General features: G+C 44.4%; 1 protein-coding gene across 3 annotated transcripts; it reads right to left on the minus strand.

Moving 5' to 3' along the window:
* Nucleotides 1-82,096: 82,096 nt before the first annotated feature.
* Nucleotides 82,097-213,127, minus strand: ETS1 (ETS proto-oncogene 1, transcription factor). 3 transcript variants are annotated; one of them, XM_055306516.1, is made up of 11 exons: nucleotides 213,073-213,127; nucleotides 198,972-199,055; nucleotides 182,576-182,720; nucleotides 123,274-123,375; nucleotides 115,314-115,433; nucleotides 113,558-113,758; nucleotides 110,717-110,794; nucleotides 109,485-109,733; nucleotides 104,871-105,131; nucleotides 86,912-87,030; nucleotides 82,097-85,958 (listed from the first exon to the last, which is right to left on the minus strand). In XM_055306516.1, the coding sequence occupies exons 2-11, from the start codon at nucleotides 199,038-199,040 to the stop codon at nucleotides 85,743-85,745; spliced, it is 1,560 nt and encodes a 519-aa protein (XP_055162491.1). In that variant the 5' UTR covers nucleotides 199,041-199,055; nucleotides 213,073-213,127; the 3' UTR covers nucleotides 82,097-85,742. The 3 variants fall into 3 exon arrangements, with proteins under 3 accessions (XP_055162491.1, XP_055162492.1, XP_055162494.1); XM_055306517.1 differs by lacking the exon at nucleotides 123,274-123,375 and having other exon boundaries at nucleotides 82,098-85,958; nucleotides 213,062-213,106; XM_055306519.1 differs by lacking the exons at nucleotides 123,274-123,375; nucleotides 182,576-182,720; nucleotides 198,972-199,055; nucleotides 213,073-213,127 and adding an exon at nucleotides 148,004-148,438 and having other exon boundaries at nucleotides 82,100-85,958.
* Nucleotides 213,128-213,447: the final 320 nt, after the last annotated feature.

Below are 213,447 nucleotides of genomic sequence, written 5' to 3' on the forward strand. Positions count from 1 at the left end.
AACAAAATCTTGTTTCTATTCCAGTATCCCATGTAATAAGCCTGTACATTGCTGAGCCAATCACATTAACACTTCTCATCATGCTAATGATTAGTTAAGAATATTAAAAAAAAAGAATATTTACACATTCCATTCTAAATAATGAAATACGAGGAGAAGCTAGCTTACTAAGGAATCTCCAGTGAAATCTTCAATTAAAACAAAAGACCCACAAGAATAGAATATCCTTCCTTCTTCTGTCCATTATCATACCTGCACATGATATCTAGTTGTAGAAATAATCTTGCAACAAGATTATTTCTTCTTGTAACAAGAAGAGTGCCATCTAAGGACTATGCATCTCACCAAGATTGACAGTAAAGAAAAATGGGAAGAACTTAGAACTTTGGTGATATGGTTGAGTCAACCACCCACTTCTAGATATTTCTTGTTATTTCAGATAATAATTATATTTTTTGTATAAGCCAGTTAAGTTGGGGTTTTCTGTTCTTGTACTAAAAGCCTTCCTAGTCAACAAAGTCATTTCTTTAAGAAGTTTCCTAAAATTAGTGAGTGAAGTAAATTTTCTGAGTCTTTAAAAGTGAAAAATGGTTTTTATTTTACCAGAAAAATTTAGTGATAGTTTGGTTGGGTATAGAATCCTAGGTTAAAGACTCATTTCCCCTATGCTGGTAATATTATTTCTCCAACTTCCTCTATCTTGTTTCTTTGTGGGGTAGTCTATTCATTCCTTCTTGCTCATTCTTTCGGTGGGTTTTTAGGATCTCTTCTTCCTTAGTATTCTGTGATTTCACAATAATATGCTTAAGTATGAGCTTAGCACAAAGCATTTTCATTCTTTGTGCTAGACAATTGTATGTATCCTTTAGATAGATCTAGATAGGTAAATTAAAGCTTAATTTGTCCCCATATTTATGCATTTCTCTTTTTGGAAAACTGTTTATCAGATATTTGGCTTCCTGGAGTCATGAGCCATGTTTATGACTTTTTGTTCTATTTTCTATATCTTTTCATTTTATTACTCACTTTTGGATACTTCTTAGATTCTACTTTCCAATCCTCTTAAAATTTATTATGTAAAATGGTATTTTTAAATAATGAGAGTTCCATAGTCTTCATTTTCCTTTATCATAGCACCTGTTCTTGTATTATACTATATTTTTTCAAATGTTTGTTTGTTTATATCTAAGGAAAAGGTGACAAAAAGACAATTGCATGTTCTGGATACAGTTGTCTCTGTTGTTAGGTAAAGTGTCATAGTTACCCCCTGACACATGCTTTCCATCTTCTAGAAATTTGTCAAAGTCTCTGATAACCCCATTCCCATTTTCTATCTTTCAAAAACTATTTTATCATATGTTTAGAATATTCTAATGAAATAAAAATCTATGTAAGTAGGCCTCCATATTTGAACAGAAATCTTTTTGTACTTAATTCATTTATTCTTTTAATATTTATTTACATTGACAATGTACTAGGTTTCTGGCAGCATGCTAGGCACTGGACATAGGACAATATATGAATCATAGGGTCTGCTATAATGTTAAATATCTCTGTCTGATGGAGAATTAAAAGTCATAACAGTATAGTGTAAAGAAATAATAATGGTATAGTGTAATATAAAGAGCATGAAGTCTCAAACCAAAGCATTCGGGTTTTAATCCCATCCCTACTTATTGGGGAGATCCCTCATCATCTTTGGCAATGCATTTCAAACTATATGTGCTTCCATTTTATCAAAAATTAAATGATGAAAATAATAGTATTCCTTAAAGAATCAATATGAAGATTCATTGAAAGAAGTCACTCAAACACACTTTATAAAAATTTAGTGGGACATGATTTTACCAATTCATTTTGTGCTCTCCATTTCACTTACCCCAGCTAATAAATGATCCTAACTGTAACCAATGTTGGGTATTATTTGTTTAGGTTTTTATCTTTATCATATAAAGCTTCCTTTAATTTAAAACTTCATGTAATAGCTCAGTCTATACCTTTTTTGGGGGCCTCATCCCATATTCGTCACAGACAACCTTCAGTATTCTACTCAGATCTCCATTCACACTGAGCTTGGGGATGTGATCATCATTCTGTATTAGGGCTTTTACTAATTTCCTACAAATGTATTGGTCATATCTCTCAATCTCCTGCACACACCTCCACATTCAGTACAGGCTAAAGTATTGTTATTTAATCATATATCCTATCTACACCCTAGAGAGACAAATACACTGAAATGAACACATACACACACATTTGCTTTAAGTTCTCTTCTAGTTCTACCTGACCTGAACAAAGCCACCTAGACTTTCTGTGTCTCAGTTGCCTAATCCCCACATACATTATAAGAACTTGTTGGGAGTAGGAGTGCATGGGTGGCTCAGTGGGTTAGCACCTGCCTTTGGCCCAGGGCATGATCCTGGAGTCCTGGGATCAAGTCCTGAGTCAGGCTCCCCATAGGGAGCCTGCTTCTCCTTCTGCCTACGTCTCTGCCTCTCTGTGTGTCTCTCATGAATAAATAAAATAAAATCTTAAAAAAAAAAAAGAACTTGTTGGGACTAAATGAAAAAAAAAACTATAAATGTGCTTTGTGAACTGTATAGGTGCTAAAAATACATAAAAGTTTAGGCTCTCACTTTTCTGTGCCATTTGCATGTGAATACACATTACTATGGGATGAACTATGTCACTCAAAATTCATATACTGAAGTCCTAATCCCTAGTACCTTGAAATGTAACCATATTTGGAGATAAAGTCTTTGATTAACTTAAAATGAAGTCATCATGATGGTCATTTAATCTGACTGATGTCCTTATAAGAAGAGGAAGTTTGAACACACAGAGAGACACCTGGGGCCATCATGTCAGAACACAGAGAGAAGGCAGCCATGTATAGAACAAGGAGAAGAGCTTGGAACAGATGCTTCCACTGAGAATCGCAGAGAAAGTCACTCCTAATGGCACCTTGATTTTGGATTTTCATCCTCCAGAACTGCAAGAAAATAAATGCTGTTATTTAAGCCCTTCAGTCTGTATATTTTGTTAAAGCAGCCCTAGAAGACTAATAATCATATAAATTTTATATATAATATATACCACTGGCTCCTCCCTTTCCTCTACATTTTTCTTTCCTGTAGTAGAGTTTAGAGTTTTCATAGCAGAGATACAAATAAAAAGAAAGAACAAATATTGTTTTTGAAATCTTAAATGGAATTTTTGAATCTTCCCTAAAATAATAGTCTAGGATGCCAAGCATATCATGAGAGGAAAGGTCTTTTTTTTCCTAAAAATCTTTAAGCTCCTATTGATCCATCAGTGCCTAAGCAGCTTAAATATTCAGCTACCAAAGGCAAAGGTGAAAAGAACTCAAGAAGTATGATGTAAAGGGAGTTAGGGAAAGAAAGGGAAGCAAAGTAGAAGTCCCTTCCTTCCTAATTTTAGGAGAAGAAAAAAGTAGAAGTGAAATAGAGAAGTCACTGTCTGCGTCCTCATTTCCACTCCCATCGTGGGTGAGGAGCCTTGGGCAGTGGATTGAGCATGATGGATGGGCAAGATGGACTCCCAAAACACAAAGGCTAGTGGCCTGCTTCCTAATCTGGAGGCTGCAAGTCTCTGGGCCGGCGTTCTCAAATGTGGCTGCACATCAGAGTCACTTCTACACACTCAGAGCACTTAGAGCATGACATCTGGACATAGGATTCAGGCATCAGTAGTTGATAAAAACTTTCCAGCTGATTCCAATATATAGGCAAGGTCAAGACTATTGCTCTTTGGGAAGACGGGCAATCAGCTCAATGTCACTTCCACACTGGCTTGGGGGAAAGAGAAAACACACAGCATTGAGGAGGCAGGTGGATGAAAAGATGGCTTTTGAGACCTGCCAGGCTACTGGCTCTCCTCAGTCTGTGTGTGTGGAATACCAGAAGTCTCAAAGTCTTGCAGGTCCCAGGAGCGGAGGAGGAAGAAAATAGGAGAACATAGTCTCTGTCCCCTCAGTAGTGAAAACTACAACCAGACCAGATGGCTGGGTCTAGGGGCTTTAGCAATGGAAGCCAGAATATAGACCCAAGAGCCAGAAAGGAACCGGTCTCATCTCAACTTAATGACCAACAAGACCTGTTCAAACCAGCTCTTCACAAAACAGAACAGCAAGAGCTGAAGTCAGCAGGTAGGTTGATACTCTCTTTCCCCACCCCAAGAGATCACATAAGCTTTCCCATATACTACTTGGGAAAGAAGCAGAGAAAGGGAAAGGAAATCTGAAAGACTAGTCATCCACTTGAAAGCTTATATAACCCCCCAAAAAACACTTTAAACCAGAATTTTGATACATTATTTTCTGGTAAGTGTAATACACACACACACACACACACACACACACACACACACACGGTGACCCTTACTAAATGGACAGTGATTCATGCAGAATAATAAACTAGAAGCAATATTTTTCCTGTGTTTCAGAACACACTGCATAAATGAGATATGCAGCTCCACATGCGTGCTGGCATGCACACCTACAATCATATATATTTAGTAACAGAACCTTCAGCCATGCTAACAAGCATTCAGGGTTGAATTCTTTTAGAGATCCTAAGAAACCCATCCGCTTCACTCGCAGGTAAGAGCTTCCACTCTGCTCCAAAACAGCAGCACTTAGATCCTTAGAGAAGGATCCAGACAGTTGGAAAATCCCAACTTCTCAGCCAGCAGACATCCTGGTATCTTTTGTTCACTCTCAAATCTCATTTTTTTAAAAAGATTTTGTGGGGATCCCTGGGTGGCGCAGTGGTTTGGCGCCTGCCTTTGGCCCAGGGCGCGATCCTGGAGACCCGGGATCGAATCCCACGTCGGGCTCCCGGTGTATGGAGCCTGCTTCTCCCTCTGCCTGTGTCTCTGCCTCTCTCTCTCTCACTGTGTGCCTATCATAAATAAATAAATAAAAATTAAAAAAAAAGATTTTGTGTATTTATTCATGAGAGACACAGAGAGAGAGGCAGAGACACAGAGGGAGAAGAGGGCTCCATGTGGGGAGCCCGACGTGGGACTCAATCCTGGGTCTCCAGGATCACGCCCTGGGCCAAAGGCAGGCACTCAACCTCTGAGCCACACAGGTGTCCCTGAAATCTCATTTTTAAGATGTTGCTCTCTATCCTGCTTCCTGTTCCCCACTCCTTCGCTGTCCTTTCCATCTCCAGCTGCTACCCACCCAGTGTATCTCCTGGAATATAGGCTGACACAGTTCCAACCTACTGGGCACATCATACTCCAGGCTCTGTGCTATGTAGATTAAATAACGATCTGATTTAACCACCTAGTAAATAGAAGTATCTTTATTTTACAGAGGCTTCACAAGGTTAAACTATCAAAGTTCATGCAGGTAGAAAGAAGGACCTGGATTGAAATCCAGATATTTCTGACTCTGAAGCCTTCACTTCTCAGCACTGCTTCCCTGCAACCCTCACTCGTGCATTCATGTATGCCCATCAGCTCAACAAATGCATGTTTTCTAAAGTGTATCTACTCTCAGATATCCTGTATGCTTCTTTCCGTAAGCACATGTCTGCTGGCCCATGTGTCCTTATAGTTAGTATGAAAAAACAGTCGGCTTGAAAGCAGTCCCAGATCATTGTACTCCGGTATTCTTTTGTTTTGTTTTGTTTATTTTTTCAGGTTGTGCTTCTTTTTATTTATTAATTTTATGTTTTGTGTTTTTTAATTTTTTCTTTCAAGTTTTTATTTAAATTCCAGTTGGTTAACATGCAGTGTAATATTAGTTTCAAGAAAAGAATTCAGTGATTCATCACTTACATAATACCCAGTGCTCATCACAGCAAGTACCCTCCTTAATGCTCATCATCAACTTGGCCCATCCCCTGCCCACCTTCCCTCCAGCAATCCTCGTTTGTTCTCAATAATTAAGAGTCTGTTTTATGGTTTGCCTCTCTGTTTTTTCCCCACTATGTTCATCTGTCTTGTTTCCTAAATTCCATATATGAGTAAAATCAAATGGTATTTATCTTTCTCTGACAGACTTATTTTGCCTACCATTGTACACTCTAGCTCCATCCACATCGTTGCTAATGGTAAGACTTCATTCTTTTTGATAGCTGAGTAATGTTCCATAGTATATTTATGTCCCACATCATCTTTAACCCTTCATCAGTTGATGGAGATTTAGGTTCTTTCCATAATTTGGCTATTGTTGATAATGCTGCTATAGACTGTTTTTGTTTTTATCTGAACCTTCCTTCTAGTACAAGAAAAGGTCCATTTCTTTTTTTTAAGATCTTATTTATTTATTCATAAGAGACACACAGAGAGAGAGGCAGAGACACAGGGAGAGGGAGAAGCAGGCTCCCTGTGGGAGCCTGGTGCGGGACTCGATCCCAGCACCCCAGGATCACGACCTGAACCAAAGGCAGACAGTCAACCACTGAGCCAATCTGTGCCCCAGAAAAGGCCCATTTCTAAAGCAAGAATCAGTTATGCTATATTTTGGAACTCTTAAATTCTTTATCCTTCATTTATCTGAATATTCTTGGTAGAAGAAATAGATTTTTTTCATCTTCTGACTTATTCATTTACCTCTTTATTATCTTTCCCCCCACTAAACTATAAGCTTCACAAGGACAGAGTCTGTGGCTCAAAAACAATCAGCAGCATATATATACACAGGCCTAACACACAAGAAACAATAAATGTTTATGATACAAACAAATACACATATAGTCTCAAAGGGCAACAGATATATTCTGGCGTTTATATTCTAAACCTCCCACCTAGGGCAGAATTTCCCACAGATTTCCATCAGAGGAGCACTAGTACTAAAGCACAGTTGTCCTGCCCAGCCATTCCAGCTGCATTTCTGCACATCAGGCACATAATTCCCTCCCTACTGCCCCTCCTTCCCATTTAATAGTTGTGTTTGGGTTTGAGTTTGTGGGTGTGAAGGTCTGAATTGTTTGGCTTTGCTATGGAATAGAGACCTATCTCAGTGACCCTTACCTGCAGTCACCCGACTCTCCTTATCTGCAGCCCCATGTTTTTGATCTCTATGATACCAGCATTTTCCCAAAACCCCTGGAATGAGAAACTGGCTCAGAAAGTGAAAAGTGATATGAGCTTAGCACATTCTGCCCTGATGAACACGGCCAATGACATCAAACAGCATGGACTTGCACTGAACAGAAACTTGGGCCACAAGCAAGCGTTTACTGTTTTCTCCCCTTTCCCTACCTGAGTTACAGTCTGATGTACACTCGCCTGGCACCTAGTCTGTGGGCTACAAACACCATATTCAGTTCCATGTTCACATTCCCCCTTTATTTTCTCTTTCCCATACATTAATGTATGCAAAGTATCTATTGATCACCTGTGAGTTTCCAGTTATTGTGTTGGATGCTGGGACTGTAATAAACACACACACACACACACACACACACACACACATACACATACACACACCCTCATCCTTAGAGATCTCCCCTCAGCTCCATGTCTTCCAGGCAGTCTTCTCAAATCTTCACAGCCTCCACGATTGCTTATTACTAAGTGCCAATTAGGTACTTAATAATAATCTCTTTCACATGGTTTGTCATGGTTTCATGTGGGTTAGTTCTATCTACACAACTAGATTATAAATTCCTTGAGATCACAGGCCACATCCTTCATTCCTGCTGCATTTCCTTAGTGACCACTAATGTAGCTGTGATGGACTCCTCTATCCCTCCAATGAATTGGTTGTTGCAGTGAGCATGTTTTGATTTTGTTTGTTTGTTTGCATGTTTGTTTTTTATGCAAGCCTTTGAGATGAAGTGTGCACTATAAAGAAGGAAGACCCAGTATTTCTCCTTATTACAAACAATCAGCCTTACATCTAGGCATTACTGTCCACTATGACCCAAATGATTAAGTGGGAGGCTGGGGGGGAGGGGGCGGTGTATGTGTGACAAGTCCAGAAAACATGCAGCCGATACAATGCTAATGTCAAGAAGCCTCCCTGAGTTCTATTTGAAGACCTAATGCTTCTAACAGATTGGATTCTTCTGCTACGTGTGCATGCTGACATTCCAAGGCCCAAAGGTCAGGACAAGCACATGTGAGTAGCAAACAGGCATTCATTGAGCAACAAGAGCAGGGCCAGGCTGGTGAAAGCTGAGTGCCCTGGTGCAGAGAGGCAGTCTCAGACTCTGCAGCCCCAGGAGGACTGACAGGACCCAGAGTCCAGTCAGGGAGCAGAGAGAGGCCCTGGGGATGAGAAGAGAAGAGGAGGCCTCCCTGTCCTGACCTGGAGTGGGAACCAAGGTGAAAGGGGAAATCACTGGGCCAAGGCAGTGACCCAGAAGGCCCAGCCAGAAGTAAAAACAGATGTGAAACAGAAGCTACCAATGTCCTGTGGGCCATGGGGGGTTTGCCCTGCAGGGGATGACCAAAAAAGACGCACTGTCACTGATGTGTCTTCACTGGGCCAGCGTTTGGCAATTAGGGCTAGAGAGCCACAAGTTCTAATCACTGATCAGAGCACACAAGACACTTTGTCTTTCTGAATCAGCAGGGAAGGGAACAGACCCCATTATGTGTGCTGTGCTCATTGTTGGTTCAGGATCCCAGGGCTTCTGAGTTCTATAAGATACAGCCTTTGTCCTCAGGTCATGTATTAATCAGCCACACCAGTGCTAACAGATGAATTCAAAATTGCTGACTCTTGCCTAAGAAGGATAAAGAAGAAGTTGGACCTGGGGAGTGAGTGCTCTGCGAGAGAGAAATGGAGAGGACTGCCCACAAATCTAGGAGATCAAACACTCAGTCTCACTTCGGGGCTGTAGTAAAGGCATTGGCTTGTCTAAAAAAAGACCAGCCCGCCCTGTATCCAATGTCCCTTCTGTAAGAACGGCCAGATATTACTATGATTATTCTCAGGACTCGTGCCAGCAGAACCCCCAGGAGACATTCCAACTTTCATGTCAAAATCCACGGAGTATTCCCCAGCTGGGATTTAGAGCCCCCCGTTTAGCAATCATTAAGATTTGGTTGGGGCTTTATTTAGAACTGAAAATCTGTGTTTCAAATTCGCTATTTCATTTAACTGTCATAATATCTTATGATTATCCTCATTAACCCAAAGAGGAAACTAGGTTAAGAAACATTATTTACCCAAAGACATTCAACAAGTAAGATGACAAAGTTAATTCTGAAATCTAGATTAAAACTCCTCTGTGTTTCTCTTCTGTACAGCTCATCCCCTCCAGCCATGCTTCCCTCCTTCCTGCTGGCAAACATCTCCTAATCCTAGGTTAAATACCCAGGCTAAGTATCACTTCCGTGAAGTGTTCAACTTCTCTTACAGAGACCTGTTCCTTCCTTTAGATGTTCATGCTTATTTATTTAAATTATACTGGTTAACAGTGACTTTTAACATGTTTTCTTATCACTATTTTTTCACAACCACCCCTAAGCTATCAGTTTTTGGAGAATTTTGGCTGTGTTTTATCTCCCCTAGTGTTCTCTTTGGAGTTGTTGACACACAATAGGGGACTAATAAATGTTTATTGAGTCCAGGTCTTCCGGGCTTCAAATCTCTGATTCTTTCCACAATAGAACATTTCCTCCCTACTCCCAAAAAAGAAGACATAGATGGGTCCATCCAGCAAATATACTCAACTCATTCCTCCTGACTTACTTCATCAGATCAAGGAACCTGAGTAACACTACCACACCTTTCTCCAGACTTTCCTCTAACGTATGGAGGCCTTGGGCAATAATGTAATCGAAGAGCAACATGCCATGGGTCTAAATATTCAAACACAAGGTATCTGGCTACCTGAGTACCCTATCCTTCTTTCCTGTTCTATTTATTTTCCTAATAACCTGCAGGACCTGGATCAAATTTAGTATTCTCAGTATCCGCTGACTTCTACACCAAAACATGGAAGCATGAAAAATCGAACCTTGGCCCATTCCCTATATCTTCCCACCTCTGTCTCTGGCCTCCAGCATGGAAGCTCAATCTATCTGCACCCCCATAAAGAGCCACTTCGTGGCCACCATTTAGGCTTAAGATGTACATACCATCTACCCTCCACAGAACACTCCCGAGGAAAAGGCCCAGGAAAACTCTGAAGCAGGTTGAAGGCCAATTGAACAAGGAATTCCAGGGCCACAAGTACCCTAAGTGTGACCTATAAGGGGTGGTATGAGTTCCAGGTATGGGGCCAGAACTGGCCCTTAAAGCGGGTCCTTCTGTCCACACTGGGGTGGTTCTGACTCTCTTCTTTTGAATTCGTTTCTCAAAAAAAAGTCCATTTCACTTGGAAACGAATGAATGAGTGTAGCTCAAATTCTTCCTCCATTTCTGAAGGAGGATTCCTGCAAAAGCTTAATTTTTGTCCCCAAAGAGGAGGGAGAGCCCAGCCCACTCATCCCAGGGGCAAATTAAAGTGAACAGTACTTAGATTTATGTTATCTGAACTGTTCTCTTACTGAGATAATAGGTCTGAAGAGGGAAGGCATTTCAAAAGCCAATAGCCTGGGCACGCAATCTGTTTTTCCAATGTTTTTCCCCTGATAAAAAAGAGGTGGAAAAAACTTAACTGCTTCATATCATTACCAATTAGTTTCCATTTGATTGGGGAGGGGAGGCAAAAAAAAAATGCTATGAACTCAGCAAAGTGGTAAAAATCAGCTGTCTGATGCCCTAAAAGCACTTTAGAGCTGCCTCCAAATGAAAGAAAAAGAAAGAAGAAGGGAAGAAAGAAAGGAAAGAAGAAGAAGGAAGGAAGGAAGGAAGGAAGGAAGGAAGGAAGGAAGGAAGGAAGGAAAAGAGAGAAAGAGAAAAGCAAAGCAAAACAAAGAAACCCCCTTCCTAACAAATTGCTTGAAGACCAGTTGCTGAAAACAAATCTTAATAGGAACTGGAATTCCAGAGAAAGCAATTCAAGCATGGGAATGTGGGGCAGAGGACTACCTACCACATCTCTCTTCTGCCACAAGCCCAAACTGTACAGTTGCCCACCCACAGTGTACAGGGGCAAACAGGGAAGCCAGGGGTAGGTGGGGGGTGTGAGCGTGGCACGAAGAGAAGTCATTTTTATCAGTAACTAAGCAAGAATTTGAACCATAATCTGTGGGTTCCCCTAGAAAGTTTGTTTCCCAAGCATTTTTATTTTTTACCTCCCAAACATTCTTTACAATTACCAGAAGACTCAGTGATCTCCTACTGAATTTCATTTGTCCTGTTGAACTCATTCATTTTGGGGGGATATTTTACAAGACTCATCTGCCAAGGTCTTTGGGTCTTGCCAGGCCATAAGTTATTTTTGTTTAGATAATCATTATTCATGATTTAGAGGCATTCTCATTATAGGAAGGAGTAAACCAAGATAATATAGAGTTTTTACCTCATGGTATGATCATTTCATAGTATTTACAGATTTACAAAACCCTTTAAATCAATTTATACAACTTTAAAGAGAAATTTGGTAAAATTAATTATTTTGCGGAATGGTTGCATTGTTTCTTTTCTGGTTTCAGTCTTTGGGTTTGCTGTCCTGTTGGTACAAACTGGGTGAGTTCTCACTTGTCACATCTCCTTAAAACAGACAAGTGGTGGGACAGCTGGGTGGCTCAGCAGTTGTGCATCTGCCTTCGACTCAGGGCGTGATCCCAGAGTCCCGGGATCAAGTCCCACATTGGGCTCCCTGTGAGGGACCTGCTTCTCCCTCTGCCTGTGTCTCTGCCTTCTCTTTGTGTCTCTTTTTTAAATAAATTAAAAAATCTTAAAAAAAAAAGAAAGAAACAGACAAGTGGTACAATTCCCAGTATGTTAACACTTTATGCTCCTCATGCCCTTCTTGATTTCTGTCTGTCTCACATCTGTGCTACTGCTCTATTTGGTATCAATGAGTTTGTTGAGAGGGGTTGGTGTTGCAAAACACGTAGTGTTCTGCTTTTTCTTCTGACTGTTGGGTTGCCAGTAGGAGGAAGCTAATGGCGGATGGGACTTTATGCTTCTGTTGAAGCTTTTGCTCTCTGACCTTGCTAAGAAGGAACGTGGGAGGAGATGAGGGTAGGAAGAACTGAGAGACGGGTGTTGGCAAGTTATTAAAGGTCCCAGGACAGTTTGAGGGCCAGTGAAATATTTTTGGCAGAAATCAACTTTCAAAACCATTTATAAGACTGACTTCATTCACTCCTAAAATATGTATCATGTCTACATTAAGTAATAGATATACAAAAGGAGAGAAGGCTCAATTGAGAAGCTTTGAGCTGGGACTGAGAGAATGAGTCAGATTTCTATAGTTGGAGAAACAAATTACAGCCAGAAGAAAGAGCTGGCCTGGAGGCACAGAGCCCCAACATTCTTGGTATTTAAAGAAATATTGAGCAGTACTAAGAGGGAAATTGCCTGGGTATTTGTGAAATCCAAAGGCTTCTGTCTTTGGCCAAACCAAGGCCCATAAGGAAGAACAGTTATATGGATGATAGTTTTGATCCTTGTTCAGCCCCACCCATCCCAGCCAAAACAATGAACAAGTTGCTTTTATTCCTCTAGTCCTTGCTGGCCTCTCACCTCCTAAAACTATTTCTGCACATGATGAAACACACCATACACAGGCATGTGTGCGTGCATGCTCGCACGCACATACTCCCTTGTGCTATTAACCTGCCCGACATATAAAGTTTTGTCACTGCAGTAAGAGACAAGCTTCTTGAAGACAAACGTCAGTAACCATCTGTCATCCAACTGTAAACTCCACAGTCTCAAGCAGCTTTAAGCAAGCATACACTTAATAAATATTTGGTGAGTTGAAGTGAATGAGATCAGCTGGCAGGATAAGACATTGTGTATGTAAAGCTTTCCCTTGGGCTTCTTAGGTTTGTATTCATGACTTTGTTCCCAAATATACAGAAGACTGGTGGGAAGCGGGTGTAATTCTTTGTCTTCCTTCAAAAGCAAAAGAAGAAAACTAACAAATACTGAGTGCCCTCTAAACATTTTGCTTGCACTCATTTCATTTTATTTAGCTAAAATTTCTCCCATGTTAAAGACAAGAAAACTGAGGCTCACATGGGGAAAGCAATTTGAAAGGCCGCACAGCTGGTCTGCAATCGAAACCGGCTTTACACCCACATCTGTACAATCCCAAGGACCCTTGTTTCCTTAGGCTTCCTCCAATTCTTCCTGGGAATCTGAGTAGTCTTTCATTTTGCTAAAATGAAATTCCTAAAATTCCCCCTTTAAAATGAAAGGTTTTGTCTCCATTCACAAAAAGAAAGAAAGAGAGAGAGAAAAAAAAGAGAGAAAGAAAGAGAGAAAGAGGAAAAAAAGAAAACTTCCTCTGACCAATGGAAAAAATAATCCACTGCTTTGCTTACTGGCAAAAGGCCCAATCTGTGGGCCAGGCTGTGAAAGAGAAGGAGAGAGATTCTCATGGAAAGCGGCCCCTCCACCCACTCATATTTGTGTTTCTCTGAGGTTAACCCAGGGCCCCCACCACCGCCCAGCACATCACTCTGGTGACTGTTCCCACCATCAGCATCCAGATAGTATAGAGGGCTGAAGCATTAGAATCTTATCACCCCTATTAAAAGATAAAGCCTAAAATTCAACCCTTATCAATATAAGCTCTATGCGCTCCATTCAGCGCTTTCAAGAAAAGCAGACTAAATGTTTCTGTTTGCTGCTCAAGTTAGGCCAGGCAGCATTTGCCTTGGTAGTGCAGCCTTGAAAAGGGTAATTAAAAACACAGTGGTATGCTTTGTTTTGATACTGGCCAGACCTTCTCTTTAGGAAATATATGGTAATAAAATTGGATGAGATGGGAGTAAAAAAAAAAAAAAAAAAAACACTCTACATCTTTTCTCAAAGTCAACCACATGCTTTGTGAAAATCCCTATTTCTTCCACATTGACGGTTCATGGCTGAGTTGTGATCTTAGCCCCATATAGCTCATCCTCCTGTGCGCACATTCATTCATTCATTCATTCAATAAATGTTTTTTCCATAAATCTGTATTGCACCAGTCACTGAAATATAAATCTGAGTAAAACAAGACCCTTCTTTTAGGAGAGAAGATAAGGGACACAAACGAAGAATTATTTTAGAATGGATCTTAGTCTATGTCTGTGGCTTTTACTTGCCCCACAAGTACCCTGAGCTCCCCTGCCCCTGCCACCGAAATGCTTTCATACTCCATTCGTTCTCCAACCATCCAGATGACTTGCAGCCTCACAAGTGTACCATCCCTTCTCTGCCCATCAAGATGTGTCCACTGTTTCTCCTTTGTCTAGTAGCCTGCTACCCTACCCTCTGTTTCCAGTTCATTTTTACTCATACTTCATGGCACAAGTCAGCAATTTACTCAAAAGCTATCAGTGGCATCTTCTCCCCTTTAGGTGTCCCTCCCATCTCCTTTTAGAAAGTCCTTAAATTTCCCTAACAAAGCCTTTGCATACTTCACATTGTGATTATCTGTATATTTTCCTTTCTCCTCTACTATATCAAGAGCACCAGGAGGGAAGTGGGCATGTTACAATTGTTCTGGAGCAAAATGTCCAAAACACAGTAAGTGCTCAGCAAATGTGGAAAAAATAAATTGTTTTTGTATTTGGTCAGTTCTAGGTTAAGGGAGCAGATGGGATCCGAAAAGGCTTCACAAAAAGGACTACTGAAATAAATATTGAAGAATTAACATGAGTTCCTCAGGTGGACTAATCGGTGGAAGCATTTTCCAAGGGAAACAGCACATGCAAAGAAATAAAGAAAGAAAAAGTAAATTTAATAATTGTAAGTATCCCAATGTGGTTAGGGTGTAGATTATCAAGTGACAAAATAGCAAGAGAGGAGGTTGAAGGCTTTGACTATAGCAAGTTTGCATTGTTTCCTGTAGACATGCAATAGAGAGTGTGTTCCTGCTGTTTCTCCCTCCAGCACGTCCACATAATATCATTCTCATAGGGAAGCCTGGGTGGCTCAGTGGTTGAGCGTCCGCCTTTGGCTCAGGGCATGATCCCAGGGTCCTGGGATCGAGTCTCATATCAGGCTCCCCACAGGGAGCCTCCTTCTTCCTCTGCCTCTGTCTCTGCCTCTCTGTGTGTCTCTCATGAATAAATAAATATAATCTTTAAAAAAAAAGATCATTCTCATAGTGTCCTAACACCCATAACACAGCATGAAAAGCAAACCTAGCATAGGAGAAATTATCTCTATTTTAATCTGAAACCAAAGATACAACTTTAGGTTATTCGCTGTTTGATTATCCATATTCCTACTCAATTCCAGCCACACAGGGAAGGATGGAATTTATTACACAAGCAAACAAACAATAATCGTTGCTTAGGCTCTGCCCTGAATCAGAACAACAGACACCAGGGCAGCAGGGGCATGCACCGTTCAAGAATAATTTTCATAGGTAATTTCAACATGCACAGAACTTGAAGACTATCTTAGAAACTGGGGCCATGGGGACACAGGCTCTCTAACCATCGTCCCATCATTTGTCTTCACTGATGTGTTAGTTACTTTAAAATAACGGGTTTCGAGGCTTACAGAGTGACACATTTTGCCCTTGCTTACTTTTTCTTCTCAAACTAGGTTTTAACACAACCCATTTGATATATTAAAAGGCTGAGTGAGACAGACTGCCAAGGTCAGAGCAAGCAAATGTCATCTGAGGAACTGAAAGATGGATGCGCATTCAAGGGAGATGCGATTCTCTTTCTCATGTTGGTGAAGAGCCGTTAGACAAACAAACCATTGGAGCAAGTGCAGAGGTGTTGGACTGGGCACAATGTGCTAATGTGCTGATCACTGATGGACATCAGGCAGCTGGCAGGCAAAGGCTCCAACCCAAGGGGAATACCTTACACTCAATTGTTCCTCAACAGAAACTGCTAGGCCTCTTGTATAGTCAAGGACTTGGCTAACCAAATTTTCCTCCTTAAGTTAAAGCCCAATATAAATATATCTCTTATTGCCACTTGTTCACCCAATCTCACATTTAGGAATGTTTGATATGTTTGCAATATTCCATAATTCTTAACTCCAATCAGGACAAATGACTGCCTGGGTGCTGCTGAGATAATCACATAAGGAAGCCACTAGCCTTGGTGGCTTAGTGACTGGCTCATCTAGGTAAGCAAACCAAAACCCAAAGCAGAGTCAATTCCCATAAAGGCACATATATTAGAAGAAAAAGAAAGAAAAAGAAAGAAAGAAAAAGAAAGAAAGAAAGAAAGAAAGAAAGAAAGAAAGAAAGAAAGAAAGAGAGAGAGACATTTAACAACAACCAGCCAATGAGGCTTTCCCAAATAAGGCAACCACTTAAGTTATAGCCAATCAAGTTATTTCCTTGGTTTGCTTCCACATCTTCTCTAAGAAGCCCTTCTCCTAGCTTTGGTTGCCATAGTGCTCCTAAGCACTTCCAGTTTGCCACCGCCCGATTCAAACTGATATTTGTTCAAATAACTCTTGAGAATCTCAGTGTACCTCAGTTTATCTTTTAATAGTGTGACATTTGTTAGAGGAGCCGATCACAACCACAATGAGATACCACTCCAAACCCACTAAGATGGCTAGAGTAAAAAATACAAACAGTAACAAGTGTTGGTGAGAATGGAGATAAGTTGGAATTCCTTACACATGGCTAGTGAGAGTATAAAATCGTACAGCTATGTTGGAAAACTGACAATTTCCTACACTTTAAACATAGTTACCAAGTGATCCAGAAATTCTATTCCTATAGATCTATAACTAAAGAAATGAAAATATGTGTCAGTGCAAAAACTTGTACAAGAGTATTCACAGAAGTAATATTCATAATAACCAAAAAGTAGAAACAAACTTTCCTCGATATCTTAAAAGCCATCTACGAAAAGCCCACAGCAAATATCATTCTCAATGGGGAAGCACTGGGAGCCTTTCCCCTAAGATCAGGAACCAGACAGGGATGTCCACTCTCACCACTGCTATTCAACATAGTATTGGAAGTCCTAGCCTCAGCAATCAGACAACAAAAAGACATTAAAGGCATTCAAATTGGCAAAGAAGAAGTCAAACTCTCCCTCTTCGCCGATGACATGATACTCTACATAGAAAACCCAAAAGCCTCCACCCCAAGATTGCTAGAACTCATACAGCAATTTGGTAGCGTGGCAGGATACAAAATCAATGCCCAGAAATCAATGGCATTCCTATACACTAACAATGAGACTGAAGAAAGAGAAATTAAGGAGTCAATCCCATTTACAATTGCACCCAAAAGCATAAGATACCTAGGAATAAACCTAACCAAAGAGGTAAAGGATCTATACCCTAAAAACTATAGAACACTTCTGAAAGAAATTGAGGAAGACACAAAGAGATGGAAAAATATTCCATGCTCATGGATTGGCAGAATTAATATTGTGAAAATGTCAATGCTACCCAGGGCAATTTACACGTTCAATGCAATCCCTATCAAAATACCATGGACTTTTTTCAGAGACTTAGAACAAATTATTTTAAGATTTGTGTGGAATCAGAAAAGACCCCGAATAGCCAGGGGAATTTTAAAAAAGAAAACCATAGCTGGGGGCATCACAATGCCAGATTTCAGGTTGTACTACAAAGCTGTGGTCATCAAGACAGTGTGGTACTGGCACAAAAACAGACACATAGACCAATGGAACAGAATAGAGAATCCAGAAATGGACCCTGAACTTTATGGTCAACTAATATTCGACAAAGGAGGAAAGACGATCCACTGGAAGAAAGACAGTCTCTTCAATAAATGGTGCTGGGAAAATTGGTCATCCACATGCAGAAGAATGAAACTAGACCACTCTCTTGCACCATACACAAAGATAAACTCAAAATGGATGAAAGATTTAAATGTGAGACAAGACTCCATCAAAATCCTAGAGGAGAACACAGGCAACACCCTTTTTGAACTTGGCCACAGTAACTTCTTGCAAGATACATCCACGAAAACAAAAGAAACAAAAGCAAAAATGAACTATTGGGACTTCATCAAGATAAGAAGCTTTTGCACAGCAAAGGATACAGTCCACAAAACTCAAAGATAACCTACAGAATGGGAGAAGATATTTGCAAATAACATATCAGATAAAGGGCTAGTTTCCAAAATCTATAAAGAACTTATTAAACTCAGCACCAAAGAAACAAACAATCCAATCATGAAATGGGCAAAAGACATGAAGAGAAATCTCACAGAGGAAGACATAGACATGGCCAACATGCACATGAGAAAATGCTCTGCATCACTTGCCATCAGGGAAATACAAATCAAAACCACAATGAGATACCACCTCACACCAGTGAGAATGGGGAAAATTAATAAGGCAGGAAACAACAAATGTTGGAGAGGATGCGGAGAAAAGGGAACCCTCTTACACTGTTGGTGGGAATGTGAACTGGTGCAGCCACTCTGGAAAACTGTGTGGAGGTTCCTCAAAGAATTAAAAATAGACCTGCCCTACGACCCAGCAATTGCACTGTTAGGGATTTACCCCGAAGATTCAGATGCAATGAAACGCCGGGGCACCTGCACCCCGATGTTTCTAGCAGCCATGTCCACAATAGCCAAACTGTGGAAGGAGCCTCGGTGCCCATCGAAAGATGAATGGATAAAGAAGATGTGGTTTATGTATACAATGGAATATTACTCAGCCATTAGAAACAACAAATACCCACCATTTGCTTCAACGTGGATGGAACTGGAGGGTATTATGCTGAGTGAAGTAAGTCAATCGGAGAAGGACAAACAGTGTATGTTCTCACTCATTTGGGGAATATGAATAATAGTGAAGGGGAATATAAGGGAAGGGAGAAGAAATGTGAGGGAGATATCAGAAAGGGACACAGAACATAAAGACTTCTAACTCTGGGAAATGAACTAGGGGTGGTGGAAGGGGAGGAGGGCGGGGGGTGGGGGTGAATGGGTGACGGGCACGGAGGGGGACACTTGACGGGATGAGCACTGGGTGTTATTCTGTATGTTGGTAAATTGAACACCAATAAAAATTAATTTATAAAAAAAAAAAAAAAGTAGAAACAAACCTAAATGCCCCATCAACTGAAGAATGGACACACGGAATGTGAGATAGTCACAGAAAAGAATATGCATGAAGCCACAGCAAGGATGGACCTTGGAAGCATTATATTAAGTAAAAGAAACCAGTCAGAAAAGGCCAGATATGATTCCATATATGTGAAAGGTCCATGAAAAGCAAATTTGCAGAGACAGAAAGTAAACTAGTGGCTGTCTAGCCTGAGGGGAGAGGGATGTCGGGGGAATCTAGGAAGTGACTACTAATGGGCACAGAGTTTCTTTTGGGGGTAAAAATGCTTTAAAATTGATTGAGGTCATTATTGGCCATCTCTGTGAATATACTACAAAACATTGAATTGTAGACTTTAAAAAATCAACTAAAAACATAGCATAACATGTAGAGTTGTCAGGTCACTGTGTTGTACACATGAAACTAGTATAACATTGTGTGTCAACTATGTCAATTAAAAATTATATTAAAAAAATAAAGTTATGAATTAAAAAATACTTATACGAGTAGCTACATGGAAATGTAACAGAATATTTAAGTTCAGCTCAGCTAATAAAGCAAGCATCATGGAGTCATCATAGATAAACATGATATTGACCCCCTCCGCTGCCCTCCAAGGGAGACAAAGGAATCCTGCTCTTTCTCACCTGGCTTCCCATTTTGGCCAGCCTTGAACATGCAACACCAGGTCTCAACAACCCTTTCATTCAAGTTGTTCCTTCAACAAGATACAAGTAGTGAAACAACTTCCTCACTTTGTAAAAAGCAGGGATAATATTTAAACAATCACCAACAAACCAGCACAGATTCCAAGCAATCAGAACTGGAAGCCAAGAAATCAAAATGTCCACGTCATTAGTTTGCACCCACTGACTATCCATCAGCCATCACACCAGCCTAATAATTAGGTAATTGGAAATTATTTCCTTAAAAGGGTCCCTCTGAAAATTCTTGTACTAAAATGACACTTTGCCATTTCATCAAATTAAAATTTTTGAGAAAAATATAAAAACACACATTTTCAACCTAAAATGTCTTCAATAAGCTGTGTTTTTTTAGTATTTATTTTCTAACTTGCCAAATTTGGATGTGGCAAATTTTAAGACACCTCAACAGAATTCTATTCCACTACAGAATATAAATTTATCCAATAAAAAATAAAACTATATTAAAAATATTTTTCTCAAAATGAACAATTACATAATTTCTGACTTAAACATTGCATCTTATTTAAACTCTCATCAGTCAATAAATTTGTTTCCTCTTTTGCTTCCATAGTAATGCATTTCAATGTATTTCTGCAATATGGTCTTGTTTACAAGCTTTAGTTTCAGCAATTGAGATTCTCTAAAAGTTCCAAAGATGGCTTCTTTTGACTTCTCAAACATTAGATTTTTTGACTGAAGATTTCCAACTGATTTTGAAACACATGTGATCAAATGTAGAAGATCCATTTGTAAAAAGTTCAGTAGAATCATAGCCTACTGAGGTTGATTTATAAAATTCTTTTTTTGCCATTTCAAATCTTTCTAAACTTTAATTGATGTCAGGCAGCAAAAGTAAAGGTTCTTACTGTCATGTTAAGGAAATGAGGAGGAAGAAGGAGAGGAAAAGTAAACACCAGACTCATCACATTAAAAAAGAATATTTAAAATAAAGATTTTTTTTGCTATTTTGTACTGTTTATCACCTGTAGTTCTAATCATCTGAAAACATTCATTAATACTTTATTGTATTTCCTTCCTGTCCTTTCTGATTACATAATTTCTTTTTAACAAAATTACCATTTGATATATATTTCCCACCTATGCTTTTTTCTTATTGCATCAAAAATATTTTTCATGTAAGTACGTAATTTTCAAAAACATAATTTTATGGCTAGGAAAAAAACACCATTTAAATGTTCATAAATTACTGAATCCCCAACCTAGCTGATTATTTTAGGTAAGTAATAGTTTTCACAATCTTTATAATACTGCGGTAGACATCATTGGGCAAAACGCTGTTGTTTTCTTTTCAAATTTAGGATTATTTCATTAAGGAAGGATTCTAGAGGTGGAATTGCAGTTATTAAGAGTGAATTTGGGCACATCATTGTAAATAGAAAGCTACCACATTAATTAAATATATCCTGAGACTCTATCACCTACTTCAGGATCCTCAGAGAACCAGTATAAAATCCAGCATTAACCTTAGACACTTGGAATTGGAAGGGGTATTCAAGATCATCAGTTGGGTTGTTATATGGGTGTGTGTGCATGTGTGTGGTTTGTTTTTATACATAAATATAGGTAGATAGATGCATATATACATAGAGAGGGGAAGAGGGAGAGAGAAAGAGAGAGACACAGAGAGAGACCTAGAAAGCTTGAGTGACTCATTCGAAGTCAAGAGCAACTTAATGGCAGACTTGGATTAAAGCAAGGTACTGTTTTTTCTATTCCTGTGTTGTTTCCACTATATTTACAAGACCACAATACACAGTTCGTTTCAAATCATGTATAAGGACCTATATTTACTGAAATATTATAAGAACACCAAATGAACTTTCACAAAAGACCTCAAAAAGGAAATTAAAGATTCAAATCATTTAAGAAAACGTGTATTTGATTCAGAAACTTGAAGCCAGTTTCTTCAAAAACTTGGTGAAATGTAAAAGAAAAATGAAATGTATGCTTTGCTCCAATGTATTAGCTTCATTATCGTAAAAGCCGTGACAAGTTAGATCATCAGATCCAAATACTTCAGCTGAGTTTCAGATTTGACATTTAAGATAACTGACATATAACTTCCACTCAAAGAAAGAAATGCCATGGTCTGGGCATTTACTAAATATTTTACAGTATTCCTTATGTTACCTTCAAGAATCTTTGACTCCAGTTCCGTAGACCAAGTTAACAAGAACCATTTAGGTAATCAACTGCAATCGCACAAAAAAACTCTCATTAGCACATGGTACCTGCTATATGCAACACAAAGCAGGATGTGATCACCTGACCTAGTGTTATGTGATTTCCATGATTCTAAACCAAAAACCTCCAAGAGAGCTTGGGCTGCAAGTTCCAGGGTCAAGTCAAATGCCACTTGTTACAGAGAGTTGGCTCCCTGGTATACCAAGAACCTCAGACAGCTCTCCTGGGGAGCCTGCTTTAGACAGAGTGATCGTGTGTTTTGGATTTTCCATGACAGTCTTATTTATACATATTGCCCCAGCATATTTAGTAGAGTTCCTCCTTTCATGCACAGGAGTGTTCTACTTGGAATGGTTAATTATAAAATAGTTAACCTACCCATATGGAGTATGTTTACTCATTTAATATTCAACATTTAGTGAGCCGCCCTCACACATGATCCTGTGCTTAGGGCTTAGCAGAGGTTATTAGGCAGACCTAGTTTCATTTTTACCCAAGTCCTTCTATTTTAAAATAACTCAAAACCTGTCTGAACCCTCAGACTAACTCCTTAGCAGACATGATTAGGTGGCTTCTGGAAATTACTTATCCTCTATTCTTTATCTACATAACTGTGGAAAGGGGAAAATGACATCAATCCTGCCAGAGCAGGTAATAAATAATGATCTAGGAAATAATGAGGTTTAGGAATTGGACAGAAACTGAGCAAAATGCTTAAGTACTAATTAGCAACATAGCTTAGCAGATTGTGGCTGATGGATGTCTAAATGAATACAAAGTAAGTCACCGCTAATTGCTCATCTTGTTTTAATAGTATGCATCTTTTAAGTGTCTAATCTAGAATCAGAGTCAGTTGGGCTAGATGCTGTATTTTCTGCTCCGCTTGGGCATCTGCTACCCCTGAGACTAAGGAGTGTGAACATGACCAATAAAGTGATTCTCTATCGCTGCAAATATTATTCTGTTAGTGTGAAATAACAATAAAACTCTATATTTTATATATGTCTTATATCAGTAATAATAATATAAACAAATATACAAAAGTATATTCATTTATATATAAGTATATAAATAACATAATATATAAATAACATGTAATACATAATGCATAATATATTAAATAAATAATATATAATATATAAATTTATATAAATAAATATATGAATAAATTTATATGAATAAATAAATATATAAATAAATTTATATATATATAAATAAATTTATATATATATATAAAGTGGTTCAGGTGAAGAGTGACTAGTGTGCTCTTGAGCCAGGCTTCATGCTTCTGAGATGTTCCCCAACTAAGATCAGATGTAGAATCAATGAACCCAGTGCTCATCCCATCAAGTGTCCCCCTCAGTGCCTGTCACCCATTCACCCCCATTCTGTATGTTGGCAAATTGAACAGCAATAAAAAATAAATTTATTATTTAAAAAAAAGAATCAATGAACCCTTTTCAAGTGCCTTCCGTATTTTAGGTTTTGGACTGGACAGATGATTACGTCATTAAATCTTCTTTAAAATCCTGTGTAGTGGATATTCTGATACTCATTTTGCAAGCGATTTAATTAAAGCTTAGAAAGGCAGTAAATAATTTACCCAAAGTTACAGAGATAACAAAGAAAATAAGTAAAATTTAAGTGCCGATCATTCAACTTCAAGGCTGACAACATATGCCTAACAACATGGTTGCTCTGAGCAGCAACTGAAGTGAGGAGGTAGCCACCAGATGGACAATGGAGATTTTCAATGTTGAAATAGTTACATCTCTTGCTACACAATGCCATATAAATAATAAAAAGCTTCTTCTCCACCCACTACTCTATTGCAGATCCTCAGAAGTCCTGATTCTATTTTTAGTTCTTTATGTTTTTCTGGTTACTGAATTCCTGTGCAATTAAGAAGAGAAAAGGGGGCGGGGGTGAAGGAAAATATTCTTTGGAATTTCTTTCATGATCTGTTCCCAGCCTGCGTGTGTATTTCTTGGTGTGTTTTTAAAAGGTTGCATTGACTCAGCAACAGGATAGCCAGTTAGGTGACAGTTCATCTCTGGTTTCTATTACCCATGATTAATGCCAGGGATTGTGTTTATACTTGGAGTCTACACACCAGTTAGGGGCTCAGGGAATTTGGTTCCGGCTCTGGAAAGAAAAGACAGACAGAGAGAGAGAGATGCGGGGGTGGGATGTGTACACAGGATGGGGCCAAGCAGGTAAGCAGGGGGCTGCGGGCATATCCCTGGTGGTAGGGGTAAGAGGTAATGGTCAGAGGAAGGAAGGACTCACCAATCTTGAATTCTGAGTGAATAGCATCTCCTTCCCTGTTTCTGATGACTACCAGATTTCACTCAGAGACACTCTCAGGACAAGATGATGGAAGTCAGAGCTGAGAGCTGTGTCCTTGTCAGATTAGAGAGGCCATAACAATCCAGCTAATGAATGAACCCCTCTGCCAGCTGTGAGTTCATAATCACCAAAACTCAGACTGGGGGTTGGGGTGTTGGGGATAAATGAATAGTCAAGAAATCCCTTTGGAAGGGCACCAAACTTTGTGTTTATTTGCTGGTTACTGGTCCTTCCCATGGTTTACACAATAATTCTATCTCAAGGTTGGTATAGACACTGAAGGTCACCTAGCCCAGCCTGCCTTCATGTTGGAATGTCCTCCATCACATCTCACCAAAGATCACATCTGGGAAATTCCAGGAGTGAAGAAGCCCACTCCATTTGGAAGCAGCTCTTACTGTTTGAAAACCATTATTCATTCATTCAACAAATATTTATTCAGGAACAACTAAGTGCCCAAGCCCTATTTTAGACCCTAGAGAAAAGCAGTAAACAAACCAAAAAAAAGTCCCTACGCTGATGGACTTTCCTTTCCTTACATTAAGCCAAAAGTTGGTTAAACATCTTCTCACTGGACTATGTATAACCCTCTGGGTCTTCTTTTACTGGGGACAATGTGATTCATTATTCTCCCTTGTAAATACTTGAAGACAAGGGTAGTGTCCCAGTTTGGTTGTGTTTGTCCATTCGCTTCAACTGTTGCTAGTCACATGATTCCAAGACTCTTTGCTACACTGGTTGCAAATTTCTGAACTTGTTCTGGTTTGTCCATGTCCCTTTTAAAGTGCAACGCTCAGAAATAATTACAATATTCTGGAGAATTTCTAACCAGCGTGGAACACAGAGCGGGCATCATTCCCTCGTTCTGGTTCTCATATGTCCATTTTTATGATCTGAGTTTACTTTGCCAGTTTTGATATCACATCTCTCTGCTGACTCCTATGAAACTCTCAGCTCAGTTTTTAAACCCTGTTATTATGCGAAGGTATTTATCTGAATTGGAAATAGGTCCTATTTTCGTTGCTAACCAGTGGCAACCAAACCACACAATGAGATGTGCCTGAAAAACAAGTTTAGGGCCCCTCAAAGAGGTCGAAACTACATTTTTAGCCAGCCTGAGGACCACAAGTGTAGCCTGGTGCAGAACTCTCCTCCACTGAGGGAGCAGATACCAACCTTAGTTATGAATGTCAAATCTCAACCTCAACTAAAATATTTGCAAACCATGAGGTAAGAGCAGCTCTAACTTGGCATCCCGTTTGTGATCATGAAAGCTAACGTTTCAAGCACTACATATATTATTTCATTTGATCTTCAAAACAATCCTGTGTGTGGGTTTCTGATTTTACCCATATTTTGATTAATGGATGAGAAAAACATGATGCTGAAATTAATAATTTGCCCAATGTCATTTAGATTTTAAGGATGAGATAGGACTTAAACCCAGATTGGTGGACTCCAAAAGTCCATCCACCTGACCACTGCAATCACCTGCCTTCTTGCTTGCTTTGCTAGCTCCTCAGGAATGTTTCTTGAGAAGGAAAGAGGCACAGCTGCCCTAACATATTCTTCTTCTTCTTCAATTCTCTTGGAAAAGTTAATCATCAAGAAAACAAAACAAAAAAGCACCACAGATCAATTAGTTTGAGAAGGACTAGGTTAGGCCAATTTCTCCTACTAGCTCTGATGAGCAAGAACAGTAAGATTCTTTAATGAAAAAGCCTTCTGATTCCAACCTAGTGAATTTCAGAAGTCAAATAGGGGGACAGAGCTTGACAATAAATAGCACTTTCCTTACTTCTACATATTTTCCCATGGTTTGCATCAGGAGCACACTGCATGTTCTCCATTGGTCGGACCCTGTGGAGTGGTCTCTAAGTCAGGCTGCACACACCTAGGCAATAGCAAGGCTCTAACTCTCTTATCAACTTTAAGCAACCAAGCAGCAGGGAGAGACCTGTCACAGATGGGAAAAGAGATTCCTTTAATCAGTGATGAAGAAGATGAGAATTTCAGATTCCAGCACAGTGAGTGCACAACTAAGTCATGTACACATTCCCATCACTTTCATGCTCTCCTTTCTGGTTTTATGGTTGATTTTCTTTTATTTCTCCACCTATATGTGGGAACTTATTTTTATTTATTAATTTTATTTTTTTCTTCTTGTTTTTTCTGTGTTGCGTCTTTCCCTGCTCCACCTCCAGTGGAGACAACCAGACCATGTAACAATAAAATTGGAATTATTAGTTAGAATTCTTTATTTGTCTTACTATGATGCCTGATGGAAGATAATTGGGTAACAACATACATTATAGGAAAAGTAGATAAACAACAGTGTATTTCTTTTTTTTAATTTTTTTTAATTTTTATTTATTTATGATAGTCACAGAGAGAGAGAGGGAGAGAGGCAGAGACATAGGCAGAGGGAGAAACTGGCTCCATGCACCAGGAGCCCGACGTGGGATTCGATCCTGGGTCTCCAGGATCACGCCCTGGGCCAAAGGCAGGCGCTAAACCGCTGCGCCACCGAGGATCCCACAACAGTGTATTTCTTAAACATTTGCCGAAAGAGCGTTTAGATGAAAAATTTTTACCTCCTTTTCATCTAATTTAAATAGGAATTCAAGGACTTCTCTCACAAAAAGAGCCTCAGTTTGCCTGCTAAAGTCACAGAACCAACTTACCAAAAAGCACAGGGCTTCAAATTCAATCGAGACCCAAAAAGGTTGATACCATATATACTAGCTTATTCTTTGAGCTATTTTTCTTTTGTTTCTACATGGAAGTCATTAGATAAAGTGCCCTAATCTTATAGACTCAATGTGGCAGAAAGTCAGGGGGAAAAAAAAGACAGGTTAAATAGATAGCTTACAGGGATCTATAATCACTGACCCAAAAATTCACTCAGAGAAAACCAACATATCTTTCCATTTGAAAATTCTTCCAATTTATGTGGTAAAAATTCTGTGGGTATCTAGAATGACAAAGCATTAAGTCATCTTTTCAAGTACTAATCCCAGAGTAGTATTTCCCTGGGAGGGAAAGGTCCTCACAAGGGTGAGAAGGCCACAAGGGATTCACTGTAGACTCCAAAATATGCTGGTTTTCAGAAAGATGGATTCATCTCAGGGGACTGCTGCGGATGATCTAGGAGTGTTCTCAGTTTAGGGGAGCCAAGTGGTGGTTTTAACAGCTCCAGCAGAGTACAAGGGGTCCCATGGAGGTACGATCAATGGTGGCAGGAGTAAGGAGTAGAAATGCAAGTGACTTCCATGAGCTCTTCGGTCTAAACCTGTATGGCATTTGACCCTTGATCTGTGGGGCTCCGATTCACAATGGGATGAGGATAAAAAGAATCTGGGGTCTGTGCCATTTGCTCCATTAGACAAGTTTGCTCAATAGTCCCTAATATGTGCACTATTAGTCTCTGAACTTTGTTAGCCTTAGAAAAACTGTTGACTGTCAACCTTTCATATTCTTTGGTCCATGCTAAAGGTGGACTTATGGTCTCTGAGCTTTGACTGACCCCATTCATGGAACGTGCTCACGATCACAAATAATGATGATGATGAAAATTAAAGAACCTGAGTGTGGCCTCTACACAGACTCCATCTCCCCAGGCCAGCAAAGAGCTCTCCCTGACCTCAGGCTTGGCCTCATCAGTCATCCCCGTAGGAGTCTTCCTTAGGAAGTTGTCTCCTAATCCCAGGAGTTCCTTGGGCTTCATTCTTCCTACGCCTCAGTGTTTTTGAAAAAACCTTTGGTAAATTTAATCTTTTTAGGAAGCTAGACATATTGGGGCTGGACCAGAAGACCCAGAGAACCAAACTTCCCAGGCAATTTTGCCCAGAATTCTGTTGCCTCCTGGGAGTATGATATGTACTTTTGAAAGCCAAAAGCATTTAGGAGCCCAAAGAGCATTAGACTGACAAAGATTTCCTAACCTCAAAATTGACATATTCCAGTATAGCTGCCAGGAGTAAGTGGCTGGTATAGTATTATTTCTTAGAATATAATTCTACCATATGCATTAAACCTTTTCCACAAATTAACTCACTTCATCCTCCCAATAATCATATTACATTGGCTCCCCTTTACCAATGAGGAAATACTTAGGAAAAGTAACGCACTAAGGTCATAAAACAAATGGCAGACACTGGACAAACTCAGGCCTGTAACCATTATGCCAGTGCTGCCTTCAAGACGACCGAGGATTCCTAGGGCACTCCATCCAAAATCGTCTCAGTTGGGGATGGTCAGTGACATGCTGAAGGAGAGGGTGTTAGATGTCTACACTGTGAGGAGGACTATCATGTCACATATATGGTTTAGAATTGCCTGTTCATGGTGATAATAAAAAAGCAGATTGACTTATAGTAAGCTTCATTATTGTTTTTAATGCTTTATAGAAAATACATCTTCTATTGCTTGCACCCAGAGTGGATATTCTTATTCTCCCCCAACCTCCACCCTGGAGTGACTCTCAGGATGGTGAGAGGGTTTGTGTTTTTGTTTTGTTTTGTTTTTAAGAAAATTAAGTGTGGATTATATCTGGGCTATATCATAGTGGAACTCCTAGCTTGGACCTGTCCATATGTCCCAAACCAGACCCATGTTTAGCCTTTTCCTCCTAGACCTTTGATGGAACCATCTTTTCGGGGATAAGTTATACTTCAGAAGCCACAGGTTATAACTGCCACAGAAGGAGTTTGGGCTCTATAGGAATAGTTAGCCTTGGTCTCCCCTCTGGGGCTATAGAACTGACATTTTGCCAATTAAAGAAAGTCTGAGAAACATCAAGCAATCAATTTTCTCTCACTGAGTGTAAATTCCATTTTAAAAAGTGATAATAAATAAATAAATAAATAAATAATAAATAAAGTGGTACAGTGGAATAACCTGGCAAACACTGCCTTAACTGGTTGATCAAGGTTAACCTTACCAGTGATATGACATAACGATATCACGTGCCTCCTAACATGTGATGAGAAGAGGACCTCACCTTTATGACATTCCTTCCCCAAATCCATGCCCCAGTCTAATCATGAGAAAAACAGCAGACAAACCCAAATTACCTGGAACTAGCATGATCATAAAGAACAAGGGGGAAAAACCCATCACAAAGCATAGAGGATTAAGGTGACACGATGACCAAGTGCAATGTGGTGTCTTGGGTCAGATTTGGGATGAGAGAAAAGCCACTATTATTTTAAAAAAGAAACTGGAAAAGTCTGATCACCATTTAATATCAATTAATCATAGCACACCAATATTGGTTTCTTAGTTTTGACAAATGTACCATGATAGTAATAGTTGGTTAGCATTAGGGGAACGAGATGAGGGATATATGGGAATTCTCTGTCTGATCTTTGCAACTTCTCTGTGAATCTAATGGCATTATAACTTATTTTTTTAAGTGAACTTTTGAGAAGAATAAGTAATACAGAAAAAGAAAGCGGGAAGTCTTAGTGCTTAAGGGTCGCCCGTGTCCCTCATATCGGCCTGGCAATCAGAGGTTATTGCTGGTTTTCCTGTAATATTATTAATAGCACCAGCTTTTACCCTCAAAATTGTCTTTATTGGGCGATGAGATTTATACTTCCTTCCTTGTCTTTGGAGGTATTTGCACCCTAAAAACAACAAGTATACATATACACAAACACATGGAGTCAATAAAGAGAAAGATGCTCAGCAATTCTCTCAAAATTAAACAAATACAAACAGGTATCATTTTGTTTACTTCCCAGGTTGACCGACATTTGTGTTGAATGATGTTTTATGATATGGGTGTTTTTATATTTTATTTAGTCCTCTATAGCTAGATGTGCAGATTACATCTGGTGTCCAGCTCTGATAAATAGTGTTGTCAAGAACAATTTTATAGCTAAAGCCATGATTATTTACTTAAGAATTTCAGGAAGGAACACCAACAGTTAGCCCAGTGATCTGCAGATAGTCCTTTCACTAGTAAATAAAATTCCTGTGTCCAGAGAGCAGAGACAAACAAGAAAAATACAGTTGATGGAGGAGAAGCTACAGAAGAGAAATGCCAGAAGCTGCTTCAAATGTCAAAAGAGTAACAGCTCAAATTTAAGTCTGTATATTCTTTCATTTGATCTACCCAGGAGGCTCCTATAGATGAGAATATGGAGGTTCAAAGCAAATAAACAACTTGCCAAAGGTCTTCTGATGCACAAAACCAGTATCTTTCCACTTATTTTCCTACCTTCTGAAGAGGGGACATGTCAGCCATGCACATGACATTGATCTGTCAGGGCCCTTGGTTTAGAATATAAAGGCCTGGTTTCTCCTTATTGGTGATTTTCTGATTCTCTCCATCCTTGCACTGTCCTCCCATTTACCCACCCCAACCCATATTCTGGCTCAGAAACCCCCTTCTCAAGGGAACACAGGGCTTCTACTGCTTAACTCCACTTCGTAGGCTAGCACCTTTAAAACACATGCTATACTTCTGCACTTTGGCATGCTACCCTGTAATCACTAGGCATGCTTTCAATCAACAAACATGAATTCAGCCCATACTACTAGAAGCAAGACTTGTGCTAGATGTGGTGGGGATGTAAAGGCAAGATAAAATCCCCATCCTACAGGAACTCCAGTCTACTGAGGTAGATTGGTCTATACCCCCCCCCCCCCGTGTGAAGTGACTCTGTTATTTGCCCTCCTGTTTGCTGGGCACTGGCAGTTACTGAATTATAAATTAGTTAGATATGAGGAATAAAAAGGCTAGGGAAGGAACCAGACAGATCATTCACGTTACACTATGAAGTGTCATGAGAAAGGGACAGATCACATGCTGAAGCGGGTCCTGGAGGCAAGTGACCAGGAAGAAGTCAAATTTGAAATGGATCTTGAAGAAGGTGGATTTCAATGCAGGGTGTGGGGAGGAGGCCGCTCCAGATGGGAAGTGAGTAAGTCCAGGGAAGGATGAGACTTCACAGGGCACCTGAAACTGTCTTTATAGTTGAAATGCATGTAGGAGAATGAACAGGGGCAATAAATAGATGGCAAACCCAAGCAAAAGATCACTTTGGGGGCACCTGGGTGGTTCAGTCAGTTAAGCATCTGCCTTCAGCTCAGGTCTTGATCTCACGGTCCTGGGGTGGATCCCTCTGTTGGGCTTCCTGCTCATCATGGAGCCTGATTCTCTCTGTGTCATTGCTTGTGCTTTCTCCCTCTTTCATAAAGAAATACGATTTTTAAAAAGACACGATGGCAGCATTTTTGAATTTTATTTAAAGGTATTATTTTTGAAGATGCTGCTGTGTAGAAAGATAAATGGATCACACATGTACTCCTTATACCTCCCATTAGGCCATAAGCTGCTGGAGTAAAGGGCGATATACTTTGATGTCTTCTTAGGTGCTTAGAACAGAGTTTGGTCTGAAAAACATCAGTACAATCCTGCAGACATAGGTACCAGCAATGTGAAGGCTGAGCATACCATGGTTTCAATCTTCACAACTAGTAGAAGGCCCAGTTAGAAACAGATGAGTTCAGTGTCATTGGGAGAATGATAGAGTTATTCACAGGACACTTGGAAGCACGGAGAGGCATTAAATATTTATACTCGATGAATAGCTGCGGCCTAACTGTGTGGGAGTGTTTGGAGATCTGAAGTTGGCATGAGATGTACAAGCACAGAGTGTGATTTTGAAGAGACCACCTAGAATCTGTTCATTTATGAGCCGTGCTAGCTCTGCCACTGGCTATGGATGCGAACTTGAGCATGTAAAGCTCAGAGTCTGTTTCTTTTGTTTACAGAATTAGGAGTTGAGGGACAATAATGTTTAAGTTGAAATTTTGATAGTCTCTCATTTTAAGCTGGATGATTTTGTGATTTCTTTGCTTCCAGACTCCTTCCCTCACTGTCTTCTCTACCCGGGACCCCTAGAAACATATGGAGTGGGCCCCTATGATCCCTGCAGCCTGCAGGGCTGGGTGTGAAAATCTCAAGCCCCTCTTTCAGGGGACAGAGGGTAGGACCTTGGTAAGCTCTATGCACGCTGTCAGCTTGCTGTTGAATGGCCCCCCGCCCCTTCTGTGCACAGAGGCCCGTCCTCTCTGGAGCCCTCCCTTTGAGCCCCCTCAGGCAGCTGACTCACCCCCTTCTACTTCCACTGATTTCTAAGAGAAAGAGACTTCTGTACTATGTCTAATGTTATCTGGTCCCCTTTAAAAAAAAATGAGACTGGAATAGCCACAACTCCTCTCTCCAAGGGAAGCCCTCATGGCACTATTTTAATTGCGTGATGAATTAAGCCCTGCTGAACTGCTTTCATAAATCAACCGGATAATGCCTGGAACTTTAGGAGGGAAGACAGAATCAGATGGGGGCTCTAAAAGTCAACTTAAAAGACAGAAGGGGAAACAGAGAAGGACCAGCATCAAGCCTCAGAAAAGAATCAGATTTGAGTTAATGAGAAAAAGTGAAGAAACAGGGAAATTTCTCCTCCTCAGAGCCTGGTTATTGTTGGCAAGCACCGGAGGTTCTGCTGGAGAGACCTCCCATGATGCCCAACAGAAAAAATAAAAAGATGGGACTATGCGGGTGTTTTCGTTTTAATTAGGGTTATTTATAGAGCAGAGAATGCTGTGTTTACGCGTTGTGCATTTTCTTTCTCAATGGTCATCGTCAGCTTTTTTGGTGTTCTCATCACAGAAGCAGAGAGGCAACCTACTCCTTCTGGTTAGGGCCAATCTGAGTGTTGGTCTGCACGCAGAGGGGAGATTTCCAGAAACCCCTGCTGAGTCAGGTAGAGATTGAGCTGAGTCTTAAGAAGCAAGAGTTCTGAGGTCCTGCCATGTCTGTCCCAGGGAAGATAAAAACTGCTGACATGCCCCGGCTGCCCCTGGGAAGGAATTCTCTGGTAGCCTGGACTGTGAACCAGGAAACTCAGAAAACAAGTAGAAGAGATTGCAAAAGCCTCTCGTGTAGAAGCTGATGAGCCTGAGAAGTGGAGGTGAAGCCACCAGATCTGTCCATTCGTGGCTCCAGGGTTTGGAGAGAGGGAGCAAGGACCCTTGAGTGCCTTGTTGTTGACTTACAAGAACACTAGACAGGGGGTCTGGGATCCAAGTGCTGGTCTCGTTTCTGCCATAGATAGGCGTCCTACGCAAGTCACTTCCCTTCTCTGATCCTCAGATCTGTAAAATGAGGCCGCTTTCTGTAAAATGAGGACTCTTGGATTCAATCATCCCTCAGAGGCTTCACTATTCTTTCACAAACCAGAGAGTTCTGGGAGAAGATGAAGGAGCTGCCTCACTCAATACTTCGTCCAGCCATCCTTGGCCAGGGCATTGAATTTCTCAGCATGTCTTTGCTCAGAAGCCAATGAACTGGTGTCTGCTTCTGAGGAAAGTGGTAGGGGGAAAACAAGCTGGTCGCATCCGTCCAACTCCACGTGACACCAGATATACGCAGATACATTAGCAGCAACATTAGCTATATTAACGAACATGTGAAACACACACCTAGGAACACCTTGGCCTGTTGTTTTATGTGAATAATTCTTTATTCCTCTGCAGAGAGAAGTGCATGTCCCTCTGAGGGTAAGAAAAGAAAAACATTTATCCACTCAACGATCACCCACATTTCAGAGCATGATGGCATGGTCATGGGTGGAAGGGCAAAAAGACGAAAAGAAAGGAATGGCAAGTTGGTGCTGTCCACCACTCACAAAGCCACCAGTGGTTCCCATTTCGTGTCCAGGTTCCCCAACTTCCCCACGCCCAGCTTCTGACTGCCAGTCAAGGTTACCTCTTCTGTCCTGTTCACATCAGCAAATTTTTCCTGTGGCCTCTCTCTCTCTCTCCTTCACTGTCCTTTCTTCTTTCTTTTGCTCTTGTTTAGCTAATCATAAATTTCTCTGGAACTTTCCTCTCTGATCTTTTACCTTTCCTCTTTCTCTTCCCACTATTGCCCCAGCAAAGACAAGGTGTGTTTAGAGGTAACCTTGAGTCGTATAGGCAACCTCAAGGCAGGCAGTGTTCCCATCCTGGACCATGGCCAAAGGACCACAGCCCTGCCACCCTTCCTTCCCCAACACTGGCTTTCCCATCACCTCTCCCCCACGTCTCCCTACTGTGTTTCTGAGCAATCATTCTAGTAAGTGATCAGAACCCTTCCCATCCACTTACACAGAGGTACACAGTCCTCCCTGCCTTGCTGACTGCAGGCAGGTCTCATTCGGTCTGCCTCCTCCAATGTCTTCTGAAGAGAAAGACGCAAAGAATGGTAGGAAACTAGGTTTCTGGGACCCAGCAACCAGAGACCAAATCTGCTTCACAGCAAGGCCGAGAAGATGTAGAGGAATGATTAGCGACACTGTAAATTAGCTTCCACGAGCTGTGGTACACACCCTTACTCACAGTAAGGAGAACCCCCAGCAATTCACTGTATTGTTCCTAGGAATTTGGCTCATGCCTGCCAATTTGCTTCAAGATCTTCCTAACTTTTTTGTGGTTCCCGTATGCTGAGAAAGCCATTCTTTAAAAGGGAACCATTATCCATTCCTCAAGTTGTGCAATCATCAATTTGCAAAACCAAAGTTTATTACGGCTCTGCCAGATTTCATCTGACCCCAAATAACTAAGGGACCAGTGCTGATCATTTGCACAGCATTTCAGATCCAAAAAAGAAGTACTGAAAAGAAGTACTTATCCTTAAAAGATTGGCTGAAAGAAACAATCCTGTAGCAGTTTTTCAACGGTTAGCCCCCAGAAAGCTTACAAATCTCTTCAGACACGAGAGACAGGCCAGTAATGATATATCAGATAGAAATTATCCAAAGTTCAGTATTCAAGTTCCAAAATTTGACCCCAATTCAAAAATCACAGCCTGATTTCCTTTCAGCCAGCCTAGCTTTTCTACTTCTTCTTCTCCTGGCCAATTTTGAAACAACTGCCTCCAGACTAGAATAATTCCTTTATTTCGTTTACAAGTCAGAAGAGAAGTGGCCTTACCACAAGAAGCAAAGAGACGCACTGTATCCATTCAGATGTGCCTGTCCCCCAACCCAAGGCACATTTGTACACAACCCCACACACTTAAAACATCCGTAGCTTCCTCGCTAGAAACAATTCTGACAAACTCAAGGAGCAAGGTTATCTCTACCTTTTTCTCGGGGTGGGTCAGTACTAGGAGAGCTCTCGGATGTGTCCTGTTATATCCACTAAGATCTCCACTTATCTTTTCTATACTTCTGCATCCAGGAAGCTGATCTATTCAACATCTTCTTACCCCCTAAGAGAGGCTTCTATCCATTAATACCCATTCTTCCTTTTTTTTTTCATAGTCCAACATTTCCTATATTTAAGACTCAGCAGCTGTACACATATGGCATAAACAAGCTTTTTTTTTTCATTTGTCACATTCTAGTTTTCTGTTTCCCCAGTTTTACTGAGATGTAATTGACATACAGCATTGTATTAAAGTGTAAACCATAATGACTCTTTAGGTAAATCTTTTGCAAAATGATTGCCACAGTAAGTTTAGTTAACATCCATCACTTCACATAGTTACAACTTTTTTTTTCCCCTAAGAGACACCAGATTCTACCAATTTCAGCCTCCACCCCTAATTTTGTCTACTATTGTTCCAGGACAGAAAGATTAGGAAAATATTGCCAAGTCACTGTACTAATCCTACCTCAGGGCCCTACAGAGGATCCACTCCATGATTTAACCTCCTTCTAGACTCTCTCTACCACCCTTCTTTCTGATTCTTCCATTTCCCTCGGAAGGGAGGCTCTTGTCCTATCTCAGTCTGGCTGGGCTACAGATAGATAGTTTTAAGTCACTCGTTTTCTCACTACAGGGCTGGCAGCAAAGGTTCTCGATGTGTTTCCTTATCTCCTTAGTAGCCTTTGATCTTTTAATAATCTGGAGAGTGCTAAGGTGAAAGAATTGACAGCCATCTGAAGAGAATTATCTGGCTAATATTTCTATGGTCTGTTTCCTAAGATTTTTCCATTTTCTGAGGTGCCTAGCTCTCCAAGGGGAATGGAGCTGAACACTCATCCTATGACTCAGCCCCCACCCCTCATGTTGGGTGAAATTATGTCTATGTTGAGATATAGTACACTCATTCTTCTTTTATTAATATCATACTTAACTGTTGCTAAGAATTGGCCCAGTCCCAACCATTGAAAGACCAAAAATGTAACTTGAAGGATATGAAAGTCTAAATCATAAGAGGATGGTGGTAATATTTTTCCTTATGATGTCAGGTCATATTCTATTCCCACTAACTTCCATTACATCAAGCATCTCTAGCACGCACAATAATTTCTAATGCCCAGCTAAGGGACCACTTATTTCAAGAAATATTAGATACATCTACCTACATTTAAGCACATTTTAAAAATTGGGCAGATCCAACAGACACATGAAAAAATGTTCAGTATCACTCAGGGAAATACAAATCAGGGAAAAACAAATCAAAATCAAAATGATATACTGCCTCACATCAGTCAGAATGACTAAAATTAACAAGTCAGGAAACAACAGTTGTTGGAGAGGATGAGGAGAAAGCATTACACTGCTGATGGGAATGCAAGCTGGTGCAGCCACTCTGGAAAACAGTACAGAGGCTCATCAAAAAGTTAAAAATAGAGCTACTCTAAGACTCAGAAATTGCACTACTAGGCATTTATCCAAAGGATACAAATAGTAATTCAAAGGGCATATGCACCCCAATGTTCAAGGCAGCAATGCCCACAATACCCAATTTATGGAAAGGACCTGGATGTCCATTGACAGATGAATGGATAAAGATGTGGTCTATACATACAATGGAATACTATTCAGCCATCAAAAGAACAAAATTTTGCCAATTGCAACAACATGGATGGAGCTAGAGTATATCATGCCGATGAAATAAGTCAGTCAGAGAAAGACGAATATCAAATGATTTCACTCGTATGTGGAATTTAAGAAACGAAACAGAGGAAGGGAAGGATAAATAAAATAAGGTGGAAACAGAGATGGAGGCAAACCATAAGAGATTCTTAACTATAGGGAATAAACAGGGTTGCTGGAGGGGAGTTGAGTGGGGAGAATGGGGTAACTGCATGACAGGCATTAAGGAGGGCACATGATGGAATGAACGCTGGGAGTTATATGCAATTCTAAAGTCTACCTCTGAAACTAATAACACACTCTATGTTAAATTGGATTTAAATAAAATTCTTAAAAAAATAAAATCTTTAACAAAATTTTTAAAAACTAAAATAAAAATCAGGCAGATCCTTGAGATTGTAATGAAATGTTGCCTGTGGAATACTATAGTCACCCTGGCAAATTTCCCTAATCTGCATTCTCCTTTAGTCCTCTGTCCACCATTTCTTGACCCATACACCTACATTAAAACCAAAAGGATAAAGGCTTTACTGTGCTCTACAATGCCTCATATAATCTGATGCCCGTTGCATTTCCAACCTACTCACCTTTCCCTACCCATCTTTACTTATTTATTTATTTTTTTAAATCATACCAACCTGAGATACACCATGTTCTTCCCCACCACACTCCCTGGCAATCTTTCACAAGCTCTTCCCTCAATCTGAAATGCTTTTCGCCTTCTCCAAAACATAACTTCTACACATCCTTCAGATCACAAACACTGTGTCTTCCAAAAAGAAGCCCTGTCTCTGTCCCCAGACTAATTCACTCAGGGTGAACATCTGTGGGTTTTGTTCCCATGTATCCATTCAACTTTGTAATAATAAGCCTATTCCATCATTTCTGGGGAACCATGCCCCATCCCCTCACTCATAGACCATAGTCTCCTTCTGGTGGGGATCCATGGAGTCTAGATCTAAGCCCAAATGATTGGTATAGAGATGGGTTTATTACCTAATTAGACTTTCCTAAAAAGATTTGTTTATTTTGGAGAGAGAGAGAGAAAGAGTGTGTGTGTGTGTGTGTGTGTGTGTGTGTGTGTGTGTGCAAGGGCACATACCTGTGCACACATGAGGAAGGGAAACACAGAGGGAGAGGAGAGAGAGATTCTCAGGCAGATGTCCCCTGAGTATAGAGCCCAAGGTGGGACTCAATCCCATGACCCTGAGATCAGAACTGAACTGAAATCAAAATTCAGATGTTTAACCCACTGAGCCACCCAGATACCCCTACCCAATCAGACTTTTATATGGGAATTCTGGAATAAAGATTCTTGCTCTTTTCCACTAGGCTTAAAGTTGAGATTGAAGATCTAAAGCTACTGCATCGGGATCCCTGGGTGGCGCAGCGGTTTGGTGCCTGCCTTTGGCCCAGGGCGCGATCCTGGAGACCCGGGATCGAATCCCACGTCGGTCTCCCGGTGCATGGAGCCTGCTTCTCCCTCTGCCTGTGTCTCTGCCTCTCTCTCTCTCTCTCTCTGTGTGTGTGACTATCATAAATAAATAAAAATTTAAAAAAAATAAAGCTACTGCATCTACAAGCCTTGTGAAAAGGGCATTCACACAGTAGGAGCAGAGTTGTGAAATGGAGAAAACTAAACCAGACTCAGATGGCTTTGGAACCCCTATTACCAGATATGCCTACAGATTTCAACTTTTTTTTTTTAAATTTATGATAGGCACACAGTGAGAGAGAGAGAGAGAGAGGCAGAGACACAGGCAGAGGGAGAAGCAGGCTCCATGCACCGGGACCCCGACGTGGGACTCGATCCCGGGTCTCCAGGATCGCGCCCTGGGCCAAAGGCAGGCGCCAAACCGCTGCGCCACCCAGGGATCCCAGATTTCAACTTTTTAATTTCAACTTTTTAATTATGTGAGCAAATGGCAGCCCTCTCTGCGCCACGCCTTTTTTTCTTTTTGCCCCGCCTTTTTTTCTTTTTACTTAAGCTATTTTGATTTGGATTCTCTGTCATTTTCAAGAGGAAAGTCCCTGAGAACCCTGTGTGTTCTTAAATTCTGGCAGTCCCAATGCGACTAAGCCTTTGTCTGATTTCTGGTTTTCACATTAGATTGGAAATTTTATGAGAGTCGAAACCATGTGAGTCTTATTTATTGTTGATTTCCAGTTGCTAGTACAATGTGGAGTACGTAGTAAAATATCAATATTTTTTGAATGAATAAAGGAATGAATAATGCATGAAAGGGAAATTCAAGGATCCTGAGGCCTGTCCGGCTCTGTGTTCCAAGGTCCCGACCTCAGAAACGGAGTCTAGTTCCCTGTACCTAATGGTGGACTGCATGGGCTGTCAGAGGGCATTCTCGCCTTCCTTTTATTCCTTTAGTCCCCAGAAGAGTAACTTACCCGTGTACATTAGCTATGTAGTGTGGCAGGCTCTACACGTGCTCCCTCTCCCCCTGCACAACTGCGATGAACTCTGCCTTTGGTTTGAGGGCAGCGGAAGGAGGAAGTGTTCATGCAATGCACAGACTCTCTAGCAAGACCACATGCCCTTCCCACCTAAGCCATATTCTCCAACTACTTCCTCACTATAAAGACAATATGTTGATCTTCAGCCCATTGACTCCATGGGCTGCCTCTCAGTGTCTAAACTGGGACAAGAAACAAATGAGAAGCTATTCACTTTCCCTGTGAGCCCCAACATCCTGTTTTTTGGGTTGGAAATCTTCAGAAATACGCAAGGATTGCAACTTGGAGAACTCAGTAGTACCTGCAGAGTAAGGCTCCACTGGGTCTTGGATTGAAGGCTTGAGATAGTAAATTTCAGCAACCGTGGGTATTGTGAGGTTTTGACCTTATGCCATGGGACTGGCTTTTATAGTTGTGTGGTTGGCTCTTAACTAGAGTGACTTGTGAAGGCAGGTTTCAGCCCTAGGCTTTAGAAGTAAACCATATGGGATTTTGACCTTTGTAAGTCACTGTACTTTATGGCAGTTCTGTGCACAGGTGAGTAGTTTTTCTTAACAACCACAGAGCTTAGTAAAGTGACAAGCAAATTGGGGTGGGGGGAGCTTGGTAAACATGTGCAAACTGTGCCAGTTGTGGCAAGGATTTGATCAAAGGAAAGAGTCGTGCTTATCCATCCCTTTGGGCATTGTGGTAGACCAGCGAGTTGCTGGGACTGTATCGGGGAAGAGATGCTGCAGAGGAATGGCGGCTGCTCAGCTGTGTTTCTCGGTCCAGAAAGTAGGTCTAGATTCAAACTTCAAAGGTAGCTACTTTCCTTTTGTGCAACAGAACATTATTATGTGAGATGCTAGCTTTAAATTTTTAAACTAGTGGAAGTTTGTCCTAGATCACCTACCCATAGTTTTATCTCATGTTATGCTGAAGAGGGAAATGTAGAAGGAACAACTTTGCCTTCATGTAGCTGATTGATTCCCAGGTTCAAAGTCACCCTAAAGTAAATTGAATAACTGATCACATAAGTTTATTTTTTTTTATTTTTTTTTTATTTATTTACGATAGTCATACAGAGAGAGAGAGAGAGGCAGAGACACAGGCAGAGGGAGAAGCAGGCTCCATGCACCAGGAGCCCGACGTGGGATTCGATCCCGGGTCTCCAGGATCGCGCCCCGGGCCAAAGGCAGGCGCCAAACCGCTGCGCCACCCAGGGATCCCTGATCACATAAGTTTAGAAGGAGGTTTTAGACTTCAGAGTCCCACGGTACAGCTTCTCCCAGAGAAGAATAGGTTGTTTACATAAACAAATGAAAAGGAAGGAGAATCTTTATTAGTAAAAGAATATGCCATCATCCTGGGATGATGGAGGAAAAAATGGGATTATTATTGGAATTGTTACAGTCATTATTAATGGAATTTTTAAAAACTCAAAGGCTAGAAGAGAAATTTAAATACCTGTGTCTATAATGCTTGATCTCTGGGAATCAAGCCAGCTCGGGAAATTCAAGAGGAACTGCAATAGTTTGCAAAATCAAAACATTTGAGTCATACAAACAGAACAGGGGCAATAAAATAGTAGGAAAAATTGTCCAAAACCTGGAAAAAATCAAAGGGGGAGAATGGTATTTTCTTTCAATACCGTACAGAAGCATTGTTTAATAGGCCAGCCCAAGGATGATTTAATTTTCTTGGGGAATTTGTTTATGTTTGGCTTTCCTATTACAATTTGATTAGAGCCCAGACATTGTAAAGTTTGGGTTAACGAGAATATTTGTCTGGTAGAGAAGATAATCCCAAAGGTTAAGTTTTATTGCCCTGTACGACATTAATGGACTTGGTATCTATTCTAGCAATCTTAATTCTAACGTTCCTTTTTTTTAATGCTTAGAAAAACCTAGTTCTTCAAATCTATCCTCTTTGAACCAGGTTTGCATTCTCCTAAATTCCCTCAATAATGGACAATGATTAATAATGTTGGAGAAACAGTCCTTCTGCATTTGAATGAGAGTCATGTTTTTAACTTTTTGAAAATCGCTCTTTAACAGCCTGGGAGGTCCCACAAAGATGCCCACAGAGCCATTTAAACTGTAATTGTCCATTTCATGGATTAAGTCCAAGAACATCGTTTCTTGGTCCTTGGAGGAAGTCTCAAGTGGCACTACAACTTAACCTACCCTGACTCTTTTTCTGGTCTTTTAAAAATCTAATTCTGTTTTTTGTTTTTCGTTTTTTTTTTTCTGCTTCTATACTTAACCGAGCTTGGTGCTGGGTCTGACCTGTGCATGGCTGAGGAGTTCTTCCTCATAAATGAGCAGCACTGCTTGGCAACCTAGTCCTATCATCAGACCCTTTGGTGATCTCTCTTGGATGATGGGGATCTTGGGTGATGGAGATACAGCAGAGATTCTGGTTTCACATTTGTCTTACTATCTACTTATGAGCTCAAATGAATACTATATGCCCTCTGAGAAGGAGGAGAAATCTTTGAGATCTAGTCTGGTGATTTTCTGTGTGTACTTTGACCCATGGCTGAAACTGTCAAACTGTATCTGTAAGTGTGGAAAATCTTTATCTCTTGTGAATGAATGTGAAATATTTTTCTACCTATGGAGTATATTAAGAAATTAGGTCAAAAGTACTTTAAATTGGGACGCCTGGGTGGCTCAGTGGTTGAGAATCTGCCTTTGGCTCAGGTCATGATCCTGGGGTCCTGGGGTTGAGTCCCACATCAGGCTCCCTGCGAGGCACCTGCTTCTCTCTTTGCCTATATCTCTGCCTCAGTCTGTGCCTCTCATGAATAAATAAATTAAATCTTTTTAAAAAGTACTTTAAATTAAAGGAGCTATATTTTAATTAGTATAGAGAGAATAAGTGCTTACATAAATTTTTTTCCAGAATTCAGAATATTTTCCTAGAAAATTTGGAAACTAAACACCTCATACTCTGTATTTTTGTAGGAATAAAAATTCTTTCTTTTAAGGTTACCTGGGTGGCTCAGTCGATTAAGTGTCTGCCTTCGGCTCAGGCCATGATCTCAGGGTCCTGGGATTGAGTCCAACATCTGGCTCCCTGCTCAGTGGGGAGTCTGCTTCTTTCTCTCCCTCTGCCTCTCCCCCTAACTTGTGCTCTCTCTCGTTCTGCTCTGTCTCAAATAAATACATAATCTTTTTTTAAAATTCTGTCTTTTAGAAATTCCTAGCTCAAAAATATTTTTATGTAAAAATCCAAATTTATGTAACTAAGGGTATCCATACTGGTTTGGTCATTTCATTTGAAAACATCCATTTTTAAAAAAATATTTCACTTATTTATTCATGAGAGACACAGAGAGAGAGAGACAGAGACACAGGCAGAGGGAGAAGCAGACTCCCTGCAGGGAGCCTGATGCAGGACTCGATCTCAGGACCCCAGGATCATTCCCTGAGGCAAAGGCAGATGCTCAAATGCTAAGCTACCTAGGCATTCCCATCCATATTTTTAAATATCTATGTATTTTAAATATGTATAATACAAGCATATGTCCTATTTTTTGCAAAATCTGAATTATTATCTCACAAAAGAATTATTCTGGACTGCTTAAATTTCTTATATTGGCTTACTGATCAAATTAGCCAATGTTACTCCTGCATAATCACTATGAGTGTGAAAATTGTAACACTATGTGTTCAACTAAATTAAAATCTAATTTTAACTAAGTTTTAACATGTTATATAATGTTTCAGCTTAAAAACAACTCCCAAGAGTCTCTGTTAACTTTAACTAGGATTGATACTAAATTTGGCTAATCTTTGCACACCTAGATAGTCTTTAAGAAAGATAGAATACTAAAACATTGATCATAATACATACATATCATGCTTTATATACTTTTGCTTCTTACTTTTATATGTTATGGAGTGAATATACCTCTGAGTTACATTATTGATGATATGTTCATTTTTGCCCTTTTAGAAAAGGCAAAAGTGGCTACAGCCAGTTGTACCATATCATACTCTTGGGAGTCTGCTAAAATGCTTATAAATGGACAGATAGTTATCAATCATCCATCTCCCTGTTTTTCCTATAAAAGTGGAAGTGATTTAGTTATAAGTTATAGTTAATATGGGTAATTAAAACTATCTTAGCAGAGATAGTGTTTGCATAATGATGTGTGTCCTTGTTTGTCAAGAAAAACGTGAGTGTGGGGCAGCAGACTGGAGACCCAGGGAAGAACTGATGCTGCAGTTTAAATCCCACGGCTATCTGCTGTCAGAACTCCCTTTTGCACCAGAGAGGTCAGCCTTTTATTCTAGTCAAGCCTTCCACTGATTAGATGAGGCCCACCTGCGTTCTGGAGAGAGACCTGCTTTACTCAAGATCCACCAATTTAAATGTTAATCTCAGCCAAAAACAACCCCACAGACACATCTGGAATAATGTTTGAGCAATTATTTGAACACCTTGGCTTAACCAAGGTGACACATTAAATTATCACACTATTGTTTGTCAGGTGCCCATAATACCATCTTCATCTACTTAAGAACTCTTGAATTTATTTTCCTGAGATCATATTCTAAATTGGGGGAAGAAAAACACTGAACCACTACATTGTACACCTGCAACCAACATAACACCGTATGTTAACTATAGTGGAATTAAAATGTAAAAACTTAATAATAAATAAATAAATAGATAAATAAATAAATAAATAAGTCGGTCCCCTGCACCAAAAGCCATTTTTTTGTTGTTGTTGTTGTTGGTTTTTTTTTTTTTAATCTAAGACTATTTTGGGGATTTCCCAGAAAGTTCTGGATGAAGATTTATCCTTTTGTGTAATATAAAGACTAATACTAGATGTGATTAGGTATACTTGGTATGGTCTCATACTTTTTAATTAGCTCAGTGATATTTCCAGAGCTTCATGGGGAGAGTTGTTAAATCAAAGGATAATTTTATGTAGGTAAAAATGTCATTAATATAAATGTTTCAGAGATTGTACACTTTATGAATTAAAAGTACTTGGAGAATTTATTAATGTCTTCACTCTCTATAATATGTTCTTATCCTCCAGAGAAATATTTGTCAAACCCTTAGGAAACTGTTATGTATTGTCCTCTAATGGAGAAGTTTGCTCCGTTTGGATGTTATTGATGACTATAATAAATTAAGGACACAAGCTATGATTAATTTAATTTCATCCGCAAGTATTTTCTGCTTTCTTCTGATGCTTACCTGAAGGCGTGTAGCGTTTGGTGTGTGTGTGTTCAACAAAGGACAATCTCAGAGCCTCATGCAAAGGGCTCCATTTTTTACTGAAATTTCAGAGTATAAATTCCCAAGTATTGGGCTTCAGAGCTTAAAGCTTAAAACCTTTTTTAGTTTAAAAGCAGATAAACTCTGGGCAGGGGGATGGGGTAACTGGGTGACAGGCGATGAGGAGGACATTTGATGGGATGAGCACTGGGTTTTATACTATATATGTTGGCAAATCGAACTTCAATAAAAAAAAAGAGCAGATGAACTCAAGAACACAGACTGCATCCAACATCTAGTTGCACAAGAATTAATTACAGGGAAAGAATGAATTGATAAGGGATAGTTTGTTATGGTTATTTATTTGGCAGATTCTCTCTTCATTCTTCTCTTTATTATTCTGATGGAATAATAGAGAAGACCTTTCCTTTCCCTTCAGAACCACCTCAAACTTTCAATGTGGTCAACTATGCTTTTGCAGACTGAAACTTGTGTGAATGGTACCTGATTCTCAATGACCACTCAGAAGTCGGAAGCAAGGGGATCCCTGGGTGGCGCAGTGGTTTGGCGCCTGCCTTTGGCCCGGGGCGAGATCCTGGAGACCCGGGATCGGGTCCCACATCGGGCTCCCGGTGCATGGAGCCTGCTTCTCCCTCTGCCTGTGTCTCTGCCTCTCTCTTTCTCTGTGACTATGAGAAGAAGAAGAAGAAGAAGAAGAAGAAGAAGAAGAAGAAGAAGAAGAAGAAGAAGAAGTCGGAAGCAATTTGAGAGTTTTCAGGCCATATGTTCTCTGTTGCCACTATTCAATTCTGATAAATAGATCTAAATAAACATAGTAGTGAGTATATCTAAGTTCTAAGACAGCCGTGAATTACATGCAAATGAATAACTATAGTTGTGTTCCGGTAAAACTTTATTAAGAAAAAGTGGTGCTTAGGCCTGATTTGACCAGGTGAGTCATAGTTCATCATCACCTGATCTCAAGCATCCAGAAATTTCTCATCTGCTGCCATAGGACCTTGACTATTCCCATACCAACTTAATTGCTAAGTCTAAAGTTTATCCGACACAAGCTTCTGCTGATGAATCTTTTTTAGGGTCTTTGGATTGGTGAGGCTTTTCTTCTACCTCTGTCTAGTTGGATGTTTTATCTCCAATGTGGTGGAGGCTAATAGGCACCAGCCATCTTCCACCCAAGTGGGAATTAATTAAGTAACACAGGAGTTAGACAAGTGGGAATCAAAATGGCACTTGCACTACAGATAAAATCTATTTGGAAGAATGCAACTGAGGTTTGAAGCCAAGTGAGAATGCTAGGACTTGATTCTGAATTGGGCAGGCTTGCCTACCCAGTAACAAGCACATTTGGACACAGGCTTCTCCATGTGGACCTATACCTATAAAAATCAGAGTGCAAGTAACAAGAATAAATACACTGTGCAGGAATATCTCCACAGAGGAGTAAGGAGCCTGATGGATAATTCATGCCCAGGTTTATCCCAAACTCTCAATCAGAAAAATAATTCCTCCTTCCCTGAGGGGAATTGAATTAGGAGATTCTGAGGCCAGGAGTATCTCTGTTTAAACATTTATACACAATGAAATATGAACCACAGGGAATAAAGAAAGGGTTTCTCCCAATACCTAAATAACCTCTGATCTTAAACTCTCCTGATCAAAATGTTCAATAACCCCTCTTTCCTTAGAGCACCAAGTCTGATATCTTAGTCTGGTATTAAGATGCTTAGATATCTGGCTCTAATTTACCAATGTAAACTTTTATTATTATTATTCATGAGAGACACAGAGAGAAAGGCAGAGACAGGCAGAGGGTGAAGCAGGCATCCTGCAGGGACCCCGGTGTAGGACTCGATCCCAGGACCCCGGGATCACTCCCTGAGCCAAAGGCAGATGCTCAACCACTGAGCAACCCAGGTGCTCTTATTAACTACAACAGAGTGTGACTCTCGCCAGATAAGTGTACTCATAATTTCTAGCATACAATACTCATATTCCTGCCTCCTTTCTTTTCCCATGCCATCTCTTCCCACCCAAAATGCCCTCCCTAATTTTCTTTTTTGATTCATATCTATCCTTTAGGGCCTGCTCCAGCTTCTGGGGAAACTTCCTTGGTCCTTCTCCTCACCCTTGAACTTCTAAAGCCTTTCATGTCTATACCACTCATTAGGTATTTGCAGTTTGGGTTGTCAGTAAATTTTGCATGATTATATTCTACTGACAAATTTAGATTTTTCAGTTAAAGATCAGAGACATGTAGTAGGATTCTTTGGATTCTCAAAGCAGCTAGCACAGTGATTTCACATGAGGTAGGTACTCGAATGGATGCTCACTGATGTACATACCTTTCAGAATGATTTGTTAAATGCTTGCAAATTTATAAGGCTAGGATTCTTCATTAATCCAAACTACCCCGATCAGTAAAAACTAATGAGGAATTGTTCTATTCAGAGTAGGTCTCAAGGCAACTGAATATGTTTTTTGTTGTTATTGACTCAGAAATGAGGTTTTAGCCAGGTTGTTCTCTGCACTGTGGAAATGCAGGCAAGCTGGACTTTCTGTCCACATCCTTCTGTGAACAGCGCAGATACTAAGGTTATTTGCTTCCAGAGGTAGAAATGAAGCATTTAGGTTCTTTCTTTGTCCTTCAAGAAAGTGTTGAATCATCTTTTGCAACAATACTGAAGTAATTTGGAAGTGGGAAAACACTTGTATGGATCACAAATGTTCTTTTAAACAACACTGTTCCATAAAATATTAACATTAATTTGTCAAAGCAAATTTTTTTTACGTCAATAGTTCAATGCAGATGTAGCTCCATGCTGGTAAAATAGCTTTAGAAATTTGAAGTGAATTTTAGGTTGTCACAACATCGAGAGCGGATGCTACTGCTGTTTAGCGGGCAATGGGCAGGGATGCTGCTCATGGAATGTACAGGACCTTGCCCCACACTCCATATAGTCTTGAAATGTCCCTCTAGACATTCATGTGAATGAAAACCTATTTATAATCCTCTGAGCCTAATACTTAATTGCATTTACATATAAAAACCTAGGACCTTATTTTTGTACAGTTTTAGACATGGTTTTATGTGGTTTGAATTTTCCAAAATTTTTTCCAAATTTTTAAATGCAACTGCCATGTAAATCGAGGGAAGATTGTGTTTTGGCTTGTATGGAAATTTAACAAGTTTCATTAATCATTCTGAAAAACCATATTTCCAGTGGCAGTACCACTTATGGCATTGGAATCCCCATTGCAACACACTCCTCAGATGTAGAATCATCATTTCAGACTATTTCCTCTGTAAAGCACTTTCCAGAAACTTCTTTTCTCCAGCTGTATTCAACCCACTAATCTACCCTGCCCTTATCAACACTAAAAATATCCTCAATTACACTTATTGATGTGGCTACAGGCTTTATCTACAAGTTTATGTCCCAGCTTTTAAACTGTGAACTACTTTAAGAGCAAAGACTATGCCTTATTCATTCTTACATCTTTAATATATTGCATAGTGGGCAGCCGGTTAAGCATCTGCCTTTGGCCCAGGTCATGATCCTGGGGTCCTGGGATGGAGCCCGGCATCAGGCTCCCTTTTCGGTGGGGGGGGTCTGCTTCTCCCTCTCCCTCTGCCCTTGCTTGCTCTCACTCTTGCTTTCTCTCACGTGCACTCTCTCTAATAAATAATTTTTTAAAATCTTGCATGGTACCAATATATAGAAGGCACTTTACAAATGTTTAGTCAGTATATTAATTCACTCTTACATTTGTTTTATAACAAGTATTTATCTAGCATTTACCATGTATAAAATAATGCTAGATGATAGAAATATTTCAGGGAGCAAATCAAATATGATCTCTGATCTCGTGGAGCTTAACCTCAAATCAGAGAGAAGAAAAAAACTATCATTTACACAATATTTAGCTTTGATAGAATTGTCATACCTACTACAGTTGATGAATATATGGTGCTATGAAAGTGGATAAGTGGGAGAACCAGATCTAGGCTAGAAGAGAAATAGGAAGCACTATTGAAGTGTATCAGCTACCTACTGCTGCATAACAAATCATATGGTAAACTTACTGTTGCTCACAAATCTGCAGATCAGTTGAAAGATTCTGTTGACCTGGCCCAGGCTCTCATCTCAGATAGGCTTCCTCCTAAGTTTGTGAGGTGGAGTTAGTTGCTCTGGGATGGTCTGGCTAGGAACAACCCCACCCCTACCCCAGGGAAGCCAGACCAGAGTCATTCACATGTTGATGATGAGGTTCCAGAGCGAGCAGAAGCCTGCAAGCCCTGCGGAGGCTCAGGCTCAGCACTGGGAACACATCTCTTCTGCAACATTCTAGTGACCAAGGCAGATCCATGGCCAGCTCAGATTCAAAGGGTGAGAAAAGAGACCTCCCACCTCTCAGTGGAAAGAGCTGCAAAGTCACTGGCCAAAAAGCGCAGATGGGGGAGGGGTGGAGAATTATAGCCATGTTTGCAATCAGCTGTACCAGGTTAAGGGGTTAAGGCCAAAAGACAAAGTAGGAGTCAACCAGACAAAGAGAGAAGAGAATCTCGTTCAGTGTGTAAAGACCCTAAGGCAGAAAGAAGCTTGAATCCTTCCAGGAAGTCAAGAAAGCCAGAGAGGCCGCGTGCTGAGTGAGAACACGAGCTGTATCAGTGGAGGCTGGTGAGGAGGGACGGGCCACAGGCTGCAGAGCCACATTAGGAATCTGGGCCTTTGTCTAGGAGAATGGCTTAAGTGCAAGAGGGATGTGATCTGACTTTATACACATAAATATCTGTATCCCTTCTCTTCTGCGTGAACCACATCTCAGACAAGTTACATTAGTATTTCTGGGACTGGGTACCTGTAGTAGTAAAATCTTCCCAGGTCATACCAATGTGCAGCCAAGCTGGAAACTCTCTGTATTAAAGAGAGCAAGACGCCGGAATTTATTACCACCTGTTGTCCAGGTGAAAGGTGGCAGCAGCTTGAATCAGTATATTTACTGAGCAAATGGATGAATGAGTAAGTGAGTGAATGGATAAAATCCAACCTAAGTGAGAGGTTTCGGATCTTCTGTAAAATGGCCTTGTTTCAAACCCCAGCTCCATCACCTACTAGCTGGGTGACCTTGGGTGCCCTACTTATTCCTTTGGGCTTCCACATCCTCATTTCCAAAATGAGGATAGCAATAATACCCACCTGTGCAATGGGTTATGCAAACCAACAAGGTAATCCCCCCAGGGCACTGAACGCTGTGCCAGCTGCCAACGTTATTTCCAAACGGCGGTAGATGTATGGCACCTACAGCAGTCCATTGCCACACGCATTGAACAATTCCATCCCCGTTGGTCTCCCCGAGGACACGATTCTAATTGCAATGACACTATGCAGCCTTGAGTTGGCTCCTGTGGCTGCGATTAAGCCAAGGCCTGAGCTGGGATGAGATGCTGTCCATTTCTGCTTGGCCAGGCGTCACCCCCCGGGCTGCTCCTGCTGGGCTCTAATGCTCTGTCTTCTTCTGGCTTCAGCCCATCTGGGGGAGGACAAGGGGAAGCCAGACAGCCGTGAATCTTGCTGTCTGCTCGCAGTGCCTGCCGTCCCGGGAGGACGGAGGGGAGCTCCTGTCAGGGGAAATGTATAGCTCAGTAGCAGAGGCGGATGCCCTTTGGCTGTGCCAGAGCCCGGGGTCAGCTGAAATCCTTCCAGAGACAGCAGGGCTCAGTTGGGGCCCGGGTTTACCACAAACTCCTGTGCAACTCCAAGTGATAAGCAGAGGGGAAAAGGAGGGCACTGCAGCTTGAACCAGAGCTGTGTCTGCGTGCGTGTGAAGCTCGGGTCTGCAGCGCGGCTCGAACCCCAAGAAAGAGGTGATCCTGCACCATTATATGTAAAGAACTGTTGGGACTCTATTACGTGTTTTAAGGAAGGCCGAACAGAAGATAGAACACGAAGATGTCAGAGTGGTAGTGGTGTTTGCCTCTGAGTAGTCAGATTAGGGGTGTTTCCATTTTCTTCACCTCCTTATCAATGTTCTCATGTTTTGCCACTCAGCCTATATTTTAATACTCAACAAAGGTGGAAATTAAAGAAATCAAACGTGAAGTATGTCAGGAGATTCCCCTGCACTCTTCCTGCATTAATGAACTGCTCTTTATAATTCTATAGTGTGGTTCTAGAAAAAAAAAAAAAGGTTTCGCTTACGAGCAATCCCAAAGTACTCCACTTGGGTATCTCGGGTAAGTAGGGGACCCCAACAAAGCAGACCCCCAGTCTCCCCTGCTTTTCTCCTTGTATGCCTCCTCTCCATCAGCTCTTGCCACTGAAGATGTCCTGTACCCATTCCTTAGGGCTCAAGAGCTCAGTTTATGGCATGAGGAGTGAACTGAATGTAAATCAGACACTTCTCAATGATAAAAGCCCAACTGGACCCTGGACTCCAGCTCATCTTCTGCATAATGAAGATAAAAGTAGTGCCTGTATCACAGGATGTTTGTGAAAATTAAGTGAGATACTAGATAGACCAATAGGTCTTAATGGTGGTGCTGGCATATAGTGACATTTAAAGAAGTATGACCTTGGTCATACTTGGTCCAGCCTCTCTAGCTATCACGCACTTGATATGGACTGTCATCTGTGGGCTCTGGTCCACTATTTGCCTGATAGGAAATACAAAAACAGGAAATAAAAATTTAGTCAAATAATAAAACAGGCCAGTTTTTCTTAAGCCAGTATGTGCCCTGTTTAAATCACCTAGGTGGTGCTGGCAAACACCAAGTGTTTTCTGAGGAATCTGAGTGGAGAGGACCCTGCCCTAAATATCACCCCACCTGGTGAGATGCCTCTGCCTGAAACTGATGGTGGTTAGGAGCAGAGCTTTGAAGACAGCCCTTGGTCCACACCCTCTTTCCCCTCCTGACAGCTGTGAGACTCGAGCAAGCTGCTCTGAGGGTTTTTATCTCTCCCTGGGGTGATGACACTTCCCCTGGAAAGCTGGGGTGCATGTACGAGTCCATGATGCCTTCCAGCATGCGCCCAAGAAGCACCCCGAGGGCTCCCTTGCTCTTCTCGGGCTCCGATCAAGAGGCAACTTCTTGGAAGGCTTTCTCTGATCACCCTGCCTGGGACAGAGGCCCTCCTCCATCCCCCACACGCCCATACTGGCTCTCCCTCACCCCCAAGATGAACACCCCAGCTTGGTGTGGGAGGAAGTCCTGATTGGCCTCAGCCAATTAATTACTCACTGAGACAACACGGGGCTCGTACCTCGCTCTCTGAGCTCAGTTTCTCCATCCTAAAATAAAGACAGCACCCTACTTGCCTCCAACAGCGAGGTGGAGGGTAAATGTCAATCGTGGAAACTTGAACACTGTAAATCATCATATAAAAAGATGTTAACATCATTTTTTTTTAAGGAACACATCAGTTTATTTCCTTGGTGACACCCTAAAGAGAGGAAAAAATGTTCCAGCCAGAAGGGACAGAGAAGAATGCTTCCTTTGGGAGCGACCTTGCTGCCTCTACCTGACTCAGCCCACGTCCCCTCACTCCCTGGGACCAGCCTCCCCGCGAGGGCACAGGCGCTGCTCCTGCTCCGAGCTGGTCCCTGGAACCCGCCACCTACCCTCGCCCTCACCAGCAACAGGCCTTTGGCACATCCCGCCCTGGAGCCAGCCCAGTCTTGGTAATGGGATACAGAGCTGCTCCCTGGGCCAAGTAGAGTCTGCGTCAGGAGAGTTGTCGCTTTCGGGTGGTTGCCTGGTGACCCTAATGGAAAATGAGCTGTGGCAGACAATACCACAGAAACCACTCCCTCAGCTGGCGGGCTCGTTGGAAAGCCCAAGTGCCATGGGAGGGGGAGGGGAGGGGAGGGGGGGCTGTCTCCAGAAGGCTTGTCACCCAGCGGGAGCCTGTGTAGGTGCTGGTAGGGGTGGGCACATGGTGCAAGGCCCAGGGACGCTTGGGCCCCAGCAGGGCTCTGCTTTCTGCCTGACTCGTTGCTCATGAAGGGCCGGTAGGCCCCGGCACACTCATGAATGTTGGTCCCAGGCCCAGTTTTAGAGAAAAGCCCTCACACACATACACACACACACACACACACACACACACACACACGCGCGCGCACGCGCGCGCGAAGTTTCCCCCGTGTTGACACTCTGTAGCTCCAACAGCACGTGAGGATGCATCCAGAAACTTCTATGAGGCCCTCTCTCAGACTCCTTGCATTGATGATGATGGGTCACCAGAGAGGGAAGGCGGGGTATGCTAGATGGCATGACCCAGCCAGGAGAAGCAGCTCACCCAGGGCAGGAGGAGGCTTTCTGGTTGGGGGTGACCTATAGGAAATCACACCAAGAGGACATTGGGTGGTTGTGAAAATATGTGCTGGGTGCCATTAGCGGCAAAATAAATTACAGAGCACATCTAAACGGGCTTGAGCCTGAGCCAGGCCCACTGAAAATGCCAACTCATCAAAAGTGTGCTGAGGCCCTACTGTGTGCTAGACACACTCTTCCATTCTTTTTTTTAGTATAGATTTTTTTAAATTTTTATTTATTTATGATAGTCACACAGAGAAAGAGAGAGAGGCAGAGACACAGGCAGAGAGAGAAGCAGGCTCCATGCACCAGGAGCCCGACGTGGGATTCGATTCTGGGTCTCCAGGATCGTGCCCTGGGCCAAAGGCAGGTGCCAAACTGCTGCACCACCCAGGGATCCCCAACACACTCTTCCATTCTTGTCCCATTTAAGCACCAGGTGATTGTGATAATATTTATAGCTATCAAGTCTTTTTTTTTTTTTTTTAGGTATCTAGTCTTGATGGAGAGATGAAATCAAGGCTCAGAGAGATAGAACAATTTGAGGGCCCCACAACTACTCAGAGAGTCAGGATTTGGCACTTGCTTTTCTGATTTGAGGTCTAGCCTTAGAGCAGGCAGGTGGCTCAGTTGGTTAAGCATCTGCCTTGGGCTCAGGTCATGATCCTGGAGTCCTGGGATCGAGCTCCCGCATTGGGGGGCTGCTTTTCCCTCTCCCTCTGCCTGAGCCTCGGCCTGCTTGTGCTGTCGCTCTCTCTCAAATAAATAAATAAATAAAATCATTAAAAAAAAGGTCTAGTGTTCCTTCCCTAACATCGCACCACCACCCCCAAATGAAAATGCCTTTCCACCACACCAGCCCTCTTGCCCTCCTCCGTTCCCCTTTGCCCAGCCCCTGACAGGCAGATGCCCCACTCCAGTGGTGCCTCAGTTTGACCTGGAGGAAGCAAGAAGAAATATTCTTGATTAGTCAGTCACTTGGCCATTGCACAACTATTCTGTAAGGCAAATTTCAGGCATCAAGCGAGGAGGTGCTGGGCTGCCACAGTAAGCTTAGAGACGTGCGTGCTCCTGATCCTCAAGGAACATGTATTTATCCCTTGACAAGATAGCTTCCAGGCTGGTGAAGCAGCTTCACAAACCCGCGACGGCAAACACCCATCTCCACATGGCGCTCCCCATTACTACTCCTGCTATATTTAGAAAGAAACATAATCTGTATTTTTCCCCATCCTCCTCTATTCAAACAACTGCCTGAGCAGCACGTCCCTAATCTTCCCCAGTCATGCTAGTGATTAGTGTCTGTCCAATGAAAAGGTTATGAAAAATAACAAGTAATATTGTCTTGATTCATATTTTTGTTTTAGGATTGAAAAGGATTTTGCTGAAAGTATTTCAATGAATTTGTTACCAGCACTTACATAATGGTCTGAGAGCAGTGGGGACTGGCTGAGCGCAGCTGAGATCAATCCCATTCATGAGCAAATGAGTCAGGGAGACCCTGCCAGGAGTTCAACCCTCCCCGTCTGCCTCCAGGCCTCCGAGTTTGGAGCGATCCTCAGGTTTCTGGGTGCTTCAGTTCATTTGTACTTGGCTGAAGACAGTTTCCTGTTTCTAAGAAAAGACTGCTCGGATGTCTTATGAGGTCCTTTGGACAGCAAGTCCTGCTGGCCTAGGCCGGAGCGGGGGAGGGAGGCTGCGCGCAGGCCCCGTTGGGTCCCCTTAACCCCCTGCAGCCCAAAGGCGCCCTGGGCTTCGCAGACCAAGTCCTTAGGACACGTTTGTGGGCCTGGCTGAGGGCTGAAGACCAGAGTAGGGCTGGGCCAACCGCGCACAAGCTCCTCGAAGAACATCTGGATGTGCTGAGCCTGAACCCAAAGACACGACCTGCCGACCTGCCGAGGCCAGAAAGGGACAGGTGTCGCACCTTCCAGCTGGCCTAGGTGCCACCTGCTCCGACTCTCTCCTGGCCGCTCCCCTGCTCCCCCTCCCCCCCTCCTCCTGCTCCCCCCTCCCCTGCTTCCCTGTTCCCCCGCCCCCCTCCCTGCTCCCCCCTCTCCTGCTCCACTGCTCCTCTACTCCCCCCTCCCCTGCTCCACCCTCCCCTGCTCCACCCTCCCCTGCTCCCCCCTCCCCCTCTCCTCCCTCTCTCCCTCTCCCCCTCTCCCCCTCCCCCATCCCCCTCTCCCCTGCTCGCAGCTCTGGAGTCTCACAGATCACTCTTGCAGCCACACCGCAGGCTGTTACCATGGAGGCAGCTGTTAGGGCAAAACAGAGCTGTGGGGCTGGGCCCTGCCCCTGGCAGCCCAGCCCCACGTGGAGGGAGCCATCCCAGGCCCAGGCCTCGGTGGCGCCCGGGGGACCCTGGCGGGAATGTGACCCCGGGTCGCAGGCGGGAAAGCCCATGGGAGAGGGGGCCAACAACGGGCCACCAACCCCAACGCCGCCCAGCCGCACCCCAATCCGGTCCCAGCCCTGGGCCAGCCACAGGGGACAGCGTTCTGCTGACACACGCTTGGGTAGGAGAAACCATCCTACTGAATGGGAACCGCCTCTGCTGCTCACTAGGGGTCTGGCCTCCGCAGGCCACTGGCTGCCCTGCAGCCTCAGTTTGTCAACTAAGCAAACAGCTCGTGGCCCCTTGGCAGGAGGTGATGAGATGATGTAGGCAGGTTCCTCCTGGAGGATCTCCCGAGCCTCACTCTTGCTTCATTCTAATTCTTAGCGACCAGAGCCAGAGAGCTCTTCTAAAAAGGTGACTTAGATGGTGTCGCTTCCCTTCGGAACCGTTCCAGTGGCTGCCACCAGAAACAAGAGTCTCACCATGTCCCACAGGCCACACCCTCCAGCAGCCACATGACGCTGGGCTCCTGCCCCAGCCCCACCCACCCAGAACCCAGTTCCCCTCTTCACACGTGCTCCTGCCTCAGGACCTTTACACCTGCTCTTCTCTCCTCCCAGGAACACCCCCCCTCCGGCTTCTCGTGGGTGGCTTCTCGGTCTGTCTCTTCTATCTCAGCACAGAAGTCAACATCTCAGAAGGCAACCATCTGCATGAACCTGCTACGCTCCCACCCCCAGAGACTCTGTATCCCATTTTGTGTATCACTTACTTCTTGGGAGTCATTAATGCCTGAAATCGTCTTCATTACTTGTGCATAATTGTTTTACTGTCTCTCTCTCCCCTAGGATAAAGTAAGCCCCAGGAGAGCAAGGATTTTGTTTTCAACCTTATCGCCAGTTCCTGCCACACTGCCTGACACGTAACGGGCACTTAAATAAATGTTAAATTATTATATATATTTATATGTCTTATTAAATTAAAGTATTAAATGCAATGTCAAGTAAATATTAGCTGCTCATATTAACTGATTGCATAATAAATATATATCACTAATAACATACTACCTTGTTTGAGTGGGAATGATAGTCACCTCAGAGGGACCCAGAACAGTCCATTATAGATTTATGGGAGGTTTTCACATCCGTGCCTCACCTGAGCCTTACAGCTAGCCTAGAAAATGGCCAGCATTACTCTCATTCCTGGAAGGGGCTGGAGGAGACGCAGTGACGTGCTGGACTTGGAACCTGACCTCCAAACTCCAAGACAGAGTTTTGACCACCCATAGGACCTGCCTTCAGATACTATCGCATCTCAGGCTAGGAGAAAATCATGCCTATCCCCTTCAGGAGGCCTCACTCCTGAAGCGGGGAAATGGGAGGATTTTAGGCCCTGCCAGCAGTGGAAGGCCCTCTGGTCCCCTCCAAATCTCAGTTCCCTCCTCTGCTGAGAAGGCTGTTTCTGACTGGTGTTGTCTCTGTTGGCACGTCTTCCAGCACTGATCGTCTGAGGCACAGATTCCCTCCTCAAGAGCTTCCTCCCAGCCCTCCTGCCCCTAGCCCCTGTCTGTTGAAGGCAGTTAGAAGGTATGCAAATCAAGGCCTGAGAAAGCCTACTGTGGGCTCAGGGGCCCCCCCCAAGAATGCAGAGCTTGCTTAAAGGTCACAGCTGAGGGAAGAGGGTTTGGAACCCACTCACCCACTTTCTTCTCTCCAAAAGGTCAACAGGGAGTTCCCCCATCCAAATGTGGAGTCAAAGGGATAGGAGGCTCTGGGGCTAGAGCCTTTATGCAGACTGAGGCAAGGGGCATTCCCTTCTTCACAGTGTGAGGTGCAGTCATCAAAATAGTTAAAATAGTAATAACACGGGTCCCTTTACAGGGGTCACCACCCCTGAGGTACCCCCACTGGGCTCTAGGATGTTTTGGAAGGACCAGTTCCCTCTGGCCGAGCTGGTTGATCCTAGGACATTCTCCTTGGTTCGCTCAGCCCTGAGAACATTAATCACTGTTTGCTGTCATGCTCACCCCTCTCGTTCTTTCCATCACATAAATGGGAGGGGAAGGTTGGAGGGAAAGAATCACCTGTCTCTCCTCACTTTTCCTTTGGATTTGCCCAAGGAAAGTTGGGTCGTTGTGTCCTCGCATTTCCAGGAATAGTAATACTCCTTTACACATTTGCAAGTAGGTAACAACAGCTAAGTCTTCCACTCCCACCCACATCCAGCCACTGCCACGGAAATAACACAAGCACAGAGATCTAGAGATTTGACCGGGAATTATTCCTGGGAAGATAGGAAAGGCCGATACTGAGCATCCAACTCCTGGACACCTGTCGTCTTAGTACCCCGAATATCAGCTGTGGGACCAGTTAAGGTGGCCAGGCTATGTCATGTTGCAGGACGGTCGGGGCTAAGTGCTGACTTATGATTCAGAGCTCTCAGTTTCTAGAGAAGGAGCAAACACAGCTGGCGTGAGTAGTATACCCCTTGGAGTCGATCAGCCAGGCTCCAAATAATCACTTATTAGTTGCATAAGTTTAGGCGGGCTGTGTATCCTCTCCCTGCTGGCCTCAGTGTTCCCGTATGCAAAATAGGGGTAATAAGAGTACTTTCCTTTCAGCGTCCTTGTGACAATTAAATGCCATAACTTATGCCACGTGATTGGCACGATGCCTGGCACATACTCAACAAATGTTAGATGTCGTCACTGCCATTACTATTACTGTTCGGCCCAGGCTGTGTACGCTGCTGGGTTCAAACATGCTTGTGCATTTCTCTTCAGCTACGAAGCTGAGACCACCCCCCAATTCTTACTTTTATATTAGCTGTGTGGGGTCTCTAGGAGAGGACAAAAAGAGAAGTTGGAGCTAGGTACAGCTACAGTGAATTGTCTCAGTAGCAAAGTTTAAGCCAAAGGAGGCCCTGGGGAGGTTCTCAGAGGCTCCCGTGAAGGAACCAAGGCCCTTCCAATAGGACCTTGCATCTTTGTCAATAGTAGGGATGGTGGCAGGTCATCTCTTCATTTCAGTTTAGACACTCAAACTCTCTGCCCATTGCCCTTGGGCTCCACTATTAGTCATTTACCTGTTAGTGTGAATTCTAGCAGGCTCTTAGCTCTCTCTCACAGTAGGAGCATTGAAAACTCATTCTCTGAGCCAAATGGAAGTTTGTAGCAAGTGTAGAAGGCGGGAGGCTCTTCCTTGAGACCCTATTGGACACATGGGAAAGCCACTTGTACAATAGGAACTCTGAGTCCTAGGTTGTCAGGAATGGTCTCAATTTCAAACAATCTCATCTGTTATTCTCATGACCCGTCAACTTTTTCTGGAAACTACATTTCCCAGGCTTTTTCTCACACTTGGATGTGGTACAGAAATCCTTTTTTATACCACGAGAGTCTCACATTTAGTCTGTTAGAGGGGGCTAGTTCATGAATGGAAAGAACTCTAGATGACAATCAGTTCTGCTCTCAGCCAAGGACTTTGATGGGCTCAGAAGCAGAATTCACGGAACATAACTCAAACCAAGCACTATACCACAAAGGCCCATTCTAGATCCTTTCAAGGCCTTAAGAAGAACCACATTGGTTCAGTAAAAACCTCCCGGAAAGAGTGATGGAGTTCGTAAAAGAGAAATATATTAACACCATCCCTTGGGAATCTTAAAACACAAATCTACTTAGTTCTAATATAGCATCACGTGAATTTTCAAGGCTGATGTAACAAAGATCTGGGGCCCGAACAGTCTATGGCACGTTTCAGTGTCTATCAGAGGGATTGGACTGGAGGTTGAGCTCCTCACAGGCTCATCTGTGACTGTCTTAGGCCGTGGAACCCAGGGCCCTAACCTGGTTCTCACCAAATGGCAACATAAAATAGCTTCATAAGTAGAAAGCAGCTGAAGTTTAAAAGGTGGCGCTGTTATAGGGAAACTCTGGTTTTACCACCAGCCCTACGGAGATTCCATAAATGGCATTTCCTATTACTTAATTTTTCTGCTTGCAGTCTCTGCCTAGCTCTGCTCTAATTTGGCCACTATTCCAAGTCATCTGGGTGTGCTCTCCCTGTCCCTGTTTATTTTCCTGTGAAGTCTGTGGGCGGCAAGCAGGGAGCAGGAGCCCTGGCGCAGACCTGGCCTCTGCAGAGAAACTTTTTCAGGGAGCAACACCCTTGTGTTTAGCAGGATGGGGCTGGCGAGTGCGGGCAGGGCTGTCAAGGCTCAGCCCCCTGGAGACTTTGACTTTCTGATTCTTACCAGAGCTCTAAGGAAGGGTCTGAGCCATAATCTGGATGGACACACACACACACACACACACACACACACACAAATATACACTGCCCCCATCCTCTCACTCCCCACTTATTGTACGGAGGAGGAGAAACAGGGCAGAGATGTCCCACGCCTGGCTTTCTTTACCAGCCCTCACCAGCCTCCACTAGATTTGGCTCTTTCCAGTGAAAAATGAGCCCTAAAGCCCTGGAGCCTCCTTGGTGATTTACCGAGAACTTTACTTCCACATGGGCTTTCTGGCTGCAACAAACCCCAAAGAGTCAGAGAGAGGAAGAGGGGGGGAAATCATAAATGGATAGTAAGATGAGAAACAGATGTCTGGAGCCTTCACTGGCAGGGAATTCTCCACCTTGACCTCCTCTCTTCATGAGATTAGAAGGGCTTAGTCCCTGAGAGCAGTCTTTTGCTCTATCTACGTTTCTCCTTCGTCCCAACCACGCACCCCAACCCCCACCAAACTGCTGCTCCATCTTGCAAAGGTGGAGCACCTTGCCGTGTGGGTATCTACCCTGTTAGGTTATTTCTTTCTGATAACCTAGCACTCTGGAATGAGTGCTAGGTGCTCTGACTATAGACATGTATTGGACACAATCCTTTGCCATCAAGGAGCTCACAGCTAGCAAAGGAAACAGAGAAATAAATAGGCAATTCCTAGAGGGTAGGGTCTATCCTAGGACAGGGGTCACCACTGGACACAGTGGAAGCACACGGGAGGGACTCTGAACCCAGTCTTGGGGCTCAGGTGAGTGCTGGAATGTCAGAGGACATGTGATCTGAGCTTTGAAGATGTTATTCAATTGAAGGCAGATAGAAGTCACTTTGGATGTATTAACTTAGCAGCCTTCAAGAGCTTCATGTATTTGTTTAGTATAACACAATGCTTAAAGGGAGACATCTCCAAAGCCAGGCTGCCTAAGCTTGAAACCCAGATCAGCAACTTATTATCCCATTAAGCAAGTTGATGAATCTCTGTACCTCACTTCCCTAATTTGTAATGTGAAGACAATTATACGTATCCCATGGGGCTGCTACAAGAAGTATGTGAAATATATTTGTAAAGCATTTCGACTAGTACTTGGCACATAGTAAGTATTATCTGTGTTTTCCAAAGAAAAAACATGGAAAGTTCAAGAAGTATTTTGAGCCTGCTATATATCAGGCAATGAGCAAGGCCCTCCAGACACTTAAAAGTCATACCTGTCTTTTTAAGGAAGTCCTCAATGAGTGCAGTTGAATTATCAATGAATTATGACGCAGTATTTTAGGTGGGAAGATAGAGTCATCATAGGCATCTCATCTTCTCCATCCTTCCAGATGCTCAAACCTGATCTAGGAACTAGCATGGACCCTTTAACAGCCCACCTCCAACCTCTCACATTCCATCACCATATCCTACAGAGGCTACTTCTTGGTGATCTATTGAAGCCCATCCCTTTGGTCCTTTCCCGGTGTTGATGCTTACTCTGGTTCCTTGTCACCTCTCAAGGGGACTAGTGAGTGCATAACCAGTCTCCCTGCCTCACCTCCACCAAGTCAGTTCCTTTCCTTCTTTCTTCCCTTCTTCTTTGGAGAACTGTTTATTCAAGTTTGTTTGTTTTAATTGGTGTTATTTGGGTCTTTTGCTGCTGAGTTGTAGGAGTTCCTCAGATGTTTTGGAAATTAACTCCTTACCATATACATGCTTTGCAATATTTTCTCCAATTACGTGGGTTGCCTTTTCACTCTGCTGATTCTTTCCTTTGCGGGGTGGAAGCTTTTTAGTTTGAAGTAGTCCCACTTGTCTATTTTTGCCTGTGCCTTTGGTGTCATAGCCATGAAATCATTAGACCAATGTCATGGCACTTTTCTCCTATGTTTTCTTCCACGGGTTTCATAGTTTAAGCCTTAGTTTAAATCTTTAACCTATTTGGAGTTTACTTTCGTGTATGATGTGGTAGGGGCCCATTTTTATCCTTTTGTGTGTGGATATCTCATTTTCCCAGCACCATTTTGTTGAAAAGACTGTCTTCTTACTATTGTATGTTCTTGGCACCCTAGTCAAAGATCAGTTGACCATTTATGCCTGGATTTATTTCTGGGCTCTCTCTTATGCTCCATTGGTTTATAATGTCTTTTTTAAGGCCAATACCATACGGTTTTAATTATCAAATCTGTTTCTTACTGAGCTGGAGCCATGTTTTTTTGCACTCAAATTTCCTCATAGCATTCCTCAATTCAGAACCTCTACATCAATCCCCCATTGGCTATTAGACAAATAACTAAATTCCTTATCATGGAAGAGCCCTTTGGGATCTTATTCTTATTTTTTTTCCACTTATATCTCTGGACACCCTCAGCCCCTCAACCAAGGTGATGCACATCTTTCTGTGAAATCACTATTATTTCTATGAGCTTTGCTCTCTATGTTAGGATTGCATGTTCTACCTCTTTAGAAAAGAATGCATGCATCTTCTGTAACAAATTCTCTGATTCCTCCAGCTCTGCCTTCATCAAAGATCCTTGCAGCCTGCACCTAACTACACAATGATGGGGAGAGATTGACGGGTCAGCACATAGCACCCATTTGTCCTACATGAGCTCTGAAATAATTTTTTTAAAAAGACCAAAAAAAATAGATGCAACAAGATCCCCAGATATTACCTTTATTGTGATAAAGCCGACATAATAGTATGAAGTTAACAGCAATGGACAATTGGACAATGGAGCTAATAGTTGACCACAGAATTTGGCTGACTTAACTAACCTTCGAGGCACAGGCTCAGATGAACTGGGTCAGTCTTCCTCACTGCAGGGCCTACCCCTGTAAGATTTATAGCATGGACTAACACAAGAGAATATGAATCCCTGATGAGCAGGACTAATTTCTTCTTTCAAAACTCAGCAATCGACTATATTCGTCCTTGGAGTGGAGCAATTGAGTAAAGGGCAGAGAATGGCTAGGAGTGTTAACTAATGGAGCTCCATCCACATTAAAGGAAACACCAAGAGGAGAGAAGAAAATGACCCATCCCTTCCATTACACACACATACACATTAGAACTCTTAATCATGTTACGTGGTATTTTCTCTTTTTTATCTTTCCATGAGACTAAAAGGCACGTAGACAAGAAACTTGCCTTTCATCCTGTGCGAGTACAAGTCAAATGCTTATTATACTTGACACAAAGTAGGTGCTCAATCTAGTTGTTAAACGTTGTCGAAGAGTGAAGAGCCAAAGTGTGGTGCATTCACTTGAGAAGGAACAGCTCTGTCAGAAGAAGTTGGAGAAGAAGGAAAAATTAAGAGGAAGATTTAATGAAAAAAGAGATATCTGAGCTGGACTTTGGCAAATATGTAGACTCTTACTACACAGAAAAGCCAAAGGCAACAACAGTTGCATAAACCCAGAGGCATGAGATTGTATAGCAAGTCCCCTGCTTTAAAAAAATCCTGTATGAATGTGGTACATAGAATGTGGGAGATGAGGCAGAAAGGACTTGTTGTGTTTCTCTACCCTGGAATACTTAATAGAAATATTTTAAAAATTAGCAGCCAAAAAGAGTGATTCTCTCCTTGAGTTTAATTTTTTTCTTTTAGTTTAATTTTAATCATTAGTACAATAGGGACAGTATTTTAAGCTATAGGGAAGTCTCCTCTAGACCTGTCTGCTTACTCTTCCTAATCCAAAAACAACTCATACTAAGAGTACTAAGAGCTCTGGGCTCACATCTGGGAAAACCCAGAATGCTGATGTCACTCCAGCAGTATGAAGCAACAGGGAGTTGGAGGCCACAAACTTTGGCATCAGGGGAATCACATACTGCTTGTCTAGATGATGAAAAATGAGAGTCTGAAAAGGCTGCTGGTTGCAGATGGTGTGATTTTTCTATTTAAATAAAAACCAGGAAGATAAGATGATGTTTCCTTTATTTGCATTTTCAGGATTTTTTACATGAAATAATTACATAAAAATTTCCAGCACAAAATTAAGCTTTATTTACTCAGGAAGTCTATATTTGAATCTAAAGTTCATCAACAATGCGTGGAATATATCCCAAATTTTGATTTTGGTTAATACTTGAAACTCTATGATGTTTCAGTGACTCATGTAATGACCACCTACAGAGTTTTCCTCTTGGACCCTCTTTTCTGGGAACATCGTGATCCACCCATAGGGGCTGGTAACCAATCATATTTCTGCTGTGTGACCCTGAACCCTGGCTATACCTAACTAGTTCAGAAATAGGACCTTTACTCATGCAGAGAATTTGGAATTGGGGATGAGTTCATTTGTCCTTTATGTGACTCAAATTATAAAATCTAAACTTGGGAGCTGAAGAGCTACCATTTATTGCCTTTGTGTGGACTGAATAACAGAGATGGATGGTGAGCAGATAGAAAGAAAGATCCTACATGGATGGCCAAAAAAACGTGGCAAGAGATTGGACACAGTAAACGAGGGAAAAGGAGTGGCCCAGGTTGATGTCTCAGTTTTTGGCCATGAGTATTATAAGAAATTATAGTAACAATAACAGAATAGAAGAGCAGTTAAGAGGATATGGATATTGAAGATCAATATTACAAAAACACTAAGTGAAATTATGATAGGGTGTACTCCCTGAATGCCAAGCCTGGGTCTTTGAGGCCACCCAAAATTAGGGGCAGAAGAAAAGGAGACTCTAGGAAAGGAGTATAGGAATGAGTTAAAGACACGGGAAAGATGTTCCACTTTAGGAAAAAGATAAAGCATTAGATTCTCCCATCTCTAATATTTTAATTATCTAAATTGAATATTATAATGATCAAAATTGAATATTACATGACTACTTGGATATAGTGGGATAGATTAGAGAGTTGCTGTTTTGATTTAGAAATAGCTGCTCACATACACTATTGATGGGAATGTAGACCATTTTGGAGGATAACAGGGTAATATATGTTAAAATTGTTACAGGCATAGACTTTGACCCAGTAGGGGGCCTAACAGATGATCCTCTCTAGATACCACCTGCCCTATCTACAAGAGAAGCTCCTGGAAAGAGGGTACATTTCCCATTGCTACATGGCCAGAGGTGAGCATTTGACCCATGCTGAACTAATCAGAGCCCTTTCCTTGGGATTTTAAAAATTATGACAGAGAAAGGAGATTTGATTTCTTGTTATATGGTTGGACCCATGCCACCTTAACTCTGGAACTTTGGCAAGGCCATGTTTCCTATCACATGGAACAAGAAAAGCAGTGGAAACTTGCGGACAGAGAGAAGAAATTAAGCCTCAGACGTACAGAAAGGAGAAATAGGAGATGGGCAGGAAGTCCTGATGATCTTTCAGTCCCTGGTTCTGGAACCTTCACAGTTCCAGCTGCCTTCCTGACAGCTGCAGAGGCCCATCACTCACCCCTGAATCCATAAAATGCATATTTCCCTAGGAGACCTCAAGATGTCTTCTATTACTTGTAACTAAACAAGTCTCAGTAGTAATCCCATTGGATGATGATGGATGTTAACTAGACCTATTGTGGTGATCATTTTGCATTATATACAGATATCAAATTATTATGTTGTACACCTGAAACTAATATAATGTTGTATGTCAATTATGCCTGAACAAAAAAAAATTAATAAAAGTCACTAGAGTTTGGCCTTCGGAAATAGTTGCAGATGTGTGAAGTTATATGTATGTAAGCATTAAGTATGACTCTTCCCATACAATCCAGAAATCACACTCCTTAATGTTTGCCCAAAAGAGTGGATAACTTAGTACACACAAAAATCTCAATAAAGTTTCTTTATAATGTTATCAGTAGTGGGTTAGCTCACTTGGTTGATGTCCAGAGTCAGCGAAGCCAAGACCATAAGCTTGAGTCATCCATAGGCCAGTTAGTTTCTCCATTTCCAGTGGCAACAAAATGCATCTGTATTTTTCATCAATTTTGGGTTGTTGAATTACTATGTGAATGGCTTAGGGAAACGCATAACCACTATAAGAAAGACATAATTTCTCCAAGTAAATTTCTTATAGGCAATGGATCTTAGCAGACCCTTGGCCATAATTGTATTTTCTAAAAATGTAAAAGTACACTAAAGTGCACCCATATAAAGCATATAATTTGAACTGCTTTGAAATATTATAGTCTCATAAGTTCCCATCACAGTCAAAATAATAAATACTTAACTCCAAAATTTCCTTCATGCCCAATTGTAATCCATTCGTCCCTCTCCCTCACCTCCAACGACAGAACTACTTTCCTCAATGTTGAATAATTTGCTTTTTTTCTATGATTTTATATAAAAGGAATGCTACAGTAGGTACTATTGTATCTCTTATTATATTTTAGTATTTTTAGAAACTAGTTGTGCCACCTTTATCTTATTACTGACATTAGTAATTTGGGTCTTCTCTTTCTCTCTCTTCTTCCTTTTCCTGATCAGGCTAGCTAGAAGTTAATTGATTTTAATGAGCTCCTCGAAGAACCATCTCTTGACTTCGTTGATTTTGTCAATTGCTTTACTATTTTCTAGTTCATTGATTTGGGCTCTGATAATCTGTGTCTTAAAAGTTTCATTTACTTTTCTTTCTCTAGTTTCTTTTTGTTTATTAAGTTCTTTATTTTAATTCTGGTATAGTTAGCATACAGTGTTATATTATTTTCAGGTGTACAATATAGCGATTCAGCACCTCCGTACATTACTCAGTCCTCATCATGATAAATGTACTCTTAATCCCAACAGCCCTTTCACCCACTCTGCTACCCACCTCCCCTTTGGTAACCATGAGTTTGATCTCTATAGTTCAGAGTCTATGTGTTTCTCAGTTTGTTTTCTGTTTTTTTTTTTCCCTTTGTCTGTTTTGTTTCTTAAATTCCACACATGAGTGAAATCGTATAGTATTTGTCTTTCTCTGACTGACTTGTTTCGCTTAGCATAATACCCTCTAGTTCCATCCATGTTGTTGCAAATGCCAAGACTTTATTCTTTTTTAAGGCTCAGTAATTTTCCATCATATATATCTACCACATTTTTACCCATTCATCTGTTTGTTAATGGACACTTGGGCTGCTTCCAAAATGTGGCCATTGTAGATAATGCTGCAATAAACATAACAGGGTGCATATATCTTTTTAAATTAATGTTTTCATATTTTTGATGTAAATATCCAGTAGTGTGAGTACTGGATCATAGGATAGTTCTATTTTTAACTTTTTGAGGAAACTCCCTACTGTTCTCCAGAGTGGCTGCACCAGTTTACATTCCCACCAGCAGTGCCCAAGTGTTCCTTTTCCAAGTGTTCCTTTTCCTTCACATCCTCGCCAGCACTTTTTATTTCTTGTGTTTTGATTTTAGCCATTCTGACAGGTATGAGGTGATATCTCATTGTAGATTTGATTTGCATTTCCCTAATGATGAGTGGTGTTGAGAGTCTTTTCATGTGTCTATTGACCAGCTGTATGTGTTCTTAAGGTGGAAGCTGAGTTCATTGATTTGAGGCCTTTTTTTTTCTTTTCTAATATTAGAACATATATGCTATAAATATTCCTTTAAGAACTACTTGAATCCACATTTTTTTGTTAGGTTATGTGTGTGTTAGGATTTTATTTTTGTTCTGTTCAAAATACTTGGCAGCTTCTCTTTTGATTGATTCTAAAACCCATGAGTTATTTATGAATGTTAGCTTAGGACTACTTGGGGGTTTACCAGCTATCTTTCTGATACTAATTAGTAATTTAATTCCTTGTGGTTATGGAACAGATTTTCTATGATTTGACTCCTTTTACATTAATTAGATTTGTGTTATAATACAGCATATGGTCTGTCTTGGTAAATGTTTCATTGACACTTAAAAAGAAAGTATATTCTACCCTTGTTAGATACAGTGTTCTATAATTGTCAGTTGAGTCAATTTGATTAATAGTGTTGCTCCAATCTTCTAGATCCTTACTGACTTTCCGTTTATAACTTCTATCAAGTATTGAAATCTTTGACTATAACTGGATCTGTTTGTTTCTCCCATCGGTTCATCCTTTTTTGTCTCATATTTAGTGAAGCTCAGGGCATAAATATTTAGGATTGCTGTATCATCTTGGTGAATTGATCAGTTTATCATTATTAAATGACCCTCTTTATCCCTGTTTAAATTCTTTGTTCTAAACTCTTCTTTCCCCGATATTAATATAGCCACTCAAGCTTTATTTTGACTAGTATCAACATTGTATATCATTTTTTTCTTTTAATTTTAACCCAGTTGTACCTTTATTTTTGAAGTACATTCTCCTAGCTAGCATATATATAGCTGGATCTTTCTTTTTATCACTGTGACATTTCTGACTTTCAATTTGCGATGTTTAAACTTTTTCTATTTAATAGGATTATGTATGTTATTGGTTTTAAATTTACCAGCTGGCTAATTTTTTCTATTTGTCCCATGTGTTTTTTGTGCCTTTTCCCCTTTCTTTATTCTCTCTTTTGGACCAACAGCATATTTTTATTATTCTGTTTTATCTCTTTTGTTCTGTTATTTTAATGGTTGATTTAGAGTTCACAGAATATGTCTTTAACATCACAGTCAGCCCTCAAGTAATACCATACCCCATTACATGCATTAAAAGAAACTTACAACAATACACCTCCATTCCCTGCCTCATGAACGTTGGACGTCCATTGCCAGACATTTTATTTCTTCATACTTAATAAGCCCCACATACTGTGCTCTTGTGTTTGCCTTAAACAGTGTTTGTTTTGTTTTGTTTTGTTTTGTTTTTTTCTTTTTCAGAAAGATTTAAATAATAAGAAAAGAGATGCCTGGCTGGCTCAGTGGTTGAGCTTCTGCTTTCGGCTCAGCGCGTGATCCTGGGGTCCCAAAATTGAGTCCAGCATTGGGCTCCCTGCAGGGAGTCTGCTTATCTGTCTGCCTATGTCTCTGCCTCTCTGTCTGTGTCTCTCATGAATAAATAAATAAAATCTTTTTTAAATAAATAAAGAAAGAAAGAAGAAGAAAAAGCGTATTTTATATTTCTCCATATTATTACCAACCCCAAGGCTTTTAATTCTATTGCACATATTTCCATCTGATATTATTCCATATTCCATCTGCACATATTCCATCTGCTTGAAGAATATCCTTTATGATATCTTCTTTTCATTGCTTATTTTCTTTTATACTTTTTAAAAAACATTTTTAATTTTATTTTAAGTCCAGGGTTGTTAACATGCAGTGTCACATTAGTTTCAGGTGTACAGTATAGAGATTCAACAATTCTATACATTACTCAGTGCTCATCAATATGTGTACTCTTAATCTCCTTCACTCATTTCACACGCCCACCCCCACCTCCACTCTGGTAACCATAAGTTTGCTTTCTTTAGTTAAGAGTATGTTTTTCAGTCTGTCTCTCTTTTTTCCCCCATAGTTTATTTGCTTTGTATCTTCAAATCTATATATAAATGAAATCATACAATATTTGTCTTGCTCTGACTGACTTATTTTGCAGAATTAGAATCTCTAGATCCACCTATGTGTTGCAAATGGCAAGATTTCATTCTTTTTTGGTTGAATAATATTGTTATATATATAATATGCACACACACACACACACAGACACACACACACCACATCTTCTTTATCCAATTCATCTATCAAAGGACACTTGGGCTGTTTCCATAATCTGGCTATTGTAAATAATGCTGCAATAAACATAGGGTTGCATATGCCCTTTCAGATTCATGTTTTCATATTCTTTAGGTAAATCCCAGCAGCATGATTAGTAAATCATAGGATAGTCTTATTTTTAATTTTTTGAGGGACCTTCATACTTTTTTCCAGAATGGACTCACCCATTTGCATTCCCACCGACAATACAGGAGGTTCCTTTTTTTTCCACATCCTCACCAACACTTGTTGTTTCTTGTGTTTTGGACTTTAGCCATTCTGACAGGTGTGAGGTTATTTTATTTTGTTCTTTTTAAAAAATATATATTATTTATTTATTTATTCATGAGACACACAGAGAGAAGCAGAGACACAGGCAGAGGAAGAAGCAGGCTCCCCACAGGGAGCCAGATGTGGGACTCAATCCCAAGACTCTGGGATCACACCCTGAGCCTATGGCACATGCTGAACTGCTGAGCCACCCAAGCATCCCTATTTTATTTTATTCTTATTCAATATTTCTGTGTGTAGTGAAATGATCACAGTAAGTCTAGTTAAAATCTATCACCACATATAATTACAAATTGTTTTCTTACACTGACAACTTTTAGGACTTTATGATTTCTCATAGTGCAGTTCTGCTGGTGATAAAATATTTCAATATTTTATATCTGAAAAAGTCTTTGTTTTGCTATTGTTTTTGATATTTTCACTAGGTATAAATCCTAGGTTGACTTATATTTTTCTTTCAGTTCTTTAAAGATGCGCACTGTCTTCTTGCTTGAATTGCTTCTGATGAGAAATCTGCTATTTTTCTTACTTCTTGTTCTCTGTCTATATCTTTTTTCTTTAATTACCATTAAAGTTTCCTTTTTTATCACTGATTTTCAGCAACTTAACTACACATGCTTTTCTATAATTGCTTTCAAATTTCTTGTGCTTGGGGTTTGTTGGACTTCTACATATCGGATCTTTGAATCTATAATTTTAATTTTAATCAAATCTGGGACAGTTTTAGGCATTAATAATTCTTTAAATATTGTTTTCTATCACACTTTCTGCCCCTTCAGGGCTCCAGTTATATGTTTATTCAGACACTTAAAATTTTCCCACAGCTCACTGGCGTTCTACTTATTTTTCTTTCAGTCTTTCTTTTCTGTATGATTAATTTTGACTAGTTGCTATTGCTATGACTTCAGGTTCACTAATCTTTTTCTTCTGCTGTGTTAAATCTGCCATCAATACCATCCATTACCATTTCACCTCTTACCTTATAGTATTCATCTTAGAAGTTTGAATTGGGTCCTTTTTTTTTTTTATGTTCCACATCTCTAATTAACATGTTCAATCTTTCCAATAGCTGTTTGAACATGTGAAGTTGTTACTCTCCTGTAATATTCTGTGCACTAATTCTATTATCTGTGTCATTTCTGGGAAATTTCCTAACCAATTTTTTTTTTTACTCTTTATGGGTCATATTTTTCTTCTTCTTTGTATGCCCGGTAATTTTTTATTGGATGCTAGACACTGTGGATTTTGTTGGCTATTTTTGTATACCTAAAAATATTCTTGAGCTAAGTTACTTGGAAATAGTTTGACCCTTTGAGTCTTGCTTTTAAGTTTTATTAGGCAGGAGTACACAGCAGTTAGTCTAGGGCTAATTTTGTTCCATGACTGATGCAAAACCTTTCTCAGTACTCTACCCAATGCCTTATGAATTATGAAGTTCACGAACTGGCAAACTAATCTATGGTAATAGGAATCAGAATAGGAATCAGATTGACTGCAGGTGGATTTGGGAATTTTCTGGAGTGTTGTGTATGTTAATACATCAAATTGAACAATTAGGGTTTGTGAATGTCATTGTACCTAAATTCTACTTCCATAAAAAAGCACATTTAGTATTAAGTATACACGTATTCAATAGTGAAGAACATAAGGGGATTGGTAAAATTATCTTCTGAATATTTTTCAGTGTTACTTAAATTTTCAATAAATGTATGATCTTTTCAAAATATAGATAAACCTAAAGACTGAAAGTATTTTGGGGAGACTGCCTTGTAGAATGGATGAAGGAGAGGAAACAAATATGCACTGGGCATCTGCTCTATATTAGCCCTTCAAAAGTCACTTTGTTACATTGTTCCATTTAAGAAACATGACAATTCTATGAAGTAGATATTATCCCATTTGAAAAATAAGAAATGGTGGTTCAGGCAGATAGTTTAGTTCAAGGTGCTTCTACTTGATCTTAGGTCTGTCTGCTTCTGGAGTCCACATTTTGATTCTAAAAAGATGCTTAAGTTCCTGGTATGGTCTTTTGAAATCCAGAGACTAAAGAATGCTTGGCAGGATAGGAAAGTCCCAGGAATATATCACTGTCTGCAGGCCTAGGAATTGGCACTTACTCAGGGAGTTCACTCTCCTGGCAAAGTGAATTTTTCATGAAGGCAGTCATGAATCAAGTATAGTTAATTTAAAACTCAAGGAAGACTGATGTGAGACAAGAAGAGAAGTGGGTGGTTCCGAGAAAATCCAACCAACCTAGGACCATGCATGGTTAATGGTGGGAGCCAGAGGAATGTGTTTCTTCCTAACAATTTGTCAACAGCTTATAGGACAAAGGCTGCTTTGTCCCCAGATGGGGTAGCCCCTCCAAGGTCAAGGGTCACGGTTGTCAGGTTACAGGAATGGGTGCATTCCCTGTACTGGCTGCCTCCTGTCCAGGCAAGCCTGACTCACAGGTTGGTCACCTGTCTGGAATGGACTGTGGGAGAGCACACCAGTGAGGTCACCCAGAGACCAGTGGGCCTGAGCAATTGTTTCCTTGTCAACTTACTCGGGTCACACCCGCTCACTCCACTTTTTGTTGCATGCTGCTTCTTTGTCTAGTGAATCTGTTTCAATATCTAAAACATGCCAACGTGGACTGCGGGGCTAAAAAAAAAAAACTCATTTGCTTTCTGTTTATTGATCATTTTCTTAAAGCTTGGGATATGGAAATTATGATTCCCAAAAAGCTCTCCCAGGACCAGTTGCCAGGGGTGTGGGGAGATCTGGGATTGACTTGAACCTAAAGCTCTATTTAGAATGGGGTGGAGGTGGGCTCTGACAGTGATGAGCAAGCTGGTTGGGGTTCTCTCAAGGCTAGCATATGACAGGAGATCAGCGAAATCCTAGTTTGATACAGTTATAGATGGCAGTTGGCAGAGAGGAAGCGTATGGCTCTCACGCTCTGATGGCTCTAGCATCCTTCATCTTATATCCTTGTGTGCAAAATGGGAGCTGGGAAGAGGAACCAGAAGAACTGAGCCTCATTCCCCACACCACCCCCTCACACTGCCTCTTTTATAACAGGGCTGGGCTGTGCCAAATCCTCTGCCAAAGGCCAGGCCCCAGGCTCAGTGGGGCTTCCTAGTTTCCATGGCTCATTCACTTCTGAGACCTCTGGCTGAGTTGCATCATGGGAGGCTAATTACTGCCAATTGTGGCACTGTTGTGTTCTACCTTCTGACGTAAAAATGGTCTGCTGGGAACTGGGCTAAAACCAACATACAACCATTTATTGCACACTTGTTAGGAAGCCACTGGGAAGGCCTACCCGAGTGGTTTTTAAACATACACATTCACACCTTCTTTTCTCTTAGAGCCAAGGACAGCCAATCAGTGATTGTTTTGAAAAACGTGGGCTTACCTTCTCAACCACAAGAGAATTCTTTCTGAGGGTCAATAGTAGGATTTCATAGAGAATGAGCTTCACCTTAAACCCTTGGATCTTTCCTAGTTTCCCAGCAGAAGCAAGATGCGAATGGGAAAGTAAAACACTTCTTGAGTGCTTACTACACCGTAAGTACTCTTCTATGCACTTAATATGAATCGATCTTTAAAACTGACCTGTGAGAAAACTGATGTGGAAATTGTCATTGTCATTTTGTAGAAACTGAGGCTCAGAGAAATTGTACGTATTCCCAAAGTCACAAATCTTATTAACTGGTAGAGTCAGAATTTAAACTCAGATTTTTTTTTAATTTATTTATTTATGATGGTCACAGAGAGAGAGAGAGAGGCAGAGACACAGGCAGAGGGAGAAGCAGGCTCCATGCACTGGGAGCCCGATGTGGGATTCGATCCCGGGTCTCCAGGATCGCGCCCTGGGCCAAAGGCAGGCGCCAAACCGCTGCGCCACCCAGGGATCCCCTAAACTCAGATTTTGAACTGATTGCAAATGCTGAGCTTTCTTCATCATAAACAGAAATCTTGCTGGCTGACTCAAATATTCCTTTAGAATAGTCATCTCCAAACTTTTCTGACCCTGTATTCCCATCAGTAAATGTCTTTAAGCACCACCAATTTAAGTACCTCCAATTATACATATTTATTTATAAATTAGATGCACTAGTTAATATCTATTTTCATTAATTGATAATACAGTACCCCAGGGCATTTATTCTCATCATTGACAAGAGTTGTAAATCTACGTTTAATATAATGTTGATAATTTGGGCATTTTTTTGACCAAATCTAATTAAATTATTTTATCCTCAATATGTGACTGACAAATTATTTGTTTCAGGAGTAGAAGTAATCTGGCCTTTTTTTTTTTTTTTTCTTGTCTTTGTGAGCCTGAACCATTCCTATGTCTACAACACAGGAAACACTGTAAGGCACTTGTCCTTTCTGTGAAGGTTATTTGGTTAAAAAGAGACATTCCAGTTTATAAATCCACCCATTGTGTATATGTAAACCACAGAACACCATAAGATGCTAAAAATGAAGAAAGAAATCAGAGCACCAGTGTACACACCCCTTCCACATTGAGTAATTCCCACTTTCCCCAATGGTGCTTGGAATACATGCAAATGGACCCAAAGAAGCCTGACTGGGCATTAGGGCCAACAGATCTATTGAATATTAGTAAATAAAAATCCACTTCCTAGTTTTAAACTAAAAATAAATATGATTAGCAATTCGAAATGGTTTCTTCCACACCCCATGTCTTCCTCTGTGCAATTCCTGGAGCATGCACAACCTCCCTGGGAGACCCCTGCCCTGGGAGGAGGCTGACACAATAATCCTGAGATACACGATACACAGATACAGAAGGCTGAGGGTTCAGAGGAGAAAAACAGCCAGTTGGGAACTGCCGAGCCTAGAAGATGCTCAGGCTGGACCAGCTCTACAGTAAGTGCTCTGAGCACAGGCCAGAGAAGGGCGCCGCGGCCATCCAGCAGACCCGCATCTGAGGAGGGTCCGTCAGTCCAACAGCCTGGGTTTCTAAGATTCCAGCCTCTGCGAATCCAGGTCTTTGAGGGGCCTCCCTCCACCCCAATGCATGAATACCAGAGTAAATGAAAACACTCTGCCACACAATGACCCCTGAAAGTTTGTTTTCCAAGATGGAAAATAAAGGCATTTCAGCCCTTCCATGGATAAAAATAACTCGCCGTTGATTTTGAAATCCCTTTCATTTGTCTCCCACAGACCAGCCCCATACAATGGCACTTTGTGTGAGAACTTTCGGCCTGGGCCAGCCAGGCCCTGCTGCCTCCCGCCTGCCAACGGGAGGAGACGAGAGGCGGGCTGGGAGCCCGGCGGTGGGAGAGGACTCTGGGCAGGCCCAACGTTGCTGTTGGACGTCATTCAGAAGTCCCCACGCCGTGGGGGGAGTCCAAAGAGGAAAGCAAACAGAGCAAGGAGTAGTGGAAAATGCTGAGTCCTGGAGCTGGCCGGAACAGCATTTGCCTTTCCATGCTCGGAGCCAGGCGCTCTGCCCACCTGCAGCTGTCATAGCAAGCAGCGGCCCACAGCCAGCGCCCTGGCCAGGGCCTGGGAGGGCAGGAAACACACTCCCGTCTCTTCACACAGGCCCTCCAGAGCCGTGCCCTGAATGCTCAAGTCTTCTCCTTGTCCAGGGAACCGGGGGGTGGGGGCAGGTTTGCAAAGAAGGGGGAAAAAAAAGTCTTTCTGGAGTTGTAGTTTCAGATTTATTAATAGCTCCCACCTACAGGACACTGTGTGTCAAACCCCAACATATATTAATCGGCAATCACCGTATCAGTGGGGTCGGTACTATTGTTCCTATTTTATGGATAAAGAAATTGAGGCACAGAGAGGTTGAGTAACTTGCCCAAGCCACACAGCTAAGTAGCGGTGGGGCGAGGACTTATAACTGTGCAGTTTTGCACCAGAAACTGCATTTTTAAATGTCACATGCATCTCCTCTCTAGGAATAGACCATATGAAGGACAGAGGGAGGCAACCCAGATGAGGAATAAAAGGAATAGATGAGGAAAGAGAGAGGAGCAATCACCGAGGACTGGAATCATAGACTTAAAAAAAGAGAGAAAAGAAAAAAAAAAAGGCAGGAGATTGTCCACGAGAAGGCGTGTGAGACCAAGGTAGAGGGATGGCAGGAAATGCTGAGTTGGGAATGGAAGCCATGACAGCGCTGGCCAAACAGACACCTGTTCTTTTGTATGCCCCAAATAGGACTCTGGAAATAATACTCCGAGATCACTCAGCAAATGGGGCTCAGGCAGCTCTCGGGAGGCTGGAGAGCAGGCAGCTGGGCCAGAGAAATGAGCACCTTCTCTCTCTTCCAATTACAGCGCAGGGTGGAGGCAGGTGTCCAGGGCTCCGGGGAGAGATTAGCACTCTGATGAGAAGAGACAGCCTGTGTCAGTCACCCAGGGAGGCTTGTCACATCCATTTGGAGGCTGAATAGTTCTTGTCCCCAGAGGAAAGGAAGGATAGGAAGAAAAGAAGGGATGCAGGGAGAGAGGAAAGAAGAAGGGAGGAGGGAAGGAAGAGATAGATTATTTCTGGCCTGTGTTTGGGGGGACAAGCCCTTGACCCTCACCAGATACATAGGGTGGACCCTGGATTCAGAAGTCCTATGACCTAATTTTGCCTCTGTCACCAGTTAGCAAGGTGATCTCAGGTAAATCCCCTAAACCCTCCCACCTCAAACCCTTTAGCCCCACAATGAGGGGATTGAGCTTTATCTCTAAGGTTCTTTCCAGAGCTGAAATCCACAGCATGATGATATTGTGGCCACAGACAAGTCATCGTTGCATACCTGCCAAGTCCCGGTCCTGGCACAGCGGCCCACCGCCCACCCACACTGACCAGTCCCCTGGTCCTAGAGATTATATTTCCTGAGGACCTTTCTGATCTGCTTACTGCTCATCCCCTTGCAGTCTTCTCTTCTGGACACTTGGAACCATTTTCTTTTTTTTTTAATAAATTAATTTTTATTGGTGTTCAATTTACCAACATACAGAATAACACCCAGTGCTCATCCCGTCAAGTTGGAACCATTTTCTAACCGGTCCCCCTGCCTCTATCCTTGGGCCCTCTGATGGGTTCTCCGCTTTGCAGACAGAACAATGTTTCTGGGATCCCTGGGTGGCGCAGTGGTTTGGTGCCTGCCTTTGGATCAGGGCGCGATCCTGCAGACCCAGGATCGAATCCCACGTCGGGCTCCCGGTGCATGGAGCCTGCTTCTCCCTCTGCCTGTGTCTCTGCCTCTCTCTCTCTCTGTGTGACTATCATAAATAAAATTAAAAAAAAAAAGAACAATGTTTCTAACGATCGGATCATGTGAGTTGGCCTGCAGGAAGGTCCTCAGGCCTCCAGAGCATGAGGCTCAGAATCATCCCTCCATCTCCCCCTCCTCACCACTCACCACTACTCCATTTCACCCTGTGCTCTGGTTCTGCAAAGGGACTTCCAGTTTCTCTCTCAGTCCATGAACTTTCTCACCTCTAGAACCTCAACCTGAACCTCCTTCCATTTCCGCTTGGCTGACTGCTGCTCACCTTTAGGGCATAAATTCTTCCAGGACGGGTGCTCCTCCTAGATGTCAAATCGTACTATTATTGCACTGGATAGTCATTCTCCCTTGACTTGCCTACAGTCTTAATTTACTAAAAGCAGAGGAAAGGGAAAAGTTGGGTCTGTCTTTTCCTTATGGTTTCCCTAACCCTGAGTCCAGTGCCAACCACAGAGCAGGTGTTCCATGAATGTTGCAACCTGAATAAATTTGTTCAGTAGTATCATCGCCTAGGGTACCTTCCAGCCATGACATCCTGTAGTCTCATAAATTGCAATTTCATGCCTCCTGCACTTTCAGCTTCTGAAAGCCAGATGTTAAGACCTATTGTCATTTTAGGACCTCCCCGTTCACAACCTGAACATGAGCACTTAGCAGACTGCTGGAATCTACCAGAACTAATAGAATTGTCATGATCAATTCTAAATCAGCGAGGGTCAACTTTAGACTGCGATGTGTTGCCTGGAAGTTGGATGAGGTCCAATATGGTAAAGGAAGAAGGATAGGACTGAGAGGACACGGGGGCAATCAGATGTGCTTTCTGGTTGCCAGTTCTGTCAATAATCGGGGGACTATGCGCAAGTCTTTTGGCCTCTCTTGACTTTGAGTTCATGCATGCCTCATTGAAGAGGTTGGCCTAGATCATCTTCAAGGTCCCTATTAGCTGGAAAATGTAGGATTTTGCAATCTGGTGTTTGCTCTTCCATTCATCAGCTTCTAGGCCATTAACGGGTTTTATAAGGAAACCGCATAAAGTGTAATGGAAGTGGGAGGAACTGCTATGAATGATTATTCCCAGACAATGGGTAGACCTTGGGAATGTCCCAGGTATACCAGGCTTTGTGGTCACTCTTGTTTTAATTCAGTCTTTGCTGGCTGCATTTCCAGTTTGCGGTTGTTACTTGTGGTGGCCGAGAAGGCAATCTGGAATTTGTGGGATTTCTATTCTAGGATTTCAAGCAGGCTGCACACATGGGTGCCCAGAACAGCGAACATGCCCCATCATCATGCAGGTGCCCATCTGGTTCCCCTACCTGCTCCTGAGCAAGAAGTCTGAGCCCGGATAAGTCCATTCGCTACCCCAGTGGTCTGAAGTCGGTCAATAAAGACAACACTTTAAATCCCCTTGGGTTCAAGTACACAGGTCTGTGCTGTCATCATGAAAACTTGACCAAGAGAAAACAGATACCTGAAGGAAATGTCTATTTACCCTTCAAACACTGGTCATTGTCTTTACCATCATTCTTATCTTTCCCCTAATATGTAAACATCTCAGATAAAAAGTGTCTTGGCTCTGTAATTGTAAACCTTCTTATTTTCATGGAAATCAGAACCAATGGGACAAAACTGGTCTACCCAAGAAGTAGATTAGCAGAGAAGATTCCCCAATTCAATTACTTTGGGGGTTCTGAACTTGTGCTCCCCCGTGAGCTGTATGAGCAAGGACTACTTCATATGAACACACTACACCATTCCCCAAGCCCTTTCAAAGTGCCCAATCCCATCTCTCCTCCTAACATTTGGGATATCCTTGCCTCAACAAGGGAGTCCCAGATCAAAGCCAATAGGCATCATCAACTTTCCAGCCTTGTGAAGACTGTTGCCATCTCTTTGAGTCACTTACTATTTCCAGGCACATCTGGGGGACAGCCCCTGAAAGGAGAGAAGCAGTGTCACAGCTGAAATTTCAAGATTTGCCTGTAAAAAAATTAAAAATAGCTTGCTACTTCCCAGGGTCAGTGGCAGTCCGACAATGTGGATTGGGCAGGGAGAAGAAGGCAGTGACTATCTCTTGACGCCCTGTAATTCCCACAAGTGGCTGCTGAAAACTTCCTCGCTCCTACACGTGGTACCACATGTAGCGACCAGAGCTGACCTGACATCAAAGCTCTGTAAAAATGCTGTGGTCGAGAGAACACTAGAGTCTGAGTGGCAGGGATGAGAGATTAGGGACAGGACTGTGAACTCACAAGGGCTCTGGGGATTGCACCATGCGTCATGAGACCTGGTGGTCATTGTTGATTCTCTTGGGTTGCCATGGGCAGACGGTCGTCACTATCATTACTTTGGACGTCAGCACATTGAGATAGACCAGGCAATTGAATGAACCCGGCTTTCTCAGGATAGAAATATTTTTCCAGGAAAATGGAAAAGGGAAAAGGGATTGGAACACTAAGTAAAACAGGAAATGGCTCTGGCCAAGGGGTAGAGGCAAAGCCGAGCCATCTTACTTCCTACTGTGCTGTTTTAAATTCTCAATGAGTGTTTTTTATCTCAACTTCAATTTTCACCAATTGATCAACACCTGCTTTAATCAGAAACCTTAAGTCTCTGCCTCATTGCCAGAAGTGCCAGGAAAGTGCTTTTCTCCTTTGTTATTTGTTGTTCTTAGGGGAGGATTCTCAGAGCATGGAGGGATCTCAAAGAGCAGTGAACACTCAGCAGCCTGCTGGGTCTGTTCGCCCATAAAATGGCAAGGGCAGAATACCCAGGTCAAGCATCTCTGTATCTGAGCCAGAAGAAGGCCTCTGTACAACGGAAACTGCATCATCAACCACCTTCCCGGAGCCACCACTGGGGAAAAGCAGAGGCAGAGTTGTGGAAGTGGAAAGGTGTCCTTATAGAAAGAAGACTGTCGTCCTGTGTTTGATGTTGGGAAGTGTACCTCCTAGTAACTGGGGCTGTGGTTCCCACGGACAGGGGGCCATTAGCCAACATCATCAAAGGAGACCTTTTGGAGCTGTTGGTGGCAGCCTGGCATAATGGAAAGAACAAGGGCTCAGGAGTCAGATGGTGCCGGTGAACACGATGACCTCTTGTACTCCCTTCCACTGTAGGTTCTAGAATAAAATGAGCTTCATGCCAAGTCAACACGGGATGTGAATAGATGGCTATCCCCATAAGGGTCACAAAGTCAAATTCTACAAGGACCAGGCAGGAGTGTCAATGTGTGGGGCTGACTTCCTCCTAGAATCAGGAGATTCGTGTTCAATTTGAGGGGCATCTTACACTCAGTGTTGACCATGGGCCATTGCTACAGAGGAACACCAGTATTCAAAGACCACCCATGACCCTACCGTAGTACACTGTTCCTTGAGCTGCAGAGGTGAGTCCCACGACTGTGGAGGCCAAAGTGAACATCTGCGTGGTGCACAATCAGCCCACAGTCTGCCCACATGTAACTTCTCATGTCCATTGCCTGCCTCATTTTACCCAAAGCACAAATCACAAGCCTCTTCCTTTTTAGGTTAAAATAGTTACACCTCATTTTACAGGAAACTTCTGCTGTTCCTGTTTTCGTTTCTGTTGTTGTTTGTTTGTGTGGCATGAGTATTATAGTTTGCTCCAAAGCCATGGCAGTGGTGAGCCAGATTAGCCTTGGGCAATTACCTAACCCCATAACCCCCTGAAAGCCTGTCAAATCTACGGGTTTTTGATGACCTGCCTCTTCTGAATGATTTCCCCCTTTTCCCTGCATCTCTTTTTATCTTCACCTTACCCTAGTCCCCCAAATCCTCCAGTCGTTCGAGAAGACACTGCCTCTGGCCCAGCTGCCACCACCACAGCTTCAATATGGCGGTCTCGGCAGTATCATTAAGGGAAATCAGCAAACTGAGATGTCCCCTCTCAAGTCTAGCTCCTAGTTGGAGAAACAGAGGTAGAGGCTTATTTTTTTCATTCAAGCATATCTTGCTTGTATCTTTTAACCTGTTCAGCATTAAATCAGATCCTTTGGGGGAGAATAGCAGCTTGGCTTACAGAAGGTAAGCTCTCTGACCAAATTCTTGACTAAGGCAGAAACCTATTCTCTGTGCACTGTTTATTCAAGGGGAGATGGCTCAGATGTGGCCTCAGGTTGGCTCAGGAGTTGCGTCTTTGCTTGGGTTTGCAGCAGAAGACTAAAAAATATAAGGACCTCAAGCCATCTTCCCAAGTCTCCCCGTGAGTGGTGGTAGCTTGGCTGAGATGGAAGATCCAGAGCCACCCACCTCCCCGTCAGCGCCGTCCCGCCGTGGCCAGTCCAGCTCTGTAACCACTAGACCACACAGTCAATGTTCAACGTGCAGTCAGCAAACCTCAAGCTCCAGGCTGGGAGAAACAGATTTTCCAAAAACAGAGCTCTCTTTGTGAACAATTCAGCAAAAATTCCCTTTCCAGCTGTGAGTCGGGATTCATGTTGCAAATGCTGGTGTTAATTAAAAACATCCACCTTCTACAGTTTCAACAACAAGAGAAAAGTACCACGCAGGATGTGTTCCTAAGCGCTCCTCCCCAAAACGCTTATAAATATGATTTTATTTATGACGGGGGCTGCTGGGGGTTCTGACAGATATGAGCATTCCCCATTTTCGGCCTCAATGAAAGAGTCAGGGCCAAGGAGATGAATGTGATCGGGCCAAGTTTTCACAGAGCAAAATTCGTATCGAAAGAAGAAACCAGAATCCTGTTCACGTCCAAAGCATCAACTAAAATGTTCGACTTTCTGTGTTAATATCAGGAACTTTACTCAGTTGAAATCAAATGTTTATCTGCTGAGTCATTAAAAATTTGCTTCACGTGGCTCTTAGTTCATTCAGACATGAACAAGATGCGGTGTGACGAGGCCAGGAACATTCCACAAAGGATGACACCGCATAGCCAATAATCGGGGCATTGCATTATACTTCCCTGTATTCTCATTATAAGTTTATTGGGAAATCTTTATCTGAACTGGTCTTGACACAGTGAGATCAGCAAGACTGAACTGCATTTCCTCCTGTGCTCGTCTCTGGTTGGTGGGTCTGTCCTGCTTTTTCACACATGCACCAGACAGGAAAGAATCGAGCCAAACCCACATTGTTATGAATGAATTTCTTTGTCTTTAATCTCACACAGTTTAAAATACAATATGAAATCAGGCTACAGTATATAAAAAACTCTCCAGCAAAATGATGTGCCAGCATCAGCTACTAAAATAAACAAACAAAAAACTCCCCCATAAGAAATTTTTTTTGCATTTAAAAAAAAAAACACATAGACACTTACATCGCTACATCTCTAAGCTACCTCAGTTCTGATTTTTAAAAAGCACCTGCTTTTCCTTTTTTTTTCATCTTGCTTTTAAATGTTCAGCTTTTAAAAAATATAAATTATATGAAAATACAAGTTGGAAAATAGTCAAACACAATATAACATCTTTTTCACCCCTATACTTCTCAGCTTAAAAAAAAAGTATTCTTAAAAAAAGTTCAGTAACTGAGGCAGTATTCCTGATAGAGATAATTTCATTTTAATATATATACTTTATATATGTATATGTATACATATATTTATGGTTCCTTGAAACTTCTTTGGAATGTAGATATGAGTTCAACACATTTATATAGACCCCAACAGAAAGCAGCATGCACAGCATGACTAGAACAGAGAAGGTGTGATTTTCACCATGAAGATTAGGCAGGTTAATGCTCTAAAACCCAGAGTGTTTGTCTCCAAAGTGAGGAAAAGCACATCTGATCTTCGAATGCCACCTCCAATCCCCAAAGCCACAAAACCGGGGCTCTGTGTAGGGAAGTCCCTCCCCTGCATGGAGAGGGAAACAAAAGTGACCCTGAACCCGACCACCAAAACCAACATGGGTTAAGGCTTCTCCAGGAAAACAAGGGTTTCATCACTAAACCAGATTCGCCCATCCTTCCTCTGAAGTTAACATGTGTTTTTAAAAAGCATAAATGCAACAATTCTGCTACATTTCCAGTGTATAAACCACCCACCACTCTTCCTGGGATGGTCTCTGGCCTCTGGACAGAAGGAGAAAAAAAGCATCTGGCCAGATGGACAAAGCTGTCTTCACTAGCGCACTAGCTACAAATACTGAAAATGGCGGACCTAGAGGAGAGAGGCCTCTTAGCAAACAAGTGGGATGAGGAGCATGAGGAGGCACTTCCTTATCTCTTATCTGCTACGGAGCTACTGCAGGACTTCGACACACTCACACAAGGGGAGTTCTCAGCATAAATTCCAAAGGAAAGGCTGGTGCACTGAGAAAAAGTCATGTTATGCCAGGTTGCGGACAGCTAGCAAGGCCCGATGCCCTGCCTTGGTTCTACTCTTGCCCCCTACTGAAACGTGGAAAGACTTAACCGAAAAACCCAGGTTATTATTTTAGCGGCAGTTCTGCACATCTGCAAGCACACGCGCACGCACACGCACACGCACACGCACACACGCACGCCTTGGCCAGTGCCCAACAAAGATCACATAGTCTAAGAGGAAACAATGTAGCCCGACGGTTCCACCTAACACTCCCTGAGCAGCTCCTAAAATATTTCGAGAGCTTCATTAAGGCATCTGCATCTGGAAGCCAAGTCTGCCTTTGCTTCCCAAGTGGACGCTCTGATACATCGGTATCAGAGTGAGCAGACTCATGAACCCCAGAGCTAAGTTCCTGATAAGTCAGGGTCTGCAAGAGGACCCGGGAGTCAACGATCCACTTTCTCAAAGATTCGCTAGCAGGTAGGTAGTACTTGCAGTCTCTCAGCCGGAGCCCACCTTCAATGTCTCTTCCCCTCTCCCACTGAAGTCCGCGAGAGCTGTCCCTCTGTCAGCATCCTTTTTAATCAGGCATCTATTTGGGGCAGGGGGGCTTGAGTGTAGTAGGCACTTTTTCCCACTGGTCACACGCTGGTTCCCCCCTCCCCGCCCGGGGAATAAATCCAAACATTTGCAGACCACCCTTCAACACTGCCCCGGTCCTTTCAGCTTGTCGTTGAACTTCGGGAGGAACTAGAAATCTATTCGGATCTCATGGACCACCTCATTTTCTTCACTCAAGCTCCTTTTCTTATGTTTCCTTTGTCCTCATGTCGTTCACCTCTTCTGCAATCATTCACCCTCACTTACCCTGTGCCAGGAAAACAGATCCAAGCACAGGCCCTCACGGTGTCTGCATACACAGCCTCACCTGACACCTGACTCTGCTAGCTTCAACTCTTCAAAGGAAAGCCGTGCACTTCTCTTCCCAAAGACAGCCAAGCCACATTTTACTTCTATGCAACCTTAATTTCGACTGTCCCTAAAACCCAGGATGTCTGAATGGCTTTGTCAGACACCCGTCAACTCATGCCATAACCGCATTGCTCTTTCACTCACAGGTCGGAAAGCTGTACATTTCTCTCTACTGGGTAACAGGGTAGTGGGGGTAAGGGGGGAAGTAATAAACGTGGGATGCTGGGAAAAGGAGAAAGTATAGAGTGTTGGTCTGGGATGACATGCATTCAGGACTTACTTCCTAAGACCTGAGGGGTAATGCCCATGCACACAGCGTTTATTCCAAGTCATAAATGTTGCAGGTATAGAACCAACAAAGAAACAAGTCATTCTTCCTCTTTCAATCTCCTTTCTATGACTTCAACAGTGCTCCTACAGTGACTGTGATCCAAAACCAGGGCTGCAAAATACATTCAGTTCAAAGACTTAATGCTTCTTAGTTCAATGTTAAGTCCAAACCCGGAGAATCCGCTAATGACAGGTAAGTAGAGGGGTGTGATCCTTTTTTAAAACCCAGATGAAATTCACATGCACAGGTCCCTTGTGCCCAAGTCAGCATGATATATTTTTTTTCCTTCATATAGAAGTCACATGAATTTGGGATCCCCGATCTCAGTGACAGCACTTTGCATTTCCAGTGGGGTCTATATAAACAGTTTCCTTGCACTTTGACAGAATTCTCAGCCGGCAAATAAAAACAAACTTGCATGATACCACGATACTGAGACCACCTTAGAGCTTAAGACGATTTTTAAGAAAAAAAAATACTGGCACAAAATTTAATAAAATAGATTTTAACACAAAAACAGTTTGGGCCCCTCTCCATTGAAGTCCATCTTTGTTTCGAAAGTCGAGTCAAAAGTAAATAGTCCTTGTTTTTTAGTGCATCCCCCACACAAATGTTTTATCCCACCTCCCTCTTTTTTTTTTTTTTTGCCCTCCCAGACCTTAAAACAAAAGCAAGGTAATTGCCTTTCATGGGTCTCATGACTCCTGATGTCTCAATTTCTTTTGCTAATAGATCCATAACTCATAACTCAAGACACATTTTTTTTCATGGATGATTTTTAGAAATAATGGTACACGTTCATCTCCTCCTCCCTTAAGCCAGATCTTTCAAGCTTCTAAAAAGACCCTTCTCTCTCTCTCTCCTGAAAATTTGCTCAAGAATTTCTTGTCCCACCCACCCCACAAGTCCTGGCTCTCTTTTTTTCCAACTGCGCACAATTGATTATAGCTGCAGCTCATTTAGCTCCCACCCCTGAATGTAAAAAAATGAGTTCTGGAAAATTAAAAATAGAATAACAATTAAAAATTAAGAGTCCGACCGACATGGTTGTTCTTCGAAATGTCTCAGCAGAGTTTCCCCGAGCCCTGTGGTGTCCATCACTCGTCGGCATCAGGCTTGACGTCCAGCATGGCGTGGAGTTCCTCGGGCGTGTAGCCCAGGAGGCTCTGCAGGTCACACACAAAGCGGTACACATAGCGTTTACCCGCTGTCTTGTGGATGATGTTTTTATCATAATAGTAGCGTAGGCCACGGCTCAGTTTCTCATAATTCATCTTAGGTTTGTTTTTCCTTTTTCCCCATCTCCTGGCCACCTGAAATTTAAAAATAAAAAATGAAAAAGAGACAGGGTAAATACCTATGGGATAATCCAAGTACATATGTTTATTTGCCCCCATATCCCGTCATCATGACCCATGATGTTGTTCAGGTAAGATGGCTTGAGATTCAAGTGGATGGAAGATCTTTTTCTCACCCACTTATTCTGAATTCCAGTTTTCAAAAGAGCTGGGCAAGATTGCTCAAAGTAATGAAAATATATTGACCCTGTGTTTCTATATAATAGAGTTAAGGTGCCTGATAATGGGGGGAAAAAAGATAAGCAACACTATAGACTCTCCTCTTTCCTCATGTTGTTGGTAGGATACCTTCGCTCTGCAAGCGTGAAATTTAACGTGAGGCAGTGGGGCAAGGCTAAGCTGCAGTCATGCCTGTGTTTCATCAAAGGGAAGAATTTTTTCTACACCAGAGGACCCTATCTTCTAGTCAGCCAGACCCGAGATGTTGTCTCTCTTGGTCGGTGTTTTCAAATCTGTCGTGCTCAGAATGGGGCAGGGCACAGAGCAACCGCTCCACATGCATTTGTTGAATAAAATCATGAATTAATGAACAGATTGTCCTGGTCTTCCAAGACCTCTTGAATTGTCCAACCCCCTTCTAGATTCACAGGGCCACGAGACCAGGACAAGTGCCAAGTCAGAAAAGGCAACCCGTATTTATGAAGGCTTGCCATGTGCCAGGCATTTCTTATGTATCGTTTCCACGAATCCTGGGAAACAAATGGGCAGTGTAGATATTTTCTCTGTTGTCCAAAGGATGCAACTCAAGTCTCAGGCAGGCTTTGTCACTGGCTCAAGGTCATACAAGGACCAAGGGGCAGAGGTGGGGCTGGAATCCCAGAAAATGTCATCCAGGCCCACATCACCACTTTCCAGAGTTCACTCTCATCCTCCTCCAACACAGGGCTCTCAAGCCACTCCCCTCTTACCTCATCTGGGTCAGAAAGCTTGAACTCCCAGCCATCTCCTGTCCAGCTGATAAAAGACTGACAGGATTTATCAGTGAGTAATTCCAGAAGAAACTGCCACAGCTGGATTGGTCCACTGCCTGGAAACACAAGCCATTGTGAATCATTACACCAGATGCTCAGCACTGCCAGCAATTAATCCCATTATATAGCACTCCTCCTGCCTCCCCTCCAGTCCATCCAGCCCCGAGAGAATGAAGGCAGCACATAGCACAAATGTTGGAGGAGGTGCTATGAGTTCGAAAGGACTGCAAGGTGGAAAACTTCCTACTGGGGAAAAAAAAAAAACCTTACAATATACCCTTGTCTTATCAATATTATTTTGACTGACTCCAAGGTCAGTCCATGTCTGCTGCTATGTAAAACCTTAGAAAGAAAATTATTACTAGATCAATCCTCTGGGACATCCTAAGGCAGCACAATCTTTTGTGCCTTCAAGCACTGACTCATTATTTTTGCCTTAACTAGGAATAAAGATAGTAACTAAGGAAGATCTTTGCCAGTTCCAATCTGAAGTCCAACCCCAGAAGTGCTTTTCTGTCTTAGAGAGCCTCTGGCCCCTGCTTCGTCAGTGACAAGGATCCCTACGCTGGGGTCATTGAACAAGGACACAGAAATTAGATATTCTTTCGGTCATAAGGTCATAATACTCTCCACCACCATCCCGTTCCCCACCAGGCCACTCACAGGCAGCCACCCAAACTAAGAAAGGAGGACGCCATCACTCTGTATGGGATTCACCTGCTCCTCCACGAAATCCTCAAAGGTCAGGTGAGGACCGTCTCAGACATCATTTATGGGGTCAGTATATTCTAACTTATGTGCACACACACACAATTCTCTTGTCTTAGACATCAACACTGCCAAGATCTTAGTTCTGGAAAGCCAGACATACTCTGATCGTCAATTTATCTTATGCTAAAGGATTTATGCTAACAAATTTCCTTTTAAGATAACTTCCTGTTCAGATATGACAATGCTGCCAGTGATTCCTATCTAGTTTATGGGTATAGCCAGAGAAACAAAGATGGGTTCAACAGTCCGCGGTGCTTGTGAGATGTCTACACCATCTTGGAAGCCATCTGGACAGAGCAGGGTTGGGAAAGAGCCAGTCCATGCAGACGTAGGAAGCCAGGCACACTCTAACTCGTACAGGAAAACTTGACTTTCTAAAGCTCTAAGCTTTAACCTGAGCTTCAGATTTGTCCCATCCAGAGTAAAGTGTGATTCAATGGGAGACCAGCTTTTTAAAATCTAAACACACACACACACAAAAAAAAAAATTAAATAAATAAATAAATAAATCTAAAAACAGAAATGTTCTTTACAATCTAGAGGGGTGATCTCTTGTTAGAGCTAAATACTTCTACAAGGTACATTCACATGCATCATTTTGCTGATTCCTAAAATCCACACCCTGGACCTCTCTATAGGCAAAGCACAACTGGTCTTACTCTTTCCATTCTATTAAAGCAGGAAAAGAAAAAAGCGATGTGATTTTGCACCAGGGCACAGTGAGAAAGTGGTGGTGCTGGGTCTAGTGCCCAGGCCTTCAGGATCCAAGCACCCGGGCTATAGGCACCGACATGGATATGCGACTGTCTGCTGGAGGAGATTCTCCGTATCCTCCTCCCCACAGTCCAAGCTAAATATGGAAGATGAAATAGCTCTACCTTATTTGCTAGGAATGCACCTTGAGCACCTTAAAACCATCCTGTAAGAAATACCTTATGCATACTCTAGAATAAAATGATTCAGTGGTGAGGTGGGCACTTGACGGGATGAGCACTGGGTATTATTCTATATGTTGACAAATCGAACACCAATAAAAAATAAATTTATAAATAAATCTTTAAAAAAAATGATTCAGTGGATCCTACAAAATAACATTCAAAGAAACAGCCCAGACCGTTCACTGGGAAAACCCTACCCTCTTCCATTTCACCCCTGATTAAAACACCATTTCGCATACAACTCAGGCACATTTGCAGATTTGTTGGGAGTTGAGTTAACGTTGCCAGCCACTACTGCCCGGCTCGGCTCACTGGATGAAACGTGACCCTACATGAGGAATCCGTTGAGAAGCCGTCCTGGATGGGCAGGCTAAGTACACGTCTCTACTAAGAAATGCTATGGAATTTCGGGTAGCAAAGAAACTCAGAAAAAAGCAGTTGTAACAACCCTTGCCAAAGACCCGATTTCCTGAGGTGGCGCAAAATGACTCTACCCCAGAGGACATCGCTGTCTTAATATTATTCTCAAGAGAGATATGACAAAGAAAACTCAACTACTCTGAAACTATGGGAATGGGCCCTGGAGTCTACAGTCCTCTCCTGGGCCAAGGCCACAGAGTGGAGACCTAAGACAGAGAGGGCAGTTGCTTTAAGACCCCGGACAGGGACACCTGGTGGCTCAGTGGTTGAGCATCTACCTTTGGCTCAGGGTATGATCCCAGGGTCCTGGGATTGAATCCCGCATCTGGCTCCCTGCACAGAATCTGCTTCTCTCTCTCTCTCTCTCTCTCTCTCTCTCTCTCTCTCTCTCAATCTGTGTCTCTCATGAATAAATACATAAAATCTTAAAAAAAAAAGGCCCTAGACAAAGAAAAAAGCAAACAAGAGTTGGGAGTTGTGTACTTACTATGTACCAGACACTGCGTGTGATGCTTTATATTCATCCCATTTATTGCTAAAGATAACTCCAGGGAGTAGATACTGGGATTATCAAATTTGCTTTTACGATTTTTTTATTAAAATATTTTATTTATTCATAGAGACACACACAGAGAGAGAGAGAGAGAGAGAGAGAGAGAGAGAGAGAGGCAGAGACAGAACCAGGCTCCATGCAGGGAGCCCGATGTGGGACTCGAACCCGGGCCTCTAGGATCACACCCCGGGCTGCAGGCGGCACTAAACCACTGCGCCACTGCGGCTGCCCTGCTTTCACCATTTTTACAACAGATAAAACTGAGGTACTGTGTCCCTTGTGTCCACTGGCCTCGTCCAAGGCCACTAAGGAGTAAAATGGCCATTGAGTGGAGCCCAGGCAGTCTGACCCCCAAGCCCTTCATCTTCACGCTGCTTTGTCCTGGAAGCTAGCCTCCCAACAGCCTGGCTGGCTGAGGGGAGCCAATGGGTAAAAGGACCAAGTTGGTTTTTTGTTGTTGTTTGTTTGTTTGTTGTTTGTTTGTTTGTTTAAAAAAAAGCATCTCTTTTTCACTTGTCACAGCAGACTCAGGACACTGCATGGCCAACGGTTCTCCTGACCATCCGACCACTGGTGACCTTGTGGTTCATCTCCACAGGTGACCTTTCCAGCCCAACAGGTCAGTCCCCTCCTCGTGGCTGTTAGGCTGTAACTTCACTCTTCTCCCTCCCACTATCTACCTTCAAACCTCTTTCCCACTATTCATCTTCACATCCCTTTGGAGAGCGGAGGGCTAGTCACACCAAGCTGCGGGAGAGGAAAGAAGGACAGATCGGGATCCTTCCGCCCGGGCACATCCTGGTCATTGGCGGGGAGCAGCAGCCACATTCCAGGCCCCCAAGAGAAAGGCCCAAGAACGCCTCCCAGTCCCTGGCCCTTGAGACGGGGCAGCCAAAAAGTGCAAAGCGGGGAGTTTAAGTCCCGTCGCTGGCAGCAGCTCCCAGAGGCAGGGACGTGGGACAGGACTACCCTTGCTGTTTCTCCTGCCCGGTGCCACGGCCCAAATGGACACATTGCAGGCCTGTGTGTGACCCGTGTCTGCCTGTGGGGCCGGGTGGTGGGGCGGCGGCAGCAGGGTGAATTCTTGTCGTCTGTGGGTTTGTGTGTTTTCCCCGTGGTGAATCTTCCTCTGTTCATAAGGAACATAAAACTGTAAAACTTGGGAACTAGGAGCCCAGATCATGGGTGAGGTGCTCTCAAACTTCTTTTTTTCCTATTCACACCACAGGCAAGAGGGAGCCTAAACAGGAAAACCAGATGCCTAACAAAAGCATACAGACTTTAATGGGGAGAAATGTCTCTGGTCAGCTTCACAACAAGCAAAGGCAAAACACGGTGATGTCAGCTCAAGTCTCCTTCCCCCAACTCTGGAAGACAGATCCTGTGAACCCACCCCTGCTGACAGGCACACGCAGGGCTCCTGCCATGGGTCTCCTAACGTGGCTGTTCAGCCTTCAGAAGGCTTACGTGTGGCACCAAATGAAAGGAGCCCTTGAGATCCACCCCCAAAGATTCCTCTTTCTTGAGGACTCTTTTTTTTTTAAGATTTTATTTATTTATCCATGAGAGATACAGAGAGAGGCAGAGACACAGGCAGAAGGAGAAGCAGGCTCCCTGCAAGGAGCCCGATGCAGGACTCGATCCCGGGACCATGAGGTCACGCCCTGAGCAAAAGGCAGATGCTCCACCACTGAGCCACCCAGGGGTCCCCCCTTTTGCAGACTGCCCTTTGGGTTATGGGGAGCCATATATAGGAAGGACGCAAATTATTGTCGCGGTTGCAAATGCGTGCCGGGTCAGGGCACGCATTCTGGGTCCAGGGTAGGTCCATCCCCTGGACGGACTCGTGGACAGTCAGTCTTACACTTGCTTCCACAACCAGGTGTCACGTTCACTTCAGGTCTGGGCAGGCATACGAGGGCCACCTGATGGAAGCACACAGCTGGGAGGCAGCTCCAGGACTGAAGCACACTGGCGACCCGTATCTGGGCCATGGGCACTTCTTAAGGACCAGACTTGCTGAACCAAGGGAATGAGGCTGATGCTCCCAGTCACAGACTCTCCCAGAGGACGTTTCTGGATTGCCTTGGGTAGCTCTGCCCAAATCCCCGGGGCTGCATCTCTTGCCCTTGCTTCACCATATCCTAAAACCCTAAAGCCTCTTCCTCCTTCTCCCTGTACCCAGCCCCACCCACCCACCCAACTGGACGGTGCTCCCAGTGACCTCTGTCCCAGGGAGCAGAGAATGGTACTAAGAATAGTGCCAGTCATGGGAAGGGGGAGTTCGCATACTCAGTGTGACTCACAATGGTGTGCCTGTCTGGGGGCCCCAAGGCAGTCAACGGCGTCCTTCACCATGCTGCCCCGGGGTGTCACACATCAGGAATCCGGTGGCATCACTGGGAAACTATGCTTCTCAAGTAGAAACTCTCAGCCACAACAACAGAGGGGTCCCTGTTAGAAGGGAGTCTCTCTCCCCAGAAGTGCAGGAGGGAGGGCACCACACACACACACACACTCTGGCTGGGCCTCAGCTCCTCGATGGCTACAGCAGGGGGATTTCCTCTGACTGCTTTGTTCTCCTCAGCTTCTGGGAAAGAGGAAAGTTCTTAGTACAACACTGGCAGTTCTGATTTGAAGAACGTGATGAAACCTTAGAAGCAGGAGTATCAGGTGGGGACCCTCAAGGCACTTCAAATCCAAGGTGTCAGTCTCATTTATTTTTAAAGATTTTATTTATTTATTCATGAGAGACACAGAGAGAGAGGCAGAGACACAGGCAGAGGGAGAAGCAGGCTCCACGCGGGAAGCCCAAGGTGGGACTCGATCCCGGGTCTCCAGGATCACACCCTGGGCTGAAGGCAGATGCTCAACCACTGAGCCACCCAGGTGCCCTAGTCTCATTTTTTTTTTTTTAAGGCAAAGCTTCAAGTAAATTCCTACTCATCTGGGTGATGCTTTAGGTCCCCTCTCCTCATCCAGGAACTAGAAGGCCCGCCATCTATCCTGATGAGGGTCGGTTATTTAAAATCCCCTGCTGCCCTGCTGTTGCGGTTATTGTTTCCTTACTCTGAGTCTAAGAAGTGAACAAGTTCAATACATGGAAAGAGGCTCGGACAAAAATCCTAGTAAGAGCCTCCTGGCAATCATACTTTCCGTTGGACAGCCTGTCGGGTATCTTCTCATTTTCTAGGCCATGGCCATGGACTCACTGCTGGTGAACAGGGTGCAGGATTGCACTTCAGCTTTTCCTTTTCATTTCAACAGCAAGATCTCACCCAGTCATCGGTGCCCCAGCATGAGGCTACCATGTGAGAGCTGAATTCCATGCAGACGGAGGTCAGCACGGGCCAGTCGCGCTCCCCGGGAGCCTTCTCTTGGGGTCTGCCTACCGAGACCAGCCTGAGGGTGTGTCTGCCCTGTGCCCATCTCTCTCATCACTAGAATATATGCTCTCCAGGGCAGAGGGGGTGTTTTTGCCGGGGTGCAATCTAAAGCCTAGGTGGGGATCTCCCCAACAGATACCAACAACCTAAAGGCGACTTGCTGTCGAATGACGCCAGTTGTTAGCTCCTTGCGCGCACGGGCTGCATCTTTCTGACACCTCTTTTCTTGGCGGCAGGTATGGTGTTTGGGACAAGTGCTCAGTAAACATTTTCAGGCTCGTACAGCTGAAGCACTCGTCCTCTGCAGGAAGGTGTAAGGATCTGAAAGGCTACCCCAGCTGCTTCTCTCTATTAAACCCTATCTGGGACTAATCAACATGAGTGACTCCCAGGCTGTTGGATCAACACGTTCCCCAAAATAAAAACGCCCACACCACCTGTCCTTTGGGGATTCATTTGCTACTTTGAGAAGTTAATCTCTTCAGCTTGACTCTAAAAGTCAAATCAAATATCTCAGTGTGGGCAGGACACCACATTTATTTTAACCTATGAAACTCTCATGGTTGGTCACCCTTGCAACAGGGTAGACTCTGCTCTAAGAGCACACATCTGGCAGGTGGTCCTAAACCAGAGGAACGGGGCCTTGACTGGCCCCTCCCTTCCACCCAGGTGTCTCTACCCACAGCCAAACGATGATGGCAAAAACAGAACACCCAAATCCAGAAATGACCCATCTGTTCACAAATCTATCTTCCCCTCCTGCCACTGCAAAGGTGCCCACCGCTGGTGGTACAGGGGGTGACCCCAGAGTCTAGGAAGCATCACGCCCTTCCTGTCAACCCCCTTCTAAACGATCATTCACAAAAGATCTATTTCCACTAAGTCCTTATGAAACAAAGTTGGGTGACGACCAGGAAACATCCTGATGAGTTCTTGCCCTCCTTCTCCTGACAGGTGCTTGCCCTCTGAACCAAACTCCACCCGAAGTTGCAAAGCTCTTTTGCCTGAGGATGAATAACTAACTGCTGGATGGTTTGGCCACCAAAGCACTAGTGGTCTTTTCAAAGACTTTTAAAAGAAAAGGAGGGGCAGAGATTGCTTGATATTTTGGCTTGGGTTTACCTCTGCAGGTACCTTTTCCCCATTTCTTCTGAGTTTATGCCCTTCCTTTGACTCAACCCCAACCCGATGTCCTCTCATCTCCAACATGATCTAAATATGGTACGTTCCATAACTAGCCAACAATGCCTCGGCTCAATGAATCACATGGTCCATCAGTAAGTTCCTGTATCAATGGCTAATAACTCAAGGACCAGCAGTTGGGGATACAGGTTCTAAAAATTCAACACACGGCCACAAAGAATACTATCTGACGGGTCCCTGGAGAACACCCTCCATGAACATAATGGACAATGACTTCATGAACTTGCATTTATTTATTGCTCAAAAGAGCCAGTAGCTCACAATGGAAGCAAGACAGAAAACAGCTCTCGAATCAATTAAAACCAGCCTTTGATGTCAAGTCCATGTCTCTGGCACGTTAGAGCAAAAGAAAGGAGAAAGAAATTAAAAAAAAAAAACTGAAAACAAACCAACATGTCAAGTGGTGGAAAACTGAGAGATGAGAGCAGACGGTACCCTAAGAAATCAAAAAATATATACGCCCAAGGAGTGCCCCAGGTGGGGAGGTCAAGCATCTAGCACTTTGATCCCATTTCCTCCCTGATTCGCTGCACGATCTTGCACAACTAATTTAACCTCTCTGGGCTTTAGTGTTCCTGTCCCTAAAACGGAAATAGTTATCCTTGCTCCTCCCTACTTGATAGAAATGTAAACTGAGTCCCTGTTATCAAAAAAATACATAAATATAAATGTATACGCACATACACGTATATAGAGAGGCAACCACAGTGCCCAATATCTGGGGAACAATATCAAATACAACAATGGGATTGAACAGAAAAACGAAACAACAGAAAATGTATTTTCAAAAGCAGACTTTTCAAAGAAAAACAGATTGAAAGGATGACATTTTTAAAAAATTAAACATAGCGAAAGCACTAGATAAAATTCAATTATTCTTCCAAGAATTAAATTGGCCTTTTAACGTGGCAACTTCGGAAAGGGATAAAGTTGCAGGTTAAAAGAAAGGTTAAAGTCTATAACTGCAACATTTAAAAAAAAAATACTGTACATGAGAAGGACCAGTGCAGATTTGTGATAGTCAGGGATAACTCTGTGAAGTTCTTGCTCTGATTCAAAGTAGGTATGCACAAAAAAGAACAGATGCAAACTGCTTTGCAAGTGAAAGTATCACAGACATTTACGGTTTGGGGAAATCTTGGCCACAGACAGACTTAGATCCTCTTTCCCCCAATGTGCTTTTTCTCCCTAATCATTTATGCTCCTCACAAAGCCTCCTCCACTAATTATTATGTAGGGCTGACCCAGCAGGGATTCAGCAGCAGTGCTCACAAAGGTCAGGCCTGGAGTCTGGGCCTAGGGACACATCCCACAGCACGACCCAGAGGGAAAGCAGAAAGTCCCATCCAGCTAATCGATGTCCAGGACAGGCCGGGCCACGAGACCAGGCTGCCCCACCTGGACCAGGCGTACGCGAGCCCCCACCCCACCCCTGTCCCAGCCAGCCTGTGCTGGTCCTGAGAACAAGAGGGTTACACTCGTTTAGTGAGCCTATGGAGGAAAGACCCTTGTTTTCACTTGGGCTCCCGCACCTGCAGGTGCTTAAGTACACCTGTGTGGGGGTGGAGGGAGAAAGGAGACTGGTCGTCTCTTAAAGGGGCAGCCTGAATTCAAATGCAGCCACCTCTTGCCTCCCAACCCAAGGGCTCTGGGGAACTGAACCATACTCAAGCTACCACTCAGCCTTGGACAGAGAGCTGGGGAAGCTCGCGTCAGGAAGTGGGTTCTTTAGAGCTTTTCCTTCTGATGTCTTCTAGGTAACTGACTGTTTTAAGAAGTCACCAGAAATGGGTTAGGTTTGGATTTGAGGGTACAGGGTGAAATTTTGTTAGAAACCAAAGAAATGCGTTTTCAAGCCAATGCAGAGGTCTATAGAAACTGCCTCCTGATGATGATGTATCTAGGTAACAGGAAGAAAGAAAGATATGTGCGCTGATTAGGATCAGAAAGTAGAATCTGGGGATTCTGAAGCCTGTCCTTCCTCTCCGTAGGCTCTGGAATTTATTTTGTCCTAGCAGTGACGCTGCCCCTGCAGATCAGGGATGCGGGAAGGGACGAGCGAAGTCTTGGGGAGGTGAGCTACATCCCCAGTCCCCATCGGGGCACTGAAGTTTTCCAGCCTTCATCTGGAAAATAATTTCTGAACGCCCCTCACATGTAAGGCAAGGCAGTCAGACTGGGTGGGATGACAAACAGAACGTGAGCGACAGCCAAAGGGGCAGCAGAAAAAAACACGTTTTGTTCCACCATCGTGCGGAGAGCTGAGCATGTCCTACCTACGCCTGGCTTTTAAACAAGAAAGGACCGAGAGCTTAGCCTTGAGAGGCCTTTAGAAGAACCTGCAACCACCTCGCTCTGAACGTCAAACACCTCCACAGAGCTGCACCCTGCGAGCACCTCTCCAGCCAAGAGCGTCCCAACCTCCCGTCGAAGTATGAACTTTCACATTCACTCACCTTAGGAGAACTTTCACTCTTGTGATTCTCAGGGAGAGGTGAGTCACACGCAAGACAATGCCATTTGCCTTGTTACAGTCAACAATAGGCACCGAGCTCTGAGGCCTGTCGCCGGCCCCCAGGAGCATGGGGACTGGGGTCTTGAGCTCTGCTGGACAACTAGCCAGACAGAAAAGCTGGGCTGGCCTCTCTGACAAGCCCCATCCATCCGTCGGGTCTGACAAGGTGCTACTCAGACCTCCTGCTGCAGGAGGAGGCGCTCCTCCCCTGGGCACCCTTGACCTGGAGAGGCCCGGGGGCCTGAACAAACCTTTCTCGGAACCAAGCAGCAGGTGGAGGCTCTTCCCCATCCAGATCCTCCTTCCCTCTTCCTTTTCCAGGTGACAGACCTGCGGCAGGGCCTCGGGGCTCCCCTGCCTGCCCTTCACAGATCTCCCTCACACCCCAGTAATATTTCTCACCAGTCTCACCACATCGTGCCACCTGCGTCTTAGCAGACCCGAAATAACACACCAACATGTCCACTAAAAGTGATGATTTTCCTACTACTTGTCTGACATTGTGAAAAGCTCTGAACGGTATCTTCCTTGTGGTTTTCTGTAGGGACTTTGGGCTAGACCCTTCCCCCACTCTGAACCTTGAGTCCCTCGTTTGTACCTCATGAGGTTGTTGGCGACAGTTTAAAAAAAAAAAAAGTAAATGAAAGAGGCTGGGGCACAGCAAGAGCCTAACACACATGTGGGGTGAGCAGAAATAGCTGAAATGACCTAATCTGACATTAAATGTCTTCTGGGCCCTAAGTCACTGCCACAGGTGACTGCAATCCTCTAAATAATTGAGGTCCCCTGACCTCAAGAAATATAAATACGGAATTATATCGGAGAGGCACCTGGGTGGCTCAGTCAGTTAAGTGTCTGCCTTCAGGTCAGGTCATGATCCTGGGGTCCTGGGATTGAACCCCGAGTGGGCTCCCCGCTTCTCCCTCTCCCTCTGCCTCTCCCCCGCCCCGCTCACGCACTCTCTCTCTCTCTCTCAAATATATAAAATAAATAAATAAAATCTTTATTAAAAAAGAATTAGGGGCAGCCCAGGTGGCTCAGCGGTTCAGCGCCGCCTTCGGCCCAGGACATGATCCTGGAGACCGGGGATCGAGTCCCAAGGTCGGGCTCCCTGCATGGAGCCTGCTTCTCCCTCTGCCTGTGTCTCTGCTTCTCTCTCTCTCTTTCTTTGTGTGACTCTCATGAATAAATAAATAAAATCTTTAAAAAAAAAAGAATTACATTGGAAGGATGGAGGTTGGAGAATATGGAAGCGTGGTACCAACCAGCACTTGAGAGGGCTTGCGGTGGCCTAGCGGGGGTCCTGGGTGCTTTCCGCAACACCCCGAGATGGGACGTGCTAGTGTTAGCATGTCACCGATAGGGACACTGAGGCACAGCAACGTCCGCTTGCCTGAGGTCGTACACGGTCAGCGGCAGAGCGGGGACACACTTAGGCCCGGGCTCCCGCGGGGGCCCCTCAGGCCTCAAGGCCTCTGGCTCGGCTGCTCCCCCCGGACTCCCGGGAGGCAGCCCCCCAAGCTGCGGACAGCGTGAGGGTGGCCGCAGGGAGGACGGAGACGACGGCCGGGGCCCCAGCGCGGGGCTGGCCACCCGGGGGAAGGAGGGTGACGCGGGAGCCTGGGCGCAGCCCGCGGGAGCGTCCACGGCCGGCGGGGCACAGGGACCAGGTCCAGAGGCCGCGTCAGAAACACTGGGCTTTGAAGGCACGACAGGTGGGGCGTCTAACTGGAGACAGAACTGAGTTCCAGAACCGTCACCACCCAGGTCCATTGCATGCAGTTAGGTCTTGTTCCAGGAACAGTGACCCCCACATGGTGAGGCCTCGGGGTCCCTGCCACCCCGAGCCCACGCGTCCACGCGGCCCCGATCGTTGGAAGCAGAGCCAGCAGCAGAGGAGGACGAGGGGGGACGGCCCTCCCGGCACTGCTGCCCCCCAGCCCGGCGGCTGCTTCCCTCCCCAACGGCCGCTGGACGCAGGCGCCTCCCTTTCCATCGTTTTTAAAAGACATTTCAAAAAAGGAAAATGAACAGTGAGGCCAAATCCGGCCACTCGTGATCTCTTTCTCCTCGCGGCAGAGGGGCAGGAAGGGTCCCCAAGGCCGTCAGGAGGCAGGCCCGGCCAGCGCTAAGTGTCCGAGAGCCTGCCCCCCGCTCCACGCCATCTCCCCGCCAGCCTCTCCCCAGGGAGATGCCCCCAAACCATCTCCCGCCCCCGCCCCCCACCCAGGACCCACCGCCAAACATAGCACCCAGAATGGGAATCCGCGCAGCGTCCGAGATGCTGGCGGGCAGCAAGGTCCCGCTTAGGCCCAGGGCTCAGCCTGGCTTCCTGCAACCTGCGGGTCACAGGGCATCGGAGCCAGAAAGGGGAGCCCTCCTCTGTTGCTGCCCTCCTCCTCTCTAGGTCTTGTCCTCCTGCCCAGTCAGCTGCTAGCCAAGGATGCTCTCCATGGAGACCGTGGTGGCCAGCGCCAGCTTTGCCTGCCCCCCCAAGAACCTCGGGGCCCGTAGAAAAGGCAGCAAGCGCCCCAAACGGGGACCAGGGTTCTGTATTGAGGCCAACGAGTTCTTTCTTCTCGACTTTGGTCAATTCACACTCTCTTAAACTGACAGCATTTATAGGCAGACACTAGATTCCAGCGTTTGTCTTGGATAATAATAATCCCTCCCTTGGCCCCCAAATTAAAGAGCCCTATGCTTCTTTAAGAACATAGGCACCTGGGTTTAGGATTTTAGAACTCTGCACAAACTGATGCTGCACTATAAACTTACTCTGGTGACCCCTCTCCCCTTTCCTTATCAGTAATGAAGGCTCGTACCAAAAGCTCCCTCAGCTGCTATTTGTACCTGAGTACCTTGAGACTTTTTTTTGCAACCCAGTTTTCCTTCAGAAAACTGTGATTTCAGGTAACGCTGCCAAATCTCAGGTTTCATTCTGAATTGAAGGGCTTTGAAGCACTTCCTTTGCAATGAAGCTGTTTATTTTCAAAAACATGTTTTAGCAGTAGCTCTGGGTTACTGAAGCCTAAAACTTAACTACAAGCCAGAACTCCAAGGTTCTGGGTTTAGCCCAGGGACTTTCTTCCTATAGGACCTCAGACTGGCTCTAGAGCCACCTGTTATGGGGCAAGATTTCTTTCAGGCCAGAAGCAATTTGAGAGGACCTACAGGGAATGCTTGGGGCTTCTTTATCTACAAGACTAGCACTCGTGTGTGTGTGTGTGTGTGTGTGTGTGTGTGTGTGTGTGTGTGATGCTTCATGCAAAAGTATTTGAAAGGTGAATTCCAGATAACCCAAATTTAGCCATAAGGAAAATGAGGGACTGTATTTTCACAAATCTGCACAGCACTGGAAGACAAAATTCCCTGACAGTTAATTGATGGCTTTGGGCTTAGCCCTTTTCAGGCTTCAGGATGAAAAAGAGATCACCTCATTGAGGATTTTGCAACTCTAGGTGGGGACATACTCAGGCATTGGACAACAATAGCCTTACCACCAGGCCCGCCTCAAGAAGAGTTGCAGAAGTGATAGAAACAGATGCCTTATCTGTGGCAATGCCTTATCTGTCTGGCAATCTGGAATGAAGTTCTATGAAGGTGACTTATAGGCCAATAACTCTAGACTGAAGCCAAAGACCAGCACTATGTCCTACATACCTCTAACCCACATACACACGGGGCTAATTGCTAACAAACGGGACACGAGGCCCCTAATCTACTATATGAAAGCAACTGAGATAAGCAATGAGTATGCTCATTCTTTAACATGGAGATAGATTTCACCATCGAGTGAGACATCTGGCACTCAGGGTTCAATTCAGGAGCTACTTCTGGGCACACGGCAATTATACGGTCCTGAATAACTCACTTTTTGTGCCTCAGTTCCATCATCTATAAAATGGGGCTGGAAGAGGAGAGAATACTACTTGACAATACAGTATATTCTTCTGTAGCTACTGCAATTTGGGGGGGAAAAAGTCAAAAATCCCTCCATTTTTCAGGGATCTGGAGAACATTTTCCTTAGGTCTATTAAATAGATAGAAAACACTGGGCCACTTCTCTCAGATTGTTTTGTAATTAGATGGGGTTCATAATGTATCTTCAAACAAGAGAAAATGGAGCTTTCTGATTGTATCAGTTTGATAACCGTAAGCAGTTCACAGTAAGGTAAGAAGGTACATTTTGGCGGAAGCCAGCATTGCATTTGATGTATTCTTAACTCAGCTCACAGGCAGGCTTTCAAGCCATGTTATCTGCCCCCACATCTTGACCTAATTTAACAAGTTGCCATGGGAGCCCAGTGAAGGTTGATGCAATTTTCTTATCTTCGGAGGAAGAATGTAACTGTGCAAGAGAATGTGAAAATTCAGTTTCTAACTGATTTCCACACGTACAGTGCAGTAACTAAGACATCATATGAAAAAGTGAAATGTATTCCTTTGAAGGTGATGCAGACAAAGGCCCCCCGCGTGTAATGGCAGGGAAATGACGGTCTTCCCGAAGGCTCTGTGCAAACACACTGTAGTCCATGCCAAGCAACGAGGAAGTCAGGGTGCGAGTGCTCCCATGGTGTGGCCACACATACTCTCGAGTAATCGGATTTTAAGGGAATGAACAAAAAGGAGGCAGAACTTGAGATAGAAAAGAGGTCTGACTTTTACAGGCCATAGAAAGTTTGCCAACACTCATACGATGCGCTCCGCTTTCCAAAGCACTTTTCCATACTTTAGCTCATCCTCACATGTCTGCACACGGTCAGAGCCCCATTTCTAGGAATCCCAGGCACTGCAACCTTCTGGGCTGGTGGCGGGGGCTGTGCAGGGATGTTCCATCCCTCCCCACTCCCTAGGATGTACCTGGAATCATTAGGGACCACAACGAGGGTGCAATGTGAGGGCAAGGGAACCGCTAAGTAGAAGGAGTTTGCAGTGTGGACAGATGTTCGCCAGGCACTGAGCCCAGGAAAAACATCACCAAAATTTGGGCTGCCCCCCACGTGCCTGACACAAAATCCTGACCTTCATTCAGACCACAACATGAAGAAAATCCAGGCCAAGTCTAAGGATGATTCTAATATCTTGAATGTGACAAGATAATGAACCCCCAAGGGCAACTGGCCTTTATCTACACTCAACATGTGCTCAGAAACATTTGCTGAAACAATGGATTTGTTATAACTGAGCTCCCCACACCCCACGTCTGGTACAATGTCTAGCACTCATTAATTAATTGATTTAGTTAAATTTCATTTTCACAGATCTCCCACCACCAAGATAAGGATGAACACTTCCACTTCACTAAAAGTAGAAAACGGTACAAGGTAAATTTGCCTAAAATCACACAGTGTGCTACAGCTGGGGGGGGGGGGGGGCGCGGCCCAGGGTAGTTCTGTTTTCTGGGCTATTGTTCTTACCACCATCCGAGATGGTGTGAAAGTTATATCCCGAGGGTCAGAGAGCAACACTGGATAGTGAGATGCTTAAAACATGCTTTTTAATTCAAGGGCCTACTTTAGTCATTGAGGCCTTTACCTGAGAGTCACCTTCCCTTTTCTTCCACTCACTGACTGTTTCATTCCCTTAGATAGAGAGACAGAGAGACAGAGAGAAGAGAGAGACCGAGGGAGGGAAAAAGAGATGCAACTTTTAAAAACAACCCATCTGAGGGCACCTGGGTGGCTCAGTGGTTGAGCGTCTGCCTTTGACTCAGGGCGTGATCCCGGAGTCCTGGGATCGAGTCCCACATTGGGCTCCTGCGGGGAGCCTGCTTCTCCCTCTGCCTGTGTCTCTGCCTCTCTCTGTGTCTCTCATGAATAAATAAATAAAATCTTTAAAAAATAAATAAAAATAACCCATCCAGAATGAGAAGTGACATCCACTATAGCTCAGACCTCCAGGACACACCTGTCTTTTTGCTGAAAGAACTTTCTGAGGCTCTTATCTCTCTGGCTCTGATTCTGGACCACCAGAGAAGCCTTTCGGGTAGCACCCTGGTGTTGGCTAACTTGAGGGCAGTTCCTGTCTCAAATTTGTACTTCCTATGTGTTCCTAGTTCTTAGAATTTCTAATTCATCCCTTTCTGTCTCGCTGTGAAACTGGGACACTTGGAAAGATTCTCCAACTTTCAGATAATTCTTTCAAGATACTAAGATCATCAAAGTCAAAACACTTTAAGTCACCCTTGTAGACCATTAGCTCTGCAGGCTTCTCCCACATAGAAAATGTGTAACTAATACATGTAATACTTTCAGAGGGGCTTCTATCTGGGGTGGAGATCAGCCTTTTGCCCTTCCCAGAAACTTCTAGATCTTCAGCAGTGGTAGCCAGGGATCCTGACCAGAATCTCATTCCAAGAAGGATGACCTCAACCATAAGGCTTCCTTTGGCCATAACCCAGACTTTAGAAATTAAAGTCAGTTTACTCAATCTCATTATCCACAAAACCACCCTAAGTAGCAAATTTTTCATTATGTCGTACCTAACTGAGAGAGAATGATGAAAACTGCCATGGGAGAACAATGGTTGTGGCTGCCTGTGGTTATAGGGGTGATGATGCCAGAGAGAATACAGAAGTACTTCCAATAAGGACAAAGTCAGGGTGGAAGCTGTGGAGGAGCCAGCCTTTTAGCCCTGGCAAATGGCAGACATGACGAGAACAGAAGCAAGCGCAACCCAGTAGAGACACCACCACCTCCAAAGCCCACAGAGTCCTGCGGTAGGTTCCTTGGCCTTTCCCTTCTCCCCCTTATTAAACTGCATTTTTCCCTTCCTTCATCACTATCCAACTGGAGTCTGGACTTAAAATACCTAGGAGCTAAAGCTACAGAAGCCAGCATTCTTGCACATCTTGGAAGAGACTGAATGAATATGCATTTCCTCCTCCCAGACATCATTAATGGAAAGGGGCCACCTCTGTAACAGTCTGCTGTCCAGAGATGGGAGAGGACTCCCTTGAAAAGTAGCACATTTCCACAGACTAGCAACATTTGAACAAAGACTATGGGAGGATCCAGTCGAAAGAACAGGGTAGGGGACCTTCAAGTGCCTTTCTGGGTCCTGACTCTACATAGACGTTGTCACTTCCTCAAAATGCAGAGGTAACTCCTGAGCACCTCTTCGCATTAGGAGCTATGTGGAAGGCAGCATGAAAGGCACACTCCTGATCTTTGAAGGAGTAATTTCTCTAAGCCTTTCCTAGTAAAACCCTGAGACTTCCCATACACAAGAATAAGGATCAGATAGGTCCCTCCCTAGAAACACAGGTAGCATTGTTTGCCTCCATCCACACAAAGGGTCCCCACATGTCAACTTGCCGAGGGCGGAGTCAATTATAAGACAATAGCGGCCTACCCCACAGCTGAGTCATCAAAGCTTAAAATAAGCTCCACTCACAACACAATTTCCAATTCTTAGAAAACACTACGATCCTACAGGAAGGATTTGATAGTTAACACGTTAATGCTCCTTGGATATTTCTCGGATCCACTCTTCAAATGTCTCCAAGCGTAGGCAGCACACATGCTAATGACTCCTTCAGACAATGAATTGTTTCATTACCAGATTCTCAATCAAAGCCTAAGCTCTCAACATACATCTTCCTTTCCCTATGCTCTTTCTTTATTCACCACTACTAGAACTTTCACTCCTCAAAGAAAATCAATACTAAAGCTAAATGAGGGGGAAAAATAAACACACATACACACACACACAACAGTTTCCTAGAGAGGCAAGGATCTGGACAGAGTATGGGGTGACTGAGGATGCTTTTTCCATCTGAAGAGCTGGCCTACTGAGGACCCTACTGCAGAAGAATCTGGAGTGTAAGCCCTGCAATGATGCCTTTGAGAGAGAAGTTCTTTCTACCACTCTTGGAAATGATCCCCTGGGAGACAGAATGATACTGTTTACTTCTAAAAATCGATGGCTAGTCACAGAGTGCTGTGAGAGACTGACCAGACCTCCTAGAGTCTTCTTCTCCCCACTCCTCCGAAATAGAGAGAGGTGGACTTCAGTGCCTAGGAAGATGCACTTGGTGCCTCCTACGGAACGGAGCCCACCCATGGCCAAGAGCACACAGAGGCTGCGGAGACAGGGACAGGGCACCTACCTGTGTAGCCAGCCAGGGCAGCAGCAGGGATGACAGGCTTGTCCTTGTTGAGGTCAGCACGGTCACGCACATAGTCCTTGAAGGTGCCCTTGGGCTTGTGGTTGGGCAGGGCGGCTGGATAGTCCTCTGAGTCGAAGCTGTCATAGGAGGGGACGCGCTGCAGGCTGTTGAAAGATGACTGGCTGCTCCAGGACTGGGTGAGGCGGTCACAACTGTCGTAGCTCTCCACGCTCTCAAAAGAGTCCTGGCCCCCGAGCTTACCTGGAGGTGAAGGAGGTAGGAAAAGGGCAGGGGGAGGAGGAATTGGGAAAAGACAACTGTAAAAACCCTCTTGGTGAGGACGGATTGCCAATCAGACCCGCAGGAGGGATGGAAAGAGAGGCCAGTGGAAATGGAAGCTTATGGGCTGAGTCTGGGGAAGGACGCCACCGTGGGTCACAATCTGCAGGCCCACGGTCACTGTGCTGTTTTATGTTATAGGCCTGAGGACAGAGATTCAGCTGCAAGCTGCTCATATCTGTCAGAGGGAGACACCAGTGTTTGGGGCCTCAAGATCCCTAGAGCCGGAAATCCAAAAGTGGAGCATCACACATGATATTACGGAATTTCTGGCTGACGTAGTAGACTCAGCAAAGAGATGAAGAAATCGGAGCAGTGTCAGCCTCAACTCCCTATTCCAACTCAAGCCAACGAGTGGATTTCAAAAGGCCCAATTTGGCAAAGTAGTTTGGTCATAAGAAAAAATATTCCGTTAGACTAAGAGCAGCATGACCTTCCTTGACCTTGGAACTTAAGTGTCAGTTTTTAGCATTTTTTTCCAAATACTATTTTAAAACGAAATATACACCCTGCCTCCATGCTTTCTCAAATAGAGAAATAAGTTATGAGATGCTTTTTCCAGGAGATTAAAAAAACACACACACAACCACTATCACTCTTCTAAATAGAAATCCAAGTTCTTTAGCCCCTCCAAGTACAATTTTGTACTTGAAATTTATACTTCACTGGGGGAGTGTGGGCAATAAAACACAAAGGAGTTGATTAAAGAGTTAAGGTCCATAGCAATGTCAGAAATCCTTTACTCTAAGAGTTGCTTAAGGCATTCTTAACTGACCACAAGATCATGCAAGTTCATTAATTTCCCAAACCAGGTTATAAACAGCTGCAACGATTGCATAATAGCTCCTAGAGAAATTTCCATTGGCAAAAAAATAATAATAATAATAATAAAATGCCATGAAAAGGGAGACTAACCAAAAAAATAAATAATTTGGAGGAAAATAAATGTATCTAAAAGCTGAAAAGCTCAAAGGAATATTTTTGATGTTTCCTTCTCACTTTTCAGGCAACCTAAATTAAATCACGGGAGTCTACATGAGCATCTCAAGTCAGCACAAGCCAAGGGGCAAAAGGATGTGACAAATGTGTATGTAGAGCTACTAAATCAGCTCTCAATTGTACAGGGGTGGCTGGTCCTACTATAAAGTTTAAACCCCAGAATAAGGTTGGGTGATATAAGCTAATAGGGGTGGGTTTCTGGCATAGTCTCCCCCTCATAATACTAGGGATTGGTTAAAACAGTGGAATTCAAATATTTAATTATGGTGTCCAAACCAAAATTAAATCTACCATAATTAGGAGGGAAGATACGTTGCTCATAAAATTTAAACAAGCAACCAAAAAATCCAAGATAAAAGGTATTCCGTTAAATATATACTTTTCGTAAAGCCCCTGTTGTAGATTTCCTGAACCTCTTATCCCCTCCAATACTGCTTTTAACAGAAAGGTATTTATCCACTTAATCTCATTCCTTCCTCAAACCATCCATTCAAAGAAAAATAATCTCCAGAAGGCAAACTGAAGAGCTCCATGGGTTACTGGCACCGCCTACCCAGTCCACTGGCACATTTGTTAAGTTTTTTATTATCATAACGAATGAAAGAATTGTCTTTTCCAGAAATTCACATGAAGAAACTCAAGAAAACAGCCTACAACCAGAATGCAATAGCCTCTTTTTAACAGAAAAAAGGAAATGTTGTGGCATCTCATAAAAAGGTGCTTGCTTAGACCAGCTACCCCTCTTAATGGTCATCCCACTTCTTTGTGAGACAAACCCACCACCAGCCTAAGAAAGAGAAGTCATCTCTTCGTGAAGAACACCCCACCACGGCACCAGTATGTAGGCAGTATTTATGTTCCAATCTCTCTCTGAAACGATTCTATCTCTATCAGTCACTTTTATATTTGGCACGGAGGGCACGGAGACTGGAGTTTCCACAAGTAGGAGAGCCGAGTTTCCAAGGAGCCCCAAGAAGCAAGGGCACTAAACTAGGCCATAACCACCCTCTGGCAGCCTCTCAAACATGAGCCAAATGTAACTCTGTTGAGAGCTGCGGTTTATAGCAGTAGGCTGCTTTCATTTTAGCTCTATTTCACAATCCTGGAGCTGGGAACCTTCGTTTACGGGTATTCTCTCCAAAAATGGGTTGAATCCAACTGGATTAGGCACTCAGTTAGGCTACTGTGCTCCTGCAGGGAAGCATGTGTCCTCTCAGACATCCACTGGCCAGCTTCTCTGTGACAGGTCTCAGAGCACGGCCCTTCCAGAGCCATCTGACTCCCCCAAACAGACCTCAGAGCACTCTACATAGCAGACGGGGTGGCCCCACAGCAACCCGCTGGACATACTGGCACAAAGACAGTACTCAGAGTCCAAAGACATGGGACACAGAAGCACTTTGTACGCTACCATGCAGTACACGGGCACCAGGATGATTGCTACTAGTAATCAGCTAGCGGTGAGGCCTTGGGTCTAGCCAACCACACCACGTCAGACGCGGTCAGCCCCCAGAAGATGTCAGGTCTACAGGACTCCTCACGTGCCAAAGCAGCCGTGAACAACGAGGTCTTCCTCTCCAGTGCACATGGCCGGGTTGTTGCAAGGGACGGGCCGCGAGGTCAAAAAGAAACACTGCGTGCCCCTTGGTGCGGGTCACTGTCTGGTCCACAGTCACGGACATGGGGTTGGAAGGATGGTCGGGACCAAAACCCAGAACCTACAGAAGGGGCCGGAGGAGGGACAATCCCACGAAAGCCAAGCCAGACGCGACTTAAAAACAAGGAGACAGCAGAGCTACCCAAGTAACGCCGCGGATGGGCCCAGCCCTCAGACCCAGTCTCATCACCTAGATGTACATTAAGCCCCAAGAGAAAGAAAGTCATTTTGTTGCTTTGACCTGCCCGAGAGAAAAAAAAAAAGATACACATACATACATACATGTGTGTATATATTTAAATAGACTTGTATCCAAAAATAAAAAAGTCAGAAAGGGGAAGGCAAAACTGGTCCCACCCATCCCCTTCGGTCTGAACACAAACACCCTGGGGCCCTGAGAAGGAAGATTGCAGGTTCAGATTTTGCTAGGGACTTTCCCTCTGCTCATCCTAGGGCCTGCTGGGAGGAAGCGTGAGGCTGACACTCGAAGAAGACGACAATGTGTATGGCCCCCAGTGCCTGTACAGTGATTCTTCAAAGTAAAGATGTCTTTGGGCTCCCTCCTGAGAGACTCAGAAGAGGCAGCAGGGTCAGCGCTGAGCAGAAACCACTACGGGGCCGGCCAAGCCTGCCTTCTGTGACCAAATGCCTCAGAGCGCTGCTCACATGAGCTTCCTCTGTTCCTCTTCCTGTTCATAGCTTTTTCCCCTAGATCCACTGGAAAAGTCTTTTTTTTTTTTTTTTTTTTAATTTCAACTCTCTAGAAATCGGCTAGTTCTTCCTCGATGAATGAATCCCTCCTTACAGAGGACTGCACTTTTCTCAGACACAAAACAATCTGGACATCTGTTTAGGCGGGCTGCACCCCTGAGCGTTCATGTCCTGATCTTAAATTTGGGTGTACTTACCCTTTTGGTTTTTGTTTTTTTTCTTTGCTTTATAAAGTCAGTCAGTTCTATTTTGAAACGCTTACTTCACTGTCAGTGAATATTTTACCATTGTCATAATAGTCATGTCAACAAGAGTACCTTCTTTTGGAAGCCTCTGGCCACCTCTTTCCCTGGTCCTCCAGCTAAATACACACTTTCACCACACTGCTGATGACCGGTTCCAAATAAACCGTTGGTTAACCATCTTGTATCTTCCCAAACCAAAGAAGTCACAGGAGGCTAGAGAGCCCAGGCTGGGAAGCAGAGGTCACCCAGATACCAAGCCGGGGTCTGCAGTCTGACATGGGATTACTCTGGGAGGATCACTAGGATGCATGGGAAGCTAAGGGCTTTCGAGGAGGGTCACCTGAACTATTTGTGCCTTCCCCAAGCAAAATGCTCTCAAAGAAGATAAATCATACCTTAAAAAAAACAACCATCTTCAACTAGACTTACCATTTAATAAAATGTTTTACCCAAATAATTCCAAGTCCACCATGGACACATGGTCTTTGCCATCACGGTAGACTTGGCTAAACTTCCATGTTGGAAAGGTCTTAATATCTAGACATTCTAATGGAAAGGCTGAAACTCAGGGCCAGTGGCAAAGAAAAAAAATGGGACCTGAAAAACTCATAGTCTGGTAATTCTTGGAAACCCAAGAGCGCCTAGAGGAGAAATCTGACCTACCACGACTGGTCCTCCCCATGCACATGTTGTCTGGGGTTACAACTTCTTGTTTGATGGCAAAGTAGTCAGTCTGCAAGGTGTCTGTCTGCAGAGGGTCCCGGAGAATGACCGAGGGGTAGTCGTTCTCATACTTGAGGGAGAGGAGTTCCTCCGAGCTGATGGGATGGAGTGTCTGGTAGGACTCTGTGATGAAGCTAGGTTCTGAGAACTCCGAGGGAGGAACGCACTGAGCATGCTCGATACCATAACCTGGAAACAGAACGTGTGCCGTTGGAGAGAGGGCCAATTTGTACCCAAAATAAATAGGCGGGTCTTCACCATTCACAACAGCCCCACAAGATGAAAACAAACTCTGCCTCAGAGAATGAAAGGAACATATTTTCAGTGAGAAGGGCCTGGGTGTTTAACCTTGCTCCACTACTTAACAAGATACTTCCTTGACAAGATAACTTCCCTTTTCTGGCTTAATTTACACGTCTCTAAAATAGGGATGATTGCAATCTCCCTCAGAGCATTGTGATGAAGAGCAAATGAGGGCATATGTGTAAAAGGCCTACCAATACCTCTGGCACATGATAAACTCTTGGCATCTCAGTACTTAATATCATTGGTGTTATTAGAATAAAAATCATAATAAAGTAAAAGGGTAAAATGAAAACAAACCTGCTCAAGACGCCGTTTGAAAGCAAGGGCACTGGATAAGAACAGCCCTACCCTAATGCTCTTCTGGCCACCTCTCCAGTATAGTTACGTATCATCTATTAGAAGGGAGAAGGCTTTGTTTTCTGTAATGGAATCTGAAGCTACATGGCACAGTCTCGAGGAAGGATCAGAGGCAATGTTGTCATAGCTACTAGTAAAAGGGAAAGAACAAGAGCCACAACCAAATCCCTAACCCAAACCTCTGATGGCCACCAGGGCGCACAGCATCAAGTAAGATCAAAGTTCAGGGATCAAGTCATGGGCCCCCCACATGGTTTTCCTGCTGAAGGTATCAGGAGAGATCCTGGTGTGTAGTAGTTTGCAGGTTAATAAACATATCAACATGTAGCTAGGTTGAAGCCTCGTGCCTCGTGGAGATAACAAAATAAGTGACAAAGAGGCTACATTTAAGCCAATATTATTTTCCAGAGAATTACCACAAAACAGCCTGAGAGCATCTGGGTCAGGAATCCTCTCCTAGGTTCCCACCATAGCAAGCCAAACGAGAGAAGAGTGGAAGAGGAACTTACTAATGAAGTAATCCGAGGTATAGCGGGATTCTGGATAGGTAGGGTTGACTCCATTCACTTGATACGGTTTCACATCCTCTGTAACAGACGGGGCAGGGAACCAAACGAAAAGGTCAACATGCAAGTAACGTTTGGCCTACGAGGACCTTGGACACAAGGGCCGCAATGATCTCAGTCCCTCTAAGAAATCGGCATGTTCATTAACTAAGCTGGTGTCTGAGTCTACCCTGACTAGGGCCTTGTCTAGAGATGAGATCACAAAAGTATGGCTAAGTCTATTATTTCAGTAGCTGCAAAATGGGATTTAATATCTTGGAAGCAGCACCAGTGAGTAATCTCTAAGGGTTGGGAAGGCATCCCACCCTCATTCTGATGCACGCATGTAACACATTACCATCAGAGGCTTCAAGACATCTGGGGAAGCTACCCCAAATCGGTCCCCAACGTTCCAACTGATGGGTTCCAAAATTTTTTCAGAAATATATTACAATCTTTAGGTAGGTAGATTTTATAGCCTCCACTTCTTCCAAAAGCTGTCTAGTTTTTGGGTTGTTTTTTTTCCATCACCCCCAGATTTCAAGGGGTAGGCCCAGAGAAGAACAGGAATACTGGGAAGGTGACAAGTTGGTGGATATGGCCGGGCTCACACAGAGACAGAGGACAGTATCACCAACTGCTGTTGGCAACCAGGTGCCACCTCCCCTTGGAATGAGAAAGGAATGGAGCACAGACAGGCCCTCAGCCAAATTAAGGTGAGCTCGAGGATCCTCTCATCACCCTGGAGCCCAATGGGTGTGACCTTGACCATTGTATGGAGTGGTCTGATTCTATTTCACTGCAAATCAGACATAAAGAGGGAGTGTTGGCTTGTTTTTTTTTTTTTTTTTCCCCTCGGGTATCTGATAGCTCGTTGGGAGCACAGATTGCTGGGAAAACAAGTTTATGCCTGCACAGAAAAACAGTTCCCAGTTGAGATAAAATGATTAAGCTTTGCTTTAGCAGCTTATCAGATTGAAACATCCCTGTACCTTTGGCCCTCCACCCCACCCCACACAGCTATGTTCTGGGGCCGCGTTGCTCTAGTTTAATTACAGAACAAAAGCAGTAGCCGCCATGCAAACTTCTTGCTGTGGCTCTTCAAGGATCTAAGCAGATAGGGTTCATACTGCCTCTCCCAGATGAAAATGGGTGGGATGATGGGACTTTGGTTCCCCAACATTCTCAATGATTTCCTGATCTGCCTGCATTCTCTCAAACTGTTCCTCTGCAGGAAGGTAGGCCACACCTGTCTCAGGGGCCCAGACGCTCCCCCACGAGTCCATATTATTACACAAAGAACGCAGGGCAGGAAGTTAAATCGAAGGGACCCAAGTTTAAGGAAATGAGTGATCTTGAGGAAACCACCTAATCTGTCCTCGTTTTACAGATGAGGACACCAAGAGTACATGCCCCTCTTATCTCACAAGGGCTGCTTTAAGAATCCAAAGAGAAAACGCATCTTCAGGCACTCTGGAAACCAGGAGCTGCCACAGACTTATTAATGGCAACTGTGATCACAGCCCCTCCAGCGCACCTGGTCGCTCCATGGAGCTAAGTAGAGGCCAACAGCGTATTAGGAGAATATATTTGGGTTACACGGTCTGGTAGGATCCACTGTTGTGTTTATACGCCAACGGTTACATCGGATGGGTTATGAGACTGCCCTATCTTTTCCCTCTATAAACAGGTCACTCATGTCAACACACAGGAGTGGGCGTGTGTGCAGTTACGCGGATACCAAGCTTCAGGAAGCCTGTTCCCCCGCCGGCCTCAGCGGTGGCAGCCGCAGCAAGATTCACCTAGTTCTTGACTGTGTTTATTTATTTATTTTCCAGCAGAAGCTGAAGAGAAGGAAGAAAGATAACACTCCTGGGCCCAGAGGAATCTAATTTGGAGCTCTCCTGAGCATTGTGGGGTGGAAAATACCCTGAAACAAAGGAAGGTATTATATGGACTAAAAGTGTTAATCCTGAGCTTTGCTCCCTGCCCCCAGCATCTGCGCCAAGGGTTGGAGCGGGTGACCACAGGGAAAGGGTGGGCCTGGGTCAGGGAGGGCAACGGGCTTCTAGGCTTACAGTCAGCTGGAGGGCACCGCTGACTGCTGGTAACTGCAATTTATTTTAAGAAGAAATTCAGAAAAATAAGTGCAAAAACACCCAAGTTTGCCGCCTGCTGCTGTTTCTATACTCAGCCAGGACTGTGGTACATGAGTCACTTGGTCCAAAAAGGTTGGAAGAGGCTGGTAGGGGAGGCCATGTCATTACAAGGTTGCAACACGGTATCCTGATATAACCCCAGCTGCTGCTCCAGATGAAAAAGGTAGCCCACACGACTGCAATTCCACCCCAGGTAGGGGGCAGAGAAGCCAGTCTCAGTAATTAGCTCTGAGAAGCTAAGCTGGTGGATGTGGACAGGTGTCACACTGCCATGGATCAAGGGAATGTGTTTTCAGGTGGCCAGGAAAACAAAAACAACAACCAAAAAAAACCCCGCCTGACACTGCTCGAAGAGCATAGGAGTCTAAGGTAAGGACTGGGATCAGAATTTTGCATATCAAGAAGCTTTGGGGGCGCAATCTTGCGAAATATTAAAATCTGAACCTCCAATACGTAAAAAGAAAAAGAAACTGACATTTATTGAGCACCTGGCACATGCCAGCCTGACGTGTCTCGGCAGACCCTGTACACTGTGAGAAGACACCCACAGGTAATGGCATCGACATCCCACCAGGGGCATGTTCCCCTACCTACTGCTGCAGCAACCCCACGCAGCTTCCACCTCGCTCTGTCCCCACACCATTACCTTTCTGCAGGATCTCGAGATGTTCCCACAAGATGTCCCCAACGAAGTCTGGGGCCAGCTCGAGAAAGCAGTCTTTCCCTAGTGCGCAGAGGGCTGCTCCATTCATACAGAACTTCTGGAAGTCCACACCTTTCAGGCTGAACTCATTCACAGCCCACATCACCCAGTCCCGAACATGGGTTTCTGTCCACTGCCGGGGGTCTGAGGAAAGGGATCAAAAGACAATCCAGCAGGTCAGCTTTTACCTCTTGCCCCAGCATCAGGGAGGACATTCAAGGATCTGCACTCGCTGAGGATGCTTTTCTGATTTACAGATTTAGGAAGCACCAGCCCTAGAGGCACGTCGCGGGGCACCTTCCATAACACTCCTCCCCACACTCAGCATCTCCACCTTCTCTATCCTGCCAGCTAGGAGGATCACTACCATCAGCCAAAACGTAATACATGAATAAGTCTCCACCCTCTATTCAGACATAAATTCATGAATCTCCTCTCTCACTGCCTTATTTTCATGAGGCTTTTTTTTTTTTTTAAGCCCAGGACCAAGGAACAAAATGACTCCTTTCACAAAAATAATAACAAAGTCAAATGTGTTCTGGAGATTGCACTTACCTACCCCTGCCCTTAACTGTCATAACTGACCTGAGATGTTAGCATTAATCATTTTTATCTTAGCGGACTGTGGCTAGTAATAACCATAGCAACTAGTAATAATAAGTCATTCAAGTGGTACTTAGTCATGATAACATTATCAGGTGCCTGTATCCATTATACCAGACACCCTGCAAGAATGGGGCACATCAGGGACCAGATAACATATCCTCTTCCTGCGGGGCCTGAGGTTGAACATGACTACGCCAGTGTGGTCCTTAGAGAGCTTGGAGGATGGCAGGCAGGCTGTGGTGCTCACATGACGCCTGCTGTCCAGGTTCCCCCCCCCCCCACTTCCATCCAACAGATGACTTCATGAGATGCTGGGAAAACCCAGGGGTCAGAATTCACTTTCTTCTGCTTTGTGATCCTAATAGGATCCTCACTGCTGTCAGCTAAGGTCTGTAGTGACGTAGTATATACATGAGAAAAGGTTTGGAGGTATATTCACAGACTGACTAAGATGTGGGTCTGACTGGGCTAGGAGCTGTGGAGGGCATTACTCTTACTCAACAGAAAAGTGTTCTCTCCACTCTCAATTGTTCGGGAACTGTTGCTTGCTGGAGGCTTAAGTGTTCTCCAGTCATTTGTCCTCTCCGACAACTCCAGTCCCCTTACATTCCTGAATAAACCCTTTCAGATGAGAACACCCAAGCATAAACATATTTCGCCAAAGCACATGGAAAAGAAAAGAGCAATCAGTTAAATTCCAAGGAATCTAGCTCACTGGGTTCATCCAATGATGGCCCAAAATGACTCTAAGACTGTGTTTTCCAAGATTGACTGTGCTTTGGAATTACCAAGAATTGCAACTTCTTGGGTCTGGGACATGGTCCGGGCTGTGGAATTTTTTGAATATTGTGAATCTCATGTGCAAACAAGTTTGGGAACCACTGTCCTAAGACCAAGATGGCAGTGGCAAAACCTGGGAGATGGGGAAGCACTGGCATGTGCCTACGATGGTTGGAGCAGACGTCTGCAGGCAGTGGCAGGTGCTGTCCGACGTGTGCTTAGTCATAATGTCTACCTCACACTACAGCTGAGAAAACCAACCTCACCCAAAAGTCTGATCCCATCCCTCTCTTTTCCCATCAATAAAACACACCTTTTGGAATTCCCAGTCGTTGCTGTTCTTTAGAGAAACCACTGAAAGTAGCTTTCAATGCCTGAGACATCATTTCTTTGCTGCTTGGAGTTAATAGTGGTACATCAGCACATTCCATATCTGTAAGGAAAAGAAATGCCGTATGAATAATAAAAACAACACAGGCGATGAAGCTTAGCTCATCTCACTGCGGCCATTAAGCAACAGATACAAACAGCAAATCATTATGTTGTACACATGAAACTAATATATGCTAATTGTATCTTAATTTTAAAACTAATAGGCAGTTAACCACCCATAAAATACGATAGGGCATGAATGGCCTGAAGAAGGCAAGCTGAGAAATAACTGTACTACACGTCCTCACTAGGGCAGGTAAAATTTGGGGGGCTTTCCACAGCATGATAGGCCCCTTAAAAAAAAAAAAACCTGACTCTTGCCTAGAATGTTCTGCATCCTCGACAAAAAATAAATAAATAAATAAATGCTCATTCTCTCTCTGTAGCTTTACTAATTCACCCATAGTCCTTACTCATCCTTCACATTCAGTGAGAGTATTAATGTTGCTACCTACTTCCACGAAAAGGAAATAACAACATTCATTCACTCAACAAATCAATATTGAGCACTCGCTGTGTGCAAGGAATTAGAGAAGCAAGCAGTGAGCAAGACAGCAATGATCACTGCCCTCATGGAGCTGGACGTGAGGAGATTCTGGCAGGGGATCAATCACTACAAAACTAGCTGCACAATTAAACATTCAAAATCTCAATAAGGGCTTTGTAGGAGAAGCAGAAGAGATGTTAACATGGAACAGTTATTCCTGCAAGTCTGGGGGAATCAGAAAAGGCCTTCCTCAGGAGAACAGATGCCTGACCTGAGATCCAAAACACACATACTAGTTTAAACAAGAAAAAAAAAAATACTCCAGTAGTTCTCCAAGTGTGGTCCCCAGAGCAGCTGCATCAATCATCACCTGAAAATTGCTAGAAATGCAAATTCTCAGACCCTCTCCAGACCTCTTGAATCAGAACCTCTGGGTGGGGTGGGGGACCCCAGAAATCTAAGCTTTAACGCACAATCCAGGTGATCCTAATGACCATCCTCATGGTCCTAGACAAGGGGAAGAGCACATATGAAGGTTATGAAGAGGGGGGTAGGAGGGGAAACTTGGTCCATCTTAGTATCAAAAAGATTAATGCAGTTGGAGCAGAGAAACCAGGAGGACAGTTGATTAAGAGGAGGGGGAAAGACAAGCATGGAATCTGTTCAGGCATCCTAGTGGACATGAAGTGGTACCATGCTGCAGTTTTGATTTGCATTTCCCTAATGACTAATGATGTTTAACATCTTTCCATGTGCTTATTGGCCATTTTTGTATCTTCTTTGCAGAAATGTCTATTCAAGGGATTGTGCTCATTTTTAATAGAGTCGTTGGGTTTTTCTTGTTGAGTTTTAGGAGTTCTCTATATACCTGAAAGAGTTGAAGTGGGGTCTTAAAGAGAGATCTGTATGCTTATGTTCACAGCAGCATTATTCACAATAGCTAAAATGTAGAGGCAGCCCAAATGTGTACCAGTAGATAAATGGATAAGCAAACTGTAGTATATACACACAATGCCATGTTATTCAGCCTTAAAAAAGAAGGACATTCTGACCTGAAATATGACACGATGAACTTTCACATTATGCTGAGATAAGCCAATCACAAAAAGACAAATTATATGAGGTACTCAGAATAATCAAATTCATAGAGACAGAAGGTAGAATAGTAGCTGCCAGAGCCTGGAGGGAGAAAGGGAATGGGGAGCTGTTGTTTAATGGGAACCAAGTTTCAATTTTACAAGATGGAAAGAGTTCTGGAGGTGGATATTGGTGATGATTGAACAACACTATCAATGTATATAACTCCACTGACCTGTACACTTAAAAATGGTTAAGGTGGTGAATTTTATGTTATGTGTATTTTACTACAATAAAAAAATGGGGGGAAAAGAGAGTAGATCACCTTAGCTATTCTGTATAGAGTGGGTGAGGAGGTAACCATGAATAGATGTGGGAAGATTTGGCAAAAAGTTCTTGCATTAGTTGTGACGAAAGATGACGGTGGCTTTGACTAGGGAGATGGTGATACAGGTCATATAAGTGGACAAACTTGAAGTGCATATAGGAGGTAATATCTACAAAGCCTGATTTCTATTAGGTGGTGAGGAAGAGTGAGGAATCAAAATCTGCACATCCACCAACATGTCACCCCTGGCTATATCCATCTGTATTTTTATCTCCACATCTAATCCCTCTTGTATTCACAGACCACGTTCAGAGCAAAGATACATACATAAATATGGCTCAGGTTAAAAATCCTCTGGATTCACCTCAGGCACAAATTCCCATAAAAAGCAAATAGGAAGACAAAGGAATGACCTGAGAATTCCTACTAGCCAACTTATGATCTTTAGGCAGTGAGACACTTTACCGTAGTAATTTCCAGAAGCCTTCTTCCTCACCATGGATCTTGAGTGTATCATATGAAACTGACTTATAACAATGGCTGAGTTCCAGGCAAGGCTACTGTAGAAGTTCCTCAACCAGTAATCCCTAAACTCTGGCCTTTAAAAAAAAAAAAAAATAAATTCCCTGGACATACATATGTGTTACTGGCTGAATAAGATGGAAATACAGAAGGGAAAAGATGACCATTAGTGATCTCTGTAAAAAGGAGCCAATATATTGCCTCTGAATGTCAAAATGAATGGAAAGTACATTGCAAGAAAGAAGAGCCAGCACTCTCCCTCCAGTTTGCTTTGAGTGATGCCATCAGGAAACAGCTTGGAGTTCAGCTCTGCTCTGAAAGCACCGAAGGGTTCACGGCAGCTGTTCCACAGGCCCTGCCACCAAGGGTGAGTCTGAAGTTCTAGGGAGTGGAGAGTTTGGGCTGCCCTGGGACGTGCCCAAAAAATTCTAGTAATCTAGTGGAAAAATCAACATGCCTCCAGGAAGGTTGACAAAATGATGGAAAATCCCAGATTGTTAAGAGGGGGAGGGGATAAAATGTTGATTACATAACATCCAGCTCTTCAAACAATGGAGTAATCATCAAATGAGTCACCAAGAAAGACATCAGTGCTGCCCCTTTGTCCCCACTCTACATGCCCAAGAACAGCTAAGTGTCAGGTCCAGAAATGTCCCCACTTAGAGTAGAAGTCAGGTTGACCTCAGAGAAAGGGACCTTTTTTTTAATGGCCTAAGGGCAGTCCTTTTCAAAGGGACAACTACAGCATCCCCACCTCCTAGCACAGAGCAGAACCCAGGAGTCAATCAACAAATGTTTAGTTAATTCAATGTTTTCCAAATTTGAATCAACTTTCCTTCCCTTCACTCCCGTCCAACACAAATTCATGAACTTGAACTGTGTGGGTTTTGTTTTGTGTGTTTGTTCCCACTATTGATTTATGATTCGATGAAAAGAACTTTACTGATGGCGGAAATTGGCCAGGACAACACATGTGGAAAATACAGGCCAGGCCAAATGCACAAGCGGTGTTTGGGTTACAAGCTGCAACTGAAGGCCAGTATTGGCTGGGAGGCCCCACGCATCTTCTACACAGAAGATGCCAAGGTGATGTGAAGGCTAAGGATGACAAGAGAAAGCCCGAGAAAGAGGTTTCCTGGAGTCTGCTTCCTATAATCCTGCACACTCAGGCAGTATGGTCTGGACAGGACCGCTGGGCTGACAACTCTCCGTGCAGGTTCCTGCTTCCTGTTAGGGAACTAGTCTTTCCCGGCTCTCGCTTGCTCTCTCCAAGAGAAGCAGCTGGAATGACTTTTGCCTGTCTACCTCAATGCCATCTCCAAAAGCCTGGTCCGCATGCTGTCAGCTGCAGCTGCACAGCGCCCATCAGCTCTGCCCCTGGCTGCTGGATCTCTTGGAAAAGTGCTCACAGCCCAGCTGGTTGGCAAAGGCCAACCCTGCACACTCGGGACACCTGCATTTAGACTTGATGAGGTCAGGAGAAGGCGTGTCATTGCCCTTGGACCAAAAGGATTCAGACAGGAAAGTCAGAACTTTCCTCCCTTGTTAAACAGTGTGGAATACTGGTTAAAAAAAAAAAAAAAAAGCAAACCCCCTCTCCAAGTGAGTGAACAATTAGCCAGGATTGTCTCTATCAGGAGCCTGGGCATTGCATTTAAATGATGATGAATAATCAAATTTGAAAGCAGACATCAATCTAAGAGATTAAACTCTCTTCATAGAAACTATGAATGCAAAAATTCCCCCTCTGGTGCTAGTTTGTGATTGCAGCAGTTCTCTTAATTACACTGATCAACAACAATAAGGAAATCATTACACAGGTGGAGAGACTATGACCTGGGGTAGCCCAAGCAGGCATCTCTGTCATTCTTGCTACATTTTTATCTCATTACCTGTTCTAATATTTTTGCCTCAGGTACCAAAGATTTCTAATTTTATGGATGGCATCTAGAAATTAATCAATGCCCCCCCCCCAGAAATTCACTAACTGCATTCCATGGACAAGAACTAAAGTTGCCTTTGTGTTAATATTTGTAATTGCAGTATTTGGACTCAAATAACACATTTGTCTCAAAATGCTGAGGACCTGACCCAAAGACAGATGATGCCAATACACTGGAGACTCTAAATATAATACATGACAAACTGAAGACACTGCGAGCATATTGGATTTCCTACCCAGGGCTTATTCCTCAGGACCCTAACTGTGAGTTAATATGTATAAGAATCACCCCGAGTTTCAGAGAAAAGAGTTGTACAGAAGCTGGTGAATGAGTAACAGGTCCCAAACTCTTGTCTTACCAAGCCTGCACAGTATCGAGGCGGAAATGAGCAGAGAGCACTCCCTGAATCGGTAGGGGCATAATGAAGCCGGGGCATTCTGAATGCATGGAAACATCTGCTCATTTTGCATTGTGGCCTGACCCTGAAGAAAAGTTTATACACACCCCATGGATGTTTTAAGTCAAATGTGGAACAACAGTTTCAATTCACTTATATGTAACTCAAGGTTAAGGGCTGTTCGATGTCCAAGAACCTGTCCAGGATGTTTTCATGTGACTTTTCATGCCCTTCTGTTAAGCTGTTTGAAACTGAATGGCTCATATCAACCATGTTACGGAGAATCTACACCTGAAGTGATGTTTGTTCCAGGAGAAGTCAGGACATGGCCTTAGTGACCTGAGACATTTCTCCCCTCACCGTTCTCAAAAATAAAGTGGGGTGTCTGGGATCCAAGGGCTCGGTGATGAGAAACAAAAGTAAGAACTAGAAAGGCCAGGTGTGTTATTCCAGTCTTGTGAGATCATCCAACTGGCCAAACCCCACCAGGTTACCATGATGGTATTATCTGTGTGTGGTGGGTGCTGTCCCAATCAAGAGCAATAACATGAAAGAAACACCAAGAATGAATAATATGCCTTATATCTGAAAATCCATTTATGGCCCACGAAGACCCTTCCTGGATACTATTTCATGATATCACATGTAAAACATCCAAGGATCCTGGGGAGGGGAGGTATTACAGGATCCCCATTTTACAGATGAGGAAACAAAGCTCCGAGAGATCAAGAGCTTGCCATAAAATTACAGAACCAGGAAGGCCCAGCTGGGGCTGGACCCCAGTCCTGCAACTCTTAAACTCAAGCCCTTTCGACTCCATTCCATCGCAGAAAATAGGAATAGATCAGAGATCCAAGAAAACTAAATTTTTTTACAGCTCAGAGAGAGAAAATGGGACTTTTATTTCTCAGCTGGAAAATCAGATACATTTGAGGAAATAATTAAAAACGTAAACAAAACCTTTCCTACAGTGAACAAATTCAGAATTTCACATGGCTAGCCCCACAAAGACATAATTAAAAGCCATTCACAGAATCAACTGTAATCGTGTCCTTTCTTGGGAGTGTGGGTAGTGACACTTCCTTCCTTCCATACAAAGTAACACAGGTTAAATGACAACCTGGCTTCCTTCCCTGTCTGTGTTCACCCCTGAGTCACCTTGATGAGCAACTGTGCACATAATATAAGGTTAATTAGTTACATAAAGAGAATTCTGAAGACAAGGGAAAAAAGACATAGTGGGGTGTGCGCGGGGCTTGATTTGGCTTGTTGGTCAAAATCCATGGGTTCTTATCTCAGTTTTGCCATTAATACAATCACACTGGATAAGTCATTTAATCAGTGCTTTGCTAAAAAGAAGGCTATTAATAGGTTCTAGGTTAATGTTAAGTAGCATTTTTAATTTTCCTTATCGCAGTTTTCAAACCATACACCAAAGTAGAAGGAACAGTACAATGAAATCCTATTCAAAATCTATCAACACTACCAGTTTCTATTTCATCTCCTTCCCCCACACTGAAAAACTGTAAAGCTAATCCCAGACCACATGTCATTTCACCCACAAACATTTTATTGTCATGAAGACATTCTCTAGATAAAGGAGGATCGTAATAGGAAAGCTTACGAGAGACAGATAAACTCGTGGAGAAGGAAAATAAGGCTTCAGATTACTTTCCACAGTGCTTAAACCTAGGTCTAGCTTATTGATCGGCCCATGTGAACCACAAGGGCTTGTCTGAAAGCAGCATTACCATGATCTGGAAAGTGAGGAAGCTGGATCAGAGAGGGATGGCTCAAATTAGGATGGAAAGCCAGTCCCTCGGACTCTCCTGTCCTACAAGCAAAGACTGCGGGGACCATTCTTCCTAATGTCTGCGCGAACTTATAAGTGCAGCTAGGAGTCTGCAGGAGAAGGCTGCGGACTCTGGCAAGCATCCAAAGGGCAGTGCCAAGCTGCCTAGAAAGTCCCAGTGTGGGAGAGAAGGCACATTTACTCCTTTAGATCAAGAGAAACAGAAAAATGCCCATGGCTAGGGGCTGCTAACGCTGACCCCAGAGGTGACTGTCCCTGGAAAGCTGTTACTGGTCTCAAAGAGGACTTCCCCAGTCAAGACACTAATGGAATGTGACAGGGCATCTCAAAACCCATCACCGCTGCTCGCTCTCTCTCTCTCTCTCATTCATGGACAGGTGGACTGGAAGGAGCGATGAAGAGACCTGTAAGGATCCTCTTTCTCCCACACTCCTAATTCTAAATCCTATAATAGGCCCTAGAAATTTGGCAGGCAGGCCTTCCAGCTGAGGGAGCTAGAATAATCCACAAAGCTTCTGGGCTGAGCTTAGTGCAAAGAAGGGAAATAAATGTCCCTCCTCAGCCCCTCAGCTCTGTTTTCACAGACCTAATGATGTGACAGAGCAATGGGGGACAGGCAGGACTGTGCTCCGGCAAGCCGAGAGCAAGATAGGGCTTGTGTCCCCTTGTGGAGCCACCCATCCCTTCCTAATAGTCCATCACTGCCCCCAAGTAAGGGGACACTGTGAGCTCTGAAACAGACTCCTATCAGTTAGGAAAACATACAACCAGGCTTCCGCCCTTCTCTTAACACCCAACCTCCTACGAGTCACCAGCCAATAAAAAGCCATTCCAAAGAGGGGAGAAACGGGCTGTGCAGAAAAACCCCCAATTCACCCTCCAACGACCTGACCCAAAATGCAGGCCAGTGAGTGTCCAGCTACAGCCTCTGGGCTCTGCTGCCAAGGCCACCGCCACCGGGGAATGCACACTGCTTGGGTACAACGTGCCACCTCGGGGGTAGGTGGCCCTTCTCGGACAGAAGCCATCACGGGACAAAAGAGATGGTCCAGGGTGAGGCAAAGCATGTTCCCAACTGCACCAGGAAAGCGGCCCCGGGGTCCGGCAGCCAGGCCTGGGAAAGATGCCTGCAGAGAGGGCTTCTGAACATCTGAACATCTGTAGGAAGTGACTTCAGTCCTCTCCCTTCTCCCCTCCATCCACCCCTGCCCCATCCCCCAAAAGGAGTTTTAACACATTATTACCACTGAAGTCCTGAGGATTTGGTGACTCACCAGGCTCACACATGGTTCCAATGAGCCCTTGACCATTACATGGTAGGGGAGCAGGAAAAACAAATGAAAGCGGTTGTAATTCGGCAGCGCCGGAGTTCAGACCTGCCAGACAAAAGGGATTGCAGGCATGTTCCCAAATCCATTCAGGCACCTGACATGCAAAGCTATTTTTAATCACTGGATTTATTTCTTTCCTACCCCTTCCACCATCCTCCACCTCAGCAAATGTTTCGAAGTCAGAGCAAAACCCAAATTAATTCCAGGTGTTCAGGGAAACCCAGAGAGGCTCTTCCGTTCCAGAATCTGAGCCAGAAAGCAGAACTGCCCCCTGGGTCCTGCAGCTAAATTTTCTTGCTCTTTACTTAGAGGAGTTCAAATCTCCTACCCTACACATTGGGCAAATGGCCTGAAAGGGGAAACATCTGAATGAGTGTGCCCCGCTAGAATGACTCCTCAATTATGTGTTGGTTTTGTTTTTTTTTTTTTTTCTGGCAGCCTAGCAAGTGAAGGTGCATGAGTGAAGGTCTCCAAGACCAAGGAGATGGAGCCTTCTTTCGTTATCCAGGCTTCTCTCCCCACCTTGCAGTGAGCTTTAAATTAAATTAAATAAGTGTGAAAATACCAGCGCCCAGCAGAGAGGAGGGGCTCAGTAAATTACTGGGGACTTGGGGAGAACTAAAAAGTACCTTATAAAATATCAAGAGTGAAAAGACTACGCGATTTTTATTTCCTAATGCTTCCAGAGACAGCAAGGGGCAGGAATCTGGCAAGTTTCCCAGGTACAAGTAAGCAACTGAGAAAAGGAGAAAAATGAATGCAAAAATCCGATTCTGAGATGTCAATGGAAATCGACATCCCCCGAATCTCGCTCTTTGTTGTTATAGAACAGACTATTTTTCTGACCTACTCTGTAGGCTCCAGTCGGCACTGTCACCCCAGGTGTGTCCTGCCACGACAACACCTCCAGGATCCAACCTAAGATGCTTTTTGGTTTTCAAAGCCTCCTAAGAGTGCCACCTTAGAGTCCACATGGCACAAGACAGAATTGTAATTTGGGATTCGAAACGCTTCTCTATATGTTCCAAACTTGCCAAAACCCAAGCTGCCTTTTCCCCCGAGTCATTCATCGGTCCTGAAAATGAATGATGACACTCTCACGATTTAAAAGAATCTTTGAACAACGGAGATTTGGGAGATTTGGGTTCCTGCATTGAAAGGGACAGCTCGACGGGGAATTGTAAAGAATCATGTAAAGCTCTGACACGATCCTTTCCAGCCATTTACGGGGTATGTCACATGCTTCCTATCATTTCCCATGTGGATGATTACACTTGACTCCCGCCACATCACACATTTTACAAGTCCTGAGTGTCCGCGAACTGTGTGACTTCTTGGTCACAAAAAATACAGAGAAAAACACACAGCCGCGTTTCCACATTACTCAGGAGGAAGCCTGAATTGGCCCCTTTCGACCCCAAGGCTTTTCAGATGGCCTCAGGAGCTCCTATTGGCTCTTCTCCTGTCTTTCGCCTCAGAGTGAGGACACACCCTTGTCCCACCGTGCACTGTGATGGGACCACCAGGCTTTCGGTGGTGGTGTGGCACAGAATCACCCCACTCGAGATGCTACCTCTTGCTATAATCCCAGGCGCCACTACTTCTAGGTTACATACTGGCCTTTGATGCCTCACCCCCGGAGACCCTGGAGATGCTGGTGAGCTGGCCTCAGCAATTGATTTTCACTTCACTTGCCCCCTGTCTCGGATTTCTCAGGACTGTTGTTTTTTTGTTTGTTTGTTTGTTTGTTTGTTTGTTTAAGATTTTATTTACTTATTCATGAGAGACACAGAGAGACCCAGAGACACAGGCAGAGGGAGAAGCAGGAGCTGGAGACAGGACTCGATCCCAGGACCCCAGGATCACGCCCTGAGCCAAAGGCAGGTGCTCAGCCACTGAGCCACCCAGGTGCCCTCTCAGGACTGTTATCAGCCCAGAATTTCACATTTTACAGAACGTTTTCTCCCATGCTCTAACAGGATCCTGAAGACAGCCACGCTAGCAGCGGTAGTACCTGCATCGCACAGGTGAGGACACCTGGAGGCTCACAGGGGTCACTTGAGTGGCTTCGCTAAGATGCCCAAGCCAGCATGCCGGGGTCCGACCGGCTCGCAAACCCAGATCCTCAGGCATTAAAGCCAGTGTTCTCTACCCAGACCTATCAGCAGAGGTCCAAGCAGGGGAGGTGGAAACGCTGAACACCAGGACACTTCTTTCCGTTTCCCCCATCATGTGCACGGCTGAGAACCTTACTCCCGCAGAAGGAGAGCACCCCAATCCCTGAGCCCCTCTGCAGAGAGCAGTCCCATCCCCAGGGCCGTGGGGGGATGGGGGCGTGGGGGGCCCTCACCGCCCGTCCCACCCTGACCCTCTGGGCTCAGGGCCCACCAGTGACCCCCGTGGGCTCAGGGTCCACCTGACACTGGGTCTGGAGGCAAGACAGCCACGGCGGGGGCCTCACAAGGATCACTGGGAAGGCCAGGCTGGGCGAGGCGGAGGATGAGGAGTTTTCTCCACGGGCAAAGGAAAAATCTGGGCAAACAAATGGAGTGGAGCCCGTTTATTTAGGCTGGAAGAGGTAAAGTTTTTCTGCACTTTTGAACTGTTTTCTCAAGGCCAGCCTCTCCCTCCCACGCAGGAAACAAACACTGAGACAGGCCTCTTGCAGCGAGGGCTCTAGTCGCTGAAGGCTAGAAGAGAGGCAGAAGGAAGAGGGGTATGGGGGCTGGTTAGAGACCCACGGGGGTGGGGAGGGAGCATACAGTAGGAGCTGGGAGAGGAGTAGGAGGGGACGGGCTGGCAGGGAAGGCAGATGGCAGAGGAGGAAGAGAGGGAGAGAAAGAAGGCAGGGGAAGGAGCTACTGGGAAACCTTAAACCAGAATAAAGGCCAGAGAGCAGAGTGGAAGCGGGCTGGGAAGAGCCAGCAACTTCCAATTAATGATGTTCAGAAAGCAGCATTTTTCCATAAATTTTGAAAGGAAATTCTCTCTCGACTTTCTTATTTATTTATACATTATATAAATACATTTTTAAACCAAAAAAGGACCGTTTTTTTTTTTTCCAATGGGAAAAGGCCTTGTCTGAGATGAAAGCCAGTCTTCAAAAACCCCTTAGAGGAAGCTGAAACCCCACATGTCTTGGTGCTACAGAAAGAAAAACAAAGTGGACATTCTTCCTGTGTTCTGAGGCTTTTTTATGCAGATGTGTTTTTCTTTTAATAAATAAATCTGGACAGAGAAGGAAAACGCGTACTCATACACATTCACACAGTACAACTGTCTGTTTTCAACCCAGGGAAACCACAATGAAAAGTAAGAATACCTAAGTCCATTTTCCCAGTACAGGGACAAATGTTCTCAACAGGCCGCCACGGGCAGTGAAGCTGTCCGCTCTACGAACGTGGCCCGCCCAGGCCCCCAGATGGACAAAGGACCCTGTGCTAACGAGTGAGGACAACCACCTGGACCTGATCACCGTGCTTCCCAGAAGGGCCCCCAGCGGTCCTTTAGGACGACGCCTGGCTTCCTAAGACATTCAGTTGCTCTGTCCTTTGGGGGCCACTTGATTTTCTTTATGAACTGCAATAACGATTTCATGATGCGTGCACAATGAGCTCAAATCTGCCTTCTCGTGCTTTCTAGCCTTTGGCCCTCCTTCTGTAGGCTGAAGCCACCCATAGAGGATTAAAATCTTTCTTCGTCTGTGGGTTTTCCAACTGCTTTAACATCCCTTTGCCACCACGTCTATCCAGGTTTTTACATTCCTTGGTGGTTCCTCCCACCAAGCTCAATGGCATGGTTCTATCCATGTCCCCCTCCCCAGAAGCATTCCCGCATGCCCATGTTCCGAAAGAGCCTCATGAGCATTCCCAGGTGCACGTCATACTCCTGGGGAAGAAATGAGGCCATCCCCCTACACCGTGCCCTTCCATAGGTACACACCAGCACTGAGTTTCCCAACAGCGAAGCTACCAAAGCCACTCAAAGTGCACTACCAGGGCCTTCTCTTCCATAGGAAGTCAGGCTGAGCCAGTTCTGAACCTGCTGACTGAATCTTATTAACCTCAGTGCAAGGCTTTGCATTTATCCACATTGAACTTGACCCCGTTTGTCTTGATCCATGTTTCCAGGTGCAGAGATCTTTTTTTATATCATGAATCTGTCCTCATCCCATTAGCTTGGCACCATGTGCAGTCTAGTAAGCATGCTTTCTGTATCCTTCTCTAATCTGAGCCCCTGATAAAAACGCTGAAAGGGCAATGAGCAAGTCCTGAGCCCTGTAACGCTAGAGACCCTGCATCGTTCTGACACTGACGCATTCACCAAGACCCTTTGGGCAATAGTTGCTTGACCGGTTACAAATCCTCCTGATTTTACTCTGGTTGGATCCACATATCCTCCTCTTGACCACAAATACACAAATACATCATGGAAAGACCTGGACCAAAGCTTCGATGGAGTAAAAACATGAGGCTACAAGATTAAGCTGATGCACCTGATGTGGAGCCCATTCTCCCGGATTCTCACCAAGCGCCAGACAAGTGGAAAGGCAGCTGAAGGAAATGGAGCTGGGATTGAGATCTCTGCACAAGAACAGAGAGAGAGAGAGAGAGAGAGAGAGACCCAGAGACGGAGGAGGGTGTGAGGGAGGCAGGGAAAGAGGGAAAGAGGGAAGGAGGGAGGGAGGGAGGGGGAGAGAGCACGCTCCACGCATGCGCTCCAGCCACTTTGCATCCAGAAACAATGGTCACTGAGAGAACAATGGCTACAGACAAAGTCTTGGTCTATTTATATCTGCCACTGTTAGTCCCAGACGAGAGGAACTGGAAGTCTGCCCTGTACGCACAGCTCCAACTGGACCCAAGCTGGGAGAATGATGAGGTCACCAAGAATGTTGCCTGCTTACACAGGCTCCTTTTCTGCTCGCTGACTTTCTTCTTAGCCTAAAGGGTCTCTTCGGCCAAGGAAAGAAGTTTGCGTGGCTACTGCGAGAATGCAGCCTGCGCTGGGAAGGGATGGGTCCCCAACGTAACTGTGGCTCAGCCCAAGCCCAACATAAGTAAGGCCTTCCCTACAGAGGTCAAAGGAAGGTGGGCAGGCCAAGGGAAGACTAACCAGGATGGGGGTCAACTCTACGCTTCCTGGAACAAGAGTCCTATCAGGTCTGTTCATTACGCCCATCGCAGGGCACAGAAAAGAGGTTTTCGGTGGGAAAGTTCCCTCCTCACTTCTTTTGGAGCTGGCATAAAGGGGCGAGGAGCTGAAATCCGCTGATATGCGTGTCTCATGTCTCACGAAGACCTCTGCCTCGCGGACGGTCTCTCTCTTCTCTGGAAAGGCCACCTTCTGCTCTGACATGACTATGGAGCCATCGTCCATTTTAATCCTTCCTGTGTGACTCATATTCTTTTCTTTTTTAGGGTTCCACTTTTAAGTTTTTATTTTATTTTATCTTACTTCCAGGAGGGTTAACATATGGTGTTATATTGGTTTCAGGTGTATAATGTAGTCACCCTGTTACTTCTTAACCTTCCAAGAGGCCTGGTAGAGAGGATCCGCAGGGGTCACAGCCTGTGATAGACACCAAGCTGAAGATGAACAGAGCCGAGCCAGGGAAGAAGGGGTGGGGACACGGGAGGGAGCCCTGAGGGCAGTCACCCTGCCACACCCCTCTATGGTCTGTTTCCCCTGACAGCCCTCAGCATCCAACCTAACAGCCCTCCTAGAATCCTAAGTTCCAGGCTGGAGTCTCCCAAAGGCAAGAAATTCAGGGCTTCACAGAGATCCCCTGAGGAGTAATTTCAGCCTCCCTCACCCCCCGCCCCAGTGCCTACCAGTTCCTATCACAGCTCCCCTCCTTGCACCTAGACAACCAACAGTAAGGAGGCAGAAAGGGACCCAAATAAGATCACTTTCCTCCTTTTCGTCGACACAGCTTAGGATGTGTCCTGGAGACTATCCTGGGTCATGTCACCACATTCCCAGGAAGTAGAGGCAACAGTGTGGAATGTAAAGGCTTAAGCACACAGCAGACGAGCGCTTGGGCATGGCTGCAGCAGGTGCCACAAGCGAATGGTTCCAGGAGCTGCCTCGTGTCCCTTCGCTGGCTGCCCCACACCCTCTCCGGTGACTCTAGGACTGCCTGCCTCCAGATGCTCAGGTTTAGATGCTCTGAGAAGCTTGAATTACCAGTTAACTGAAATAATATGTACAAGGCCACAGCATGCAAATGCTCCTAAACATCTTTCTTTCTAGACAGATGGCAGAGCCTGAAACCCAGATGAGACATCTGACCACCTAAAATACACCCAACTGTGAAGATCCAAGCGGGCCTGTGGGCCACTAACCTGCTCCACTGCTTCATCCCAGCCCTGCCTCCTGGACTGCCCCCCTCCCTCCCCACCCCACCCCACCCCACCCCACCTACCCCCATGCTCCCAACAGGTTTAACGCTCCCTTCTACTGCAAGGGTCCTGTTGTACCAGCCCGGGGCACTTCAACAGAGCCACGTGGGAGCCACATGGCAGAAGAAGGCAGAGACAACGCTCCCACCCTGAAGCGGGGCTGACAGTGGAGGAGATGCGAGGATTCCCCCATAGCATGTTTAGCAAGTGCTGGAGACGGCCCTTCTCTGGACCCACCAGCCTTCACAGATGCCTGCGCACCAGATAAACCCGGCCAAAAACTGATGGCATCGCCAGAACACGGAACATCTGGAGTTTAGAGCATCAGGCTTTATGGATTCAACAAACAACTCATGAACTAAAGGCCGCACTCAGTCTGCTAAATCCAAATGTACGTTCCTGATGAGGAATCAGAAATCCTGTCGCTCTGAGGGATTTAGGTAATAATTGCAGAGTGCCCACTTGAGGTGGCCGAGCTGCTAAGGAGGTACCTCGGACCCAGAGAGATGGCTTCAAAGGGATTGTGGGTACTCTCCCTAAACCACTGGGTTCGCTGCTAAACCTATCATCTGAGGCTGCTCCAAGGTTTGTTTAGACCTACCTAATCTATAATTTTGGCCCCTATCTCTTCAACTTTGGCCTTTTTTCTTTATGGCGTTGGACCCTAACTATCATCCCATCCACTCTACTTGTGTGTTCACACTTTTCCTCGCCTCTCTGTTCCTCCCTACGGACCTCGCTACGGCGATGTGACACATAAAGCCTTATCTGGGGCCCAAAAGCAGGAAAGAGGAATTTATAGAATTTGCTATAAAACTTTAACAACTCCTTGGAGGGATGTTCTCTTTCCTGGCAACTCAACGTAACTGTAAGATGAATGGAAAGCAGGCTGTTGGTAGAGAGGAGGAGGAGCCCAGATCTGCCACTGGTCGGGGGTCCTATGCTCTTCCTGGAACACAGACTTAGAAGGCCTTTCAGACGTCACCTAGATCAAACCCTTTCTTTTACAGAATAGGGAAAATGAAACTCAGAGAGGTGACATCAACTTGCCTTTGGTCTCAGGGCTGCTAATTCTAGACCTCTTGATTCCCTGTCCAGTGTTGTTTTTTTGTCTTTGATTTTGTTTTTGTTTTTTTAACTATGTCCCACTGCTGTTTACTTACAACAGTAGATTGGGAAGGAGTCGGTCTCCCTCATAACTTCACCACTATCAAGCCCTGGTTTATCCTTCTGGACTAACACTGCTCTTCCCCAGGTTCCTGACAATCAAAGAGGCACAATCCACCCAAAGACCTAATAAGCATCACTTGGGATTGTATGGACCTGTGACGCCATCTGTTCCCACTCCAGACTATAAGCTTTCAATACCAGTCAGCCTCTATTATAGAAGAGCTTCCTTTGAGCAGAGATTCCAGATGAAAACCTCTAAAGCAAGCGACTTTCAATATTGAAGTTCAATTGCATGATACTGCTGTGTATGACAGCTCTAAAATCTGAGGGTGCTGTTCACATAAATCCAGACAGAGTAAGGCTGCAGTTAATTTTAGTGATCTATTGACCTTTATCTAAAAAGCACTGAAAGGAGAACAGATCACCACCACGCCATTCAAAGGTTCTGTAACACTCCATCCCAGTCCTGCTGCTGGTATCCCAAACAGAGTGATGGAGACTCAGGGATAGGGGTGAGGAGACGCAACAAACCCCACCAACAGAGGCAGGACATCAAATCAGGGGCATCGGCCTGTTCCTTGAACCTGATGCTTCTAATTAATGAGGCCAGATGTCTGACTCAAAAGGCCATGTCCTAAAACAACACAAGCAGCTCTGGTTCTAAATGAAATCCATTTAGAAGACAGGGAGCTAAGGATTTAGGGAAAGATACCCCTCAGTGTGATGTCTCAGCCTCCATGGGATTTTTTTTCTCTCTCTCTCTCTCCTTTCTGAACAGGCCTCTCCTAATGGCCCCAAACCTTCTGACAACCCCACTGCTCACTGCCCCCTGAGTGTCACCCACGCTGGCCCACAGCAGACAGCGCCGGATGCCTCTCCCAGTGGCAAACCCTAGAGGCTGGGAAGTCGCCAGGCAGGCCTGAGTTCCAGATCAATGGGTGGGATAGGCCAATGGGTAGAGAGCAGAGAAAAGGTGATCAATGTAAAAGGGGGAAGGAGCAGAAGCCACACTCCATCTGCCCGTGTCAGGAGGGAAAGGGAGGCCGAGATGCAGAGCCCTCAAGCCCTCATCCGCCGCTAATAAATGGCCCTGCCTCATCAGGAAGCCATTAGGAAATTGCAGCCACCACAGCCCTCAGCTCTCGGACGGACGGTCTGCATGCAGATGGTGAAAGCACTCATTATCTCTGCCCAGACATCCAGGAGCTCGCTACACAGTGGAGCCTAAGCAAGTGAGCCACCAAAATAAAGCTGGGGCGTGCCCGGTGCGGCAGCAGGGAGCAGGAAGGCGCTTGAGCCTGGGACAGGCAGGGAGAGCCCCGGAAGCACGCAAGAGCAGCAGGGGAGAGTAGTGGGGGCTCTTACACTCCCTCCCTCGACACAGGAGTCCCCCTCCTCACGTCCTCTGCTGGACAGCCTGGCTGCATTCCTTTATTCAGAAAGAGCTACTGTCTACTAAGGGGTATGGAGTTCCTTTGGGGGGAGGGGGGGTGATGAAAATGTGCTACAGTGATGCATCTGCAAAGTTATGCATCTGCGAAGGTACTAAACCCCTCCAAACCGTACCCTTCAAAATGGTGAAATTCATGGTATGGAAATTAAATCTCAATTTAAAAAAACAATATATATATTTACCTATATTTATAATGTATATAATTTATTATATTTATATATATATATAATTGGGTTTTTTTTTAAGGAGCTAGTGAGCCACCTGCTATGAGCCGAGCAGTACCTGGGTGATGGGGGCCCTTCCCGTGGAGTTTCTCTTTCTGTGGGGGAAATAAACAAACCTCACACAGGCACACAGCGAGGGCCCCACAGGCACATCTCATGATGAGCAAGAGAACGATGACTAAGACAAAAGGTTTTGCAATGGAGATGAAGTGATGCAGCTGGGCTCCAGAAGCCTGGCGATGTCCTGGGTGTGTGGGGGGGAGGCAGCAGGGGGTCAAGGTGTGCCAAGGTGTGCAGGCCAACTTGGAGGGCAGATGGATGGCATACAGAGGAAGGGACGGCAGAGAGGCTGGGACCCTGCCACGCGGATGCCTCCTGAGATAGCAGAGAGGCTCTGCTCACTGGAGCCCCAGAGAGAGGCTGGGCAAGGTCCATTTCCAGAAGCCGACTTGTGGTGTCTACAGCTTCGGGGCGGGGCCCTATATGCGAGGCCTGGGAGGGAAAGCCACAGAACACCCCACGTTCCCCCGACCCAAAGACATCCCCAGAAGATGCTGCCCAAGCACTCATACTTCGATCTACAAGACTTTCAAGAGGAAAAAATTTTTTAAAATCTCCATCAGACCAGGTTCTTCCTGGAGGTTTCTCTCCCCACCCCTGGGGGGAGACAACAGAAGGGGAGGACAGACCAGGGCTTCAGGCAAACACACACCCGGCCAGGCCCACTGGACAGGAACCGAGAAAGGTGCAGTCACAGCACTGTGACCAAAAGACATCTTTTGGAAAATTCTTTTCCAAGAGGGATCATGAGTTTTGTCCCCTGGAATGCCCCAGGGCGCTCCTGATTGGTGCCGGGGCCCTGACTCAGAATGAGCCCAGCTCCACCCTCAGATGAGTAAATAAACTGACCCCAGGAACCGAGGGGGGGGGGCAGCCGTGAGGCCGAGCCAGGGCAGGACGGAGGGCCGCGCCGACCGTGGCACACGGCACCGACGATGACACCTGGAGCCCACTGGGGGACGGGCCTGCAGCGGGCCTGAGGGTGATTCCTGAGCCCCGGCCCCGTCCCCTCGGGGCACAGCCCTGCCTTGGCAGCCGGTGCTGCTGCTTTATGATACACTGAATTAGTCACCGGATTAGCAGGCACATTTACACACACTGGCACACAGCTGTTTAAAGACACAGGATCCCCTTCTGGAGGTGCCAGATTCCGGCTGTAAATCAACCATCGCAATTGGCACCGGGCATGCTTGAGGGGCGGCTCCCGCACGTCGGGGAGGGAGCCGGGGCCCCAACGGGGAGGCTCCAGCAGCAGCCCTGGGTGCACGGACGGGACAGAAAGGACAGCAGACAGGATTCCTGGGTCCTGAGGCTCATCATTGTCTGGGGGTTGCCCGACGGCTTCACCGGCCTGGGCCTTCCTGGGGTGGAGCAGGCTCTCCTCCCGGCCTGCTGCTCTCACAAGTAGCAGAGATTCCCTAAGGCGGCTTCCAGGGAAAGAAAGGATCCCAGCCAGGGCGAGGGGGAGAGTCCCTCGGGCAGCTAAAAATCATTCTGTGCCCCGATAACCACAATTCCAGGGAACGTCCTCGTGGATGAAGGCAGAGGCAATGCCTGTAAATAAAGCTTTCAAGTTGGAAACGTGACCAAAGTCCTAATTCAAGTTCGGTAAGTATGCGTGAGAGGAAGAAGATATTGCTAACTGGCCACAGGGACTGCTCTGGCCCGCGGGTTATGGGGTGTCAAGTGGAAAATTTCTGCAACCAGGTTAACAGTAACCACAGTTTTAACAACCACTGAAGTCATAAGAGCGCTGTCAGCAATGAGCACGGTGGCCTATGAGATAACGATAAAAAAGACTATTGGACACCGTGGCAGTGGAAAAGTATTGTCTCAAATCATCTCAAATCCTGACAACAGCCCTGAAAGCTCTTCATGATGACCCCCGTTGTAAGGATCAGAAAAAAAAAAAAAAAACAAAGCTTGGGGAAGTTAAATAATTGGCCTAAGGGCAAATGAGCAAGCAGAAAGGCTGAATTCGAACCCAGGACCGGCTCCTGTCAACCCTGCTCTTCCTAGGACACCACGGTGCCCGCAGTGAGGCACATCATTATCGTATGCACAATGAATGGCAGACCGTGATTTAGGGACAAAGATCACACTCTACAGAGCAATCTAAGTGCAAATCCCTTCCCTTTGCCTTAGAAGTCTCACCCACCGAATGGAAAAAAAAAAGAAGATAGATCTCAAGATTATGGGAAAAAACTTGTGGCATAAGCAAATCCACCTGGCAAACAAAAAAACCAAATACAATTACTAAAAAAGGTACACTGCAGGAGGGGGGGGCGGAATTTTGAGATTTGCAAATAGATTTGTGACTGGTTTGTGTAGAAGGAACCCATCTTACACCAGCCTGTAGAAATTCAAAGATTAATTATTTGGCATTGGTTTGCCCAGAAAAACACTGAAAAATAGTCTCTTCTTAGAAAGCAAGGCCTCCGAGGGCCACTGGAGATTGGACTCATCTCCGCTCCTCGCTCACTGTCTGCAGTGCCCCTGGGAGCACAACCTAACCAAACCCTAGGAACCCAGAGGCAAGTCGCCAGGGCCCAATCCCATTGAAAAAAGAACAAAATCTCTGTTTTGTTCATCCACCACCTCAAATTCTTTGGAGTTGGGAATTTCATGTTTCTCCCATCAGCCCATCCATCACAGAAGACTACAGGTGAGGGCATGGAAAAGCCACAAAGCCCCCCTAAGAGAAGCCTTCAGAAATCCAGAAATAAAGAAAAAGATACTTTACTTTTCAAAAAAAAAAAAAAATCTTCAATTGAATCAAAGGTTAACTCCAGGTCCGCCATGTAGACACTGATTCATTCCATGTGTGTTTATTTATCTACAAACATTCCTGTTGCATCAAGTGGCCTCAAGGCCTAGACTTGTGCCTCTGAACGTCCGTCCCCTCCCTGGAGAATTCTCAACCTAGGGTGGAGCTCTTACTTCATTCCTCGGTTTCTCAATCTGGAAAATGGGGGCCAAAGCCCTAGGTCCGAATATGAGTTTGGTGAATTCAGTTAGTGACTTTTCATTTGTGCATTTTGGGTTTGAAAATGCACAGCCAAAATTCTGGGAACTATTTTTTTAGGGAACTTTTTGGGGGCTCTCTCTGTATTACACATCCCAACGGTAGATATTTAGAGACCTACTGAATGTTTTTTTCTTCCTTACCCTGATAATAATGAGGAACCTAAAAGAGCGTAACACCCAAAAGGATGTTCCATGAATCAAGGCCCTTAATGAGAATGTCAGCAAATTTTCTCTCCAAACAGATTCTAAGTTGGTAGGATTTTGTCATTAGAAATAGATCTAAGCCCACATTTGTGACTTGACAGCTCTGGAGCCTTGGAAAAATTAATAGAACATTTCTAAGACTCAATTTCTTACCTTCAAAATGGAGATTAAAAACACCAACCTCACGAAGTTGGTGCAAAGCACCCTATCACGCACCTGGTGCATAGTAGGTCCTCTATAAATATTTGTTTTATTTCTCTCACTCCTCCAAACTGAAACCCAGAGACATTCAAAGACCAAAAACGAGCACCCAGCAGTTTTTGAAGAACGTTTGGTTTCCATGAGGAGGCAAGGAAGGTGTAAGATTGAACTCTTGATCTTACGTGAAATCAAGGATGCGTTTCCTGTACACACACCCATGACTCACCCTTAGCTTGTATGTGACTCTATATCACATCGCTCCCTAATTTAATAACACTCCTTACATCACCAATGACTCCAGAGTACTTTCTATACCCGAGCTCCTGAACTCTCTCTCACTCTCTCCCAATGAGAGGCAGCTCACTCACTAGGAGTGAGCACCCTTCTTCCAGAAGAGTGGAGAGATGATACAGAGATGTGGAGATACTCTGGGAGCCCAGAGCAAAAACAGACTCAGGAACCCTCATTCCCACACCAGGCACTAAGTGGGGTCTAAGTGGACCTTCCCAGTTTCAAGCACAGAGAACATTCAACCCAGGAAAAGATAAGACCAAGGGCGCCTTAGGTTTGCCCCAAACTCCGCACATGTGGAGAGCACGAAGCCAAAGGCCAGGCTGAGAAGGATGCACTTCACAGCCACACTAAGATTTTCCTACTAAACATTAAGTTTAGGGCCAAGATTCAAAGAAGTGCCAAACATAGGCCACCTGGGTGGCTCAGTGGTTGAGCATCTGCCTCTGACCCAGGGCATGATCCCGGGGTCCTGGGATCGAGTCCTATGTCAGGCTCCCTGCATGGAACCTGCTTCTCTCTCTGCCTGTGTCTCTGCCTCTCTCTGTGTCTCTCATGAATAAACAAATAAAATCCTTTTTAAAAAGTGCCAAACTTGAAATGGTCGTCTCTGTTTTTGCTGTCATCAGGGGTACCACCCTCTACTCCCCATTCCCACCTCCAAAGCCCTCCCAAGCGCACTGCTGGCTACTACTTAGTATTATATTCACCCCTAGGAAAAGAACAACATTCCAAGGGGATACTTCTCAGTGTAACAACCTGTCACTCCACCTTGGAACCCTCAAGTTTCCAGAAGGACCAACACAAGGAGGGAGGGGACTTTTTACTGCTAAAGAACAACACATGGCATGAGCTTACTAAACTCGGGAGTGTATATACCTGGTGCCATTGCAAATGTCCCTGCTCCAAATGGGAATGGGGGGAGGGACCCACTCATCTAAGATGTCATACTTCTTACACACCTCTTGGGCACAATTCTTTCCCATGAAATGCAGTATGAGATTCAAAGGTTTTTGTTTCTGGTTTGTTTTTTTTTTCCCCCTCCAGCTATCCGAAGTTCTTGTTACAACATTAAAATGGGCCTCATTTGCTGAAATGGGTAAACAGAGGCACAGAAGACTATATATCTCAACATAAGAAAATAGGTTGGACAGGAATTCTTTACATTTAAAAAATAATGTATTTCTCAAAGTCCAAGGTCAACCTGTCCCAGAGGGAAATTGCATATTTATCTAGAAGCCTGTGGAGTAACTCACATTTTTTTTTATTATTATTATTCTTGAGAAGAAACTCACTTGCCATCCTCCTTAGGGGTTGGCCAGTGAGTTGGCATCACAGAAAGCTATGCAGATTTTCCAGATTCTATGTCAGAATCATCTGTGCAGCCCACTCAGAACTCAATAATTAGCCAAATGTGTGGAACCTACTAACTACATATAAGATATGTGGGGGAAATCTATTTCTGGCAAAAGAGAACAGGGTGTCTTGTTGGCATTTCTTATCTCGAGCTACTGCTTATTACTATTACTACTATTATTATTATTAACATTGAACCCACTATGTAGTCACCAAATCAAAGAAATAGTGAAAACATGTATGGCCAAATGGAAATGTTACGGGGCTTGGAGGAATAGAGCTTCCTGTCCTAACTCTACACCTTACTGAACCAAACTTGGGGGAAAAAAAAAAAAACTCAGAATCACTGCTCTGCAGTTGCCCCGTTTCTAAAATGTTACTAACTAAAGAAAAACCACCTTGAGGTTCAAATGTAGTGAAGTCATGTGTCTAACTGTAAAACTGCTACCAAATTATAACCAAATATTAAGTGACCTGGCTGCTAATAAGCATCAACAGACCTCAGCATTCCCCCACCCCCACCCCCCGGCAAATTCAACAAGCATCCAGATATTTCTGCACATTCTAGAGGCCACAGACACGGAACTTCAGAGTGAGTGGGTCTGAATTCAAAGCCCTCCCCTCACCAGCTGTGTGTGTTCAGGCAAGTTGCTGAACTCCTCAGTTTCTTCATCTGTGAAATGGAAATAATACTTCACCATCAGGGGTTAAAGTAATATAATGAGGTTCTGGGGACATGAATACCTTAACATATTAAGAAGTCAGCACCTAGTAACTAATAGGACAAACAAAACCAAACCAAAGGGTCAAGCTGAGTGGAGAGAGGCGCCCATGTAAGTACTAGTAGGTAGAGTGTACCTTATACCAATGGCAGTTTTTCTTGTTTTTCTCCAAACTGGCCTGCCACTCTGAGGCGCCTGCCGCTGACAGAAAGGGTAAAGTGTGAGAGGCCTTTCTCGAAGTGTAGAAATAACATCAAGAAAATGATTTTCAGATAACAGCTTCGTGCAGGCAACACTCGTCCATGGCTGCAAGAACGGCCTTTGCAAAGCAAGGGGGCCTGTGCTCCCCGCACCCCAGCACACACTTGCAGCTTTGGGGTCGGCTGGGAAAACAAGCAGGTGGTGTGCTTGTTCACTGACACCCGGGGCGGGGGGGGCAGCCCCCGAAGAAGGGTCAGCTGCTTGCTGTGTGAACAGCCAGAAGCCAGCGGGCCAGGCCCTGCCCTCTAGACAAACAGGAGGCAGGGGCCTTGAGTCACTGAGTATGTCAGGAAGAGGTACTGAGGTGGCTTTGAGCAGAATGCATTCCTGCTGCAGGAGGGGACTGTTTACCTCCCCGAGCGGTGCACTGAGAAGTGGCGGCTCACACAGAATCGGCTCCCGGCTCAGACCACATGCTCAGCCCTGAGGATGCAGCTGGGGCCGGCTGCTTCACCTACCGGACCCCTAACCTCCATCTCCTTCCTCCAGATGAGACCCCACGCTGGAACTGCCTTCCGCCGCAACCGTAGCAAAGGCTGATGGAACGAGGAAGCTGTTTCACGGAGGGGACCCAGAAGAAGGTGTGACTCCTGGTCCGGTGTCACCCCTGAGCCACTGTGCCCGGTCTCCCCAACGGCAAGCAAGGCCAGGAATAGTTCCCAGCACCTCTCTCTGTGAAAGCTACTGACCTTCACAGGTGTATCCCAAATGCTCCCAGAGATTGACAAAATTCAAGGATTAGGAGGAAAACCTCCTCATTTTGCCTACCTCCAGAGTGGCATTCTACGCTCTCGCCAAGTCTGAATTATTTATCTGAAACCCTAAAATGTCAGGGTAAAGAGAAACCTCATAGGTCATCTTCTCTGGTTAATGTATTTGACTGAGAAAGAACATGAGGTCCAGAAAAAAATGAAATGACTTGCCCAAGGTCACGCACACCAACAGGTGCAAAGCCATGGCTGGAATCCAGGGCTGTTGACTCACCAGGCAATGAATGAGGGGGCCCCCAGTGTGTACACTGCACTCACAGTATTGATTCCTACTATGCTGAGAAGTCTCCCTCTACCATTCATGAATCCTCACTGTACTCCAAACATTCAATTAGTATTTCAATGATACTAATGACAACCTTTGCATAAGGTACAGAATTCAAGTTCTAGGCAACGAATATCCCATAGGAAAAAAACATAAAGCCTAGAAGTATAAAGGTCATCCTATGGAAATCCTTCCACCAAAAACTTGCTGGCGATGGATCTCCTGAAGGACATTTTCAAATCAGATTCAACCACCCGCTCTTATTTTAAACATGAACACTAAGCAAGGAATTATCCTAGCACAAAACTGTCATCACACGAAAATGCCATTCGACAAGAACCGTTCTAGTACCTGGCCCGTAGTAAGAGTTCCTAAATACTTCAAAAACCATGGATGAACAAACACTCCCTGGGTTTAGGAATGCCCTGGCCTGACCTAGATTTTTTTTATTTTCCATTTGTACCTTGAAAATATGTACCTGATTGATTCTGTCATTTGCTGAGGTTTAACGCTTATTCTGATAAACTGATATAGAGGTTTTAATAACTAACAGTATGAGTAGGAGATAAAGTAATGCCACTGAAAAAAAAATCACCTCTCTGAGAAGCCTATTCAGTAACAACTTCTTTGTCCTTAAAACCTCCCTACCTTCAAATGCAAAATTCATCCTGGGACTCAAAATGTTCTCACATGGGTCCTGGCTTCACATTTTCTTCTCTCTTCCCCTTCTACAATCAAGGTAGTTTTCTTCATATTTATGTAAGCCTTTCTTTTACGCTAAACTTTCGGCATCCTTCCCACACTGTTCTTTCTATCTAAAATAATCCTTTCCCTGTTTTTATGCCTCCTTCAAATGCTTCTAAAATAGCCACGTTCTCCCTGAAGCTGACCCGTGAAATTATTCTAGCCTAGAAGTGTTGGAAGAAAGAACCCAACAGGCACAGAAAATATAAATAATCATTGATCCGCACACAGGTCCGTAAATTCACACAACGGTCCTCCTGCACTTTCAGCCACGGAAGCCTCTAGAGCACAGGGAAGATGATCACGTCTGATTCACCTTCACCAGCCATGCATCCGCGAGGGATTGAAAGGCTCCTGAAAAGACAACACAGATGAAGAATGCAGAGCCGAGGTCACCCACCTGACCACCCGAGACAGGTCCCTATGAGGATTTTTCCAAAAGTCTATGAAATAATCACTTCGATACTTTGATTCATTTTTCTATTATTTCTTTTTGTTCCTTTATGAGTTCTTTCATACTTCCTTACTCCTTTTTTAGCCAAAAGGGATGTTGCAATAGAATCCACCATTCCCTTCCTCCCTTCCTAAAGCATGGAGGGCTTGCTTTTTACTTTTGTTTTTGTGTTTACCCACTTTAATGGTACCAAAAAAAAAAAAAAAACTCTTTTTTTTCTTGCCCTTTTGATCCCATCAGTAAAACTCCTCATCTTAGACAAGCATTAAAAGAAAACAAAGCAAAAATGTTAATTGTCTTCACTTGTGCAATGATGACATTTCCCCCCTTCTCAAAACTTCATTTTCACACACACACACACCCACACACACACACTACATCTACAAAGCTTACAGTTCCCCTGCAGAACTTTGCAAAGCAAAAATTAACAGCTTAGCTTAGCTACCCAAAGTTACCAAGAGGTTTCAAATGCTTGAAGTGAACTTGTTTGAGGTTGATTTGTAGCTGTTTCTCAGCCTCTGAGAAATATTATATTATGCGTCAAAAACACATTTAAAAATATAACTCATGGTTGGGGGAAAAACCACACTGCATTGAATTGCTTCAAACTCTTCATCTGGCCCTCGTAGCTTACATGGGATGGTCTAAACCCCAAGACTAGCAATTGAGAATAGATATAAAGAATATTGTCATCAATATTCAGCGTTTAAGCGGTGTGACCCTCATTTGCTGGGAGAGTCCCAACTTATGTCAAAGAGATGCATAATTCACCCAGGGCCACACTGTTAGAAACTTATATACTATTCTAGTATAATTTTTCACCTGTTATACTCTCAAAAGCGTCCCAGTTTAGATGGCAAATTACATGAACTCACTACCTATACACCATCAAGATCTAAAATCCAACAGCCTTAAGCTGGCCAGTACGACTTTGGGTCTTAAAGGACCATCTGGGTCATCATTTTACAATTCTCAAGGATAGAACTAAATGCTGCAGAAACAGACCAAAAAAAGTTGATGGGACAGTAAGAAGCGACACTTGGAGGGCCCAGTGACAGGCCTGGACCCAAGCAGCAGAAACTGGAAAGCACCTGGGAAATATGATGAGGTTGGCCAAATAATCAATAAATATTTATGGCTTGGACAGCAATATTTTTAGTATGTCTGTAAGCATGGCTCTCTGCCAATGAAATTGGATCTACTGCAACCTACACCACAGACCAATTTCTCTCCATATCTGCACGGAGACTCTAAACTACACAATTAAAAGAGAAAAGTAACACAGATAGGCACAGGGCTTTGGAAAAAGGAGCCAAGTAGCAACAGCCTGTTTATGCAATTTGAAAAACATCTACTGACATTTTGAAAGATGTCTTTAACCCAACCGAAGAAAAGCAAAGCTATAGACACATGACAAATAGAAATGATAGATTTGGGAATTGTCTTGACATTCTCAATGCTGAGCTAAGAACTGCTCAACAGCTGTAAGCAAAGAGTGGGCCTAAGAGGCTGTGAACATGAGCGCGAATCTCATCAGACATCCTGCCCAAGCAGGGAAGGAGGCCCAACACTTCATTCTGGAGAAGCCAGATAAAAATACGGAGACTATGTTGTCAATATCCAAATCCATCTCTATGATGACTGTACAGGTCCCAGGATAGGAATTACTTGGAGACAATGCTCCCCCTAAGGCAGTGATAGAGGAAACCATACCTCACCCAGGGACAAGTGGTCAAGGCGACTGTTTCTCAACTAGACATGGGTCGTAGGGGGCTGGTGGATCTGCAGGTAGACTCCCAAAGCTTGCTCTCCCCTCCTTGTGCCAGAATAACCACACACAGTCCCCAGACCCATGCAATGGACTTGAAAATACTAAATTTTAGTTGGAAAAAAAATCATAAAAACCCTGGTGTGTAGACAGCCAACATGGGAACCTATGGCTTCTTTAGGAAGCAGGAAAATTAAACTACAACCATATTAAGAAACCAAACTAGTTGCTGATCTATATCTCTCATCAACCAGATTGTGAGTGAGATTATATGCAGAGCTGTGTCCGTGATGCAAGAGGCAAAAACAGGCAGCATGAGGAGGCTCCAGGAAGGATGTGACCTTGGAAGGGAACATAATCGCCTCCCCACCTGTGAGCGAGAGAGAGAGAGAGAGAGAGAGAGAGAGAGAGAGAAGCACATCTGGAAGACATTGGAAAAACCAGAACCCTGGTTCTCTGCTCAGTGACTGGAGACGAGCATTGCTCAAACCCTCAAGCACCTTCCTAAAGCAGCGCATCTGGACTGGCCTGCCTGGAGGCTGCCCGTGGTACAGGCCCCCTCTCGGAGGTCAGAAGAGCACCTCCTCAACCCCCAGATCACCCACCATCACTGCTTTCTCATTTGCCCCCATATATATATATTTTTAAACATATGCCCCTTTTGATTTCCAGAGTTTCTGTGAAGAGCAGGGTGCTTTTATTTTAGGCCTACAATGCCTGCAACAGCTCCTCAATTTGGAAGTTTCTAACAGTGTGGCCCTGGGTGAATTATGCATCTCTTTGAATATCATTTTCCTCATCTGCAAAAAAAAAAATGGATAAAATAATAGCTCTCGCCACCTGAGTTAATGTGAAAGGTAAAAGTGTTATCTTATGGGAGAGGGCCACGCACATAATGAAGGCTCCATCATTTGTCATTTGTGAATGGCAAGAATCTACGTTCAGCGCGAGCTCACGGAATACCATTGTAGCCATGGGTTATTCATTCCACAAACCAGAGCGACATCTGTAATTATGCTGTTGCCGTAGCCATTGTAGAGTTATCTGTGCTCTTTGAAACAGAGAGCCTCGTTTCCTGAAAAATCCTGACCTACACTAACCAGCTCTCTGCCTTGCAGAGATTTTGCTGGAACCCAGAGTAAGCTGGGTTCTGGGAGGCTGACCACGGGCTTGTTTGTCTCCTGGGGAGAAAGTAGGGGGGGTGGTTATCCTCCTCCAGGGTGGTCTGGTCTCTTTAAGAAAGAAAAAAAAGTTACATAGACAAAAAAAAAAAAAAAAAAACAGCAATACAAACTAACCAAAAATGCCAGGAATGCAAGCTCTGCCAACCAAATAAATAAATAAAATGTGAGATACTTTATAATAACTGGACATGATGCCTTTCTCAACTCTGCATAACTGAAACACTACTTTTTTTCATCAGCCTTTCAAATGTCCCCCTCCCCGGCCCCTAGTCTCGGTGGCCCTCTTGCTTCGAGGTAGCACTGATAACCTCCACCACCCAGAGTAATGGACCAACCGCTGGGCCTTCCTCTGGCTGTGAGTTGGGACCTTGAGATACCTGGACACTCAGAAAGTTACCTGGCTCCCTGTGTTAGCTCTGGAAGGCACAGCACAGAACCTCACTGGCATGAGATCTCAGCCACAAGATGAAAAAGTTCCCTTTACCTTGACTCTTCTTTCCCCACTCAAAAGGACATGAGAGGAGGCTCACAATCCAGCAGTGGCCCCTACTAAACTTTTCAAGGGCCCCTGAAAATGCTACACTGGCCAGGCTCACTTTCTGTTGACTTGTTCTCTGGTTAACTGTTTAGAATCTATCAGGGGTCAGCACTGCTTGAAGATTTTGTGCACATCCACAGACAGAAAATTCTCGTATCCACCCCTATGAGATAGCACGCATATTACACTCATTTTGTGGATGCAGGAGCTAGAGCACAGAGAGATGAAGTAATCTGTCCAAAGTCACACAGCCAGTAAGTGGCAGAGCTGGGATTCAAACCCAGACAGGCTGGCTCCAGAGTCAGGGCTCTGAACCACCGGGCTCGTTAGTCACTAATGGAGCGTGGTCCGTAGGGGTCTGGAGGCATAGTGAGTGAGCGGGCTTAATAGCCTGGGCAGCTCAGCCCTTCTTTCTTGTCTACACTGATGAAGACACAAAGACTGACCAAAGGGACGGGGTGAGGAATGAAGCTTCCTATCTCTAAGGGCAGAATGGGTCCCCGATGAATGCACCTCCCCTGCCAGGGGAGCAAACACCCAGAATTAGACCTCCTGCTCTTCTCTGGACATTAGGCTCACCTCACCGAGAAGGTGGAGTGGGGAAGGAGGGGGAAAATTAAGCAGCTTGGGAATGTATTTGCTTTGGCACCCAGCCTCCACCCTTCTCAGTAAGCTCCACACCAGGAGGGAACTCCATGGACTCTCCAAGGCTTTGTTTGTTTTAGTCCATTTAAGATCCGAGAGCCCTGCAATCACATATTGCAATCAAAATGGTATATACCCACTTCACGCTTACAAGAGATATTCAATTCCAATGTTATTTCAAAATATATGTTAATTTGGTACTTAAAGCTGTTGAAAATCCTGGGAGGTCTCAATCTAGAAGAAATGTGAATAAAGGTTCTGGATCAGGTCCTAGCCACAAAGACAGGCAAATAACCCAGGACTCCTGTTTCAACACCCACTTCCCTACTGCCTGTCTTTGGCTCCCATGTGTTGGGGGGAGGGAAATCCTGGTTTAATTATTTAAGTCAGATAAGACCCCAAACTAGTTGTCTCCACACATAAGAAACTAAACGACCCAAAGAACCATTCTGAAAAATATTTAAGTCACAGCTGTGGACACAAAGCCATGCTGTGAAAAGTTAAACTTTAAACACATGTCCTATATGGTCTGATGGGCAAAGCAAATCCCCACTTAGCCAGTGTCTTCTCCACCCACCAACAAAAGCAGGCAGGCCCGGCCAATGTTTCTTCTCTCTGTGCACCTGCAAGCTTAACCCTCAACTGAAGTTTCTTTGCTGAGCTTTTCAAAAGTAACTTGCAGTATTACTCGAGGCAACACACACTGAGAAGTTAGAAAGAGGGACTCATTTTACTTTAGCCACCGGCTTACAAGATTTTCTTAAGTGACTTACCTTCTCTGTGCCTCTATTTTCCTTTCTGAGATACGGGTATAGTATTCCCATCTATGCTACTAAAAATCTAGGAAAAAAAAAAGTTAACTAAAACTTCTATATGTATTTTCAAATTTCTCTATTTTCCCCATGACAGTGCCAGAAATCAAATCTCATTATGATGACTAGCACAAGATTTACCCAATGTCTCCGACCCGCTGACATTCTGTTGTGTTGAAGGCTGCTTAGGACACCTGATCGGTGGCTCGTCAGCCCTTTTTGAAAAAGAGAGGCACTGTAAAGACACTTATTGTAATAGAAGTTGACTGTAGCAAGAAGGTTTACTGTCCCCATTTTACAGATGGGAATGCCAAGCAACATTACTTGCCCTGGGGCTCATTTTTATCAATAACCAAAATAACAGCACCATATGCTCAAAATTTCTAATATATAATATTAAATTATCCCCCCAAAATTACTTCAGCTGTTTACTGTGATCTAAAACATGTGTTGCTAGGGGCGCTTCTTCATTCCCAGCAGACGAAATCCATTGTAGGTATGTGGGCTGACCTATCTCACACGATACTTCCCAGACAGCCAAATCTGTCTCTTCCCCATAAACACACACGTAAACAAGCCCTTCTTAAGGAAAGAACCTATTAGTTGAGTTTATATCTTTGCTGGGAACGAACCTTTCATTTCTTTTATACACGGTTTGGATCAGTTGTGACTAACAGAATTTACTGCGGCTTCCTTGAACCCCAAACACAACCAGCACAGCAACATCATTTCCGAACTGTAGCTCTAAGTGCCAGAAATGTCTCCACGGTTCCTAGTTTAACTCAGCAGCATTGCTCTGACCCTCCCCATCCTTGTGATAGCAAACAAGCGTAGCCTTCTTTTTGCACTTCCCAGTGGAACTCCCAACCCTGGGGTTGAGTGTTAGAGGGTCTAACAGGAGAGGACAGGGCCGTGTCTTCAAGAACATCTCGGGAAGCTCTCCAAATGACAGAGCACCAGCTTGGCGTGGGTTGGAAGTTTAAGCAGATTATGAAAAGGGTTAAAATAAGCAACTCATGATGCCAGAGGCAAAGAAGTGTTAACCCAAGGCAAGAGCAGCTAAACTTATCAATAATCAGATACAACAGAGCAGCAGGTCACTGCCATTAATTATTTTCCAGAAAGCATCACCTTCTCTCCATATCTTATTAGATACTCTCACCTCTAAAGTCTCTAATCTCTAAAGGAGAGCTGGCGGTTCCCTCTTCTAAAAGAAAACACCTATTCTTCTCAAACCACGTTTATTCCAGGAATTGGGGACTCCATGAAACTGCTTAGGATCAAAAACTGTATCTGAGACAAAAATTAAATTTCTCTCCTGACCCTTCCTCGAAATCCTTCAAACCAGAGTTGGAGAACACCCCCAACCAAAGTCCCCGAGTCACATTTGGTTGTCAGACTGTTTTTCCCTCTTGGATACCAGATCTTTGGTACCAGAGGACAAATTTGTGGCAGATGAGAAATATCAGGATAAAGTAAGGAACCTGCACGGGGAGCGAACAGAATCGGGATGTTTTCAGAAGTTAAGATGATCAATTCAGCTCTCCCACCACCTCTTTGCCCTCCACCCAGAAAAGAGGAGCTGGATAGCAAAGGGACATGTGACAGAGGAGTGCAGGGAGGCAAGACGTTTGAAAATGTGCTTGTAGGCCAGCCAGTTAGGCAGGGTCTGGGCTCTGGCTGCCCGGGGCCCGCCATCCAGCTCCAGTGCTGGGGGATGCAGGGCCAGTGGGGGATGCGGGGCCAGTGGAGGATGTCTTCAGCGGCAGCGTCCATCCCCCCTAATGCTAAGGAATAAGGCCAGAGTGTGCTCGCTCATCGGGAAAGATTAAAAAAAAAGAAGAAGAAGAAAGAAAGAAAGAAAAGAAAGAAAAAAAGCAGGAATGAGGGTGCTGGACATTCTATACGCTTTTTCCCACTAGTCACAAAAACACAGCTGTGAAAATAAATACCACCCCCCAAACAAGGGTCTCGGCCACCAACAGCCGTCCTCCCCCCACCCCCCCCGCGCCCTCGCTCCAGCTGCCGCCAGCATCGCCAGCCTGGGAGGGAGCAGCGACAGGGGGGCAGGCGGCGGGGACCCCGGGGCGGGCGCGGGGGCCTCGACAGTCGCCACTCACCCGGGGAGGGGAAAAGCTCCAGATCGACTTTTTCCGTCTTGATGATGGTGAGAGTCGGTTTGAGATCGACGGCCGCCTTCATGGTGCCGGGAGCGGGGGGCAGGCGGGAGTAGGTGGCAAGTTTGGCTGTGATTCTTGTTGGTCCTTTTAACGGGGGTCAGTAACGGGGGAAGGGGGGACGGGGGCGGGGGGATCCGACCCTCTGCCCTAAGACCTCAAGCCCCCGCGGACTTGCCCCCCGCGCCCTGGAGGTGCGCGCCCCGCACGCTCTCCCGGGAAGTTGGCACTTTGCGGAGAAGTGCGCGCGCCCCGGGTCCCGGCCTCGCCTGCGCCTCGCCCCGCTCCTCCGCTCCGCGGCAGCAGCCTCAGCTCGCTCTCGCCCTCCCTCGCTCCCTCCTCTTTAGGGCGTTTCTCGCGGCGCCGAGCCTCGGCCGCCGGGTCTGCGCGCCGGCCCCCCTCCCCATCCCCCCGGGTCCCCGCGGGGGGAGGGGGCGGGGGCCGGGCAGCGAGGGGCGGGGCCGGCGCGGCCGGGGGCGGGGCCGGGGGCGGGGCCGGAGCCCCGCGGCCAATCGGAGGCGGCGGGCGGAAAACGAAAGGACGGAGGGGCGGGGCCCCGCGGCCGCCCGCGCCCGCTGCCCACGCCCGCTGCCCGCCCAGGCCCCGCCGCCCCGCGGCGCATCGCTGAGCGCGGAGCTCGCCGCCCCGCAGCCCCGCAGCCCCGCAGCCCCGCAGCCCCGCAGCCCCGCAGCCCCGCAGCCCGGACCCCGACCCCGACCCCGGGCCGGCGAGCACCCCGGCTGCACACGCTGCACACGCTGCACGGGCTGCGCACGCTGCCGCCGCCGGTTCGGGGAAAGTCCGTCTGATTCGCCACGCATTCTTGAGGACTTGGTCACCCGCTCCCGCCCCGCTCCCGGTAGCAGCATAGTTTCCCGAGTGCGTGTGCATCATTCATTCACAAAGACTGACACACAGGACGTGAGGCATGCGGAGGCAGGGGCGTGCGTGCCCGCGGGGGGCGGGCGGGCGCGGGGGGCCTCCGGCCCGTGTCCTCGGGGCTTTAGGAGCCCTGCAGGGACTGTCGCCGGTGGGTGAGTCAGGCAGGGATCGGGGCTGTGTTGCTGGGGGAGCCTTCCGTCTTCCAGAGCCCAACCGAGTCATGGTTAAGACCTGAGTTAAGAAAGGGGCGGGCGGGGGGGGGGGGGGCAGGGTGCAGTAGAATTCTGGCTTGGCTGCCCTGGAGAAGGATCAAGCCTAAGGCAGCCTACTGGTGACCCCAAAACAAAGACCCAGATGCTCCTGTACTATTGGGAGAGCACAGAACAGGGCCCCCAAACTGGAACCCAGACCTGGGCTTCCATGAGCTTCCCGTTTACCTACAGCAGTGGTTTGGGTGGAAAGGGAAAAGCTATTATTCTGTTCCTCTGTGATTATGTCGCCCTTCGCCTTTCCAATCCCAGACTCTCCTCCACTAGATAAAACTGACAACCCTACTACCACCACCACCAGCAGCAGCAGCAGCAGCAGCAGCAGCAGCAAAAAAGTGATGCAGAGCCTCTGTGGTTTTGAATTTCTGGAGTCCATCATTCGCGGCTGTGACAGAAATCACAATGCACACAGCCCCTGTTCCATTTGGGAATTCCAGACACTTGGAACACTACAGCACGATCCCAAATAATGAGTTTGCACTAACACGTCGGTTATCGGTTGGTTCTAATTAACATATGAACCGGTAAATATAGAGATCCAGCCCGGGACACACGTGTACAGCTAGAGCCAGAGGTGAAGATCTACCTTTGATTAACTAGACCATTAAACATAAATCTTTTTTTTTTTTCTGAAGATTTTATTTATTTATTCATGAGAGTCAGAGAAAGAGAGAGGCAGGCTCCATGCAGGGAGCCCCATGCGGGACTCGATCCCAGGTCTCCAGGATCACACCTTGGACCAAAGGCAGGCGCTAAACCGCCGAGCCACTCAGGGATCCCAACATAAATCTTTCTGAACAAACTCAGAGAAAGCTATTTTTAATACCGTTTCCTGATTTCTAAGCCTACCTTGAACTACCACACTTGCCTGTAACTATACCCTCTGACTCTGATCAATTTTAACACACCTGCCTACCTGCACCTAATCCCAGTTTTGTCTCCTTAAAGCATCATCAGTAACTTGCAGGTTTCCCACAGCAAATGAGAGAGGGAGCCAGGAACAGAAAATAAATCCCTGGCTCCTGGGTCAAATCTCAGAGGATCACAGCCTTCCTTCAGTGATGAGAGGAAAATATTTGTATGTGATAATTCTAATATTTGAAGGATTGTTGTAATCCAGCTGTGTTTCCAAAAGGTGTGAGAAAACAATGGTGGCCTCCAGGTGACAAGAACAGACACTTCTGACCCTGGGAAAAGCCAGGGGAAATGGCTGGAAGAATGAATTGGACATTTAAACATCCAAATGAGCCACAAAGAAAAGGATCTTGAACCCATTCTGCCTTGGCCGCTCTGAATGCATCAGCAGAAGAGCTGAGCAAATCAACAGTTGCTTTGGGGCATTTTTTTTTTTTTTATTGATGTTGTGTTAAGAAAATGATGGTATTTTTAAACCCAAGTGTGAGTACTTTTCTCAGAGTCAGTCTTTTCTCTTCCCCAGAATCCTCCTCAATTTTCTTCCCCAGGCCAGCCTGAACCCTGCTAACACCCCCCACCATCAGACACTAGAAAGAACCCGCCCTGATCCAACCAGAAACACTGGGGAATTATTCCCCCAGTTATTCAACAATGGCATCTCACCTTATCCATCACCCTTTTGTAACCCAGTCCTGTAGCACAGAAGCTCAAAATATTTGAAGGCCCAAGTCAAGCAAGGGGGTTAGGTAAGACGGGAGGGTGGGTGAGATACCAGGGGCCACCACAAACCTCCAGGAAATCTCCCTGTACTTGAGGCTGATTGAACTCAGCGAAGTTATCAGACATCATGCATCTGACTTCGGATCTAACTGAAACGTCACTTGGGACACGGGGCACTGATGTAGACAAGTTAAAAATATGTTTACATATCTGGGATATTAATAATCCAATCAGGCCTGCAAATGAAACGTCATTCTCTCTACGACACGAGTAGATTCCTGTGAATGTTCTATGGACTTTATTTTTTTTAATTTTTTTTAATTTTTTTTAATTTATTTATGATAGTCACAGAGGGAGAGAGAGAGAGAGGTGCAGAGACATAGGCAGAGGGAGAAGCAGGCTCCATGCACCGGGAGCCCGATGTGGGATTCGATCCCGGGTCTCCAGGATCGCGCCCCGGGCCAAAGACAGGCGCCAAACTGCTGCGCCACCCAGGGATCCCTGTTCTATGGACTTTAGATGGCATTTCTATTGTCCTGGAGCCTAAAAAATGATCCCTAGCCCAATGCCTGACACATCGCAGACACTCGGGAACTGTGTATTCAGTAATGAGCTCTCAACTTCCTGGTCACTACGGGCATCTACTTTGCCACCAACTCTCTCTAACTCGAAGGTTTAAATGAATTGGTTCTGCTATGGCTTGTGAAGAAGAACTAAAGCATGTTGGTGATTCTGCCCCTAGGTCTGCCCTTTTTCCCCCATGGCAGAGAAGAACCCCCATTCCCAAGCATTAGTGTCCACTCGGGTTCACTTGTACCTCAGTTTCCCCACCAGCAAAACAAGATCAGTTTGGGCCTTGCCTTCCAGCTACTGGGGCAGGTTGTTCAAAGACTATATCTGATGGGGAGGCACTCAGGAAAAATCAACCAGGGACATACTTCTTTGCTTTTGTTTGTTATGCTGCTAGCAGTCTGCTCCTCCTACACTTAGGAGAAAACAGGATTGTATTTTTAAACATTCCTAGGACCTAGGGAATTACACCCAGCCAGTGCTAAAACTCCCTAAACTTGGAACAGCATGTCGATAAGGATCAAAACAGGGCTGCAAAAGTTGGGTGACAGGGGTGTGCAGTTAGGCATTAATGATATCAAGGAACTAGACACATTTTTATAAGAACTCCCTTGCACAGAGGAGCCTGGGTGGTTCAGGTGGCTAAGCGGCTGCCTTCAGCTCAGGTCAAGGTCTTGGGGTCCTGGGATGGAGCCCTGGATCTCTGCTCAGTGGGGAGTTGGCTTCTCCTGCTCCTTCTACCCCTCTCCCCCTCCATGCCCCTTTCTCTCTCTCTCTCTCTCTCTCTCTCTCTCTCTCTCAAATAAATAAATAAAATCTTAAAAAGAAAAAGAATTCCCTCACATAGAAGATGTCCAAAACATAAACTTTCTCTTTACTACTCCCCCACTCAACTCCACACCAGCCTCAATGAAAAAGGAATATGAAAATACACCTCATTTCAAACAGTCATGGAAGACAGATCTGCCTCTCCACCAGTGTGCTCGAATAAGTTATTTGTCTCTTTCTTGAGTCTTCAGCTTCAACAAACCAGAGAACCTCTGAGTTTTGAGCTAAAATATGCTGTATTGGAGGTAGGTGAAAAACATTCAGACCACTAACGGCTGATCCAGGACAAGTTTATGACTCACAGATGTTGATTTACTGGTTTAAATGTAAGATTTAAAAAAAAAAAAAAAAAAAAAGAAAGAAAGAAAAGAAAAAGGTCCTCAATTACCAACCTGAGTTGCGTTTGTGGTTGTTTTTCTCTGAGAAAACAGTCCTCTGTCAGAAAACGGTCTCTGTCACACACGGGGACCTAGAAACAGGCCTCCAAAGCTTAACTCTAAAGCAAGTGGTTTCTCCGTGATAAGTTGAGTCATTAAAAAAGCCTACTGGGGCAGAAAACTGCCTGGGGCTTCAATATCTACCATTATCAAGCAGCAATAAAATGGCAAATTGGAGATCGAAAGGAAAATGAAAATAACTCTCTTAATTAAACTCTGATGCCAGAAGGCCTGAGGGTGGGTTCAAGAACCCAAGTGGCGGGCTCACTGTGACCTCACCAGAGCCACTTAACCTTTGTGTGTGACAACCTCATCTCTGTTCCAGGGAATAAAATCACCCCTGGCTCTCCCTACCATGTAATACAGACTCATTAGCTATTGTTTAGAAGGCACAATAAACAATGGGCCATAAGAAGAGCAATAGTTAGGGGGAAGTCCTGAGGGGAGGGGGAGCAGGGAGAGGGAGGATTGGGGGCTGCTTGGCCCCGGGAGAGCTTCTACAATAAAACAAAGACAAGAGTGAGCAGGGCGTAGGCTCTGGAGGAGGACTCAGGTTCAAACTCTAGCTGACTCCAAAACCCCGGCTCCTCTCCTCCACACTCACGGTAGAGACAAGAATAGCACCCACCTTTTAGAGTCGTTTGGAAGATTCAATGGGTAATGCCTGTAAAGCACTTAGCACAGTGTCCAGGTCAGAAAACGTGCTCAGTTAAAGCTAAATCATTGCTGTGGCTGTTAAGATCCAGTAGGAGGTAGAACGGTCAAGAGATCCTAGTTTGTCTCCAGGACCGTCCCCTTCGCAGGGTAGCTTGGGTCCTCTATTTACCTGAACTGTCTTCAGGGAGACAGACAGGGAGAACGATTGTGTTTAATTTATACATCTCTCCAGACCCCTTCCTCACTCAGTTCTTGATTGGGGAACTTGCCCAGGTTTGGCCTCATTTGACAAATCCCAGTACTACCTGATCAGAAGACAAAACTGCAGATTTGCATTTAAGAGTCATGGAAAAACTGCAGTTCAAATTCAGAAGGACGAGGGTGTTGGTGGTACCTCTGGGGAGCCAGAACTCTCGGTCCTGGCTTTGTCACACGGTGGGGCTAGCTGGGAGTCGCTTCGAGATGGTCAAGTCCAGCCCTCCTGCTCATCAGAGGGGAAAAAATGAGTTTGAGGGGTAGGTCATTCTGCCCAAGGCCACACGGGCCGCAAAAAAGACCGTGTCAGTACTACAAGCGCATCCTCGGGTCTACGGATACGGCGTCTGCAGAAGCCCCGGCCGGTCAGCGAGCTCCGTCACCCGACGCTCTAGAGACACAAAGCAGGATCCAGTGTACACAGAAACAGATAGATGACCGGCCTCGATTTCTAGAAATCTGACAGTGTTCTCTGCGCCCGACGTGTTGTCTTTGGGCAAGTACGGTGCAGGACAACCACACTAGCATTCCCCGTGGGAGACAGCTTGGCATGGGCCGGAGGGAGAAAAGGGGCCTGGGTTGGCTCTATTGCTGTCTGCAGTTTCTTTAAGCTGTAATTATGAGCCATTCAGCTGCATCTGCAGCCCCAACAATGTGGGATGGATTGGCCTAATCCACAGACCAAGCGACACTATAAAATCCACCAGTTTAGACATCACGTATTCCTCTAGCAGCAAATCAGGCTCTGATCCCACAGAAAGAGGTGAGGAGCTGCCTATCAAGGCTGCAGGGTTCTGAGGCTTCCTCCACACCCACACTGAGCCCATTTCCTGGGATTGTTGCTCCCTCCCGGGCCTGGATAATGCAGAATGCAGGCTACCCTATGAGCCTTTAGGGATCATGTAATTTGGATTCCAATTTAAATTGTCCTAAATTGGCCTCTTGAGGAGGTAGAGGGATGATAGCCTTAGCACAGGTGGCCAGAGAACCAGTGCTCTTTAATAACCTGCAGAAGCAGAGAGGCAGGCTCTTAGCAAGGAGCTCCGTACCCGGGGAGAATCCAGAGAATCCTGGCCCCCTCCCCAGGCTGCAGGTGGTTTCATCCGGTGGAAGGCTGAAGCCTTCCTCTGATCTTACTCCGCTTTTCTCTTGGGTTACAAAGACTACAGCAGACTTCAAAACAGATGTTCTCTGCAGTTGTGGTCTGAATCTTAAATTAAGATAATTTCATTGTGGAATCTTCCCCCTCTTTTCCTTCCCCCTTTCATTTTAAAATGCCAAGGCAATTGCCCCCAAACACTAGCCTTTACCACCCCAGAGATGAAGGAGCAGAGAGATAGGGTGGAGAATTTCCCCAGCCTGTTCTTGATACTGGAAGTCAGGCAGAGGAAGCAGATAGCACCAGAAGAACAAGAAATAGTCCGGACAGGAAAAGGGATGATAGTACAGGGGGGAAGCATGAGGAAGGGACCTTCTCTGAGAACAAAGGAAAGACAAGTTGGGGTTGAGGGCAGGCAAGAAGAGGTACGGTCACAGCAATTCTGTATCCTCGGCATTTGGGGACTTACAGCCCCAAGATGGCAAAATGAAATCAAGGCCTGGCAATGTGTCCCGTATGCTCACAGGTCCCGTGTAATAGTCCCCCCGTGGCCAACGGTCATGGAGTGACAATAAAGCAAATCAAGAGGAGGTTCTCAAGCAGGAAGCATTGCCTAGGACACAGAGTGGGATAGAGGGGTGAGGATCTCAGGAGGGGGTCACAGGAGATGCAAGGGAAGGCCAAGCTGAAAACGGACATCAAACACAGACTCCCCCCAAGGTGGACACGCTATATGTAAAGAATTTCCCTCCCTATCCCCACAAAGGTGCTCCTCTTGGGCTCAACAGGCTGTGTAGACACCTAGTGAATACCTGAACCTGCACGTCTACCCCCAACGCTACGGAAGGGCGGCAACTGGTCTCAGACATCACACCTTCCAGTGCCCAGTTTGAGACGGTAGGAACTTGAGAAAATACGTTGATTGTTTAATTAAGGAACCGGTAACCTCCCAGCATTCCAAATATGGATCTTTGACTCAAATATCATCTCCGATTTTATTTACTTGTTTGTTTAGTTTTGTCTAATGTGAGACTCAAGGTTGCCCCAAGTTCAAGACTAAAGACCTGGCCCAGTGACATTTTTTCAACTGAAAAGGTCTTTATGAAGTTTTACTGTGCTCCTGTCCTCTTCGACCCCCTTTAGAGGAAAATGTTGCTTAAGGTCAGCATATTTGTTTTATTTGTCATCTGAGCATATACGGTAGAGTTGTTTGTGAAAAATGGCATCTGGCTGACCACAAAGCCAACCAGTTGCTTCGGTGTCGGTCTGAACTTTACTGCAACCTACTGTCCGTAGTCCCACCGGCAGTCTTCAGGGCTTTCTGAACCTTAAGTCAAATCTTGTATTTCACTGGTTATCGTGAAGGTAAGATGTGTAATTGTTATATCCATTATTTGTAAGATTCCAGAGAATAGGGGCAGCCCCCGTGGCTCAGCAGTTTAGCGCCACCTTCAGTCCAGGGCTCGATCCTGGAGACCCGGGATGGAGTCCCCAGGTCGGGCTCCCTGCATGGAGCCTGCTTCTCCCTCTGCCTGTGTCTCTGCCTCTCTCTCTGTGTGTGTGTCTCTCATGAATACATAAATAAAATCTTAAAAAAAAAGATTCCAGAGGAAAAAAAAAAAAAGATTCCAGAGACTGCATGGAAAGAAACCCCATTAACTCCATCTTTGTGAGGAAGAATATAGACTGTCGATGCTTATAGGGAGGCCAATACCTGTAACGAATCCCCTTTACCTTCCCAAATTTGCTCTAACTGGTCAGGTTCCCGGAAGCACTGGCCATACTGTGGGGGTCCCCCAGAGTGGGAGGAGATGGGAGTGGGGAGGGCACAGGGAGTTAATGGAGCCACAAGCACCTAACAGGTAGGGAAACAAAACCCACACACACAAAAAAAAACAAAACACCTAAGGAAGACCTAACCCCGCTTGCCAGCTGGACTGTGGCAGACTACGGCTCTGTACTTGGTTGTATCAACTACTGGAAAACGGAAGTGTTGCAACCGAAAAGCAGGCTGATCTTAACCCATAGAAACCAAGGCAATAACTGGTTTGGTTAGGGTCCACCATTACCACCAAGCTGTGAGGAGGATCATGAACACACATTATTTTATATCACCTCCACCAAAGGACCTCAGCCCATATAACAGGCCCAAGAACATATTGAATGTGTCACACAGAGAACACCCTCCTAGCCAATAATTATACCGTTCTGTGGGTCATCTACAAACATCTCACTCAGGAGCATATTCCTGTCTTACCTTTAGCACCCTCCACTGAGCATCATCATGTCTCAAGGAATTCATACGAATACTACCTTCGCCCCTGCTGAAACTTGCAATGCAGAAGACTTTCAAAAGCTCTCCTTTTGTATGTGCACTGCCCCGAAAAATGTGAACAAAATCCAAGTTTTGTAAAGATTCAGGAACCTAAGGCCATAGAAACAACTCTAGGGTCATTTTCAGAATGATTAAAGTCCTCAGTATGCCACCGATTGAAAGTTGACAGTTGAAAAACCACCTCAAGAAGGGATATGTCAACTTCTCTGGGATTACAGCTCACATGTAATTCTCTGCTCTTAAGGGCCAAGGAGAGATGAAGCCTTCTTTCATTTGCAAGGAGCCAGCTGTGCTCGCTCTGCATCTTACATCACCTCTCGGGAAGGAGTCGGAATGGAGTGGATGGTCCTGGCAATGACGCATGAGGTGGAACAGACCCCAGCTCACATCTCATCTATCTGGATTGGCTTCTATACAATAAAAACCTTTCTTCCTTGGAGTTAGTGAGGAGGAGAGAGGCAAATCCGACACGTGTGACGTGCCAAGAGGCGCCATTTAATCAGTCAGGCCTGTGAAGCACTTTCAAGCGTTCGGGGCTTGAAATGATAGGTAATGATAGGTAATGTGGAGAATGAAGAAAGTAGAAAATATAGAAGTTACTTCTTAATGGAAATGTATTTCATCAGACTGATCAGAAACATGTGTTTTCCCCAGACTGGGAAACCATCTTGAAAGACTTCATCACAAAAAGGCCTTGGGTGGGAAGGGCCGTTAGGGACCTGCTAAGGAGTGGGGGGAGGGAGGTGCAGCTGGGTGGGGAGCTGGCAACAGAGTGTGGGAGAAAGAATAAACAGCAGTCAGCTCTCTTGTGGCTGGTTCCCAGGAGAGATCCCTTTCCAGGAATTAAAAATTCTAAATAATGTTGAGAATTATCAAAAATCAGAAAGATTACAGACTTTTCTTTCAGGGAATTCCACAGCATTGAGAGAGACCAGATGGCTGGCAACAACCATTCCCAGATCCGGGAGAGGCCCATCATCCACATAGACTCTTCATTTTCAATGAGCTAACATTTTCTGTCATGGAGAGTTTTGTTGTTGTTATTGTTGTTGTTGTTGTTGTTGTTTAATTGAATTGAATTGAATTGGGCTGAAGCGTAGAGGTAAAGAGACAATTCCACATAAGTGTTCCTGCTTCCAAAGAGTCCATACGAAGACCTGCAGTTTCTCATCAACTCGACTATCAGGCTTTGGTGTCTTAATCTATCCGTCATGGAACGCACTGAAGCTCTAAAATAACTGAGGAGGCACTGCAGTAGAGTAAGTAAGAGCAGAGGCTTGGCAGTAGAGAGACAAAAGTTTGAGTTGCAGCTTGGCCACCCTCCAGCTGTCAGTCCTTTGGCCTCAGAAAGCCTCAATTTCTTCATCTCTAGAACCGAGGTGATCATCATGCCCCGCTCACAGAGCTGAACCAAATATGGAATGAACATGTGCCAAGTAATTTGCCCTGGGCCTGATACAGAATGAGCACTCAACACTTTGCTCCTATTATTCACTAGAAAAACCAGAATTGTGACTGTGGATTTAGGGAGTATAAAATTTTCGTAGAAGTTAACCCAAGCCATGGTATACAGTGCTCCCGTGATGAGATTAGGACATGGTGATCCCTCTTGGTGTGTGCCATTAAATCCATGACATAATCACAAAGATAACTTTGGGTCTGGGTTTGCAGATCACACCATCCTCTTGGACGAAAGGAGATTGATTCTCATTATATAGACATGACATACAGTTAAGGAAGTTCTAATATATGTTCATGGCTACATTACACATTAGCAGCAAAAAGAGAGAGAGTCACCCTCTGGGACACCTTCCAATGTTGGATTGTCCCCCGCTCTGGGCTGCAGGTCTCATACCCATTCAGTGATTCTGTACAACTCGAGCAAAACAGGAACTTAAGCAAATGGCTGTTCCATTTGGCTTTCAAGCTGCTCAGTGACTTAGCAGAACCTTTCGCATTATGGGATACACGCCCTGTACAACGCTGTCCAAGGCATTTCTCACTGCTGGCCCCCTGTTAGGCAGTACGCGACTGCATTCACTCCATGGAAGTCCTGTCTTGTGTTTTCCCATCTTACACTTCCCTTGGCTTTCTCTGTTTTGAGAGCTAGAGTTTTCTAACAACTTGACTTGGGCTGTAACTCTGAACCTCGAACCATCGATTGCGCCATACGCGTGCATTTTAGTTACAGAATTCTGGACTCGTGTAGCACTCCTCCAAGCTTGGACTTGCCACCCAGAATTCAGATGAAGTGTTGTGCTTGCTGGCATCAACAACCTGCGCTGACCAGTTGCCCAAAGGAACCCTGGGGAGAGGTGTTTCACATTGCCCCTTCTGCCGCCAGTCAGACCCCTCACCGCTCTGTGTTGCCCAATGGCAACCCGTAGTTTGCTATTTAGGGGGCACCGGCTACATAATTTGTATTCTGGCGCTACCAGCGCCTGGCACCCTGCCATCAAGCCTGGCACATTAGAACACACATAGCCTCCTCACTAGTTGCCTGCTCCATTTTGGCAAGATTAATGCCACATCACTGGGCAAGTGGACTTAATTGGTTTTCTGGGGGTGTTTGGTTAAGTCACCCCACCTCAGCTCCAAGTTGATTAAAGTGTGGCTTTGCCCTTTCCAACAACCGTGGCAAATAAATGATGGGGAAATACTCCAAAATGCACATGGCTGGGTCCTCTCGTTCTTTTTTTTTGCCTAGTGACTTTGGGGAGGTTTGGGCACTGATCCTGCACACACAATACGGTTCTTGTTCTTCTTTTCTCTACAGAGCAGCCTTGAATAGCTCTGTCTAAAATTATAAGCAGGGGCAGCCCTAGGCTCCAAGAGATCAGAGCCCTCATGCTGGGTCTGAACAAAGACCTTGCTTTTTCCCAACAATTAGCCCTGTAAAAAAGGACATCTATCTCCCTCTATTAAAGCCACCACGTGCCTTCAAGTCAGCCCATTGTAAAGCTAATTAAATAACACGCCTCTCTCCCCATGCAGGTCTCCTGATTAGCTTTCCTCTGTCCAAGACCTCTCTGCAAGGCGCCTAGAGATAGACAAGCCAACGTTCGACTTCTCCTGAGCTCCCCCTTTGAAAAGCCATCTTATCAATATCGTTGAGCTTGTTCATGCTCCCTATTCATCCACTAGTTCAGACTTTAGTCACCTCCACCTTAACGGAATAGATAAAATTTATTATTGACTTGTGATTGCTATCGGTTCTTATTTTTTAATCATTATTTTAAAAAGTAGATGATATGTAAGGGCAACATGTCTGTCACAGTGTAGACTCATTGGTGGAAACCCACCCACATGGGATTGAAAGCACGGCCGCCAGCCCTGAAGTGCAGCACGCATGAAGGACTTTCAACAGAAGTCGCAGAGCCTGGGGAAGGCACAGCCAAGCCAGCGGCAGGGGCCACAGGCAGCTCTCCATCACAGAAGAACTCAAAGGGCTGTGACAGACGAAGCCCCAGCTCCTTGGAAAGGTATCATAGAGGAAAGCAGAGACCAGAGGAGGCCGTTCAATTGAAACGTTTTAAACATGATGTAGAAGTAATGAATTCCTTCAAAACCTCCTACTGCTAAGCAGATAAAACCCAACCACAGCCCAAAGGGCCAAAACTGGCCTCTGCCCACCTTCCCACCACACTTTACCTTCTTTCCTGCAAAGGGACACTGCTCTCCAGCGCACCTGCACTTGGAATCCCTGAAACACACCCTCCTGTGCACTTCTAGAAAGCCCCGGCCCACCTGTCCCACTCATCTTTCAAGACAAAGCAGCAAACATAAGCACTCCTCCCACCTCGGAGAAGGTTTCCTGGGCCTTCCTGGATAAAATCAGGCACTTCCTCCTCTGCTCTCGTAGAACAAACAGCCTCCGAGTCAGCACATACAGGCTCTGACTGAGCACTTCCAACATTGCTGACAAAACACCTCAGGCCCAGCGAGGGCAGGAACCATCTACTCATCTACTCAAATGATAATTTCCAGCTTGAAACACAGTGACTAGGACATAGAGACATAGTAAATGCTTAATACATGTTGAAAGAACAGATAACCAAAAAGATGATTAAAAGGAATCATGAATGAGTGGATGAATTAATAAAACAACCACTCGGTATGAAATGTGATCTGAGATGGTAGAAACAGGCCTGTTCCTGGCTTCACTACACCAGGACCTGTGTACTTGGAAAGGGCACTGTTCTCTTACCACATGGGTCTCTCTCCCTCTCTCTCTCTCTCTCTCTCAACTTGTCCCATCTCAGGGCATCTGAGGAGCTCAGTCGGCTGAGAGTCCGACTCTTGGTTTCTGTTCAGGTCATAATCTCAGGGTCCTGAGATCAAGCCCCATGTTGGGGTCCATGCACAGTGTGGAGTCTGCTTGGGATTCTCTAGCTCCCTCTCCCTCTGCCCCATCCCCTTGATTCCTCATTCTCTCAAATGAAGTCTTTAAAAAAATTAAAAAAAAAGGAATTGTCTGGTCTCGGGATTCCTAGGTGGCTCAGCAGTTTAGCGCCTGCCTTCCACCCAGGGCATCACCCTGGAGTCCCAGGATCAAGTCCCGCATCAGGCCCCCTGCAGGGAGCCTGCTTCTCCTTCTGTGTCTCTGCCTCTCTCTCTCTCTCTCTCTCTCTCTCTCTCTGTCTCTCATGAATAAATAAATAAAATCTTTAAAAAAAAGGAATTGTCTGATCTCATACGCATGCTTACACATGCACATACTTCTTAGATACAATGTTTTTAAAAATAATAGAATGGAAAGAGATCAGGCCAGCCATTTTCTAAATCTGCTTAATAGTTCTAGAGCTTAGCTTTTCAAACCAACTCTAGTCTTTAAGGTTTCTAGCTCACTGAGTCACTGGACCATATAGAGCTTCCTTTCCAAGTGTTTTTAAGAAGATTCACCAATCTTCTTGAACGTCCGATACTGATGAGTGGATGACTAAATTATAAAGTAAACCCATATGCCACTTAAATATCCCGTGAAATACTCGTGGGCCTCCAAATCAGCAGGAAAGAATAAAAGAAAAAAAAATAAAGCTTGTGGCAAAAGAGATTTTGAACTTTGCCAAATCCCCAAACATTTAAGAGCAGCCAAAGTCACTGAATGATTACTCTCTTTAAAACATAAAGCCTGGGGCACCTGGCTGGCTCAGTTGGTGGATGGTGAGACTCTTGATCTTGGGGGTTGTGGGTTCGAGCCCCATGTTGGGTATAAAGCTTACTTTAAAGAATTTTTTAAATAATAAATAAGTTAATAAACATAAAACCTCATAGCAAAACTCATTACCTGACGATATGTCTATGAATTCATGTCTAAGCATGATGACTTTGGGTTGGTTCTTTCCTTATTATTTTCCTAAAACAGTCTCAACTTTTAAAATGATGTTTTTCTAATATTTGAAGGTACCTTCATACAGAGAGAGAAATCAAGGCATAAAGACAGACACAGAGGAAGAGTCCATGGTCTTACAGCAGCAAGAGATAACTATTTCAGCACGAGTCTGTAACTTCCAAACTGAAGCTAAGGGAGAAAACATTGTCATTCATTCGGCAGTCACTTTTTTCTGGCCAACTTCCTACTTCATAAAGTGGAATGCCCACTTTATAATGATCATAATGGATTGAAAGCCATCAAATTAGATTCCGGCTGGCAATAAGCTCTTTATTACTTGACTTTACCACAATGTGCCCCCATTCTCAGATCTTGCCTTAAAGAAGACTCATCCAAGGCCTCTAAGATTTATAAAAATAGGACATTAAATGAAGACAAATAGATCTGCATTTCTATATAGATCTGAGTCCTCAAAACACAGCTTGCTATGAATACAAAGCAGCCATTGAGCACTGAGCGTGTAAAAATCACACCTGTTAATTTATCAAGGACAGATCAAATAAACTACCTGGCAGAAATAAACTATGACAACAAAGATAAATAGAAAATATGGTAGCAAGGGAAGAATGATTGGAGATGAATGTAAGTGTGAATGCCACCATATTAATCAAAGAGAAATATCAGATGCATATAATCAATGCACTTTAAGCAAAGAGTAGGAACATAAGATAAGAACTATGTTTTGTAAATATGAGTACTGTCATGGAGGTATTGGGCACAAGAATTAAGTACTTTGGGTAAACATGGTATTATTAAGGTCCTAGAAAATAGCATACTTTTTGTGGGATAGACATGACTGCTTTCTGAATCCAACTGAGGTTTTCAGCAATATTAAAAGCCATAAAATAGACAAATCAAGACACATAAGAACCCTCTCTTTAGGAGGAGGAAGAGCTCAGAATTGGTGGTACATTGCAGCCGTGTTGGTAGTTGGTGACAATACATCCCGGTTAGCCGGTTCTTTAAGCAATGATTTCAGAGTAAGCTAGCCACGTAACTCTGCAAATGGGATCCCCTAGAAGAGCAATCAGGAAATGACATCCATTTCATGCCATCTTCATAGAGTTTGAGTCTTTTTAAATCCTTTATGTGCCAAAACTCAGAACTGAATGAATGAGCACAGCTCCTTTCCTCTGATTGAAGGCACAGTAATACTTTTCCCTTGTCTGACCTCGAAGGTCACAAAGTATTTCCATCAACATCATGTCCCAGTACCCTCAAGATACGTCTAGGAGAAGGGCATGCATCCCAGCCCTCAACATGCCAGTATCTGTTCAGGATGGAGAGACTCTCCATTGTTTTTGCTCAATTCTGATCCACGAGAGCTGTGCAAAATACTGATGACACACGTTTGCTCAACTCTTGCCATTTATTCATATGTCCCACATCTCTCTCACCTACCACTCAGAGATCTTTAAATGTGGTTTTTGCCCACCAAGTATTCTGTCTTCATTTGTTGGATATCTTATTAGACCTTTTATCACTTATGTACCTTAAACCATCTGAGTCCTTGTTTTCCCATCAAAAAAGGATGAAGGTGAGAAGCAGGAAAGGTATGGTGCAGTGGAGAAGGGATTGTCGATGCATTAATTCCCAGCCATCTTCACTCAAAATAGAAATAAGGGGAGCTGTTATTGGGAGGTGGATAGAGTAAGGTCCCAAGTGATATATCTGGTTGAGCTCAAGGATGAACCAGAGGAAGAATGAAATCAGGGTCAGGATTAAGGGAAAGGGGAGGAAGGACTCAGCTCCCTTCCCATGGGAATGAAGAGGCAAGGGAAACTGACATAGGGTAAGCTCCTGCGCTCAGAATGCTCAATGTCTGCTACACATCTCCCTCACAGCTGCAGCAGGAAAATGTTAGGAGGCATTAGAAGTAAGAGCAGCTGGTCACAAAACGCATATTTCTAAATTATCTTTTTTTCTCTTTATATATGTATATTGGGATTTTATAATAGCATGTTCCAATGGTGACTTCAGGACAAGCAGGACATACATTACAAATGCACAAACAATATATTCTGGGAAATGTTCCATTGTTCTAAAGTCACATATCTCCATTCTTCACCAAAGGTCAAGTGAGCATCTGAAACAAGGGAGAGAGAGAAAAGAGATGGGAACAGAAGTCGAGGGTTGATTTTAGATATAATATTTATTGACATCTCTACTATAAGAGGTGGCTCTACCTCCCTTATTCATAGTGGTTATTCCTTCAAGATGCCCAAAATGAACATGTTAATTATATCAAAAGTATTATTTGTGGCAAACTCGATAGATTCAGGATATTTGCCAGACAACTGTTAGTGACTTTTTTTGAAACCTATCAAAGAAAAAAGTAAAAAAAAAAAAGAATATCAATATTAAACCTTGGGAGAAACAAACATGCATTAAATGGGATTTATACAATTCATTCATAAAATGAATTAATAAAATTTGCTTAGAAAAGTCTGCTGACTTTTTTTTCTTTTTGGAGTTAAATTCTTGGAGACTGATTGATCCTTTGCTTTAATGAATCCTCTTAACATCCCCAAGATTAAAAACAGTACACCAAGAAGGACAAAAAGAAACACACTGAAGTGACTTAAAAATCAAATACTCTTTTGCTTTAGTTTAATTGTAATACAAGAGGTAAGGGAAAGTGTTATGTTCCCATTTAGAGATGAGAAAATTGATAACCACTTAGCAAAACTAGATTTTTAGATTTTGCATTCTTCACTAATTTCACACATAGTGGCTGCTTTCTGAGGCCTTTTCCTGGTAACTATTATTTCATAGATCCTGCTCGAGACCCAGCACAGGGTTTAATACTAGGCTACAGAGTCAGGCTAACCTGAGCTCAAATTTAGGAGTCTAGAACTTACTCACAGTGCAACTTTTGGCAAGTTACTTCAGCTACATAAAGCTCAGCTTGCTCCTCCATAAAATGGACTCACGGGACTTTTTGGTAAGATTTAAATAAGACAATATATATAAAATATCTAACAGTATCTGGCTCAAAATAAACAATAAATCGCAATTTCTTTTCAGGTTCAAAATCTTTAAAATCACATTCCAGGGACGCCTGGGTGACTCGGTAAAATGTCTGCCTTCGGCTCAGGTCATGATCCCACCCTCCTGGGATTGAGTCCCACATCAAGCTCCCTATTCAGCGGGGAGTCTGTTTCTCTCCCTCTGCTCCTCTGCCCACTTGTGAATACTCTCTCTCTCTCTCTCTCTCTAATAAGCTGATAATATATATATATATATATATATATATATATATATATATATGCATTCCAAACCAGACTTAGAACTCAGGCATCCTCAACTCACTAAGTTCACTCAGTATCCATCAAAAAACACTCATTACAGTGAGCAATGTTGCAGAACCACTTAATACAAATGAATATCTATGCCTTTGATTAAGAAATACGTAGGTGGCCTATGTATTTAAAAACATCTGTTTACAAGAGTGCCAAGACAACAGGATAAGAAAAATCTTTACTTACTTATGTAAGTAAACTCTATGCCCCATGTGGGGATCCAACTCCTGACCCCTAGATCAAGAGTTGCATGTTCTACTAACTGAGCCAACCTACCGCCCCAGGATAAGAAAAATCTTCTAACAGATAGTGCTGGGGCAGCAAGCTATACATACACAAAAGAAAGAAATTGATCCCCTTACTCCACACTATGCACAAAAATTAACTCAAAATGGATCACAGACCTAAATGTAATAACTAAAGCTATACAACTCTCAACAAGAAATTAATTAGAAGGGTATTTCTTTATAACCTGGCTTAGTCAATGACTTCTTAGCTATGACACCAAAAGCATGAGAAACAAAAGAATAAATAGATAAATCAGATACATAGATAAATAGATACATCAAAAAAGTAAAAAGATAACCCGTATATTAAGGGAGAAAATATTTGCAAAGTATATATCTGATAAGGAAGTTATATTCAGACTATATAAAGAACTCTTATAATTCATTAGTAAAAAGACAACCCAATTTAAAAATATGGAGAAAGATTTAAATGGACATTCCCCCAAGTACAAATGGCCAATAAGCAGGTGAAAAAATGCTCAAGATCATTAGTCATTAAGAAAAAAAAATCTGTACCAGAATGAAATACTATTTCACATTCACTATGAAAGCCATCAGAAAGACAAAACACATAGTAGTGAGGATATGTGGAAATTAATACCCTGGAAACTTTGCTGCCAGAAATGTAAAATGGTGCTGCCACTTTGGAAAACAGTTTGTCAGTTCTATAAGAGTTTCCATATAACCTGGCAATTCCATGCCTACGTATAAACCCAAGAGAAATTAAAACACAGGTTCACACAAAAGCATATACGTGAATGTTCATAGCAGCATTATTTATAACAGACATGAAGTGAATACAACTCAAATGTCCATTAGATGATAAAATGTAATGTTCCCATATAACGGAATATTATTTGGTGATGAAAAAATAATGAAGTACTCATAGATCGTACAACATGGATAATCCTTGAAAATAGTCCCAAAAAGTTGGCCACAAGTTGTAAAACTGCATCAACAAGAGAAGGCCAGAATGGGCAAGTTTATAGATAAAAAATAGACAGGGAGTTACTAAGACATAAAGGTGGGAGGGATGGAGAGACCAGGACTGACTACTAATATGGGATTTCCTTTAAGAGAAACAAAAACACTCTAGAATTGAATTATGGTGGTGTTTGCACAATATTATGAATATATGTAAAACTCTTAAATTGTACACTTTAAATGGGTGCATTCTCTAGTATGTGAATTATATCTCAATAAAGTTCATCTCAAAACTGTCTTAAAAACAAAACAAAATTTAAAAAAAAAAAACCTCTGCTTTTCCAGAGGTGCAGTCAAGACAAATAAAAGGGAGAAAAAGAATTTCCTATCATCCAGTAAAGCCTGCCCACTGGAGTCTATGAACATCATCTCAAGACCATTTGCTTAACCAAAGTTCAGTGGAAAAACATCTAACATTTCCATGACCTTCTTTTCTAAACTTCCTAAGTGGCTCAGAGAGAGGCTGCCCGGGGAAACTCCAAATGGAACCTAAAAATATTATCTCCTGGCTTTATAAACATCAGGAACACTAATGAAGTGAGGAGCAGCAGACCTAACGAATGGAACATTTCATTCAGGTTGGGAGCAGAGTCTGAACTCATCTCTGAAGGCAGTCAGGAAGGCCCAGGAGGGGCCAGATTAGGGCCAGGGAGGTGCAAATCAACACAGGGTAAAGAAGGAAAGAATAACAGTGAAACTAGGATACATAAAACAGAGCAGGAGTGACCACTATTCTAAACATCAGTAAAACAACCCCTTTTCAAATCAGACTCCCTATCCTCATACTGCTGACCAAGTTTGGACAAATGAGTGCTCCTCACGCAGACACTCTGTATCTTCACTTTGCGTAATTTGTAAAAAGGCCAGAGGGGGAACCAGGTCGCCTTGGTCTCTCCCTTTTCTAGCGTGCAACAGGAATATTCTTATAATTCCCACTCTCCTGGTGCTCACTTGACTGCTCAGTGTGCTTGTGTCTGTCTCAACCTCACATCAAGCTTGGGTTGATGCACCTTGAGAACAAATGTGCCACCCTATGTTGTGTGCACAATCCCTCATGCAGAATAAGGGCTCAATAAATATGTGTTGATGGATGACAGATTGATTAAGTGCTTTCACATTAACAACACCCTAAACCAGTCAGAAATGTTGAATTATCTCTGGGCTAGTTGAGGAACAAGAGACCAATGACCCCACCAGTAGCTATGACGAGTTTGGATAACCAGGATACATATATTTATTTATTTATTTTTTAAATTTATTTATTTATGATAGGCACACAGTGAGAGAGAGAGAGAGAGAGAGAGGCAGAGACACAGGCAGAGGGAGAAGCAGGCTCCATGCACCGGGAGCCCGACGTGGGATTCGATCCCGGGTCCCCAGGATCGCGCCCTGGGCCAAAGGCAGGCGCCAAACCGCTGCGCCACCCAGGGATCCCAGGATACATGTATTTAATCACATCCTCTGTTCTGTGGCAAGTATTGGGCTAAGTATTGGAAATGTGAAAATAAATGGTAAATTCCCTTGGCTGAGAGGGAGAGAAACCGAATACAAAGAGCCTTCTGGCACAATCTTTGGATTTTCTTCTGAAGGGTTTGGGAGTTTTATTTGTTTGTTTTGTTTTAATGTAATAACTTCTGAAATCTTGGGTAGTTATCACCGTCGTCCTGACAGATGAAGCTCATAACACTATCTTATTTATCCAACAGATCTTAACCGCCTATGACAATTCAGACACTCTGCCTGGTCCTAGGAAGAGGACTAGAACAAAGCCCTAACCTCGAGGTGCATATAGGTGAGCAGCAAAGACAAAAACCAGTGATTGCAACCCAGGGAGATAGTCTCTACAATTCAGGTACTCACCAGTACTGGGGGAATGCAACTGGGGCCTAAACTAAGAGACTGACAAAAAGAAGAAGAAGAAGAAGAAGAAGAAGAAGAAGAAGAAGAAGAAGAAGAAGAAGAAGAAGAAGAAGAAGAAGAAGAAGGAGGAGGAGGAGGAGGAGGAGGAGGAGGAGGAGGAGGAGGAGGAGGAGGAGGAGGAGGAAGGAGGAGGAGGAAGGAGGAGGAGGAGGAGGAAGAAGAAAAGAAGAAGAAGAAGAAGAAGAAGAAGAAGAAGAAGAAGAAGAAGAAGAAGAAGAAGAAGAAGAAGAAGAATTAGAAGAAGGAGGAGGAGGAGGAGAAAGAAGAAGATTCCTTATAAATTTGAGAGGTATTTAGAAGATAAGATTGACAGGACTTGTGCCCAACTTAATAAGAGGATATGGTGATCACCTGGTGCTTTTGCATTCCTAGAGTTTTCCCCTCTTCTTCCTACTTGACCCCTCCCATTTCTCTCCTAGGAAAGACAAAAAGACAAGAAGCTAAAGAGAAAGGAGGAGGAAGAAAAAGAAGAGAGGAAGAAAGAGACACAGGAAGAGGAAGGCAAGGGACTTGACAAGATTTTTTATATCCTAGGGTTCCCCAAGCTGGCTCTTCTGTACTTCTCAGCTTTGTAAATCAAGGAATTTCCTCCTCAATTTAAGTTAATTGAGCCAGATTTCTGCCACTTGCAGACAAAAAGAGCCTCAAACAACACAAGGCAGAAAGGAGGAAGTCAATACTAACTACTAGTTTTCTAGGCTGGTGATGGGTAGAATGCTTGACTTCCATCAAGACAGGATTGAGGGTACAGGTTACGTTACAGACGCAGGAGAGAAAGTGATGATGAGCTCAAGTGTAACTGAGATAACTGTGTGACAAACCAGGTGAACTATTCACAGAAAAATATTCATAGAATAGACTTTAACCATTAACTGATGAAACTGATAGTGCCCTTTCCCCTTAGGTATTCTTTAATTTACAAATTTTCTTTAAATTTTCTTTCTTTAAAGGAAGCAGGTCTTTCACTTCGGGTAAAGGGAGGGGAGAATGATTAATTTCCACCTGCCCACCTGCCACAGATATCGGGAAATATGGGAAGTGAAAAGAGTAGGTGATCAATAACAATGGGAAAGATGCAGAATGACATTTCAAACCTTCTGTCCTCTGCCCCCAATCTTATTGGTTGAGTTCTCATAACACATGCCTAGCCAAGTCCCCTTTTTTTTGTTTCACTCACTGAAGCAGAACTAAAAGATTATTCTCGAAATCAATAGCTTTCTTTTCATATGTGACCTGCTCTTTCCCACTTGATAGATTCCTGAAACATTCCCTTGAAGTTCCCTTAAAAGGTTTTGGAATCTTTATCTCATGTGATACGAGCAGAAGGATAATAAAAAATTACTTAACCTACTTCTGAAATATCCTGAAATATATTCCAGGGGATAGGCAATTCACAAACTCCTTTAATAATGGATTTCAGAGTTAAATTTCACCATAGCTAATCTAAACCTCTTTTCCCCATTTTTCCCCATCCCCCCTCCTTCGTCTTCACTGGATCTAAAGAACAGCTGGTAACTCCCTGATGATCCTTTATGAAGAGTTACGTCTGCATAGTTTTTAATCTTCATTGATTTTATACTTAGTTCCAACTCACTGCTTACCTGATGCTTGATGGCTATGAAAGGCAATGAAAAATTGGAAGAGGAAAAACGAAGTCAAGCAAGGGAAGACGAGGGAACGCTCGGTAGAGCACTTGATGGCACCAGTAAGGTTGACTACATCCTAATTTGTGGAAATCACCTTAAGTGTGAGAGGAAAGCTTGTGTATTTCCTTGTGTATTTCATACTTGAAAGTTCTCAACTGCTCTGTGATATAAAAACAGGAGAGAGCAAAACAAATGTCCCTTCAATTCCATTAAAACTTGGGATTTCGGGCAGCCCCGGTGGCGCAGCGGTTTAACACCGCCTGCAGCCCGGGGTGTGATCCTGAAGATCCAGGATCGAGTCCCACATCGGGCTTCCTGCATGGAGCCTGCTTCTCCCTCCCTCTGCCTCTCTCTTCGCTCTCTTTGAATGAATAAATAAATAAATCTTAAAAAAAAAAAAACCTTGGGATTTCAAAAAAATAAATAAAAAAATAAAAAAAACTTGGGAGTTCAGGAAGAAACTTTGAAAGGGCAGATGGAATAGTGATTGTTTACTAAAAAAAAAAGAAAAAGAAAAAAGAAAAATATATATATGGAATTTCCTCCTCCGCAGCCCAGTCAGTAGGGCTAGGAGAGGCAGGCCGCCCCCCAGGGGATTGTCGGGGATTGTGGATACATGCAGGGAGGCCAGAAGCCCCATCCCTGCGCCCCCCCCCCACCCCTGGCTGCTCCCAATTCCGCTCAGAGACATTTCAATTCCATTCTTTTCCAAGGCTCCCTGTCTCCCATCTCCAGAGCAGCAGCCCCGAATCACATTGAGTTTAAAATAAAGAAATGCTTTTCCTAAAGAATTCACACACAAATAATCTCATTACCGCAGCGCTTAGGTTTATACAGCAGACGTCTTCTGCCAAGGGGGAAAAAAAAGAAGAAGAAGAGGGAAGAAAAAAAAAGCACTCTACGCTCACTCACACGGAACAGCTGCGAGAAGAAAAATGGTATTTAATTCATTGTGAAATATTCAACAATGGCTACACTGCACTTTTAAAAGCCTTTTGATAGTAAAACCCACAGAGAACAGCCCATCCTGTGTGCTGAAAAGCAGCTTCCCCACAATTAGTCCCTCTATTCAGAGGTCTGAGGAGTCTGTGTTAACTTTAGCACGTGCTGTGTACACTGCGGAGGGCTTCAAGGGTATAAGCTTTCACAAACTTCTTAGGGTCTACTCTTGCTCAGGACTCTGTCTGCCCCCAAAGCTGGTTGGTGGCAAAGGAGAGAGGCAGCAAAGGGGACCGTGATGCTAAGGTGACAGATCCGAAGTGAAAGCCCAGCCAAGGAAATCCCATTCTCCCGAGGGGCCCTGCAGATGGCCCAGCTCCCTCGTGCCCACTGTCAGACCCAGAGGAACCAGAGAGAAGGTCCCAAAAGACAGGCTACGTGGGCTCATCCTCTCCATTCGGCCTCCAAGATTGTCATGGGTCTCTGGTTGGTGGGACAAGGAGCTTGTATTCTCCTACCCGTCTAGGGCAGACATTAGCCACTAGGGGAGAGGCAACAACAAGAACCTAAAAGAACACTTTGGGGGCAGGCCAAGGTTCCATCAGGGTCAGAGCATGGGCTTTGGAGTAGGATCCCAGTTTCACTGACCATCTCCTCATCTCCCAGAGTTATGGACTTCTTTGGGAAGTCAGTTTACCCCTCTGAGCCTCATTCATCCCATCTGGCATCTGTAAAATGGGTCATCGTAGCACCCTCAGACGATGTTTGAAGAGTGAAATCACCACACGCGTGTGATTCCTCGCATATAGAAAGTATTTAACGAATGGCAATTACTCATCCTCTCTAGCTGTTCTAGAAAGAAGGTAGGCCTTCTCTTGGGACTTCCTACAGTAGGATTATTTAAAATTGAACAAGAATGTCATACAAACTATTTTTACTCTACACTCTTACATGTTTTTATTAATCAGGAGAGAAGCAACAGAAATACAGATAGGTCCAATATCTAACTGGACATTCTGAGGGATCTGAATTATGTTAGACGGGGACAAAAAGAACTACTAAGAGTCAATCAAACTTGGCATCAGGATAGGTTGGTTTTGTTATTTAGGAACTTTGAACTCAGATTTTCATGGCACAAAGTACTAATAAAATGCCTGAATTTCTCACATATGGCTGAAGTAGGCAGGACAAGTTTTTTGTTCTTTCCAGGCTTCCCTCAACTCTCCAGGAACAGGACCACAGACGCTTCAGCCACTTGCATTATAAAACCCGACATTCAACTTATCAACGTCACGTAAGCCCAAAGCCCTGTTCAGTTAAGAATGTCCATCTGTCCTGACCAAAGAAGGAAATGCTACGACGTCACTGGGCAGTTCAAAGTAGCTGACCCAGGGTGGGGTAATCTCTCCCCCTAGATTTGAGACTTTCTGAAAATGGTCTCCGCTTGACTAAGCCGGTTTGTGACGACAGATAGAACAGTCAGTGATTCCACAAGAGGTTAGAGATCAGAAATGGGGGCCGAGATCTGAAGGGCGCCCCGAGTTGGAGGCAGTCGGGTGAGGGTACACAGCATCTGGAAGTGTACGTGCCCTGGTGGTTTCTGTACACATTGTTGGGAGGTGTTAGCTCTGGACCCCCACCCGCTTTAGAGGCAGTGTTTCTGCGGCTCACTCTCTCCCCCACCCCCTGCCTTCCCCCCTCCACCTCCCTGCAGAGGACAGCGTGCTGGGAAAGTCTATGACCAGCAGCAAGTCTGTAAAATGCAGATCACAGTGTGACTCTCCCCTGAAGCTCTGGAGGGACCCCCCCAAATGCTCTGCCCCTCCCCACCTCCACCTCACAGTACAGAGGCCACAGGTCCACAACCTCCCAGGGACATGAAAGATGTTGAGGGGTGCGTGGGTGCCTCAGTGGTTGAGCCTCTGCCTCCATTCAGGGCGTGATCCTGAGGTCCTGGGATCGAGTCCCACATCGGGTTCCCCACTGGGAGCCTGCTTCTCTCTCTACCTGTGTCTCTGCCTCTCTCTGTGTGTCTCTCAAATCTTTAAAAATAATAATAAAAACAAATAAAAGGAGATGTTGAAAGGAGGAAAGAAAAAAAGGAGAGATGTGGCTGGACTTTAGTCAAGGCTTCAATGCCCAGTGTCTCTGGCACAATGGGATAGAATCGGCTTCCAGATTTAAATCCACTCTCTTGGGACTGGCCAGAGGGGTGAGAAGGGATTGATAGGAAGGAAGCTCATACCACGGAATGCAACCCAGTTCAACAAAATTGGCTTTGCATACCCTCTATGGACAACATGCTTTTAAATGCTGGGGGGGGGGAGGGTACAAAAGTACCTTTTCTCTTGGGCAAGAGTCCCTAACTCCTTGAGGGTCTCAGACCACTCTGAGAACCAGAGGAAAGCTACAGAACCTTCAAAAACTCCTCGCACACCATTGAGGAGGGATGACGCATTTCTGACACTCAGCCGGGTCCAGCATCCCTGCTCCTCTGAGAATCTGCAGGTCTGAGACCGGATGGAAAGTGGTCAGGGTTGATTAACCAAAATGTACGAAGCAGGTAAGAAATCAAGAGAGCAGCAAAGGTGACCAGAATCCTGCTCCAGTGGCTACTTCATCACTGATATGACCTCTCCGTTTCTCAAGCACCCAGTGCACTAAGTCTGAGGAGATGGAGACACAGGGAAAGACGCAAAACAACTTGAGAACTGGTAGCTCCGTTGTCTGGTTTGGTTAATGCCCCTGCAAGGATGGACAGAGGTTCCGAAGGTTTGTTTCCTTTGTCAGCAAGAAAGTCCAAAAGAATCGCACCTCTTTTTCGGAGGTGGTAAGTGAATCGAATTGGGGTGTCCAGTGGGGAAAACACACTCCTATTTTTAAAAATAGCAACCTCAGAAAGAGCCAAAGGTTGCCCTGTACATCAGTGGAAAGGTAATTCCTCTAGCAGGGCAATTAGGTCTCATGTTTGACCTATGACCTCTGGCCCAGGCGATATTTATGCTCTCCAGACAGGCAGCAGCAGGGCGAGTGAGTGAAGGTGGAAGCTGAAGCCAGGCATTTAATAGGGAAGGGAGGAAGGAAGGGAGGGAGGGAGGGAGGAAAGAAGGAAGAAAGGAAGGGAGGGAGGGAGGAGGGAAGGGGAGGGGAGGGAGGGGGAGGGAGGGGGAGGGAGGGAGGGAGAGGGGAGCCTGATCAGTTGACAGCAATCTATGAAATCATGAATGGAGGGCCGTGCTTTGGTGTTTGCAGTTTCCACATCCAATGTGGAGTTTTGCTCCCCACCATAACTGGGGCGGGGAGGGGTGGGGAGGTCAGCGCGATTCTATTACAAATGAGAAAAATGAGGGCTGAGAGGGCTCGGGATGTGGCCAGGGTTGCAGAGCTGAAGGTGCAGGGTGAAAACCCAGGCCGGACCCTCCCCACTATCCCTGCTGCTGGTTTCTGAACAGTAACCATCCAGGGGCTCGGGGTGCAGCGCGGGGTGCACCCTCTGTCCCTCTCCCTGACCTACCTAGGACTCCCGCCCACCTCTTGCTAAACTGCAACTCAGGGCAGCATCTCTTCTGGTCCGACCGCCCGGGGAGGGGCCATGGGCTACCGCAGGCTGAATGCAAGGCTTTCAGGCCTCGGAGAGCTCACTCCTCTCTCCTCTGCTCCCGGCCTGGATCTGGATTTAAAAACCCTGGTCCTCGTCCTCGGACGCCCGCCCTCCCTCCCCCCTCCTCCTCCTCCCTCCTCCCCCCTCCCCCCTCCCCTCCCCTCTCCGCCCGCCCTGGCGTCGCTGGCAGCGCCGGGGTTAACCCGCCAGCCCTGCGCAGCAATGATTTCTGTTTTATTTCAGCAGGGGAAGTGTGTGCCTGCCTGATTAGCCTGATGGTTTCCTCTTTTCCCATAACCTCCAGACCCCCATGGCCCAAGTGTTTACTCTCTGAAATAAAAAATCTGCTGGTGTTTTTCTTTTTGTGCGCCCGTGTATTTTGGGAGGATTGCAGAGGAGGGAGGCGGGGTAGGGGTTAGGGAGGCGGAGGCTAGGGGGCGGGGGGGGGGGAGCGAGACGCCTCCCCCTGCGGGCGGCCCTCCCCCGCCGAGCCTCCTCCAGCTGCGGGCTCCGGGCTCAGACCCCTGGCCGCGGTGCAAGAAAGAAACTTATTAATGAGGGAGCTGGGTCTCCTGCTTCAGCAGCTATAAACACAGCGAACATCTGGAGAGAGAGCGCGGGTAAGAGGCTCTCGGCGGCCAGACACTGAGAAAAACAGGCTGTCTCTGCGCATCCCCCACCCCGCACCCCTGCAGGGTCGCGCGCACCCCCTCCTCCCTGCCGGCCTCCAGCTCCCTCCCCATTTACCCAGCCCCAGGTCTCCATTCACAGAGCAAGCAGGGCCCGCAGCGCGCAGAGGGGCCGGGGCCGACGCCAGGCGCGCCACCCACCGGCCCCAGCCCAGCCCTCGCCCGAGGACTTCCAGGAGAGGGGCCAAACTGCTCCAATCAAGGAAGAACTCGGTGCCCCGGGGACCTTTTCCCAACTCGAACCAAATATTTGTGGTTTGAAAAAGTTCAGAGAACGTTTTTTTTTTTTTTTTTTTTTCCTGTCTCCAGCCCCCTGGGATTGTCAGTGCAACGCTGTTGCATCCTAGGATTTTTTTTTTGAGAAGCAGCGCATCGCAGGACAGCCAACCAGAAGGCCGAAGGCCAGCGTGCTAACGGCAGCTCCACTAACGGTTCCTCCCTCTAGGGGACCTTCCTTCCCGAGCACCTTCCCCCAGATGATTCACAAGTGTGAAGACCTTTCCAATCCTTACTGCCCAGAGCTGTTAGGGAGGCAGGAGTCTCCGGTCCCTAAGAGGGCAGAGCTTGTCTTCCTTCTCTTGGCCCTGCCCCAGGCTCCAGGCTCCCTTCACTGGCAAAAGGAGACACATGAAGGAGAAAGTTGGGAGGTGTCAGAAAATTAGCCTCCGGCCTGATGAGTGGGCAAGATTCACTGGATAAAGGTGGGATGTCTAGTTTCTTTGGCTCACTTAAATGCACACTCAAATCATCCTGAAGGGAGAAAGAAGGGAGGCAGCATTTATTGATCGCCTGTTGTAGGCCATGACCTTTTAAGTATATACCCCATTTAATGGGCACAAGACCTCTTTGCAATCAGTGCAAGTATCCCACCTGTTAAAGGTGAGGGAACGAGATTCCAGGCATGTTCTTGCTCTTTTCTATCACACCACAGCTAGACCCTTAGCCTGGACTCGGCACCCTTCAGCTCATACTCAAAAATCTATGCCAATGAGTTCTTGTAATGTGCATATGAGATAGCACAGGCCAAAAAGTTGCCAAGGGCTCGGGAGGTGGGAGTAGAAAAGAGGAGGTGACGTGACATCGGTTAATCAGAACATATTCAGTCCATAGTTGGAGTCGTATCCTTCACTTAACGGAGAACGAGGTCAGGCATTCATAGAAATCTCATCACAAGAAGAAGAAAATAATATAGCAACCATGGAGGGTAGCTTTTGTGCATATAGATTCTCTTCTTAATGCGCACCATGGCTCTCACCTCCTGGCAACCTCAGAGATGCCATGCGAGTGGAGGGAGGAGATTCTTGCATCAAGCTTCCCCCAGCCCCATCCTATCCCATGGAAGTGACTTGCCAGGGCAGCTAGGCCCCAACCACAGCCTTCAGTGAAAGGCCATGAGACTACCTTCCTCCTTCCCAAAGGCCACAACTATAAAGTTAACACCTGAGAAGGTTAAAATTTTCCCCGAGAGGAATGACCCATGTTACAGCATCCCAGAAACACACACACACACACACACACACACACACACACACACACACACAGGATCAGAGCTGTTTTTGAAGAACAAAGAAACTGAAACAGGTCCTCCAGAGAAGGAAAGCAGCCCAAATGAGCAAAGAACAGATATGTGTAGCAGATAGAGTTGAAAATACTGTTCTTTAAAACCGCAAAGCCATCTGAGATGGTCAGTTGAAAGGCCAAGACTGCTATGAGAATAAACATTTCAGAGCAAGGTGAATCTCCATTCAACAAGTCTGCCTGGCATTCTCTCAATGTTCTCAACGCTTAAAAGCCAAACGGAGGCATCTGCTTCTCCTGTTGAAACTTCCCACCTGGTTGTCAATAGCCCTTTCCAAACACAGGGCCAGGCTTGATCTCTCCCAGCCGCCTGGCCGCCTGGCCGTCTGAGAAAGCCCCAAGAGAGACCAGAAACCTGGGCTCCCAGTACATCTCCCACTGGAACTTCCAGAGTTTATTTGAGAAGACATTCTTTTGTTCCACCATTTTACTAGTAAATTTATTTTAGAAATATTAAGTAGCAAGATCCAAAGCCACACACTCACACTGACAAATATTATCTTATGAATAAGCGTCATATTTCACATGGGAGCAATTTCTCTCATCATGTAAGTGTACCCCCCCGCCCCCCGTACACACTTGAACAGAGTCGCTTAGAGACGAGGAACGAGTCTTCCCCTTCTCCAGACATCTCCTCTATTTCCAGTACGTAGCACTGACCACCAAAAGTGTTCAACCAATCAGTGGGTCACTTTATGACTCAATGATACACAGATATTTCTGGCCGCTCAGGCATTTCGGGGCGATAAGTGATGATAGCAAACATTCATATAGTGCTTGCTGAGTGACAGCGCTGCTTCAAGCTTTACATATATTAACTTAGTGGTTTTCAAAACGTGGTCTCTGGACCAGCAGTAGCAGCACCAGCAGCAGCACCTAAGACCTTGTGAAAAATGCAAATTCTTGATCTTACCCTCGACACACTGAATCAGAAACCCTGGGGATAGAACCCAACACCCTGTGTTTTAGCAAGCCGTCCAGGTGATTCTGACACACTTTGAGAACCACTGGTGTATGTGAGGAAACGAGAGTACAGAGATACAGTAAGTTGCGTAAGGTCACTCAGTTAGCAAGAGTTGATGTGCAAACCCAAGCAATCTGGTTCCAGAATCTGGATTCTTTACCAATATACTATATATACGTCCTCTCTCCTGAGGAATGAGAAGTGGAAAGTAGGCTGTAAATGGGGGTGCATGAGGTTTTTCCTGTGTCCGATGACCAAAAACATACCAAACTGCATTATACAAGAAGAAGTAATGTTTTGCTTCTGAAATCAAGGGCCACAGTAACAAGACCACGGATTCATTCCCATTAGGGATAAGTTGGAGATACTGTCTTCTGCAGCTACAAACTGCTTTCCAGCTCCAAGCAACTATTTCGCCTTATAGCCACAAGTGTGGCTGATTCAGGACAAATCCACCCATGAAATGAAAAATAACTTGATAGTTTGTCAAGTTATTTGACAAACTGGAAGGGTGCTCAGTAAGCCTCATATTTTTCTGATACACGCTGTTGTCATTCATAATATTAAAATTAAATATGGACAGCTGTCGACTGGCGCTATGGGCTGTGGTCATGTGGCCCGCGTGCCCAGTTGGGTCTCTGGTGTCGGTTTTCTAGATCCCAGTGGAAAGCAGGCATTGCAGGACTCCAGCGGGGACTGGGCACCGCTCTGAGCTCACTGGCTCCATCCAAGAATGGTTTGCCATCTACCCTGTCCCTTCTCAACCGGACTGTGGTTCAGAAGTCGTCCTGATAGTTAATGGCAGTGAAATGTCAATGAGTTCTTAGACACAAGGAGTAAAGTGATCCTTGCTAAGATGATGCAGCACAAGGGCCTGTTTTGGGGACAGAAGAGTGGACATGGGAACAGGGAGGAGGCAGGGTCAGTGGGCTCCACTCCAGTCAGACTATAAACAGTAACAGACATTTCAGCCGTGTCTTGTGTAAGGGGCTCATTGATTCACAAGGCTCCCTGACAGAGGGATGACGAGGAGCGGAGACAGAAAGGGCCATTCATTCATGCAGCACACCAGCTCCCCGTCCCCATTGGCTCTTGCTAATGGCTCCAGGCTGAGGGGGGGTGGGGGGGGAATGGGCGGACGGGAGGAGGAGAAATAAAAGAAAATGATGACTACGAGATTGTCATGAAGAAATGTACAGCTGCGCAGGCAATTGCATGCAAATGTGGCTTCCCTTTTTAGCCGTATAGTTAATGTCCTCAGATTCATCTGGGTTTTTTTTTTTTTTGGTGTTCTCTCTCTCTCTCTTTCTCTCTGTCTGTCTCTGTCTGTCTCTCTCTCTCATATCATCTTCCCCTCCCCTTCTGGCCTTGTCTTTTTCTGGGACCCCCTTCTCTTGCCTTCCCATTCAGCTTTCATTTTCTCCTCCCAACCTGCTCCACCTGCCTACCCATACCTGTATTTTCTTTCCATTTCCATGCTTCACTGTCTTCCTGGGCACCTTTCTTACCATCTGTTCTGTCCAACCCATTCTTGACTGTCTTGCTTACTGAGCATTCTCTCCCGCTCACCTGGTAGGCTCTCCTTCAGTCACATTTCCTCTCGGCTCCATTCCCTGTCTTCTCCCTCCCTCACCACCACCCTCCTCCTCCTCAGCCTCTGCCCCTTCCTGACTAGGAGCCACATTCTTGGGAAGGGGCCTGATGTTCCTCGATGGCCCCTCCTGCGGGGTATTCCAGTCACTGACAGATGTGGAGTCCTTGGAAAAGAAGTTCATTCATTCCTTCTGAGAGCACAAAACGTGAGATGAGAGCGGGGGTGGGGAGTGGCCATGAGACGGAGGACGGGAAGGAAACTGAAGTTATAAATAGGATAAAAGAAGATGAAAAAAATGTAGCGTATTTTTTTCTCTCTTTCTTCTTACTCAACACATCTCCAAGGAAATGTGCTGCAGCTGGAGAAATCATTGGTTGGTCCATGTCTTCATCTCCCTTCTCTATAACCCCAAATCTCCTTCCAAAGGACACCCATCACTGAGGAGGGCTGGACCACAGCCCAGAAATAATCGTTGCAACTATTTCGTCTGGACAACTCAGAAGGCAAAGGAGGGGCTGGAAAAGCTCAGGGTTCTTGCCAGATAGTTCCATCAGAGGGAGCCTAGGGCAGAGGGAACTACAGACCTCACATGTGCCACCAAGGCACCGCTCCCCGTGGAGGCTTTCTAGCATTTCTGAGCTGCGGTTGGCAACAACCAGGTCATTTTAGGACTGGTTATTCTATGCACCCATCTTCCCATCCTACTCAAAAGCCACTAGCTTAGTGACCCTGGCTTCCTTCTCCTTGCAACAATGAAGTCAACTGTGGGAAAAGACTATATTATCCTGCTATGAATCCTCACATTTCAAAGCAGCTTCATCCCGAGAGATTCTTCACATGCATCACAGACATGGTGTCATTGGCCCTGAAATAAAATTTTTCTGCCTTTGAGAACCTTGACAAGGAAGAGAATGAAAAATCATCTTCACTTGGGAATTTATGTACTTCTCAGCTGAAAATAAAAGAGAAGAACCATATCTTTTAGCTATGAAGAAAGAACATTCTGATCTTGAGGCTATGGACCAGTGTGGAAAACCTCCCCTATTAACAAGACGTGACTTGCAGCAAACAGAAGCACCGTCCAGAGAAGAAAGCATTAAGGCAAAATAGCTTTAACTTGGGTTGCACTGGAAGATACAAGACTTAGGCCTGGCGTCATTGATAGGATTCCAGAATTATACCAGTGTAGGCACAACCATTTTGACCTTTTGCTCGGAAAAAAAAAAAAAAACCTATTTGTTTAGAATGGTTTGTAAAGGATGGCTTTTTTAATCTCTTTAAATTTGGGGTCCTTAAATCTAACCTGCAAACAGACGCAAAATCTTCCCTGTCTCCTATTTAAACAGATGGTTGAGACATTTGTATTTATGCTTGGAAGAACCAAGCAGAAAGTGACAATAATGTACCAAGTCTGAAATCCAAGAGCGGTGCCAAGGAGTATCACAAATATCAATGACTATTGAATCAAGAAACTATGGAACACAGGGATTGATTCCATTCTGCTCTAGAGAACCAGACAGCTAGAAACCGACTCTCATGTCTTCCCCCCAGGACCCACCAAGTGCTACAGCACCTTGCTTTGCGCCTCTATATTTCTGGTCAAAACTAAAGCATGGGCAACAAACAAACATTAATTTTCTGTCTCTGCTATTATAAAAGTAGTCTATCATACCATTATGTGGAGTAAAGAAACATTGGACAAAGAATTTTTATTTATTTAAGTGAGTTCCCAATGGCTTCCTCCCTATGGCATGCCTCAGAATTACATACCTTCAACATACGCGAGTAATGAGATTTCTTAGGCTGAGAATTCATCCTGGGAGAAAATACAGGTTTGAACTGGCTTTTTGGTACTTGAATATATAATCTGGTCTCAGGATAAATTAAACTTAATACCCTAATCCATCACTTCAGAATCTCCACATCAAGCTTTACATTTTGCATTAAAAAATAAAGTAACAAAAAGCGCATGCAGATAAACATGGACTAATAGAATTTGTGAGATACATGGTGACTTCTGCAAAACAGAACAGGGGTAAGGATTCTCAAGCTGTCAGGTCTTTGGGAAATGGGACCCACAGGGGAGTTCTCTGGAGGAGTGCAAGTCCTGTTCACCAGGGGGCAGCAGGGTGACCAGTAGGTCAAGGAGAGCAGGGAATGCTGGAAGACGGAGGTCCCTGAGGGAGAGCTGGGGAGAGGGAGGGGGCGGAGGAAAAGGAGCCAGATGCAAGTGGGCACAGGCCAAGAGGTTGAAGACAATGGGGAGAAAAAGATGAATACAGAAATTCCATTTTGTAAGAAGGCTGTTTATCCAGCTCATACTCTCCGACTGGAGAACTTCTAGGCCCTTTGTCAACAACCAGGCCGAAATGGGCAAGTTTCAGGAAATGCATGGTGGCCAGAACTATTTACAGAATGGAGACCTGAAGCAACCTCTCTTGGGCTCATTCCTAGAGTTCCATCTTCCTGTCGTTGGAGAATAAAGTAACTCAGAATTATGGAGAAGTCCTGGGACTTTCCGTTAGAGAACAATAGCATCTTGTCCCCACATAAGCCGTGGCAGCTGTTGCTGCTGCAGAGAATGCAGCCCACATCACACCACCACTGTCCTTCAACTTTCTCTGTATCCTGAGCCTCTGTTCACGTTCCTACCTGAGCCACAGTGTTCCAGACCTGTGGGAACTTCCTGAGTGGCCATCTCATCCCAGAAGGGGTAGTAAGCTCTTTGCGGGTGATAATTGGACTGGAAACCACAGGCCATTCGAGGATCTTCATAGGAGTTGATAGGCCCCTGCCTCTGTGACAAGGAAAAAACAAGGAAGCATATTAACAGGAAAATCTCTATACTCCAGCCCGAACAGCACAATAACTTCTTATCATGTAACCACGTGAGTAGGGATCATCCATAGAAGATAACAGAATAGAACCAACTACTGATCACAACGATCCCCCACCACCGCCACCAAAACAGACACAGGGAAGGAGAAGGGTCTCTTGCTTTGACTGCACAGGCAGTGATTTTCATCCATTTCTTCAAGCATTTGACAACTATCTTTTCTAGTTTTCCTTTTTTTTTTAAGATTTTATTTATTTGTTCACGAGAGACACAGAGAGAGATAAAGGCAGAGACACAGGCAGAGGAAGAAGCAGGCTCCATGCAGGGAGCCCGATGTGGGACTCCATCCGCGGTCCCCAGGATCACACCCTGGGCTGAAGGCGGCACTAAACCGCTGAGCTACCAGGGCCGCCCTCTTTTCTAATTTTCCAATAAGGACCCATGATTAACAGTGATGCAGAATCGTGGCCATCTTTGCACAACCCTGACTTTTGAATTATTTTGTGATCTTACTCTGTAATAACACTGTAAGTGGATATTATTACAAGATATTCTGATCTCATAGAACCAGTAGGTGACAAATGTCAAGGAAAACCCACGCATGGGCCTATGTAATACTAATCACTTGTTTTTCAGTTCATTGTGCACAGGTGTTAATGATGTTAATGGCAGAAATTTTCAGCTTCTTGAAACATTTTGGGAACTTATGCCATTCTTTCATCCATTTTATGAAATTCATAAAATATACCATCTACCCAGGACTTTATAAGGAAGGCAGATGTGCTTCCTTAAGCACACGTGGGAGGCATGTTTTACAGTGTTTAAGACCCTATTCTTTCAGGACACCTGGGTGGCTCAGTGGTTGAGCGTCTGCCTTTGGCTCAAGAGGTGATCCTAGGGTCCTGGGATCGAGTCCTGCATCAGGCTCCCTACAGAAAGCCTGCTTCTCCCTCTGCCTGTGTCTCTGCCTCTCTCTGTGTGTCTCATGAATAAATAAATAAGATCTTTAAAAAAAAAAAAGAAAGACCCTGTTTTTTGAAGCTAGGTATATATATATGTGGATTCAAATCTTGGCTCTACCACTTACTAATGGAAGGCCTGGGCCTATTCTTTTACCTAAACCTCAGTTTACTCAATTATAAGATGGGAATAATACCTACCTCCTAAGGTAGAAAGGATTACGTAAAATCTGTGTAAAGAAAATTATATATAAAACAAAATAAAATATGAAATACATATACAAATCGTCTATATGATACCTAGGAGAACATGGATATTATCTTACTATAACAGACCCTTAACAGTCCTGGGATTGAGCAAGAGAGTTAAAAAGTAAGACACACACACACACACAAAAAAAAAACACCAAAAACCAAAAATAAAAAATAAAAAATAAAAAATAAATAAAATAAAAAGTAAGACACCAAAAGAGGAGCAGAAGATTCACAGAAAGATTTCCTGAGGAATCTCTACTACACTGGACCATCCTTTACTTTCTTTTTTTCCTTCTTCTCTTCTCTAATGGCCGCTCCACCTCCGTAAAAATCTCAATTAAAATAGTCAAACTCTGCTAGAATTTGACATGGTTGAACCTACTGAAGTCAAGGGGCTAATGGACAAATGTAGTTTCTCGGGACGTATTCTCATCCCAGAAGTGTAGCTTGTTAACTCCCAGTAAGATCCTCTCATTGGAGAACTTCCTGTGCCCTCTCTCCCCGTGAGCCTCAGGACAAGAACTCTCTGCTATTCTGTTAGATTCAACATTCCCTATCTACTTTCACTTCCCCATTTTGCAATTGTCCACTAACTTAAGCTCAGTAAAATTAACAGAAGAGAGTACATTGACACAGAGAAAAATGACAATTGACGCCAAAATATAAAAGGACATTTGTGCACACTAATTAGGATGACATTTTCTGTAACATTCATGAAATTATTCAAAGTAGGGCTGGCTGGATGAAATTTACTTTGGGGCTGTTCAGCTTCTACTGGGCTAAAGGTGCCGAGAACATAATAATACCGTTCGAACTGAATGGAGTCACCTTGAGCTGTTGAGCAGCCAAGGCTAACATCCTTGGTTTCTACTACCAGACCCTGGTGAGAACCACTAGAATGTAAATGGAGCAACTGTGTTCTGCTAGTTATTTGTGTTTGGGACCAGAAGGTTTAGGGAAATCATTGGCAAGAACACTCTACTGAGCTTCAGGCAGAAAACATTTCCTGAATTCTGGTTAAAAACGTTTGGGGGACATTGTATTTTCATATTGTAAGCTCCTGAGGCAACAACCTTTGGAACCCCAAGGATAAGTAGGTCTTTAACAACCCTTTGCAACTGAATCATTTTGAAACATATTTCCTAGACTACCTGTGTGCTCTCAATATCTATCCCCATCTTCTAATATGTCTTTAGAGTCTTTCTCAAAATTCAATGTCAATGCAGGAATTAGGTCTCAAGTGAGGAAAGTTTGATTCTAAATTATACAAAGGAGAATTATAAGTTGCCTAGCTCTGTTATTTTGGGACAGTGTGTACATGGTTTACCTAAGCCCTCCTTATAGAAGCCTTAGAAGATGGCAGTAGGTAGTACAAGCAGAAGCTTTGTGGATAGGTAGTAGGTAGTTTGGTATAGGCCCTGCGAGGGTGGTAGAAACCCCATGAGAACATTTTGGTTTTGCATTTTATATCATTTACTTATTTTTTTATATTTGTTACTCAAGTATAGTTGACATACAATGTTCTGTTAGTCTCTGGTGTAGACCCTAGTGATTCAACGATACTGTATATTACACTATACTCACATGATAGCCACCATTTGTCACCATACAATGTTATTACATCACCGATTATATTCCTTATGCTGTATTTTTTTTATCTCCATGACATATTTATTTCATAACTGGAATTTTGTACTCTTAAGCCCTTTCACCTAATTCTTCCAATTCCTAAACCCCCTCTTTTCTCGCAAATACCAGTTTACTGTATTTGCAAACCTATTTCTGTTTATTTTTTTCTTTTTAGATTACTAATGCAAGTGAAACCATATAGTGTTTGTCTTCATCTGACTTATTTCACTTAGCATAATGCCCTCTAGGTCTATCTGTGTTGAAACAAAAAAAGGTTTCATTTGTTTTTATCACTAAGCAATATTCCAGTGTGTGTATCTCGCATCTTCTTTGTCCATTCATCTATCCGTGGACACAGGTTGCTTCCATATCTTGACTATTGTAAATTATGCTGCAGTAAACATATGACTGCATGTGTCTTTTCAAATTAGTGTTTTTGTTTTCTTTAAGTAAATACCCAGTAGTGGAATTATTGAATCATATAGTAATTCTATTTTTATTTTGATGAACCTCCATACTGTTTTCCACAGTGCCTGCATGGTTTGCATTCCCACCAACACTTGTCTCTTGTGTTGTTGATTTTAGCCATTTTGACAGGTGTAAGGTGATATCTCATTGTGATTTTGACTTGCATTTCCCTGATGATGAGTGACGTTGAGCATCTTTTCATGTGTCTGTTGGCCATTTGTATGTCTTTGGAGAAATGTCTGTTCATATCTTCTGCCCAGAAAATTTTGTTTTTTGTGTTTTTTTTTTGGTGTTGAATTGTGTAAGTTCTTTACATATTTTGGATATTAAACTTTTGTTGGAGGTACCACTTGCAAATATCCTTTCCCCTTTGGTGGGTTGTCTTTTTGTTTTATTGTTGGTTTCTTTCACCATGCAAAAGCTTTTCATTTTAGTACAGACCCAACAGTTTATTTTTACTTTTGTTTCCTTTGCCTGAGGAGACGTATCTAGAAAAAAGTTGCTAAAGGTGATGCCAAAGGAATTACTGTCTATGTTTTCTTTTAAGAGTTTAATGGTTTCATGTCTCACATTTAGATCTTTAATCCATTCATTTTGAGTTTCTTTTTGTGTATGGTGTAAGAAAGTGGTCCAGTTTCATTCTTTTGCACTAACTGTCCAGTTTTCCCAACACCATTTGTTGAAGAGAATGTCTTCCCCATTGGATATTCTTGCCTCCATCATTGTACATTAATTGACTCTATAAGTATGGATTTATTTCTGGGCTCTCTATCCTGTTCCATTGATCTATATTTCTATTTTGATGCCAGTACTGTTCTGTTTAGATTACTACAGTTTTGTAGTTTATCTTGAAATCTGGGATTGTGATACTTCCAGCTTTGTTCTTTCTCAAGATTGCTTTAGCTATTCAAGGTCTTTCGTTGTTTCATACAAATTTCAGGATTATTTGTCCTAGTTATTTGAAAAATGTAATTGATACCATTGATAGGGATTACATTGAATCTGTAGATTGCTTTGGGTAATATGGATATTTTACCAATATTAATTCTTCCAATCCGTGAGGATTGTATGTCTTTCCACTTGTTTTTGTCTTCTTCGATTTCTTCCATCAATGCTTACAGTTTTCAGAGTACAGGTGTTTTACCTCCTTGGTTAAATCTATTCCTAAATATTTTATTCTTTTTGATGTAAGATGGAATGGAGAATTTTTTTTCAGGTTTATAAGTTTAGGCTTTCTCTGCTAAGGAAAGGCGACTTATGGCAAGGTGTTGTCTACAAAGAAGTGTTGAAGGAAAACTATCTGGATGTACTATGCAGGGGAAGAGATCGAAGGCAGGAGTACTTTGTAGGTTAGGGACATAGCAATGAGGTCCAGACCCAGGCAATGACAGCAATGTAGCAGTGTGGTGAGTCAGCCCCCAGTCTCTGATTACAACCCTGCTCAGCATCAGACTGAATTTATGTCGTTGGCTTTTTTTTTTTTTTGGACTCTCTCCCACCCCAAAGCAGGCATTTTGTTGTCAGGGGTAGTTTATTTATTACTTTATATATGGAAATCTATCTTTGAAACATATTTTCTCTGTATCACCCCTCAGCAGAGCCAGAGGACCCCACTTTTAAGAATTAGAAGGCAGGGGGTGGCGCTTGGGTGGCTCAATTGGTTAAGCGGCTGCCTTTGGCTCAGTTCATGATCCCAGGGTCCTGGGATCAAGCCCTGCATTGGGTTCCATGCTCAGTGGGAAGCCTGCTTCTCTCTCTCCCTCTGCTCCTCCCCCTGAAGACAGACTCTCTCTGTCAAATAAATAAATAAAATATTTTTAAAAAATTAGAAGGAGTTAATACACTAAGCCTACCATGAACCACAAACATCTTTGCTAGCAGATGCTCCTGGAAGCAGCATGATTCTTGTTATCTAGACACCTGCCTGTTTATTAGACATTTCACAAACTGACTTAATACCTATTTCATAGAGTATGAAAATGACATTTTTACTCAAAAGAACCACATAGCTAGTTCCAATTCATTATGAAACTGTCTTAGTTGAGGAGAAAGAAGCAGGTTATTAACAGGTCAGAAATCTAGGCTGCACAACCCCCACTTCATTGCTTTAAAAAAGCACCACCCAAAATAAGTTTGAGTCCCTTTGTTGACACCTTCCGTTCGTAGCTGCAACTGGAGGTGAACTCATAAGATGCAAGCAACATTTCCAGTCCCTGCCACAGTTTTAAGAAAACCATCTGACAGGTCCTCACTCATTTATCCCACAGGTGATTATTGAAAGGAGCTAACGTACATCATGCACCTGCTCTATGCCCGTTGGTGTGATAAACATTGTGCAGAAATGGTCACATTCAATCCTCACCACACTCATGCAAGATTAGTATTTCTACCCCCATTTTGCAGAAGAATAAGCTGAGGCTTTAAGAGGACAAGTAGAGGCAGCTGGGTGGCTCAGTCCATTAAGCATCTGACTCTTGATTTTGGTTCAGGTCATGATCCCGGGGTCCTAGAATCGAGCCTCAAGTCAGGCTCTGCACAGAGTCAACTTGTCCCTCTCCCCTCTCTCTTTCAAATACATACATACATACATACATACATACATACATAAAATCTTTAAAAACCAGAGGACTAGTAAATTTCCAAAGGCCACAGCTAATAAGATAATAAGGATAGAATTCAAATCCAGGTCTATTTGGTTTCAGACTGTCTTTTCTTCTACTTATCCAATATGAAGCTTATGTGGCTCGAGTACATATTTCTCAAGAAAAGTGAGTGCTATCTTAGGATAAGTACTAAGCATATTACGGCAATGTGCATTTATGGAGCAAATTGAGACCATGCACCTAGTCTATGCCAAGTATTATGTTAGATGCTAAGAACACAATACGAACAAGAAATGAACTTCACCCTTAGGAACATTCAGATGAGTAAACAGGAAATTACAGTGAGGAGATGTGAGAGGGTTAGGTACCAACGTGTAGAGGGAGGGGAGTGGCAGCAGGTAATACTTCCTGGAGGAAACAAATTAAGGTAACTGAAAGGTTGAGTAAGATTTAGCCTAGAACATATGATGAAGGGTCTAGAGAACAAGAAAAGAAGATGATCATGCACCTTATGGTGAAAAAGAACATGTAATACTATCAAAGGAAGAATAAGAAAGATTCAGATAAATGATCTAGAGAGACAGTGTTGTTTGGTAGTGAGAAGGATGAAAAAAAGGTGTGCTCTTGGGCAATGTGGATGCTTGCCATGGAGGGTAATTAATAAGAAGTAAAGCTTGGAAAGACAGGGGAAGATCACAGTGTTAGGGCCATAATAAATACCAGACAGGAATTTGGCTCCAGGAGAAAGGCTTTGGACGTTACATTAGAGGTAGTGACATAGTGAATCAATATGTTCTAGAAAAGTCATTTGATGGTGCCAAGTAGGATGGGCTGGGCAAAAGGAGGAGGTGAGGAAGCTGACATAGGAAATAGAGTGCCTTACAGAGCCGTTTTGGAGACTGAGGCAAGGAGGAAAAGAATCAGTGCTACTAATCCTAACTTTATTTAAAATGTTTATCTTTTATAAGAATTTTTGCATTAATTTTGACTCTTAAAAATATTGCATTAAGACGTCATGTAGCTTGATTACTGAGTGCTGGGCAGCCCTTGTTTTGCCCTCATGTGAGTGCTTCACTGGTGTCCTGTTAGTTTGGTTGCTGAGCGGGAGTTCAGGCACAGGACAGTGAGATCAGGGTCACGAATAGAGAGGGGAAGAGGAAAGAAGAAATATAAGTGTGCCTCAAAGGAAGAATTCACATGATTTTCTAACTGATAGGAGATGAAGGAAAGGGGTGATCCCAGATAATGCTCGGATTGCTTGCTTTTTTCATAATGAAAAAGGTGAGTTTAAGTACATAAGAAGGGAGAGAGGATGAGAACTTCTCCCTCAGCTGTGTTTAGATGGAGTGGTGGCCGAGCAACTTGGCCTTGGGGGAGGAGGGGTCCTGAAGGTGGATGCAGGATAGGAGAGGACACGAAAGGGTGTGGTTAAAACTGGAAGCGTGGAGCACCCGGCAAGAGTACAAAGTCAAGAAAAATGGTAGTTCAAACAAAACAGAAAAAAGATCAAAACTGGGTCTGTAAAGTTGCCTACAGTTACGAGAGATGAAAGGGCGAAAAACAACCCAAAGGCGCCATTGAAGACAGAGGAAGAAAAACAAGAAAGTGTACAGCGTCATGGAAGCCAACGGCAGAGCTTTGGTTGGCCAGTGGCTGCCAAGAGAAGGATGGTAGCCACAGGGCCTTGGAGGGATTGGGTCCCCTCGCCCTGGGCATCTCGGGAGAGCACATGTTTTGTCCTGCTCCGTCACACACATGGTGACCGGCTGCCTAGGGAACAGCACTCCTCTCCCGTCCTCTTGGGGGCTGTCAGAGGACACAGCCCAAGCCCACATGCTTCACCTTTCTGACACTGGAAACAAATAAAACAAAGCCCCAATAATCTGGAAGCTACTAGAATGATGGGCATACCCTACCCCTGCTCTGCTCTGCAAGTGAGCCCGCTTTAATGACCAGCATCCAGCCGACCACCTCCATTTGCCCTCCAGTCAAGGTCTCCTCTCCTTCATTACCTCCCTTAGCTCCACCTCTCGAAGCTTCAGAGCCAGGGACTCTATCTCGCCCCCCAGCCCCAGCTTCCTGCTGCTGTCTCTTCTGACCGTCTTCCCACCCTTCCCCACCCAACCCCACCAAACCTCGCAGCCACAGCTTTTGCTCCTTGCCTCCCTTCTCCCTGCCCCCAAAAGTCGGAAAAGAGGGAAGAGGGGAATATTTTCACACCACCACACCAAATCACAAACATATGGAGTCCCCCTGTCTGTAAGACTATGTGTGACCCGTTCTTCAAATTCATGTCTGCCATTAGCCAAGCAACCATAGATGTCCTCGTGTTTGCTACTATTTCCCTCCTTTCTAGATGCTGCTGCTTAAAAAAAAAAGAAAAAGAAAAAAATCAGAATAACAATAAAACAAACATTTTAGGCCCGGGGTTAAGCTGAGTTAGCCTGGGTGTGTGCCTCTACAGGAATAACTGTTTTCCAGGAACGCATCGATGTCCACAGGCTCTAGCAGGAAGACAGGAGACGGGGGTTAGGAAGCCTGGATTCAAGTTCTGCTCTGTCCCCAAGGAGCTGCGTGACGTCCCGCCTGCCACTTAACCTCTGTAGCTTTTGCTTCCTGAGGAGGCTGGCCACAGGGATCTGCAGGCTCCTCGACAGCTCCACCTCCACCATCCTCTCCCGCTGACCCTTCCACATTCTTTCTCCTGACCCGCGACCCACGGCCTTCACGGGTGGAGGAGCCCAGAGAGCCAAGACTTGTCGTCGTCGTAGTTTGGATTCACGACGTGCAATGCTCCCCTTGCACTTAAGAAAGCCTTTGGGGCAGCCCGGGTGGCTCAGCGGTTTAGCACCGCCTTCAGCCCAGGGCGTGGTCCTGGAGACCCGGGTTCGAGTCCCACGTCGGTCTCCCTGCGTGGAGCCTGCTTCTCCCCCTGCCTGTGTCTCTGCCTCTCTCTCTCTCTCTCTCTCTCTCTCTCTCTCTCTCTCTGTCTCTATGTCTCTCATGCATAAATAAATAAAATCTTTAAAAAAAAAAAGAAAGTCTTCGTACTGTTGTCCTAATTCCTTCCTAAAACCAGGCTCAGGCAGTGCTTAGACCCCACATCCCCCATTTCTCAGTCGAGACCTGCGATGTTTCGGAAGTACCTGTCTACAGACTCGCCCTCGGGGCTCCTGCCTCGTAGATGCTGGTGGGGGCGGGGGGAGTCTGCACAACCAACACAGGACCTTGAGGTTTAAACCCTTCACCCCCCCAGGGGCCTTCCCCACCAACCCCCGAGGCTGAACTCCACAGACTTTAGTCTGGGCTTCCTCATCCTCCAAGAGGCTAGACAAGGCTCCCAGGCTACCCAGCGCAGGGTGGAGAAGCTCCTCTGGCGATGCTAAGGGGAAGCTTGGGGCAGCCCAGGTCTGGCCTTCAGAAGGGCCCTGGGGCGGGTCTGCCTGGGGAGGGCGCATGTGCCCTGCTCCCTGGAGAGGCCGAGGGCAAGGAGGCCAACAGAAAGGCCCCTTGGCTTGGAGTCCGCTTTCTCCAGCGCTCCCGTCCAGGAGGAGCGGAGGGAGGGTGGTGCCGCCGCAGGAGAGGCAGGAACAGACAAAATAGGAAACTCTCAAAGGGCAGTTTAATTTTAGACTCAAGGCCAGGAAATTCTTTTTCAAACAATAAGAGTGATGGGCTTGGGCCTTGGTGAAAGGGCAGGCCTGACCTCCTGCAGGTTTCTGAGGGAGAGACGTGAAGCACGGACGTGGTGCTGCAGAGATAGGCACATGGGACTGCTCACGGGACAGCCCACAGCTGAGGCTGCTGGTGGCCCCTGGGACCACAGTCCCCCACCACCCAACCCCATGGCCCGCACTCAGTGCTACCAGCCGATGCTCCGGGCCCCTGAACCTCGCCACCAGCCTGAGCACCCGGACTTGACACTTCCCTCCTGAAAGATGTGCAGGGAGATATGTGTTGTCAGTTTCTACTCGCTTAGCAGGACCTGCAGACTCCCGGTGACTCCAGAGGTGACAGCTTCGGGCATCCCATCGCGCAGAGATAGAGGGCCAGATAACTCAGAGCCTCGTTCCGGGCCCAGGGGTCTCGGATAAAGAACTCGCCTGGCTTAAGGACCCTGCAGTAATTCCAATTTGCTGGGGCGCCTGGGTGGCTCCATAGTTGAGCATCTCCCTTCGGCTCAGGGAGTGATCCTGGGGTCCTGGGAACGAGTCCCACACTGGGCTCCCCGCAGGGAGCCTGCTTCTCCCTCTGCCTGTGTCTCTGCCTCTCTCTCTGTGTCTCTCATGAATAAATAAATACGATCTTTTATTTAAAAAAAAGTAACTCTAATTTACTAAGCAGTCTACAAAATGGAGTTTGGGTTTGTTTTTTTTCCCCCAAAATCAGGGAAGACCACTTCATCATAAATAAGGTGTATAGATGTGTGAATGAAAGTCTATTATAAGTTCTTTCAATTACCACATATCTGAAAACCGATTAAGCTAAATTCAGTAGTAAGGGGTGTCCTTAGCCAGGAGTCGGGGGATCTGGGTCACATTCCACTTCCCGCTGGCTCTGTAAACCCAGGCAATTTATTTAATCTCTTAGGACCTTAATTCCTGATATCGGGAGATGGCCTGTGGGTTGTGTCCTGGCTCCGAAATTCTCTAGATTGTGCTGACTGAACCCAGTATCTCTGAAAAGCCTCCCTCTTTAAGATGCTGGAAAAATAGACACAATGGCTCTTTCTTCAGCTTGTCCGAGGCCAGCGCTGAGCCCTACGTCTGTATACAATCCCTGGGCACTCCGCTCCAGCCTTCTCTCCGGGGCTACAGCCATCGCCACCCCGTGCAACAAGGAAAACAAATTTTTTTTCCCAGTTTTCATTTCCACTCCAAATTTCTTTTGTGGGTTTCTACTCCTCTCATCCCAAATACTTTCTTTATTCATTGTCCTCCAGCATCAGCAGAGAGGACAGGGGCGCCGATGCTCAGCTTTATAGGGACAAGCGTGAACCCTTCCCACAAAGGGCTGGGGCAGCAGACTCCCCAGTGACCACTCAAAGGCTGGAACCCTGAGGCCTGTGGGGTGGAGGTGAAGAGTGTGCGAACAGCCCTGGGGAAGAAGGGAATTGCTTCCCAAGGAGGCCCAATTAAACTGCAATTACTCAAGATAAGAGAACCAGGTCTGTTTACACAATGGGGTTGTAAACCACCAGCCCATTACAAGGGAACTTTGATCTGGTGGTGAGGGAGCTGTTTCTAGTGCAGGGTAGTGATGAAGCAAGGAGGTTGCTCAAGAAGAATGTCTCCATCTTCACCCCAGTAGCCCCATCTTGGCCTGGCAATACCCTCGGATGGACAATAAGTGGAATCATCTCCACTCCTCCCTCCAAGCCTCCAACCAACGCAATCGAGAAGTCAGAGAAGAGCAGAGAAGAGACAGTGAACATGAGGGAGAGAGAATGAGCTGAGGTCACACTTGTGGGACGCACTGGACAAGCATTTTTGCCCTGAACCATCATGATGGCCTTACATGGTAAGTTACCCTCTGCCCTTACACAGATGAGGACACTGAAGTCCAGAGAGGTTAAGTAACTTGCCTGAGGTCACATGGCCAAGGAGTAACAGACCAGAATTTAACCCACATCTGTCTGACTCCAAAATGCTTTCCTAATTGGATGGGCTGCTTTCCACAGCTGTCTGGCCCAGGACTGAAAGCTGGGTCTCACGTCTCATATAAAAGACGTGGGAACAAAGTGCATCCCCCCCTCCCCCCGCTTTCACCTCATTGGAGAGTCAGAAGATAGAAACAGAGTTATGTATCCAAAAAAAAAGAAAAAAAAACAATCGATCAATGACAGAAGGAGGAAAGAACATGTACAAAAGAGGATTTGCTCAAACCACAAAGCGGATGGCAAGATTTCAATCTCAGAGGTCTCTGCGTTGGCAAGCTGGGCCCGAGGGCATGGTTTGGAGCTCGTTTTTGCAATGCACTCGGCGAGACCCCATGGCCCTGCTACACCCTTTTGCAGGCACCACACTGGAGATCCAGAAGGCCTGCCAGCCCCACGAGTTCCACTGGAAAAGCACAAGAAGGACAACAGCCAGCGCCTAAAACCAGCCAGCGGCTGGCAGCCTTCCTCTGCCCCCTGGAGAGCTGACATTTGACGTGCACTCCAGCATTTGTGTGTCCATCACCCAAATTATTCAGTGATCCTACGTCTGAAATAGCCCTGGCTTCGTATCATGTTATTCTATACAATTATAGCAACTCAGTGCCCAGGACGTATGATCCCATTCATACCATTCCTAGAATAAAGTCACAAGTCAAAAAAAAAAAAAGGACTTTGTTGGACACTTTCTGAAACACTTCTTTTCATTCAGGAAATATAGTGACCATATTTATAAGACAAGAACATTCAATCCGGAAAGTGGAAGAATGTCAAGTGTGTGATGCAATCCGCGCGTCTCTCAGAGTAGGGGGGCTGTTCCCTAAGCCTAGAGCCTCACCCTAGGGAATTGGGGCATAGTGACCAACCTCACGGGCATTGGCATCTTCCACGCGGTCCGGCCCTCGGGGCAGCCGCTCTCGCCCTGACAGGGCACTGCGTCCCCAAAGGCCTGGGCTCTGGCTGCAGGAGGTGAGTGGGTGGTACTATCCCGGTCCCCCAGCAGCTCAGGACCAGGGGGTCATTTCGCCCCGAGGGCCTCCTCCACACATCCTCCTCGCTTTCAAGGTAGCCAAGGCCTGGGACAAATTTGGTCAAAGCCAGGGGCAGCCCATCCCTCCCATGCTGGCCCCCTAGCTCCCCCCCCCCCAGCTCTGCAGCCCCAGCACCACCAAGGAGGGGATGACGCATGGGAGGATGAAGCCACCAGCACTGCTGGGGACTTCCAGGGCTCACCGTGGGCTTGCTGAGGCAGCATAACAGGAAGGAGCACTTCCTCCCCTTGGATGAAAGGGTCCCTGACACACAACCCATATTCGTACCTGAAAACGTCACCCCCTGCCACACAATGGCCAGACAACTCCCCAACGTTCTGTTGTTCTCCCTCCCGGCTGTTACGTCACTTCATTCATTGGCGCGGGCTCCTGCAGGACTGACCTTCCAAGGAGGAAAGCACGCATCCTGGTTTCATCCTGGTTTCCACAAGCTGACCCTGAGGCAGAAAACGTGCCTTCTGTGCAAAACGGCAGGGCTAATTACCTGCCGGTGGCTGAAGTTCATGACCGTCGCTGCGACTACCCTAAGCCTTCCCCGGGCAGGCGAACGACGAGGAGCGCTAATGCCAACTCTAAACTACCAATAAGGAATCTGGGAATTAGCCATCTTTGGGGACCGGAGACTATTCATAGCCCGATTTAGATCGAACCAAACCTCATATCCAACAACTAAAGCAGCATCCTAAGCAGAACCCCTCATAACACGAAAATACTCTTCATTAGTTTTTCTTTAAGATTTCCCCTTTCTGCAGCAACAGTTGACAAGTAGCAGCAAAGACGTGCTTAGACCAATTTGTGAGCCTAGCACCATCCTGCCTTCAAACCTGATCTTGGGGCTGCTGCCACCAGGGCTTCTCAACCCGGCACTCCTGACATTTGGGGCCGCATTAATTCTTAGTTGTAGAGGGGACTATACTGCATATTGTGGGATGGCTAGCTGCGCCCCGGGCCTCTACACCCAAAATCCCAGCAGATGCCACCGCCAAATTTTAACAATTAAAAATGCCATCAAATATCCCCTGAGGGCAAAACTAGCCCTATTAAAACCCAAAAACAAAAACAAAAAACAGCACTTTACAATTTTCCTGCCACTCTCCACCCCCCATACCCGAGACAGAGTTTCTTTTCTTCGAGGCCAGGCCTAACCAAATCGGAGCCCAGGCACCAGGCTGGAGGGCATGGATTGTTGGATCAAGTACCATCGGTTGACCTCTAGATAGAGTGGCTCCAGCAGAATGAGAAGACCTCGGTGGTGTCTGCGGCTTTGACTTTCCTGTCTGGGAAAGTTCATGAAGCTGTGCTCTCCCCTCCCTGAAGTCTTAGATTAGGAACGAGGGTGTGAGATCTGTTAGTTTCGCTAATACCAGTGACCCAAGTTCGAGTCTACAGACAACTTACAGAGCCCTCGACTGTTTCTTACAGGGTCGGGTCGGGGGTCGTAGGGTATCCGTAGGAGCTGGTCTGTCGAACCAGATTTTGTACCCAAAGATTTTTTATTTATTTGATTGTTTTTTTTGTCTGTTTGTTTATTCATTCATTCATTCACATTAGGGAGAGCTTAGGTGAAGAAGCTGTAGGACTTCTCTGCTTGCTCTATGGTTCTGAAAAGTTGCCTAACCAGTCCTAGTGATGGAGAAACTGAGGCCCAGAGAGAAGTTAGGCATGAAAGTGCTGGTGCAGTACTTAGCAATTCTCTTACGCAACCTTCTGCTTTTACCCAAGCAACCCTGAAACTCACAGCAAAAAGGATCCCACACGTTGATAACGCTTTTCAGATATGGCTGTTGGGGCTGGGCTGGGGGTAAATGAGCTCTTTGTTTTGCAACCAGTGGAAACCATTTAAAATGCATTAAAACTAGCCAGTGTATTCAGCTGGGGGTGGGGTCTTTTCATTGAAAATATGTACCCAGAGCTAGGTTTTGGTGTTCTAATTTCATCCAATTTCCACATACCCTGTCAAGGATAATTTAATATTATACCTGTCTTTTGAATACTTGTAATCACATGTATTTCGGTGTCTGAAATATAATAAATACAAATTTGCATGGCACTGGTTTTTTGGAGAAGTTATTAATCTTGTTTGCTTTGATTACCATACTGGTAAGGAGAACTAACATGGGCTGGCTTTTAAGTCGCTTCGTCCAGGCCAATGACATGTTTCACCCTGAAATCACGATACCCTTGGTTTGTTTGAACAACTCTCTACAATATCATCTTTAAGAAAAATTTAGTGTAATTTGTGCCGACCTCAGATGATAACCTCCGTGTGAGAAGCAGGAAGAGGCTTTCCCTCTCAACTTTTCCAGCCCCTTATGTGACCTGCAAGTGCAAGTCTCTAAGTGATTTCTACTAGGCAAAACTGAGTGACTGCTCTGGTCTGGACTCTGTGTGTGTATGTGTGTGTGTATGTGTGTGTGTGTATGTTTCTAAACATATTTCTGGTGTTAATTGTACTCTAAATTTTTGCCTGATTCTAATTTTTTTAGAAAGTGAATGGGGTTTATGTGAAAACAGAAGCCATCTAAAACAGAATAAAAACAGGTGTTTCAGAATAGCCAGTAAAGAGAGCTGTGATAATCACTGCTTGAACACAGAATACCTTTGAGCAATTATCTTTTCAATGCTACAGAAAACAATTTGCAAATACATCAAATCTTTCAATATACAATTTACATGGAGAGGACATGGTTAACTTAAGGGTGCCAGTGTCAAAAATTTTGCAAACCTCAGGCAGGACACTTCAAGACGGTCAGATTAGAGCTCTGGTCCATTGGTGTCTATTTAGACCCACAAGTGTACTAGGAAGTTTTAACATTAACTTTATCTGTCCATTTCCAGAGTAAGTGAGAAAAGTTCAGCATTTATATTGGCTGCCTTCATGTGAAAACATATAGAATTTAGGATGAATAGTCAATAATACAACGGCTAATAATAAAGGTTCATTTAATATTGGGATTGATTGATGATAGCATCATGGGGTTGCTCACACAATAAATTTATAAGAAATTCATCTAAACATTTCTACTGATCGGTGCATAGCTTGCGTGAGAGTCTTCTCTCTTACAGGAAAGAAACTTTATCCAGTCCTATTTTAAAGTTCCTTTCACCTCTCTTATTCTAGGATTTATAACATTTTCCTGTAAACTTACTATTATATTTCCAGTTTTAAATTCTGTGATTAGAAGGCTTGTATTATTTAGCTCTTATGTATGAGGCTCGAAAGAAGTTTAACTATGTTAAGTCTAAAGAATATCAAGGTGGGAAAAATCTTCACCAAGTGAACTGAGCAGTGAAAAATCACCTGGCTTTAACCATTAATCATGTTTGAGTCATTTTCTGTGAAACTCAAACATACTAAAAAAAAAAAAAACCTTTCTCAGCAAATCCATCAGTCTTGGATTTTTACTTTATGTGCTGATAAAAAGACAGATAATCTCACATTTTAGCTCCTCCAAAAGATTCAAGGCTGATTCCAACCCTAGAGTCGGGCCCGGGCTTCTTTGTCCAGGAGAGGTCAGGAAGTGGGAGGCAAGGGCAAGACAGGAGAGGCAGGGTGGGCAAGAGGAGAGCAGGGAAGGGGCCCCACTTACCACCACGGCAGGCCGCACTGCTGAATAAGGGGCAGGGCCACTGGCTGCAGAATCCACAAAGTAGCTCATCCTCACCTTCAGCACCTGCGTGGGAGAAAGCCTTCGCTGAGCCACTGGATGCACCAGTGTGTGCACTAGAAACCCCAGTGGGTTCGAATCTGAGAACTGGTTGTCTCCTAGGAACCACAGAGTTCACCTCTCCTTTTTTTTTAATTTTTTTTTTTTTTAGAGGTGAGGGAAAGGGGCAAGAGAGAGAAGCTTAAGCAGGCTCCACACAGAGCCTGACCTGGGGCTGCATCTCATGACCCCAAGATCATGACCTGAGCTGAAATCAAGAGTCACCCAGGTGTCCCTAGCGTTCACCTCTTCATGCTACAGGGAAGGAAGTGAAAATTCAGAAAGACAAAGTAATGGATCCCTGGCACACAGAGAACGGGCAGAGAGAGCCAGCCTCTTTCCTCCAAAGTAGCAGCGATAGCGGCAGCCTCTGTGAGCTGCAGTCACGAAGCAGTAGAAGCATCTACAAAAAGACCCTTTTGTAGGGTTTCTGGACAAGGACCAGGTCTTACGTGTCACTTTGAGGAACATCCCCATCCATCCATCACCCTCCCTCCACCCCAACCAGGCCTGGCACGGAGCAGGTGTGCTCAGCACACAGGTGTGGTATAAATTTGATGAAAGAGTAAATAAAGAAAGGTCTGAGGGGAAGAAAGATGGAAAACCTGACTGAAGAGACCCGTCAACCAGGACCCCAAGACACAGATAAACAGAGAGAAGCCCTGCAAAAGGGGATTGGACATTATTCATCTGGAACAAAAGGAGAAACACTATGAAATAATTCTTGCCCGGAGCTGTTATCCAAACTTAAAATCTGAATGTCAAGAACACTTGAGGAACGTTCTGGCTGCAGGGATTTTCCAGCTGGCTGTCGGTCATCAGGAAAATCATTTATGTATCAAACATTTCTGTTGATATAAATGCTTCCTAATGTGCATTAGTTCACACACTTTAATAAATTCAGTATTATATACTGAAAAAAAGTCTTCCTTGTGTGACTTAGAAGATTTAGTTTCGAGGCACAGCATTTTAAGGCCAGATTCCTATTGTTAAGAAGTGATGTTTTAGGGGCGCCCAGGTGGCTCAGTCAGTTAAGCATATGTCTTCGGCTCAGGTCATGATCTCAGGGTCCTGGGATGGAGCCCCTCCTCTGGGCTCTCAGGGTCCTGGGATGGAGCCTCTCCCTTGGCCCCTCCCCTCCTCATGCTCTCGCACTCTCTCAAATACATAAATAAAAACTTAAAAAAAAAAAGAAGGGACATTTTAGTTTTAACTTGATTATTTCTGGGGCTGCATTTGTCTTTTCCTTTATTCTTGCTAATATGTGAAGCCACTGGCACATTTCAAGGAAAAAATGAGTATTCTATGTCCTATGTTCAATCTGTGGTTTTGGGTTCACTGTCTTCATTCAGTTGACAGCCAATGAGCAGATCTTCCTTCATATGAATTGAATTTAAACAATATAGTTAAACTGGCTGAGCAATATAAAATTATACCTACTAAGGACACAATCACAGAGCAGCTGATGCCACAGGGTTGAGATCAGGAAGCTGCAGACACACCTTATCCCAGAACTGTGCTTCTTGTTTTTCATGAAAACTTTACTTTTTTTACGATGCATTTTCTCCAAAAGTAAATGCAGGCAAAATAATATTAATTTAAAAAAATAAAATAACTAAGAGAAGGTAGGCTATGTTAATCAACATGCTGTTCCCATGTTTTTCTGGGGAACTGATCTCCATGGCAGCAAAATGGCCCCTGGAAGAACCACTAGTGTTGAAGCTGAAGAGAAAAGGATCAAAGTCTGTTAGTCTAAGGACATTGTTAAAATCAGTATCCATCAGTATCACCTGTTCAGAGCTCATTTCTCAAAATAACGAGCAGCTATCGCATATCAGACTGTGCTGGGCCCTGAGCATGAAAGAATAAGGTACATACAACCTAGGTCAACAAGGACTGGGCCTGACCATGTGTCGTGAAGATAGTCTCAATGAGTTCAACGTTCCCCTCCTACCAAAACACTCCTTACCTTTAATCTTGAAATTGGGCACGGAAGTCCTAAGGAATCATTATCAATCTATACATCCCCAGTTGAAAGTTTTTGATCTACTCATGGATGAGGCTTACAAGTCAACAACACGGAGTATGTCATCCTGAGAATGGATTAACCATGATCAGATTCCCTGGGGTACCTTTGGTCTTCCCTCCAGGGCAGCCTCGACCTTTGGAAAATGTCAGGTACGGGAGCACCGGGCTGGAGCACCGGGCTGTCCCTTTAAGCCCTCCCCGACGTCCTCCGAAAAGGTCCCACAGATCCCCTGAGTCATCACAGACCTCAATTATTCATTCAACAAACACAGTAAAGAACTTTTGTTGGAAAGTTGCTCATCCATTCAGTAAATAGCTGCCATGTGCTGGGCACTGTTCTGTGCATTTGGGACTCTCTGGTAAACAAAGATCTCTGACTTCATGGACCTTAACATTCTCTCTGACTCCGAATAAGGCAGGGAAAGACAGTGTCTACCTTCAGGCAGTGGAAAAGACAGACTTACCTATAATCATAATAGAATGTGATGAACAGAGTACCAACAATACGGAAAAAAATAAGCAGTCCCTTCTGTTGGGTGTGGGAAATGGGAAATCATGGAAGATGGCCCAGTGAGAGGTGTGACCACATGGCCATATGGATCATCTCTATACTCCACAAGCAACAAAGACCTTTACTCTTCTGAATTCCTATTTCGTTTATAAATTTGGAATAAAAAAGATTTGGAAGTGGCAGCCCTGTCCTGAAGCGGGCCCAGCTCCAGGGCATCAAGAGTTTCAATCTGCCAGCCAGACAGCACTCCTCATAGCAACAGGGCTTGGGGAAAGGTTCAGTGGAAATATGTTTTCTCTTTCCAATTGACAAAGTGAGGGAGGAAACCTATGGCCTCACATATGGTGCATTCCGTGTAGCGCTGGATTCCTGCGGCTGCGTTATATGAATGACACTTCCCTTGGGGAAAAGCCCTTCACCCAGGGAGGAAGCTGAAAAGAGGGAGTTGCCAGGGCACTCGAGGGCTCTCATCTCAGGAAATAACTCTGGGACAGGAATGGATTACTGCTGTATTATTTTTTGGAGAAAGAAAAAAAGAACTCACCCTTTTTTCCACTTGTAGATTGTGACATAGAACAGCTGCTTGGGACATAAAACCCTTTCAGAAAAAGCAAAAGGAGTGTCTGGGTGATACTTTTTTTTTTTTTTTTTTGCCTTGTTGGCCAAAGAGAATTCCCTCCCACATAACCTTAAGCATCAGCTGGACCAGCTTTCTTCGTTTTGGCATTATAAACGTTTATTACCTAAATACAAAATAACGGGTGTGATTTAAGATCTGCTCTGCAGCCTCGAAGCATCCACAGGCCTGTCGGAATGCAGAAATGATCCGAACACCTGATAACAGAGCTGTGAAGGGATGAGATTATTTTTCTCGAATGGCACCAGCAATGGCTGAGCAGCAGATTAATGTGTCTGATGCTGCCCTGGACTCCAGGAGCAGTGCTCCCAGCCCTCGGGCCTCATGCTCCCTGCATGCCACCCCCGCCTCTGCTCCTATAATGTGGAACTCGCCCTGGGCTCTGGGGGCCAGTTCTGGCTTCCCTGCCCTTCGCATGTGATCACCTCTGATGGAAATGCCCTTCCGCCCCCTGCTCCTCAGCCATGTACCCGCTTCTGCTGGGGCCAGGAGCCCCCTACCCTACCCGTCCCCCCAGCCGGGGCTGGCTGCCCTGGCTCCGCGATCCCGGCCTGTGTCTCTATCACTGGGCATAGGCGGTGTTTTACAAACACCTGTTGCTGTTTGCCTCTACCGCTCGACTCTGCGCTCTCTGAAGGCAGGCACTGTGCCTTTTTCATTTTTGTGTCTCCAGACTTTAAGACAGACTAGGGAGGTATAAGCAAATTCATTATTTTTTTTAATTAGTAAATGAAAGAACAACTTGGTCTCACAAGACTGAAAATGTAAAGCGGATCAGATATACATTTGGTTCTCAAATCAGAGAATCTGAAGAGATCAAAGGTCTGGATTAAAAAGATCCACTTGGGCAGCCCGGGTGGCTCAGCAGTTCAGCCACTGCCCTTGGCCCAGGGCGTGATCCTGGAGACCTGAGATCACACATCAGGGAGCCTGCTTCTCCCTCTGCCTGTGTTTCTGCCTCTCTCTCTCTCTCTCTGTGTGTCTCTCATGAATAAATAAATAAAATCTTTAAAAACGAATAAAAAATTAAAAATTAAAAGATCCACTTGAAATAATAGGTTTGGGGGGGGTAGTTGCTGCGTGGCTCAGTCGGCTGAGTGTCCGACTCTTGGTTTCGGCTCAGGGGGGTCGTGAGATGGAGCCCAGGAGTGGGGGGCCCCTGCTCATCAGGGAATCTGCTTTCCCTCCCCCTTCTCCCCTGTCCCCCATCTCCCGTGCACTCTCTCCCTCTCTCAAATAAATATTTTTTTAAAAAAAGAAAGGTTTCTTGCATGATCCATTTCCAAGCATTCACTATTAATGTCACCTTATCACAGAAGCGTTTTCTGTTACCCCATAAGACACTTAGCTGTCGTCTCACCACTCACAGCCCATTAGAATTTCAGCCCCCCCAGGGCAAGGATTTTGGCCGAGTCTTCACTCTGTACCCCTGCCCTGTGCCCGCACTTGTAGGAGATGGGCACACAGATACTTGATGACTCTAGGAGCTAAATTCGAAAACTTGTACACATCTTTTATCTCATTTAAGCCCCCCGCTTTTTTTTTTTTTTTTTTTTTTTTTTTTTTTTACAGATAAGGAGTAGGACACAGGCAATGCCGTAAACCAACCAGGCTGAGATCTGACTCTAGGTCTTCAGCTACCTTCTCCTGGACTTTTCTCTCCTCACTCTCCTGAATTTTCCAGATAAAAAAAATGCTCAATCTGTGCAGAGGACAGAAAAGATAACAATTTAGTTTATGCGGGTGTATCAGTCCAATAATGGACTTTGAACAGTTTTCTATGGGACTCTGGGGAGAGCTCTATTCTTGGTAAAAGCATGCTACCGACTGCTTCTGGAGCTTTCTACCCTCTTCCACAAGTGTAATGACTGGGCCAGACCTGCAGGCTGAGGCTGCCTTTCACCCAGATCCCCCCAGGGCAGGGTGAGTGATGCCCAGGGTGCAGAGAGGCTGGGGAGCGTGTCAGGCCAAGGAGCAGGAGCAGGAAATCCCAAAGAGATGAAGCCTTCACAAAGGCCGAATCCAGTTCACATCAACTCTGCCCCTGCTTGGCTGCATTTCTAGATGAACACTGTGACATCAGCCAGTTTTTCATTTTGGGTTATGTGCTCTTCAAGGAAACACTATGCCTTTAGGGAAATAGTAAACTACACTTAAACACTTTTTTTTTCCGAAAATGATTGTTCTTGACAAAATAATATGTATTTATTGAAGAAGTTATAATAAAAATACAGAAATGTCTAAAATGAATGCCAAAATCACCCGAAATCCCACCATCTAGAGCTGATTATACTAATGCTCTGTTCAACATTCCTCTGGGTCTTTTCTAATGTGTCCTTCCAAATGCAGATATAACATATACATATGATCATAATTTTACCTTCGTGATATAATTATCTGCATGCTATTTTATCTGCTTTTTTCATTGACATTTGACATTTGCTATGAACATTTTTCTATGTCAAGAAATATGACTCTACATTCCAAAGTTTATGGCTATCGAGTATTCTATTCTATGTATGCGTTATTCTTTTCTTAATGAGCCTCTTATTACCGTATAATTAATTTGTCCCCAACTCCTTGTCATGATAAAAGTTCCTAAAATATTTTCTCTTCTCATTAAATACCTACAAGTGGTATTGTTGGGACAAAGAATGTATGCCAACTACCTTCCATAACAGAGAAGCCAAAACTATACAGCCACCAACAACGGTATGGTGTTCTAAATTTGACCTTACCCTCCTGTCTTTCCTGTTAACTTCATAGGTCAGGAATCATGACTACAATGTTTGCTAGGTATAAAGATGGCACGTGGAGGATTCAACTGTGGAATAAGGCTATGACCCATAGATAAGGTAATTTGCTGTGCAGAATTTAAATAGATTTTGCAATTAGGATCTCTCCTAATATCAAAAATTTAGGATTCCCCTTCATTGGCATTAAAAAGACACACTTTGGCCTAAACCGCAGGAGAAAAAGAGCTTGACTTCCAAAAGGACTATCCATTTAAAGCAAAATGACAACCTTTGCCAAACTAAAAACATTGCCATCCACGTCATCAAGGCAACACCTTGAATCTCCAATGAGTAGTTTGAGTTTCTTCTTTATGGATGCAATGAAAAATCTGTTTTTAAAGACTCAGTGTGGGCATCACCTCTTTCAGGAAGCTTTGCCTGAACCTCCCAGGCAGTTAGATGGGCACTCTCTACCCTTGTCCATGGGACTCACTGTAACAATGTGCCCTACTTTGGTATTTGTTATTTGATTCAGAGTACTTCCAGTATAGATGTCTATTTCTGTCCCTAAAACCTGGAGGGACTGCCTTTTTATATGCAATGCGTTTGTTAATTGAATGAAAGAACCTGTCCATAAAATGGAGTTAGAATGGGCATCAGTTTGTCTCAGGGCCTGAGTATATCCAAGAGAATAAAGATATCTCTGGAACAAAAAAGAGCCATCACCTATGATGACATGTGTCCATATGTAACCCTGAGGTTACACTTCTTTAATGCTAACTTCAAGCAGAATCATACTTTTCTTTAAATTAATGAATGTACCAGATTGACAAGTTTATCTATGTTTTGTATCATTTTTCTCTCTTAACTCTCATGAGTAGTTCATTGGTATTTTTCAAATCATTTTGGTAGATCTCTCCTTTAATCTTGCAGTTGTAACAAAAGCTACCAAGTTCAATTCTCCCAAGAAGTAAAATTTTTGCGTATGTAGATAGTTTCCCAAGCAAACTTTGTGGTTGCAATAAAGAGAAAAGAGAAACAGTTCAAAGAATTAGAGATGGTTTCTCTTCCTCAGTCCCAAATCTGTAAGAACTTCATTTTCTTGACTGGGTATTTCAGTGTTACAGTAGTAAACGTTCCTTCTTATTTTGAGTAGCCAGCCCTGACCCATAAAGGCAGCATTCTGATTTATGGGTCGTTGGCTTTTGTGTCTTAAACTAAATGCACCACCTTCCCTAGATTCACAAAGCAGCAGTTCAGGGTACAACTAACATCACAGTCTTGTTTCTCCCCCGCTTCACTGATAATAAGTGCTCCAAGCCTTGCTTGAATAGAGGCATGAACATGACTCATATCCATCTCTTATTTCTCTAAACCACCCCCATCTCCTAACTAAGCATAACACTTTCAAGTTCTGTATGAATTGACATAGCTCAACCAATCTTTCTTGGAAGACTAAAAATACACTCATGTTATCATACTATTACCAGAGTATATTGTTTTGCCCTTCCTCAAGGAGTAACCCGTTAATATGTCCTGAAAAAGAGAGAGAATATAAGACAGTTTTAGGCTGCTGTACCATAGCAATTAGGAAATAAGGAGTGCCTCGTAGACCATTTTATGTTTCCTCCTTGTGGAAACAAATCCTTCCCAGTCACACTGTTGGAATGGCATTGTGAACAGTGGGTAGAATGGAGTTCTTTCTCATAAACATCAAGGGAATACATGAAAACCTGCCTGCTCTTAAATGAGAGGAATTTTATGACCACAACATCAGCCCCAGTCTCTGTAACTTAGCAGAAACTCATAGTCTACTTTCTCTAGTCAATCAGGCTTCACGTGGGAGCATCCTCTGGAAGACTGAAGGTAACCTTAAGTACACTGTTTTACAGGAAAAGTGTCCACAAGCCCAGTCTCCAAACATCATTCCTCAAATTCTATATTTAACCATGAAACTCAGCAAATGATCACAATTGGCCACCATATAGATGGTAGTTATTTATGAATAGCTGAATAGATAAATTAAAATTGTTTTTTGTGTTGTTGTTGTTGTTTTTTTTTTTTTTTACTAAAGAGATAGAAACAAAAAAAGGTTAGCTACAGAAATGACATTAAGTGCTCCCTGCTTCACAATGACAGATGTAGCGGAGGTCATGGTATATGAGATTCTTGGCCAAGTCAAATCCAAAGAAGGTCCGCAAGACTACAAATGTCACCTCTAACCCGATGGATGTTGCCAAAGAAATCCCTAAAGAGCCTAGAATTTTTAAAAATTACTTCTCAACTCACAGCATGTGAAGCACATTAGATATAATCTAGAATTTAGATATGGTTCTGGCTCCTAAGAAGCTCTCAACAAAACTGAAAGACGTCATAAATGGAGGTAGATACTACAAGAACAATGAAAGGGGAACGGGATAGATTTTAATAATGCCCTTTTCAAAGTGAACTAAAAGACACCAGCTGCCTTAGATCTCTCAAATCCAGCAAGCAACTTCTTGGACTATGTCAGATTGTGATTTTCACGGTGCTGTTTCATTTGTTTTACTGCCCCAATTGTAAGGTTCAAATTTCTGAATATAATGTTAAGCAGCTTGCTGCCCTTCTTAAAGAAAGAGAGATTTTGCGAATTCAGTCAATTTTGGAGTTGGAAAAGATCCATCAAACCCACCATTTTTTATTTGAATAAGCTGGGCTCAGAGAGGTTAAGTATTTATCAGCGATAAAGAGCTCTGGAGTTATAGACTGAGTTAGCCGGTAGCTCCTTACTGAGCATAAGGCCATGGGCAAGTCTCTTAACCTCATCAAGTCTTAGTTTCCTCAACTCTAAATTGGAGATAATAATCCTCATCCTTTCAAGATCATTGTAGAGGGTTGGATAAAATAAACATAGTAGCGTGCTTTACACATAAAATGTCAACAAATAGTGGTGGTGGTTTTTTATTGCTATTTTGTCACAGCAACTGACATTAATGAGCATTCATTCATTCATAGTCATAGTGGTTTTTATTAATTATTATTTTTAGTGCCCAAAGCAGCAAAGGCTATTCATTCAGGTATTAGATAGAACCCAGATGGCCTAAATCCCTTGCCTCTTTTTCTAAAAGACTCGTATTTAAATAATCAGAAAAGGATTCCCTTCCATAAGCAGAGGTTGAGTAGGCATTAGTTAAGAATGCCACAATTTCTGTTGAATGGTAATCTCTTTGTACCATTGTTATGCATAAAACCAAGAAGTAAGCATTTTTCTTACAGTGAGGAGCAAACTCACTGAAAGATTACATGGCACAAAGTGGGAAATATTGTAGCTTCTCGAATTAAACCAATATCTTTTTAATATAAATGTCCAAGGGATGCCTCGGTGGCTCAGTGCTTGAGCATCTGCCTTCGGCTCAGGGCCTGATTCTGGAGACCCGGGATCGAGTCCCACGTCGGGCTTCCTGCATGGAACCTGCTTCTCCCTCTGCCTGTGTCTCTCTCTTGTGTGTCTTTCATGAATAAATAAATAAAATATTTAAAAATAAAAATTTAAAAAATAAAAAATAAAATATATGTCCATCTTTTGTGGAGTAACACCTGAGCAACTAGATATAAACCTCACGAAGCTATGGAAATACTGCAAGTTTTTGTTTGTGTTTTTAATTTTTTGTGTGTTTTGGCTTTTTTCTTTAGAGCCACACTTCCCCAGCTGATTTGCATAGGAATCACCTGGGAATTGTGTTACAATGCAAACCCTGAGTCAGCAGCTCTGAAGTACAGCCGGACAATCTGCATTTCCAACAGGATCCCATGTGACGCTGACGCTGCAGCTCAGCGGACCACACTTTGAGTAGCAAGGAAGCCTCTGGGTAAATTTGGTTAAATTCATGAGTGATTATAACAAGGCAGGTGTTCAGGAGGCAGAGCCCACTGAGAAACAGGCAAGAAGACATCTGTGCAACAGGCTGAGCAGAAGTTTGATTTTTATCTGAGCTACAATACAAACCTGGCCAGGGAAATGTACAGCTTGGGACCTGTCCCTGTCTCTCAAGCCACATGCCAGACGCGATGGCCACATCTGACAAGGCTTCTTGCCTTTCCTAAGAACCTGTGGTTTTAGTTACTTAGCCTCTAATGTCAAGAAACTAGTGTCGCTGTTCTCTCCCCATTGACAGGAATCCTTTTGGATTAAAGATCACTGGGGGCACCAAAAGATGATGAAGCAAACTAATTTGCAGTATATTTTTTTCACAATTTTAAAGGACCTAAGTCTTTTGTAAACGCTCTGGTTTGTGTTTTGCAACTTCTGATGCACCTGAGATGATCTCAAAATGAAGAGTAAAAAGGATCTAAATGCAAAAAAAGACTTAAATTCTGGGGGCTTCTATTTTCCCACATCGTTGAAAATTTATAGATTTTATTTCCCCCACAGAGAATGTTTTCTTGACATCTCACTAAGAGGTTGCTTCTTGACTTTCCTTCTAGTAAGTATTATCCAAACATTCTCCTCTAAGTTCTTGGATAGAAGCAGCCCTTGGTCAACTGGAATATCAAATCTATCTTCTTCTATGAGAAGCGAAATTGGTGAGAAATGTATTTCACTCCCTGCTCTAGACACCATTTCTGGCCATCTAAAGTCCCAATACTCATAGACTGTGTCACATAGCTTAACGCTGACATGTCTATTATTTTCTTTTTTTTTTTTAAACTCTTTTTTATTTATGATAGTCACACACAGAGAGAGAAAGAGAGGCAGAGACATAGGCAGAGGGAGAAGCAGGCTCCATGCACCGGGAGCCCGACGTGGGATTTGATCTCGGGTCTCCAGGATCACGCCCTGGGCCAAAGGCAGGCGCTAAACCGCTGCGCCACCCAGGGATCCCTGTCTATTATTTTCAACCTCTTTCTAGGCAAGATCTTGCCCCCTAAAATAAAATTATGTTGATTTTAGAAATGGAACTTCCATAATTATTCCTTCTGTATCTGTCACTTTACCCAACACAAGACTGGTCACAGCACAGAAATTCAATTGATACTTGTCACAAGAGAGACTCAAGGAGACATCTGCTATCTGGTCAACCAGATAGCTTTTTTACATAGTCAGTATCTCTGACAATGAATAGTTGATCCACGGATCTCCCTTTGGAAAAGAGGCCTGATCCACAGTATTCTCCCAGATAAGAGCCAATTGTGAGTCCACGCAGAAAAATCCAACCTAAACTCGTGTAAGTATCTCAAAGCTACTAAAGTTCCTATGAGATCTGGTGCCACCCCCAAGGTCTGGACTCACATTCCCGTGGTTCTATTCAGGTCCCACCTCTAAACTGGTCATGTCACCAAGCCTCGATGTCTTCATCTGTTAAACAGGAATAACAAGAGTTATTCCTTAAATATTTCAATATAGATTGAATGAAGTAGTCTGTGCAAAGCACTCAGCAAGGGCCCGAGATATAGATTGAATGAAGTAGTCTGTGCAAAGCACTCAGCAAGGGCCCCAGAGCATACCAAGTGCTTGATAAATATTAGGAATTATCATCCTTTCCCAGGTAGAGTGGAGGAAACCAGGTATGATACCCAGAGTCCCCAAGATTAAAAGGTGGAGTTCCCTAAAGCTGAATTTCCAGTAGAGCAGGGACAAACAAGATGAAGAGGCATAAAATGACTTGTTTTCATACCAGCATTTCCCCAGACTGAAAACTCACAAAATTTGCTTCCAATGCCACTAAATTGCTGCATACCACATTAAGTTTGCTCAAATACCAAATATTTTAAATTTCCATATAGAAAGAAAGAAAACCAAGGGTGGGGGATGGTCTCAGCTTCTGAGATGTAACCCTTCCTTCAGCTGCTTGATGAAGACATGGGAATTTTCGATGGGTAATTAGAAAAGGAGAGTTGCTGTGGAAAACAGATCTGTTCATCAATAAATAAAAACAGGAGGAGTGGCGGAATTATTAGTGAGAAATTCGGTTGTACACTGAGGCTCTGGGTGTAATCAGAGAGAGGAATATCAATGCAATTATTTGTTTCCCTCCCATTTGGTTGTCTTCTGCCTCACTCTCCCCTAGGGACCTGCACCCATACACCCAATTTGTTACAATATTATTTCAGACTGTTCCTCAACCAGATTGGCACTTTTACTCTTTATCCTGTTTACTCCTATTCTCTCATCCTTGTGGAATAGGTGGGGCACAAATCATCATTCGCTTTTTAGGGATGACGAAAAGAAGGCACAGTCAGGTTCAATACCTCTTCTCAGTTACCAAGCCAATCCTTAATAGAACCCAAATGCATATCCACTGTCTTGACTCCAAATCCAGCGCTGATTCCAGTTCTGACCCTACTCGTCTTTGAACCGCATTATAATCCAAGGCAGGCAATTGGCCCAGGTCCATGCTCTCAACCAGTTCTCCATGGTCACAGATGACCAGGTGTGGAAGGAGGACACCTTTTACCCACCTTCTTCCGGGCTCTACTCTTGGACCTCATGGCGCCTCTACCCCCTAGCACGTCACTGCAAGGAGCCTGTAAGGCAAAGATGCCCTCTCTGCAATCAGACTCTCTGCCTCCCTCGTCCTCAGCAGCGGAACCAGGACGGAAGAGGCTGTGTGGCTGCTTTGACTGTTTGTTTTTTCACAACTGAGTTGGCAAGGATGGAAGTTGTTGATTTACAATTAGAAGCAGCATGCTTCTTCAAATATTAATATTAATAACTACAACACTGAACACATGAAAAGGGCTTTTCATCTTCAAAGCACTTTGCAGACATTAACTCATTAGCTGTCCGTTCCCTCCATTCAGGAACAGGTAAGTAAGAATCTCAATAGCAACAGTGGGCACCCAGCAACCCTCCACGCATACCCCATGCCCGCAGTAGAAAAAGGTTTTCTTTTTAGTAATAAGGAGGCAACGCAACCCAGAGCAACCCAGAGCCACAACCGATGAAGAGTCAAATTGTCAGTCATTTTACAAGTCAAATGGAACTGCCAGAATTATGATTTTCGAGTCTGTTTTTACTGTTGTTTAGCCAATATCTCTCTTTTCAGTTGCCCAGTAATGGTTAAGAAGTAAGGGGGGAAATGGTTTTAAAAAAACGTATCTTACCCAAAAGGCAGTAAGGAAAAGCTACAAGTGAATGCCTTGATCTCAGTCACCCAGAATCTTTTGGAACACTTTGTTCACGTAAAATGCTACTTTAAGGGGTGGGGGTAACAGGGACTTTTTAACAGCAGAGAAGCCACAAAGTGGCATCGCAGGATAAAAATCAGCAGGATAAAAATCAGCGAATGCAGGGAAATAGCCATTCACACCCCCTACCGTTCCATGGCAGTGCCCCTGAAGTCTAGCTCTGCGGTGGAGGGAAGAGATGCCTCCCAGACTTCAAGATTCCCCTTTTCTCAACTACAGCCCCCCAAACAGGAGAATATTGGAGAAGGAGGAGTCACAAAACAGGGGAAAGCACCAACCCCCCAAAAACAAACAAACAAACAAACACAGAAAAACCTGGCTGGTCTGGCTTACAAGATCCAAACCTGTAGCAATTTCCTCTCTATAATAATTCATTAAGCTGCTAGGCAAAAAAAAAAAAAAAAAAAAAAAGGAAAGAAAGAAAGAAAGAAAGAAAGAAAGAAAGCAAGCAAGCAATAGGCTTGCTAGGAGTGAAAGCGGAAAAAAAAGAGGAATTCTATGTTTAACTACAGCTTTATTTCTTTGGAACTGCTCCAATATGCGAAGAAAATTCAGAGTTTCTGACAAGTAAGCTGTGAGTATCTAAAACGTGTGTGATTTTTGCTTCTATAAAGCAGGGAAAAGAGTGAAGCACTCTTGATTTCAGACTATTTTAAGAATGTGAAAGAAATATTTTTGAAAATTGTTATTAAGTAATTGAATGGAAAATCTAGAAAAATGTGAAAAGAGGAAGAGAAAACCCGCTGGTATCCTGAAAGTCCCCATCAATTTGCTGTTTAATTCCCCGGAATGAAACCAAAAAAAAAAAAAAAAAAAGAAGAAGAAGAAGAAGAAGAAAATAAAAGGGAAAAGGGAAAGGAGAAGGAAAATAGCAAAGTTTTAGGCAGAAACTCACACTTCACTTACTACTTTGCCGGAGAGACTGGGTGAAGGAAAGGTCCTGAGTGAGGTTCCCTCAATGTCTGTGGTCTCTTTCCAACTACCTGCGGGAATCCTCCGCTCGATGGCTATAGAGGATGCAAAGACCATAATGTTCCTAATAGAGCTGCCTCCTTAAATTGGGGGGTGTGGTCAAGGCCGGGAAAGCTGGAAAAAAAAGGCAGTATGCCACTAGCCCCTGACACCGCGGAGGCAGCCTCTAGGACAGGCTCTTGTGTCTAGGTGGAAAAGCAAATATTGCTACTGGCTGCGGTAACACCAAATCACGCTTTATTTTCTATCCTTCAAATTATCCTTCAATTAAATTTAACTCAGCCACGGAGAGTTAAGTAATGGGGTGGT

The sequence above is a fragment of the Nyctereutes procyonoides genome, unplaced genomic scaffold, assembly GCF_905146905.1.
Source record: "Nyctereutes procyonoides isolate TBG_1078 unplaced genomic scaffold, NYPRO_anot_genome, whole genome shotgun sequence".
NCBI classification, from domain to species: Eukaryota; Metazoa; Chordata; class Mammalia; order Carnivora; family Canidae; genus Nyctereutes; species Nyctereutes procyonoides.

Bases quoted from the DNA above. Each gene is read 5' to 3' on its own strand.
- ETS1 (XM_055306516.1), bottom strand. From the start codon at position 199,040: ATGAGCTACTTTGTGGATTCTGCAGCCAGTGGCCCTGCCCCTTATTCA. The intron at 110,795-113,557 runs GTAATGGTGTGG...CGTCTGTTACAG, and splicing joins TCTCGAGATCCTGCAGAAAG to AGGATGTGAAACCGTATCAA. The intron at 85,959-86,911 runs GTAAGAGGGGAG...TTTAAATTTCAG, and splicing joins AGCTTTCTGACCCAGATGAG to GTGGCCAGGAGATGGGGAAA.